Genomic DNA, 288,358 nt, shown 5'->3' with positions numbered 1-288,358 from the left:
AGTTTGGTTTGTTTGTAGTCTATCATCCAACTGTTGTCTCCAATTTGGCGTTTTTCTTCTAGTTATCAGTTCGAGCACGTATGCGCGACTGGGGGAAATGTCCTTTAGCTTGTTGTTTATCACGTTATAAATTTGCATGTGTTTGTTGGTGTGTCGCAGGTCACTTTCACGAGACGTGGAAAGTTCGTTCCGTCCTTTCGTTTGTTTATGGGCCTGAAACGATAGCATTTAACGATATTTTTGGGATCGAAATTGCATTCTCCTGCTAGTTTGTCGACGTCTTCTTTTAAGGATTCTGCATTTTCCGTCGGAAAGTACAAGATAACGGCGTTGAGTCACTGATTTTCGGCCTCGAGCGACTCGTGTACCATAGATGCGATTTGTTCACGAAGTTCGTTAGCTGGAGTGCACTTGCGATCGGGCGTTGGTCGTCGAGTATCTCGAGCTTAGTTTCCAACTTTCTGATTTTGGAGGAGAAGGTGTCGATCATGGTATTAAGCTGTTGTTCGAGGTTTTCAACTCGCTTGCCTAGGTTTAGTAGCTGTTTTACGGAGGGGAGGCACATCGTACAGAAGTAGGGCTGGTTGAGATCGGTGAAAAGCTTTTTTGCCAATTCATCTATTTCGCGCAGGAAGTATGCAGCCAGTTGCAACAGAAATCGCACAATATGCGTTTTTTTTCTTTCTTTAACTTCAGTTTCACAGCTGCGGCACTTCGTGATGTCGTTTGATTTGTTGGCGATCGGCGACGCTACGCTAACAGGACTAGAGGTAATCTTCCGTTGTTGGCCTTTGTTGCTGTCATCTTTACTTCGCACGGTAGGCATAGCTCTTTCGCGTGGCTGTTTTTTAATTGAAAAAGGAGCTGATTTAATGGACTGAGGGTACTTACGAGTTGTACTGAAATAATCGGCTCCTTAGTACCTTCTGTTAGATTTCCCTTTACTGCTTATTTTCCACAAAAACGCTTGTAATTACGATGAAATGCTGGAGCACAAGTTTAGCGTGACTTATTCACAGGCGCCACCTATCATCTGGGTTGAGTGCTGTTAGCTTGTTTACGCATTTCTGATTTCTGTGGTTTTGAATTGCTTCTTTGACTTGACTGTTCATGTTGTTTAGGATTTTTTGTCTTGTGGGACTCGTTATGTCTCTTTAACGATTTGTTTTCTGTTTTGATTAGTTCCATGATATCCTCCGTGGGCCGGCTGGTCTAGTGGGTGATTGTAGTTTTGATGATTACTGCTAGCGCTTTGTTGATTTGTTATTCACAGCTTCATCTAGCTGGAACCTTTTTTTTTGTGGATGATGGGCCAATGTGTTTTGGATAGCTTGTCCCATGCTATGAAGGAATGTGTGTGTGGGGGGGGGAATGAGTTAATCTTGAGTGCCTAGTTTTAGCAGGATGGGGGTGTGGTCTGAAGATAGCTCGTTGATCGTCTCTAGTTGATACTGCTATCTGATGTTTCTGAAAATAACAACCCAGTACATCTGATCTTCCATGAGTACTGTGATGGGTGGGTTCAGTGGGTCCTGCTACTACAACTGTGTTGTAGTAGCAGATGTGCGACCATTTTTGTTGACTGTGGTGCTTAACCATGCTTTGTGCTTGGCATTTAAGTCTCATGCTACGATGGTGGAGTCTGTGAAGCCGAGGATGGTGTCCAAGTCTGACATCAGTAGGGGGGGGGGGGTTGCTTGGTGAGTTGTAGCTGCGTATATTTTGATTCTACCAGCATTGTTGGTGTGCATTTCTATACCGGTTAGCTCCAGGTTGGTGGTTTGAGGGTTGGTTATAGCATTGTAGTTTAGTTTTGAAGTAGATGACAGAACTTCCGCCTCTGATGCCGAGTCTGTCCGTCCAGTACATGGTGTATCCTCTTAGTTTTGGGTTATTTGCAGATCGGAGGTGCGCTTCATTGATTATTATTACGTCAGGGTTGATCCTGTGTGCAAACTCTTGTAACTTCAGTATCTTGTTGGCAAGACCGTTGGCATTCCAGGAGGAATCAGGAGGGAGTTTGGTTAGATTTTATTTTTATTCATGACTGAGGGCTGTCAGCATGGAGTGGGTTCCTTGCCGGAATCTATTTGTGAAAGATGGTGATGGGCAGCTGGCTTTACTGAATTCATGGAGCATACTGGCGAGTGAGGTAGTCAAGATTGGACTAGGTTGGGTCTCGTTCGGTCATTAGGTGTAATGACCAAACTAGACTCATTGATTGCTCAGCTTCTGCATAGGTTTTGATTGGATTCTTTTCTGAGTTATCGGGTTTGGATTTCTTTGTATTAGGGGATGACCACTCTGGTTGCTTCGAGTGGCATTGTGTGTGTGTGTGGGGGGGGGGGGAGGATTAGTTCTTGCTGCCACGATTTTTCGGATGGAGGCTGGAACCTTTATAATTGGTGGATGAGGTACATTTGGCTGGTAAGGTTCTTGGCTTGATGCAGATGATGGTTTGCGTCGCATTTTAGGCACCTAAATTCCCTTTTTCTTAGTTTTTGGGCATGGACAAATTTCTGGCATTTCCCTGCCGAAGCTCTTTTCCTGAGTGGTTTTGTGGTGATCTTGAGACTGCAGACTCAAGTAAGGTTAGCTCCTAAATCTATTTTGTTAATTTCGACCAGCGCTAGTGGCATTGGCTTTTTTGTCTGTTCTGTAGAATCTGCTTACCTTGATTGGGGTTAGTCCCTGGGTTGATGAGGTCTACAGTCATCTCGTCAGATGTGATGCTCTCGGAGCACTACCTTTAGATTTCTTACTCTACTTAGAGTGAAGGTGTGATATTGTAGTTCAGAATTGTTCCTCGTTTGGTCTTCTTTCTGTAATTAGTAACAGTAGCAGGTTGGACTTTTATCCCCTCGTCTCTATTTTTGCCCCAGGAGTAGGCGATATTTTGTTCCCTGAGGATCAGCGAGACCGAGGTTCACTTTTCTTTGTCTCATAGAATTACTGGGGGGACCTTTTCTTTGTTGCTCCGGACATCTTGTGCAGACGAGTCCTCGTTCATGTGGTCATCTTCGATCCTACGTATTTTCTGGTGTGCTCCTCCTGAGAGCCCGTCTGCCGGGACTCCTTAGGTGGGGCGACAGTTGTGTTTTCCCCTTCTGTATCGTCCTCTTCACCTTCAAGATCGTTTGTTTGTGCATACAGGTTTAGGCAAACCCAGCCACTCGGTCTCGAACTTCTTGAACAGGTCAGGCGCTTGATCCCTCTTCAAGTGTTGTATCAATTCGCTTAAGTTATCCATACCAGAATTTAATATCCCTTGTCGTTTCTCGACAAGGGATATTAATGAAAACTATTAATAAGTGGAACCACCAAAGTCCCTACTTCGGACTTTTCCCCGTACCTAACGATGCAATGTTAAAATACTACTCAGTTAGCGAGATAGAACTGCAAGCGACGACAGACTAGTAGCGTGAAAGTGCCTTCAAACTTTGAAGAAAAAGAATGGAAAGCTTAAAAATTGTAGAGCAGACAAGCAACTTCCTTGATTTCTATTAGTAGCGAATCATGACTCGCACAAAAGTTACGACGCTTATGATATCCGCAAGCGGAAGGAGCTTTGCTGATAGTCTCGTATTTTCAAGGAAGTTGGCGAAGGAAATCAACAACCCACAAATCAAAGCAAAATGTAAAAATTGGATCCAAAAACGGAAAGAAAAGGCAAAAAATCATATACAAAGATTGCAAGATAATGGACACAAAAGTAAAGAACTTAATACGAAAGGGAAAGACAAGTAGAGGAAGACCGAAAAGTAGACAGCCGGATGGTCTTGGAAACACTACGAGCAAACTAGGCTTAATAGTGAAAGAAGTAATAGAGGTGGAATCGTCATTTCTTACATATTAATATAAAATATATTTAACTACATAATATAATATATATTATATTATATTATTTGGTTATTATGAGCTAATATATTTTTCATCCCGGAAACTCCGTGATAAAAAAAACCTCGTCGCAGCCTGAGACCTGATAACTCGCCTTTTGATGGAAAACATCCGATAAAGGATCCACATACACGGGATTTGAACCCGGGTTTCTTCAGTCAAAGAGCTCATCTAAACCAACTACGGACGGATGCTTTCCACTCCTCTAGATATCGCTTGCCCAGAGAATTAATATAAAGTCGTTTAAATAATCGCTGTCTATCTATAGATTGTATTGGTATAACAATTACAAATTAATTCGGATTTTTCTTCCACAAAAGTGGATGAAATCTGTTTTTAAGACATTATACAAGCTTGTTTGGATTTCTGCGATTTGGAAATTTATTGGCAGAAATAACAACAACGATAAACTATGTAGACGATGACTATGCAACATGTAAGAGAAATTATTCCAATAGAAATGGGCCAAAACTTGAAAGAATGAGTTCTCTGCATAATTTACTACACAAATTAATCAGCAATAAGTGTACTATAAGAAGCATATGAAACAGTGGGATTTTGTCAGAGTAGTAGTCACGAGTTGTTTAAATGATTTTATTCGTCAGAAATTTTACAGTATTTCTTCCCTAAATTTCTAAAACGATGTATACATAATATAGGTAGTCTAGCTTAATTAAACATCTCCTGTTAATAATATTAAAGTAATTAAATGTAAAATATTAAAAATAAGTGAATTGTTCCTTAATATTAAAACTGAAGTAAATAATTTAGGTATACTTTTCCAAACCTGTTTTTTTAATATATATATATATATATATATATAAAACTATTAAATTCAAGTTTTAATGCATTAGTTGTATAAGCTATATAAGCTAAGGTATAAGCTATAGGACTTTCCTTAATTTATACAACTTTTACAGCTTTTTAGGACTCAGTTAAATGAAGTTTTAACTGAGGCTCGGCCACTGCCGTTACCCAGCCATGACTAGAGCTTTTTAGCTCAATAACACTCCATCCACACAGATTTTCTTCATTCAGATGACGGGATAAAGAGTCAAGGACTCAGTCCATCGCCCAGTTCTTTTAAGAACATTAGTTGTATTTGCTTATCAGGCGAATAATTATGTAAAAAACATACATAGGTGGCATATTTCTTCAATACTTTAAACAACAAAAAAGTAATAAATGTTGATTTTTATATATTCGTCTTGTTAGACCCAAACGGTCTCAATTGTCCGCTTCGAAGACTATGAGAAAATAATGTAATATTACCTATTTTAATAGAGATAATATTTCATGTTGGTTTTTATTGACTTGCGTGTATTTAAACACCCTTGGGACCTTCTCAGGTAGTGTTTTTCTCACAGCCTTGTAACCCATTAAGCTTAACGTGTTTTGCAATTGCATGTTTATGGTCAGTGTTAGCCAATCCTGCTCGTGAGCTGATACAGATCTCTCTACACCTAGCAATAACTACGGAATTACCTACAGCGGCCACTTTAGCACGTTATCAATGAGACCTTAAAGACTGTGAGAAGAAGCCATTAAAATTTAAGTGACGTATTTTTCGATAGATTGAGGACCTAATGCTTCCATAAACTCGGCACATATGAAGGATGCAAAAGAAGAGACCATAAACCAAGTCACATTTTGGTAATTTCTATGTTTATAGCACCACACTTTGGTTAAGTAGCTCATATAATGTCACAGCGTTTTTCCTTCGCTAAGAATTAACTGAAGTGCGATGGCAACAGCATCAATAGATTATCGAAAATATTTCTGAGTTATTGAGCAACTCAATATTCTGAAAATGTCCTTGATTGCTCAAACATTTCTGTAAAGAATAAAAACTATCCACGCATAAGTTTCGTAAAAACACTGAGTGTATTGGTTTTACACTTAAATATTTTCCGGCTTGGATTGTATTTATACCACCTTAAAAAAACTAAATTGCTAAAAATACTTTATTTTAGACAAAGTTTTTTCATGCGTGTAAATAATTGCATGTATAAATAAAGCGAAGGTAATACAGAAGCTCCAAGTAATTATATAGTAAAGGAGAATGGAAATAATATAATAAATATTAAGAAGAATGAAAGTCATACTGTTTAAAAGAGAAATATAAGATTCTTTAATAAAAAAAAATGCATAGGAACGCTAACACTATACACGGAGCCAGTGAGTGTGCTTAGAAGGATTACGGAATGTCTGTAGCTGGTTGTAGAAGCGATCATTTAGGATTTTCAAAGAGCCTACTTCGTTGGTTAGTAATGTGACATTAAGAATGAACAGTTACATATTAAGATTCAACCATGGAAATTAAATGTACACACTACATCATCACAAAAGATATTAAGGTGTGCAGTTTCCCCTGCCAGTATGAACTTTGGTTGTGATAAGTGAAAGCATGAACTCAGACGAATGATTCAATACCTCGTAAATTGTTGGCAGTTTTACACACAGATCAACGTCTCCATCAACATAACAATGTACTATGTCATATCATTGTTAGAGGGCTATGGCAACAATGACAACCTTAGTAACAACAACAATGTACTATGTGATCATTGTTTGAGGACTATGGCAACAATGCTATAGTTGCCAACAATGCCAACTTTAGCCCATTGGGATGAAGTGGAACGTTCTGGTGTGGGACAAACACAATGTCACATACGCAGTTGGTCTTGATGATGAACGAATTGTCCGAAATACTGGATTCATTAGAATTTTCTAAAAATTATAAATTAAAAATGATTTGCAGCTATTAGCTAAAATGCTGAAATAATTTATGAAGAATTTATTGACAATAACATAATTTAATTTTCTAATAGCGAAATCTATACTGAAGTGAAAAATAATCTCTGAGCATTTATCCAAAGTGAATTATATTTTTGTAAGGCTGAAGTTAAATCTGTTGTTAGGAATATACACGCTACAAACTACGTTACTGGGTACGCAATTAGAAACAAATCCATTCTAAACAGATAAATTTAACTTCAGCTCAACTCAGTACAATTTCGTTAACTGATTTCTAGAAAGAAGTGTAGAAGGGATATTGCGCGCAGCTGTGTACCCTTCAATGGCCGACACTCAGCAAATTAGATGGAAAATACTTGACTTCTTAATATATTTTTCAAAGAAAAGGATGCGACAAAAATTTAATAATAAAAAAAACATACTGTTTAATTGAATATATTACATTGCTAGGATAATAATCATGTGATTATGCTTATCGTTTATTCCGAATTAAAAGAAAACAGAAGGGAACGCACTAATAGAAATCGAAAGATTTATTTTAAGTGCCGCTTATTCCAGAAACGCTAATGTTTATATTTCTCAGATACCAAATTTAAATAAACACGATTACATACATCGCTAACTTATTATTGATCGGAGAAAACACGGAGCAAACCCTTTAAAGGTCATCCTACGAATTTATTATTGACAAGGGTGACATCTTGTTCTACACTGATGACACACCACTATGAGGCAGCCATCATTAATCTTTGGCAACACCGTGCAATCACGCAAGCAATAAACATGCATTTGCCAAATGCTTTTTCTTTTTCGTTCTCTCCCTTTATTAGAATGGGCAGCGTACCCGATCACTACAAGTGGCTGCTGTTTTGATTGTCATTTGAAACTGATCTAATTGGCGAAATTGTATTTAGTTTATTCCAAGTATGCTATTATATTCTCAATCACAAATTGATTTATTTTCATAGTCTTTTGATTCCATGCTGCAATTTGTCACGTGATTATCTTTCTCTGTTGTGTGCAACCGTAGTCTTACAGTAAGCAAAAGTTTAGAAATTTGCAACCACCTTAATGATACTTCCTCTTATTAGTAAATGTTTGATAATGCAAACCTCATTTTCTATATATAGCTTCAAATATGTCCTATTCCATAATTCAGTTTCCTTTACTTTTGAATTATTTATTTATTACGTTTCGAATAGCTTTTTACTGCTTGATCACTTGAACAAATTTACGTGTTAGGCATCCTAAAGACAGTGATACTATTCATGTCTAGAAACTTCACATGCCAAAATTCAGATTTAATTCCGCATTTCACTTTCCATTCATTACTAACTTTATAAATTATTTGATTAATTATTACTAAATTATTTACGAATTAAACTTATAACGAGTTTGCATAAGAAATTAACAAATATATACATATATTTTTTTCCAAGTTTTGATGATATTATTTTATTATATCTGATAATAAGCAAATCATAATGAAATTTTAATATTGTGTTTTAATCTGAAACATTTAAAGGTTTGTAATATGATTTTAGAAATTTAGGATAAAATTTCTAGTATATTAGAGATTAAATTTAAAAATAAAGTAAAATATAAGTTACATTATTGTTTCAGAAAATGATAAATAAAAAATGGAAAAGGTATATTTTATTTGGTGACCTGATGGAAGTATCAAGCCAAACCTTTTTACATAATATAATAGAGAGAAAATAAACTGGCTAAAGTCCTTGAGTCATCTATACAAAATTGTGTATTGAGTTTTTACTGAACAAGCGTTTGAAACAGTGTTCAACACACACAATTTTTTTTTATTGTAAAGACATCATGCATATCTGAGCTCAATGCTGCGATCTCTTTTTTTTTCTGGTTTTTATATGCATTACTCTGTGTATACACTGTGGCACCCCCTGATGACGTTTTCTTAAACTAATTTTTGTAAAAATAATATGATAAAGGGAAAGTTAATGCAAAATGCAAATCGTGTGTAGGATATTAATATTCCAATATATTCCAATCAGATTCTACGTTTTCGGGTTGGCTTATTTGCTTTTTTACAACAGCAAATGCAAACTTACAAGCGTATCCTTGACTTAGTTTCACTTTTTTTTCTCAGATGAACAATTTAAATAAATAATAATAAAAAATCCCCGAACTAAATTTCATGAAAAACTGGCTAACCAGAACAGTTTATCCAGATGGAAAAATAAAATTAAATAGTTCTAATGAGTATTTAAGTATTTTTGCGAAATGAACCTAATAACAATCTGTAAGAAGATGCATAATTATAAAAATTAAATTAGTGATAATCTGTCTTACAGTGGAATACCTGATGATTGGCCAGACGTCATACAAATCAGTTTGTGAATGACTTGTATTCATATCTGGAGGAATTTCGATTGAAAACGGGTTAATATTTATTGTTATTATTATTATTGAAATATTCCGAAAAAGGCAGCTGAGACAATTACCTTGTAACCACGTTTCTATTTCAATAACTACCTGAGTCATATCCACAGATGGGTATTTAGCTCGGTATGGGAAAAAAAAAAAAAGATTATGTGAATAATTTATAGCCCGCCCTTTGAATTCATTGTACGTATGCTAATCATATTATTGTGTCATGGAATGTTTTTCTTCCGTAATATAGACTTAACGCAATAATTGCACTCTTCAAGTAAGAAATATTAGCAAAATACGTCCAGGAGCCAAGACTGGAAGAAAATTCCTGTCGGCTCATGTTTATTCTAGAAGAGGATCGAATATGCTGATGTCCCGACTAAGTTGAATGCATGTCCTCCGTTCCATTGTACGAGGCTCAAAATTCCCGCATTGCGAAATGTTGATTATACTATACTTGCGTGACCGACTTCGGCCCCTCGTGAAAAGAGACGAGATTAATTAAGATGTGCATAGAAACACGCGCCCACGCATGTGTATATGTCGTGCTTTGCGTCGGTGATCGATTAATTTGGTGAGATGTTAGCCATCAGCAACCGCACCCTGCTCTGTCTTTATCCTCGTCCGAGACTTACGGCCCGATCGATTCCGGTGACTCATTTCGGAACAAATCCTCCGTACAAGAAAAGGGTCGTCGGCGAGGTTTATGGCGCAAAGTGCCTCCTTCTAACACGCGAGGGACACACGGGGGACTTCTGTTTCTTGTAATGTTTCTCGTTTTGCCGTTCGCGTGAACTTTACAGCCAATACGAAGACAAAGAAACGGTCCGCTTCCCTAATAGCGTCTTCTCCTGAATATGTTTTCTTTTATCTTCGTTTTCTCTTATCTTTATATGTCACGCTTTTCTCATTCATTTCTTCTCGTCTCTCTGCGAGTCTTCAACTTGAAGGCTGAGAAGTACGCGATAGTCAGATAAGACGAATAATTTCATTTTTATTGTTTACTATGTTAAGAATTGTTTAGTTCCACTTCTAGACTTTTTTTTTATTTTTATCTGATTTCTTTACTTTCATATCGCATAACCCCCCCCTCCTGTTCGCAAAAATGATTTTTTGCACATTTTTATGCTTTTCCTCCGTATAAGGAGTTTTAACATTCATTTGATTTCTTTTTTCATTATTTAATCTTCTCGTTTTAAAAGTTTAAGTTCTTTTTAGACTTCTAAATAGCTTTCAGATGATTTCTCTCTCTGCCCCCCCCCTCCTTCCAGATGCGAGATGCAATGACTTAAAAAAGATAAAGTGCCTGGCTAAGAAGTTTGTAGGACATCAATAAAATTATTGATTTGAACAGAAATGACATTTGAGCCTGACAGGTGAATAAGTCTTGATTGTAATTCTTCTTGGATTCGATTTACGTCCATTTGGTTTTACGGGGTTTCTAAATTACTGATATAAATCTTCATTTATTAGTCAAACTTAATTAAGGATAGTTATTAGGATAAGCAGTGGCTATGACTTTTTTTAGCAAATCTATTTTTCAAATAATTGATTTAAAAATGTACAGTATATAGCGGTATTATTTCTTGTTTAATGTGTACTTTAACGTTAATTCCTAATGTTAAAAATGATAAAAAAAAATTAAAAACAAATAATCCAAATATGGTCTTCTGTGCTTCAACAAAATCAATTTATTCATCAGCTAATTGTCATGAAGAATTAAAACATAAACCTACAGTAAATCCAAGTATTTTTTTTTGTATTATTTTTCATTGTTACATTACACGTGAATACGCACTAGTCATTACAATTGTTTTAAGTGGATGCCAACAATGGCACATCAAAAGATTATCAGACTAAATAAGCATTGAAATCAATTGTTTCCGAAGCCGACAAAATGATTTATGTCCACATATAGAAATTATAAATACGCTTTGCTATTGTTTATTTAGTGAACGATTCTCATGAGCCAGGAATGTGACGTGAACATTTAAAGTAGTCCACTCGCGATAGCTGATTGCAGTTGGGAGTGAGTTTAGTGAAGCCGAAAATAAATAGGCCACACCAAGAGAATTTGCTTAATGGACAGAATGATTGAACTGGATAATTTAAAGGAAGTGCGCTGCACACAAAGTTTAATAAATAGATTGCTGCTCGTAACAAATCAAGAATTACCAAGGAAGAACAATGACAATTGACAACAAAAAAGACAACAACATCTGCAACAATTTTGTAAAGAATTGCCGAGTTTGACAATCTAATTTATAACGTGCGTTATAAACAATGTTGAACTTTAATTTTTAACGTTCATTAGTTGAAGATTGTTTCAGATTTATTTATTATTGCAGTTATTAGCTGGGATGCAAGTTGAATGCAGCATTATAATTAGTTGTAAGTTAGTTTTGGATATTATTTGTTGCAGATAAGATTATTATAACCAATCTATGATTAATAATAAATAGTATTAGTTGCAGATAAGTTGAGAATTGTATTTATAGCTGCAAGTTGCACTGTTGATGTGTTGAATTTCGTAATAATGAAAGGAATATGTAGATTGTTTTTTTTCGTGTGTTTTTTTATGAACGTACACACACTCGATAGCATTTATGTGTCTGTGTGCTACTGCGCAAGCCTGCAAAAAAAAAAAAAAAAAAGTTGAACGTACGAAAAAAAGCCCGTCCAGTGACATTTGAAAAGGTGGTTCCGTTGAAATAGAACGCTATCAATTTTAGCCATCTTGAAGAACTGATATGGATCGATGATAGTGGCAGCGACGGATGAAACATGTTGCCATGGAAACGCTGCCGATGATTAGCTTCTGGCATATTTCAGGTGGCGACAAATCTGAAATCTAACGAAAACGTGTTGCAACCAAGTTCTAGAGAAGGCAGATTTCTTCTCTCTTTCCCGATTCATCTACTACTGCTTTTAATCCAGTTGTAGAGGATCGGTTTCTCATTCAAAAGAATATGCATTTCCTTTGTAAAATATTGAAACGTTAGAAATATTATTAATACGCCGACGAACAAAGAGATCGATACTAAATGGTCGGAAAGTAAATCTTTAAGACGCGTCCATTTACGTTTGCATTCATTCCTTAATTGTTTCGATGACTGTGTGTATTTCTTTAAATATTACAAATATAAGAAACGAATTTCTAAAGATTGTGAACATTAAAAGAAAGAAAGAAAGAGACAAAAAAAAAAAAAAAACTATTCCAAAGTTGCCAGGTTCGTATAGACCAGAATTAGTCATCTCAAGGTTCCGTTTTTTACCTTGTGATAATTTTAGTCCTTTCAAAGCCATAATTTATTTCCTTATAGAAGTATTTTATAAGGAATTGCGTGATTACGTAAAGATGGCGTATCCGCTCTTAAACCAATGGGGGGAGGGAAGTGAGGTTCGAATCTCACCATCGACATGGACGTTTGCAATTGTAGAACAGTTAAATCCACACACACACACACACACACACACACACACACACACACATATATATATATATATGTGTGTGTGTGTGTGTGTATCATAAAAATGACTCAAGAAACAAAGGATAATCTACAATTAGAAGGCCCCTCCAAAAAAGAATGGACCAATCACTACACCCAGCTTCTAAACAATAATAATCAAATTGAAATAAAACAAGTAATAAGTCAAGAAATAAATGAAGAACTAATACAGTTAAATGATGTAAAGAAAATTTTGGAAAAACTAAAAAATAGAAAAGCTACAGGAGAAGATGGAATAAATTCAGAACTATACAAATACAGCTCTAAACCATTTTAATTGCGATTAATTAAATTCCTAAACAGAATATGGGAAGAAGGAAACATCCCACAAGAATGGAAGACAGCAATAGTCATAAACTTATTCAAAAAAGGAAACAGAAAGGAATGCGGAAACTACAGAGGAATATCCTTATTAAATGCATGCTATAAAATATATCTAGATATAATTAAAAGTAAATTAACACCATGGGCCGAGGAAAGTATTGGAGAAGAACAATGCGTTTAAGAAAGGAAGATCTTGTACATATCCCACATTTATACTCAAACGAATTATAGAAAAAATAATAGAATTTAACCTGTTAACACATATATGGCCTTCCTGCATTATAAGAAAGCATACAATCAAATCAACAGAACAAAATTAATCAATATACTCTGTGAATTGAAAGCTCCACCTCAAACCACAAAAGCAGTAGCATATATAATGGAAGAAAGCTATGTTAAAATTAAAAGTAATAACGAAATAACCGAAAAAATTAAAACCAACAGAGGTCTTATTCAAGGAAGTGGATTATCACCAATACTCTTCAATATATATATGGAAAAAATTTCAAGAGAATAAAGGAAGAACAAAATCATAGGAATTAAAATAGGAAATAAAGTTTGTATGCTGACGATCAAGTTATTTTTGATGAAAATGAAGACCAATTACAGAAAAATTTACACGTATTGAACAAAACAATAGAACAGTATGACATGAAAATCTCGATTAATAAAACAAAATCAACAGCATTTGAAGGTAAAGAAATTAAAAGATGCAAACTAGTCATCCACAACAAAGTAATAGAACAAGTGAACAAATTTAAATATCTAGGAAATTATGAAGAAATTGATATTGCATATAAAAAGCAAAAATTCCTGCAGTCATTGGAACTTTGAACAGACACTTCAATAAACAGATGTCTAGAACAACCCAAATAAAACTATATAAAATAATAGCCAAATCAATTTGGAAATACTATAATATAGTATTATATTATAGTATTATAGTATTATATTATAGTAATATATTATAATATAATACTATATAATATAATATAGTATTATATTATAGTATTCGGAAATACTATAACTGTATATGGCAGTGAAACTTGGACTCGTGGAGAACGAGATAAAAGACAAGTGGAAGCTGCAGAAATGAAGTTCCTAAGACCGCTCGCAGGCTATAAAAGAATAGACAAGATAAGAAATGGATTAGTAAGAAAACAATTATCCTTAATTAACGCAATAGAAGACATCACAAACTATAGAAAGAACTGGAAAAACGACATAGAAAGAATGAATGAGGAGAGATGTCCAAATATTGCCTGGAAATATAAACCAAAGGGGCACCGATCAAGAAGAAGACCCCCAGGAGGAGATGGGCAGAAACGTTACAGGCAAACAATTGCCTAATAAGGGAAGCCAAGAAGAAGATATATCATATTTGTCGAGTACTATTATGAAATTTAAACGCGATTGTCTTCAAGTGTGTGTATGTATATATATATGTATATACATACACACATAAGGGAGTTTAAGTCTTCAGTGTGTAAAGCTGGGATTCAGAAGGAAGAAATAAATAGTGGGATAGTCAAAGAAGAAATAGAGAGATCTCAGTTGATCAGTTTTACTGTTGAGTCACCAGGGTACTTTTAAAACTGTAGATTAACTTTTCATCCTTAAAGGAACATTAAAATTGTACAAAACCAATATATTGTGGAATTAAAACCATATAGGCCAGGATGTTGGTCTTCGCAGCCTTTGTTTACTTCAGGCCAACCATCCCTGCTACCTTGGTATAAAACTGAACGTAAATTATTACGATGATGAAGGCAATAAAATAGTGTAAGATGAGAAAAAAAGGCAGTCACTGCCCCACCAACATAGCGCTATGCTTGTGGGGCAGTGATAGAAGAGGTGCCCACCGTTTTTTTTTTTTTTTTTTTTTTTTTTTTTTTTAATTCTAATAGGGTTTTACAGTGTCTTGTGCAGTCCGTTGATTTTAACTGGGAGCCCTTTCTAAGCAATCCTCCAAGCCTAGTCCCGGTGAAATGTTGTCTCTGATTTTTTTTTTTTTTTATGTTTGAAAAACACTTTTTCATTTGTGCCAGGTCCTATTTCGATACCAGAAAGTTCGTTTGAAATACTCATGTTTCTAAGATAAATTAAGCATACGGACGCTACTGCTAAAAGTCTTTTTAATGTATCATATTATGCGTAAAACTTTACTAGTCTGGCGCCACCTCTGCACACGGACCAGTGAGGCAAGTGGTCCTTAAATGGAATAGAAAATTCTTAAAAAATATACTTAATTAGAATGCTTAAATTGTGATTTTATACCAGTACGTTCCCTACGGTTCGAACAGTGTTATTGTTTAATAAATATGTTTTATATAATAAAAACAAACGAATCATTTAAAATCCAAAGAAACACAGGCAAACGTTTCGCATCTGCTGAGCATGTTGGATTATATCAATTTTGATCATTCTAATTAAAGTTAGGTGTTCATAAAAATTCATTAAGAATACAGTTTTTAATAAATAATTTCAGATATGATTGCTTTATATCATACTTAATATAAATTACATTAAAATTTATATTGATAATTAATAATTTAATTTAAATAAAAAAATAAGTTATTTAAATTAACTTTTCGGCAGAATATGAAAGAAATGAAACCATTCGTAACAAGAAGATTCCAGCACCCATAGAACAATTAAAGTGGAATGACTTTAGTAACGTTGGCATCCACTAGAACTTGAAACCATACTTAACGTTTATATCAGGAAATACAGATTAATATCTAATTTTTATGAGATCCACAAGTGATGTAATACTGAATTACATTCAAAACTTTCCGAATATATATATATATATATATATATATATAGCGTTGTTATAACAGGTCTTTAAAACGCGGAATGTTTGAAAGTAGCGTTTGGCATTTTACCATCGATTTACTCACGACTCGCATATTTCGTTCTTGACGACGTAACTCATTGTGGCTACAAAACGCATTAAGTTCCAGGTGATCTTATTTCGACAAACCAAAGTATTTTATTATATAGATTCGAGCTAAACTTGGGGAAAAAAGGAACTTTTCAAACTCCAAGCTAAATTTGTTGTAAGTGCTGAACCTGTCAACTCGGTATGTCGATCCTGCGAATTGATAATAGTCGTCTGTGCTAGCATTATTTTTATTTTAAATGTTATATTTTGCAAGAGAGTACATAATCGTGGTCAGCTTGCTGTTCGAGAGGTCATCTTGGTAATGATAGACGTTGTAATGTTTTTTTTTTTCCCTGACTAACGAAATGTCTATTATCGACCTCGTCCATGATTTTCTCTCTATTATTTGCCTTTCTAGAGGTACATCGTAGAGTGTTGTCAGTTTTTCCCTGTTTTCTTTTTTTGACAATATTTGTTTTGGATATACTTAACCATTTTTTCGTAGGTAATAGCAAGCATTTGAGACTCCTTGATAATTAAATTCTAAAATGGCCACTACATTCCTCGTCCTTTTTTTTATGTGAACACAAAAAAAAACAATTCCCAATTCCCTTACCTCTGAACGAACATTGTGAAACAAAACAAGATTTTTTTTTCTGGTAATAAACTAATTGAACTCGCAACTGCTTCCCAAGCATGGTAATCAGATTATCCCACGCGGTCTCTTTAGGTATTTTGTACGTTGCACACAACTCCCATCTTCTATGGTTGTACTCGTAAGTGCTTGGTGCTCCCAGAGAACAGATGTTTTAAAATTGACAACTTTCGCCTTTGAACATAAAAGAGGTATTCCTTCACAATACCCCACCAAAGAAAGACTGAAAAAAAAAAAAAAAAAAAAAGCTACCCTGCAAAACATTCATGATTTGTGACATCAATGTTATCATCAAAATAGACAGATAGGAACAGTAATGATTGAACAGGAGTCTGCAAAAGAAAGCGGTTTGTGTTATCCAATTGCTTTGCAATTATACACAGATAGTAGTATTTTTTATTTAAAAAAATAACTATTAATTCCATTATTAAAAATATTTCGTATTATTATTAGTCTAGGGATGGATTGTATTGACAAAAATGACATTCTATTCCTTCACACTCAAAATACTTGAACTCCATCGCTGAGACACTGAAGAATTATCCAGTGAATTTGGACTTCATAATCAATGTTAAGTTCATTTGTAGAAGAAAGACATGTCATCTGCAGTGCTACCTGTACAATATATATAATTAGTAACCGAATCCCGACTGGAATTAAAAAAAAAACAAAAAAAACTTTATAATGGCTTGGCAGTACGATGACTTCCGTAATACAGACAAATCGGCCCAAGAACACACGCAATTAACAAACATATTAGCCTCATGGCCTTACGTGCCTCTTTCTTCTTCCAAATAAGCCACAGCTTCTACTAAATACACCCCACATGTATTTCTCGTTAGAAGATGATGGGAAAATTCCGTGCTGTCAGGCACGTGCGACTTATATGTGCCTGCATTCCAATTCTTACGTGGGAGTGAGCGAAATTTCCCGGCTATAAATACCGCCCATATTTATTATTTTTCTGAGTGCTTTTAAATTCCTCAATTTTTAAGTACATAATATGCAAGTAGTAGACTGCATATGCTCGGACTATTATGAAATGAACGAATTTTAATGAAATTTGGTAACTGGATGAAATTTTTTATCTCAATTTGATTTACATTGTACTATTTCCGATATAAAATGATATAACTCTGGGAGAAATGCATCATAGTATTAAAAATATCATTCTGTATCTTTTCAAATTCGACTGTAGCCAAAAAACGTCTTTAGGCTTGATTGTTGTGACAATTAACAATACCACTAAACAATGCGAAAAGCTTTATTATGATTTTGAGTACGCTAATTTCTATACTTAACGTTTTCTACGTTGTTCGTGCAACGTAGAAAACGTGAATGAATGCATCAGCTCAATGTTAGGCATCTGTTTCATTACTATAAGGTGAATGTCACCGACTGATAAATATTCTGCTCAACCATATGCTAATCGCATCGCTTCTCAGTTGCTACGTGAAGTTAAAAACTGAAAACTAATTATCCTACGTCGGATTGTTTTCATATATAGCTGTAGGTAATTAGTACGGTTCTTTGGGTTGCGTGGAATTTGATGAATTTTAAAATATATTTTGTATCGCGATGTTTCCTAAAGCAAACATTACAACCTCATAAAGCTCCATTTAATTGGAGCTTTAGAAGCATTTAAAGAAGCAAAATATTCCACAGTGATCAGCAACTAAAAAAAGTAGGCATAATTAATGATAAGAGCACATCGGATAATGGAATGTAAATTGTTGACATTTCCCAGTTAAACGTTTTGACGCCTCGGTCGTGGTATGACTTGGCACGTGTCACACTCACCCCCGTGGTAGAGTGTGACTTTTATGGCGTGACTTGCCTGGGAAAGGACAGCTGGACTCAATTGTTGTTACCGTCACCAGAGAATGTTGGTTTCTTTCTTCCAGCAACTTGGGTTGTCTTTCCACAAAAACAGACACGTGTCCTGCTGGGAATATACATGCATCTAGCGGACAGAGCATTACGTCTTAATAGGTCATCTCTTAATAGTACGTCTTATGTTAAAACATGGCGGATGTGTTCCATTGTTGATAAATAAAGAGGATTTTTTGAAAAAAAATCATCAATAGAAATGACCATTTCATCTTCAAATTTTACAGGCATATTTATTAGAAATGCGATATGTATTCTTGACCCTGTTGATTTTTGTTTTAAACCCCAAAAAAATTGTCGTCGCATGATGACCTACGAAATTATTCCTGCACGACAAATGGGATGAAATTCTATCGTTGGTAGTGACTGTGACTCCATATCTGTCTCGAAAAACCTAATCGACATTTGTGCAGGTGACTTCAACGGCAACAAAAAGAATTTGACAGGAAGGAAGGAAGCAAGAGCCACGAATCAGGGAGAAGATATTGATTGAAAAACTGTCACCATTTTTAGAGTTCCTGTCAGAATGTATCTGATCAAGACAGTTGCCGTTGACAGACTTCTCACTATATCTATCTTAATACGGGGAAAAGAGAAATTCAAATTTTTTGCATATTTGCATATGGGCTGAATGTTCTAAAATAAACGTATATAAATTAATTGAATATATTTTATACTTAATTTTATTTATTAAATAATTAAATATGAATAATTGTTTAAGCATTTAAATATAAACAAATACACCAAATAGAAATAAATAAATAATAATATATAGTTCTATAGGTGTGTGTCGTACCAAATACTTGTGTATTTTTATCATTTTTTTTTAAAATTTTATATATGTAATTTTTCTTAATTGTCTAACTAATCTGAATAAAAGTTTTGGACATAAATCATTCGATGCATACACAGTAAACTTCCTAACAATAAGAGATTCGTTTTAATTCAATTATGTCATTACCAATTGTTGGGAGAGTGCCACGTGTAATGACGTGTAGCAGCAAATTGAGAGATGGATGTCTCACCATCACTTTGTGTTTGACATCGCCCGCGAGATTGAATGACGCTGATTTCAAAGTCAACAATAAAACTAAAAGCAGCTAGCTTGATGTGCATGAGTATTAGTTTTGTTTAATCACGTATTTTACGCGTCAATGTATGATAATTTAGAACTAAAGATTGAAAATCAGAATTGAAGTTCGTTATATAAGAATGCTTTTAATGTCTGCTCTGTAGTTTAGGTGTATTAACATAATTGGGACAGTAAACTAGAATTTAAATCAGATTGGTTCAGAAACGTATTTCATTCTTCAGCTACGTTTTAACCACTCGGATATTTGAAAGTCTTCTCGGCGCAGAATTGCTTTCACGATAAAATCCACAAGAGACTTTAAACATGTAGAGGACCTCCGCTATCTCAGTGATGCCATTTCCTATGTCGAAATACTTAAGCCACGTGCCTGTCATCGGGCCAGACGCCAGCTTCCATGTAATGCTATAAACGGGACATCTTTAATGCCCCCCACTTCTCCCATACATAACCAATGTCCCTAGAAATCGAAGTCCGAGAATGACTTCTTCTAGGAAAGCAAATGTGCGAGATGTTTTAGAGGGTATGAAGACAGTTTTGATGTCCTGAAAATGCCATTTTCTCCCCACCCCTTCGAAAATCCAGATAACAAAATAGTTCCTGTCGGTATTTTGTTATTTGATCTTGCGAACGTTACTAGAATTGTTAATCGTAAATTCCCGCCTATGAAGTGTTTGCTAGAAAGTATGTTATCTTCAGGATTTGATGGCCCCAGTGACCGGTAGTATCTCGTGATATATGGCAAGCATAAAAATAACATCCACGCAGTATAAATTGCTGATCTGAAAATGGGCGAAAAATCGTCTTGTTTTGTGGTAACGGTACTCTGTTATTATGCATAATGCATATACAAACATTATTGGCAGGCAAAAGGCATTTGCCTAGTGCAGAAAAGTATTGGATTCTGTGCAGCTTACTTTTGCATTATACGAAAATTCATGCGGTATGTTAATGCTGTTGATTTAGAAATTTCACCAAAAGTTATTGGTCAAATTTCTAAATCAGTAGTATTGTTCGCTTGATATTCTAAACAATGAAATGCTTTTGTTAGGTAACTAGAATTTAGGTGCGCATAGCGTTCTGAATCATTCGTTTGTTTCAAAATCATAGTTTATTGACCGGATATATAATGTACACTACGTATTAAAAAGTATTGAATTGGTCCATTGTTTTTTTGTAGATGGTACACCTCACCTTTCGTCGGTATTATAACTTGTGTTTGGAGATTTATACACATCCCAGTCAAAATATTATGAACACTGTTCTAATAGTTCGTATCTCCCTCCTCTCGAGTTGTTTTCACAATAGCGGCTTCGTCGCGTGGCATGAACGCTATATGACCTTTGAACGTTGCAGAAGGTATCAAGCCGTCAGGATTGCGTACAGTAGATCTGCTAGTGTTCACGTGGAGGAGTCAATAAGACTATATGGGAAGATGGTCGCCACGAAGCGGAGTACCTGATCAACCTCAATGGATTAATACTTTATAGAAGTCTTAGTATGGTCTACAGACGTCAAGAGATCCCCAGGAAAATTTCCCCTATACCGTAGCATCGGGGTGATTAATCTACCAAAGTTGATAGAACTCACCGGCAAAGTACCCGCAGTCCGTACAGCATTGAAATTTCCTTTAGAGATTCATCCCAAAAGGCTAAATCTTTTTTTTCCAGGCTTCGCTATTCCTATGACGTCTCTTAGATGCAAAAACTAGACATAGTGATTAGTAATAGTGAGTGACTAGGAATAAATAAGAATGAAATGACATTATACTGTGACCTGCAAAATACTGCTATAGGTAGTGTATGGTCAGGCGTTCCAATTTTTAGTCTATGGGTTTGCACAACACTGGATAACCCGCGTACTCCACGAGCATAGATGAGGCGTAGGCATTCGCCTGCCATACCTTGTGCTGTAGTTGACTCAACTACAGCATTTCGCTAACAGCCTACAATATTAAGTTACCCGAATACTGCCATCCTTCAACTTGTGTCCTACAATTATACCTTTTTCGAAGTCCGTCAGTTCACTTTCCTTGCTCGTGTAATCAACAACGTCGAATAAACAGTAGGTCACCTACCTCGAGTGTAATGTGTCCTGGATTTCGCCTTGATACGTGTATAACTTAGCGAGTGTTTCATTTTGTTTTATTTATGACAGTCCGCGGAGTACTGTAAACCTCTGTGACATTAATATTTCAATAGTTCATTTAACTCGATAGCAGTTTTGATATTTTATGATGAATTCAGAATACATGGAAGAAAGCTTACAGCATTTCGGAAGGAAAGATGGTTTGGTGTTATTTGGAGAAAATTCCTACTGTTGCTCAAAAATTAAAATCTCTCCAATGTCACATTTGACAAACAATGTGAAGAAATGAAATGCATGGTGGCATATAGCTCAAAATATGACCGGGTGGGTCTAAAATACTGACTTAGAGGAGGCAACATCTATTGAGAACGTTGGGTACTCTATCCACATGGAATCCTGTTATTGTTTCCAAAACACGCAGATTTAGATTCGAAGCTTGTAAAGCTTTGTAAGTAACAAAGTGCATTAATGGAATGACTTCAAAACTTTCCAATGAAATATTTTTGATCATATCGTTAATCGGATATTGACGATAAGGCCAACTCCGTTGACGCTTTGGTCGTGTCAATTCATAGTGTCACCATCAAAAGGCAGACGGCATCGGGAACTGAGTATGCCAGAACGCAAATAATCTTGACACACACTTTATGATATTTACTATTAAAATCTCGAAAACCGTCAGCAATAATAATATACTGTGACGCGGTGGATGAGTATCTAGCTTGTTATTCTCTTTGAAAGAAAGAATAAGCGAAATCCGTTACTGTTTTTTCAGATTATTTCCATAAAAACCTTAAGAAGAAATCTTAAGCTTTAAAATATTTCGAACATCTGAAATTTTTCCATAGCCTATTGAATACTAAGCTATTCTAATTCAAACGTTTAACGTTCTGGTATAAGTGCTCGATTTCGTATTTGAAATTTGACTAATTTTTAAGTGCTAGGAAAAATAAAAATAAAACATGTTTATGTGAGATGGAGAATAAAAACCAAACCGATATTTTTATTGCGTAGTAATTGCAGAATTTTGAAAATGGCAACCAGAAGTATCTAATCGATTCCACCTACGATTTTTCCTATTTATCACAAAATCCGCTATTCGAACGGGGAAAAATTGCCCGTGGATGTTCATCTAAAAACGATTTGAAGTGAAGAAAAATGTCGCAACAAAAAGAAATAGAACTCAGAAATCTATGATTTTATAGAAAGTATTCATTTCTTATAATATTTTGGCTGTTTATTGACATCTTAACGCCAACAGTTTGCATAGTCTTTGTCAATAATTGAAGAATAGCCCAAAAGTCTTAATCCTGCAAATATTTAATTAATTTATGATACTGACGTGTGAAATTAATAAGCTGCTATGAAAAGAAATATCAAAAAATATCACTTTGCGAAAACCTTTAGATATCTAAATTGCAAAAGTATTATTTAAGGATAGCTTAAAAACGAAAGGGTGTGCCATTATTTTAGCTAGAATTTAATTTAAATTTTATTTTTGTTGATTAAAATTTTAAATTATTTTTAATTATGTTCTAAACCTTTTTAAAGAGATTTGAAAGTATCAGTAAGATTAATGTAATCACAATCATTATTCTGCATACATACGCATCTCACGCATATAATATCCTCCCACACCGCACTTCATATATTCCGCTCTAACTAATTTGAGCTAAGAAAAAAAATTAAAAATCAAAGTGATTAATATTTTTTTTTTTTTCAAGAACTTGCATGATTTGTGTTATCACTTTGAACGAAAGCGTTCCAATTTCCACTAAAAATTACCACAAGTTTCGATGGATAAGCAACAAGGGATGTTTTAACTTCACTGAAGAGAGTGACCTACTAATCTAGCACATCAATCACTTCGGAATTCTTATAAAATTACAGGTTTAGCTAACATTTACGAACCTAGCAATTAAGGACGCTCGCAATAATGTGAAGGACAGAAACTTGATTAATATAAAGGATTAGGGGATTAAAGTATCTTTACTGTGTCCTTTTGTACGAACAAGATGAATAGAGTCATCTAGAAGCAGAGGAAATTCTGTTTGGATTACGCAATTGTTGCAAAATGAAAGGGAAAAAACTTTGTTACGTATAAAATTGTTGCATTTTGTACCAACAGTGAGTTCGAAACTTAACACCATAAAATTGCTAACAAAGAAGTGTCATTTCATTGTTAGTATCAGCAATGGATTCACAGCAACACTTGCTGTAAAGGACCCATACGTCATTTTGTTATGGTCATGCGCAGAATGTCAAAAGCAACTTTTTTCTTGCTTTGAAATTTGATCTCTTTCAGAGCGTTATGAGAATCGTCCAGAAACGGAGAGGCAAATTACGATAGCGGGCCATATACGGCCTGCACTTTTTAATTGAAACAATATTTTACGGTAAATCATTTTCATATACTGTATATTCAATACATTATACATATATATACTCAATTCTTCCTTCTATTGCACATATATTACCCATCTTTGTTATTTAAACAAATTTCATATTTGAATAGTTAATTTAGCGATTTCAGAAATGATTTAAATCGTGTCGCCTGTGTAAATGATATTTCTACATAATTTAAATTTTTGAACTATTTTGTCACATCAATAAATAATTCAAATAAAGCATTCTAGAGATTAATGAAAATTTAGCGATACACCATATTTTTTCTTACATACTTAGAGAATAATAAATTACTTCATACACGTGGGCATGGAAGCATCTGTTTTATTTTGGCGAATAGTTAAATGTGACTGTGTGTGTGAGTAAAATATAATATAATAATGCCTTACGTCAAAACTAACCCTGGATAGGAAGCTCTAGTGATGTCTACCTATAAGTGATGATTTGAAAAATATTGTTTACCCTCATATATAATATATAATAACGCACTTCTATTAGAAATAAAGTGAGAAATATTCCATAATACATAAAACATTTTCGTATTTCGGACACCTAACTTTCCACCGAGTCCAGTGTTGACTTATATACAAAAGGATGGAGCCAGTTCCGACTGTAATAGCACGAAAGTCGGACGATATCCTTCATATAAATAAATGACAAAAGGCACGCGAACTCGTGTTTACATCCAATTCTTTTCACACGGATATGAGATACAGCTTCCTTCTTCTTACCAATATGAGTGTCGTTGGGAGAGGGGGGTCATAAATGCATTTCTTGGTTGAACTAGCTGATGTAGGTTATGTTATGTAGTGGCAAAGGAGTGGCCGCCATCTTTAAACCAAGAACTTATAGATAGGAGAGGGGTATGGAGATAAAGCTCAAATACCATAGTTTATTGGATCGCAGCTATAAGTGGAACTGTTCGACCAAAAGTGATGTGTCGCGATATTCCCAAGACGCCCTGAGAAAAGAAAAAAAAAAAGGGATGTCATCAATAATCCGATGTCGGCGGATGCCGAAGAAAAGGAAATCGACTACAAACATTGCAATAGAAAGAGAGAGAATGTGTATATATATTGAGAAAGTGAAGGACATAAAAATAGACACGGAGCTTATGAAATGTCTTCACCTCTGGATAGAGGAACTGTATGATATATAGATTTTTAAAATTCTTCACTCTAGCAGCACGCGCACCTAGAGATTCCGGTGTCTTAAACGTCGAGAGAAATCCTTTCTTTTCTTTTTAAAGTAAATCTCCAATGCTCGCTACTAGTAGATTTAAAGACGCTAAATGGATGGTAAGACAGTCCGTTGGGTAGGAAGGAAATATTCCCTCTGCAGTCCAATCAAATCTCAAAGCACTTGGGATAAGGAACGGGAAAACAAGATTACGTGAGGTGAATCAAGTGTGAAACTATTTTATTAAAAGTGGGTTTAACGTCGGAATGAAGTTATGTTACTCTCGATTCTAAGTTGTTCTCTGTAGTGAAAATAGAAAAATGCTCTTTCTCTCTCTTGGGGGGGGGTGAGTGAGAAAAAAGCGTGGCGCAGCAAAACATGTATCGTGTCTACCAGTTTCGACAGAATTTGAACAGAGAGAGATGTAGTTAAACAGCAGAAAAGAAAGTTATATGCCAATAGAATTTTTATGTAAACAGTGAAGTCATAAAAATGAACAATGAATCAATTGCGGAGTGATAAAAGAGAAAAAAAAAACTGTTCTTGGAACAGCAAAATCAACAAAAGTGACAGACATTCAAAATAATCTCACCGAATTTCATTGTCTGTTGCTCCGTATAATGCATATAAAAATCGAAACAAATATATGAAACACTACGCTGGAATTATTTTATGTATTGCTAGTAGATTTATATTAAGTTATGCTTCAGTTCTTTACTATAAGATTTTTTTTTATTACGCAAAAGTGAACTGACGTAATACTCCTTCTTCTGAAGACCTATTGTCTTTTAGACTTGTCATTCTCGCTATATATCAAACAAAATGAATTCCTTCGCTTTTTAAGAGGAATTTCGCATTCCCCTTAACGCCGTAGGGTCAATGACCTGTAACAGCCAGAAACTTCGCTTCAAACAAAGCTCATTAATGTCATGATAGGAAGTTGAACCACACTATCATGAAACTGATCTGCCATATCTGTCTAAGCGCGTATTGGCTTTTTTTTTTTTTTTTTTTTTTTTTTGGTAATAGATTTGAGTTTCCAGAAAGGAAAAATCTTGCTGCCACCATTTGGAGACCGGCTAACTCACCTTCAATTGAAAAGTCTCTTAAGTTAAGGTTATTGGCATCCTAAACAGAATTCGAACATTGTTTATAGCCAAAGGGACATCGTTGATACCAGTTTAACTGTGACATCTATCTAAAAGGAATAAACTTATACAGACAGATTAATTTTGACAACATCAATGATTCGGAAAATGCTTGGCTTCGGTCCAAGGAAAAGCGGGCATTCAAATGAGCTCATCTTTTGTTCCTGTTGTTGTCAGAAAACACCGTTGTCTTATGTGCATTGATTTAGGTAAAGTTTATGACAGGATATAATAAGCTTTTACCTATCTTGTCTGTCACGCCGTTTGTAGTGATGACTTGCTACGACATTGGATTCGCCCGGGGGGGGGGGGCGAAATACCCCATTTATGTTAAGTAATATTTACTGATTTGAGGTACTGTTTAGTAGACGGGTTTTTTTTATTATTATTATTATTTATTCTGTTTTCGCCCATACAAACTGTTACCGTTTTGTTTGCCGTATATCCCATGGAACAGCGTTTTGAATCCAAAACACATTTAAAATGGCGTCTGCTCGGTCATATATTTTCTGTATGAAAGCATTTCAATATTGAAATTAACGCATTAAGTTAGAAATAAGCAAATTTTTTGAAATGACGGTAGACGAAAAGCCAAAGCTTAGCCACTTTTGAAATAACAAATAGCATAACTTAAATTGCATTTAATTATAAAATAACATGCTATTTTGTAGTTCCTTTTTCATATGAAAAAGTTGGCTAGGAGTTTTAGTTAATTTTTTTAAAGAAAAAATTAAACAGAAATCAACATAAAGAAAATAATATTTCTATCAGGAAATCTTAGATTTTTTGTGCATATTTTCGTTACTTCCTCTGAATAGCACAAGTTAAAAAAGAAATATTCTAATTACCTAAGCATTTAATTCCCTCATATTCTCCGATTTTTTTTTCACAAAAGAAAAGGAATTAAATGAACATTAAAAGATGAGCAGAATCAGTTGCTAAAAGTGCAATAAGAATAGTATTTGATCATTCTGCGAAGTTTTCAGGAGGGATTACAAAAAGCTTAAATTATAGAAATAAGATTTAATAAGAAAACAAATTTCGAGCCAAAAAACAGTATTTTGAATCAATATTTTCCCTTTGAAGATTTTTTTTTGGCTAGATGGGTGCTTTCCATATTCCCCGTTATCTGTAGAAGAAAATGCGTGGATAGGATGTTATTTGAGCTATAAGCTCTGATCATGGTGGGGTAAAGGCAATAGGCGAGCCTCAGTTAAAACTTCATTGGCTACACCATTGCCATCTGTTACCCTCTGGAATCTGCTCTGCTTATATTCCAAAATATGAAGATGAAATCAGCGTTTTAATTATATACTTTACATTCACCGAAAAGTTTTGCTAATGTATGACAAGTAATTAAATCATGGCCTTTAATAACCAAAGCAAACCTTATTAATATAATGCATGTGTAAATAAATATTTAATAAAATATATAAGTAATTGGTAAATAAATAAACTGAATTATATAGTTCTGTAGGATAGTAGTAGCTAGTACATCATTCAATCGCTTCTAAAACTTCTTTTATGTATAAATACATAAAAGGAGTTTTAGAAGCGTTTGAATGCGCAAGTGCAGAAATCCTCTAACATGTATTTCGAAACCTATCCGAAATGCTGTTTTGGGTAGGATTACATTTTTCTGCTGTCTTGGAAACATTCATATCCATAGTAGGATTCGAACCCTTAGCTTGTTGCTAGGGTACGCTATCCACTCGACCAAACAGGCCGAAGTTGAATTGCAAAGCCAACCTATAATTTCTGATATACTGGATATTAAGCGCATAAATACAGTAGATATCCAATTTAATTAGGCTAATTCGTTTTTTATTGACACTGCTAACCAGTAAAGGCGATAAATCTTGCGTTGGTGGGAGCTACATATTAGTACCATCGTGTTTAGACCAGAGGTTAAATAAAACATGGAATCCTGTTCTTTAAGACCAAATATGGTCTTTGGTACAATCACGCTTGCTAGGAAAATAAAAGTTTCGAAGGAATCAGAGATCTAGATATTCTTTCCTTGGTATTGCTGGAAAACGTCAGAAGTAACGAATATACAGGTCACTCGAAGGAACTAGAAACACTTAATATTGAGACCAAATTTGTTTTCTTGAACTAACTAAAACGATGCTACGATAATTTCTCTTTGTATAAGAGGTGTTATCGTAGCATCGTTTTAACTGTAAGCATTTTGAAATGGAGTTTCTCTATCCAGCCATTCCACAGCGTCACCATTTCAAGATCAACAACTGCTAAAACTTGTTAAAGCTAAAGTTAGTCTCATTTCCAGGATTTTCACTAGTGTTCTCTTTCGATCGTGCGCATGCTCGTTTTGTTTGCTTCATTAGTTTTCGCATAGATAGTGTTAGTTTCCTGGAATCAAAAATGGAACAATGAACAGTGATAAAATTTTATTTTACACTAGATAAATCCGCCTTAGAAACATTTAATGATTTTAAAGTTGTATAAGTTTTGAACGATTTCCAGATGGAAGGGATTCAATAAGAGACCGGAGAGGCTTATCTCGTTTTGGACTGATAAAAATGCGGTAAAAGTTCGTGAACATCCAACAGCATCGTCGAATCACCACAATCTGTACAAAAAAGCAGCAGCCAATTAAGTTTTGCTGGAAAATTTAGGGAAAAAAAAATTTTTTTTCGCGATTCATACCACATTCTTGGACTCCTGAACTGAGAGCACCCTATTAACTTGAAATGGTTGACCAAGATCGTTCCATTGTCTTGCTAATGAATCGTTGTGATTCCAACTCGACTCGGAAACAAAACCGGAAAACATGAAATGGCGATCGCCGACGAGCAAAAGGTTCGACCGTTGAGGCCCAAACAACGCTGATTGTTTTCTTCCACATTCACGGAATTTCTCCGAAGGAAAATGTTGCCGAAGGCCAAACGGTAAACAGCCAGTACACCAGGGCGAGCAGTACCAAACCAATAGCTGGTTGCTGCAACATGACAATAAGTCGATACGTTAAACATGAAATAATTTCAAATTTAAACCCGCCAGAGTTTTCAAACGCCTTCTGCATTCGGTGGCAGTCGTTTTTGTTTCGAAATTCAAAGGATTCCTGTTTAGCTCATCGGAGATCATTCAGGAGAGTGGCTGACCACCGGGTTCAAGGCTATACTTTTAAGACGCCCATCAGCAGTGTTTTGAACTTTTCTATGTGCGATATAAACGTTGTTTACTGAAACCAACTTTCTGTAGTTGCTTTTATTTTGTACGAAGTTTGTCGCTTTATTTAACAGCACGCTGTGTATGTACATGTACAAACGATAAATTGAAACTAAGTTATGTAATAATAAACAGATAATTTTCCCTTTGTTTAAGTGCGCATTCCAAAAATATGGAAAATATTAATGACAAGGCATTCATACAAGAGTTACGATCCCTGCCAAGCTTATTGAATATAATCTACTCTATAATATAAAATGATAAGACTTTTTTTGCGTCACGTATTTGTCAAGTTATTTGAAACTCAGGGGCTACCCTGAGTGTCGAGTCATCAGAATTCAAGGAGAACTGGCCTACCAGTCCGCAACTCGGGGGGTGGGCCCTACAGACACCAGGGGGAGTAACCCCCTTTCGCGTTTTAAAAATTCTAGTCATCAGAATTCATGGAGAACCGGCCTACCAGTCCGGAACTCGGGGGGGGGGCGTATGCGTCAGGGGAGGAGCCCCCTAGTAGTTACATAAATTACTAAAAGGTGTTTTAGTAAATTAATATTTCGGATGTTAAATTTTCATTATTTTAATAAAATTCTGCATTACGATGAATGGATAGTAAACTTAAAAATAAAATTTTAACCAATGAGAACACAATACTAATCCTAAAGAATAAAAAAATACATAATTATAAGCTGCAACATGACAAATAAGTCTGTCATGTCAATAAGAATAAAACAGGGATACTTTAGTAGAAAGTCACCACTGCTAACCCTGCGAAATAATTGGAGAAATTTTCATCTCATAATTAACGACAAGGAGTTATGAGATGAAAAGTAGTCCACAGACAAACGTTATAACTGTAGCAAAATGTATTTACATTTCGGTTTAAAAACTTGCACCAACTCTTTCGTAATTCCTTGAAAAGTCATGATCTGTGCATAAGCCGTTTTTTCCAGACATCATTACGCAATAAGCCTTAATTGATATAAAGGGTAGCATGAAAACGTATTTCAATTATATATCTGCGTTGTTTACATTAACCATTACATAAAATTTGCTCAGAATTCTCAATCCATTCCTCAAAACAGGCACATCTGTCGAAGCACACACGTTACCAGACATAATAATCTTCATAGCTGTAGTTTGCTTCCTCTAATTCCGAGTTAAATCACACTTTGTTCCTACACATCAGAACCACCAACATTATTCTAATTATCACTATGCAACTGTAAGGAACATGTGAAGTCTGCATAAGTTGACTCGCTTCATGCATGCGCAGACTTCATTTCGCACTCTGAATATTATAACAGTTTTACATGATGCTGTGTCAGTCATGACATCAGCAAACAATGGACCTATCAAGAAATGTGTTTTATTATGTAGTTAATTTTATTCATATTGGTTTTATTTTACCTGCTACGTTGCTCATTTTTCTTTATGTTAAAAAACTAAAGGTGAGATTTTGGGACACATAATTAAGTAGTTATTGTTAACAATCTGTATGGAAGAATCTATAGAAGCTGTTTCGGCAATATTACTTATCTTGGTCAATTGGGATAAGAATTTAAAACATAGAATAATAAGCTAGTTAAGCTTGAGTCCAATAATTATTACGAAAGTGACGTATTTTAAAAACACCTCAGTATAATAGGGTGGACACCGTTCCGCATTTTAAAATTTCTTGGACGAAGACTGTGCGCGCGCATGCGTGAAGAAAATGGAAGATATTATAGCGACCTCTATAAACCAGATGAATAATACAAAAGAAATTATATTAACATGATACTGATGTTTGTTCCAAGCTTCACATTTGGACAGGAGGATGGCGAGTGAGTTTTGGTTTTGTGTTGAGTCAACAAAAAATAGATGGAATTTCTCCAAAAGCTATTTTTTAAAATTCAAACACCAACGATTTTACAGGGGAAAAATCTTCTTGGAATATGGTGTCTGAAATACACTGATTTATATTAAAATGAAACTCGAGATAGATATGGCAGACAAGATAGAGGGAACTGTTATTCTTTGTAATGGCTTCTAGAGAACACGCTATGCAAATATGTTGATCTCAATACGAATAGCCCCTCCTAATGCAATCTTGAATGATGATGATGATTTGAATAGCAGAAAGAACTCCTCAAAGTTTAGTAAAGTCTTATCAAGTTCTCATAGTGGTGTAAGAAAAACGAACAATCTTCCTAATCGAAATTTTTATAAATGAAAAAACTTTCTCGAATTTTTATTAAAGTTAACAAGTATACTATTATTTTAAATTCAGAATTACAATATTCTGTAATATTCAGATTTTATTATTCATATTTATGAGTTAGTTGAATTCCATTCTACTTAAAGATAGAGGTGATCATCTTTATGTTTCGCAAACGTGGAAAGATGAATGAAGTAGTTTTGTCCTGCTGTTAGTTATTCCAGATTTAAACGATTTGAATCATATTGGTATGATGTAGCCTCACAAAATTTTGTTAAGTCATTTCGGTCATACATTGCAATAAAAACGATCTCGCAAGATGTAATTTAATAAAATATCTGATTTTTTTACAAAATTCCACCGTGATCTATCTAGTGCTGTCTCGTATATAAACAAAGCTGCTTGCTAAGCTTAATATCGAGCCATATGTATAACGAATGAGATGTACTATATATAAATGCAGTTAGAAAATCCATTTATTTATGATTTTCTATAAATATTTCCTGTTCCAAAATAAACACATGCGTGAATATCAAGATAGGAACTGATGTTATTGGTATTTAATGTTAAATATGATATTTTTTAAAATATTCTATAAAATTATTCCGAAAAAATATAGCAAAGAAATAATACTAATTATTTCTGATCGCAATTAATTATGTTAAAGTTTATATACCATATACACCGTACAAAATATCAAATGTTAAAAATACAAAAAAATACCATATGGACGTTCAGGAAACTTACTGTGTAATATGTAATAATATATATCTGGCTGGTCTGCAAAAAGGATTTTGCAAACATCGGTCATTTGATAAAGAAATCTGATTCTTGATTAGGGAGGTTTGTATGAAGGGTATGATTTTTAATAAATATTAATATATATGACTGTTAATAAATATATCTGATCTGATGAAGACATAAAGGATCACAAAATTTCTGCATATCTCTCATGTGAAACAATTCACTACTATGACACAGTATAAACTAACTCTTAGACACGCATACATCCCCGGGGAAAAAATGGGAGGGAAAAATTCCTTTTGTTTCTCAAATCAGAGAATTGTATGATGACACATCATTAACCTTATAGCAATGTTTATTGCCATGTCCTTCCTCAGTTTTGTTGGTCATTCAACTGGTGTTTAACTGTGTGTTCCTAAATTTTTTAGCTCATGTTTCAGATAGGTCATTTAAAACTTAAAACATTTTTCTGTGCACAATTAACCACAACTTCCGATGGAACGATCTATAAAACTGCATCTGGCGACATAACTCAGTTGCTAGTATGAAATACGGCGCGAATTGACAGACAATTGAAATGAACAAGAAATGTACATTTGTAAAGTCTTAGTATACTTGTAAAACTGGTCGTTAATCTCAACCTGAACGGCTCCCAATCACTAAATTACAACGCACTTATTTTCTTTACTGTTCAACCGATTTTACTCTTTGTATTTGTTTATCCTGCCCCAATATTCGATAGTTATTCCTCCAAACGTACTGGCGTTTCTATTCACCTGTATCTACTGAGTGGAAACGTGCTTATAAGGCCATTCGCTATTATTACATTTATCTGACATTTGGGAACTTTAAAACAGATTTTTGTTATATTTCGTATTTCCAAATGATTCCAAGCTGTAATTATGGCATTAGCCCAGTGCTGAAAATCCAAGCAGTGCTACGAAGTACCTCAGCTGCTGACTGGACATCACAGTATGAAAAAAGGGGGGGAGGGGATGGAAGGTGTCTTTCTGTGTGATTTCTCTTGTCTGTGGTCGCATGCGTGCTGTGAAAAGATTGATTATTTGTATAAAAATAGTCTTCTTAACAAATACAAGGAGTCTTTCTTCTTTACTTTGCGTCTCCTCTCAGTTCCAGTTCCTACCTGAACCTGGGAAAGCACACGACAGTAAATAAGATCGTATCATCCCTCTTGATAAGTGATACATCTTTATTACTTATTTTATTGTAATCATCATCAAATTCCTGTCATGTACCCTCTACAGGATATGACAGTACTACATGAAAAATTTAATAACATCATCACTAATTTCCTATCTACAATTTTTCTCCAAATCAATCTGTTACCTGTCAAGACCCCCAACATTATCAGATCTTATATTTCTGTCTTCTAAGTCATTTTTACCGTATCAACCTATATCTTGGTCATCCTCTGGGTCTTTTTCCTCCCAACCTGGCAGAGAACTTGCTTTGCTAATCTTTCCTCGCCCATTCTGTTTAAGTGACCATAACACCTGAGATTAGCTCTGCTAACGCATTCCTGGATGCTGACAATGTCAAGTTCTTTCCTAATATCCTCGTTTTTAACATGATATTTCCATTGATGCCATCTGTTCACGCCTCTAATCTTTCTCAGGACTCTCATATCTGAGGTCTCTAGTCTTTGGTCAAGTGTTTTACTGCTGACCCCGCTCTCAGATCCATAAGTAAAAATTGGTTTCAACACTGTCTTGTATAACGGCAATTTAGTGTTCCGACTAATTTCTCTCTTATTCCATATAAATTTATTCAGTTGACTTCCTACCATACCAGCTTTGATTCTGTTGTCTATTGCCATATTTAAGTTACCATCTTCACTGAAAATTGTGCCCAAATAGACGAAATGTTTTACTTGTTCTGTAAGTTCTCCATTCACAATGCAGTTGATATTTTCAGACTTTCTGCCTATTTTGATTGTCTTTGTCTTTTTATTGCTGACCTTCATACCATATCTATTACAACAGTTATTCAATTTAGTCAGGGAATCTTGCAGACTTGTAGCGGATTTATTTAGAAGTATAACATCATCCACATAAAGCGAAGTGCTGACATTAACATCTCCAATTTTGATATCATGTTTAATACCATTTTCCTTCATAATGTGATCCATATAGATAATGAATAACAGACGGGATACTGTACATCCTTGTCTGACACCAGATTTAACATCAAACCACCTTCCTCTACTTCCTTCAATTCTAACTGCTGACTTACAACTCAAATAAAGACAAAGTATTGCTTGATATAATGCCCAATTGACACCATATAACTGCAACGTATTGAATAGCTTCTCTCTTGGCACCTTTTCATATGCCTTTTCCAAATTGACAAAACTTAAATAAAGATCTTTGTTATGTTCCCATTATTTCTCAACTAATTGTCACAAAGTGAAAAATCTGTTTGGCCTGAATCCAGCTTGTTCTAAACCAAGCTTTCTTCCACAAGTTTTCGTAGCCTTTTCTCAAGAATACTTGCATAAATCTTATCAGTAACACTCAGTAGAAAAATTTCTCTCTAATTCTTACATTCAGTTTTATTTCCCTTTTTATATATGGGCACTATTAGAGCTCCACTCCAATCATCGGGAATTCGTCCCTCTGTCCAGGCTTTCTGAACTATGCAGTGCAGCTACTGTAAGACTTTTATACCACCATACTTCAGCATTTCTGGTCGAATATCATCTACTCTTGCTGCCTTTCCGCATTTCAGCTTTTGATGGCTTTTTTCTACTTCAAATATGGATATGTATTCCTGACGGCATCCCTGTTGAGTGTTTTTTACCACTGTGATGTCATCACTGCTTGTTTCATTTAGCGATCTTTAAAAGTAATTACTCAGTAATTACTCCAGATTTAGAATATCGTTATATTCAGTTTTCATGTCACCTTTATCATCTGATTCTTTTTACAGTACATATTTTTCCTGCATTTCTAAGATTTTTCAATAGCCTCTTGCCACCTTCCTGGTATTTATTTTCTATGTTCTTGCCAAAGTCTTCCCATGTTTTGTTTAGCTAGTTTTACGTTGTGCTTCGCTTTCATACATTTGTCTCTGTATTTTCTAAGAGCACAAGCTGATTTACTTGCCAGGAACTTTCGATATGCTTTTTATTTTTTCTTCACTAATTCTTAAACTTCCTGAGTCCACCATGGAGTTTTGACTTTTCTATCCTTGCAGACAACCTCACCACATGCCTCTCTGGCTGACTTAATCAATGTTTTCTTCAGGGTTTGCCATTGAATCTCCAAGGTTTAATTCTTGTTTTCAAACTCTTTAAATTTTTTTCTAAAATGATATTTGTGTATTTGAGTGTGCAATTCACATCTGAGAGCTGCTCAACTTTTATTCTCATTAAAACTTTCTTGCATGTTATTCTTTTCAATATGAAATTCAATTTTATCCTGCTCAAGACTAAATAGTGATTGCTTCCTATTTCAAATCCCCTGTGTACTCTTGTGTCCTGCATCAGGGAGAAAACATCACTATCAACAATAACATAGTCAATGAGACTTTTCTTATTCCTTGCCTCTTCTCTCCATGTGAATTTGTGCATATGTTGGAACATGGTGTTAGTAATAACCAGTCCATGTCCTGAGCAGAAATTCAGTAAACACTTACCATTATTATCAGCTTTGCTATTTACTCCAAATTTTCCCAAAATATTTTTGTATGTCTGACGATCATTTCCTACTCTGCTATTTAGATCCCCAACAAGGACCAACTTTTCCTTTTTCATTGTGTCAGTTGCTTTCTCTAAAGCCTCAAAAAATTCCTCCACGTCTACTTTAGTATAACCTTCCTCTGGGACCATAGGCACAAATAAGTCTCATTGTCCAGTTCCCAAATTCTGCTATTTGTCCACATCGCTCTATTATATTGTCTTTTCACATAAACATGATAGGCATATTTTATGTGACTCCCAACCGACGAATGGTTGGGAAACTACATTATATTAGTAGTGTGGGAGGGCTACAGGATTCTTATTATATTCTTATAAACATTATTCTCATCATCATCAACATCCTGATATGTACCATAAGGGGGGGGGTATACAGAATACTATAACAGTACTACAAGATTAGGTTTTACATTATTATTAACATCTTGTCACGAATTTTTCTTCAAATTGTTGCCACTTGTCAACACGTTCTCAAACATTGTTTTTTTATATATATTTTATTCTTATAATAAAATATTGTTGTATGATTTTCATAAACGGAAAACCCTGCTCAACGTAACAAATGAACTTTTTCAAAATTCTTCAGCACTCCAATAAGCTGAGAGGTGGTCTCACACCGGGCGGTGAAATTCGTCTCCTACGTGAAAGATCTATCTGTGACCGCGGTGGGATTCGAACTCGCCCTATTGGTCAGCCACGCAAGCAGTTGCTTACACATCTTTAGGCAAATATTTTTGCCCTGTTTTTAAATAGCGCCAAACTTCTTTAATTTGCTGAACCTTTAAGTTTTTGCTGCACAATTTCTTTCACTCTTTTCTGTCTTGAGCTCTTCCCATCCAGTCGAGTATTCTCATCTCAGATAGGACTTTATGGACGTTATCCTCCCAACGTTGTGTAGCGAATAATAAAAACTATTGGAGACATGTATGTTATACTAATTTTATTATCTCTTAATCGAGTAATCAACGTTAAAAGATTTATAGGAAGCGGATTTTTAAATTTCAGTTTATCAATAGTAAACTGGTAATTTCCCCCTGGAATGTAATTTCTATATACGTTTAAATATTCAGTTTTATACCGGTTGCTCTGTAATCCTAGTTTTTCAGTAGAAGTTCTAAGTTTTCTGAATTTATTCTAATATCTTCGTCATATTCTCCAATCAAGAATATATCATCTGCTTCTTTTAATTCTACTGTTCTGTTTGATACAGTTTCTCGAATACATTTTTGTAAAGCTAAGTGAAATAGGATGGACGAAAAGTCATCTCCCTGCTTCAATCCTGTCTTAATAGCAAAAGGTTCAGGTCTAATTCCTTTAGCCAATAACATCTTCGGCTGGCAGTGGTTCACATTTTGATTAAATTTATTATCTTCTGGGTATTCCAATTTAATTTAATACTTCCCAGAATCCTCCTCTATCATATCATGGATGATATCGTACCTTTTCTAAACATTTAGGAATGAAATATGGAACTGCTGATTATATTCCCATATTTTCTCTAGTATCTGTCTTAGTGTAAAAATCTGGACGATTATTGAAGGGATTCTGCATGATATTCACTTATTTATTCAGCATATTATTATATGCTGAAGAAATAAGTGAATATTTTACAAAAAATAATCTTATTAGATTATTTTTAGTAAAATATTAGTTGAAAGTTTGTAGACTGCAGACAGGAGTAACATCCTCTAAGTTTCACGTTCATTTTTTAATATTAATATCTAATTTATTTTTGAAAAACCTTTTGACACCAATTAATTAAGAACATCCTACTTACTTATTTTTCTAAGTAATTTTTTAGAATGTTTTTAGATTAATTAATATTTAAGTTACCATCTTCACTGAAAATTATGCTCAAATAGACGAAATGTTTTACTTGTTCTGTAAGTTCTCCCTTTACGATGCAGTTGATATTTTCATACTTTTTGCCTATTTTGATTATCTTTGTCTTTGACTAACTCATTGTCATTTTGTAGACCACAGTCCTTAGAAAGACTGGCTTAAAGGGGCGAAGCAAGAAAGCTTTTTATCTTCCCTATTATCTGTATCTGTAGAGAACAGTTTAGGGATAAGGTGTTATTGAGCTATTAAAACACTGATCATGGCAAGAGGATAACAGCAATATCTCCGAGCCTCAGTTAGAACCTCATTGGCTACGGCATTGCCATCCATTACCCTCCAAGGGTATTAATCACCGAATCTCACGGTCGATCGATCAATCTACAGTCCTTATAAGGATAAGGACTGTATTTTATTTTAAAACAAATTATATTTCAATTTTTTTTTAATTTTTAAATAAATATTTGATGATTTTTCTGAATAAATAGATAAAAATGCAATTTTATCTTTTATCTAATTAGAGAGAGATCAATTTACAGTCCTTATCCTTATAAGGACTGTAGATTGATCTCTCTCTAATTAGATATAAAGATATCATATGAACAACATTTTGGTGTCTCTCAACTAAAAGATAAAATTACATTTTTAAATATTTATTCAGAAAAATCATCAAATATTTATTTTAAAATTTAAAAAAAATTGAAATATAATTTGTTTTAAAATAAAATATTGCATTTCAGAGATTTAGTCATTAAAAAAATCGAAAAACACAAGATTTTACGTGTATATACAAATACCCTGTCTAACCACGAAGGCATCCACTAGTTCATTGAACCAAACATGAAGATTAAAACCAGAGGAAGATTAAAGCATAATAAGGGCCATTAGTGGTTCTTTTATCGATTGCAATAGCGACGAAGAATAAATGATATGAAATATCTTCTGTCATATCGAATACCAACCGGGAAATCGATAGCTTTCATCTGCCTTTGCTAACTTCTGCTTATGAGCCGCACACAATGCCAGAAACCGAGATAGAAAGGCAATAGTACTCGTGCAGTATCTGTGTCTGTAAAAGACACGAGTACACGCGCTGCTCGAAAGAGGAAAATCACGTTTATATGCATCAAGAAACCCCTCGTGCGCTAGTTCACTATAAGGCCGCGAGCCTCCATTGTCGAAAATGTTTCAGAATGCGGCTGTCAGTGAATTAAACAGATGGCAATGACACGGAAGACAAGAAATCAATAGCACGGCGAAATTCCACTTTCTACGTTGCTCGTAATACTGAAGGTGCACTTAGGTATAGAGAAAGGCTGGATTCATGGGTTTTCCAGCGCATTCTTGCTGCAAGAATTTGATTACTTTACTGCAGTTTAACTAGGACTTCTTCTTAATGATTGCTTCCTAGAGAAACATAGGCTTGTTAGAGGTGTGTTTTCTATGGTTGTGTTCGCTCTAGAAATACGTTTTTTAAGTACTCATGTAGGCCACAAAGAGGAGGAAAACGTAAATTCTTAATGCATCAAAAATTACTGAATACATTGGCATTGATTTTGTAATGTAAAAGGAAATCGGACAGTAAGCTAAAGCCCTCAGTTTGCTACTGCGTTTGAATAGGGCGGATGATGGTTGTGTCTTTGAATGTAGATGATTTTCATCACCAGGTGTGATACCAACTCGCGTATTTCGACATCTGAATGGCACGAAAGAGCCTCCGTAGCTCAGTCGGTATAGACGAAGTCCTTTGGTTGGAAAGACCTAGGTTCGATTCCTGTCAGTGACGTGAGGAAGTTTATCTGGTCTCTTTCGACGAAAGGTGAGTTAACCAGTCTACGGAGGTAGTGGACGAAAAAACTGGAAACTCGAGTTTTTCGTTCCCGTGAACACACGCATTTACAGACATAGGACACATCGGGAGGCACAGGGTTAATCACCTTAACCTCGAGTTACTGTTGCGAAGTCCAAGAATGCTTGAAAAGGTCCTGAGGCCGTGGAAGCTTAAGTGCCCGTTAGGACCACTGATAGGATGATAGATAGAATGACATGAAAAATAAAACTTTTGGTCTCCAGAACAAGATTTAAATTTATCTGACCCTGGATCAAACAATACTAAATTGGTTTCAACTAAATTCCTAATTTTTTTTAGACGGAGAAACCATAAAAAGTATGGATCCAAAGCATTACTATATCTATGGCGTAATAGACTGAGTGTAGTTATCTACTTGTCAGAGTCATCTTATCTGAAGATATGAAAGATTTAGGACAGTCATGTACTATACAGTCTCGTACTGTAAGGGTTAAAGGCATATAATTTCGATTAATTTGTTTTATATATATAAAGTTGGCAACTTTATGCGAATAGCAGAAAGGTGCTAACACCAGAAATGAGTTATTGTCACCATTAACGTAATGTGAACAAACGTATGTAATAAGTAAGCATAAAATCAAATTATGGACAAACACACTCATTAATCGTGAAAGCCCCTCCCAATTAATGGGTATATTCTCTCATAATTTGATACCGTTTATAATAACCCATAACTATTACCATCATTCTAAACCGTGATTATAATACTTTAGTGTCATTTGTATATTGTAAAGGCTTATTACCAATTATGATATTTAAAACAACCTGCAGGGAATAAAGTCAAAATATTTACTTGATATTAGTTTGAAAATTAATATCAAGCGAAAACCTTTTGCATATCACAGCTTTAAGTAAATCACAAATTATTAACAATTTGATTGAGAGAGATGCAATAAAGAAAAATGAAAACCCTCTTTGATTATACTCAGAGCATCTTCACTCTCTTTCTATCCACTGCTTGATATAAACCTTCCCCATAAGTTTCCGGTTATTTCTGTTCTTGGTTAATGTCCACCATCGTATGTCAAATCTTTGTAGATCATCTCTCCATCACGCTGTTGGGTAATCTTTTGTGTTATTGTGATAATATCGCCCTTTCCAATACTTCACAATACACTCGATCGTATTATCGGAATAAATAAAATTTAAGCTTCACAAGAGAAATATATGCAGACATATCGAACGACAAACCTCTTTTGTTCCTATTACATTAATGTGTTTTTGTTGATAATTTTCATATATTTGAATATTTAATCACCTTCATCATCATGATTTTTATTGTCCTCTGGCTGTGCCGGAATGTCAACACAGACATTCCCGTACTGGATGATTGGATTTATTGCAGAGAGGGCAGATGTGTTGTTGATTGTGATACAATAATCAGCTACAAATTACTTTCGTGAGGGTTTTAAAAAATATTTGCTATAAAATATGCATATAGAAAATAACATAAAATTATTCGAGTCAGAAGGATCAGTAGTTGAAACATTAAGACCTTTTTATCCCAATAACATTCTCTCTGACGAAGCAGTTCTTAAAACTACATTAATGTATTCCATAGCATTAACTACTGAAATCTTACTACGTGTTGTAATAGGCCTTATAGGATTCATCAAGCTCTTTCTGATTAACTTTTTTTTTCTACACGCTAAAATTTTTAAGACTGTCTAGACAGGAAACGAGATTTTTCACCTTAAAAAAGAAGAACAAGAATACTGCAGAGAAACGGAGATGTACGGAGGGAGAATGCGACATGTGCTAGTTTGAAAAATCTATTTATTTCAATTTAAAGGAAGAACGTAACATTAACTTAAGAAGTAGATGACTTGCCTTTAATATAATTATTTCTGTTGAATACAAACATATTCTTGTTAACGTATGATAGAAATCTTATGGAGGAATTACACTGCCTTGCCACAAAATAAGAAACCGTATTAAAACTTTCTGTAGGACTTACGTGTAAGGCTACTCGCCACTACCTGAAAGGTAACCTGCTACTGTATTTTGCACCAAATAATTTTTTCCCCCTACACTCCCCTATAATTTAGTTGCACTACGAACTAACTAGTTGAGCGATTTGGGCTTGAAAACAGAAGGTGCTACTAATAAACAATAAAAAAGTAGATAATCAGATGAGAGGGTCCACACATGCACTTGTGTGTGGAAGAATATGAAAATTTCAAGGTAAAGAAAAATGTTTATGATAAAAATGGAAACTACTTTTTGCCAATTTCTTAAAGTGTTCATCTTTAAGACAGCAGCACGAAAAAAGTAAAGAATTATTTAGCTTTTGAAAGAGCAAAGTTAGCGAAAGGAAACTAAACAAATAAAATAACGTCCGAGCCCTTAGGGGACTACCAAATAAAATAAGGTGGTGATGTGCATCACGAATGTAATGGTACACATCCTGGAGGGAAATAGGACGTGAGAATTCATAAAACAGAACGAATTGCACTCTTCTCTCTCTCTGTAAAATAATATCAGACGACAGCAGAAGAGAAATGGGATGCGAGGAGCTAAGGAAAGAAAAAAAAATAGCTGTCTCAAATATCTTTTTGCTAAGAAAAAAGAATGCTGAATTAAACTTCAAAAATATGTTTCATTTTTTTCTTTACGGTAAATATTCATCTCACATAAATATTTTTAATAAGCATTTTGAAGTCAGCGCAGTTAGCCTAGTGGCTATGCTCTTCGCAATCATATGCCCGGGGAAGGAGTGTCCTAGGTTCGATTCCCGTCGGTGACGTAAGGAGCTGAAGGATTTTCCTCTGCCATTGCCAAGTTACCCGGTCTTGGGCGTGGACAGCAGGGTTTTTCCCGCCTGTTTATCCTAGAGTTTTTCATCCCGCAAAGCAAGCAAACCGGCCTTGAGAACTCAACACTACAGAACATAGGATACACCGGGGCGTAGGGCTGACCGCCTTATCCTGTGAACGGCTTGAGGTCCGATGGTTAATAAACCTTCGACACCGCAAGGTAAACGAAGGAAAAGGAAGATGAGAAGCATTTCGAATTTGTATTATTTTGTCCTGACTTATTATCCGCAAAATGAGTTCCCCCTTCTTGGAGTGCCCGTCACATCCCTCTTATCCTGGCACACTTATTCAGCCTCTAAAAATCGTAGAATCTCCTTTTCGTTCAAACACCCCTTCTCTTCTGCGCAGCTCCCAACACTTCACAAGTCGATCCAACCAACCGTGGAATATTGTTCTCACATTTAGACTAGTGCTCCCGAAACCTCCCTAAGAATACTAGATTATGTACAGAAGAGGATGATCTTCTTAAACAGGTGACCTCCTCTGTTAGAGACCAGTCACTTTATCACAGGTGCTCTGTTTCCGCACTTTCCTGTGGGTACTTTTGTGGGCATTGCTCTTCTGAAGTGGCCACAACAAACCTTCTCCTTTCTTGTACTCATGAGTAGGTACTGGTCATCCCCCCATACACAGTCCAACTCCAAGCATACAGAAAGGACTTCCCATCTTCATTCCATCCATCTACCTCCTTTCTTTGGAACAGTCTCTCCCATACTGTTTTTCCCAATGAGTACAATCCCCAACGTCGTTCTCCTTAATCACTTCTAAGGTTCCAAAATGTGTGGGATCATTATAAAAAGAAATAAACAACATCGCTTTAATAACTTTTATCTATTACATTCAGTTGTCGCTTGTGATATGAGAATGGTAAAATCAATCCATTATGGGGAAAAACAACCGAACAAATGCAAAGAGTAAAATCGAAAACACAAAGCAATTTACTGAAATGTGAATAGTCATCAATACAATTAAGGGGAGGTTCTAGAGTGGGACAGCACTCTGTCTCATACTAACGTCAATAGCTAATCGGCACTCCTCCGTGCAGTTAGCCCAAAACAACAGCGGATACACATTAAGCGGCTGCCTATTACTCTCATATGACCCCCCCCCCCTTGAAGTAATTAAATATTTTAATTCACAACTCTCGTACCGTATCATGAGTAACCTTTATCAGGTCTCTTTTGACGAAAGGTGAGTTAGGAGGTAGGGGATTTTTCGTCCCTCAGAACAGGCAAACCGGCCTGTGAACACACACACGAATTTCAGTAAGGAATACTTAAGACCCAACCATAGCCTGATTCGTCAGCTATATGCCGGTTCCGAGCCTGGATAAAATATGGGGTTGAGATGGTGCCGTACATCCCGTAAAAAGGGGATTCACGGCCGTTGTATCCTCATACGTTAAATAAATATGAGAGAATGATTGGAGTAAATCTGAGAGAGAGGGAAGGAGTATCGTGGAGATGCACCACCGTATGTGAGTGTGTGCGGGCGAGAATTCCATGTTGGGCTTTGCTATGAGGTTTACTCAGCTTTAGTTGTTGTGTAGGTGAGAAGCAGAAGTATGGTTTTTGGAGAAGTACGGAAGATCAAATAAGATTAGCCTAAGAAGCTCATCTTACTTAGGGATTTGGTGTCACCAAGAGCAAGGGGAAGTGAAGAGAGAGATTTCTTGCATGAAATAAGACAGCAGTATGCTATTCACTGAACAGGCGCCATTGTAACTGATTGCTTTGTATGAGCCGTACTGAGGTTAGTTCATATTTCGGATTTGTTGTGCATGGATGAACTACACCTTACAGTGAGGAGAATATTTGCTTCGTTGACATTTATACAAATCGGCCTATTTGCCGCTGCTATTCCATTTCGAAATAACAGACAAGTGAGCTTCCCACAGGGTTAAATGCTCATCATCTCGTTGTATTCACCGTAGCCAGTACTGTAATAACACGTTGCTTAAATAATAAACGATAAAACTTGACCCCAGTAGTGGTTCCGGTATGTTAGTTCTGTGCGCGATGTCCATTAGATAAACCCGAATCAGTCCAGAAATTAGCGAGGCCCAAGTCTGACTGGATGCCCTATCGACTTGACCATTCCACCGTTATTGGATTTATATTCAAAAATAAAATAGTAATTCCTCATGCTTTAATAATCAGACGCATACGTGAACGAATTATAAATTTATTCTGGAATCTTAAGTTTGGATCCAAATTCAGTGTGTTTAAAGAATAAATGTGCAGTCCATGCTAACGTAGCCTCCGATACCATCTCGATATGTTGCATCACTCTTGACCTAATGTTTCCATTCGTGGCTAGCATGTGACTTTTCAGAGATGACACTAACAGGAAGTTGTATAAATTGGTTTAATCTTCTTAAAGTTTTCTCAAAACTTCATTCTGTTCATCTTTCTCTACCCATCATTAACGCAAGATCTTGGTGACTGAATGAATAAGTATTTTTACTTGCTGCCAAAAGGTCTTAGGATGTTTGATAGGTTTCCTCGTCGGCATGACCAATTCATATTGTTTACGTGGGAAGAGGGATGACAGGATAAAAAAAAAAGGCTATTCGATATTCCAGCGTTCTCTCCAACCACTTGCGAGTGAGTTGGATCATAAATATAAATCCTTAACAATTAAGTCTAACCCCTTCAAACAGTATTAAACTTCACTTTCCTTCATTATTCAAGTTACATAAACGATGTAGTCTTGATCCTGCATCGAATGGTTCACTCCACTAATTCGTTTCCTTACATGAAGTTATGATAGTGTAAAATCAACGTTGAAGTTGGAACCCATAGTGAAATACAACAGACTCATTCCGTCGATAATAGTGCAACATTGCGTTCCCATAAACATGAGGATTCCTGTCTCGAGCATGTGACGTTTTTCTATTGACGATCTTCCTAGCTCATTCTTTGAGCTGGTGGTGGATAATAAAAGATCTTTTATCTAGTCTAAATGTCTCGGCAGGATGCCCCATTAAAGTTAACGCCAAAAGCATGTTCCATTTTTAAAGATGAGTGAAAATATGTCACATAAAATCGTGTTGCCTGTGAAAACGCACACATTTTATAATTCTATATTTTACTGTTTAAATATTTGATTGTGAGATTTTGAAAATCAATAAAATATATTTAATCAAACACCAATTTTTACCACACTTAACTATTATATGAATAATACGAATTTGAATGAGATCTATTTTAGAATGATTGATGATGAATCGACAGTGAGACGCGGTGATGATTAATACCCTTGGAGGTTAATGGATGGCAATGTTGTAGCCAATGAAGTTCCGAGGCTCGGCTATTGCTGTTACCCTCCTACCATTATCAGAGTTTTAATAGCTGAATAACACCTTATCCCTACACTGTCCTCTACGGATAACGGGGAAGATGAAAAGCATTCTTGCTTCGCCCCTTTAAGCCAGTCCTTATAAGGACTATAAGATTTATTTTAGATGAATGTTGAGTGATGGATGAAACCCTAGGAGGGAGAGTAATGGATGGCAATGCTGTAGCCAATGAAGTTCTGAGGTTCGGATGTTGCTGTTACCCCCTGGGACGCAGAGATTCGAGAGTTTGAGTTCGCTCTCTTAAGGTTTTTGCCTTAAGGGAGCAATTTGAGTCTCCGGTGAGGGGCTGTGTGAATGCTTTTCTTCGGAATATGAGCGGTTCTTCTCAGTGGTGGGGGGAGCCCGTCACTGAGTGGAACCAACGCTGAGTTGGACGGCCTTTCGGCCACTATGGAGTGGTCTAGGGATCGTCCGAATTTTTAGAGATGGCTTTACTTAAACATCGCCAATTAAGTTCTAACTGAGGCTCGGTGCTGTTACCCTCCTGCCATGATCAGAGCTTTAAAAGCTCAATAACACCTTATACTTACGCTGTCCTCTACAGATAAGGGGGAGATTAAAAGCATTCTTGCTTCCCCCCTTTAAGCCAGTCCTTATAAGGAGAAGGAGAAAAGTCCTTTTAAGAACCTCCAAGGTAACGAATGGCAATGCTGTAGCCAATGAGGTTTTCACTGGGGTTCGGCATTGTCGTTACGCCGAGACTTTGAGTTTCGCTCTCTCGGGTTTCTTCCGGAATTTTGCCCACGGTGAGGGGAGTTTGTCCTGAGGGCGCATTTTGAGTATCTGGGGCGAGTGTTCTCCGGAGCGGCCCTGTCGGTGGACACTTTTCCCTGGAATATGAGCGGTTCTGCTCGGTGATGGGGGTGCCCGTCACTGAGTGGAACTAACACTGAGTTGGACGGTCTTTCGGCCACTCGTAGGGAGGGGATCAATGAAGTTTTAACTGAGGTTCGGCTATTGCCGTTACTCAGCCATGACTAGATCTTTTAGCTCAAGAACACTCCATCACAGATTTTCTTCAATCAGATGAAGGGATAAAGAGTCGAGGACTCAGTCCATCCCCGTTCCCCCTAAACATCTATTTTAGGTGTGATGCATCCCTGGGTAACGGATGGTAATGCTTTAGCCAATGAAGGTTTTAACTGAGGATAGGCTTTTGCGATGACCAGAGATTATATAGCTCAGTAATACCCCATTAATAGATTTTCTCAATGAGATGAAGGGATAAAGAGTGAAGGACTCAGCCCATCTAAAAAAAAAAAATCTATTTTAAATTTGAATAACGAAGTTCTCTTGTTTCTGTTTATGAATTGCTGGGTTAACTTTATGTTCAATTGAAACGGGTATTTCGGTTATCTAATTAACCGAACTTATCTAGTTCGGTTAACTAGATAAGTTAAAAAAAAAGAGATCGGTTTGAATATTCTAGGATTATATTTAGTCTATTTTTTAATATATATTTAGTAGCGTTATTCTGGATATTCCGAGCCTTAAGATTTTTTTTTTTTTTGGAATACCCTATTATGTTTTATCTATTTCCTGGTTAGACATCACTGTGGACTTCAAACACAGTTAAGCAAATACTAAGTAAAGCTATTTATACTAGAAGAATTATTTTTAATAATTCTTCTTGTCTCATTCACAATAGTTGACGCATGCTAAAGTGATTTTTTGTTGTATCGTAAGAAATCTCACTCATCAGAAATGCAAGCATAAAATCACTCAATGATCTTTTATGTATGCATAAATATTCACAAAAGTTTTTTACTAAAAACTAAGTCAAAAATAAATTCTAGAGAAAACTGAAACTAGTTAAATTTTTAGAAAATGCGCACTGCCGAGTTCAAATGTACGCTGTCTTAAGTTAAAGAAAATATGAACAGCCTCCGGTAATAAGTGCAAGTATTAAGTTCCTGCTTTTTATGGAGATAACTTAATACTACCTTTCATAATCATCAGCAACGGCGAACCATTCCCTCAACTGCAAATCCAATTCCACTAGTCTCATCTCGTGTTCCATTCGCATATCAAGCCAGATGACGCGTAGAAATACACCGAACAAGTGCGATTCATTGCAGCACATGGGGGTACTGAGTATCTGAAACTTCTGTCAAGGTCCATTACTTGAACTACTGTTGTAAAATGGGGAGGGTAATTTCTTTCTTTACTTACGAAGTTCTGCTGAACAACAGCAGTCGGAATACTCGCAGGAACTATTTTTTATGACCCACGAAAGGTTATTGTAAACCTAAAGTACCATTTGTGTTCATATGTCTTTTTATTATTATTATTTATTTTTTTTTATTTTTTGCCAAGTCCATATGGAATCCCTGCACTAGAGAACCAAACATGGAACTTTTTTTTCCAAGTCACTTCTGACCTCCGACCTCTGTGTGAACAATGATATGACCATTGTCACTTATGTAACTGTAATTCAGTTTTTATTTTAGAACGATCTTTCGCTATAACTGAACGACTTTGACAGTAAAATTACTAAAAGAAAATTGTGTATGGTACATATGCCAAAAACAGCTCTAGCTTCATTGCTGCTGGGATACTAAATATGTCATTATACAAGTGACCTCATTCCTGTTTGTCATTTTCGCGTTATTTATTTAAAAAAATTTAATATTTCTGTTAAAATAGCGAGGTTCCAATCACCATCGTATTTGCAATAGTATGAGGTGTGTGCATTTAGGGTAAGAAAAGTCGGATTTTGTGTGTAATATCTATATTTCATCGAGTAGATTAATACCAAATTTCATTCGTCCTGAAATATTTTCTGTTGCCATTGATGTCGCCCTCGTACTGTAGAAAAAATGGACCCAAATGGAAGAAATAGTTGCAACTGAAATTTAAGCCATACAACAAAATAATAGCACTTCACCTGATCCGACACGAATCTTGAGGTGTAATGCACGTTGCAGATGTATCAACAATGATCAAATGCGCGTTACAACTGCGTCAAATAGCTTTTTTTGGGGGGGGGGGGGGGGGAATAATGGTATGGTGAATTGAATTGACCAAAATTTCATTTATAATTGCAATAATCCTTAACGAAGACACATTCATTTTAAGTGCTATTCCTAGTTCAATAAGATTTTTATCATGAAAAAAAATTTTTTTCCTTATTAAACAAGAGGAAATTAGGTGCTATCGAGATGCATAAAGCAAGGGAAAGGCCTTTCTCGGAGAGGAAGGCAGATTTCTGTGTTTAGAAATACTGTGTGGGAATTCGAAAAAACGCACATGATTTATTTTAATAATGTTCAGAAACTTTGATGATGAAAAGCGTATTTTTTACGTTAAAAAATTGACGGAATTTAAAGCGAAGTTAAAGTTGATCCCATTCTTCAATGTCTATCAGTAAGCTGAGTTGCTCAATTGCCCGAATAAGAAGGCGATTGCCTCAAACTCGAAAAATATTTTAAATTAAAAATAAATTAAAATAAAAATTTAAATTTAAATAAACAATTTGATAGTATCTTTATATTTTTCATATAATAACGAAGTATACTTTACACCTATTTTTACATTATACAGACTGTATACATATTGGATCATTTGATTTTAGCGCTGATTCTGAGGCGTATATATATAGATAGGAGAGAATCGACCGTGAGATGCGGTGATTAATGATTAATACCCTTGGAGGGTAATGGATGGCAGTGCTGTAGCCAATGAAGTTCTAACTGAGGCTCGGCTATTGCTGTTACCCTCCTACCATGATCAGAGCTTTAATAGCTCAGTGACACCTTATCCCTACATTATCCTGTACAGATAACGGGGAAGATGAAAAGCATTCTTGCTTCGCCCCTTTAAGCCAGTCCTTATAAGGCCATATAAGGAGTGTTGATTCATGTATTATATGTTTTGCAATTATTGTTTATATGGCATCATTATTTTAATTGACAGAACTGGCATTATGTTTGTATGGTATTAGGCTTAACATGTACAGTATTTCATGATTCAAGTAGTTAATGATACGTAAATTTAAATTTGCAATGCTTTACTACATGTTGGAGAGAATTCTCGACTGCCAAATATATTTGGACTCCATAAACAAAGCTATTATGAGCAAATAAAAAAATACTAATGGGACAAAAACCAGAAAACTTAGATGGAAATAAATAAGTTAAAGTACTGACCAGGTGGCAGCACCGAACAACAAACGCGTACAGTGATTTATAATACGGCATCAGTCAAGAGAAATGTAAGGAGACTCAGCAATAGAAAAGGAATACGGTGAATGTATATTAGAATGGTGTAGATCGTAGAAGATTCATGGAAATCTGGCCATTGAAAAGAAATGGAGCATACATAATAGTTAAAGAAAGAATTGCACAGAACGAAAAACTATTTGGCAAAATAGCTACTTAAAAAAGACAAACAACTTCGGTAGTTGTGCCTGGAGTGGAATTGTAAATGGCGTTTTAGACAATGAAGCCGGATGATCATTTTTGAAATAAGCCAGCAGTTGGAGAAATAATGTGGCCTGGTTGTTACAGCCATATGAAGCAAAAATACACCGATAAAATAATTTCGGAGAATTCAAGCAATCTTTGCCTGCAGAACAATGTTTCTTACGTTTGATAATTTAATGCTAGGGAATGCTTGACTGCAACTAGTACAGGCCACTTTTTTTGTCTCTTCGGTAATGGAAGTAAACATTTCAACTGTCACATTCCTGATGGTTTCTTTGCTTCACTGGCATCGCAGAAAGCCATTTTGCAGCAAATATTGTAAATGGAGTTGCTAGAACAGGTTAGCAATTCTAATTGTATCGGAAAATAGAGTATTGGATAGGTTTATAGATCTCAGCGAGCGAGCGCGCGTACACATAAAATAACTCGGGTTTTGAAATTCTTCAATTACGCCACTCCTGTTTATTATAATAATATCTGAAGTACTTTACAGATCTTTGTGGTTCAGATTGTCTTTTGCAGTCAATGAATCGTCAGTTTAATATAAAATGATTTTTAATATAATTTAAAGTGATCGCATATTGTCTGCTTTGCAGCGAAGATCGCCATCCTATAAACCAGAAACCGACAGCTCTTTCGTATTCTGTTATGGGAATTGGGAGTTGTTCATTTTGAATTTTTGTTTTCGTGAGTTAAAACCGGTAGTCAAATGATTCATGCACATAAATTGTTCTGAGAATTGAATAACTATAATTGTAATAATTACGGGTGAATGATAATTATATCAACCATGTCGATACTATGAAAACGGATGAAGACAGTCCAATAAATAAAACTTTTTTTTTTAAATGAAATAGTGACAGGAAGAAAAATTATTTTGCTAAAGAAAAAACAATTAGAAGAGGAGTGGCGCACTCAGGATTTAATCTTGGAGAGGGCCGAGCACATTAAATATTTAATCGGGGGGGGGGGGGGAGGAACCCGAGTTGAGTAGACTATTTGAGAATACACACTACGCATTGCATACGACCTATGACCGAGCATCTGTAGTGATCGCCAATACATGATACCCGTGATCTCCTCTGGCCCGGCTCAGGCGAACGAAGTAGCGCTGGAGCATTACTTCGTTCGCTTTGCGTTCACAGCAGCCGTGATTCCGAGAGCTATAGGGTATTCTCACATTATGTGACCGCTAATTCATAAGTAGTATAGAAATAGAAGACACGACACAACATAAATAAAATTAATTTTAATTAGGTTAAGATTTTTGGAAAATTTTCCAATGTTTTTTTTTTCCCCTTTTTTTTTTTTTTTGGCACTGTAGAAGAGAATTTACTAGACATAAAGATAAATGAAAAAGAAGAAATAAAATAAATAACAATCAGAAAAATACTAACCGGTAAAGGGAAATAAACTAGAGGAAGAAATAATACCCTTAAAAAAGTGGTCTGAGATCGGAAAAGTCCCCCCCCCCTTCTTTTTTCTTGAACGTGATTCCCACTCACAGTAGGCTGTGAATTTATAGTACGTCAATACTGTAAGTCGCTAAGGATTTTGTTACTATTTATTTATTAATTTTATACGTAACCTAATACGTAAAAGGAAGATGTCGACTAATAATAATTAGCATTTAATTATCTAGTTAGCAATGTAGTGTTCGTTGAATAAGATTACAATAATTTGAACTTTTTTGTGAATACAGTACGAGTATAGAACAATAGAGGGAGGAAAGAATGGAGACACGACTGTCTTGCCTATTTCTTCTTAACTGTTTAGGATTATGTTGATTAAAACGAGTCTATGAATTTCAGTGGGTGATTTCGTTTCGTGGACGGGAATAAATCCTAGTAGGAAAAACCCAGTCATCTTCATATGATATCATGAAATGACTCAAATATGTTATTATCGGATTAATTTGAGATAAACCTGTTGTAAAAAAATAACATTTTAGAGTGGTAAAACGAACTCTAGAGGAATATGTTATTTTACAACTTTAAAAAAAAATGCACTCCAGATATTAAACAGAATCCCCTCTTCATTTCCCCTACAGATTCTTCAATCCTTGCCAAGATATATTTCATTTTTATTTATTCCTTTGATGGCCACAAACTCAATTGAACCCGTAGACCTTTCACAGAGCGAGTCAAATATATAGTTTAATAAAAGAAGCCGGAGAATATTGACAACCTCTAGGAAATAATGAAAGATGTAGAGAACATCAGTCAGGACATAGTCCAAAAGATCTGGCAAAACTTTGGGATTCGGTTTCCCCTAAACTCAGTGTTATCGGATTATTTGGCTAGTTGCCGAACTACTCATTCATCACACGCCTGACACTGATTTATCCATTTTGCAAAGGACTGACTGCTTCATAAAACAACCCCGAGTCGAACAAATAATGAGATCTTGTTACTACCGTAGATGGATGCTACAAGAAAACTGAGGTAACAGCTGATAGATAATGTTATCGCTACCATAGTAAACGAGAAACCAATTTCTAAAATAACAGAAATACTCAAATAATTGTTTGGTGTGTTTGTTTTGGATTTATTTTAATTCTATATACTGAGGATAGTGTATTAATTTTTATTTCATTTTCAATTTAATTATTTACTTTAGCTTTTTTATATAATAGTTTATTTTTAATTAATGTCATTCGATCCTAGACACAAACATGTCTAGGATTAAATAGGGGATTCATGTTTCATTGATTATTGAAAAACTATCCAAAAATTAACAGCGTGTTTTCTACATTAATAAAACTCACGCCCCCTATTGGCTTACTTCACCATCTTTCGGGTAAGCAAACGCACACACATCATTAAACACTGGCGAAATCGGAGAACCATATTTCAATCCTTCGCCAACCAAACTTGTTGTCTAAGTAGCCACTCCAAGACAGCCTATTGCACATGTTGCACGTACAGATTATGAACAAAGAGTGCGGGATCCTTTATTTAATTACAACCTGCTAAACGCGCCAATATTTAGTAACCTATACGTTTAGTCTAATCAAGGAAGTTGGGTTTGCAGCGGAAGAGTTTGTACGCTCATTATAAACTTAGTGATTAAAACGCACCTTTCAGATACCCTATAATTAGAAGTACTTTTGAAGACAACGCCAAAAGTAAACATAGTCTATTATGTTGCATTCTCTTCAACTTAAAACCAGCTATTAATGCTGCATCGAACATGACGTTTAGCCGTTACCCAACCTCATTAGCTCTTGCATCCACAACTGATGCCATCCGTGCAAAGAGATTATATTTAATACGATGTTGACTGCAGAAAGACAGCCAACGTCATAGGGGGGGGATAAAGATGCGTTTTGAAAAATCTAAAGAAACATTATATCGGTGGATTCGTATTAAGGCTAGATGATTATATAATGCTCTGGAAAATGTGGTCGAAATTGCATTTTCTAAAATATTGCATTTTGTCTAAGCATAATGGAACATTTGAGAAGCTATAAAGTGATGTAGTGTGATGCTGCCTTGAATATTTTTCCAAAATGTAACATTACGAATACGGTTCGATTCTTTAGAAAAATTACACCGATCAAAAATAGGTATTTTAAAAACATTTGAATCAATATAAATAGCTTCTTAATAACTAAAATTTGCATCTTAATAACCCTGTGAATTTGCTCCAGTGAGAATAAACGTTCTAAAATGTAAATGTAATTAAATACTGATTGAAATCCCTATTGTTGAACCATTGTTCAATGATTAATTCTTATACAAGTTTTGTTTACACTACATTTACCTCCATACATATGGGTAAATATAGTTCTTTTTAGGGGGGGGGGGAGATGGACCGAGTCCTTGATCCTTTATCCCTTCATCTGATTGAAGAAAATGTATGGATGGAGTGTTATTGAGCTAAAAGCTCTAATCATGGCTGGGTAACGGCAATAGCCGAACCTCAGTTAAAACTTCATTGGCCACAGCATTGCCATCCATTACTTCCAAGAGTTTTATTTTATATATATATATATATATATATATATATATATATATCTGTATATCTGTATATCTGTATATCTGTAGAGGACAGTGTAGCGATAAGGTGTTATTGAGCTATTAAAGCTCTGATCATGGCAGGAGGGTAACAGCAATAGCCGAGCCTCAGTTAGAACTTCATTGACTACAGCATTGCCATCCATTACTCTCCAAGAGTTTTATTTTATATATATATATGTAATAAATTTTTTAACTTGGGGATATTTTATATTAGGATAACCAAGTAATTTTTATAAACTTGGTTATTTTAACTCCTAATCCCAAGTATGCAAACAATTAAGTTTGCGCCTGAAACAAAGTTCAAGTCTAAATATGTTAAAACACCAGGGCATTACTTGGTTATCCTAATATACAATATCCACAAGTTAAAAAATTTATTACATCTATATCTCCTCCAGAGATTTTTATTAAAAATAAAAACACCTTGTTGCAAATTCTATAGGTAAAGTTGATAAGGCTTCGTATTACTATAACCTTGGTATTTAGGGTCTAGCTACTCACTGCGGAGACCTCAGAAAAGGTTGAAACCGGTCTGGGTTGTGACCCCACCCATAATGCATTGCAGTATACATCTTCTAGTGAGATGTGCTTTACATTATGGGAAAATACTAAGAATAGTGATCAGAGCTTTACCTACCTTTACAATGAGTTGCCCTGGTGTTGTACCATCTTTAGATTTGAACTTTGTTTCAGGCGCAAACTTAATTGTTTGCATACTTGGGATTAGGAGTTAAAATAACCAAGTTTATAAAAATTACTTGGTTATCCTAATATATATATATATATATATATATATATATATATATATTCCTTATAAGGACTGGCTTAAAGGGGCGAAGCAAGAATGCTTTTCATATTCCCCGTTATCTGTAGAGGACAGTGTAGGGATAAGGTGTTATTGAGCTATTAAAGCTCTGATCATGGCAGGAGGGTAACAGCAATTGCCGAGCCTCAGAACTTCATTGGCTACAGCATTGCCATCCATTACCCTCCAAGGGTATTGGATTGAATGAATCAATCACCGCATCTCACGGTCGATTGATTCCTCAAACCTTATATATATATATATATATATATTATTATCCTTATAAGGACTGGCTTAAAGGGGCGAAGCAAGAATGCTTTTCATCTTCCCCGTTATCTGTAGAGGACAGTGTATGGATAAGGTGTTATTAAGCAATTAAAGCTGTGATCATGGCAGGAGAGTAACAGCAATAGCCTCAGTTAGAACTTCATTAGCTACAGCATTGCCATCCATTACCCTCCAAGGATATTGGATTGAATGAATCGATCACCATTCATATATATATATATTAGTTCTTATAAGAACTGGGCGATGGACTGAGTCCTTGACTCTTTATCCCGTCATCTGAATGAAGAAAATCTGTGTAGATGGAGTGTTATTAAGCTAAAAGCTCTGGTCATGGCTGGGTAACGGCAATAGCCGAGCCTCAGTTAAAACTTCATTGGCTACAGCATTGCCATCAACGACCCTGAAGTCCTAAAAAGGACTGGGATGTTCAAATCTCTTATATCTTATATATATATTTATTACCAATTGATTTGGCTAATAATAGTCGAGGGATTAATAATTTTAGCAGGAATCCAATGAATATGACGCACTGCTATATTAATATTAAAACAATTTGGTTTTACTCTACATTATACTTCATAGTTAATGAAATCCTAAAGTATTTTATTAAAAGAAATAGGTAAAAATTAATAGTTTGTTGCTAACTCCTAATTCAGTGAATAGTTTTGCAAAAGCCAATATTTTAGCAATTTAGCATTCGTTAAAATTTAAAGTTGTATGCATTTATATTTTATGTATTCCCCTTTATTCGAATATAGTTTATTACAACATATTTATTGAAGAATTTAAATTGGATATAACTGTAAATAAATAATTTATATTTATTTTTGCTGGAACACGCCAGTGCTTTATACTTCTTCTCATAAAATTAATCTTTTTTGGACTAAGTACTCGTAGAAGGAAAACGTATGCAAGAATTTCTAAACAGATAACAATAAAGATATTTAATTAAAATTATCTAATTTTTATATGTATTGAGATATTCCACACATTTTATTTTCCGACACCACACAAGTTATTATATCTAATGGATATTAAAATTAAAAGGTTGGGGAATTGGTGTTTGCAATTCGTTATTCAAATACTGTACTTGGATTTCAAATAAATTTTGAAACTAATTTAATAAGAATGCTGTTGAAATAACAATGGTAATTAATAACTTATTAAAATAAAATATTAACTTTTAGTAATTAAGTTATGATTAATATAACAATGGTAATTAATAACTTATTAAAATAAAATATTAACTTTTAGTAATTAAGTTATGATTAATATAACAATGGTAATTAATAACTTATTAAAATAAAATATTAACTTTTAGTAATTAAGTTATGATTAATAAGTAAATTTTATTTTATTTTTATTTTAATAAATCTTAAATGTCCTTGGGTTCCAATCCAATACACGAAGAACCATAGAAGGTTATCTCAGATGTATTTCTGATTTTTCTATGAATAACTGTTGAGATTTTAATGAATATTTTAATCAATAAACTGTGTTTGTTTCTTCTTTTATTAGTGTCATCATTAAGTAGGAAAAGCCTTTTCAAAATTCATAATTGTGATTATAATTAGTTTAGTATGGTAGTGATAACATTAAATTATTAGCTGAAATATAGGTAATTCTCGCCGCAGTCGGCTGAACCGCAATTTTTCCTCAACTAACTCGAAATCTTTTTTGTCTGTATGATTTAAGTCCTTGCACAAACACCTATTTGAAAATATAAATTAACGCTGCTCATATGGTTTGTTCACAGACTATAATTACACCTTCCTTGAAAGCTTCATGCATAAATAAACAAAACTTATTAGGTTGTTTACTTGGGAAACTAACAAGCTATTAACGCTTCATCATACTGATCATCAAGCTGACAGAAACCTACTCGTTATCTGTTGTGCACCAAAGCCTAAATAGGAATCCATGATTAATAATAAGACATTGTATCGTGTATATTATGAAAACTATATGGGCGTACTAATGATACCGTTAAGAAAAATGTATTACACTCAGCACTGCATCCTTTCCTATCGTATATGCCATTTACATCGATCTTTTAATAAAATACGATATGACAGTTCTTGTTATTTTAGATTGTCTATTATTTAAAAATTGAAATGGTGTACGAGAAAAATAATCGAGTAGAAAATATAGCTCTAATGTTCAAATTAAATTGATAATAATAACATTACATCAATAAAATTGGCATAAATTATTAAAGAAATCCAATGCAATAATGCTATTAAAAGTGCCTGTAGTGAATAGTGCTGGTGTTTATCATTCCCAAAATGCATAACGCTTATTTTGGTAGAATTCATGCATTTGGAATATTTTCAAAAATTATTAGTAAATTTTAATTATGGCCTAGACAGTTATACTATGTTTTTTTAAGTGTAAGCAGGCCTTTTTAAGGCCTATAGTCAGATTACTATGAACGATTTATGAGTAATCCATAATATTACACCCAATTCTCCATTTACACGGTAGTTTGGTTCCAGAAAAAACCGTGTAAAAAGAATACGGCGCATATGAAAAAACAAAATGGTTCGAAATGCGAAAACCCGATACGAACAGTAAGTTATTTTCAAACAAAGCATATGAAAATCATTGAATAAAGCGCTTATTTAATTTTAATGGAATATTTTTTTATTTTAAATATATACATATGCATCTTTCTTAAAGAAAATAGTGTGTCACTAATGAAACAAATTGGAAAAGATCAAAATACAACCGCGCATATGATTATTAGTTAAATTTTATTCGCCATCACTTTTTTCTTTTTCATCGAGATTCTCGAGGACAGCTTCTATTATTTCGTCATCATTAACAGCCTTGTCAACCACCAATTCTTCAATATCTGCAGACGAAAAATTATCAAATCCTTCTTTGCCAACTGCATGTGCCAATCTGATGATACTGGGATATTCAGTTGTATGCAAGGCACAGGGTTTTTCTTTTTCACACATTCTGGCCAAGTAGCTTTCCAGCATGCATTTAAAGTTGATGGTTTCATTCTGATAACACCAAGTTAGCAAGTTTGATGCAATCCAAAATAGAAAATTTCTTCCTCACATCAATAACTGTAAGTAAATTATCCTTATCTAGTTTATCGAAATTGTATTGGAATGTCTCATGTAGTAAATTTTGAAGGTAGCGATCACATCCTGGTCTAGTGGTTGTATTAGGTGGCAGAAAACAAAATTACGCATTCGGTGTTCTAAAACAGGATGGACAGGCACATTTTCTATAATCAAAAGTTTAAAGTACAGATTCCGTCCCCCCCCCCCCATCAAACAGTGTTTAACTTCCGGAACAAAACATTGATGGAACCATTAATTAAATTTTTTTTTTGTTTTGTTTTCCTTCCACTGCACAGGTAACATGCTAAAATCCACACCTTTCATTACCCATGGTCCAAGGGATCGATTAATGAATAATGGTTTTAATATACGATCTCCTGAAGCATTGCTGCAAAATAATAGTCACACGATCCTTAGCTGCTTTAAAGCCACCAACACGTTTTTGTGATTTCGCTATATGAGTTCTACTTGGCATTTGTCTACATTCTGTAGCGTAGAGTAATCCCTGATATTTAAAACATCCAGGGGCGGGGGAGGGTTCCCAAAGTTTAAGTACATATGTACAGTACAAGGAAGTGATAATTATAATGGAAATATCCTTTTTATCAGAATTGTTAAAATTTAACAAATTTTTGTTAAAATTGTTAAATTTAACAAAAATTTATTACGATTTTAAAAATAATCGTCCTTTGAACCGTGTTAAATCAAAATATACAGTGAAAAATAGAATTGCTTTTGTTTTCTAAACCGTGTTATTTCGAAGTCGCGTAAAAATGCCGTGTAAAAAGAGAATTAGCTGTACTTTGTTTTGGTTTCCTGAAGTTCGCTGTCAGAAGTGGGTGGGGGGAAATTGCATAAAAAGATCTACCATGGTCACTCGTTCACAAGGCCCATTCAATAGAAATCAAAGATCAATCCTGCGTGATATTTGGAAATCGCACGTTAGAAATTTCCATATGTTGGAAGTTTAACGTTTTAACCAACTATCTGCACATCAGAGCTGGGCCTAGAGGTATTTTCACCTGAGGCAGGAGGATAAATTTTCGCCCTTGTGTATATAGTTTTTTTCCTCCTAATAAGTATTAAATAAAAATAAATAAATGATTTTGGGAACAAAATAAATTTATTAATTATTAAATAAAAAATCACGAAACGCAGTAATAGTATAATGGTAGTAGAAACATAAAATTACACATATTAAAAATAAAATCACACCAACCTTAACAAAAGAAAAACAAAATAAGTATTACGCATGAGATGAATTAGAAGATTACAAATTTTCAGTAATTTAATTTAATAATAGAGACAAAATAATATTAATGATACTTATATAAATAAATGCCCAATATAAAATCTTTTTTTTAAAGTTTTACTTTTCTTGCTTTTAGTGAAGCCAATTCATCAATTATTTTATCAAAATTAATTTGTGTTGTAAATTCCTGTTCGATTGATAAAATTGCTATATTTGACAATTTTTCCCGACCAAGTGACGATCTTAAATATGTTTTGATAATTTTTAGTTTATTGAAGCCTCTTTCACCAGAAGCTACAGTAACAGGTAGTGTTAGGACTATTCTCAATGCAACTTCTAAATTTGGATAGAACTGAACTAAACTATATTCATGCATCGTTTTTAAAAGATCTAAACTTGTAGCTGCTTTAAGGTCTGGAATTAACGTCATTGCCTGATTTGTGAAACTGATTATTTCTGATAATAATTCTACAGAATTTATATCGTTTGGATATTTAAGGGATAAATCACAAGCTGCTTTTTTTAAATTTTCTGTATCCATCGACTTTAATGTTTCACCTGTTAAAAATTCGAAGTCAGACGAAATCCCATATAGTTTTTCATATCTCCATCTAAGTTGTGTTATTAAAATATCTATTACTCCTTTCATTTCTACTGTAAATAAGTATTTATCATTATAAGGAACTGAATTGCTGAGATTGATCATCTAATTTAATCATTTGGCTTCGTTTGTTTTCAAATTCTGTAGACAATTCCATTTTTGAAGCCAACTTTTCACCTTAGAAAAAATATTTTCCCATATGGTGTCTCTCATTTGCTGCAAGGAATTAGATAATCCTTCTATTAAACGTGAATCTTTAATTATAGTTATGGTTTTTGATTGCAAAGCTTTGTTTATTTTATCAACTTCTTGCAATATTAAATTCCATGTAGATAAGGTGCATAAGAATTTAAAATTTATTTGTTTCAATATGCTTTTAATTTCAGCGCATTGCAATGATTGCTCATTTTTCAAATCAATATCTTATACACTTGGGGTATTTGTTGGTGCAATTCCTTGATGGCATTTGCTCTTGAGGCCCATTGTGTGTCTGTATGACCTTTTAAAGTTGTTTTTAATACAGACATTAATTTGTCCCATCTAGTCGTAGAATTCACAGAAAACGTATAAAGTCTCTGAACGATTCCAAAAAATGTGATCATGTTAGCATTTGAAGAAGCAGCATTTTTACAAACCAAATTAAGACTGTGAGCCGCACAAGGAATGTACATAGCGTGTTCATTTTTTTGAGAAATTATGGCTTGTACTCCATTATAAACATCCGCCATGTTCACCCCCATTGTCATATCCATGACCTCTATCGTTTAGAACAGCGCTTCCCAAACTGTGGGCCGCGGCCCACTTGGGGGCCGTAGATTTTGTTTAGGGGTCCGTGAAATAATGAAAACAAATTTAAAATGTTTTAAGACTAAGTAGATTTTTTTTTATTTTAAAAGAAACGTATTTAACTTTTATAATTTCTTTTTTGTTGTTATTTATATTTTAATGGAAAAATTCACACATTGGTGTTGGTTCACGAACTTTGCTTCCTGCGTATTTCGGCGCTTAATGAATATTAGTAAATATTGCTTATTCACATGTTTCATTTCAAAGCAGTGGTTAATTGTATTTACTTCGAATGTTCTCCGGGGAAGCTCCAAATCTTCCTGTCCCTTTCATCACGCGTTCGTAATCAGGGACTGTTGATATTGACTTTATATACATATCAAAACTCGTTTTATATTATCACTGTCATCGGAGCTAGTTTTCTGTTACCAATAAAAGTTGGTAACAGAAAACTCATGTACTTCACACATGGAAAAAAGCTTAAACAAGTTCATGTGGGGAGATAGTAACTCGCTTGCAGTGGTAAACAACACGCCTTCCCTCCCTAACAGCCACTATACTGCAGAGGCAATAAAAACAAGTACTTTTATTATGCCAGTGAATAAGATATGAGGAGTCTGTGTAATATATTTCTCAATAAATAGTGCAATTAGAGACAACTGGGATAAAAACACACTAATTAATGAATCACATGTCCCCTCATATAGAAACTATGCTATATAGACTGAAACAAAACCATATGTTGCATGGGAAAACACAGTATCTAACTAAAAACTATTGTTATTAATTAGATTCGATTTCCCAAGGCAGCAATAAAATTCAACCGAACGTGTTAAAATTCGTAAAAATGTTAAAACTAATTAATATATATATATATATATATATATATATAATGAATGTTATGGCAGTTTCACATATGGAATTCGGTTGAAGAGAGTTCACATTTCAACTCAATTGTCAGCTATGCTTTTATCTTTCGGTTGCGCCATCTTTTGTTAATACTGCACCAATCATATGCACGTTTTAATAACCTGCTTTTGCTGTCTGTTTCGCGTTAGGCTTAATTACCGTAAAGGGAGAAAAGTCACAAAAGAGAAAAATGTTCCTTGTCTAGAGATTCCCTTATGCAGGTAATATTCACTAATTTCATGTTGTCAGTCTGTGGTGTGCCAGTATCGGTAAGTGGTGATATTATTTGATCTATTCTACGTTAAAAAAATTTAACCCTGAGATGGATAAGTGGCTGATAAAAAATAAAAATAAATCCCGCGAACAATCAAAAGAAGCAGAAACAGACTCAAAAAAAAAAAGACAGTATTTCATATTTTACCAGAACAGCCCGCATCGTCTTCAGAACCAAACGGTAAGAGGCAAAAAATGTAATATATGCATTTGATTTTTGCAATATTCGCTGTGTAAAAAAAATCGTAATAGAGAGATATATTATTATAATATTTATTGTATTTATATTCAAATAATATATCTCTCTATTAATTTTTTTGAGGGGCCGTGAAATATTTTAATTTTTGCAAAGGGGGCCCTGACATCCAGAAGTTTGGGAAGAGCAGTGGTTTAGAATACGAAGTAAGTCCATCATTTTCTAATTTATTGACAATTTCATAGGCTAAGCCGTTACCAGTTTTTTCTTTTATCGCTATAAAATCAATAAAGCTTTCTTCAATCGTAATAGAATCGTTCCTAATAACTACATATCGAATAATTTGGCACATTTGTTCGTGATGCGATACGTCAGGTGTACAGTCAAACATCAAGGAAAAGTATTTCGATTCTTTAATTCTAGAAAGAATTCCAGTTCGAATATGGTTCCCTAAGAGTAAAAGAAATTCGTCTTGAATCTTATTAGATAAGTATTGAAACAGACCCCTTCTTATGATTAGCAACATGTTCCGCGATGGTCATATTGTATCGGCTTATTAATTCAATCAAGTTTAGAAAAATTCCTGCATTCGGATTACCAATAATTTCTTGCGTACCTCTAAGAGGTGAATTATTTTTTGCACAAAATAAAATTACATCCAACACCACACGTAAAATATTTTGCCATCTTACCTTTTCTGTCTGTATTGCTTTTTTGCAACAAATCGTCTATAAAACCACCAGTTTTAAGTTTATTTTCAAAGCATTTCCAATGGAGATATGCGTCGCGATGAAATACAGCATTTTCATGATCGGAAATTCGATTTAGATTTTTCCAATCTTTAAATCCTCGGCTTTGATTGCAGATGGCAGAATCCGTTTTACCTCCTTTACCAAAAAGGATACATGGAAAACAAAATATCGACATAGATATTTTTGAAAAAATGAGCCAGTTACGATGGACTCTCCCTCCATTGGAACATGTTTTAAAAAAACCATTCCTTTGAAACTCTCCTGCCATCCTCTGAAGCAGATTCCCTAAAATCTGCGTCCTCTCCTTGTTCTGGTCCATGTTCAATTAGAACTCATCCGATTTTATCCGTAATAGGCGGCCATGAAGGAGGATCGTTGAAATTAATAGAATTAAATACCTCTTTTTCTTGTTTTGTCGAATTTTCTCGTATTTCAATTTCTTCTTCTTCAACTGCCCTTCCTTTTTTCTTGATCTTCAATGGTAGTGTTTTCTTCAAATTCAATTGTCTTTTCTTGAGCCTCAACCAGTATTGTCTCGAGTGAAATGCTTGTATTTGAAGTACTCGGTTTTTCTAGACAATTTTGCAACTGTATTAAACTATGTTGATTCGTTTCATTTCTCAATTTTCTTCTTTTCCTATATTCAGCACCACTGGGTTTTCTTGACGCCATTAGTTCATCTGAAAAAGAAAAATTATATATTTGTAATGTAACATACAATGAAACATTTTTACAAATTTATATAATAGAAAACTTACCTTAAGTTTAACTTATTGAAAATAATACCTTCTGCTCGCCGTCATACTAGCACACTGCACAAATAATGCACATTAATGTGTACAACGAACATGCCCAAACTCGCGTACCATACCGCTTACTAGGGCGATTTCATACGAGTGTATCGAGCGAGAGCGTCCGACGCAAATCGTTAGTTTGCTTAAAGTATTTGACGAACATTGCAAGATACATTTGGTTATTTATTATTTTTTTTAATTTTGCAAGTTATTAATTTTCATTTTTTACCAATTTGCCGCCCTTTCCTACTGTCCACCCGAGGCAAGTGCCTCGTTTACCTCACCCTTGTCCCTGCTCTGCTGCACACTACTAAACAATAGCTAACTCGGGCCAACTCCCACGTTCCGCGTGGTTCCGTTTCAACTTATATTGTAGCACTTCCTACGCGTTAATGTTTTAGTTCATAATAGCCTTTTATAGTTTTGTTCGACCTAGCCCAGAAGCGGCTACAAGTATCTGTAGCGAAACCACTCGGTTTTCATTTTTATATGTAGCTCAATTGGAAGAACGACGGTACATTGCGCCCTTCGATTGGAATAAGCCTAAGTTCGATTCTCGTCGCGACGGGAGGGATCTTTATCTGGACGATTTCAATCTAAGTTAGGTGAGTTAGCCGATCTCATACGGAGGTAGCAGGGTTTTTTCTCCAGGAAACTCGGGTTTTTCATCCCGCATACAGACAAATCGGCCTTTCAGAACACACGCAATTTACAGACAAAAAATACTAGTGGTGGTGGAGGTGGGCGGTAGATGGCGTTGATGGAGATGATTCCTAGTAGGGGTTCGGTGTAGTGGTTGAGATAGTTGTAGGTGTCCTCCGCGATGAGTCTTCGGACTCCTTGGAGGTGGCAGGAATAATAATATATCGTTACGACAAAATAAACCAATGCATTTCCTTTGATGTCCCAATAATTGATAGCGATATGCGCCACTGAAGATTTTCTTCTAAATAATTGTAGTATGTATTATATAATAGTATATTTGCTAATACTTTATTTGAAATTTATTTTTTTATGAATAACATTTAGTGTATAGTATAACACCCATTAATTTTAAGAATCATAATATATTAAGAAAACCGATAAAAAAAAGTATATTATTATTCTGGAGAATTTGTAAAACAACTTTCACTGAAATTTGGAGAAATAACCTTTTTGTGGAAATGAAGAGCCCTGTTCCCAACTTCGTCCTTATTGGTTCTCCAAGGGTTATGGTCAATTACCCACTAATCAGGACGTAGTGCTTTAGGTGTGGCTCTTGTGACCATCAAGGAGCAGATGTGTACGGGCGAAATGTAGAAACTTTAGTGAATCTGGACACACCCTAGAGCACTGAAAGAGCCCTTGAACAAAATACCAGCAATGAGACGATAAGAATAACACATGTCCGTATCGGACTACGGCAGAACGACTGGGGAGATGCCATCGAACCACCTTCAATCTCCCTTTCCCCCATCGGATAATCTGAATAGCACGAACGCGTCAACACAGATAAACAGGGCTCCAGCGAAAACCAAAAAGAAGAAACAAACACGTGAAACGGAAGTGCAAACTTCCGCTACTACGACCACAAAAGGCAGTAGTTGAAAAACCAATAACATCATCCCCGTGTACTCAAAAGGGGTGACAGTAATAGAAATGAAAGCAAATTTTGGCATCAGAGAAACAACGAGAACAAGAGACGAAGAAATGAAAAAAAAAAAAATCAAAATGTCAGCCTATAGAAGACATTTACAGATAGGGAAGAATTGTCTGCCCCCCCCCCTCTTTCCACAGGTACATCGTCTTCCGAAGAGTGAAATTTCATAGCATGAGAGGCTTCTCTCCGCATCAACAGATTCGGCGAACCCTTATTCTATACGTTTCATAGGAAGGATTCTGCCAATACCTGTGTAAACATGGAATGGTCAAGTTTCTCCACAACTGTTACATATCAACAGTCTCATTAGAAAAATCCAATAATCCCTTCTCAACTTCAGAACTGGGTCTTCGTGAACAGGACATTACAGCTTTACACGAGACTTTAATAGATAATGTCAAAAAGATGTTTTAACCACAATAAAAATCTAACGGGATCATCAGTTCTCTTTTTAGCGTTGCCTCTCTGAACAGCAACAGTTTGCAATCCAACTTCGCGCAGCGCGGCTGTTTATAGACTATTTTTACTTCATCAGGTTCATGGACTGTTCGTGCAGGAGACGCATTTTTATCAGTTCTGGGACATTGAAAACTGTACCAGAAGCTTCCTTTTCAAAGCTTCTAGTGTTTTGAATGACTATGCACGAGTGGAAGGGGATGGAGACCTTGTTTGTCCGCCTATTCTAGATGGGGTTTTTCAATATACAGAAAGATGTTGCAGAACGTCTAGTTCGTTTGGGGAAGCTACCTCACTGTCTATGCCAGTAATAATACCCACCAGCGATGTAGATTCTTTACTTTTGCGTGGTTAAATATAGCATACTGGGGGGGGGGGGGGGTAGAGCTGCAACGCAGACACTTATATGACAGGGTTGGCGATGACATCAATTCTGGTACCGGTGGCAACTCTGATGTGATAATGTCGATCTCAGTGACATCTGGAATAGGCATAATCCAGGTTTATATTTCTAGCAGCTTACAGCCACTTGATATTATAGTAAGACAGCGGTTGGTAGTTCAGTAACAGACCATAAGATAGTTCTGTTAAATATCGAACTACCCGAGGTCCTCGACACATGTATGGAGTCTTGGAAACTTCCGCTGAACTTCCCGAAAATGTTCAACAAAGATTTGCAACTGCCGTGTGACCAAGAGGGGAGAAACCGACTCTAACGCATAGGCCACCTTTAAAACGAAACTAAACAGCTGCTTCAAAATTACACTACAGAAAGAGCATAGCTTATGTACAAAGGATAGGGAACTTCGGTTGTACCGTACGAACCAAAGAAACGGTATTCCCAGTGATTCGCTAATTAAACACGTGGATATCGAGTAGAGACAGAGCGATTTTCCTCCAACATTCTAAATCCCGCTCTTCCCTTCGGTCGTATTTTACAAAATGCAGCATATGGCGACAAAACAGTTCGTTCGGCAAATCCCAGTTAACAGTCAAACTCTCAAGACCATGGGAGATACCCTGCAACAACTTCTTAATCATTATTCGAGAGCCTATTCCAATGATGCGGGAGTGCCTGAACGCCTAGATGCACTTTAAGGTAGATCCACAACTTCGGAAGAAGTTACTCCGGCTGACAAATAACTAATGCTTAGGAAAACTCGCGGCCTGGTTGGGCTAAGATGCTGAGTTTTATCGGTCTGTCTGGAACTTCATTCTATTCTGGTCTCGATTTTAATGCGTTTTTATCTCTTAAAAACCAAACACAGCTGGGGGGGCAGCCTTTTCACCGAGATATGGCTTGGAGGATCGTTTCGGGCCAACTCAAGGTGAAATTACAATATCGACCCCGGCCTTGTGACCTCTTTTGTTCCACACATTTGAAAGCGTAGGTCATCTCTTCTACGAGTGTCCACTAGTGCAGCGATTAGCTGAAGTACTCAGGATCGCAATGCCAACTTTCTCTCAGGTGGTTCTACTACAATCCCCCCCTCCCCAGTGACGAAAAATCAAAAGTATCTTATTTTTCTCATAAATCTCTTAAAATATCATATTTGGAAGATACGGGGGGGGGGGAATCTCCTCACTGAGGAAAACAGAATTTATGATCGAATTAGGAACTGTTTTTACGTCTCCCCCGATTCTTAGAACAGGCAAGATACCTGTTACCTGAAGAACGGTTCCTAAAAACATGGCATAGGCCCCAACAATTTCTTAGATAAACAAAGATAGATGCGAACTTTAAATTTGTCCTAACACTGTTTGTTTTATAATTTTTTAATTCAAATTTTAATCTCATTATTGTCATTTTAATTTAGGAATTTAAAGGAATTTTTAAATGTTACTGAAAATATTTTGGGGAAAATTATATTTTCGGGTTAAAAAAAAAAAAATATATATATATATATACTTGCATGATATAATTATAATGATTTAATTTCAGTATTTTATTTTTTTCCTGACACTTGACAACGTTTATTATTAACCAGCCTGTCAAAATTTGGACTCAAAGATTGTGAGCATACGACCTTCGTTATGGCAGAAAGGTTGACGTCGGTTAATCTTGATCTGTGGGCTGTTTTGTTACCTTTCATACACGAGAATAATTGTTCACATAAATAGGTGCTTCCAAAATATTTTTGACCTAAATAACTATATTTTTGGTACACCAACTTCTTGGAATTTCGCTTTTAGAATGGGGTCATTTTGGAAATCAATAAGATCTATTTGAATACAAATAGGAGCTTTTTCGAAATTAAAGGAAAAAGGATCGTAAAAAGCGAAAAAACTTCTTGTCCCTTGAAATCTTTAAATCGCCCATCAAATTCTTCTTTTATCTTTTCTAGTTTGGGACAATATTGAGAAAAGGTAAAACTTTGATTCTTATTGTTCAACTGTTCACACGTAGGAAAGTAATTTAGAATATTCTCTTTTAAATGATTTTGAAACAAAACTAACTTGCATCTGAAACTTGCCAGTGCATCATACATGTGTGTTATTAACTGATCTTTCCCCGAAGTTGGACATTTAAATCATTCAAATGTCCTGTAATATCAACTAAGAATGCCAGATCTTGTACCCACGTCTGATCATTAATAAATGCAACATCACGATTTTTCATTTCTAGGAACAATTTGATCTCCTCTAAAAGTAAAAAAAAAAAAAAAAGCATTTTAGAGCCTTATGACAAGATAACCAACGAATCTCTGTGTAAGAAGGTAGCCCTTCAAATTCACTCTCCAAGTCTTTTAGGAATTGTGCAAACTGGCGGTGATTGAGGCCTCTGGATCGGATGAAGTTCACGGTGTTTGTCACAGGCTTAAGTACGGTGCACATTTCCAACATTTTGGAGCACAGGACCTGCTGATGAATAATACATTGGAAAGATTGCAGTTTTGGAATGTCTGGATACATTTCCTTTAACTTTGCTGCAAGTATTGACACAAAACCTTTATTTTTGCTCGTCATTGCTGGAGCACCATCGTTGTCCCAGCTACGAGCCTGTTCAGAGGAAGTTGATATTTTCCAAAAATGCCCCACACGGCGTCAAAAATGTCTTCCCCTGTAGTGGTTCCATGGATGGGAAACATTTCCAAGAACTCTTCAGTAATACTCATATTGTCGTCGCAAGCCCGAAGAAACAAAGCAATTTGGGCCACGTCGTGAATAACGAAACTTTCGTCAAGTGCAATTGAAAAGCACTGTACGTTTGCGGATATTTCTTGCAACTGGTCACGCAGATTATCTGCCATTTCGGTTATTCTTTCGATCACAGTATTTTTGGACAAAGAAATATCGCGAAATACTTGCACATTTTTTGGGACATACGTTTTTGGCTGCTTTTATCATACACTCCTTAACCAAGGAACCGTCACTAAAAGGTTTGGAATGTTTCGCCAATAAATAGCTGATTTCATAACTGGCTCTCACTGCTGATTCATTATCTTTCATGATTTTTGAAAATACTTGTTGTTGACTTTGAAGTGAATTCTTCATACTTCTTAATTTTTCTTCTCTCAGTTTACCCTCAAAGCGTGAATTTTATCGTAGTGCCTTTTATATTATATTATTTGGCGGACTAATTGTTTCGTTACAAATAATGCATACAATTTTGTCCATTTTTTCAGTGCAGAAGTAACTTAATTCCCATTTTTCTTGAAATTTTCTCCTTTCATCAGCAATTTTTCTTTTTCTTGTTGGCTTGGAAAGCACATTGCCTCGGTGAATAAATATAGTATTAATATTATTAACAATTTTTATAAAAATGTTTGAATAAAACAGCACAAAACTGTAGACTAGTGCACGATTCTATTGCAAATAAAAATAAAAAATAATAAAAAAAGGGATTCTCTCACTGCTAGATTGTCGTTGAATCATGTTCGGCGCACTGCCTTCAAAGATCACTGATTGACTGTAGCAGGCAATTATAAACTCATAGCTGAATTCCTATGAGTGCTTATGCTGCGCGTCACGTGAACAGCTGGTAGCCAAGAGAATTCAATTTTTTCAGTACGCTACCAGCAGCGTGCAGTAAATTAACAATGAAAGCATAAATATTGTTTACGACTGATTAGGATCGGATCTAACATTGAAATTAAGATATAAATTTTTATTACTGCAATTATATTATAGCAGGTCGTTGCATCCATATTGTAACTATAAATGTCGTATAAAAACGAATAAATCGATACCGTATTTACTCGAATATAACTCGCACTTTTTTCCCCAAAATTAAAGCTAAAAAATCATGGTGCGAGATATATGCAGGGATTTTTAGAAATTAAAGTTTTCGGAAAAAAAACTGAAAATGGGGATGACCTACCAAGAATCTCCTCTTCGTTATAGCTACTTCCGGCCTTCAGAGCGGTTTCTTTGTGTGCATTGTCAAAGTCATCTATCCAAATAGCGTCATCTTCTTTCCCATTATTCCAAGTAAAAATTACAAGATTTTAGATACGTAATGAACATCCTTCACGAATGTCTGAGAAGTGAAAGCAGAACGTGAAATAGGCTGCAGTGGTAGGCCAATAGAGATAGAACAGCTATGAAGATGTGGATATGATTGGTGCGGTATTAACAAAAGATCGCGTTATCAAAACACAAAGTCAAGCCGACATTTTTGAGCTGAAACGTTAATTCTCTTCAACCAAATTCCATAATACTTGAAACTATCTCAACAATGTTCACTCTATATGTCTTAGTTTTAACACATTTACGAATTTTATTGCAGCTTTGTGTTTGAGTTAGTGGGGCACTCACACACATCTAACTGAAAACAATAGATTTTAGTTAGATACTGTGTTTGCTGGTGAAACATTTGGTTTTGCTTAAGTCTAAACAGCATGGTTAATGTGGGGGAGACAAGTGATTCATTAGTTAGTGCCGTTTTTATACCAGTTGTCTCTAATTGCAGTTGGGGAAGGCATGTTGTTTACCGAGGGGGAGCGAGTTATTGTTCCGACGTGAAAGTGGTTAAACTTTATTTTCGTGTGCGATGTACAGTACATGAAACTTTTTCATTTCTTTTTTCATAAAGTAAAATCAGGGCACAGGGGTGTGAGTCATATGCGAGTGGAGTTATATTCGAGTAAATACGGTATTTCTGTTTTATTATAAAAAGCAGTCATCCTTTTTTTTAAATCTTTTCTTGAGGCGTCGGGGGCCGCAAGCGGTCCGCGGGCCACCAGTTTGATACCCCTGCGGTAACCTAACAAAAATTAGTCTATTCGGCAGTGCATAGATTATTTGGAATTAGTGTTTCGACTCATGGTATAACGAATTCGTCCAAGTTTGAAAACAAAATAAGCCCATGCACTATCTAGTAGCCAATCAAATCTTTTATGAAAGATTTCATTCTTATTATATTTTGATAGTTAAAAAATGTTTTTCTTATGTAAGATAAATTAAACACAGTTGATTGTGTGCAAATTTTTCATGTTTAGATCATGAAAGATTTGTTTAAAAATGATAGCCTTTACAGATTGATTGTCTTATCATACATTTTGATTGGCATTTGTACACAAGCTGTATTAATAAAAGTTTTTGTGTGAAATACAGCTTTTTTTTTTCTCGTCGATGCGAGTCCTTTGTTAAAATTTCCATAGCTCACCACTGGTTGTATGTGCATAGTCAGAATTTTAATATCTTAATAAATTTCTTATAAAAACAAATGTAATGTATAATACTTAATAATATTTAAGGAATAAATGTTGATTAAAATTTATTATTTATAATTTATAGATATTCATTTTAACACCTTTTCATTTTTATTACTCTTAAAGTTAAAGACTCCCACCCTGTGTGGCGGCGGAGATAAGAATAGCTCCCAGTATTGTCCATGCATGTCGTACGAGGCGACTGAAATGAGCACCTTTGGAGGGTAATGAATGGCAATGAAGTTTTAACTGATTATTGTTGTTACCCTCCTGCCATGATCAGAGCCTATAGCTCAATATTACCCCATCCATACATTTTCCTCCACAGATAACGGGGAATATGAAAGCATTCTTGCTTCACCCATCTACACACACACACACACACACACACACAAATGAAAGTGAACCCAGTACTGAGAAAAACAGATAGGCTGCAAATTTAAATCAACTACTTTGCTGGTATTATTTCTCAAATTTTAGAGGGTGATGAAACAATGTCAGCCAACTTGTTTTCTCTGTACTTGGATACTTGTTTTCTTTATACTTTGTCAGCCAACTTGTTTTCTCTATACTTTTTTGTTGACATAAGTTTTTTTGTTTTTTTAATATCATTATTTTTAGGTGAAGTAGACAAAACAGCCTAGCAATAACTATTCGAAATTGGTCCAACGATTCTACTTTTTGCGATCCGTGACATTTTATTATTTTTGTTTCTATTGTGCAGTAATTTTTAGTTTAATGGGGAGGACTTATCCGCATAAGCTAAATTTGCTGGTTGGCCTTTCTTAAGTGGCGCGAAAATAAAAGACATCCTACTTGGTTACTGGAGTCGGAGAACCAGAGTACTTAATCTTTATAGCTCGTTAAGGTATTTCAATATACGATAAGCTTACAAACTATCCAATTTGATATGGGTCAAGATAGGTTGAAATACACGACCTGGAGCAGTGTATGCAAAGGAAGAAGATTATTATTTTTTAAAAGTTTATTAATTTAAGAAAATTAATTATTTATTCTTTCCTTAATTGGATTTCACATCTTAAATGTCTGCCACAGAACACAGTGACACAGATGTGCTCTGTCGCCACTGAATTCCTAGCCAGATGTGACAGAGTGCATATGGATTCCTATGATAAGAACAGAATACTGCGGTGACTCTTTTAAAACGTTTCTTAAAAACCAGCTGTCGCGAATCTTTTTCATAATGAAGTGTAGTCAGATTGATGGTTAAAATTCGTGGGATTTCTTCACTTAATCCCATCTTTTAAGAAAGTTGAAAACCCATTATTAGGTCCTCTGTGGCCCTATGCAAATGGCACGTGCATTCATAGCGTGAGGTGCCCCGAAAAAGGATCGCTCTAAGTTCGATTTTAGTTACCAACCAAAGGATCTTTTCTAAGTCATATTTCGACCCGTTCCCGAGTTAGATCTCGGACATGAGGAAAAGGGTTTAGGGTTTGACAGTTATTTCCCGCTTCTTCCCGGACGACAATATCAGTGACAGTCTTGGGCCATCTATTCTACTGGCTAATATTGGAGGAAAGCTACCCAAAAGCGTTAGTTAGGGCGAAATGGCTTCGCCCACTCCTTTTGAAGAATAAAAAGTATCAGCGGATTCATTATTATTAACTAACACCGCCTGGATTTATCGACGGATGAGTCTTGACTCCAGATGAATGCCATTACATGCACACAGATTCTCCAATAACTCATCATGACAATGTTCTTTGATTTTGTAAGCCCAAGGATTCAATCCTGTCTAAAACGTGAAGAATCGTGAGGTTATCCGGTAATGGCAGCGTTTCTAAAATTTCTAAATTTAAACCCGTATTGACGACAACCCGACAAATTTTCCAATTTCCAGGACCAAATTTCATCAAAATTGGTCTAGTCAGTTGCGAAGCTGTTATGCGTCTACCAATGTTAGCAGAAACTGTTATTAATGTTTTCTATTGTATTTTTTCTTGCAGGATACTTAAGAAACCGTATTTTTAATTATTATCACATATATATTCAAATAGCCATGGGAAGATAAATGATTTCGAAAGGTATTTTTATACATCTGTTAATATGCCATTTCCTCCATGCATCCATCCCTCCCCATTACCCTCCTCACATGAGCTATTCACTTTCTTATCAATGCTAGGTGCACTCTAAATTAATTAGTTTCCTTTAACGTTCTTCATTAAAAAAAATAAAGAAAACGTTACATTTTAGCAACAGAAACTGTTGCATTGTCGAGAGTATTTAATTGCCTTTATTCTTTCTATAGGTGCCGTACCTTAACATAGCCCTGTGCCTACGCTTTCAATTGAACACAGAACAATAGATTGAATGAATGTGGTATAGAAATGCGTAATAATGGTACTTGAACAATGTAATGCTTATCAATTGTTGGTATAATAATTACGTAATAATTAATTACGAAAACAAAGAATGGAAGAGCTTTTCACGTGACATGTTTAAGATTGATAAATTCGGTATAGAGAAAAATAATTTCCTGAAACGTTTGTACGATTTTATGAATACATTTCCATCCATCTTCTTCAGTAAGTTAGTACTATACTCTGAGACATCATTTCAAATCTTAAATAAAAATTACAGAAACAGTTACAAAAATGACATAGATTAAATTTGAAATGGGCTTGATATTTATCGTAAGTCAGTTTGATAACTTTCACCTCTAGTTTTGTGTTCTGGTTAATTTGCCACACTAATACGAGGTGCGGCTATTAAACAACGAGACTAGTTGCAAAAATGTGGTTTATTATTGCAATTATACAACTTAATTGTTATCCCCTAAAACATATTCCCCTCCTCTATCTATACACCGTTGCATACGAATTTTCATTGTTGGAAGCAATGGTGCAAGTCATCAGGTGTTATCTGCTTCTGTAGCGCTGCCGTTTTTCCTTTACACCGACTGGAAATGGGTGCCCTTCAATGCGGATTTCAACTTTGGTAAAAGTCGCATGGAGTAAGGTGAATGAACTGGAAAACTATGCACTGAGAATGAAAAAAGCAAGAATGAGCAAGTCAAAACTGAAGGCAATGCTGATCGTTTTTTTTTTTTTATATATAACAATGGCGTGGTAATAATTGAATGGGTACCAGAGGGTCAGACAGTTAACCAACATTATTACTTTGAGGTGGTTCTGGCCAAGCTGAGAGAACGAGTGAGGAAGACGAGACTTGATCTGTGGAAGAACAGCGCTTGGATTTTCCATCAGGACAACGCTCCAGCCCACAGTACACTGTATGTATATATTTCAGCCAGATACTGCTTTAATATATACATACAGTGTACTGTGGGCTGGAGCGTTGTCCTGATGGAAAATCCAAGCGCTGTTCTTCCACAGATCAAGTCTCGTCTTCCTCACTCGTTCTCTCAGCTTGGCCAGAACCACCTCAAAGTAATAATGTTGGTTAACTGTCTGACCCTCTGGTACCCATTCAATTATTACCACGCCATTGTTATATAAAAAAAAAAAAAAACGATCAGCATTGTCCAACACTGGGATCTAAGAAGATCCCAGTGTTGGACCATCCAACTTACTCTCCGGTCTTAGCTCCATGCGACTTTTACCTTTTTCCAAAGTCGAAATCCGCATTGAAGGACATCCATTTTCAGTCAGTGGATGAGGTAAAGAAGAAAACAGCAGCGCTACTGAAGCAGATAACAAGTTGTTGCCTGTGTGATGACTTGCAGCGCTGCTTCCAACAATGGAAAATTCGTATGCAACGGTGTATAGATAGAGGAAGGGGAGTGTGTTGAAGAGGATAACAATTAAGTTGTACAATTGTAATAATAAACCACATTTTTGCAACCAGTCTCGTTATTTAATGGCCACACCTTATAATTTCATCTCTGTTTCTGGTGACACAAAGCGTGTATTAGCGCTATTCCCCAAGTCGTATTCCGGTTGTATTAATCTAGTTGTGTGACAAACTCGTTTATGGGTTTCTATCCAGTGTCGTGACAAAGTGTCTTTGCTTTCTTCTCAGCGGTTATCCTTACGTAATGTCTTATCAGCACGCTAAACACAGCGTAAACCGAACAGCAGATTGAATGGCTCAAACTTTCTTTCTCTGCGGTTTTCGTGATGTCTTCTGCTTCGCATTTATTTGCTGTTATTAATAAGCTCTTGCCATAAACTTTCTCAATTCGATTTTTCTGTGTTTCAGTTTTGCTTTACACGAGGTACATAATACTCTTCGGTTTGAAGGGTATTCGAACGTCTACTGATTGCCGCAGACTCGTAAAGCACTAAGCTTAAATCATCTCTTTCACCGGACAAGGACAACGTAAGGTAGCGGAAGGCTTACGTAGCAATTACCGCATGCGACAAACTAATAAAACGTTTGGTTAATTTCAAAATAGCTAAATTCGAGGAGATTGTTTTAATGTTGTCAGTGAGAATGCTGCAATTTATTGAGCGCATTTCATGGGTTAATAAAACGACGTATCAGCTAAGGGACTTTCTTCAGTCTTTAAGGGACATTGTTGCACTAGAAGTTCACTATCCAGTTCATTATAATTTTGCGCCCTCTTTCATTGTCATCTTTGGGAGTGACCAGCTATAAAAAAATCCAGTAGGAAAAAACTAACATTCATATAAATTATTATTTTTTTTTTTTTTTGTAAAGGTATGACAAATAGTTCGAGTGGTCCCTCTCGATTATATATAATATTAAAAAGGACTACAGTTGCAAAGTCTATATTCTTTCATATATATTTCCAATCGCGTTTATTTTAACTGTAGAGGTTTGTATTCATTTCACAAACATTGAATAGGATACGAGTACTTGAGTAGATTTTTTTTTCCCCTCCCACTTAGCTGTTTTTAAGTGACGGCCGAATCGATATCTTCGAAACCTAATGTCATTAGAGAATAGTAATATCCATTAACCTCGGGAAAAATCATAAAGTTCCTTTTATTTATTTTGAAATATATAATTTAATATATGGTGTATTTAAATTAGAATGATATACAAAAAGATATATTAAAAAACTGTCAATCAGCTTACTATTTTTTCATCATCTTAACGAAATATTTTAAACTTATTGCGCATTATTACCAATATGGAAAAGATTAGATTGTTATGAACACTATCTTCCCCTTAACCTGTTAGGTTCATTGGCTTATCACACCCTAGAGACTTTGCTTTGTAGAAACCTAATTTTGTCTGCGTACCTTAGTAAAGCAGTGCAATATTAATTCTAAGTACTATATTGGTCTTTTGTTTTACATTTTAAATACATAAATAAAATAAAAAATTTTTAAAATGTGGTTTTTACGTTATTTTCAACTTGCCTGTCGTGTAAAAAAAATTAGAAAAATAAATGTACGTCAACTAATCGTTCGTATGATTATTGGACGCAAAGTGCACAAGATTTAGTGCTTAAAAATAGGAAGAAGAGTCCCAAAGTTTGTAGCACAAATCTATATCGGAAACACAGATGATGAAACAAATATATTCATTTTTGTATACGACATAATGCTGTTAGTTTTTATTGTTGTGAATACCACATACATTGCATAAATAATAAGAAGGAAAGAACATTTTGTTATACAATTAACAGTATTTTTTGAGCTGTTTAAAAATTAAATCAACAGACCCAGGGTTATCACCCAGCCAAAAAATTTTGTACCAACTTATGCAGAAAAAAAAAAGTACTAGATTTTTCTGTAACATTTTATGTAAATAATGTAACATCAAATTTTTAGTTATTTATTATGCTATTTACATATATACAGGGGTTAGTTACAACTCGCAAGAAAAACACCGGAAGTATTTATTCATCATTTTCAACAGATTTTGCTAAATTAACTCTTCAGAAATAGTAAAGTTTATAGCTTTACAAAAGAAAAATTGAAACATTCAATTTTTCTTTTGTCAAAAGGAGTCCATTCATCAAGGGAGTTTGTAGTTGATTTCTTATTTTATTCTTATTTATTGTCACTGCTGAAAATATTCTTTCAGTTGCTACTGATGAATGAGGGAGGCACAAGTAGGAGAAAAAATGTTAACATTTTGTCTCCTACCGCATTTTTCATTTCAAAAACTTTATTCCAAAAAATCGTGAATTCTTGACCTTTTTCCAATGCTTCTTCAATAGTTGCCATTCTCTATCAAGCTCTTCATAACCATTTTCTTCAATAACGTTAGGAAAATTTACTGAAAGTGGCATTAAAATGTAAAAACAGTCTGATTTGCACATTTCAGGATTCAGCATCGCTAAACTTTTTAATACAGGATCTTTGAAATTTATTCGTTTGAAAACTTAGCTGCAGAACTCATCATAGAAGAACAAACATTTCACCATGAAGTACCTTACGTCTCTTTCTGGAACTTCACTCTTATCTAAACTCATTAGAAGGCTTCCACTCCCCCCCTAGATATATATATATTTTTTTTTCTTTCTTAAAACTGACCATTATCAGCTGGATTTATCCTTTCAATTGGTGTATTTGTAACATATTGATATTTCATGATAATTTTCATTTTATCTCCTACTGATGAAATTAGAAGATGAAGACGATATTCAGTGCCTTGGTAATCTAAATTTAGATTTACTACTGTTGGTAGGATGAATGCTAAGAAGAGAAAATATGCCTTAATTAAGGGATTTTGTAGTGCAGTTAAAACTGATTTGGCTTACTCAATTCCATCTTCTACTGTGCTCAAGGTAAAGTATGAAACCGAAGCATTCCATTGTTCTACTATTCTTTGCACAACATCATGCATTGAGAGCCAACGAGTTTTACCCAACCTCAGCAAATTATGTGATTTTAAGTTTGATATTTCCTGAATTTGTTTACATTCTGTTAATATTTTCGATTTCTTTTGTATGAATTTGGTAATTTCTTACATCCTTCAGCTGCACATGAATTAAAGCGGCGACATACGCATCTGCCAACATATAAATGTTCATTTAATGATTTAAGGCGAGCCTGAATGTTGTCCCATCATAACTGAAGCATTATCAGCAGCAAAGCCTAATAAGTTTGCAAGAGGCACCTTCAGCTTGTTTAATAATTCTATTAGAGCTTCAAACAAAGCTGAACTTGTTTCGTCACTAACATCAATGATATTTAAAAACGAATCCTCTGCTGATTTTGTGGAATCATCATAGTAACGAACCACAACTGTTAGAGATTTATTTGCTGTAATATCAGTTGACTCATCGATAATTTAAAAAACAATAAGTATTTTGAAGTTTTTTTGAGATTTCATTGAGTGAATCTACAGCCAAAACATTTTTTATGAGACAGTTACATTTAGTGCGTCCACACTGTATTTTCTAAGCAATTTCACTATCGGGGCAATTCTTTTCAATAGAGTTGGAAGAGTATCCATAAGCCTCAAAGGCAGATTGTGTTCTGCAACATATACGCATGATCTTAATTCTGCCTCTTTAATTTGTTTTTCCGACTGGTATTTGGAACTGGATTTAAACAATGGCATTATACTTGGTGTGCTCCTTTTAGATTCTACATTCTCCTTGTGTTTTGGAGTTTGCATTAATGATCATTAGACTTTTGCTACCATTAATGCTTTTATCACAAAATTTACAATAAGCAGTTTGTCGTTGCAATGCGCACGCGGACTTACTATTCATTGAAAAAATTCACTGGCACGTTCGTTGTGCACTTCGCCACTCCAGCAGCTGTGAAAATATATGTCATACTTCCCTTAAGGAAGTATATTCTGTTATTAAGAAACTTAATAACAAAAAATCCCAGGACCTGATGTGATTTCCAACAAAGTAATAAATGCGCTCCCTCATAAAGCTGTCATACATGCAGTAGCTCGTTAATGCAATACTAATGTTCAGTTACTTCCCCACTCGTGGAAACTGGCAGACATAATCCTCGTTAACAAACCTGGGAAAGCACATCAGAACTACAGACCCATCAGCCTCCTATCATGCCTGGGAAAAATTGTCAGAAAAATAATCCTTAACCGTCTACAAGAGACGACAGACAAAACCAACGTTTTCCCTAAAAAGCAATTCGGATTTCGTAGTACAGGTCACAGCACAATTCAACAGGTCCACAGATTAATAGAATGCATTACAACTGGGTTTAACTGGAAGTAACATACAGGAGAAATCTTTCTTGATGTGGAAAAAGCCTTTAATAAAGTTTGGCACAAAGGCCTCATTTACAAATAACTGCTAATTTTCTATTATATCTCACCAAGCTCATTGATTCCTACTTGAAAAACCGGAAATTCCAAATTAAATTGCGTTGGCTCCGATCCTCTACGAGAAGAATCACAGCAAGTATCCCACAATCCCCACTACTTTTCAACATCTATATTGCGGATGTCCCAAGAACAGTATCCACCACAATGGCTTTCTATGCGGACGACATGGAAATTATGACCAGATCACTCAGGCCGCACATAGCAACAAACCATGAAAAATGGTTCAGGAAATGGAGAATAGACAAAAGTTCCGCTATACTTTTTACAAGAGAAACAGCGCATCACGGGGTAATTTAAATGTTCAATGTTGCTATCCCATGGCAAACCAAAGTCAAATAACTAGGGTTACAACTAGACAGTCGCCTCAGCTTTAATCCCCCACATTTTATATGCCTGCAATAAAACCAATTCAGCAATTGCCCAACTCTCTCATCCTCTCATCAACCGGAGAAGCCAAGTTAGCACCGAGAACAAGCTGCGCATCTATAAAACAATCATCAGACCCACTTTAACCTATGGATCACCTGCTTGCGGTCACACTTCCTCCCAGTAACATCAAAAAACTGCAAGTTCTACAAAAGAAATGCCTCCGAATGATCTTTGATACTCCGTCGTTTGTCAGAAATGTTCTCCTCCATCGAGATGCAGCCATACCAAATATCTCTACGTTACTTCATGATATTGCCTCCAAATACTTTGTACAGGCAGCTCTTCATCCAAACCAACTCGTTCAAGAGTCAATTACATCGAAAACGACAAATGGAAACACAAGCTCCCGAAGGCAACTCTGCTCGTCGGTACACGCTCTCTCACACAGCCCTCGATAAACTTTCCTCTACATAACTTCTAAGCGATGAAGGAATAAAACTCCACGGGATTGTCACAACAGTTAACAGTGTTGTGTGCTAGGTTTTAAACGTGGAGCAAACGTTTTACATAATTGGATCGAAATTACGCTGTGCGTCAATAAAAAGTGGTTACTCATAGTAATATAATTACTTTTCCCACTTGTTTTCATTGTTGTAATGATCTTATAACGCGCGAGAAGTGTTTGAATAGCGAAGAATATATTTTCATTGTCTACTGCCAGTCAGATTGCGTGAGTATGGGATTGGGGGAGGAGGTAAGAGAAGATTAGCGAACAACGAGAGGGGGGGAGGAAAAAAAAAGAGAAATCATTCTTGTGTCGCTGAATGTGACACATAGCGAGGCACGAGAAGAGAAACCTCATATGCCTAACTATCATATTGTTGTCATTATTATTCAGAAAGAAGAAAGTACTAGATCTGTTGGTGAAGTACTAGAACACTAAAAACGGGGTTACCCTGAGCATACCATCATACATCAAAATTAAACTGATTCACTCTTACGATCTTTATTCCTTTTAAAATAAGATTCATAAGTAAAAATTATATTGGTGTGAAACTAATATTTTGCCAATTTTACTTTTTTTCTTAGATTGTTTTTGCTGAAACTTTTTTATATGCTGCAATATAATGGTTGCCGGTTGACTTAATACAAACACCTACCATCAATGAAACTACTGCATTTCAGCCAATGTTAAACGTACTGCTGAAGTAGGCAGATAAATGGTTATAAGCCTCCTGAACTGCGGGTAATAATAGAGCTAAATACCTCCAATAGCCCTTCACTTAATGACTACCACTAGTATTCCGACCATCCAAGAGAGGTCCCATTCCACTACAATTACTATTATTAACCACCTTTCTTGGTCTCGTGGCGATGATTAACAGGACGAACATAGAAAGTTTAGAGGCTATAGACTCTCGTGCAGGCATCCTTCTTATTACTCCCCTGCTTCAATCTTGTCAATGCGGACGGAGGAAATAGGGAATTATTTCTAGGGCCACTACATATCTCTGAACTTGACGACGAGCAAAAGTTGCGCTCCATCAAAAAGAATGTCGTTTGAGTTCATTTTATGTTGAATCTGAATTTTTTATTGAATTTGACCCCCAGAAGAACGGTAGTAATTATTTCAGATGGAAAACAATTCATTATTTGCTTTCTGCAATCTCATTTCATTACTTTTGACAAAATGAACAGGTATCGTAATTAAACAGGCAGTCTTTATATCGGTATTGTTCATTATTATGTTCAACTAGATGTGCTGTGTACGTGCGCGCATGCGTACTTGGTGTTTAGTAGTTGATTTTTATTTGAATTGTGAATACTTTCTGTATGTGCATTAAAAGCATATTTAACAAGATACTCGGCTACAATTAATTAATAGATCAGTAAATTTATAATACGTTACTTATTTTTTCTTAAAATAAATAGTTGTAAAGTGTATTTCTATTCGACACCATATTGAAAATTCCGTAAATTTACTTTATATTCGAAAGAAAATTATTTATTATTAGCTGAGGAGGTGGAAAAAGGAGAGCCAGAAACCTTGAAAGGTAATGGATGGCAATGCTGTAGCCAATGAAGTTCTAACTGAGGCTCGGCTATTGCTGTTACCCTCCTTCCATGATCAGAGCCTTAATAGCTCAATAACACCTTACCCCTACACTGTGCTCTACAGATAACGAGGAAGATGAAAAGAAAAGCATCTTGCTTCGCCCCTTTAAGCCAGTCCTTATCCTTATAAGGACTTAAGGATTATTATTAGCTATAGGGAATGGAGGAGAAGAGTCATTTTCAGGACTTCCAGGGTAACGAATGGCAATGCTGTAGCCAATGAAGTTTTAACTGAGGCTCGGCTATTGCAGTGACTAGAGCGTTTAGCTGAATAACATCCCATCCACACAGATTTTCATCATTCAGATGACGGGATAAAGAGTCAAGGACTCAGTCCATCTCCCAGTTCTTTTACGAACTATTATTAGCTACGGGAGCAATCGACCGTGAGATGCGGTGATTAATACCATTGGAGGGTAATGCTGTAACCAATGAAGTTCTGACTGAGGCTCGGCTATTGCTGTTACCCTCCTTCCATGATCAGAGCTTTAATAGCTCAATAACACCTTATCCCTACACTATACTCTACAGTACAGTGTAGGGATAAGGGGAAGATGAAAAGCATTCTTGCTTCGCCCCTTTAAGCCAGTCCTTATAAGCACTATTATTAGCTACTGTAATTTTGTTGCTGTTTTGCAAGTTGTGTATATATATATATATTTAAATATATAAAATTATATATTTTAAAATTAATTATTATTAATAAGCTATAAGTTATGTCTGTATACTGTATGCATAGCATACGTCGGTCATAATAATCCCGCTCTAGGTTAAACTGTACTATAATAAAGCCAATTAAGTCTGAAATAAAAGGAACTTAACAGGGAATCCTAGCAAGAAGATATTCGCATTCAGGAGCCATAAAAATAAATGGTTTAGCTTAGAATAAAACAGTTTTAGGGAAAATAAGACGTTAAAAATATTCAATAAGCGGTTATAGGTGAAATACACTTACAAGCCAACTTAATCTTAAATAAACTGAATGCTTGTATCCTATATAGCAAACGGTATCCATTGCTTACTATCTCTGTATTAATATATCTCTCCCACAAACAAAACGTTAGCATCTTCACATCCCCTCCTTGTTAATGACACACTTTTCTTCCTCTTTCCTATCTTTTTTCAAAGAAGAATCCGAGTGGGTTACCGAAAAGTAGCATGGCCCGAAGTTCTCAGATATTAATGAGATTATTTGCAGCCGATTTCATGGATACCGCCATAAAATAGGTTGTACAGTAGAGAACAAATTAATCCATCACATTTTAAAGAAAAATTTTAATTTCGCAAGAAAATTAGCACAAAAATTAAACCCCAAATTTACCACACAATTTTTATGTGCTCCTCTGTTCCTAATAGGTTTATTAATTCGCTTAAGCATGGACTCTACCAACGCACAACACATTTTCTTATTTCTGCATCTCGAAACCATACTTTTATAATGAACTGTATTAAGCTATCCTTTGTATCACAATTTAATTTTCCAAGTCTCTTTTTCACTGTGGCCCACAATTTTTCTATTGGGTTAATGTCAGGAGAGTTACCTTGTTACTGAAGCAATTGGGTGTTGTGATTTTTGAGGAACTCTTTCACTTTTTTGAATTGTAGCATTCAGTGAAATAATGTTGAAGGATCATTTCTCTGTCTTTCTGGATCTTCGGGACCACTATTTTCTCCAAATGTTTTATGTGTTGGTCACTTTTCATCCCACCGTCAACAGGCAGAAGTAATCCTGGGATGTCATGTGTAAAACCCAGAACAACTTTTTAGTTGGGTGTTTAGGAGCTTGTTGAAGGTGGGCGGGAGAAGTCTTTTCAGACGTTGATTTGCCAACATAGGGTACTCGTTCTACTTGGATAAAGAAATGGCTCACATCTGAGAATGACCTTCCACTTCTCTGCAGTTTAATCTTTTGCCCACTGGAGCCTCTTTTTCTGCATAGCTGAAATAGTTTCTTTTTTGTCTGTGGACAGTTCTTCCTGCTTTAAACAATCTTCGACGGACTGTCATGTCAGAAACATTACTGCCACTAACTGCCAAGTCTCCATTTAAGTCACCAAATTAGTGAACCAAAACCGAAAATTGTAAACTGAAATGAAAACCAAAACTTGACGAAAATTCGGCTTGTTCGGATTAATTTGATTGTCTAACTCACCTTCAACTGAAACAGCCCATATAAAGATTCCGGTCGTCATCACGACGAGAATCGAACTCAAGCCTTTTTCAGTCGAAGGGCGTAATGGACTGTCGTTCTTCCAATTGTGCTACGGAGGCTCAGTGCAAAATGAAATGTAGAAATTAGTTATTTACGTTTTGCCATACATATTTTTGTTTTCAAATATATAGTCCGCACTCTTTCCGTGTGTGTTTCAAATTACACATTGCCATACCCCCCCTCCCTTTTGTACGTTCTGTAAGTATATGAAGAGGCACCGCAGCTGTGTACTATTCAGTGAGCCAGCTCACTCTCGAAAGCGCTTGCGACATGATTTTTATGAGATTTTAAAATAGTTACATGTTAGAGGTTTCTCGTTAATTTGCACATAAAAATGATCCGATATTGAACTGAACAATTCGTGAATTCAGCAGCTTACGGTTTAATTCGAGTTCGATTAGATGAACTGAACGAGTTCCTCTACTCTATCCTGAAAAGGTGGGGGGGAGAAAGAGAGATGTGTAGGCGGGGGGGGAGAAACCTCATAGTTGCTGAATAATCAGTTCTCCACCCACAAATAGTTCTGGAACAATTTCAGTTAGAGGGAAAAATGTTAAAAATATCAATTAAAAAAACAATAAATTTTAACTGAGAGATTATATACTAAATAGCCTTAGTGAACCAACGAAACTAAAGCATAACAGTTGAATACAGTATACGTGTTCTGTTATTGTAGAATAATAGCAGATCACCTCATCCAATTCTATTTTTATCCTTATAACTGTTCTTCATTTCATTCACTTTTTTCTTATGATTTTGGGAATCAAAATTGTTAGCCCACTGAATACATGATAAATTTTTTCAGAAGATAGAACCATGTAATTTGGATAATGTACATTACGGTAGCAAATAAAGTAATTAAATATATGTATGTGAATATGGAAGGCAATGACAAAACGGATAAAAAAATCCACCAATATTAAAAATTGGTGAAAGTCATCTTTTGTTATTAAAGTTTCTGTTTGGTGTAACTGAACTAGTTTTTATATTATAATATTTAAAATGTTACTGTTTGTATTAATGTTGAAAGCCATCAATCTATTAAAGTATCATTAATGTTTAATAAAAATTGTAGTCATTCTTTAGCATTACATTGGCGTGTGTCACATTTAGATAAAAGCTACCCTTCATATCCCACATGATCCTTCATCATTAAGGACCTCTACGTCAGATTCAACAACACTCATAGTGAAAGAAAACGACGAAATAATCGCACACTAATACTATAATTTTCCTTTGTTTTCTATATGTTCTATCGGTTTTTCTGTCATCGTTGAAGAGGAAGTAACATTTTAATGCGTATATTCATTTTGGATGAAAACACTTTATTATAATTCATTTATTTATTGATATAAAGCAAAACCAAATATCTTGAGACGTTGTTATTTACACACTACAGGTCTGATGCTCAATCATGTCGAAACTTCTGTTAAATTCTAAAAATCTGATCCGTTTCCTAATGCGCAGATACTAGCATTAAAGCAGTAAAAGTGCTCCACAACCCTACTTAATGTGGAGATGTTTTATATCCTTATAAATTACAAGACGATAGTGTTAAGAACATTATCAATATATCCTTTCTTAAAAAATTGCAAAGTAACCTTTTGTTATTAACAAAGAAATACAAGAAAATAACAGATACATTAAAAGCATTTCAGCAGAGGAACTTTGTTTTTTATTTCATTTTTATTGTTTGTTTGTGAAAGGAAATGATCAAATAATAGCACACTAATGCTATAATTTTTCTTTGTTTTGTATGTGTTCTGTAGGTTTTTGTTATTGTTTGCTTATGATGAATAAAATTTTGTATAAAATAAGAATATAATTTTTTGTTTAAACTATTATTCTCTTTAAATAAAGATAAAAAGTTAACTATAGAAGGCAGAAATCCAGATTATCTTGAATATATATTAAAGCACCATTTAGAATTTTGTATAAGAAAAAATGATTTATTTCATCTATCGATGTGCTGAATTATTATGTTATTCATGTTATGTTACTCATTTGCACTAACAGTTTATTATAGTTACGACGGTTATTTAGGATATAGGGTATATTTAGGATATTTAGGATATTATTTAGCATATAGGGTATATGTTGCAGTATCAAGCACTGTTTTGCTGCCTCTAAAGTAAAAAAAAGGTTGAAATGCAATTTTTTTTACGGTTTTCCCGTCCTTCAATTTTTCCGTTTTTAGGCATTACTTTTGTGGGTTACAACGGTCTTGAATATAGCTAAAGCAAAGCAGAACTAAGTTTTGACTAATTTTAATATTGCATTTTTAATACTTAAAATAAATGTTATTAGTATATAATATATTTAAAATAGGTACACTTTTGATTAATAATTTGTAATTGGTTGCAATATAAAACTGTGCAAATATACTTAGTGGCTAAAATATGAGATTTATGGTGAAGGCAGGAACCAAAATATGTTAGTTGGTTTCCGAGGGAGACGGAATAAAGTTCAAAAGTGGATAATGATGGCAGAAGGCCGCGATCTGAACGACTGTAAACAGAAACGATAGTTGGGAAATACTCCACAAGAACATTTTGGAATTTTGTTATAGTATGTGAAACACCATTTCTCGTATAGTTGTGATAAGCTTGTGATTGAGAAGGTTGTGATAAACATAAAACACCAAATCAATGATGAGCATTCTGCCGGAAACAGGTGATCATTCCGGAAACAATACGAAGTCAGAAATCCATCAAATGCAAGGCGATGATGTAGTGATATGTTTTCCTAACACGCAGCACGTTCTCTGTACACTAGAAAAGTGGAGATCGGGTGGTGTAGTCTATTTGATGATTGTGGTTGACCGAGTATACCCATTCATGTTGATCATTTATCTGTACGATGAATAGTACAGGGGCACAACAAGCTTGCCGTGTTACAGGCCGCTTGTGATCCAGGGGAATATAAGAACAATATTCGGCATTTAACTAGAAATGTCTGTTGCAGGAACCCATGAAATCTCATAGAAGTGCGTCAGCTTACCACATTCTATTGCGGTAGGAATAGATCTAGAGGCGACATTTTGGCATGTGAGGTTCTTCTTAAGACTCCGAACATGCTATACGATCAGTATCTCCAGTAAACGTGCTTCCCAGCCCCCACATCAGTCTAATATTCGCCAATGAGTGTAAAGAATAGTATGAGAGCACTACATGATTAAGTTTACATTATTACAGTATCGTATGAACAGTTTTTCTCCAAATTATTCCATCACTTATATTTCTGCCTACTAATGCACGTGTTGATCATTGCTGATTGTCCATGCTCCACAATTAATGTAGAATTACACTATTCTCTCATTAGCATTAATAACAGAATATTATCTTAGAGAACGCCACTGTTGCCCTTCACACACGTGATGGTCCTTGTTCTGGAGATGATTCCAATTTTAGTCTTCTTTGGTGCATCAGCCTTCGATAATGCTAGCTTAAGATGGCGAAACGTTAGGTTGTAAATATTTAATTTACACCGTAGCTAGTAAATTATTTAATTCCTCTTTCTACGTGCTTTTTATTCCATAAATTGCAATATTAATCGCCAGAACAACGGAAACCAGAATATGGAAATCTCTGACCAGCTATTTGACTCTTACTCCAGTTTTCACATCCATGTGTTAAAATTGATTCGAATATTATCTTATAAACTGCCAGTTTGGCTAATTTATCTCTTATTCCATATGCATTTATTCAGTTGAAGTTTTCCATGTTCCTGCTTATTTTCATAATTTTGGTGTGTTTTTTTTCCCTGATTTTCATGTCAAATTTGTTACAGCTATTATTCAGGGTAGGTACAGAATCCAGGATACCTGCACTAGATGTGTTTAGGAGTACAATATGATCAACAATAAAGCAAACAGCAAGTGTTTCTGATGTGTATACAATGTGATTTATATTGATAACGAACAAGAAGAGAAAAACTGCTGTCTTATCTTGTACTTGATCTAACATCAAGCCACCTGTACCTGCACTTCCTTCAGTTTTAGCTACTGACTTACAGCTTCTGTGGGTTCCATTTACCCCATATAACTATAGCATTCTAAACTGATTTCTTCTTGGGACCTTGCCGTATGCTTTTCCAGTCTACAGAACTTAAGTACGGATCTTTGTGATATTCCCACGATTTCTCGACTGTCTGTCGTAAAATTAAATTAAGTTATTAATTGAAAATACTACATCCTGCTTTGATACCAAGCAATTTCAGTAAAACATTGACTTACTTATATTTGTGTATAAAGTATATCTACGAAGGGGATATTCGTATATGTGTATCATCCTTATTGATTTCTTATTTAAAAAATATATTCATAAGCAATAAATGCCTCCCTCATCCATACCAAAAATATTAATAAAAATAAGTTCCCTGCATTGCAGTTTCCCTCGAATCTTAACAAACGATTTTGTGGTATTTGAGAAACTTAATATCCGTACAGATTCTTTTTCTTTTATCTGTATGCTGTTCTTTAACTTAATCTGAGACAAAGTCAAGACTTCGGTGAAAGCAGTTGGAAATATCTTAATTTAAATTATGTATGATGAATTTTTAATTTGATACATTAGTTACGCTTTCTCCACCCTCAGATAAATAGCATAGGGAAGAATATTAGCCTCCCACTCGCCATCATCACCAGTAGTTCGAATAACTGGCTGCATCACCACCACAAAACCAGGAGGTTTTTTTTTTGAAAGATGAGGATAACACTTTAACCAAAATTCACAGGTTAAAAATAAATATGGCTGCCATAAACCACTATCTCCGTTCCAGTAGAGAAGTTTTGTGGGAAAGAATATAAAGTATTTTACAAGCTTCAAATTTAGTTTACAGTGCATGAAATTTTAACGCGGGTTTAAAGGCTGCTGTGCAAACCAGCCGATGATTCTTGTTTCAGTGACAACTCATGTAGACATAACCAGACTATAAAATTACCTAATTTGATTATTGGGCTATCCGATCCCTTTTTTAAATAACGATCCGGCTATAAACAGTAACTTGCACAATCTAAAAACCTTCCACGCCTTTTACAACTACCTTTTCCACTTAACAAAGCATTACGTTTTTTTATATATACTAGAGTTGACTACTAACATCCAAATTTGGGGTTGCTTATTAAATATTTTTAGCCTGAAAGTGCTCATTATTTTCCCTATCCTGAAAGTTTTGAGTAAAGGCGTACCTTCTACAAGAAAAAAAAAAAACTATTACCTAAAAAGAAGCAGGTTAAGAAGAAGCGCGAGCTACAAATTGCCTGCTTAATTTACTATGCAACAATTAGGTGTCTGCTTAAACAAGTAACAGACAGGTCATCCGCTCACTGACTTTGATAAAATACAGCTCCGAAAGCTATAATGTGGAGGAGCCCTGTTTACTTTCTTGTTCTAAACAAAGGAGATTATGCAAATAAGACATATTACTTTACATAATTTTATGGCAAATTTGTAACGGCATCTTTTCCATCAACTGGGTAACGATGTCTCTGCTTTGCTCCGGAATCTGATAATGATGTTTTCGTAGAGGAATTAAGGCTGAGTTTTTCTCTTTATCTTGCAGCGTTCAATTGTTATTTGTGCTTGAATTATAAATGATATGAGTGAAATCACTCGGAAAAGTTTCTCTTCGTTTGCCTGCTGAATCAATGCGGACATTTTTTTCCTTCGTTAATTATACCTCGCATCGTTCATCCAAATAAACTTTCCTTAAAATGGAGAATATAATGGGCTCGATGACAACTAGATGAATGTTACCTATTGTAAATAACTGAGTTCGGTTTTTTTTATCATTTTTTTTAAAGAATTTTTGAAGGAATTCTAACTTTGGTTGATGCTATTATCGCGCTTAATAACCGAAGATGAATCCACTGCTAAATTGAACTGGATGTGGTGTGTGTGTGTGTGTGATTTATGGGGGGATAGTGGGGGTTACTGTATGAAAGGACTCCACCGTGTAAATTCTTCAAACATTAGAAACACTAAAAACTGCTTTTTTTATTTTTATACTTATTGATTGAAGATTTGAATCAGCGTAATCAGCAGCTCTTAGTATTGATTTTTGCCCTATGTAGCTTTCAGTTGTTAGTTATTGTAGTCGAGAATGCTATTTACCAATTAATTAGATTTACTTGTCCCTATATCATTCAGTTATTAACGTTATCATACAACTATCAGCATACATCATACAACTATCAGCATACAACGTATACCAGTTAATTTTCTTAAGTAACACTCTAATTATAATATTAAGATATGAAATAATAATAGGTGTACTGTACTTTTTTAAAAAATTACCATATAAAATTTTAAATGCAAGTTAAATTACCAAATATAACATAGATTATATTAGTTATCATTATTATATATAGGTAATAAAAAATTAGTTTTTTTTTAATAATTTAAAAGTTTGATGCAAATGTTCTACATGTGCACCTCAAACTATTCCACAAAGGAAGTGAGTGGAACACCTGAAAATCAAGACAGTCTGTTTAAGACAATCAACTTAGTTGTCTACGCATAAATTTTTTAAGAGTAATTCTACCCTTAGTCCTCATAGCGTTGAGTTTACAGCGATCGACAAGTTGAGTACTTCAGATGCGAGAGAAATGAAGATAACTGTCGTTCTAAAATTCGAAGTGATATACTATCGTCAGACATTGTGTAACCACTACTGTCGAGTTCTGATTTTTGTGGAATAAAAACCGAGTTTCTCGAAGGATAACTTATTTGCATGCCTCCCAAAGATCGACTAACTCAGGAACAGGCTGAAAACACAAACGCACACACTATCATCATCGTCAAATTTCGGATATGTACTCTGTAAGAGCGCACAGGATACCGTGATAGTATTGCATGAAACATTTACATCGTTACTAACCTCCAATTGCAAAATTTCCTTCAATCTGTTATTTGTTTGTATTATCATCTCTTATATTTCGATCTTTCTTGGTCCTGTAAGGCACTTCGACTGCATTAATCACTCAAATCTTGGTTACCATCTGGATATCAAACATCTGTTTTGCTAACCCTTCCTCCCCCAATTCTATTTCAGTGACCATCCTACCTAAGATTAGCAACTAACGCGTAGTTCAATGATAACTGTAAAATGTATTAAGCTAATTTCTTGATTTTATTTCTCTCCCAAATCCAGATCAGTGAGTTAAAACTGGTTTGAATCCTGTCTTATATACAGCCAGCGTATTGTTTTGAGCGATTTCTCTCTTATTCCATATGAATCTGTACGGTTAGCTTCCCTCCATACCAGCTTTGCTCATTCGATTGCCTGCTTCCATATTTAATTTGCTATCTTTATTGATTTTTTTCCCATCCAGAATGTATATGATGATTTTTTTTATGTTCCTGTCTGTTTTATAATTGTTGCGTTTGTACTGCTGATCTTCTTAATAGTATTTGTTCAGCTTAGTTAAGGAGTACTGCAGACTTGTATTGAATTTATGTAAGAGTACAACATCATGTACGACAGAAGTAAACAACTAAGATTAGCATCTCCAATTTTGATATTGGATTTAATGCCACTTTCCTCTCATGATTTGATCCATATAGATGATAATTAACAGTTGAGATTATGTGCACCCTTGTCTCATGCCTGATTTAACATCAAACCATCTAACTGCTCACAACTGAAATATAGACTATGCGTTGCTCCTTATAATGTCTCATTTACACTATATACTTCTAGTGTTTTGAACAGCTTTTCTTTCTCTGGGTACCTTGTCGTATGCCTTTACCAGTTCAACAAAACTAACACATTCTTGTTATGATCCCACAGTTTCTCAACTGTTTGTCTTAATGTAAAAATCTAGCTAAACTTGCCAATCCAAAGTTGAACTCATATTGTTCAAGTTTCTCTTGCACAATTTTTCATAGTCTCTTCCCAAGTAAGTAGGAATAAATCTTACCTGGAATACTTATAGTCCGCGAGTTAGCCTAGTGGCTGTGCGCTTCGCAACCATATGCCTGGGGAAGGAGTGTCCTGGGTTCGATTCCCGTCGGTGACGTGAGGAGCTGAAGGATCTTTGTTTACTCAGCCATAGCCAAGTTAGCCGGCCTTGGGCGTGGACAGTAGGGTTTTTCCCCAGTTTATCCTGGGGTTATTCACCACGCAAATCAAAATCAGACAAACTGGCTTTGAGAACTCAACACTACGGACATAGGATACACCTGGGCGTAGGGATGACCACCTTATCCTGTGAACGGTTTGAGGTCCGATGATTAATAAACCCTCGACACCGCGAGGTAAAAGGAAGATGAGATTGAATACTTATTAAGGAAGTTTTCAATCTCCATATCATCCCCCATATTCAGCTACCTTTTCAGAGATTCCACTTTCACATTTTCCAAGATTGTTTTGTCCCTGCTTGGTTAATTTAGCGACCTTTCAAAGATTACTCCACACATAAAGAATATACTTTCCGTTATGTCACCTTTATCACATACGTATAACAGAAAACTGTTTTAAAGTTTCCAAATGTCGGATAAATGTAATGATATCTTTATGTTATATTCGGATCTGAATGAATCCATAAATTATAACCCGATTCCTCCTTAGTTTCCGAAAAATTTTGAAATACCATTGAAAATCACGGATTTCATTGCGCAATTCAATTGCGATAGTATTTTATATAATTTTTGATGGCTCAACACGTTAGATATTATTGTTTCTGCGATAGTATTTAATTTTTTTTTTAATCTTTGTTTTAGTTGCCTTCCGAGGAGCAGTTAATGTTTGCCTTCTCTGCATGATTTTGTGCATTTTTGGTTTTAATTAAGCAAAATAGTTTCATATTTGAACAATAAAATGCTTGCCAAGTAGTTGTAAAGTCGTTAAAACAGCATTTTGTTCTCACCTCTCCTTTCATCCACATTGTTAAAAAGTTATTATAATTTATAATATTTTACGTTTGTTCGTTCACCAGAAAAATTCATTATGTGCATTATTGGTAATATAATGTAATATAATACAATTGAAATTAGTATACAATTGAATACTAATTTCAATTGTATATAAAACAATTATGCATTGATTCATTTCCATATGGAAATGAATGTTTAAATGCATTATTAATGAAGTGGCTTAAGTCGACTATTTAATAACACACGTCATTGTGTGCTGTTAAATAATAAACTTAGCAACAATTAAAAATTCAACAATTAGCCAAACATATTCATCTCTTTATGTTAATTGGTAAATAAACTATGAAAATGGCAATCCACTGTTGTGTTTCTGATTTTTTATTTTAATTGTCCACAGTATTATAGGAAAACAGTAATCAACAGAATGACACGTGATATCGAAGATTTTCTTTTGGTTTAGTTTTAGTAGCATTTACTGGCACTATTGCTCATTGTTACAGATTAATCAACAACTATTCTATGAATCATCTTGCATAGAAATAGGAAAATAAATAATGACAATCGAGTGAAATCAAGATAGTGCAAGTCTTCTAGCTAATGATTATTCCCCACTTCCCTTACAGCCTGCTGATCGCTTTTTATTAAATAATGAGACTCGCATCTGGTGCTTGTTAATTTTGTATTTCCATTTTCTGAATTTTCACAATTGTGCAAATATTTTTAACAAACGAAAATATGAATGACTAATTTTTTTAAAGTGAATTTCCTTCCTATTAGTGAAATTAATGTAACTATTAAATTCAATGATTTATCAAAATAAGAAAAAATCCAGACAATCGATATGAATAATAATCATAATTATAGTTTAAGGCAAGATGTCGTTCGTCTTATGCATTCGCCCCGATGTAAGTAAAATTAAAAAAAAAAAAAAGATTTAAAACACTAATCAATCCATTTGCAAAGTGCTCTTTTTATTATTTTTTTTTCCGGTCCCGTAGTTTGATTACTAGAAAGAGGCATGCGGTCCGGTTATTTATGTCATCCTTGTTTCAGTTCTCACAAAGCAAACACGCTTGTTTGCGAATAAACAACTGCTCCTTGTCATTACCCCGAATCTCTCGATGCACCGTGTTCCTGCGTGGGTTAGACCTGAGTGCCACCAACAACCGCAATCCATTTCGCCAATGCCCTCTCCTTGGTTGTCAGAAAGAAGTACCTTATTGTGTTGAAATAAAATGATGAGATGGGAAATCATTATTAAACTCGCTTGCCTGTTTGTAATGTTCTGTCATCTAGTGTATGTTGTTCCAAAGAGGCAAATCGATTATGTTTTTGTCTTGCGCTGCTCAACTAATGGCAGTACTTTTCATGTCTCCACTGTACTCGTAGAAGTTGGAGAGACAGTTTTACATTTTTGTTGCTGGTTTTTGGAAAGCAAATATCTCTCTGAATAGTATGGTAAGCATCAGAACCAGTAGACAACAAACATTTTGAAGTTAATTAGTTACGAATATATAATTCAATGGCAATAGAAAAAATATAAAGAATACTTTTAATATTTTTTCAGATAAGAATTAATTTTTTAAAAAAACTTAAAAAGGAGGAGACACCTTTTATTTTTTACATTCTTGTAATACTTAAGATTGACTATAATACTCGAATTTGTTAAAGCCATTATTAATGTTATTGGCATTTTGCATGAGAATATGAAAATTTTATTTCTAATTGCGAACAACACAAAAACTACGTTCGATTTCTGGTTATTATTTCTAGCAGAGTATGTCAAATATACGTACATCAGAGAGTTGATTTTTCCGACTACGTTACATCATTAATGAGATATAAATAACGTAAGCTGTCCATACAACAACACTAAACTTATCTTATTATCGGTTCTGTTTTCTGTATCAATTACGAAGTTCTTTAAACCTTCCTCAAAATACTTAAACCATCTTGATCAAGATAAAGTTTGCTTTGTTTGGAAACCGAATATCCCTGGAGATCATTGTCACGTTGATAACAATCCTGGTTGCTAATACTGGCTTTGGATACTGAATTTTAATTCCTTCTTCTTTTCCAAAATGAGAAGCAAAGCCTCATTAACAGACTTAGTGAAGTTAAACACAAAGTATCTTGTGTAACAAATCACTTTAAACGGATTAAGGGGAAAAAAACTTGACCAGCAAATTCATGTTTCCCTTAACACGTGTGAAGCTTCCATTTGGATCTTCATGGTTTAAAGTTTCGACTAATTTTTAGCATTAAACAGAATCCCGATTAGTAAGATTTTAAACTTTGGTTTAATAAGCCTACTTATGCAAAATAGGTAAGTGTCTATTAGATTCGGTTTGTCCGTCTGTTCAATAGTAGGTGAAATGGTTCGAAATGAATAGAAAATAACTGCTTTCTGGGTAAACGGTATTGAATTTATAAACTAATATTACATCACTGTGGGCTAGCTATGAATGCATATTTAAAATTTTTTTTTTCCCAAAAAATATTTTTACATAGTCCGGCAGACTCCGCTCCAGAGGCCAGAACTTTATGCTTTTTTTATGACGAAATTATTATTAATAGCACTAAGTTGAATGCCACAGATAACAAGTTCAGACCTATTTTTTTAATTGATATATAACACTTCAAATCTTTAAAAATATGCAAACGAAAACAAATAGTATCTTAATTAAAATACTTTTTTTTTGTGTATAAGACTGATTTGTTTAAGAAGATTAATGTGACGTTATGATTGTGTTTTGAAGCCAACAATTGGTCTGATTACATCAGCTACGTGATATGTCCTCGTATATCTTTGCTGTTAGCAACCCGTGCTTCGTAATAAATAAAGAAATAAAATCAAAGAACCAGGTTACCCGTCCATACTATAGTTTCACCAGTAACAGTTGATTTCAGTCTAAGTTACTCCACGAATATGCGGACCACGCTTTTAAAAGCATAATAAGCGACATTTTAGCACCCAGCGCGCGCCTATGCTCTAGCAAATTAAAAGCAAACGAAAAGGAAAAACTAATATATGCTTCGAACCTGTACGATATCCTAAAAAAAGTTATAACTTATTCTTGCAAGTCTTAAAATGATCTATTATCTAGTTTGTGGTTGGGGAAAAGATTGAAAATGGGAAGGCTTGGTTCAGTTTTTCCTCACTAGGGGATGTAGACAAAAGATCATGGAAACTTTGAATTATCACAAGTAAACTAAATTAGCATGCTAATTTAGTTTACTTGTGACTTTGTCCTAAATTAAAAAATAATAATAATAAAATACGAGTTAATAAAGAAATTAGTCAATTCTGCAGGTGTATTTTATTGTAACTGACTTTTTTCCCATAAAATTTGCCACCTGATCGCATTGTTAAAAACATTTACTTCCCCTCCTCCCTCAACATTGATGTGCTACAAATTGCGACCTTTTGTTTGTGGCTCAGATTAGAACATTTTAGAGGAACCTATTTATTGATTAAATAATTTAAAAATAACTAGAATACAGTAATAATTTTTTTCCCTTTATCGATGTTTTTAACCCTGAATTACTAATCACAAACTTACCCAAGAAAGATAGATAATTTAATCAGGGAACCTTTACAAAGAAGGTTCTCAAATTTAATGGTGCATGGTTTTATACCACTTTTATATACCTTTTATACCACTCAACAGCTTTGCTATTACAGTAAATATGGCGGTTGCGATATCCTATTGAAACAGGATGATATTTTTGTTTAAAAGTGCATAATGCTTTCATGCCGCTTCGTATTTAACAAAAAAAAACTCCTACTGAATTATGAGAAGAAGACTAGAGAACAAAAAACAGCTTATGAAATAGTTTTTTTTTTGTGTGTATATCAATATATATATATTGAATTTTAGAAAATATCCTAATTTTAATAAGAAATTAAAGAAATATCAATTACATTATTATTTTTAAGAGAAAATTAATTGCATTCATAAATCACGTAATATAATCTCGTTTTTTTTTCTTAGAGGGAAATACCTGGGGATAATACATTAGCTAAATTTTATCAAGTCGGTATTCGTCTCGATCAACAATGCATCTTGACGCATGAGTGTGTATAGAAAATGGCAAAAGTAAGAGTATTAAATGTACTCCTACCGTCCTTAAATGGCGCCACCTATAAGGAGGTCTTAATTGTAGGTCCGATAATCTCATAAATCTGCCAGGTTTTTAAGAACTTAGGTGTCTTTCATATAAGGGATAACAATTAAATTTCTATTACGTTATTTATTATTTAGAGAGAGAGATGATATAGATATGTTAAAAACAATCTTACCGCACCTTACCAGGAAACTCCTACGACTTTTTTGTTATTACAGACCATACCACAGATTAGGGTCATGGTATTCAATGGAGTGAAGATTTCTTTATTATAGAAATGCATATTTATATCAGAGACGTGTTTGGAATAAGCCAGGGCTCAACACCATTCCCCAGTGTGGGACTGCTAATAACATAGCAGACACGCATTAGCAAAATCTGGAAGACTTACTTTGGGAATGTCAGCTCAATAATCACTATTTCTTTACCGTGCCAGTAGAGGGCGTTAATCAGGACTGTAGAATTATGCCATTTAATACCATGATAATGGCTTGCTTTTCTTCTGTATATTCTTTCCTTTATACTTCTTTAGATACCTCAATGAAGAAAGAGCAAAATATTGTCCTAATAATTAAATATAATTACTTATTATTCTTAGATATTTGTTAACGTTTTAATTCCGTTTACTAAAAGTAAACTAGCATTTGACTATTCACACCAATTTATTTTCAATAGTACTTTCCTCTTTATAATTAGATGAATAATAGATGTTGGAGGACCAGGAATCAATCGACCATGAGATGCGGTGATTGATTTTAGGTGATTGATTTTATATGAGATGCCCATATAGGGTAACGGATGGCAATGCTGAACCAATGAAGTTTAACTGAGGTTCGGCTGTTGCTGTTATCCTGGGTTAATGAGTTCGCTCTCTTAGGTTTTGACCTAAGGGAGCACTTTGAGCCTCCGGGGAAAGTGTTCACCGGCACGGCCCGCTGAGGGGTACTTGCCGGTGAATTATTTTCCTCGGAATATGAGCGGTTCTGCTCAGTGGTCGGGGAGCCCGTCACTGAGTGGAACCAACGCTGAGATTAGGACGGTCTTTCGCCCACTATGGAGTGGCCTAGAGATCGTCCGTATTTTTGAGATTTCACCTTTACTTACATAGTCGGTGATTGATTTTATATGAGATGCCCATATAGGGTAACGGATGGCAATGCTGAACCAATGAAGTTTAACTGAGGTCGGCTGTTGCTGTTATCCTGGGTAAATGAGTTCGCTCTCTTAGGTTTTGCCCTAAGGGAGCACTTTGAGTCTCCGGGGAAAGTGTTCTCCGGCACGGCCCGCTGAGGGGTACTTGTCGGTGAATTATTTTCCTCGGAATATGAGCGGTTCTACTCAGTGGTCGGGGAGCCCGTCACTGAGTGGAACCAACGCTGAGATTAGGACGGTCTTTCGCCCACTATGGAGTGGCCTAGAGATCGTCCGTATTTTTGAGATTTCACCTTTACTTACATAGTCGGTGATTGATTCATTCAATCCAATACCCTTGGAGGGCAATGGATTGCAGCGCTGTAGCCAATGAAGTTCTAACTGAGGCTCGGCTATTGCAGTTACCCTCCTGCGATGATCAGAGCTTTAATAGCTCAATAACACCTTATTTGCCTACATTGTCCTCCACAGATAACGGGGAAGATGAAAAGCATTCTTGCTTTGACCCTTTAAGCCAGTCCTTATAAGGACTATAAGCAAATTAAAGGGTTAAAATATTCATTCAATTTTTCTCCGTTTTTGACAATCGTTTTATCGCTGCTAGAATATCAAGAGTATCGATGCAGAATATTTTTCTGATAGTAGAAGAAATTTCTATATTTAACAAGGAGAAAAATCCTAATTATACTAATAATCCTAATCTGACTGATCCCCGGGTAAAAGTAAAAAAAAAAAAAAAAATCAATAAACCAACGAATTAATATACTCTTCTTGTGTACTGCATTTTAATGTTTAAAATATTTCAATTAAAATGCGTTTTTTTTTTAAATTATCTCTTATCCATTTAGACGAATCACATACTTATTTCCAAATCAATGGAGAATTGCGTCTTCTTCTTCTGGCTTCTGCCTTTATAATAAATGATATAATTGGATAGATATATTCCCTTTGGATCAAAATTCACTTACTCCAGCTTGGGTTAAACACAAACTGCTTCAAATGTTAATGGATTTAAACTCACTTTTCCAATGGCTTTGCGCTGCGTAACTCATTCCATTGATTTTTAAATTTTCGGTCGCCATTTTGGTATATTTAATATCTTTAATATAATTACTGGATACATTTATATTTTTTAGTTTCTCGAAAACTGGGAATATTTCTTTGGTTGCAGATATTTTACGATTTATAAAAAGCTTTCATTATTGCCATAATATACATTAGGCGAATAGATTTTTCAGATGTCGGTTACGAGACTTAACTCAATAAGTGAAACATGGCTTAATTTTATTCATAAGAAAAGGATTGCAAAGTAGAGAATTGTTCTTAAGTAAACTAAAATATCCTTAAGTAAATCGGAATGCATTTTCCCCTCAATATTTATTAAACAAGGTTGTTTATTTTAAAAATTATGCACTTCTTTAGTAGGCTGCCAGTTAAATGGTTATTGTGAGGCCTTTCGTTTCGAGGACTTTATTGTAGTGTACAAAAAGATTATATTTTTTTCAAAATAAGAGATGAAAAGATTTTTTTTGTTAGAAATATGTTAATGCTAGCTTATCAGTGTCCTTAAAGTTTCTTTAGAATGAAGTATAAAATATTAACTGTTTTTTCATTGTTATGATTATTATGTTTAATGTATGAATAGCGAGGGCTAAACAAAAGAAATGTGGAGAAAAAATTATCATTAGATATGCAGCGTGGTCTGGTAAGATTCATTGGAATTTAAGTTTAAATTTTAAGGTATAACATTAGCATCTCTCTGATATTTAAGAGGATGTTAAAAATATTAAGAAAGCAAACGAGAAGTTAAAGAAATAAAGAGACGCCATCAACACCATGAATATATATAATGGGATTAACCTTTGACATTAGAGTCGACTTGAATGTGTCAGTTTTTATAAAAAGCTGTGCAATGTTTTTATAGTTTAAATTACACGAGTCATTGGAGTAATCAGATGAGTGGACCTTTCTTGGTTGACTGTAACAAAGACCATTTTAGTTGCGTTTAATAGCAGATCGCCGTAATTCAAAATGGCGATGTCATTTTGGTTGGCAAGAGCTGATTTGAATGCCGTTCTCAAACGCAATTGACTATTTGAGATCCGTTTTTAAGGGAAAACCAGAAAAACCTACACTTACGCCCACAGTTTGAATGTTAGAAATAATAATAATAATAATAAAATGAGTAATCAGCACTGTAATCAAACACATGTACCCAACCAGAGCTTCACCATTCCAAATACTTCGTTCATTTTTTCCCCACCTTTAGTCTTCTCTTCTTTTTTTATTATAATTCCCCTTACATATTTTACAGAACAGTACCGTCGACTGGGTGTCACATAGAGGCAACCTGCTGCACTGCGCGGCTTAATAAGGGCGCTTGTTCAGCCATATTGCGGTAGGCGATGTCGTTACGCTAACAGGAATTGTTAGCGTAGCAAGTGCGGAATAAAGCTTTAACTGATTTAAAATTATTGGCGAACAGCAAAGACTCAAGAAAGATTTGTTGGTCTAGCAATTATATCGACAGATGCGGACATCGCTTATAATTTAAATATAGAAGAGCATATAAGTAGTTTTATTGTGCGATATCCCCGTAGAGCAAACATTTAATTAATATTATTATGTAATCGTTTTGCATTAATGTTTCTCTTGTAATAAAAACAAAATAGTAATTGGAGATTTTCTTATATTTTTATCTTATAATCCATCAGGGGCGATATTTAATTGTTTGCCTCAGGGCGCGATCTAATCTGGTGACGACCCTGTTACAGAACATACTTCATAACAATACTGCCAATAATTATGTTCCAATTTTAATTAATTCATCTTCCAGCTGTATCTATATTAGTTCCGTAAACTTGATGCTTTTGAAACCCGTTGCCAAATTTCATTCCACGTATTTTCTAACCTAAACGTACTAAGCGTCTTTGGCGAAACGGTCCAGCCCTTCTCGGACGCCTCAAACCTATGTATGCATGCCCTGGACTAATCGATTAACTTAAATCCCACCTCGGTCGCCTCTTAGCTGCATTCAACACTCCGAACAGTGAGATAATCTTCCTTGCAGGTTTCAATTATCATGATACCGACTGAACTCGAAGAGAAGCGGAATCGTTTGTTGTCTTGTGATGATCCTCATCTCATGCAATTGCAATTGGAACTGATTTTTAGGATTTCTGTCCCTTTTGCATTGGCTTCCGCTTACCAACAAATGGACCAAAACGATCCAAGTAAAAAAAAAAAATTATTATCATGTACTCAAACTGTCTCAAGCTAAATATACCCGATTTTATTTGTTGAAGTAGACTTTGTGAGGGTCAAATGCACTAAGCATGTCTCCTCCACAAATGGCGTTCGATCTTTCTGGTCCCTTGCCAATGGTGTTGGGCAAACTGCCTGCCCTACCATGTTTTCACTTCTCTCAATAATGATGGTACGTAGCAACATCTCCTGAGGAGAAGACAGAAGCCTTGGCATCAATCTCTCCTCAACTATTGTTTAGATAACCTACGCCGATATCTTCAAACCATACACAGTGTGTCTCAACTTATCATTCTCCAGAAGGACATTCGAAAAATACTCATTAATCGATAATGATATCCCTCCGTTTCGAAACCTTCCTGATGTATCCAAAACTTAGACAGGGTTGCGAGGTAATCTGCTGTAGAACGGTAACGCAGGAATCCATGTTGGTCATCGCTAATTAACTGTGATGGTCTGCGGATGGTGATGGTGGTTGTTGATGAACTTCGTCACTTTCGAGAAATTGAGGTGAATTTAATGTTACGATTTGAGTGGTGACTGATTTTTATCCCCTTGTAGGATAGGCGCCGGATAAAATCTTGCTTCCATACTGGTGGATTGCGCAAAACTTAGGCAGAACTAAGGGTAGTATGACACCTTATCAAGGCGATATAGCATGGCTGTATTGGTTCTTGAGCAGAACTGCTTGATAACCGTACCCACCTTTGGATACACGCCATCGACAGATTTCGAAAAACTCATTCGCAAAACTCTTGATATTTATTTAGCATACTATCGTATGGTTTTCCTTCTACCCTTTTTGAGTCGATTACCAGCTTCCTCATTAGTCATTCATTGAGGGTCATAGTGAGTGGGACTTTCTCCTCTTGTAGCCATTTTCAAGTGTGTGTGTGGCGGGGGGATTAAAGTATAATTTCTTATTTCTCGAAAGAAAAGCCGTGCTTTACGTAACTTCCCCGTATTTTGATAACATTCATCGATCCAACCAAGATTACTTTTCTCTCCTTGATTGACTTTCCCATCTAGCGTATCCAGCCATGAACACATCACGCCGATATCCTTCTCCTCCTCTAAAAACACTTGGTGTTTATTTGCGTTATAAATCTTACTTCTCTCCTCCCCAAGCACTTGATAAGAGATATTTGTTTAACACGTGACCGTTCTTGCACCAGCGGCCATCAGGTGTCTTCCCATAGATGCTGTGCTGCAGCATGGTCTCTTCTATTGTTTCTATGGGCCCGCTCCACTGAACTAGTCATCACCATTCCTCCACTTCCCTCTATTCATATACGCACATGGACCACCGATTGAAAACACTCAAGACCAAATTCTCATTCATGTTATCGGTTCTTCCAATGAATAAAACTCTTAAAGAAACACATTAACAGATTCCTCCACCTCCTTAATTACTTATCTGCACATCCACCATAACATTATAGCTCTCAAGATCTTCCGTGCTTAGGGATGATAACAGAAATTTGCACTGAGAGCAAAAGGTTACGATGTTTGGATTACGCTGTTTTTTATTTTTTTGTTAGAAATAAGCATAATTCTACACAAACTGGAGGCCCTAGAATACGAGGGGAGTATGTAAAGTTCTGATAAACACCCAGAACAAAATGATATTAAAGCAACTGATACAACCACAAGATAGAACATACTAATAGCAGAGTTATGAAAGTAACTTACGTTCATTCTTGTAGTTATCAGTTGCTTTAATATCATTTTTGTTCTAGGTGTTCATCAGAACTTTCAAGATGCCCCCCCCCCCTCGTATCTGTCAAGATATTGAGTCGCATTGTATGAAGGAGCCACATCTTTCATCAGTCCCTGCTGTCTATTAAAAAACAGAATATCTTTGCGAGAATTATGTTTGCAAACTCATCCGTTTTTTCAACAAATGTAACTTTGAGGCTCATTTTACTCTAGAAGGATTGATGGAAAAGTTTATTAAAAACACAGATCCCTAATTGCCAGCTTTATGAGCCTCCGAGAGCTGCAATGGTATATTCTACTAAGAAAAAAAAAGTTAAGTATTTTATAATAAAGACCTTGCAACAAAAAAGTAACAATCGAAATATTCTGTCGTAAATATTAAAGACATGATACAACTGAAAACAAAAAAAAGTTCTAATAATTGTTACAAGGATTTCTCTTGATAATTATCTGCGAACATATGCAAAGTATACCGGAAGTAGTATCGCCTTACTTTATTCAAGATCTATTAGTTTACCTTCTCTGCAGTAGAATGGTATATTTCACTAGATGTCGCTGCTTGTATCCTTCAGTTCTGAGCACGGAAGTCCCCCTTTGAGAGAAATGGCTCTAACAGCAGGTGAAATACTGCCCATGGTATTATTACAACCACGTGATTTTTCTCCTGACTACTTTGTTGTAAGTACAGGAACCAATAACATGGCTCACATCAAGATGAAGTAGCGAGTTTCGGCTGCGAGGTTCCAATTCACTTAAGAACGGAAACCAATACCTGTTGGGTGCATCTACATTTGATTCCCTTAAGAGGTAGCTGGAAACAATTCTGTGTGGAAGATACTCAGATAAAAGGTTTTATTTGCTTCTATTAGATAAACAGAAAGCCTTGAAGAGAAAAAGAAAGCAAATTATCGGGAAATTCAGCAGAGATGAACTGGGATTCAGGGTATTCCTTCATAGTCTGTTTTCTTACGTCTTTGAGATAGAGTTAAACAACGCTGCTGGATCAAAATTAGATACTGAATGGATTCAAAACTTATAGAAATAAAACATGTATGATTATACATTTTTAATACAACAATACCTTTATTGCAGTTTTAAAAAATAGAAACTATGGAATTGTTATCCCTCTCAGTATCAATCTACTATAGATTGACACTGACAAGCCTTCGTGGGTAATGGTTATATAAAAAAGGCTAAAATTTCAGAGAAACGCTTTTAGACACAAAAGAATGTCTGCAAATAAATTTTGTTTGTATTATTATATGCAAAATGCCATACTACTCCAACTGTGACGGAGTTGAGCTTTTCCGAAATTTTGATGAAAGAGGTTTGCAACTCTTTATTCAAAATTTATCATAATAATACCAAAAGGATGTTTTTTCTATATATCTAATTTACTTTAGATTTAACAAAATTATAAAACTTATTTTTAATTTATATTATACTTGCAAAGAAATTATATACTTGATCAATAAAATAGAATTCTTCCCTCAGTTTAACTTTACATATTTATAATTATTTTACTGTATACGAAATGTACCAATAATCACCAAAATGAGATGCGAAAGCTCTTTGCTAAGTTACAGTAAACATGGCACGATCAGCATTCAGTATACGAATTCCAAATTATAATCATTGATCAACTAGTTACATGCAACAGCTTACTTTATCTCTTACAACATGCATCGCATGGATTATATAAATCTCTTAATTCATTGAATTAACTCGGTGTTAATACTTTCTAGAGCCACTTCAGGCCTCCAGTAAGCCGGGCGATGGTCTCTCCCTATTGGTTGAACAGCGAGTACGGACAACCAGGCTGGCCTTCTTGCACTCAGCTTAACTGCGGCAAATGTATGTTAAGTCATAATAACGACACTCAACTATAGTCGAGTGTTCAGCGTTATTGGTAATTGAAGCGCTAAATATGACTGTTTTATGCCTTAGACCAGATAGTGTTAAACGGGCTTCATAACTCATTTCAGTGGCTCTCTCTTCACAGTGCAATTTAATGGCGAATAATATGCGATTGGTGCTTATCTTGTCCATTTCCTCCAATCAGCTTCTGATACTGCTATTGGATGACATAAAAGTCTAACGATAATGATTAAATCTGCATTTATGTCATCATAATTAAGCGTCATATAATAATTATTACTGCTAAAAGCTTTTGTAAATTTGTCAACCCGTATTGGTCTCCAGTTAATTTGGTGCTGAGAGTGAGATTGCATAGTTTGCCGAATGTTGTTATTCGGGACATAGGATGTTGCCAAAACTTTTTGTTAGTTGGTATACTTTTAGTAGATTCGGTATCAACTGATATTACTGTTAGGCGAGAGGTGTGTGTGTGTGTGGGGGGGGAAACTGAGTTTGAAATAAGTACCTTGGAAGACTTTAATCCTTAAACCTGTAAATCAAATGCATAATCAGTTAAAGTGAATTCGGTCGAATATACAGAACTGCGTTTTCTCTTACCGACGTTGATATTCCATTCTCTAAATCTTTGCGTATAATACTCGCCCGGTATTGTGTTTATTGTTTGGTTATCTTCGGTAAAAGCCTAAATATGTTTTGGAGTTTTATGACTGCCCATTTTTGAAAACGCGGAAGAATTAGTTCAGACGTTTGTGGAAACTCGCCTGTCTGTTGGTGTGACATCATTACAGAAGCCTCTCGTAATGCTGCTAAAACGATAGGAGAGATGAGTTATCTTAAAAAAAACTGATATTTAACCCTCTCATGCATAAGGGCCTCATATGAGGATTTTCTCTTTCAGTCGTTTCCGACCGCACGCGACTTTGTAGGCATTGCTCACAAAGTATTCCGATGAAATGTTTACAGGGTAGTTCACCATTGCTTCTCCCCCCCAATTTCATGATTGTAATCACGGGGACGGTTTGCCTGTTCTGGGGGACCAAAACCCCCCCCCTACCTCCGTATGAGACTGGCAAACTCACCTTTCGTCGAAAGAGACCAGACAAAGGTTCCTCACGTCACTGGCGGGAATCGAACCCTGATCTTTCCCACCGAAGGGCTTCGTCTATACAGACTGAGCTACGGAGAACATTCCCTCTCCAACATGTAATATTCCCTGGAACAATTTCAAATTGTTATCACATAAAGGGGTCTTTCCTCAGGCAGTTCATTTTTCTCTTTTAGAAAATTACGAAATCCACTATCCAAAATCCACTCAGAACCTGTCCTCTAGAAAGCTAGCGTACCTCACTATCGCCTTCTTTTTTTTCCCCACTGTAATGGGTAACTGAATGTAGGATATAAGGCTTAATAATTACTGGGGTGTGAATGTGTTAAAGCTATTAAATTGATGTGTATGGACCAAGGGTTAGGATAAGTTGGAAACTCTGCTCTGGAGAACAAGCATAATACTTTTTTTCCGAGGCCACTTCATGCTTCCAGTAAGCAGGGTAGTGGTCTCACACAGGGCGATAAAAATCATCTACAATCTAGAGATATTCGTAAACATTCATACCCCATGATGGGATTTGAACAATCGACCAATCAGATCAGCCAAAATTTCTACACGCTCGACATGAGATGCAAGAACCCAAGACCTCCAGGATCTTATGGTTCTGTGCTCTACAAACTGCGCTATCAGGAACAATACAATAAGAACTACTGAAGATTGATTTCTTTAATATAATCTTAGCGTGGGCTATGTTTATATTACATGGCCAGGACACTATCAATGCGTTTCTTGACCGGTTAATTCGACTACCTTGTAAAAGCTTTTATGAAATTCCTCGTATCGTAGACTAAGTCTGAACACTATTTTTTCTGACCAAAGGCTGAATTATAATAATTAGCTTTTGTCTTGTGGAGGAAAGGGGGAAAATACTTTAAATACAGTGCTCATAGTCTTTTAATTAGCTAGAAATATATTCTCAAGCCTTAGATTTCCAAAGACTTATTTTATTTGAACGTAACATAAACTAGTATTCTCCCCCCCCCCCAAAAAAAAAAAAAACAGTGACAACTGTAAGCGCTACTGCGTTTATTTTTATAAATGCGACCAAAGACACATATTAATCCTTATTCTTATAAGGACTGGCTTAAAGGGGCGAAGCAAGAATGCTTTTCATCTTCCCCATTATCTGTAGAGGACAGTGTAGAGATAAGGTGTTACTGAGCTATTAAAGCTCTGATCACGGCAGGAGGGTTACAGCAATAGCCGAGCCTCAGTTAGAACTTCATTGGCTACAGCATTACCCTCCAAAGGTATTAATTAATCACCGCATCTCACGGTGGATTCCTCATTTTTACACATGTTAATCAGAAAAAAAAATTTTATAATTAAATCTTATTAAAAATTAAAATTGGTGTTTCCTTTTCAATTGATTTAGTCATGTGTAAATATATCAATATTATTTATTTATTATTTATTTTATTTTATGGTTATTAATCCTAAAATGTTTTTTTAAATGCTCTTAATTAATAAGAAACTTAATCATAATTTTTGGGATTAAGAAATTATGGATTAAAAATGCAACCAAAAGTTCAAATACTACCTACTTTTACAAAAACTAGGAAACCATTCTGTGAGTGTTCCAGAAAACAGAATGCAAGAAGAGAACTACTGCCTCGGTGGGATTTTAGTTGAAAAATTGCAATACAAATGAATCTTTCCACTTACACGTAATTAAATTTGGAGTATTCAAAATCGATGATTAAAAAACCATAGAAATAATATAAAAAAATCTCAGAGATTTGCAATTGTTTACGATCCATAAAGATCAGACCTTAAAATAGAGAGAAAGAAAGAGTTGTGAATTCATGGTAATTAAATGGTACTGGTACTGTATCATCATTATAATTTTTTATAAATGAATATAAAAATTCATGCATAAGAAAACCGACTTCCCGAAACACGCATTTAGAAAACATTCCTCTAAGCATAGCTTCGCCCCTTCAACTTCAAACAATGGCTTCCAAAACTCTTTTTTTTAACGTAACATGCAAATCCGTCAGAAAATTCATTTCAGAGACAAAAATGCATTTAATGAGCGAACCTGCAGCCAGGTTATTGAAGGGGGGGATACTCCATCTAGCAGTCCAAACACTTATACGCGTATTATATTTTAAATACGAAGAATATTTTAAGATATTTTGTTAAATAACTTCTTACACACACACACAGGCATCTTTTGTTGTTTAAAAAAAAATAACAAGCTGAACCATACCCTACAGGTTTCTTTCTTAGTAGACTGCAACCTAACTTAAATAGCAAGGAAAATTATTTGCCCCTTGGCACACAATATTCGATACACGATCAAATTCTAATTTGCCAAACTTGTGTTGCATAGTTCTATAAACTTGTTTCGCCATAAATGTCTGTAGTTAATAGATCTACTTCAAAATCGTTTGAATCTCGAAGGGGGGGGGGGTCTGCGATGCGTTCATAGGATATAAATTTATCATCGACATCCTGTTATAGTTCCTTAGTCTCTCAGCGAAGAGTATGTGGAATTTGTGAAATTCTTTACACTCGAGATGGATGCTGCTGTTATTGATTTCCCTGAACCAATCGATGTCATGAACATCCCTTAAAGTTTCAAAGATTCGGTAAATGCTACAAATATGTTGGCCTTCACAACACGATTCGAATTTTGAATTCTTGCACATTCCGTTTTCTCTTTATTGTTTATAAAAGAGTTGCAATATTGTCTTATACACGTGAGATGGAATCTCGAAGTGGTTCGAAAAATGTTGCATATTTAGTGTCTAGAGTAGGGTATCTCGGATTATGTAATCTGTAGCTCACCCCTCTCATGATACTATGAGCATACAACCTTTCGTATTTGGGTTGACGTACAAATAATAATATAAACATTTTAGACTTAATTGCTCCACTTTTCCTGATCATCTCCAAACAATGCCGGAAAAAAAAAGATGATGCGTTTCACGCTCCACTGTCTCCTCGTGCTTCGATTGTTAAAACTAGTACTCAGTTTTTTTGTTTTGTTTTTGTAATATTATGCTTTTATTTAATCGTATTTATTTTTTAAATATTTTTATAATTATAACGCGACATAGTTCACAGTATTTGTATAATTATACTTTTAAAAAAATTCAGGTATGACAATCATTATATGAACTGCTAGTAAGAAGGAATTTCCCTCCGCTTTTTTTTTTTTTTTTCATTAACATGACACATTTTATTGCCAAATCGATTATAGTAACCTCGTGTTAGGCACTTAGAACTCTTTCAATTGGTAAATTTGCCTGATTTCAAGAGAATAGAACTTGGGGTGGGGGATATATATCCGAACATGGCCTACGATCTTCCATTAGTCACATTAGATCCTGGCAATGCAAAATTTGGTGGTAATAGCCTCGAAAGTGCATTTTTTTTTATCACAACCAACCAAACAAACAAACATTGACTTTTGCATACACGAAAATGTGTCAGCAGATGTTTACATTCACACCTTCTTACTTTATTCAGCTAACTAGCTTCTTCAAATGTGTTATGCTTAGCACTTCTATTCAAGGGATGTTGGATAATATTCGCCAGTAATATCAACAATGTCTTGGGGATCACGATGGATGTGTGTGCTTTAAGGTCACACTAGTTAATGTTATTATCTCTAGGAAATAGTTTTTTTAAAAACCTGGCCTGTGGGGGAGAACATACTATATTCATGTGATAAATTTTGATTACATAGTAGATAACTATCAACCACTTATCACAAGAATGAGATAAAAGAAAGCTAAAGAAAATGTTTGGACTTCAGGAGATATTATATTCTTATTCTAATCCTTTAAGTGAACGAAGACTGGGTAAAGGATTAGAACACAAGATTCACAAGACCAGTCTACCTGTATAGAAGATGTTGACTTCTCATCAGTTCCCTCAGTATCCCCTGATTATCCCTAAGAGCACCCTAAAATACTTGATTTCGGTACAGAAGAAAGGAAATAGGCTGATTAATGAAATGACCCCATTTCACCCCAATTCATTCACTCACTCTCATACAAATGTTTTCTTTCTGCTGCTTACACCTTATAAGTGCTACCATAAGACAATAATTCCTTTATCCTTTGTTAAATATATTAAAACACGTGCAACAACTATTGAACATCCCTTGACAGTTCAACTCCAAACCTACAGAACAAATTTCTCGGCATCTCCCTTCTACCTTGGTCCTATGGAACGGTCTCCCATCGCACGTATTTCCCAACGAATGCAACCCGCAGCTTCTGACACTAAATGTGAAGAAGTTCCGTCTCGCCCCCACGGTACAAACGCACTCGACCTCTCACGTATGGGATTATAAAAAGTATTGACCCTTAAGTTGTTACTTGGGATATATTAGGAAGTACTCCACTATTTACTCAAAATTGGAAAACAACTGACTTTTATTCTAATAGATTCTTAGTGATTCTTTGGAAATTACTTTCGAATTCCTAGCAACTGCGTCATGTTGAAGATGTTTGGACGTGATCCAACTGGCACAGCATTCCATTATCCTATGAACTTTACAAACGCCCTGAAAATTCATGTTTTGCGGGTTATCCATCTGAGTAAAGGAGTAAATTATAGGTGTATACACGACTCTTAACCATTATTACTTGACGTGTTTTTGTTAAGTATCAGGATGGAGACTGCGATCTGTCGACATTCCACATCCTAAGTTTTCAGTTATATGTGTGAGCGAAAATTACTTCGTCAGGACTTGAGTAAAATCCAATCGACTGAAAATTCTACGCCAGTCAGTTGCATCTTATTATTAAAGACATCTGATTAGCCACAGAACATTTAAAAAAATTCTTATTCTAAACAAAAACACAGCTGTTCAAAAAAAAAAAAAAACTATCTTGGACACAGCCCTCATTTTTCGTATTTAAGACCTACTTAAAAATGAGTTGAATATTATTTAGTATAAAACAATCATATAACAGTATGAATATAATTTTTCCCTATTGCGTAGAATCTATTTTTGCAGTATTCTAGTTTTGGCCTGTAGTATACGAGGTATGGCTATTAAATAACGAGATTGGTTGCAAAAATGTGGTTTATTATTACAAATGTACAACTTAATTTTTATCCTTTCAATATACTCCACTTCCTCTATCTATACACCGTTGCATACGAATTTTCCATTGTTGGAAGCAGCGCTGCAAGTCATCACACAGGCAACAACTTGTTTTCTTCTTTACCTCAGCCACTGACTGAAAATGGGTGTCCTTCAATGCAGATTTCGACTTTGGAAAAAGGTAAAAGTCGCATGGAGCTAAGACCGGAGAGTAAGTTGGATGGTCCAACACTGGGATCTTCTTATCAGCCAGATACTGCTTTACAGACAGTGCACTGTGGGTCGTCCTGATGGAAAATCCAAGCGTTGTTCTTCCACAGATCAAGTCTCGTCTTCCTCACTCGTTCTCTCAGCTTGGCCAGAACCACCTCAAAGTAATAATGTTGGTTAACTGTCTGACCCTCTGGTACCACGCTATATATATATATATATAAGATCAGCATTGCATTTAGTTTTGATTTGCTCTTTTTTTCATTATCGGTGACGTGGGAGTTTTCCAGTGCATCGATTGTCTCTTACTCGCTCTTACTTAGCTCCATGCGACTTTTACCTTTTTCCAAAGTTGAAATCCGCATTGAAGGGCACCCATTTTCAGTCATTGGATGAGGTAAAGGAGAAAACGGCAGCGCTACTGAAGCAGATAACACCTGATGACTTGCAGCACTGCTTCCAACAGTGGAAAATTCGCATGCAACGGTGTATAGATAGAGGAGAGGAGTATGTTGAAGAGAACAATTAAGTTGTACAATTGTAATAATAAACCACATTTTTGCAACCAGTCTCGTTATTTAATAGCCACACCTCGTAAGTGAACCTTCTGCATGAATTGCATTACCCGACCTATCATTGTCTAACCATCCGACCTATCATTGTCTCAAGCATATTTGCGCTCCTCAAATACTTTCCTATATTAGCTTCCTCGAAGTATTTTGAGGGGATCCAAAGAGTTCAAAAACGCCTTTCGACTGATGTGTCTCATATCTCATCAATGAGCGTGTCTCATTTTGTGCTCGAAAACAAGCACAAAAAATATATAGACACGCTCATTTTTTTTGTGCTTGTTTTCGATTACTGGTACCAACACCAAAGTATAAATGCGAGGTATACAATTTCAATAACTCTAGTGGTGTACAAATGGGTGTCGTTTAGTATTAGCTGTCCTCTAATGAGGTGTTATTATAGATTACCATATCAGATGGTGCGATGGTAGCACGCTGGAAACATTAGCAATAAACTGTGGCCGATGTATTAAGCATAGCGGTGATAATAAAACCGAGAAGCAGGCAAATTAGATCAGCCTGCCAAAACGGGATTGGAGATTGCTCAACAGTTAATGCTATCACTAGTTTTGTTAACCAGGAATTCCAAACAGTTGAGGGCTGTCGAGGTTTGTATTAGAGCATTATGTATCGAACATGTCGGCTTTCCTAGAAAGACGAGCAGCATGCAAGGCAAGCATTGTTCAACTTGGTTCCCATGGGCTCGTTCCATGAGCTCGCTGTGATTGGACAATGGACCGTTGAAAATTATACTGGGAAGTCACGAATCAAGATACAAACGTCAAATTGGATGTATATCACATCCGTCAAGGGTGGTGAGGGGGAGCTTGGAAACAAAAATAACTGAATATCTTGACATTTTTTGAACATAATTTAACATAATTTTTGCAATACAGTGTATATATGATAGTAATCAATCTGTATTGTTAATTATGAACAAATCCATTTGTTTTAAATACGTAATCGTTCAATCGGAAATATAAACAATATTAAAATAAAAGGATAACAAAACATGATCAATTCGATTTTACTTAAAAACAAAATAGAATCCAATAGCAACTGATGAAAACCAAAACGACTCTTAAAAAAAAAAACGCCATTCATGCACTGTTGCCTGATCTCTAAAGTTAAAAAAGAAAAGGAAAAAAAGTTCGAAAGTAGAATTTAAATCCATTATGTTCCAAGCTTAGAAAATGAAAATAAATGCGTGCAAATATTCTTTCGTTTTGGACAGTTTACAATAGAAAGATAGGTGATATAAGCAGAACAGTCGCTTATTCGAAGTCTACAACGGAGGTTACGAAATGATAAATGATGCTATAAAATACGAATCTAAAAATAGGGGCGCACGTATATATCTTCCCTATTTTTAATCTCTTGCATAAAAGCGCGCGGAATTAATATATGGCCTACGTATTCCTTTCCAGATATATCTCGGGATGCAAGAAATGAATCAAATCGCTGGGAGTAGTCTCTCTTTTTTTAATAATCATGAAAAATGCTTCGATATTAAAATTTAAAACCGAAAAAAAATATTCCAAAAGAAATACAGTGAAGTGGAAAGTCTTTCAACAATTTCTTTCGATTTGATTTTGAAAGCAAATCGAACCAATCATACCCATCGTTATACGGTGCCCTTGACGTTAATCGTATTTTCGACGTAACGCATTCCCCCGGAGGAAAGTGACCTAGATTTCTTTTTCAAGTAAAAAAGGTACAGTTGGATTGGTTAGGATTTATACGACACATCAACCCTGCAAATATGCCCCCTTTTTTATGTGAACAGGCTGGTTATAGAAACCAAATGATTTCAGATCGAGACACAATACACTTCAGTCGGAAAATCTTTTATTCAAGAAATATAATAAAATAAATAAATAAGCGGCTACTAGTTTGCGAAATGCATATTTTTTATTCTTCTTATTACGTTAAAAATGACTGCAATTCACCAAAACGCAAATTTAAAATAAAAATGTAGCAAGGAAAAATTTATCTACAGAATAATTACTCAAAGCAACCAACATTTCATTGTTGTGTGATATTTCGTGATACATGGAAAACGTAACAATTTGTATGGCGCATCACGTGATGAATTGTTGGTGACGTCTGCCATTCTTTTGCAGAACAATTCATAGAAGCTGTCATAGTGGTCTGTGTGTGTATCATTGCAGTTTACTGATCTGACTATATTAATACATAAATATAATGTTATCTTCTTAAATGACCAGGGACATTGCTTTCTGATAGAAATCTCCATGTATTGCTTTTCTTTTGTTCACGTGTTGTGTTGAGGTAGTAAGAAAATGCACAATGGTTCCAGCGGCTTCTGCCATAAGTGCATGATTCCCCCCCCCCCGGACTGAAGTAATCTGTTTACGATTTTCGATACATTTGGTATAGCGACAGGTTTTAAATTCATTAATTCTATATGCAAACAAAAAAAGTAATTTTAATAACACTGTCACATAAACCCGAGAAGTTTGGTTCTGTTGTATTACGATAGAAGCAACTAAGACTGCGAGCCAGTACTGTCTGTCAGCTGGCTTATTTTGTAGGATGAAAATCCCCGCTTTCTTCGTAGGGGACTTGATAAAATTTCCTCAAATCCTAGGACAAATTGTTAATCATCCTTTAGAAGTACCTAGACAGAGGGTATGGGTGACTATTATGACAAATACTTCATATTCAAATATAAAATTCGTCTAGTATATAGAAATCCTTCTCTATAAGAGAATGCCTGAAGGTAACACTAAACCAACAAAGCATGGTGCATAGGGTTGAGTTATACACAGACCATATTCTGCTATCTATGATGGTTGCAAATATCAAAGCGTTTTTTTTTTGGGGGGGGGGAATAAATGCTTTGTTTAGTTCTTTGGATTACATAAATATAGATGGAATAAACTTGGCTGCATCTTTTACGATTCTGAAAGAAGTGAGCGAAATACTGCTTCAGGAGTAGCATAGCCTCTGGCAAAACAGAGCGACAGAAAGCAGAATTTCCATTTAGGGATGTTCTGTTCATGCGTTGTAAGCAGTGAGTTGCCAAGGGTAACATGCTAGAGTTTGCATGTTACCCTTGGCAGTTTAATACTAGCAAATTCTAAACTTTCAGTTTAGAATTTGCTAGTATTGTATTTCACAGTCTAGATCTATTCGGCAGGCACATTATATAAATACGCCATTATATATATTCGGCACATTATATAAATAAGCCAAAATTATCCACAAAAATCTTCATAGGAAAAAATAATTTTAGATTAAAGGTTATCATAAAGCAGAATAACATAAAAAATATATATTACTAAACACATGGGGGAAAAAAACAAGAAGGCGAAAAACTAAGACTTTTGTTTACGTTACAAATGTTCCTTCTCGTAGCATTAAATTAAAATCACACAAAGCTTTAGATTTAATTGTAAGAATGCGATTATTTTTGTATAAATTTACTCATTCGGCGAATTATTAAAATCATTGATCTGTCTTAAGTTAATTCATGCAACCGTTGCACCGGTTTACGTTTTGTACTTTTTTTTTCTCTACCAAGAATTATTATATTTGTTCTAGTCCTTGCTCTTTATACATGAAACTTTCTATCAGGAAATCTTTTTGGTGTGCAATTATTTCTTTTAATGCTCTGACGTTTCTTAATTGAAAAAGTCACAATAAACATAAAATATCAACTAATTATAAAATTGATACTTTGTTATATAGAAATAACAATCATAACTTTTAAAATAGCAACCTATAGCTAAACCGAAAGTTACATTGAAATTGAACAGATTTTTGAGATTATAATGATGGTATGTTTTTATCCATTCCTGGGAAATCAAAAGTCAACTATACTTCCTAAAATCTGGGATTGCCTTGAAGTCGAAGAACAGTAATAGTCTTGGATATGCACATGGATTAATTTTTCATTTAAGTGATGTGAGTTGCATTTTTTTTCTTTGTGTTTTTGAATGTGACCAAATAAAAAATCTGACAAATGTGTAATGACAAACATCAAATTATTTATAGTTTCGAGAACCACATAATGTGCAAACATAGCTTTATTTTCTTCTAATATTTATTTATTAATTGTTTATATTCCTTATCACAAAGTAATGTTGATTGACACAGCCGTAACCACGATGTGACAAACAAAGAAATATTCTCTTGACGCACATACTTAAAAGTCCAGCTAACTTTCACAGCAAACATCCGAAGTAATGAATATTCCACATTATTTCAATAGGGTTAAATTGACACTAAAGAAACAAATAATAATGCATTGCTATCTTGGACATACGTGAGATCCATTTAGCGAGGTAGTAATTGTTTATATTCATGTCTGTGTTTGAGATTTTAAAATTAATGATTTCAAATTAGAGGTGGGAGACTGATGTCGAGAATAAATGGTTAAAATGTAATTGTTAAAATATTGAATTATCATGCTTTTCATATTCTTATGATAACCACTGTTAATGTTTAACTTTGAATGAAAAAATAATTTTATGAAATAATGTAATAAATAATATATTTCACGATTATTGTACAGAAACTTCCATCAACTAACCTCTGTATTTTAATCGGAGTTAAAAGTTGCGATAAACCGACTAAAAATGTCTTCACAAATAAATTTCATTTCTTTCTTGAGATTACAACCCTGGCTCCATTGCGCATGGCTTTTGCAATATTCGGTTTTGTAGTGATTTTTAGAAGACTATCGGTGAATATTTTGTTTTATGCTCTTGTTAATTAGGGAGAAATGGTATATTTTATATTAATTCTAAACATTCAACTATAAAAGGAAAATTATCATTTTTAATATTAGATAATTTTTTTTCTATTTTATATATATATATATATATATATATATATAAGAAAAACTAATAATTTAAATGAGATAGTAATAGCAAAATTCCAATTCGACACCCAACGTGTAAACCTTTTCTCCAATTTACTTGTTTGATATTAGCGAACGATTTTTCCAAATTAGATCTTAATTGCTAGCGAAGTATGGTTGCTTTAAACATCTCCGCCTGCCATTGATAGACTCATTTGTGCTGTATTGTATTCTGTAAGTTTATTAGAGAAGCCACCTGATTGTGCGGAATACTTCTCATAATTGAAACTGGACAACGTTAAGCACACCGTCAATTGTTGGAATTGGAGATGTAAATTAGTCGGAATTATACGATTTTGACGCTTCTAAAATGTTAATAATATAGAAGTTTATTGCAATTTCCACAGTTTTGCGTTTTTTATTAAACCGCATTTACTTTCGTAGTTTCATTATATAAATTCCTTAACTAGAAAAAAAAATCGTGTATTTGTAATATTAATTACGAAAAAAAATATTTAAGAAAAATAAGTTGTTTTTAGTCATAAATTAACTATTTTTTTTCTTTTTTATATAGTAATTATTCTTATTATCGACGTTTAATAATAACTGGTAACAATATCAGAATGCATGTCTCAATGTTCTATAACATCTATTCCAAAAACTAGTAAATCTTCTCCAATTAATGAAATAATGCAAAAGGACTGGACAACAGACATTTTTGTGAATTCTAAAGTTCCAAAAATAAAACAAAAGCGCTTTCGAAAACGATATCAAATGACAATGAAGAACCAAACAATGGATCTTTTCTAAAAACGACTAGCTCATGCTGGGCAGAGCAAAAATCAAATAAAAATAAAGACTCGTGTAATCCAAACAATTGAAAGAATTGGTTTCATACAATAAAAAAAGGGGGGGGGGGAGATTAAAGCAAAAATATCGTCTGCTGATCCTCGAAAGAGCAAACTGTAACAATGCGAAGTTAAAATATAGTTCGGCATAGTAGAAAAGAAATCTGTGGTAATGCTAGTTTACTGGAAACTGTGCATCGTCATTAGAGATAGCTGCTTGAACCAAAACAGAGCAAAAAAGAATCATGAACTCCATCCTTAATATCTAAGTTCGATATAAGAGAAGCTAAAGAAATCGATGTTCTATAACAATCTGAGAATGTTGGGGAGTGGTTTGAAGCCTATCATTACAAAAAAAAAAATCGCAGAAGAAGAATGGTGTGGTCGAAGAGGCTGCTATTCGAAACAGTTCCTTAAATTTGAACGCCCGCAGGATATGATATCAGTAACGTAATATCTCATTTAATGAATGCCACAAGACAAATACCGATTTTAAAATATGAAAATTAGATAGCAATCAATGTAATAATAATAAAAATTCAAATATCATAAAATGCCATGTTGTTTACCAGAAATTTTAATTAGTGATATAACAAATTTGAACATAACAATATAAATGTATTCTCTGATAAGCGTTAACATAACACCAGATCGAACTAAAATGGAATTATTTCAATATTCTGTTATAGCCAGTGGAGATCCATCTAAATACCCAGAGACTATTATGGCATGCATTGTCATTGATAAGAGCAATATTTATGATCAAAGAGGAAGAATGAACATCAATCATAGACTGTTAGTATGGACGGTACGATATAACGTGGTTCTCAACCAAGAACGCATCATCCCCTAGTTGCTGAGAATATTTCGGTGAAAGATCAAGGAAACAGCATTATTAAGAATTGGCTTGTATCACAGTTTTAATAGAAATAAATGCTAGATGAACATTAATTATATTTAATCATTAGCATATTTACTTATAGGAGCACTTAGTTTTTTAAGTGCGGGGTTAGGTTGAGAACCGCTGATCTAAACAAGTTAAGGTCCTCGGGAGATTTAGGTATTCAAATGGACTTGCGTTAGAGAGTTTCGCTTCTTATTCAAAGGTGCCTAAACCGATTATAGTTGATGAAAGAAATCCAATAGAATGACGCAATGGATCACGTCTAAAAATTATTAATTCTGTAATATATGTCAAGATAGACAATATTTAAATTAATGATGGATCTGGAATGTTAAAAGACTTTTGTCTTCATACTAAATACAGCACAACAACAAATGCTAATAAAAAATGTTATCAATGATAATCTCCTTCCTATGATCGCTTTTATATGATATCATCTAATTTTTTATGCATATTTCTGTACTTCTTAAGATACCGCAGCCAAATTTAAATAAAATTACCCTTACTTGTAGAATTGCTTATAACCAAAGTTACTTTCTTACAATTGGTGGTTTATGAAGTGCTATATCTCCAAGATTAGGTAATACAGATAACGAAAAAAAGTGAAAAGTCATTTTAGGAGAGCGGGCGGGTGAAATATTGAGTACTTCGAATGTTTCTCGTAACTGCAACAAACATTGCCAAAATGAACAGAAATGCCAGAATTCTACCGAGGGATACCTGGTGAATACGTAAGTTTTACACACTCGATGTCTCATGTCCATTGTTACTACAAGACATCGGATATAAGGTTCAATGCTGTTTTAAAGGAGTTATGAAGCAAAATGAAATAATCCAAGCAGCATCGCACTTTAACTTTTACACTGAATACACACACACACACGCACGCCCACACACACAACTCTCACACACAGACAAACGTAGCTGATAGCCGGAGGGGAGGGGGGTTGTGAGTGCACTGTCCGGAGTGATGACTAGAACTCCATTGGTTTATCGATCGCTTTACTCTTCATGTCATCACCACCTGCGCTCTTCTCTTCGTTCCTCTCCAACATGGGAATGTGTTGTCCTATATCACTGACCCAGTCGCTAGGGAGCAGTGTACTTATCTCACCCATCTTCATTTTTTTTTCCCTCGAATTTCTCAAAATTATTTTCTTAATTTCTTCATCATATCTTACACCGTGGAAGAATTCACTTCTCACTCGTCATAGAAAAGAAGTTTATACTATTTTCTGTTTGGTTGGTTGTTGCAGTTTGATTCACAAGGGTTTTATTTGAGCCGATCCTAAGTGACTTCCAGTTTGCGTCCACATTTTTTATTTATTTATTATTTTTTTGTCGTACTGCACAAAAACACCAGCACAGAAAGAAATATTGGGTATATCAGTAGTTGAGAAGTAACTTCTGTTTTCTCATGATAAACAAGTCCGTCCTTCCATAGTTTATTTTTATTTATTTTATATTATTTTGTCCACGTCGTGCTAAATGGTCCATTTACTAAAGTGAGCACTCGTTACCCTTGACCTTAGTCCCCGACGTCGTCGGTCGACCTCAAGGCACGGTTACCTGCGGACTACAATGTCAAAGTGGCTGTAGATGGCCACTAGTGCAGTAAGAAGCACATTCGGTGGAATCATTTGCGAGGAGAGATTTGTCTGACGCCCATGCTGCATGGCTGCTGGTTTTTCCCCTATGGCAGGTAAAGAAAGAAAACAAAGCAGGTAGTTAGTGGAGAAATTTGTATGGAAACATTTTCAACATAAAATATACATTAAAAGTTAACTTTTAATAAAGTTTAAAATTAATAAAGGTAAAATAGGTCTTCTTGGACGTTCTACTTCAAATGTGAGAAAAATATTCCAAGATTTGATCGGTTTGAGTTTTAGAAGTTAAACAGGAGAGAAGTAGCGTTTTAAAAAAAAGGAGAATACCAGGTTTCTTGGAGGCTAAAGATGTGACATTTATGCTAAGATAATCTGGATGTGAATGTTAGCCCAAGAAGAAAGAACGAATCTTGAATGAATGCCAGAGCATGTTCAAAAATAAGGAGTGAAATAGGAACTTTCGTCCAGGCAATAAGACAAGACTGTGTTTCGATAGCATTGACATTCACTTGATTCTCTTCAGCCCATTTGAAAATAGTGAGGAAATCAGTGTTTGAGGTTATGGATGATCTTAAATCATTTGAGTACTACAAGCATTCTGGAGTGAACAAGAGAAACAGCAAAACTTTGAATAGGATTTGACGTCAGAGAGTATTATTGATATTTAGGAAGTGCGCGGTTACAGTACACAACCCTGAGATACTTCAGCATTGATAAAAAAAAAAAAAATCAGATAAAGGAAACCATCTACCATGATACCCAAGGAACGACTAGAGAGGTTGGCAATCCAATCACAAGGGTAGGAGAGACACCATAAGATGGTAGGAAGTTCTTGTCAATGAGAACGTCCTTGGTAGGAAGCTCTCAATGGGTGTTAATTTTGAAGCTTTTATCAGAGCTAGAGGGATCAAGAAAGAGAAACACCAATAAGATTATGATCAGAGTTGTCAAGAGAAATAGGTCCAAGTCCCCAAGAGAACGATGAGAATTATTCTTGTGGACAACGTCTATTAGATGATTACTGACAGCAAAAAGTTATGCTTCTCTTTCAGAGTGGTCTGTGACGTCATGAGATATGACATTCCACGTCAAACGTTATCACACCAGAGATTTCAGAGACTTCAGACCTAACAAAAGCACGTGTTCTGCCTTTCTAACGGAAAGCACCGTGCCCATGCAGTAAGTTGAGGTAAACAGTAGTTGCAGAGATACCAGCCGAGGTTCAGAATAACAGAATTAGACGCGCAGAACCAAGTACATGCAGCGGTAAGTGATGCTGCACATCATTGATTTAGTATTGTGATCCCCAAAAGTTAATGGGAAATGTTTATTTATTTATTATATTGTTGCATTGGGGAAGTAGGAAATTTTTTGTTCCAAGCATTTTATTTTGACAGCAGTTAACAAGTATATTTGTTATGCTCACTTCTTTCATAGATGAATTTCACATACATGAATTATTGGGAAAAATTGAGAAAGTGGGTCCTAAATTCCAGCCCAAGGACTTCCACATACTGTAGAGTGCCAAGACTCCAAGAGCGGCCTTAACAATGGAGTCTGCAAACTGCTATACTCGACTTCCTCCAGGCACATCCTGGCAGAGTAAGCAACAGTATTAGTTGCCAGCTGTTCAGGAACCTTCCGAAGCGTTACCAATGGTTCGGTCCACTATACTATGTATCCCCAGACCTGAAAACTATTTTACTGCTGTATCTCGAATGAAGAAGGCGGATTTCTTAGTTAAAAGCTCTGGAGAGTGCGCTGAGCAAGGTCATTGTCTCCACTTCATATTAAATCATGCCCCACATCGGTTTCATATTTGAGACGTGATAGAAGTCAACACTGTTAACACACTCGTGTCCCTAGAAACTATCATTACTAAATTCCTGATATGGACCACAGGGGTTCAGCAGAATACCACGATTTAGTACTAAGTGAAAAGTAATTACAAATTCCTGTGAACAGTGTTTTTCCCCCTCCAATATTGTATTGTCAGATCATACATACATTTCAGCCTTCTTACTGTATCAATCTACCAAGCATTCTCTGGGACTTTTTCTAGCCACCTTTCGAAAACACACACGTAAAGTGCGAGAATTAACTCTCCAAAACTCTAAATCTCACTGAGCATATCAAAACATTCGACGTTGCTGCGTTATACGCAACAATTCTTAAAATCTTAAAGTTCTTAAAAGAACTGGGCGATGGACTGAGTCCTTGACTCTTTATCCCGTCATCTGAATGAAGATAATCTGTCTGAGTGGATGGAGTGTTATTGAGCTAAAAAGCTCTAGTCATGGCTGGGTAACGGCAATAGCAGAGCCTCAGTTAAAACTTCATTGTCTACAGCATTGCCATTTGTTACCCTGGAAGTCCTAAAAAGGACTCTCAATTCTTAAAATATTTCCCATCAGTTGCAGAAGTAATATTTTTTATAAATCTTAAAAATGGTGTATCAATATAGTATCATTATTTTTTGGATTTTTTAAAAGTTTCTTAATATTTTTATTAAATCAAAATAATAAATTACACTTAACAATAAATTATATTCTCATTTTTTTATCTATTTTTAAATTAACCTAACGCGGAAATATCTGGCGGAGTATGCTCGGTATTATCGCATAAAATGCAATATAATGCGATGTAACTGCATTTTTACAATTTACTCTGTCATGAAAATACTTTACTTTACACGTAACTTTTATACGATAATGAAATCGAAATATCATAAATTCCGACCCAGGTAAAAAAAAAAAAAAAAAAAAAAAAGAAAGAAAAAGAAACTACGTACCGTTTAGAACATGGACAGTGATGTTAGCCGGATCAGCGTAGGAAGGAATACAAGAATAGTTTCCAGAATCTGTAGGTTTAGCATTATGAATCTGTAACCGACTGACTGTGGTAGGTCCCTTTTCTGTTGTTACACGAATACCTCCTCTGGTCGAGTCGTAATTGATCATGCGATCATCGTGGTACCAAAATACATAAACTGGCGGTGAGGTGCTTTCTGTGATGATGCAGGTCAAATTGATGGTGCTTCCGCTTTGAATGTAGAGGTTAGAACCTTCCGGGATGGTTGCTCGTGACACTGGCAAAGAAAGAAAAAATAATGAAAAAATCATTTCGAAAATCGGTCATTTTTTTAAGCAAAGCAGTTCAATATTTTTAAATAATTCGTCAATTTTTAATAAAAATTTATAGTAACTTTTAAACAAGTGTTCATTTTTATTTCTTTTTATTAGCTAAGAAATTTTATGAAAATTAAATCGCTCTATACAATTACCACCAACATATTTTATTAATGTATTGAAATAACATGAATTTTCCTTTCAAATCACAAGGAAGTTGCCTAGGAGATCAACATCCAATTTGCTTTCTCTCATACCACAAGGATCTTCAGAAATGTAACAGGTTGGAATGATGACCATTTACTGGAAAACAGTTTCGCTTGATTCAGTATCTTTCCTGTATATAAACAGGAAAGAAAGTATCTCTCCTGTTTATCATTCAGAAATGCAATTTAATTATTTTTTTAAAGCTGTAATTTATAAGAGCCCTAAATACGTACTAATTTAGCACTATCGATTTTTAGTGAAGAAAAAAAAAAAAATCTGTGCTTACGTAGAATGCGCTACTGTTGTTAAAAATCATTTCTCTATTTGACTATCTGTACGCATAGATCATATATTGCAGTGTTTCATGTGCAGATAACTTAAGTGATAATCCATCCAGTGGATATTATGGAACTACTCAATCACATCAAGTATTTTTTATGTATAATACCGAAGCTAGTAGAGATGCGGCTATTGTGTGCGTGTTTATTTCAATATTACGTTTTATTACTATGCTATACAAAAACTTAGCCATTGATTTCATCTCCTAACAAGTTTTTAATCCTATTCCTAAATATGATTATCTGGATATGTGTAGGAAACCCTGTCTGTACATTTCGTGTCAGCTCATCTATGGCTTTCAGTAATCTTTATGGGAGAGATTGCTTTTATGTAATAAAAATATCTTACGATAATCCGATTTTTATGAAAGAATCATTTAAGAGTGCGTTTATTTTAATCTATTAAGTTGGAAGTACTCTTGGAACATATTTTAAAAATATTTTTAGTTTGTTTTGTTTCTGTCATCGGGTGATTTGATCGTTATATATAAAAAATTAATTTGTTTGATGTTGTTTTTGACTCTTCTAATTGACAGAAAAGTCCAAACAACAGTAGTGATGGATTAACTGTACAATAGGGATTTTTTTACTATCATCAATCCTATTTTTTTTTTGTTCTTTCTTTCCCTGGAGGCGTAGTTATTTTTGCGCAGTAGTCTGGGTTCTTACTATCTGAGCGCGATTGCTTTCCAGCCGTAGCTTGTAAGACGATTATAGGTAATCCTTTGTTTGAATTTTGCTTAAGGGCTTGGCTATTTGTGATCAAAATAACAGTCAGGACTTATTTTTGTGAAGGAAGGAATAAAATAATGCTGTACTTTGTCCAGAAAAAAAAAAAGGATAAAAGCGAGGGGTAACGTCCATAGAGGCTCTCAAAAAAAAAAAAAAAAGTAATCGAGAATAAAAAAAAGGGAGTAAACAAGACAATAAGAGGAATAATGGATTTAATTATAAAGAAAAGAAAGAAAACAGGTCTTTAGGATGACGAGTTAAATGCAGGGACAACAGACAAATAATTTATAGCAAAATATTACGCCGTTTCTTTCTTGCCAGCTTTGAAATGTAGCTAAAATAACATCGACGCCAACAGTAACGCGGATATAGCTGCCTTTTATCAAATTTAAAACAGCTTTTGTATAACATTCGAAATTAGAACGTGACTTGAACTAGAAAGTGAAGGACATATACGAAGAGTGTAGGTGGAGAGAGAACGTCATTCGGTGTATAAGTATCCTCAAGCAACATTTCTATTTGATATATTTTAGTGTTATAAATATTATACGAATAAACGAGGAATTGTTAATGCGATTTTTAATTTTTTTATGGCAGGAGGCGACACTGCATTCACAGTTACGGTATTCCGAACATTAACCTTCCATGCGAAAGAAAAGGAACAAAGTATCATATGAATCTTGGCCCCCAGAATATTACACTGACTTCCATGTATATCGGCTACAGTATAAGACCACTGTTGATGGCCCTTTCATGCTCTGCAGTCCCAGTGTTAGCACGAACACTTCAGGTTGCAACAAATGTTGATGATCTCTTTAGGATGTAAACGCGCAAATATTGTAACGTGTCTTGATGGGTTTACGTATTGGCCTTTAATTAGAAAATAGGTCAAAATGATCTTTCTGCTATCCATAAAAGAAACTGATCATTAGAATGGGCCCATCCATGTTTGAACTGATTGCATCACCAATTTATTGTCCAAGATGGTAAATACCCATTTCATTTACGGGGACCGTCTTCCCATAAATGTTATTTGGTATGACATGTTGGGGCTACAAACAAATATTGGTTCTTCTGAAGTAGAATATAATATGAGAGGAAGGTGCGCTGCAATCAGCTAGTACAGTGTTGCCACCTGTCGGGAAATTATGAAAACCATATTAAGGAATCAGCTTTGATTTGCGTATTCTGAACTGTTTGTAACAATGCAATTGTATTCATCCTCATATTATATTTATTTACTAATTATTATTCTAATAACAATGAATTGGAATTAATTGGTGAAATCATTAGAAAGATTAGAGAAAATTTTTAAACAACGAAACAACAGTCGACTAAAGTGTTATATCTTTTCCATTCACTTTTCTTCGGCATTTATTCGTTAAAGGGTTATTTTTAGTACTTCATTCTTCCTAGGAAGGTGATTATTCTCTCGCTTTATTTCTTTCATCGTTCGGATTGTATGAACCTTTTTTTCTCATACTCACAATTCTTTCATTCTGTTTTCAAACTTCTTTTCTAGTTTTTGAAGAAATTTTTTCTCATTCTCCGTCTTTTTTTTATTTATTTTTTGCATAAATTTCCATTTTGTTCCGTTTTCCAGCGCACAGAAGGCAAATTTATTTTCTTTAAGAAAGCGAATATTTTTTTCACCAACGTCTAGATTTCCCCAATCTCATTCCTCAAACCCAAATGTATTGTTACATAAATGCGTACAGTCTACCTTAAAGAAGAATGATAACCGAAGTTTTTTTCTCTCTCTCCTTCTCTCTGTCTGTAATCAGGTCAGACACTTTTAGATTAATGGCATTTCTGTGTTACTACTTCTCAGTGAAAATCGCCTTGGCAGAGTTTTCTGTGCCACCTGCCAGAAGGCAAGCTCACGACCGTTAAAAAGCGGTGTTAACTAGAGTCTGGAAGTACTGGTAAATATTTCATTACAAGTAATGATGGATGGATATTGGCACATTGAAACTCCACCAGGTCACTATTCGTGCAAAGCAGACATTCGACGAGTGTCAGTAAATGCTACACATTAAACCCGATTACTCTTATGGAATGCGCCAATGAGCAACTAAATAGTAACAAATGGAAGATTACCACAATGGTTATATTCGATTTTTCATTTTTGGGTGGATATTTTTTTTTTTTCTCAACTCTTATCGAATTATAAAAATTACGACATAAAAATTAGAATTTTTATTTTAGAGATCTATTAATTTATTTTAAACAATTTTTATAAAAATCTGCGATTTATTTAGACACCATTTATTTAATAAGAAGCATTATTCTGAAATAGTAGCTGAAGGGGGTATTAATCTGGATAAACATTGGAAATAAATAATTAATTTCGATGTTACAATACAATATACTAATAAAAAATATTAGAATTATATCTTTGTGGATTTAAATGACCGACTTCAAATGTTTTCTGTAGAAGTTTTCAATTTCTTCAGACACCAATTGTTTAATAGAAAGTATTCTGAAATTTTACCTGCCAAGTAAGCAATTGATTAAATATTTGAAATAATTATTTTGAATGTAAAATATGTTCGTGTAGTTACCATAAAATAAGTAATTATTTTAAACATATAAAATTTGAGATAATTATTTTAGACATATCGATTTAAAATATTTTTATCTAGCTTCATTTAAAGTGTAATTAAATTATTTTATTTTAAAGTTTAAAATTATATCCGTCTACAAACATCATATTAAAATATTGTTTAATGCATTCATTCTGGTAAGCATCTTATAAGAAATTAAAAATATTTGTTATATAATTTCGAAATATAAATCAAAACCAACCTTGATGGTTTGGAATTTGAATTTTTTTAATAATCATAACATAGATATAAAAGCAGAATTTATTATTGGAAAAAAATTCGTTTATTGCAAAATTAAAGAGGTCGCACCGATCTCCTTAATCCCAGTTATATTAGGCAGCGTGTATTTTACGATGAACTCCTCATGCATGGCAATTAAAAATTCTCGGGCAGGTCTACTTTTACTCGACAACACAATGACGTCGGAGAACAAAGGCCTCATGCGGAAGGCTAACATCGCCTTAGAAGTTATTGTTGGATGCGTTATTTTGTTGATCGTCTTAGAAGTTATTGTTAGATAGATTTTTTGTTGATCGTCTTTTATGGTACGCATTTTTGACAATAATCATCACGTGAAATACATGTTACGGAGTACATACAGTTTAATGAAACCATTGCTTCACAGATATCATTTGATTTTTGTATTTATAAAGGCGTATGTTTGTTAAGGTAGGAGGGAATAATTGATTTAAAGTTCATTAGCTTGATTTGTACTTTAAATATTTCAACAAGTGATATGTGGGCCTCTACTCTTGCTCGAACCCGAAAATGTTAGGGGAGGGCCTGAGCAAAATAATTACCTTGTTCACTACAGATTGTGTATTATTTAAAAAATAATGACTGCTCGAGATCAATACAAAATCTCATTTCACAAAGTAAGACATGTGAGAGAGTGTAGAGGAAGAAAACACGTGATAAAAATTTTTTGGCTTGGCTTGGCGTTGGTCTGAAATTTTGATCCTTTAAGATATTATAAAGGAAATAAAAATATCTTTCTTAAATACCATGATTGTCTAAAAGTAATGAATGCTAAGAAAACAAAATCGCCTAACCTTAATTAACCCATAAGTTTACTATTATCCATTTGCTACAAGAAAAGAAACCAGATTTTTATTTTTGTTTTGGTGACTATGACTATATGACATGATTGAGGAGATCAACCGTGAGATGCGGTGATTAATGATTAATACTAGTGTTGCCAATTTAGCACTTTTGGAGCTAGATCTAGCTCGTTTGTTTTCTTCCCTAGCTCCAAAAATTTGAATCTAGCACCTAGCTCCAAATCTAACTCCTTCAGAACTAATTCCAGCTCTTTTTAGTTGTTTTTATTTTTATATTTTTATAACTCACTGTTAAAGAAATTGTTTTGAAAGTTTTCCAGATGTTCGCATTTGATAAGGAATTGTATTGTACGTTTGGTGCGAGCATCGTACACGTTTCAAATACATGATGACGTCAGTCAGTCACGTGGCCCAAACAGCCTACCATTTTGTCACCTTAAAATTGATAGCTACAAGTTAGTCTTCGCACAGTGTTCTGGTTGGTAGTTACGATAGCGAGCGGGACGTTTTCAAAGACTGATCGTAATTCGTTGCAGTAAAGAGTTGTATACCCTTCTTCAAAAATGACAAAGAGAAAAATAAATCTTACAAGCAAAAATTTAGGAGGAAGTGGTTGCAAATAGGAATATTTAGTAAGTGGTTGTGTGAAGTTCCTGGTGACGCTACAAAAGGCCGCTCTAAGTTTTGCAGATGTGAAACATCTGCAAAACTTCCAGTGGCCTTTTGTAGTGTTAAACTAAGAAACATCTTGCTGCAGTTCCATATTACAAAGAAGGATGTTCCTATTACAAAAGATGCTTGTGAAAAAATCTGATGAGACCGCGAACTTTGAAGGCAGGTTAGCATTATTTCTTTGTTGTCACTCATCATTCAACAGTTGCAATCATCTTGTGGATCTTTGCAAAAATATCATCCCAGACAGTTAAATTATGCCAAAGGTAAAAATGCACCGAACTAAGTGCTCTGCAATTGTAAAGAATATTCTAAGTGAGCATTTTGAATTTCTAATTGTGGACATTGGAGATGAAAATTTCAGCTTGCTAATAGACGAATCGAATAATATCACAGTGAATAAGATTTTAGGAATGGCATTTATTATAGCAAGAAATTCAACAAAAGTATGCATACCTTTCTGACCATGGTGGTTCTAGAAAGGTGTGGTATTGTGGCTGCACTAAAATAAGAGCTCTTGACCAAGAAACTGGACATTAAAAATCTCATTGCAATTGGTACAGACAACACCAGTGTTATGGTTGGTGTCAATAATGACGTTTATGAACTACTGAGGGCATATATTTCCTCCTTAATTTTAATTAGATTTGTATGCCATTCATTACAACTGGCAATGTCTCACACTTGTGCAGAATCTCTCCCAAGAAAATTAGAATTTTTAGTTGCTGAAACGTATAAGCGGTTTTCACATTCTTCTTCAAGACAAGCAGCATACAAAGATGTGTATCAAACTATCAACGAAAATGATGCTCCTCTGAAAATTACAAGCAATTGTGCAACAAGGTGGCTCGCCATTGAACCTACAGTAGACAGAATTCTCAGCCAGTGGTTGGAATTAAAAACTCACTTCAAAGTCTTGAGTGTGACTGGGAAATGTTACAAAGCTCAAATTTTGTGGGAGATGTACAAAGATGAAAGGAATCTGTTGTACCTTTTATTTTTGCATCCTGTTCTAGTTCAAGTTTAGCAAGTTAACAAAATTTTCGAATCAAACAGTGCAGATAAGATGAGATTATTTGAAGAACTTTCTCGTTTGATTCGTTCTATTGCTAATATGGTAGTGCTACCACCATCCACAGTCGACCCTCTAGAGTCCGAGATTGATGACCATTTAAATCCCAATCCAAATCTTGGTTACAGATTTGAAAGAAAAATTTCAGAGTTGATGATACAAAAGAAAATAACGCAAAATGATGAGCGAAATCTTAGAAGTAGAGCAAGACCGTTTCTTCTTGGTCTCTTCAAGCAGCTTAAGCAAAGGTTGCCTGAAAACTTGAATATTTTAAGAATGATCTCTTCTTTTTCTGTTGACAATACCCTAAAACATATAAAAGAACCTATTACTCCTATCTTAGAAATAATACTGAAAACAGAAAAAGATGTTGCTGCTGAATACCAGTACAGTACTATCCACTTAAATAAATGGACAAATATAGAAAACACTGAGCTATTCTGGACTGAAGTACGAGAATATGAAGATGCATCTGGAATGAATCCATTTAAAGAAATTTCTCAGTGTGCAATAAATTTATTAATTCTGCCAAATTCTAATGTGGAAATTGAACGAATTTTTAGTTCCATGAATGTAGTTAAAACTAAATTAAGAAACAAGATGGAATTGTCAATGCTGACAGCTATTTTGTCAGTCTAGTATAGCCTCAAGCGTAACAACAAGTGCTGTACGGACTATCATTTACCAGCATCTACACTGAGTAATATTGGAGCGATGGCCATATATAATAAAGCTGAAAATCTAAGTGAAAACGTGTTTGAATTAAGCGCAGACCACATGGAAGATGTATTTAGCCACTTATATGCAAGTATCACTTCAACTTGAATAAAGTAAGTAACTTAAAAGTATCAGCTACTACTTTTAAAATTTTAGCTTCAAATTTTTATTTTTAACTCATTTTTAGCTCTTTCTAGCTCTTTTTTTTTTAAAGATTTAGCTGTTTTTAGTAATTTTCATTTGGCAACACTAATTAATACCCTTGAAGGGTAATGGATGGCAATGCTGTAGCCAATGAAGTCCTAACTGAGGCTCGGCTATTGCTGTTACCCTCCTGCCATGATCAGAGCTTTAATAGCTTAATAACACCTTATCCCTACACTGCCCTGTACAGATAACTGGGAATATGAAAAGCATTCTTGCTTCGCCCCTTTAAGCCAGTCCTTATAAGGACTATTTTTGTTTTACCAAAATCAAACTGCTCCTTTATCAGTTGATGATTCGACCCATTATTACTTATGCGGCCCCAGCCTGGAGCCACACCTCAAGTACAAATATCATCAAGCTACAGAGAGTGCAAAACAAATGTCTCCGCATGATCTTTAACGCACCATAGTATATCAGAAATGTCCAACTCCACCGGGATACAAATATCCCCTACATCTACTCTTTCTTGCAATCGTCAGCAGTCAAGTTCTTCTCAGCATCGTCTTCACATCCAAATGAATCAGTACAACAAGCAGCAAATTATGATGAATCGGATTTCTCCAAATATAGGAGATCTAAGACCATCCTAATTCCTAACGAGGATCCATAACTCGCACCCACTTGAGCAGAGCACTTCGCTCATGAACTTTTCCCTACACAGTAACCTTATCAGATAGCAGGGATTATAAAAGTATTTTGTTTCACCCTTATAGACAGCAATGTCTTGCGTGTTTTTGATTTTCTTAGCTTGAAATATATGCAATGAACAATATAAACATTTATGAATGTAATAGTTGCCTTTCCAGTAAATTACTTGCGATTAATAATGATCAACTTGCATACAGTATTTACCAAATTCAGATAAACGCATTTTTTACGTTTTTCAAATACTTTTTTTTTTGTTTGTTTCTTAATGGTATGTAGAACGAAGTCAAGCTTCATAAAATTCTTCCACCGCCCCAGGAAGAAAAAAAGAAGTCGTTCTTGTATCAGAATTTCACATCGGTTATTAAGCCGAGAACATGAAAATTATTTGTGATCATTCAAACTTCCTCATCTTCTTAGTCCACACAAAGGAATCACCAAGGGAACATTAATCAAAGCCTAATGGTTACTAATTGCCTGATTAAAAACCACCTTTATCCTGACGAGCTATCTAGATGATTACTGTAGTGGGAATGCTAATGGAGAACCACTAGGTTTATCTCAGTTTAGCGGACTTTCTTTGGGAGTAATTTGAGGTCGATTACAGGATCAGCATCCCGGTAGAAGGCCAGAGCTTTGAACTGAACGCTAACTGTAAATTATCTGGTAGTTACTGTAGTTATACAAGAACGAGAGCTTGTGATGCATCGTACCATCCCAACAAATGCATCGAAGTGTTTTCTTAGTTTTGTATACCGCCATGCGCTAAACTGCGCAGAATATGTTTTGTGTACGTTAAGAAATTTACTAAGATAATGGCTCTATAAGCATCGTTTTATTGCAATAAATAAACTAAATATTTTATTGAACGCAATTGTAATACCCATTTGTTTTATTTACCAAAGTAGGCCAGTAATATTTGAATTTTCGAAAGAGATAGCTGATAAGTTACATGTGTTGCCTTGGTATTGATGCACCTCACTAGCACAGGCGCGATCTTTGTCTTTCGTTTCAAAGACCAAATTCAGAACCCACGAATAATCTTTATAAGGACCTTCAGATGATTCAATCTCAAGCGGGAGTGGCATAGTTTGCACGAAATAGATTAGTGCCAATGATCAGAGATTGAGTAGCTCTTTCAGCTGTTGGTTCTGATCTGAGACCCTGAATGCCTCGGTAGCTCAAGGTGGTGGCCGAATGTATATTTTGTAGTAAGAAAAGATCCTAAACAGTTTTCGGAAAGGACGTTTATATAAGGGAATATAATTTCGGGTATTCGCCGCTGTATAATCTGTTTAATTACTCAACCAACCAACAGATGTATTGTTTTTATAATTAGATAATTTCTAGTCTAATCTATATACGTTTTAATTAAATACCTCTTTTGCATTCTCTTCAGATTTTTTTTTAGTTTGCTGAATTGTTATCCTAACCTATTCCCTCAGCCATACGACTGGTGGGGGGTTCATCTCCCTAGTATGCTACCATAGTAGGGAGATGATTATGAGCAAGGTGATTTCCCGTTGCCTTCCTTACCGTAAGTATATTCTATGACTGTAGCTGTGTGTGTGTGTTCACGTCCCGTGAACACACACGCCTGTTTTGAGGGAAGAAAAACCATCCACCTCCGTATGAGACCGGTTAATTCACCTTTAGTCTGTATTATCCAAGCCAAATTGCAGAGTCTTTTCGATCCATAAAATATCTCCTAGACCGTATTAATCAAGACAACTGGAATGAGCTTAACTATTTAATGTAGTGAATGAACTCGCTAATAAACCACATCAACGTTCTACTAACCCATGGACAGATCAGTTAAAGTATAAATAAACTAAACATATTACTTATAATAAATCATTATTTAAAGAGATTTAATCAATTTATCTTTATCTATATAAAACTGGGTTATTTGCGTCTTACAAAACCACTAAACTATTTACATAAATCGAGTTGAAATAATATGGGATATGTGTTCGAAAATTTCATTTGAGGTAATATTTTACATATACTGGTTTAAGCAAATGATGAAATAATACAGCAAGTAACAAGGCGCTTAGTAGAAGAATTAATAAACTGAGCACAAGTGTTGAGAAAACTTTGATAAACATTAACAGGAATCAATTTTTTTAAATAATTTATGCTTGGATAAAATAGATAGCACGGAATACAAATTAAGTTTGCTGCATGTTCACGCAGCAAACCCTCCTCTAGAAAAAAAAATCTTCGCAACTCATACATGCATTTTTCGCACAAAGATTTCACACTACGCTTCCCCCCCCCCTCTAAAAAAATCGCAATTTACCCTTCTAGACTTCTCATCAGCCACCACCCTGTCATTCGTGACCATGGTTACAGGTAATTAAGGATCAGCGTCTACTTCTGCTTATCTCTGAGAATAATCATCTTGAACCAAATCAGATAACATTGTGCACCGGTCTCTTCTGTCCCAGTATCTCTCAAGGAATCAGCTAGCAACCGAGTCACTGTCATTAACTCCGATATATCATTCCATAGGATGGAATAAATTTTCTTCCTTTTTACTTCGGATTCCACGCACCCATCTAGTATTATAATCTGTGAATGTAAGTGGGGTAATCGTTGAAATTACGCAGTGTGCATATAAGGCCTCAATACTTGTGCCTTTTTGAGATCTTTAACTCCTACTACTGCTCACAAAGTACTCACTCGGTGCTTCGTAAACAGACCATTTTTAATCAGCCGATGGGCGCGAATTACTCTTACAAGAGGCCCGTATTTTAAATAGAGAGCATATGTATAACCTTATGGTTAACTGAATGGGTGCGCCATGAGGTAACTCAAGAACCGGCTTTCTCCTCTAACTCAAGATCAGAATTGCTTAAAATCGTCCAATTATTGTAACAACTTAATGGTGCTTCTATAGTCATGCAATTTTCAGTATTTAAACATCTTTTACTCAACCATCTTAATCACGTCATAGACCCGAGGCATTTCCGTTTAACAACATTAAATAGCCCTTTTAAAGTTTTTTTTTTCAGAAATGCAACAAGCCTTTTTCCCCTCCTTGATATTATCAGCTTCCATACGGGGTGTGATAAGCACCAGCCAGATAAAAACTGACAGGAGGCCCGTTTAACTGGAATCTTAGCGAGAGGCCAGTTGGCCTATGATTATTATGACACATGAACAATAGTATTATAATATTTTCTCTGAATTTTATGGTAAATTAACACCCAACCCCTTGTAGATATTTTTTTTAAAAAATCAGAAATAGAATATATGCTACGATGCGCCAGCCGGCTTGATAAAATTTCTGAACAATATGGTATTAATTTAAAACTAATTAAAGCTTTGTACTTATTTCCTGCAAACAAGTATTAGCGGAATTCTTCGGAGATTACGCCTTTTAGGCCTCAGCTATCGCACATTCGATAAGTTGGTATTCATCATAATTGCTTTGATCGTTTCCAAGCATAAAAATAATCAAAAAAATCTACAAGAAAAACCCGAGTCTTCTTCAATGATTAGGCTTGCTATTTTTAGATATTCAAATTGCACAAATTAAAAACTACATTACCTTTGATATCCCACAAGTCATTTGTGTAATATTCTCAGTAAGCAAAAACCTCATCCTAAGTTTTACTCACAAGAGCTATATGTGGAGTTAATGAGGATTCTTAGTTTTCGACATATAGTGAAAAAAAAATTCAATTTCTAGCGGAGATGCTTTTTATGCGCTTCGCAAAATTGACTTGTATTACCGATGCACGTCTAAGCAATTAAGGCGTCTTTCTCATTTGCTCTTTATTTTTTTCGAAAGAAGGTGTATATTTTCTTCTCAAGAGTAACCTTCTTAGTATAGGGCTATTCATAGTTTTCTAAAATATTCTTTTTATGTAGTTAAAATTATTTTCTTTGTAATATAAGCTAACTTAATTTACTGTAATCTAAAAGATTGTAGATAGAAATCTACAACGTTTCTCATCGCGTTGTAATAAAAATACTGTTGCTGAAAGGTTTTTCGTAAAGAACTATTAAGTTATATTTCACTCTTTTGTGTAATTACATGCATCTGCAATTGTGTATTTTCTTACTTTTATATGTAAAAAATGAATATAATTATAAATTATATTATTAATAAGATTTTTATCTTATTTTAAATATTATATTCAAATTAAAAGAAAATACATGAAACTAAAATTTTTGTAACTGAAATCCTTATAAGGACTGGCTTAAAGGGGCGAAGCAAGAATGCTTTTCATATTCCCCGTTATCTGTAGCGGACAGTGTAGGGATAAGGTTATTGAGCTATTATTAAAGCTCTGATCATGGCAGGAGGGTAACAGCAATAGCCGAGCTTCATTAGCTATAGCATTGCTATCCATTACCCTCCAAGGGTATTGGTTTGAATGAATCAATCACTGTATGTGTAAGTAAAGGTGATAATCTCAAAAATATCGGACGATCTCTAGGCCACTCATTCGTGGGCGAAAGACCGTCCAAATCTCCGCGTTGGTTCTACTCAGTGAAACTCGAGTACCGAGCAGAACCGCTCATTCCGAAGAAAATAATTCACCGGCAAGTACCCCTCAGCGGGCCGTGCCGGAGAACACTTTCCCCGGTAACTCAATTGCTCCCTTAGGGCAAAACCTAAGAGAGCGAACTCATTAACCCAGGATAACAGCAACAGCCGAACCTCAGTTAAACTTCATTGGTTCAGCATTGCTATCCGTTACCCTATATGGGCATCTCATATGAAATCAATCAATCACTGCATCTCACGGTCGATTGATTCAATCCCAGTCCTTTGTAACTGAATATTGAGGCTTCATTCTCATTTGCTCTTTATATTTAAAAAAAAAAAGGTGTGTATAATTTTATATATAATTGAAAAAATGTGAACATTAATAAAATTATGAAAAATATAAAAATTTAATGCTAAATTAAAACAAAATGATATTTAAGAAACAAATGTGAAAATATGTTTTTTATTAATTATTTTCTTTATTATATTTAGATACTAGGAAAACGTGCGTAAGACTGAAAAGGAAGTTCTATATTGCAAATTAAAATGTACAAAAAATAAGAAAATACTTAATCTTCCTTAGACATCGTTTTGACGTGACGTCATTCATGATATCAGTTTTCAATTTCCGTGCTTTCCAAACTGTGCAATGCGCCCTCTGGGGGATGTGAGTTACTCGCGTCATCTTTCTAACATTTATTCATGAATGTTTAAATTAAACAGGTCTAAGTTCAGATATCGGCTTTCATACAAGCGGAAATCCGAAACCTTATTTCCTAAACGAAAAGCGTAAATGCTATAAATATCTGTGAGTCGTAAGCATATTACTTCGGTATCAAAATTAGTACAAATTCATGTTTTAATTTTTAAAAGATGCTGCATTTGCTATTTTAAACATATTACTTCGCAGAAAACTAGTAAAAATTCTTTAAAAAATTGACAGTTTACATTATTTAAAGTTTTAATCCCAGATAAAATAATTGTTCCATTTGCTATTTTAAACATACTTTTATGAAGAGTTCTAGTCTAGATATGAGTATTAACTCCAGCAGTGGGTGTGAATAAGGAATATATATATCCAGTTAGTATTTATTTCTAAAATTTAGATTTTAATTTAATAAATTAGTAAATTTTAGGTTATTAAAATACTTATTACGAGAATATGCAATAAATATTTAATGAAAACAAGGAATCTCATCAAAAAGGTCTTACTGGGCGTTTCTACATAACTTGACGCCCCCACTACCCTCCCAGGTATAAAATGCTCCATTTTCCTGAAATTTCTTTAAGATCGTAACAATATTTAAGAATAATCTTATCAACTTATCTGAAGGGTTTTGTTTAATTTGAATTGAAAATTAAATTCTTAATCCAATATTTCGCTGACATCAATGAAATTTGATTCGTATATAACACTAGATATTTTCATGTCCTGTTTTTTAGCCTTTGTATCGTAAGAAACAAGTAACCTAGAATATCTAAAGCCCAATACAAATTAATACATTGCAGCCGAACAGCAAGACACGATTAATGCAAGCAGCGCCAGTTGGTGGTTAGTTTTGAAACTAAAAGAGTGATATTTTTTGTTTGATTGAGGCCCTGCCTCATTTGAAAGGGTTGTAATTTACGCCGTGCTTAAAAATAAAGTGCGTTAAGAGCATTTGTATGTAGAAAATGTAGATTTGGAAAGTTAAACCACCTTTTAGCAAAGTCACGTGCACGGATACACACACACATACCACTGGCATTGTTCGTTTTCCAATGTAAAATCGAATTTCTGGCAGAAAGGTTGAATCGATAGTTCCCTGCAACAGAAGCAAAGGATGAAAGTGGCAAACGCGAAGCTATAAGGTGTGACGTCAGTGAACGGAAACTTCTAGAATGTACCCAATCAGCCACATCCGGCGAAGGCCAAAAGGTTAATAAAGATCCTTTCGCACGCGGGTCTAACTTAATTCTCCAATTCCGAAACATAACGCGAAATATTCCATTAGATAATTGCTGAACACGGTGCAAGAGAGAGAAATTTCATTAATTTTCGAGTTAGACAGGAAAAGAGGAAATGGAAGGACCACATTTCCAAATACATGAAAGGTATAATGAAAGGAAGGTGGGCCAACCGCTCTTCACTTTGCTCAGCTTAGATGCTAAAACCGATTGAAGTGTTTAGTGCTGATGTGCAGACAAAACGTTAAAAACGCTTGTGAGCTAATTTAATAAGTTAGTGGTAACGAAAGCTACTAAACAAGCAGAAGATATAAATGGAAACATAAGAAACAAAATGATATTTAAACCAGAAAAAAATAGCTATATTCTAGTTTTTCTTAAAAAAACTTTAAAAAATATATAAAATTTCAATATTTTATTTATTTTAATTAAAAATGATTTTTTTCCAAAAAAATGAATATTTATTTTAAACACCTTAATACTCAAAACATCGATTGACTACATATAAAGAATAAACCTTATTGATTGAGTAGCGAGGAGCTACCGTGAGTTGCGGTGATTAATACCCTTGGAGGGTAATGGATGGCAATGCTGTAGCCAATGAAGTTCTAACTGAGGCGCGGCTATTGCTCTTACCCTCATGTCATGATCAGAGCTTTAATAGCTCAATAACACCTTATCCCTACACTGTCCTCTACAGATATAACGGGCATGATGAAAAGCATTCTTGCTTCGCCCCTTTAAGCCAGTCCTTATACAAGGTCTAGTTGATTGAGTAGCACAGACAAAGCGGAATATGAAAAGCACGTGCTTCACCCATCCTGATAGCGTTATGCGTTCATTGAAGACATTAAATAATTGAAAATTACAGAATAAAAAATATGGAGAAAAATAAGCAAATTACATTACAGAAATATATATACAATTCGTAAATAAATGAGCATATTAATATGATTGTTTGTATCTGTTAAATTGAATAAAAATGAAGCGAATATAACAAAATATTTATTTAGATTTATATTTAAATAATTAATACAGAATAAAAAAAAATTAACAGATACATAAATTATTAATAAATAATATACAGATTTTATACTTACAAATTATAGTTTATGTATATCTTAAATAAAATAAGATAGTCGTTTATATTACACACCTTAATATTTATATTGAGAATAAATTCAAACACATCGATTTTATTTTATACTGTACAAAGTTAAATAAATAATAAATATCAAGCTTCTTCTGCAGCTTTTCCCACTTAAGTAGGGTCGCTCCTTGTGGTGAGTCTCCTCCACAACCTCCTGTCTTGGCTGTCACCACATCCAAGGTCTTCATCCTCAAGTCCTCTTTCATCAGTTCCCTCCATCTCTTCTTGGCCGCCCACGCTTCCTCCTCCTTTGCACATCCATCTGCATGACCTTTTTTCCCACATATTCGTGCTCCCTCCTCATCACATGACCAAACCATCTCAACTTTGCCCCCTCTATTTTCGCCCCTAAGTTCGTAACTTTCACTGTTCCCCTCATATAGTCATTTCTGAGACGATCGTTTCTGATCACACCGCACATCCATCTAAGCATTCTCATCTCCGCTTCCTCCATCCTGCTGATGTTATTTTCCTCAGGACCACAGTTTCCATAGCATACATCATAGCTAGTCTCACTACTGTCCTATAGATTTTGCCTTTCATATCACCCTCTTATCACATAGCACTCCAGCCATCCCCCTCCAGTTCCTCCAACCCGCTTGTATCCTGAATCCCACTTCCTTCTCAGCCCCTCCATCTTCATCCACTGTTGAACCTAAGTATCTAAAGTCCCTCACCTTCCTGATGACATTTCCTTCCAGATCTGTCTCCGGGCCGCCGTCCACTTTGCAACACATATACTCTGTCTTACTTCTGCTCAGTAAGACAGAGTATATGTGTTGCAAAGTCCTCTATCATACGCTTTCTTGAGATCAATAAATACCAGATGTAGCTCCAGTTGCTTCTCTCGAAACTTTTCCATCTGTCGTAACCCAAAGATTGCATTTGTCGTCGACCGACCAAGCATTAAGCCAAATTGCTCCTTTGCAATCTCCACCTCCTTCCTCAGTCTTCCATCAAGAACCCTCTCTAGGATTTTCATTGTGTGTGACATCAACTTTATTTCTCTGTAATTCTTAGTCTTGTGCATCTCCTTTACCCTTGTAGATGGGGACAAGAGTACTTTCCCTCCATTCCTCGGGTATATTTTCCTGTTGGCAAACTTTCATGAACAGGTCCCACAGCAGGCCAATTCCCTCTTCCCCCAGTGCCTTCCATGCCTCCACCGAAATCCTGTCAGGGGCCCACCGATTTTCTATTCTTCATCCTCTTCATGGCCTCCTTCACTTCCACTCTACTGATATTCCGCACCATCCCCTCAGAAGGCTGCCCATCTTCTCTGTGAGACCTCGCATTTTCCTCATTCAAAAGTTCTTCGAAGTATATTCTCCATCTGTTTCTTATATCCGCATCCCTCCATAATATTATATATATATATATATATATATATATATATATATATATATATATATACTGTATATATTAATATAAATTAATATAAAATTTATAATAATATAAATTCAAATAAAATAAAATAAATTGAATAAAATAGTAGTTTGTTTGACCTATGAGCAGTCATGATTGTTTCAAGTATTAGCGAAACAACCAGCTACTTAAGAAATTTTTCTTGCTATTTTGTAATGTAATAGCGAAAAAGTTGCCAGATTTATTATTTGAAGATTTCTAGTTGGATTTGAATATCTTAGCGAAGTTCGTGATAACTGCTTATTTGCGGGTGTTGTTGGAGCCTGCTGTTTCTTTCCAGTCGGAATTATTGAGCTGATGTATAGCGTCAATGCTCTAAGAGAATTGTCACTTCGCAAGAATATATTTACATAACCGGATGCTCCTTTCCTTGGCATGAAATTAAATAAATCAAATTTCCAAACTCCCAGTAGAGACTTTCTGCATGCTTTTGTGTGGATTGTCAGATCGAGTTTCCACCCCAAATATTATCACAGTAAGGAGAGAAATAGATAGCATCATCATCTTCCTGAAGTTGGGAGATAGCGACGGAATTTTATTAGCGAAGCTGTCGTCTGGATCTCATGATATCGTTCTGCGTTTATATGGATTGCTAAGCAACAAGATTTCCGAGCTCAATGCGAAAATATTTTAACCCACAACACAGTTATTATTATTATTAATACCTTACGATAATCACAATAGAAAATAACATTAGTTGGACTGCATGGCTTTGCATTTCATTTGTTATAGTACTTGTTAAGAGATGATTTATGAAGTAAGCTAAACTGGAACTCCATCAGAAGTTACTTACATCCCTTGAGAATGATAGAAAGAGACATATGTTTTGGATTTAATGTCGAAGCAACAACTCTGAAACCAGTGTTATCTCTGTTGTCTGCGTGTCTTCTCTGGATAGTTTACGAGAGGAGAAACACTTCCGTATCGGACTAGCGAACTCATCTTAATATGTAAAGTCCTTATAAATATTTTTTGCGTGGTAGACTTTCACCGGAGGGGGAGAGAGAAGGATGTACGGTTACTGAAAATTAATTTATAATAAGATTTCTACTGACCAAATAAAAATGCTGCAATTATGACGTACTTTTACAAATACTTTATAATAACAGCTCGCAATGTTGAATCTTGAGATTAGATTCTACGGGAAAACAGACTTTCCTCTACGTTTTTTTCTTACGATGAATGGGGATAGTGATTATTATTACTTAGTTCATCATTATTCTTTCCCGTCAGCCACAGAGATAAAGCCTACAGAGACTTGATCAAACTTATTAGGAAATTGGGTTGCTCCATTTAAAACACAAAATATCGTTTGTATTGATCGGACTACCCTGTCAGACATCGCTCAAGTTATCCATGTAAGATGAAAATACGCCTCAATAATATCGTTAATATTTTATTCCTCTTATTTGTGCCGCTCCTTGACTACTAGTATTCACACGAACAGAATATTTCATTCTCTGTTATTCGGGCTTCTGAATGCATTCCCCCCCCCTCCTTTAATGTAGATTTTTAGCCGTTACCTGAAATCTGCTGATGCTTCTATTGGTATCTTTACCACTAAGAGGATAGTTCCATCTGCCGAGATTGCTTCACTTTATCTTCACTGTACTGCTACACTATGCTACACCACTCAGCCACATCAGTAAATATTAGATGAAATCTGTTGGCACCGTTCATTTCACAGTTTACCATCTGTTCCATCCTGAAAATTACTCACAATGGTTTACATCTAACAATGAACAAATCTCACAAGAATACGTTGGAAAACAAAAGTATATCACATTCATCTTAGAGAAATAACCGAAGCTATTTTATTATACAGAGAGAAATAATACTTATTTTCTCAGTATAGTAATGATTTAATAAACCATCGCTGGCTTACTTTGCAAAATTACCGTCTTTGATCTGAAGAGATCACTTCTCAGACCCTCCTAATTCTGAGACATTCACTGTACTATGCTAATGTACGACACGTGCATAACCTTTCCAGTAGAATATTCATAAAAGTATTCGTTGGTGTAATTCTTTTTTTAAATTACTTTTTCAATTCAGTTTGAAGTGTTTTCCTCCTATAAAAGAGAGTTTGCATGAGCTAAAATCAAAAACGAAGCAAGGCATGCCTGACTTTTTAATCTTCCTTGTAAGTGAACTTACTAGTTGGGTTATTTTCTTTACCAAGATGATCGTAATGTTATATTTTTTTTAATCACTAAAAAATTTAAAAGATAGTTCCGAGTTTTTTTTTTTAATTATGACTTTTTTATATAAAAAGAGGGGAAAGCAAATTCAGAAATCATTCTACAATCAAAACGTCGAATCAATAAAAAAAAAATTGCATTCCCCGGTGGGAAAAAAATGTTTTGTAGGCAATAGCTTTGATCTCTTAGAAAACGATGACAAAGTCATAAAAATTCGAATTTAAGCCCTTCTGAAATGAAACTCCCGATTCAGCAGCATCTCCAACTGCCACTTCAACCAGGCTCTTTAAGCTTCAGCTTCGAGAACATTGCGGAGTGCTGTTTAGTATTTTTTTTTCTTGCATGGTAGAAAATGTACTTTACAGAACCAAAATCTACACATTCCTTCCCAGTTTATCCTGGAAACTGAGAAAGTTTCCGTGCTTAGTAAGTTAGGGAGTCAGCTATTAAAGTAAAGCACAGACAGTGAATTTAAAGTTAGCTTTGAATATTACATTTAGAGTTAGCTCTTTACCGAGGAAATTACAGCAAAATCCCTTACACACACTGAAAGCATTGCGAATATATTATTAAACGTTATATAAAGAGGGCTTGAAGTAGAGAATATAAATGTTAGAACCAAAATATTGGAATATATCATCCTAGTTTGGCGGACTTGAAATGAGAGTATTTTAAATGTTTTAATATTTTTTATTAAAAAGTCTTATTTAATGCCAAAGATAGTCTATTTGTATACAAAAAATACATTATAAAATCTTTCCCAGCCGATTTTCTAATTCAGTCTTTTTATTTATTTCTTTATCCATTTCTGTGTGGTCGTCTTTTAAGTAGAGCAAATACCAAGACATCTCATGTCGAAGGCTGCTATGTAAGTTCCGTACAATATATCAGTGACTTCTCCACGTTTCGAACGAAAACATTTAGTTATAATGTAGGGACACTTTGTATTCTTTCCGAATGTTCTGTTATTATGAGGTTTATGATAACAATCCTTTATATATGTATAATAAGCAACTTCCGTAGCTCAGTCAGTATAGACGAAGCCCTTTGGTCCGGAAGACCTGGGTTCGATTCCCGTCAGTGACGTGAGGAATCGAACCTTTATCTGATCTCTTTCGACGAAAGGTGAGGTAGTCAATCTCACACGAAGGTAGGTTTTTTTTTTTTTCACACCCGGAAACTCGGGTTTTTCGTCCTGCAGAACAGGCAAACCGGCCCTGTTTGAACACACGCATCTACAGACATAGGATACCTCCAGGAATAAGGAATAACCAACCTGTTCCGTAGGATTTCGGTTCAGTTCTTACACAGTAAAAACTGTAGGTCTACGCGTGAGCGTAAATTAGGATAGGATAGGATTAAGTTGCAAAATCAATAATGAAAATTTGAGATTAAGAAATGTAGAGGCTATATCAAAGAATATCTTGGATATAATCGAGTAAGTATACTAATTTTTCTAGTGGTATTCCTTTATCCTTAATTTGCTACTGAAATAGACATAAAATTAGCTAAGAATATAACTATTTCTCTGTAAACTGTCTAGTTTGCCTATTTTGCGTTTGGGGCTCCTACCTTTCTGGGAGGAAAAATAGAATTCATGTTATGAAACTGGATTAAATTGAAATGGCCTGAATCCTTTCAATGTCGATTCATGGCTTAATAGCCCACTTGTTAAAATGACATGATTAGTCAACGAAATATTCACAATAACAAGACTAGGAATATATAAAGGGTTTCAGTATATTCAAAATATAACCAAGGTTCGTTGACAAATACCGCCAGGATTCCTAAGGATATTAACGACGTGATCTCCAAGATGCATATTGGAGATCATTAACTAGTTTAATTTAAGCTCTCCTTACCGATACGAGATTGTCTAACTCACCTTTAGTTAACCTTTTTTTTTTGTCCTTATAAAGGGTTTTAATCATCTTAGAATGGGACTCGAACCAAGGTATTTTCAATAAAACACATCGTCATTACTGACTGAGCTAGTGAGGCCTGGAATTAATCGTAAAAATGCGTTGAAATTCCTTTAGGGGAAAAGCGATAAAATACCCCATTTGTGATTCCACTTACGTTCCTTGAGCACTAATCCTGCAACTTAATTAGCTTTTTTTTTTTCAACTTAAGAGTTTTTTATTGTTTATTTTACATGTTGTACATTTTATTTTGAACTACAAAATCTAGCATTTAAAAAAAAGTTGGATATTTCTCCACCTTCGGATCTCAAATAAACGTTTTAGGCATTTTATTCAATCATGAGGTTTTCTCCTATGTGATCACCCTAAGGGAGAGTACAATCCCTTTTATCTCAGTGCTTGAGTGCTTTTGAAGTAGACTGCAATGCCAGGTTAATTCTAGATCGTATGAGGACGCATTTAATAATTTTAGATTAACTATTCTGAGACCCCCCCCCCTGAAAAAAAAACAGTTCTATTCAGTCATCAAAAGGATTCCTACACAAAGCAAACCCCTATTATACTGCCCACGAACTTCGTTAATATACAATCACCCACAACCCTTTGGCATGAAAAAGCAACAAAAATGTTTCGTTTCCCAACACTCAGGAAGTGTTTAAAGTTCCCCTAATCCAACAACACACTCCTGATCGAAATGGTCTAAATTTGAGGCAGATTAGGATATCCTCTCGAGGACAGAAGGAACATTCAAATCCTGGTGAGCACCGATCTAAGAGGGATTATTGGTTAGGTATACTATGGGATTATCTCTAATGCTTTAGTCCTTGAGAATATAAGTATTTCATTCGTAATCAATAATATCAAATTAATTATTCAGTTTTCTGACTCTTTATCAAATCCATCTGAGACTTATTAATTTATCTTCATTTGAAAAGCCCAAGAACTGTCTACGTATTCCAAACAGGATTTGAACCCATTCTTTTCACCTAAATAATTTACAGGGGAGATTAATTTTTGAAACCAAAATTACTTAAGTTTCGAATCTTGAATTAAAAGATTTAATCAACTCTCCTAGGGTGTTGGTTTACTTCCATGTAATGTTTTATTCGCCAAAAGCGTAAAAATGCATTTGGGTTTAATTCAATTACATATCATTTTTCCTCGAAACGAGATACGCACGCTTATCCCCAAGCATATCGCATTTCATGGAAAACATTTACAAAACGGTAAGCGCCTACGCCCGCCACTTCTGTCGGAACAATTAATTAATTAAAGCTGTGATCCAACACGCTACGAATAGCTACGGAATGAAAATAGCACAAGTCAAGTGCGGCGTAATCGCATAAAACGACAAAATATTTCACCTTGTAAGTGAAAGAAAACGTGACTCCCATATTGAAGCCGTAATGCGTGATGGAGCTGTATTCTGTATCAGTTTGCCCATTACGATGATAAATTGTTGGTACTGTCACTGAAACGAAGCTGTCAACAGTTACTATAGAATGGTGGATTTTGCTATTTATTACACTGAATTAAAGCTTTCTAAGATAATAAAAAAAAAGAAGTTCTAATTCGAAACTAATGTTTCCAGCAGCAGACGAAGAATGTTGTTATTGGATATCACCAGAGAGCGCAGCAGCATAAAGTCAAATAAATTGCTCTGGAAACTACAATTTTGATTTTGATCAAAGAACGATTGTCTTTAAAGGATCTCACCAGAAGACGCAATAGTAGTCCTTATAAGGACTGGCTTAAAGGGGCGAAGCAAGAATGCTTTTCACCTTCCCCGTTATCTGTAGAGGACAGTGTACGGATAAGGTGTTATTGAGCTATTAAAGCTCTGATCATGGCAGGAGGGTAACAGCCGAGCCTCAGTTAGAACTTCATTGGCAACAGCATTGCCATCCATTACCCTCCAAAGATCGACGCAGTAGTAGTCCTTAAGTCCTTATAAGGACTGGCTTAAAGGGGCGAAGCAAGAATGCTTTTCATCTTCCCCGTTATCTGTAGAGGACAGTGTACGGATAAGGTGTTATTGAGCTATTAAAGCTCTGATCATGGCAGGAGGGTAACAGCAATAGCCGAGCCTCAGTTAGGACTTCATTGGCTACAGCATTGCCATCCATTACCCTCCAAGGGTATTGGATTGAATGAATCAATCTCTTTTGCTCAGAACATTGTTTCATATGAATAAAAAAATATGGTAGATTACTTGATCTAATTTTACATAAGTTTTTTTTAACGAATACTCAATTATCAGAAATCAATTAAATCTATCATTTTTCATTAAATAATATTTTAATAAAAATTAACGCTAATTATTTTTTAAAATTGTGTATTATTTAGTTTAACAACCCATGCGTACTAAACTGAGCATTCGCTCAAAATCTTTACTAACAAATCTAACTATAATTTATTATCGAAGGATAGTCATGAAAACGCTTTATGAATTTTTTATACCTACGTTTCCAAATTGAAAATAGCATCATAATATTCTCTGCACTCACAGCCACATTATGACGTCTTTGTTTTTTCCATTTAATATTTAATCAATCCAAACGAAATCAGAATAAAATTGATATTGTCAAAATTCATTTAAAGGGACAATTTGTAGGAAAATTCCGATGTTATATGCCACGCCTTGTTCACTCGAAGCATCCGAATTTGCGAGATGAGAAGGGACTGTACGTGAGGTAGAATTTCTGCGTTTAAAATACGAAGTGAAAAATCACATACTTTAAATGCGCCAAGCATGGAAATGCAAAGAAACACCTAAAATGCCACATTGTAATATTTTCTAACTAAATCGAGCGCTCGCTAGAAAAATAAAAACGGGGAGGCGTGCAGAAATGATTTAAGGAGGTCATAAATAAAAATGTAATAAAATCTTCCTAATGGAAGGAAGGCTTAAGAATCAGGGGATTAGAAATTCTTATTTTTATCTTAGCGAAGCTGTTCTGGTTCATTTTAATCAAGCCCCTTGTTTATGTATAAGCGCATCTAAACGTATCAGACCTGCTTTACACTTCATAAACTTCTGTAATGGCCGCTGTTTAAATGAAAGCGAATATCCTAACCAAGGGAAAATTAATTATTGTCTTGAAGACAATGAAACTGATAGAGAAACAACAACGAGTGCCCGGATGTTGCACACAAAGGCTGGTTTCTTATCCCAGAAGATCGTGGAAGGCCTTTTATGGTTCAATTAATTATGAAGAGGTAATGGAACGCTAGCAGAGAAAAAGTATTGAGAAATATTACCCACAGGTATTTTGCACAGATTCAAAAATTACAAGATGTTATTATTTTTTTCCTATTTTATTAAGTTGATGGTGTTTTGCGTGATTTATCTAAACCTTAAGTGTTTGGTATCAAGTTACGAAACGCGGTACACTTACAATAAAATAATGCCATCCCCCCCCCCTTCTCCCCGAAAGTGAACTCGATCTTCAAAAACTAGCGTTGGCATATTTGTGTCTTTATTGGTCATGCGCAGTTTTGGTGTATTCAGTTAATCTGATTTTAATAAAGATATGTATATTTTGATTTTGTAGAATTCAAAGAAATTGTGGTGTTTAGATTGGATCTATGAGTTCCTGAACAAAAGTGGAATACAAGGCCGATGACATTAGATAGAAGCAATAATGGCTGAGGATGGGCTCAAAATATCTGCCGAAAAAATAAGCCTCATGCACGAGAAAAGATATCTGTTGATGCCAATGCTACTTAAGCAGTAGTGAAAAGTGTGGGTAGAGTGTCATTAACAATTCAGGTATGAGATTGTAATATAATTTATTTTGAAGGGTGGTTTATTTGAAATGGCTTTATTAGTTAATTGTTTACTTCCGTTATAAAATTTTAACGGCGTGTAATTACGAATTTTGGCAATTGTGGGGATTGGTATGGTAGCGTTTGTGAATATAATACGTAGAATGGAACTTGGCAGAAGTCTGTTGTACACGCATGCGCACAAAGAGAATTTTTGCTTCCAAAACGGTCCGATCAAAGTATTTACCCCTTTCTACTAAGTCGTGCTGGATTTATACTATTCCTTAGAATAGCTCTATACAAAAATATAAAATATTTGAAAGTGTCAGGTCTTCTTTATGAAACACGTTCTATTTCATTTGAATTTATTATTTGACAACTCCAGGGAGTCCCAGACTCATCGAGGGAGGGCACCTGCTCTACAACTCTCCGCCACTCAACCTCATCCACCAGACGCATCATCTACACCAATGCAATTCTACTTTCCACCACCATCACTAGTATTTTCAAAGATATTCACAAACATCCATGTCCACGGCAGGATTCGAACTCTCGGCCTTTTGGCTTGTGAGCAGATACGCTAACTACTCGGCCAACCAAGCCGGCCTTTTCAACGTGCTCCTCTCAGTTCGGTGATTGAAGTAAAGGTGGGCGACTGACTTATTCACAGATCTGCAAAACAACGTAGTTTGCATAGTTGGATGAAGAATTAAAAAAAAAAAAAAATAGATAGCCAGCTAAAAGTGTCTTACCATTGAAGCAACATTTCCCATAGCTGACGTTATTGGGAAGGTAATCTATCTTAATAAAGCGTCCGAAATTTTTTTTGGGGGGAGGGAGAATTGCTGGTAGGTGACTTAGTAAACTAGATAAAAATGATTTCGCTGTATGGTATCATTAAAAATACCAAAAGATAAGAGAAAGGAGTCACGTGGTCCTCCCAGTTTGGTGATTGAAGTAAAGGTGGGGAACCATGACTTAACTTATTTTTTCTTTCATTCGTCGAGGAATACCACTGTGCGAATGATTACCATTGTCCATTCCAAATTCCCTTCCTCCATGTGCACACTTTTAACTTGAATCCGGTCTGCTCTCCTTCTGTTCAGTTTTATTTCTAAACTCCTAAATGAAATCAAATGCATCATACACTCCAGTATCCACCCCATTTTGTCAGGAACCTCAACGATGCCCTTTGGTTTTTCATTCGAAGGCGAGTTCGCAAGGTTTTTCATCCAGCATAACCAGCCACAAGAACAGAGATGATAGCCTCAACTGTTATCGCAGCTAGCACTTCGCTTCGTAATGCAAGACATTCTTTCGAATTCTGCTCCAGCAAAAAAAAAAAAAAAAAAAAAATCACTATAATGTTACTTCTAGCACCTTCAAATAAAAAAAAAGGTTGTTTTAGGTTTAAATGTTAAAGGAACTTTACCCATCATATTATGGGGGATGGGACTTTCTCCTCAGGCTGAATTTGGAAATTCAAGAAAATGACGTGTGTCATCCGGGATCTGTGCCTTATTTGTTCCATCCGTAATTTACATCTATGTAATAAATTTGTCATTCCAATATGAATCATGAATAAAGTCATCAGAACACATCTTCGAACCCCCCTCCCCCATTTTTTTCCTATCTTGAAACGATTTGCATTCATGTGTAGCTGATTATACATTTTCATTTATAAGAGCTTCAAAAAAAAATTACCAAACTCAGAAAATTTATTTAATCCCCCCACCCCCTTCCCGTTACTTCAACTTCTGAATTGCGTGTATCAGAATACCGTGACCATATTAAAAGTAAAAAAAAAAAAAAACGGCATTGGAATAGAAAATGTGCAAATTTAACGCGTGTTTTTTTCCCCTTCGAAATCAGCATATTGACCCATAAATATTAACTCTGGCCTAGATTTTCTTCTTTGCCCAGAGACATATTTTCCCTTTCAGTTCCTTCCTATTATGTAATTTATTATTTTATTTTTTTATTACTCTTACCCTGCATTGCACTACTATCAATGCACATATTTGTCTGTAAAACGATTTCGTTCTCCCCCCCCCATCCTCCCTTTATTTGCATACGTATTTTCTACTGTCAAAATAGATCGTTCTTGCTTCGTTAACTTTACAGCCGGGTTTTAGTATTTTCGAATTTAAGCAGACTGTAGCTCAAGTAAGGGCTTCAGAAGAAAAGAGGTCGCGCCATGTAATTTTCAAATGCATTCTCCGAGTTTATCTTTTATTTACATCAACAATTTCGGTCTATTTTTGCTTTGTGCCCGGATAAATTAAACGCAATAACATATGGCAATTTTCTTGCTGAATAAAAGAATGCTTTCGATCGTTATGAAAGAAACTAATAAATAAAGAAATCGAAAAACTAATTGAGTATTTAAAAAATTACAGAACTATCTCGAAAGTAAACATGAATAGGGAATATATTTCGACATTAGTAATGTAAATCGGACGGTGTTTTCAATATCTGCGTGTGCTAGTGGTATAAATATTCGAATGTTAAAATCCGTATGTTTGTTTCAATTACCATCTGATCAGATTGAGTTCTACCAGCCTGTAGTTACGGTTGTAAATATCTCGAGACCAAACCAGATTAGGAGTTCGTTGCTGTTTGGAGTCAACTTGTACAGCAACATTTATGTAATAATAGCTATATCGATCCAGTATTCTACGCTTAGGATGCAAATGAAATCCTGGATCTTCAGCGTTTTTCATCACAGTTATTAAATTTTAGATTTTTTAAAACGCGATGTCGCACCTGTAGGCCATTTCACTTGGAAGAAACTACTGCGCCATATTTTTTGCATTTTTCAACATTTTGGAAAGATCAAATACGGGATATTACTTTAGATGTGAAATCTGTACATAACCCTCGAGAATATTTTCGTATACATGCCGAATCAATAAAAAATAATTTAAATTTGGGGTTACTGTCAAACTTTGGTGCTTACATTCAACTAAATCATACGCCTACGGTCCCGAAGAACTTTCATTTATCAACAGCGCAGCCAATTTACCGAAACATTGATGGACTTAGAAGAAATCGGTTTAATAAAGGTTATCAGAGCCGTGAAATTGCTATGGGGTAAATAGCGGCGAATCGATAGTTAAATTGCATCCTGACTTGTGTCCTTTAAATGAAGGCAGCTTGAAGTGAAGATGTTTTGCTTCGAAATGGAGTGAATGGAACATCAAAAGCATATGATGTTCGGGATTTAGGCCGAATCCTGATTGGACAGTGGGCTACAGATGCGGTAGTGTTTAAATAGAAGTTACTTTTAAAAAAATTATTTAGAGGCGAATTCACTCCTCTGGCAACAAAAATGCTTATTCGTTAATTACTGCAATGCCATTAGTGAATGAATAGAATTTGTTAGCGGTAGAAAAATGTCGTGTCAAGAAAACAATATTAATAAATCCATGTAGGTATCTTTAGAAATTAAAGATAAAACTTTCTTCGTATATATTTTTCCATATCTCACTCAGTATATATTTGAAATCCTTTGTTAATAATTTTCTGGTTTCTCATCAGTCATTTTCCATCCTCCGAATTCAACAATCTTCAGTATTTGAAATAAACGAAAAAAGTTGTGAAAATTCATCCAAGGCGAGAGAAAATGTGCATCTTCTCGCAATAATAGTTAGATTAAAGTTGTCGGATTTAAAAACAAAGTTTGGGAATGTTCTAAAATTTCATCAAAAATCCGTCTTTATTCAATGTAACTTTGTTCAATTTTAGGCCTTTTCAGAAATGATTTGTTTGCCTATGATTTGATAATTCTTATGAAAAATCAAACACTTGCATTCGTAAGGTGGCAGTACTGTTATTTGGGACTGTCTTTAGGTGTATGAAGCGGAAGATAAATTTCATCGCTCGGTGAGACCAACTCCCCGCTTATTGGAGACTTGAAGTGGCTTGAAAAATTATCTGAGACCTCCAGGGAGTCGAGGGAGGTTATAAATCACCCAAACCAGCTGTCATACCCTCCCTTAAATTCATTTACACTAGATGCACTCACTATTCCACACACTCGCTGCTCTGTGAGAGAAAAATCTACCTCTTTCTTGACTGCAAATAAATTTAATTCACATGGATGCCCTAGTGTTCTTTCCCCACCTTCAATTATAACGAAAAGTTTCACCAGGTTATATCCTTATAACACCCATTGAGAAGTTCATACACCTCTGTCATATCACCCCTCTTTTTCCTATTACCAAGAGTCTGCAGTCTAAATCTCGCAATCTATCCTCATAATCTAAATCCCATAATCCGGAAATAATTTTCTAAACTCTTATTTGCACCCTTTCCACAGCTGCTTTATCCCCTTTGAATCCAAGAGACCTAATCTGCGCACAAATAACCCAGGTGCAGACTTAGCAAGGCTCTGTAAACGGCAAAATGACTTCCATATCCTTATATGTCAAAGTTCGGTTCAACATCGCAGTTATTCTCCGAGTTGTATTTGCAACTTTTGCTGTGTGACCTTTGAACTTCAAATTACCATCCAGCATCACCCAAGATCCCTAGCCTCATCTGTGTCTTGTAGCATAACCCGCTGGAAATCTAATTCACACTAGCTGCACCCGCTACCCAAAAGACAAACTATTCTGCTCACTCTGCTCTGTGGAAGAAAAAACCTAGCTCTTAACCCTTTCTTGAGTTGCGGACAAACATAGCTTCCATGAATGTTAAGATATTAAACTGATAGCCATTTTCGTTTGCCCAAATTTCCAGCCTATTCAAATAATTTTGTAAGTGGTGGATATCAGTAGCATCCATGATTGCCCTGCCTATCTTCGTGTCATCGGACGCTCATGTGATGTTACTCTTCCTGATATCATTAATGTATAGATTGAACGATAATGGCCCAAAGACTGAACCCTGAGTTACACGACTGGTCACTTTAAATCGGGAAGATTCACACCCACCGTATACTACGTTTTGATATCTGTCTAACAACCATCCACTGATCCAAGTCAAGATTTTATATTTCGATCCCACATTCTCCAGTTTATGCAACAGCCTTTCGTGTGGTATCCAATCAAATGATTTAGAAAAATCCAAAATTATCGCAATGTATCCATTCCCTTTATCCAACTCGGCCATAACATTGTTATAAAATATAAAAATCTTCACTACCTCATGCTGTTCCTTGCAGAGTATAGCTTGTTTTTATACCCATTTCTGTATATGAGTTCTTACCAATTGCTCTAAAATCTTCACCACTCCATCAGAGATACTGATAGGTCGGTAGACACATCAGTTTTTGCACCACCCTTGTAAAATGGACTATCATACATTCCTTTCATTCCTGAGCTGAGACTCAAGTTATACAAATGTGTGAAAGGCCTAGCCAATTAGGCTGAACATTCCTTTAGCAAACGGGCTGATATTCCATGTCCCTATTGACAAATTCTTATCCAGGTTATGCAAACAGCTATTTGATATCATTTTCCTGAAGCACCTGTGCCCCATGTTACATACACCTGGTTGATATATTTTAGCAAAGTGAGCACTCATTAATTGAACAATCTCATTAACTTCCGACACTCGAGTGCCATCTGCATTCAGTTAAGTTATTCTTCAACGTTCATTCTTTCTTTCGCTTGCGGCATAACTTTTGGATTGCCTTAAGCTTGAATGGCCAATTTCTTTTCATACTCTGATTTAGCTTTCCTCACAATGCCTGTTACTTTTCTGGCCTGAGTTTTGTATATTTCATAACTCCTCTCACGATATTCTTTCCACATCATCTTCCTCTTGTGGATTTCTTTCTTAATAAGGTTGGACATCCATTTCACTCCCAAACTATTTATTCTTCGAACACTTGGGACACATTCAGATACTGCCTCATTTAAGCACGTGTTCAAAATTCCGGTGCATTGCTGACATTTTTCCCATTTAGTAACCGATACCATGGGACCAAACATAGCATTCTCCTAAGTTGATCATAATTTCCAGCTTTGTAGTTCAGCATGTCACCTGTTTTAATCGGAGCACCAATACAATTAGTGGTAAAATAGTCATATTCTTAAGAGAGACCCATTCTGACACTACAAGCAAATCCAACACTCTTTGACCTCGAGTTCCTAATTTCACATGCTGCTTGAGAAAGTTGTCTCGCAACAATTCAATAAATTCATCTTCTTTTTTTTTATCATGAGATTTCTCTCCTTCTCAATCAATGTTCGGAAAATTAAAGTCACCCATAATGATCACTTGCTTGGTATCCATAAGGCTAAATTGGCGATTCATTTCTTCGTTCCCTGCAACTGAGCCGCCAAGTCTGTAGCAACATCGCAACATATATTTCATTCTGTTAACCTCCACTTCACACCAGACTCAAACTCACCACAACATGAGACATTGTTATGATCATTGTGTTCTTGTGTTTCTACCTTAACTGTATTTAAGTCATCTGATATCATTAGTAGCACTCCTCCTCCTCCTATCTCTTCTGTCATTCCTAAAAATAGTATATCCGTTACACTCGATCCCACCTACCATATCTGATTCTGATAGCCAGGTTTCGCTAATGCCGACAATCTTAGGCCACATCGTATTCAATAAAGCAACGAACTCAACCCCATTGTTTCTGATGTTCCTGGCATTTGCGTATAGACAAAAAAAATTACCACAGGTCCTATTCTTATAATTAGATATGTTCAATGTTTGGTCTGTAGATCAACGTTTCCAGATAATGTAAAAAATAAAATTAACAAAAATACAACAAAATATATAAAACTGATTTAAAATGGGGGGGGGGATATAACCCACCAATGGTACAACATAAAAAAGTGCGTATTCAATAATATGATGAACACTGAAATGTTATTGGTGGATGGATTAACAATATTCAAGGAATTTGTTTTAAAAAAATCAGTACAATATTCTAAAATAATTATTTAATTTTCTAATTTTTTTCTTCGGATAAAAGTATATGTTGTTTGAACATGCGTATAGTACTAATTATACTTAAGACACCTTATATATATATATATATATATATATATATATATATATATATATATATATATATATATCATTTATTATTAATGAGTAAATTAAATTTTAAATTTAGATTGGAAAATATATCAATCTCGTCTACAAAGTTCACCACAATGTCTGACCCACTTTAAGATAAACCCCCAAACAACTCAAAACTGATCAACCCTACTTATCCATCAGAAATAACTAACATCATGAAACATCTCAAAAATAATTAAAAAAAAAAAAAGCTGCAGATCCGGATGGCATCGCAAACAAAATCATCAAACTGCTCCCACGCAAAGCTGTAGTACATCTTGTCAAGATCATAAACGCAATACTAAGATTGCAGTATTTTCCTACAACATGGAAACTGCCGACATTATTCCGATACACAAACCCGGTTTAGACTTGCAATTTCCTCAAAAATACCGACTCATAAACTTTATATCTAATCTAGGAAAAATTGCAAAAAAATCATCCTGTTTAGATTATAAAAATCAACAAATAAATTAAACGCCATTCCAAATGAACGATTTGGTTTCCGCCGAGGCCATAGTACAGTGTTCAGCAAATCCATCGACTTGTAGAATATATTACTACAGGATATAACTATAACTGGAAACAGCACGCGCTGGTGCTGAATTCCTGGACACTGCAAAGGCTTCTGACAAAATCTGGGCACCAAAGTCATCTTTACAAACTCATGAAAGCAAATATACCAATAGATTTAATACTTCTAATTAAATCAAACCTCAGTGACAGAACAGTGCAGGTGAAGATCAGTGGAGTAATCTCTCCCAAACGCAATATTTTAGTTGGAGTTCCACAAGGCTCCTTGTTGACTCCGCTTTTGTTCTCGGTCTACATGGCAGATATCCCGCAAAATCCTATGACGACCATCACAGCTCTACATGCAGAAGATACTGCAATATTAACAAGATCTCTCCGTCCTTACCTGGTAACCGGAAGACTACAAGAGAGTATTGTCATGCTGGAAAAATGGTTTTCTTATTGGAGGCTAAAAGTAAATCCCTCAAAACGTAAGCCATACTCTTTACCAGAAGGTTAGTGTCCCCCAAAGGAGATTTTCAAACTCTTTAATGCTAAAATCCCAGCAAATAGAATCTAAATATCTTGGGATACAATTACATAAAGGACTTCGATCCAACAGTCAAATCAGACTCATCTGTACGAAAGTATCCAAAGCTATCGCTAAACTTTACCTCATGATTAACCGTCGTAGCAAACTAAATACAAGAAACAAACTATTACTTTATCAGATCGTGATACGTCCCATAATCGCATGTGCCTCGCCAGCTTGTAGCCATACTTCCAATCCTAACATACCAAGACTACGATGGTACAAAACAAATGTGCCTAAGGATGATTCTAGATGCTTCATGGTTCATCAGAAATAATCACATGTACCGTGAGAATAATATTCCATATATCTCTGATTTCAATTTTCTTCATTCCATAGCAGTTAAGTTGTTCTTTTCAAATGCGACCCAAATCAACTGATGAAACAAGCTGCTGACTACAGTGAATTTGATCACTACAAGCACAAAAAGCCTAAGAGTTAATTCTACTATCCTCTGAGTATATTTAATCCCACAGTTCCCAAAGGGTGAGCTTAAAACTCACAAACTATTCCTACCACCGATTTCTTACACAGATAAAGGGGAATATGAAAAGGGGTTCGCTTCATCCATCATATCAGTATTGTTAGATTTAGATATAAACTCTATTGGGTTTTCAGTATCAGAAGAAGTAAATCCATTCTTTCTTGCATATAGCTTGAAATTATTTAAGGGTTACAGGTGTTTTAAGGACACCATTTCTAGGCAGTTTTAATCACAAATACGGTTTTCCTTCTCTCGCAAAAGGCAAAATCATTGAATATATACACACGTGGAGGGTGACCTTTGCTTCATGGACTTAACTACGTAATAATTAATTATAAACAACCCAACCTACTCTTCAGTTAACAATTCACAAATCGAAAAAAAAGTTTAATTAGTGACCTATATAATTCGTTAGAAAGGATATTTTATAATTGCACCGATTAATGAGAAAACCGCCAAAACATAGCAAATGACAGTTTTTAATCATGGACCATTTCAGATCGAAATAGTTTAATACCAAAGATAATTAACTCCACATTGACACATTTTATGATCTTGTATGATTTATTCATTCGCTTTGACAAAAAAAGAAACATTGTGGGACAAAGTCATCACTCAAGAAGATTATTATAAAGTCATTTAAGTGAGCCAAGCTTGAAATCAGGGGTATATTTACAAGCCCAATTCAAGTTTATGGCGTAATTCATTGATTAATTATTTGTTCATATAATTAGTGTTTCCTTATTAATATAATTAGAGATATCTTCTTCAGTGATCTTCTGTTAAATATAGCTCCAAAAGCATTCTAACTGATTTGTTTTTGATGACCCGTATTATACATTCGGTTTGTTCTCCTATGGCGTCTAGTAAATTGAATAATGAAAGTAACGGTGTGTTTGTTGCGTGTGTAGTTTAATTGTTGTGCTCATCCATTGTTTAATGAAGAAGACCTATTATCCAAAGCTTGGATTCAGAGAACACTTGTAATTAGCTGTGTAACTTGATTAATTATTTGTTGCACAGATTGCAGCATCAAGCATACAAATGAAGATTCTGGCAGTCAACTGGAAACCGCTGTACTTTGCAAGAAGAGTATTACGTACTGATTAGTGAACACAATGCATAATCTTGAATACTTTTTCTAATACTTTCACGTATACTTTTGATTATATTTTGTATAAATTCGAATTGAAGATGAGGAGAATAATGTTTATGATTTATTTCAAGATGGTATCCTAAATGCGAATCGAACTGTTTTTTTAAAGATGTTTTTTTCCTATTTTCCCACAGATTTTGTCCCACTGGTTTAGGAACTTAACCAGCCATCTAATTATTAGAATTTCATTATAATTTAGTTTTTGAAAAATTATAATAAAAACACTTTTGTAACTTTAATTTAAATTTAGAATTCTATACGAAATAATATTCTTTAAATATTGTTTCATATGCAATATTCAAAGTACCCAATTTTTGGAATAATATCAATTGCAATAGTGGATTTATCCGAGTAAGTGTTCTTAATCTATAATCATAATCACATTTTTGTGCTGTGACGAAAATAATCAATGATATTCTGGTGAAATGTGTACTTTTAAAACACAAACTTACCAACGACATTTAATTTGATGCTAAGACTCATTTTGGGTTCTGTACTAATCTGACATTCATACACTCCGGCGTCTTTCTTTTGGGTATACTTAATCTCCAAGGTCCAGATCTCGGAGTTTTCCAAGTGGATGGAGGTAAACCTCTGGTCACTAGTATAAGTATATTTGCCTACAGTGAGTATATGAAGGTCTTTTTGTCTCACCCATGATACCTGCAACGAAAACAAAATATAATTATATATATATATATATATATATATGTGTGTGTGTGTGTGGAAAGTTTTTTAACTTGGGTATATTACGCATTCAAGATAGCAACTAATTTTATATAAACTTGGTTTTTAATCCCATTTTCCAAGTAAGCAAACAGTGGCCTCAGACTCGCACTACGTTCAGGCGCAAACTTGACTTATTTGTCTGTTGGGAAATAGGATTAAAAACCAAGTTTATATAAAATTACTTGGTATCTTGAATATATATGTGTGTGTGCGTGTTTTGTCCATTTAAGGTGGAAGTTTATTTAAAAGCCAATGAATTTAGCATGTGCTACGAGTGTGATTTCGGGAAAGTGGTCGCTGTTTTTGTTGTTGATACAATGGCATTGTTGACAGTGTAGCCGCGAGTGATACAGGTCACGTGGTTCTTGGGTTCTGTATACAGCAAAACCTCGCTTAACGCGATTAATTAATCCTTCAATTAATGTGAGCTAAGCGAAATCTCGTTAAGCGAATACAATAAGCAATAGGAATAATTATAATTCATCCATCAGTTACCGTAAAGTTTTTCTTGGAAGGGGAATTAAATGTATAAGCTGTATTAAAGGATAAAATCATCAAAGTTAATAAAAATCAATTGCTTACATTTTTGTTTAATGTTTAAACATTTGATTGAGTTACATTTTTACAAAAAAAAATAAGTAAAGATGTTTGAATCGTGCTCGAATTTTTCATCTTGCGATGCAATTTGCGATAACTGGCGATCGCTTTATCAAGATTTCGGCCGACTTCGAAGCTTCGTCCCATATCAGGATTAGCATCAAACCAAATTTCCTTAGCATACTCAATGTGATTGAAAAACTCGCTGAGGTTCTTTTGCAGTTAGCATCTTAGTCGTAACATTCTCTTCTTGTTCGCACTCCTTATCTTCATATGCACGCTGTTCTTCTAGTTGAAGGAGATCATTCTCGCTTAATAGGAATCAAGCAAGGTTCTCAGATCTTCATTATCCAGTTCATTAAATCCAAGTTATTTTCCAGTTGTGCTAATTTCTTCAATGATGTTAGATCTTGAATTTTGCGCACGATAAACTAACATAGGCTTGGGTTTAAAGTGGCCTTCTGCATTGCCTCCTAATAAAAGAGTAAGACGATCTTTAGATAGTTTGTATCCAGGTTGAGACGCTTCAGATTTAGCTAGGAAAGTTTTTGTTGGCCTTCCAAAAGGGACCAATTTCGTCGAAGTTTAATATTTGCCGATCGTCATAATCATCCGCCTGAATTATGCTTTACAATTCTTCAGGAAACTTGGCTGCAGAATCTTTATCAGCACTAGTAGATTCCCCAGTTATTCTTATTATGCAGTCCAGCTCGATTTTAAATCGGTCAAACCATCCTAAACTCGCAGTATAGCTTTCACATTCCTCTTGAAATTTGGTCTCTTTCGATGAGGTAAAATATTGAGAGCTTTTGCCTGAATATTACTTGTACTTTTATTTTTTGGTTATAATCCTCAATTCAGAGTGATAGACGACGCTCCATCTCGATCATTAAATGCCTTCTATTTCGGGTGATCTACATGTTTAAAGAAACAGTAGCAACTTTTCCTTGTTCTTTGAATTCTTTGCTCTTATTTATTATAGTTTAAACTGTAGACTCGCTGTATCGCAGGTCTCGCACAGTCATTGTATTACTAGTGCTACTTTCATGTCTCATAATCACTTACAGTTTTTCCGCTCGCTGCAGATTGGCGACAAAAATTTCCCGTAATAAAATTTCAAATAACGTAAAAAAATCACGTTAACTGATTAATCACTCGCTTGAAGCGGGAAATAGTAGCATTTCACTGAATCGCGCGTATCAAATTCGTATTAAACGAGTTTTCCTGTAATTAATATCTGCGTTTTGATGCTGTTGATTATAATTGAATTTTGGTAGAAGTAAGTTGTGAGTTCGTTTAGGTCTTGTTGTGCCTTGGAGGGAGCGGTGTTGATGTCTGTGTGGATTGCTAGTGTCATCTTTGTATTGATATATTTGACTTCGTATGGCCAAGTTGCGAACGTCGTTAATGCATATGCTGAATAGAGTAGGTGATAATAGGGTGCCTTGTGGGACTCTGCGCTTTATTTGTATACCCTGGCTGTAATGTGTTGTTACTTGTGTTCTGTTTGAGAGAGTTCCTGAACCAGGTATGCAGTGTTCCTCTTATTCCCACCGAATGTAGTTTGGTCAGCAGTATGTTATGTTCAAGTGTGTCAAGAAGTATAAGAACGGCGTTCTTGTTTTTATCGAGGGCTTTGTTTATATCGTTGGCGATGTTTAATAATAAAGTGATGGTGCTTTTTGTTTTCTGAAAGCCATATTGGTTTTGTGAGATAATGTTGTACTTCTGTAAATAGTTCTGTAGTCTGATGTGTATAATTTTTTCTAGAATTTTTGAGATAACTGGTAGGTTAACTACTGGTCTGTAGTTTTGCGTAACCAAATTGGCTACGCTAATTATCGCAGTTTTTAGTTGTTTTGGAATAATGCCAGTGTCGAATATTATGCTCACAAGTTTCGGAAGTATAGGATTTATTTATTCAAAGTGTGTTAAAAGGTTTATTCCTTGGTTTTTAGCTGTAAGAGTGCTTCCTTCAGTTGCTGTTTTGTTACAGGTGAAAATACACAGTTTGCTGTTCACTTTGTATTGGTAATTGTTTGTTTATATTTGGTAGATAGTATTTTTTGGGTCGACTAGTTCCTCTTGGTTCATATCCTGACCGAAGCCTTTTGCGATAAAAACTTTTGCTGAATTTTTTTTTTCAGTTAGTAATTCATTAAGAGTAGCCCATGTTTGCTTCATATTGTAATTATATTACGTAAATTTTTGAAAGTGTCTTGTTTGCCCTACGAACTCTTGCTGATAGTTGATTTCTTGTGTTTTTATATAATCTTTGTAGTTGAGTGTTCCTGGGTGACTTTTTTTAGTTTTTTTCATAGATTTTCTTTTACTGTAATACTGTTTATATATTGTCTATCTTGTGTAGGCTTTGTAGAGTTTTGGTATATTTCTGTGAACATGATCTGAAAGCTCTCGTATAAAGTATGTCACAGGTCATTTATTTTGAGTGGGCAATTCCAGTCTGTATTTTTATAAGGTTGTCGGCAACGCTCTTTACTATGATAACGGAGTTGGAATTGGCGGATAGTGTTGAGGCATACTGGAACAAAATTGAGGCATCATTTCTTAGTCTCTGAACAATCAGAGACTAAGAAATGATGAACTATAATAAATATAATACATTTAATAAGTAATAATGCACTAATCACATAATAACTTTGATAAAATAAAATAACTTTTATAAATAAAAAATACATCAATAAAATAATTTAATAACTTTAATAAAAAATAAAATGTTAGAAATTATTATTATTATTTATTGGTGTGGGAAGAGAGAATACCGTGAGATTATTCGTGTTTTTAATATATAAAAATTTTAATAATAAATTAAAGGTGCATTGCAAATCTCATCAAATAAATATACATTTCTTTCTTTATGTGTGAAACATAAATAGTTGGAATAATTATGTTTCTTATTTTGTTTTCATAACTTTAACCAAATGTTACACTACGCTAATACTAACTTCTGTAACGTTAACATACCGTAAAATAAAAGGATGCTATCTATTCTAGCACCGAAACAATATTTTACACAATTTTTCTGTATATTAATAAGTTAAGCGTGGTTCATCAGGAGCCCGGATTTGAAAACAAAGTGGTGATGACTGGAGAGAAGCGGAAGCCTGTAGTCTATTTAAAAAAATCATAGTTTACAGACAGACGAATGGCAGTGAGGACGCCCTAAATTCAAAACACAGAATATAGGAAATGGTAACGGTACCACATCTCTGTGGTAAACATTCGTGTATGTTGAACTTTCCTAAACTTTTTAAAAGTGCATATTCTGATTTTCACTAAAGCTGGAATGAAGGGGTATATTGCCACGCAAATGTCTGGAATTACGTGAAACACTTCAAAAGTATTGGTTTCGAAGATACTAAGCCGAAATAACGTACGAATAGGCATATTAGAAATGCATATTTGCTAGTGGACATGAACACAAACGGGTTATTTCTAATGTTCTAGATATGAAACAACATGCTATATCTGTGACATTTATTAGATATACACGTGTTACTTTTCGATCCATAAATGGACTGTTTTCAAAGCAGTTCTTGGCTCATAAGACATCCTCTCCAGTCGCCATCATTTTATGCAGATACGGAATAAGGGAAGAATAAAAAAAAAATATTCTGATAGATTCTCCGTCTAGTACTACAAAAAGAAAGAACTCAATTTTAAACTCCATCATATGAGATCGAATACTATTATTACAGCAGTAGTAAGATATTTAAAAAAAAAAGAGCTGTTTATCTGTCTTATAAATATATATAGGAATTAGGAATACTAGCAAGGGACGTTTTTGATATTCTGCGTTCTTTCTCGTGTATCTGAAGACATGTCACAACACAAATCAATCCTAACGGATAAAAGCCGTTTTCTGTGAAAGGCGTCTAATATATCGTTACTTAAGACGAATGACATTTTACTGAGAAATTTGAATTGGGCGTACACCTTATCGGAAAATAGATGGCGCTCCTCATTTTACGTGTCTGAATTGCAGCAGAGATTTTCAATTTACGAATTCTAAACGGGTGAGATTTCGTGGATCTTCCAGCTAATGGCAGCTTATTTAATCGTAGTATCGTCGCTGTCAACTGCTCATCGGTTTAAAAAAAGTGGGTTCGAATCCAGTCTTCTACGCGAACTTTTATATATATTTTTTCTAAATAACAGTTGAATTTGCCCTTTTCTTTTAATGGAATATATTTTGCAAAGATGATTAATACATGACATATTAAGAATAATCACATTTGTCATTTATAACGCTTCAAAATGTTTTTTTTTTTTTTTTAATATCTTGGCATGTTTTTGAAATGTTATTGACTTATAAATTCACACAGTTTGGGGATTAATGCACACAAATGGAAATGATTTACGAAAAAAAAACTGATGCTACATTTATATTTTTTTATAAAATTCATATCTAAAAGCTAGAATATTACTCTACTGAGTCTAATTCGAGTTTTGTAAATTTATAAATGTTAATTCGCAACCTAAATTAAGCCGTCTAAAGTCATGTTTGCAAATAGCAGTTTAAGACAATTTTTACACTTATAGTTTGAGAATTAAAGATTTCGAATTCTCTCTTGTGAATATTATGGTAAACAACAATTTTAACTTTAAACATTCACGAATAAATGCCATCGATGCAGCAAATTGTCATCTAAGTTATTTGAATATTAGTCTCCCTTCCAACCGCTGAACAGACACTCATATTATAAATTTGTTAAATATTAATGTAGAACATTTTATAAACTATCCGATTTGTTTGTAGTTCTCTGTAATATTTGGAGTTAGATTAGTAAATTGAATACAAGTGAGGACACCAGTTTTTAACTTATATCACAGGTTTCTTATTTAGAGAGTTAGTTTTGTAATAGAGTTTGAATTGGGGTGGAGACGATGACACCATACTCTTGGAGAGTAATGAATGGCAATGCTTTAGCCAATGAAGTTCTAACTGAGGCTCGGTTATTGCTGTTACCCTCCTGCCATGATCAGAGCTTTAATGGCTCAATAACACCTTATCCTTACACTGTCCTCTACAGATAACGGAGAAGATGAAAAGCATTCTTGCTTCGCCCCTTTAAGCCAGTCCTTATAAGGACTATAAGGTAATAGAGTTTCGGTGAAGCCAAAAGTCCTTTTTAGGACTTCCAGGGTAACAAATGGCAATGTTGTAGCCAATGAAGTTTTAAGTGAGGCTTGGCTATTGTCGTTACCCAGCCATGACTAGAGCTTTTTAGCTCAATAACACTCCATCCACACAGATTTTCTTCATTCAGTTGACGGGATAAAGAGGCAAGGACTCAGTCCATCGCCCAGTTCTTTTAGGAACGTTAAGTAATAGAGTTTCTCGGACTTATACTTGCTATTTTCTATAGTAAGGTGTTTTTCCATTTTTTATTTTCTAATATGATGATTTAAATTATTTTAGTTCCTTGTGATAATTTGGTTTACATATGCACACACTTTACTTTTCTGTTTTAGTCCAGTAATTACACAACTGTCGGAGGGGGACCTAATGCAACTATCTTGTAAATTTTGTCGTAAACATTTGAACGATATTAGACATGTACAGGTGTCTACTTAGAAAAGAACTCTCTACAAGTCATATAATCTTCATTTTAATCCGATTAGGAAACTTCTTAGCGAGATTTTTAAGCATCTATTTCACTGTAATCGAATTGGGAAGGGGCGGAAAAAACAACCAGATTGAGAGATTGTCGCTATTTATTTAAAGTGGCTCAATAATTAGCTTTAGTGGGGTTTAATTTAGCAGGTTGTGTCATGTCGAATACGTTTATCAAACGAAATAGGAGACTGCTTTTTTTTTCTTAATCTTTTCTTTTTTCGAAAACCCAAACGGTAACCGGACAGCTCATCAACTTAAGTCTTGGTCTCTTACAGCTGAAGATACCTATTCGAATCCAAATTGATTTGTTTATTTTTTAAGGAAAACCATTCATATTATTTCAATGAAATAGTTTAAATATTCATGTAAAATTTGAACACGTGAAAAATAAATATTATTGCCTTTCAGCTTCGATTCGAAAGAAGCCATGCTACATATAAAAGTGAAAGGATTATTTCAACCTGAAATTATTGTATTCCCATATCTATTTTCATTACTAAATCAAACATCATTAGCAAAGTAGTCGTGCATTTAAATAGCTAATTAATGAATAGGCCTAAAAGTCAGAAATCTAAAGCGAAAACTACGACCGTCTAAAAGCTTCTGTAAGTTTGCTATTGAAGCCGCAATTGGAAACGAAATAGGATGAAATATTCACACATGTTTATTCCCTTGTTTACATCGGTAAGATTTTCACAACCTCAAGGGAATTCAACCACTTTCATTCGTTGATTAGATTTATAGAGATTCAGCCAACGTACTCTGAAGTTAAGCAAATATTACAGGGAACTAATTTTATGTGTGGAATGCGGTTTCTTCAAATATCATATTTTCGAACTGCTTGCTTTGAGGAGATAAACAAAACAGATAACTAAATCGAAATCATCGATGTATATTTCGTATTTTACCAATTCATTTTCTTACTGCTTAAGTGCATATGTGATTTGCATTTAATTCAAGAAATCAGTTTGTCTGGAATCGTTGAAAATGGCGTGATAGAGAGTGTGATCTGCAGTATTTATACCCATACTTTTAAAATCGATTTTAGATTAAATGTCTTTCATAAAAGTATTGCTGAATATAGCTAAGATCGTTAAGAATACATGATACCTATAAGTCTGATATATTTACAGAATAGTCTGTGGGAGAGAAAAATCCTGTGAGCTTAACTGAGGTCGAAGACCTCACTTTCATTGAGAAATTTTTTTAAATTTAGAAATATTGTCTGTGTTTCACACGGAATTCGAACCTGAGGTCGTTTCAAGGTTATGGAATTCTTATATGTCCTTCCAAAGAATGTGTACAAGATATACTTTGAGAGTGCTACATGAATGGTTTTTATTATTATTGACTTCATATCGCAATTTTCCTCCAAATTAGTCTATATCAGTCAGGTGTTCAATATTGTCAGACTTTACGTACTTTCTTCTAAGCCACTAACTGCACCAATCCACCTAGATCTTGGTCTTCCTCTAAGACCTTCCTACCATCAAACTCCTGTTTTGTTAACCTTTCACCTCCCATTCTGAGTAAGTGACCATATACCACCTTAGATTAGTTCTACTCATACATTCTTGAATGAAACTGAAGTTCCTTTATAATACCCTAATTTTTAATATGATTCTCACATTTCAAAAATAATGAAAATGTTATCTTCATTTTCATTATTTTTCTCAGAACTCTCATATCTGCGGTCTCTAGTCTTTGGTCAAGTGCTTTATTTCTAACCCAGCTCTCAGATCCATAAGTTAAAACTGATTTGAACACTGTCTTGTATTCAGTTAATTTAGTGTTTTGTCTAATTTCTTTATTATTCCAAAATTTATTCGGCCAGCTACCCACCATAGCAGCTTTTCTTATTCTAATGTCCCGTCCATATTTAATTTCCGTATTCACTAAAAAATTATGGCTAAATATTTTAAATGTGTACTTATTTTACAGGTGCAGGATGTGGTTAATATTTGCAATGTTTCTGCCATTTTGTTTTATAGCCGATTTCCATACAAATTTGTTTACTCAGTGTAGTTGAGAAATCATGAAGACGTATTGGATTTATTTAAGAGTATACCGACATCTGCATAAAATGAAGAAAAATTAACACGTCGAATTCTGAGATCAGGCCCGATGCCTCTTTCCTTAATAAGGTGATCAGTGGAGATAATGTGCACCTGTGATTTAACATCAAACCACCTTTCAGTACCCCCCCCCCAGCATTAATTCTAACTTGATTTACAACACAAATGCAGTATACACAGTTTTATTCTGTATAATGATGTTCCATTTACACCTTCTAATTGAAGTGTTTTGAACAGATTTTCCCTTCACACCTTGTCATATACTTTTTCAGCTCTACGAAACTTGAATGAGTACATTTTCACAATTTCTCAGCTATTTGTTTTAAAGTGAAAATCTTATTATTAATTCCTTTCTTAGTCAATTCATTTTGTTCTCCAACTTTCCGTATTTTGGTCGAATGTCACCTACTAAATAAATGTCCAAATTATTATGTTATTAATGATACTTGTACTTGAATTATTGACATGTACGCCTGATTGCATTTCTATTGAATATTTCTACTATCATCTCTCGCTTCTTGTTTTCATTTTTATTGGTTTTACATCTCTCATTGTATAACTGAAACCTTTCTCTTCTTATTTGAGAACATATTTTCAAAAGAATAATGTAATATTACGATATTAAAATTTAAAGTTAATTCTTAATAATTAGAATTTTACGAATTCATAATTTATTTATAATTTTACTTAACATCATTATCGTAAGGAGAAATAAAAATACGTCATTTCTCAGGATATACATATAACGTCTGATGGCTCAGAACATGACGTAATTGCTCAGAACATACATACAACGTCTGATGGCTCGGAACATGACAAATATACAGATGATGGCTGATTATAATCATCATGCATTGTTTGGAACAGATTGAAAACGATCATTTGTATTTGTTATATCTGCCATACGAGTGGAAGCCATCCTTTTAATTTCGTGATGAGTAGATTTGCCTTCATGAAAACTTTTCATCTTGTACAACACCAGCTTGATATTTGTTTATCTCATTGAACTGTTATTGCAAAAGATAAAAAATATCTTATACAATTAATTGCAATTCTCTCCGATTAAACTGCCGATTTGCCGTATTCGCAACCATTAGGGAAAGGAGGCTCCATTTATTTCGCTTTTCCATCCAGCACACGTTCATTCTAAAACAGAACCGTCTTGGAACAAGTTTGTGCCGCGAATACAAATGACGAAGAGAAATAGAGCAAAACGACTGTAAATATTCCAATTTTACGGCTAAAACTAAGAATCGGTTTCTCTCTCTTCCGAAGTTTTCGTCGCTACTAAATCTCCTCCGCCTACAAAAGAAATCTGGAATTCCAACCTTGCTACTTCTTATTTCTTCCGACAGCCATCGTATGTCCTGCATAACTTTGCCGACATGGAGTTTGTATTCGATTTTCTTTCCCGCCGTCAGCGGTCGCGATAAGGTTATTGATGACAACTCCCTTCTACTCGTGCCGCCGCTTCTTACCCGATGCTGGAAATAGTCGACACTCCTTTCAATCCGCCCTTTTCCCAAAACGACAAACGCGCCGTAATATATGGTATATACGCCTTATCTTTATGGTGGGTTAGTGAGCATGCGGCTGGTGCGACTTGCATCATCACTCCTTTCGTTTTTACGCTTGGTTGGAGACTACAGTTCTAATCTTGGCCTGAAGGTAAAAAAAAAGGACGAAATATAAAGTCCATCGGGAGTGAACTCGGCAACTGGCAAAGTCATAGGGTGAAAGAAAGAAGATATCTAAAAGTCTCTTCCAATACGAACCAGTGGCTACCAAAGCTGCCGCTATCTTCTTTAGTGAAAGGGGGGGGGAGAGTGGGGATCAAATGTTTCTATCATGCTTTCTTCTCTGGTCGATACAGTTTATCTGAACCAGCACTTAGTTCTTACTCCTGAAGCTCACCCCGGAGACAGCATACTAAGATGTGTCCTTCTGTTCTTCTTTGCGTTATGCATTTTTTTTTCCTTGATTTCTTTTGCCCCTATAAGTATAAACTTTTGTTGACAGAAGTTCTCCGAAAATCTTCCTTGTTATTCCTAAGAATCCCACATCTTAAATCGAAAATTTACCTTCAGTCATCTTAGTATCCAGTTGCATTTTAGTTAATGCGTTTGCTTTAAACGAATGCTTTATTTCCTCGATGCTGTGGCTATCATAAGAAAAATAGTGGTAGTGAATAGTTTCTATAACAGCAGAAATGATAAAATCGCTTCGTAACTCTAAAAATGAACTTTATTTGTATTCTCTTTATGATAAATTTTGTATTGTGTACCTATTCTATTTAGAATATAAGCAATTATATTTTCCAAATGCTAATATGTTTTGATTTTTAATGAAAATAACTAAGCTTCTTATATGTTAATATATACTTTATTTAGAATATAGACAAATGTTTGTATGTAAATTCAAATAAAATTACGTAGTTGACATAGTTCATTCGAGCAGTCTTTTTATCCACAGAAGATACTAATAAACATTTCTTATGTCGACTGCATACATATGTAATCTTTTAAAAACAAATACATAAGATATTTAACTTCGTTATCTTAAATAAGTAGAAGAGCTTGCAATAATATTTTAGTGAATTTTATAATTTCTTTCAAACACCAATATTTTTATCATTAAAGTAAATAATAAATGGCCACAGCACAGTCGCATCAGTTTTTATATATATATATTTATTAAAAAAAATGATTAAATTTAATTTTAGAATTCGTTCATTTGTTTATCACTAGTTCCAGACTTAAAATGTTAATATAAACAATGCTAGCTACTTCCATCTGCGAGTGGCAGTTTTCTTCTCATGCAGTAGACAAACCGTGATGAGAATGCACGTAGCTGGCCGACTTTCCGACGCTCAGAAGCTTTAACAGATTCGAGATAATTTTCAGAACAAACCGACTCTTATGTATTAGATGACATCTCCTTTACAGTAATACCAAGATGTAACAAAGAGTCTGATATAATAAAAGAAACACGCACTACGTCATACATATTAATTGTCACAATTTCTTTAAAAGACTTAATGTTAAATTCTCTGAGATGAACTGCAATGAAGTCTTAGCTATCATTTTATCGTTAAATACGAATTAAGAAAAATGTGTTCGGTCCTTAATTTTCTGATAAACAATGTGGATATTATTAATAAGTTTGGAAAATAGCCGCTAGGAGGCATGTGCAGCTGGCAGTACGACTTAACTGCTTTTCGATATTGTTGTATCGCTTCATTATAGCTTGCAGTGTTTTCATTTATATGTTCCGTTTGTGTTTTTTGATCTGCTATGAATAAGTCGTCCTGCTAATACGACCGATAGAAAACACGAGACGATCTTGGACTATTGAATTCATACTTGAAATTGAGCTGTGTTTTTTGTTAGGCAAGTGAGTAACTGTCTAACCAACTAAACAGGTTGGAGTTTTGGAACTCGCTGTAACGGAATGCTTGTGCAAGTCATTTAGATAGTGATTTTCTTAGGCAGGTGTGATACAATTACACGTTACTTATTTGACACAGAACAGACTTGAAAAAAAAAAAAAAAAACTTTGGTTACTAGTAGAGAATTCCCGCATTATCTAATCCTCAGCCGACCATCGATAGCAATGCATTATAGATTTGAAAACTATATATTGTTTTAGAACTACGCAATACACTCGATCTCAATATACAGAGATAGCACTGGGATAGTCAAAAACACACAGAAATTAGCGAAATAACTTTAACTTTCGCTGTGGTACAAAATAGAGCATTAGGGGGTTTCCATTGTTGATCACCATCAATCATGGTGCTATATGACCTTAGAACTTCATTGGTTGATGGATTTGTGCTTGTGGGTTTTTTTAGTTTGTGAGTAATTTACCCGCTCATTGTAAGCGTTGTATCAGCTTTCTCTTGCGATGGAGGATTTCGGTTTTTTATGTTTGAAACGATCTGAGGAGCTATATGACCTTCTTATCCTTATAAGGACTGTCTTAAAGGGGCGAAGCAAGAATGCTTCTCATCTTCCCCGTTATCTGTAGAGGACAGTGTAGGGATAAGGTATTATTGAGCTATTAAAGCTCTGATCATGGCAGGAGAGTAGCAGCAATAGCCGAGCCTCAGTTAAAACTTCATTGGCTACAGCATTGCCAACCATTACCCTCCAAGGATGGAATCATTCCAATATCCTCCCCTATATGTATGACCTAAGTGCATAACTTTAATATTTTATTTACTTTTACAATAAAAAATAAAAGGTGTAATTTTAATCTTAGTTATCTTATTATTTTTCTATGTATTTTTGTAAAAGTATCAAATACGCCTATTTTTTATATTTAAAGAATTATATATTTTTTAAGAAGACTATGATGTATTTATGATATTTGTTGATATATTGCAAATGCATTATGCAAGTCATATAAAATGGCGCCAAAAACATGAATAGCAATAGAAACGAAGGCAAAGTTGGATATTTAAGTCAAGTACAAGAAGGAGCTTGCGCGACTGAACACAAAAATTAGTATTGATATAAAGATATAGAAATTACTTAGGAAGTAGTTAGATGATACAGAAATTGGAAAAAGTCGAGACGCACGGAAAAGATAAAAACATAAGCAGCAAAACGAGAGACAACGAAGTATGTAAGACATCACTGAATAACGATAATCAGGATTAGGATTGAATAAAAAAAAAAGAGTATGTCATATGGTATGGTGATTCACTTAATATACAAGCCACTGATGGCGGTGTTATTATTTCGACTTATTTGGGAACGAAAAACACCGAATGCAATTGAAAAACTGATGGTAACAGGTACGAATGATTTATCTAACAATAAGTTCAGATTATTGATTGGTTGTGCTCCTCAGATCGTAAGCATCAGTGAGACGTAGCTTTCTGAGGCACATATATTAACTGGTGCAGAATTACTGCAGGGTATAAGGCTGTGAATGCAATAGCTGAGTGATGGATGGGTAATTATCATGGGAGACTTTAATTATCCGAACACTAATTGGGTAGCGATGAAAGCTCATGGGAAGAAAGAAGTCCAATATATGGAGCTGCTGCAAGACATCTTCCTCAAGAGCATGTGGCGGAGAGAACTCCCAATCAGAGAAATTTTGACCTGATTATAGTCAGAGGGGTTTTATGTTAAATACATGACTGTTCTACTGCTGGGAGGAGGCCAAGTATATGCATGTCTCACTCAGAAAACGATCTGTACTGATTTACAAAGTAAACTATGACTAACTGAGGAGAATACCGCGTTTGGTCACATGGTATCGGTTACTTGATAGGAAGGATGGAAGCATTTAAAAATAATTAAATGGTGCAATATCGTCATGCGACCCAGAGTGGGAAGAATAAATAGTCGGCATGAAACGGATGTGCATTCTTAGTAAGCAAGAGATTTTCAAGAAAAAGAGCAGGTGGAAAAATGACATCAGTTATGAAAATTACAAAGCTTAGGCCCCCAAAAAAGTTGCACATATTGTATGGAAAGGTGAATTTGAATTATGAAAAGAAACTAGCTCTGCAGGCTAAACAACTCAAAAGAATTTTGTCTTTATGTTACAAGTAAAAGAAAGAAATATTGTGAACCAATATCCCTCTGTAATGCGGATGGTAAGAGATGATTGATGCAAAAGAGACTGTTCAGCTAATGAGTGCTTACTGTGCTAAGCACTATAAACCTCCATGTATGCAACATGGAGCTCAATGCCACCTGTACACTAGATGAAAAAGCTAGAGTGCATAGAGAGCTTGGTTTAGTATCTTGCTGATGGGCTGTCAGCAGAGATGTAAAAAAGCATTCGGATGAACTGGCTGCGCCTTTGACTTTGCTATATAACTTAAGTCTAAGTACGAGGAACATTCAGTAGTGGAAAGAATGGTAATTCCTTACACAACGGTGGTATAAACAGTGATGTATCTGACTATTTGCTAATTATCTAAACTAACTTACGCATACTATACTTTAAATGTTTAGTTTTAATAATCTATATATTTCATATATAATTATCATAATTTAATTTGTAGTAACAGAATGTTATCTTTGAGTGATTTGCTTACTTTTGCAATACTGTTGCAGTTGAGTTCGACAAAGGGGAATGGATACACCATGATATTCCTGGACTTCGCTAAAGCTTCTGACAGAATACAGCACGGAAGACTTTTGGATAAGTCGGAATAGATGGAACTGGATTGTAAACTATTAACTTTAATATGGCTGACGCATAGATATCAAAACGTGGTGTATGAGGAAACTCAGTATGCAAGAAGTGAGGTGATCGGTTCTTGTTCTGTTGTTTATAGATGCGTTGATGATGCGGCCCTTGCAGATTGAAGTGAAAGTGGATGCGATGAGATTTCCAATGGTTGTGTCATTGCAGAAGAAACTATTCGGATTAGGAATCTTGGAGGTTTGATAGGTAGTAAGCCAATGTTTAAGGGTTATATAACCAAGCTTTCAAATACGTTTAGAAAAAGTAGCGATGCTGAAACGAACATTGATATGTAAAAGTAAAGAAAACATTTTGCCTTTTCACAAGACCTTGATAAGACCAACACTACTGCGTGCAGATCTGATCTAGTTTTCGTGGTGATGCAGCTGTAGATGATAGCGAAATTGTAAAATATCGATTATGAGGACGGACTGAGGTGATTCCCTGGAGGCATTAGGGGATCATCTCAGAATTACATAGCCTTATTTTTTATTCCATTAGAATCAGAAATGAACTGCATTTTAGGGGTTAGTAATTTCTTAAAATGAAATAAATCTATTTTAAGAAATTTATCTTATAAAAATGTAATATTTTTCTCGACTAATTATAAATACATTCAGCGAAATCTCATCGTATCTTCATACTAATTTGTTTATGAAATATTTATGAAGAAAGTCTCATTCCAGCGACAACTAACTTAATTGTTCAAAAAGTAAAATTCAAATCATTACGTAACAACAGTGACTATTAGAATATGTTTTAATCTGAAGATTGTGCATTTTTTTAAAAAAAATACCACATTCAACCTGTACTACCACCGATAAGTGATATTTTTTTTGTATGTATATCATTCGAGTAAACTGAGGTTCAATAATCTCGTCCCAGAGTCAACGCCCATTATGAGAACCTGATCAATGGCATCATAAACACAGTGCCAAAAGCCACAGCTTTTATCTTAATCTAGTAGACTGCACAGAAATGGGCACCATTCCAATTTCTATTCGAAATTAGTTAGGTTTAAGAAACTAGTTCTATAGTGATCACTTACTTTTGTGCCAGAAAAACTAGACCGATAATATCTTCAAAAAAAAAATCATAAAATGGCTTAAAAATCGATCTTATTAAGATGTTTTCTTTTGTGAAATGGCCACAATCGAACAAATCCATCAGATTCAGTTTTTATGTCTCTCTCTTATATCTGTTTTCAGATAAAGTTAACAGTTTTTCCTAAGAAGTCTTGAAGTAATCAAAGGGCTTCTTTCAATAACCCTTTTGACTGAGAATGAATTCATCAATCCTCCCGAACGGATGGGGATTTTTCTCCTACCTCATAAAGAAAACCAATCTTTGATAAATCGAAATAAAAACAAAAATCGGCTTTTCCACGTCTAATTTCGATATTTTACCATTAGTGAAGAATTCAGTACATATTTGAGCACTCTCCACTTCCTTAGAAAACTGAAATGAAAGCAAAGTAACTTCCAATAACACATCTCTTGATAAATGTTGTAATAACTCGTAGACATCTGTGCTGATCACAAAAACAAATTTCATTTTTTGTTGTTATAGATGGAGTTCAAGAATTTTTATTTATATACTAAACATTTTTTCCCATTCAGCTCTGTTATTAAAATAACGTCAGAGCCATGTAAAAGACAGACGCAACAGCTGCACGTGTGAAAAATGGTAAACTTGTAAGATATTACTTTAAAAAGACCTCTCCAGTTGATATGTTTTATGCTTATAAGAAGTTTTCTTTTGACAGTGTATGAACACTTTGGATCAAATCCTTTTTATATGAATGTCAATTTTACCACTGTTTTATTAAAAGCTGATATTTGCAAAAATACATTTAATTATTGGGTGTGTATTCTGATTTTAGATTTTATTCATAATTATTAGTAATATTATTAAATCAAATTTATTTATTTTATTTTGTTTTTTATTTTAATTCATTTTTTATTTTATCTCATGCGCTATTTCGGCACACAAGAAAGATGTTAGAAATATTTGCTGTCTAAGGAATTGAGCAACTAGAATCTCTTTTCTAAACTTACCGATCTTAGAAACGACAGTAGTATTTTTTTGGATAAATTCAGCTTACAAGAATAGCAGGCCCAACTTTTATTAAAGCTACATTACGTTTGTATTACCAGAATTTTCTGTACAAGAATATGGGTTCGCTGAACTATAAAATTTTATACGTAAATGGACTTTCAGAGAATTCCCGATCTTAACATTAATGATTGTTTACTTCGAACTCGTAAACATGCTTAAAAATTTAGAAGAAAAATCGAAAAAAAAACAAATGCTTTTCTTGCGTTGTAAAACTTAACGGTTCAAAGCAAGTGAGGTATCATTTAAGAATCCAAATCCCTCCACTCATGTACAGCTGCCATGACGTCCAAACGCGGCTAAAATACAAGCGTTGGCTCACATTATGGCGTGTGCCAGCATTTCTCTTGTATTACAGCAGCGGGCGTGATTTTATCGATAATGGCAACATCAATTATTTAAGGAGGGATATCGTGCTCTACTTAGTACAAAAGTAATGGAAAATTTATGTTACACTTGGGGGGGGGGGTTATAATTCCATAAAATTACAACAGAATTCCGCGATTGTATTGCTGATGTTTGAATTATATTGTTAAAAAAAAGAACTAAACTTAAAGGCTACTTAAGTGCGATGGAGGCGCCCTCTCACCAAAATGATCAGTTCGCATTTTTTGTTGATGTGCTCTCTCAGCTTAATTGATTAGATTTCGACTGCACTGCGCATATAAATACGTGGCTGATTATTTCAGTATGACTTTTGTTTTTTTAAATGATTATGCTACCTATACAAGGTTTTTAGAACCTACACGAAAGTACCGTAGGTGGGCTAATTTGTCAGAAGACGTTATTAATGCATTTTTTTCTTTTCGATATATCGCATTATACCATCGCTAACATAAAAAATGATAAATTATACTGTTCATTTTTAGTTAAAGCTGAGGTACATGTCAAATCGGCGTCAAAACTATCACGTGTATTTTTAAATGCTAATTTAGTTTCACTAACAAGCAACATGCGTTTTATATTTCTACAGGATGCTTAACTTTGTTAATTCGGGTGTTTTTAATGTTGAATCCATTTTTATAATTAAATAAAAATTAAACTAAATCGAGGTTATTTATAATGCGAACAACTTAAACTTGAAAGAAAACATTGAGAACCTGTTTCGGGCCATTATCACACCTGTGGTGTCATCTAAGAAGGGAATATAGTCTTGGTAACAAAAAAAATAATGCGACACATGGTCGCGACTTTCACCAAGGCATTTTTGGATCATTGCCAGCTTATGATATGAAGAAGTAATGACCGATTTATTGTAAAGTCTGAATATATCAATGAAGTCGTTGTTTTCAATCCAGTTTGGGAAAAAAATCTTTTTGTGCATGTTTCCTTGTTCTTTCTTTTCCTCCCACCTGGGTAAACTAAAAATAAAAAATAAAAAATATCCTCTTGATGAGGCAAGACAAAGAATTGGTAAGCCTTCATCAGATGGATATTAGTATTCAAAATTGTAGCCACAGTTAAACCTAAAAAACTTGGGTTATATTATGACGAAATCAAAATCACGTGTTATTTATATGAAAAAAAAAAAAAAATATATATATATATATATAAAACATGGTTAAGGTTTGTTTAAATTAATTACCGTATAAAATTCCATATTTTAAAGATATTTAATTACTATACATGTTTACACAAGTCACTATTTTTTATGAATACAAAGTAAAAGTTCTTTCTCTATCGTTTTATCTTAGTTCGTTTCTTCTTGTTCGCTTTCTGTGTCTCCCTTCTGTCGTTTTAACCCGTGTATCCCTTTCTGTCCTCCCCCCATCGATTCGAATAGTGCCCAAAAACGCGCTGTGCTCAAGAAGTCAATATTAGCCTCTATAGGCCACTACTTCAGCTATTGTTAGAATCTCTTTTCAGCGTCTCGGACGAACGGTGGTTTAAGATATGAACAGATTCCAAGTCATTAGATCGATATGCCTTTCCTTGAATCGGAGGCAGATTTATTTTCCACCATTTCCTCTGACCCATTTCTGTGCTTGCCTTCGAAAAACGCACAGACTCGTTAGTGTCTCTGGCATCGAGCCAGTTATGTAATCTCCCCCCCCTCCCCTCTCTCTTCACGTGCGTCGTCAGCAACGATTCTTGGTGTGGACAATAGGTAAGGAGAAATATTTGTGGCACGAGATATTAAAAAGAGCGCATTTAAGGTGCACGGGATGATCTGTATGTTTTTTATTGTTGCACCTGACACCAGATACGATGACTGAAGCGCTCATCACACAACTCTGAAAAGATTGTCATATAAAGCCGCTCACAATGGCCTATTTATTTGCATATACGACGCGTTTGGAAAAGGGATTTGAAAGACTTTTTTCCCCTCAGAATATGATGGAAGTGAGAAGTTTGGATTCGGTACTGTTTAGCACTGTCAGAAATAAATAGATTAAGATTGCTTTAGTTACATTTAAGAATAACAGGAAGGACGAAATAGTCATTTTTTTTCTAATTATTATCATATAAATATCAATAACATTGCTAAAGGATTAAAATTGTTTAAACAGAAACCAAAATTAAGACACATTTTAGTAAAGATAGTCCTTATAAGGACTGGCTTAAAGGGGCGAAGCAAGAATGCTTTTCATCTTCCTCGTTATATGTAGAGGATAGTGTAGGGATAAGGTGTTATTGAGATATTAAAGCTCTGATCATGGCAAGAGGATAACAGCAATAGCCGAGCCTCAATTAGAACTTCGTTGGTTACAGCATTGCCATCCATTACCCTCCAAGGGTATTAATCACCGGTCGTTTAACTCGCATCCTGATCCTTAGTAAAGATCCAGAGTAAAAAGCATATAAATAAGCTATTATATGAAAATAAAAAAGGTGTATTCTATTCCTTTATTATATTCATTTTTAGCATTAAATTCTATTATTGAAAATATAAAATATTTAGGATAATATTCACCATCATCATCATACGTATCAAGGATTTAGGCCTAGTATGGCCTGTTCCGGCCTTAGAAGTCATCGTTGAATCGTTTAAGAGGACGTCCTGGTTTTCTTTTTCCTAATGGCTTGTACTTTAGGGCTTGTTTTGGTAATCTTTCTGTTTTCATTCTTTGAACGTGTTCCATCCATTTATGTTTATATTTAATTTTTTCTATTACTGGTTCTTGGTTTAATTCTTTCATAATATTTTCGTTTCTTTTGTGATCAAATAGGGTATACTTTACAGTTTTTCTCATAAACTTCATTTCTGCTGTTGTTAATCTTTGTTTATCTTTTTGTTTTATTGTCCAGATTTCGCTTCCATACATTAAGACCGGTAAGGCTAATGTATTGTATACTTTTAGTCTGGTTTGTTTTTGAACTAGGTTTGGTTTAAATATAGAGTTAATTACACCTGTTATTTTTAAATATTTTGCAATTTTTAGGTTTATATCTTTTTCATTTTCATATGTGATCATACATCCTAGGTAGTTAAATGAATTCACCTGTTCTAAGATCTTGTTATCTATTACTATTTTAGTTCTTGCTGGATCTTGTCCTTTAAAGGCCATAGTTTTTGATTTTTCTGTTGATATTATCATATCATAATCTTTGGATATCTCATTTAGATTTAAAATAGCTTTCTGTAAGTTATCTTCAGAATTTGTAATTATTATTTGGTCGTCTGCAAAGAGGAGAGTGTTTAAGTTAACTGTAGGTGAAAGTTTAATTCCTTGGTGTAAAATTTTACTCCATTTTATTATATTATATTAAGATAATATTATATGTTATAAGTTAATATAGTTTTTATTAAAATTAAAAAATTTCAAAAATATTTTTATCTTACTGAAATATTGCATTTTATTAGAGATTAATATTATTTTTCTTTAATTACAGAATGGCATTCTAGACCATAGGTTCCCAAACTTTTTCGGGCCACCGCCCACTTTGCAAGACATAAATTTTGTAACGCCCCCATTAAATTTTGTAACACCCCCCCGTATTATACACACATACATACATACATGCTCTATTTTCTCATTGACATAGAAAATTGACACCCATTTCTATCTGACATGGTAAATTTTCAAATTATTAAATAATTGAAATAGAAAATTGATTTAAAAAAATTGATCGTGTAAGACGGGCATAAGATGAATTAAAATGCAATATTTAAATTTTAAATGATTATCTAATCGCAAAATCACGAAAATAATTAATTTTTAAATATATATTATTAATTTCTTCTATAAAAAGCCACCGACCCCTAGATCGCCTGAACGCCCCCAAATGCTTCTGATCCCACAATAGCCCCCCTAGAAGGCTTCAGCGCCCACTTTGGAAACCTATGTTCCAGATTTCTATATTATGTCAACTTCGGAGAAAATTAATACGGGGAAGTATTAAAAGAAAATTGAGCGAGTTATCTTAGCAATGTTATTTCCTTAACGAAAATATGCCAGCATGACCAGGATTTGTTTTCCGAGTTGATATCAAACTGCTGAATTTTTCATTAAGATTTATATATCAGCGCACTATTAATATTTAACAACCATGCAATATTTAGATTAGCCTGAGGATTCCGTTCATAATGATAGTGGTGATTACTGAGCACGTGACATTGTCGCGTGTACTTCACACATAATTATATTTTTCATAAACACCTTCACATCCATGAAAAACAATATTTTTGGTTAAGACTAGCGTGGATTTAACGGTTTTTCTTTAATAAAATAAATTTGCATTTTATGTTCTTTGCAAGGTTTTACGCTGGGTTAGAGAGTAATTCAAAGTAAATTACTTTTTTGATTGTTATTATTTAAATCAAGTATTTAAAATATCATAATAAGAATATAACTACTTATTAAGTATAATATACGTTATTATAAAATAGCTTTGACAACTTTAAAAATAAATAATAAAATTGAAAAATCAAAATCACAATTTGACATCATATCGTTATCTAAAAATGAACTAGCTTGGTTTCGAGGGTTTACATGAACTATTCTAAAAGAATAGTTTGCTATTAGGAAACGACTTTTCTTTAAATCAGTTTTTATATTCCTTAAGAGCGACATGAACCTCTGAAATGCACGTCGAGCTTATTGAAGTTAGCTATTTACTGACCCTTCCATTTTTACGCGAGTCAGGCTCCATCGGGGTACCTTTCATCGTCACGTGCAACGTATGTAGTCCATTTATTGCTTCGGTGTGACAGCGAACGTCCCAGCAGTGCAATATCAGGGGATACCTTGCCATGTTATGTCAAACACGTTACCTGAGCCTATTAGTTAAATAGAAGGGAGCTCACACAGGATTTAATGTCCATAATAATTGTATACCGCAGGTTATAATATGCATTAATCATGATAAGATAACCCACGACAATGCCACTTTCGCTGTGACCTATCAATATAAGACACAATCACTTGTTACGCACTCTATGGCAATTATTTTGTAGACGATCTGCAAAGTTTTGGGTGCTGGTGACAAAACCATAAAGGCTTTAAAGATTAATATATAATACTGATTAATAACAACTTATAAAAGGTGTATGAAAAAAATTTTTTAGAATTTGAATATTTTAAATAAACTTTGGTAAGATTGCGTTTGTATTATTTTAAAATTGACAGTTTTGTAGTAAAATAAAACGGTTGAAGTGTTTGTTTGCAAATTTCATATATTTTAGAATATTTATATCCTGCTTTATCGGCTATTACTATTCTATAAACACATTCTGCAATGGACATCGCTGTTTTAGGTATGAAACCGTTTTTAAAGTGAATATTTTTTATTAACTAAAGAACTTTTTGTTTAGTATAATAAGAATTGCTTATTTTAAATTGAAATAATCTTTAATTTAAGTTCTAAAAATTTTATTTTATTCATACACCTTTTACAAGTTGCGATCAATCAGCTTTATTTAAATAATCTTTAATTTAAATTTTAAAAAGGATAAGGAAATTCTAAAAAAACGAAAATGGGAGGGTAATCGATGGCAATGCTGTACTAATGAAGTTCTAACTGAGGTTCGGCTATTGCTGTTACCCTCATGCCATGATCAGAGCTCTAATATCTCAGCTCAAATTCTAAAAATATTATATTTTATTCATCTTATTTATACACCTTTTACAAGTTGATATTATGAATAAATGATTAAGAAATTTTGAGAGGTATATCCACGCATTTTAACTTTGATGGAGGTCAGTTTTGCACCACATTATATTAAACAAAAGTAAGGTATGTTTCAAAATATGAATTTTATCCAAATAATTATAGTAATGTCCAATTCGATTATACCAGTAATCTGCAAATCAACGAAGTTGTACTTTTTTTATAATATTTTGATACATGAATCACTGGAGAGCAAACTCGTTGCTGTTATTTATACCAAGTCAGAACATCTAAACTGGAACAAAGTATACTTTTATTGCTTATTTTCCCAAACATTTCCACCCATCCCTTTTTGCTGGAAGAAATACATCGGAAACGGTCACTGAATGCGATGGAAATTAGTCTAGGACATATATTTAATAATAAAGAAAGTAGAACATAAAATATTGATTAAAATGAAAGCATACGTGCAGTCTTTTTGATATCAATAGCGTCTTATTGATTGAAAAGTTAATCTAAATGATAACATGAATACCGGACTTCTTCATAATAGTTAAGAACAAACCACCTATTGATTTCTGAAACCAATTTAAATAAGACTCGGAAAATTATTTTATTTATTTTTTATTCTTTCTGGAATTACCATTTGTTGTTATCAATCTTAAAGATACCACCGGAATGTCGAATTCAGTGCCTTCTGACTGATAATACATCATTCTCGTCAGCAACAGATGCTCAGAGCCTGTTTCTTGATTTGTTCCTTCGGCTAAGAGTCATTTTCAAAAATTAAGGGCGTAGTCCCCAAACCAATAGCGAACACACCCGACATTTTGAACTCCCAAAGGAGCTTAGCGATTCCATTAGTAGGTGATCGCTGGTAATTACGTGGAACGTCGCTAGATGTCTCTATATTAATTTATGGACGTCACACAGAGGACCGAGAAGGAGTGGAGTGTGTGTGTGGGGGGGGGAGAGAATACTTGTCCTGTTGCCGAACCTCATCTTCTAGGGCATCGATTTTTTTTTTTTTCTCCCCAAAATTCCTTCTACTGAAATGAGGTATGTGTCCTTTCTCGCGCAGGTGGAATAAGAGAAGTGCGTTCTTATGGAATTCCAATGAGTAAGTAGGGGTGGGCGACTGCAGCGCCATTGTTGTCTCGTTGCAGCCAAAAGCTATGACGTGCCGCGATGATAAATGAAGAGTCGCTTTCCTTATCGGCGCGGACAGGCGAGAGGAACGCCGATAATGTTCGACTGCTCCCATTTACAAGAACCGAAATTATAGGGATATCGAAACGAAAAGGGGGGGAGGCTGGGTACGGAAGATAGTAATATGCATGCTACGATAATGCATAATTAATAGTAGCCAATCAGTCAGCTATAAAAACGCAAACATTGCCATTCAATATTTGATGATTGTGAAAGCGAAACTACCCTCGTTCGTTTTTGTGATTCGTTTAATTTTCATAATCAGATGTCGAAGTGGCACAGCGGTTATCATCAACACCTTAATGAGCAGCCATTAAACGGACGCTTTTTCAAAACCGTGTGTGAAGTTGTCACTTTAAATGTTTCTGATTGAATCTTTTTAAACGCGATCATAATTTGATTGCGTCCTTGGTTTTGATTATTTCTTTGAGATGAATTTTATGTTGCGTTGGTGCTATAATATCGTAAAAAAGGCCACAGTTTCTTTGGCGTGAGATGCTGAATGATAAAAAAAAGGGTTTGTGGTGCCTCCATTCCACTGATGAACTTTAAAAGACTAAATTGACTTTCTTTAATCCTTGCCTTCTACAAAACCGAAAAAAAATCCTTATCCTTATAACGACTGGCTTAAAGGGGCGAAGCAAGACTGCTTTTCATCTTCCCCGTTACCTGTAGAGGACAGTGTAGGGATAAGGTGTTATTGGGGTATTAAAGCTTTGATCATGGCAGGAGGGTAACAGCAATAGCCGAGCCTCAGTTAGAACTTCATTGGCTACAGCATTGCCATCCATTACCCTCCCTGGGTACCAATTTTAGTCGCCTCGTTACGACATGCATGAGCTACATTGGTGATACGTAAGTAAAGCCAATCTCTAAAAAATTAGGACGATCTCTAGACCACTCCATAGTGGCCGAAAGACTGTCCACCTCAGCGTTGGCTCCACTCAATGAGGGGCACTCCCATCACTGAGCAGAACCTCTCATATTCCAGGGGAAAGCATCCCCCGACAAGGCCCCTCTCGAGCCACACCCTCCCCAGAGCTCAAAATGCTCTCTCAGGGCAAACCCCCGACATCAGCACCCCTCCCCCCCTCATCGGGAGCAAAATTCCGGAAGAAACCTGAGAGAGCGAACTCTCGAAACTCAGCGTCCATTTTAGTCGCCTTTTACGACATGCATGGATTTTCGTCGGCGCTATTCTCATCCCGGCAACCACATGGGGGGAAAATCATAAGAAGGTTTAACGATTAATATATAATGCTGATTGATCCCAATCTCTAAAAGGTGTATGAAGAAAAATACATTTTTAGGATTTATATAGAAGTTTAGTTAAATTTCAAATAAATAATTCTTTTAATTAATAAAAAATAGTTTTATTTTATAAAGGTTTCATACCTAAAAAAGTGATTTACGAGTCAGAACACATCAGACCAACGTTATATGATTATAAGTAATACTTATTTGTATTGTACCTTAAGGAACTACGGTCACTGCAATAATGTTAGTCAGCGAGGAGCAGAATGTAGTTTAAGCTGCATCACCAACGCCTGCTCGCTTAGCATAATTAATAATACTTTGATAAAGGAAACTTTCCATTTCACACGATAATGAAAATGTGCCTTCAGCTTGAATATTGATCTGCATAACATCTTCCAATGAGACGAGAATAATCTGATCACCTTCACTGAGACCAAAACACAGTCTTGCCTTTTCTCTCAATGATATCTCAGCTCGCCTGCCTTTGTCCTCAGTAACACACAGATCATCAAACAGGATCTGATTTCTCTACTTGAGCTAACATTTTCCCCAACCTCTCCTGGAATAAGAACATCACATCAATAGCTTCACGGCATCCAAAAAATAAGCATTCTCCTCAGCTCAAGATGCTATTTTACACACACCCAAATGTACGCATCGTTGGAATACTGATCACCTGTTAGTGGGAGGTGCATATCCCTGAAAATTCTCGATGTTGCCCAAAGGAGAGCAGTTCGAGCCATAGATGATTCTGTACTTACAGACTCACTTAATCCATTCCACAGATACTATAATGATCATTGTTCTACTAAACTGACAACCATTATTCCTGTATTTGCAGTTGCACGTAAAAGGGATTGCCCAGAATCCCTTTTCAGTGCAACTGCAAACACAGTGAACTTGCTTCTCCTGTGTCCTCTGGAACACCTTTCCTCATGAAGTCTTGCCAAATAATTACAATCTGAAACTATTCAAGAAAAATTACAATATTTTTTCTCAATATCCTCATCTGCATCCCCCCCCCAGCACTGATGTGCTTAGAGGTTCTAAGTTAATAAAACTGTATTCCAACCATTGTTTATTGAGAATATAAAAAGTTTTTTTTTTATTATTATTGTCGTTACCTATATTTAAGACATGGCGCTTGCCCACAATGAACCTCTTCCAGCTTATTTACACCTTAATAGGATTAAACCAGAATAAGTTACTTTTTTTTCTCTCTTTCTATGCTGAACGCGTCATGTATTCAAACTCACCCCCCCTTCCCCAAAAATATGTAACCACTGAATCTAAGAAACTTTTTCTGTCATCAGCACTTAAACAATTCTTGCTACTATCAGAAAACTTTTTCTTTTTTTTTGGTTAGCGGTTAATGACACCGTAAGATACTTCGAAGGACTTTAAACTTAATTCGTCCAAGTTTAGGCAATTGAAACCCAACAAAGCTTTAACCGAGTTAGTCATAAACGACATTAAGCAACCACAAAACAAGCGAACGAAAGTCATGAAAATAAAAGAAATTAGCGAAAAATAAAAGGGAATCAAAGACACGGCAACAAAACGAAATCTAACAGAGAAAATGCACGAGAGGATTGTTAAATTGGTCTTCCTGCTGTCTTACGTGCGTTTCGGATGAACGTGAAACTGGAGTTAATTACGGCCAAAGGAGAGACGAACCCCCTTGCTCCTCTTAGCGGAGATGTCTCGCGCTGTCGAGCTGCCTGGTTTTGCAACAGTAGCCCACGACATTTGTATGAAAGAATGGCTTCGATGATAATTACGTTACAAATTAAGTGGTTCTATAATGAAACCCTAAACTGATGAGTTTCCACTGCTGGCGACTTCATTAAGTTGTCATTAGAGTGGCTTCCCATAATTCCCTTCGCGATAACAGGCAGAAGTGGGGGAGAAGGGGAGAGAAGACTTTGATCGACTTTCGTTTTCAGCGTGTCATCTTCAAAGGAAGAAGAAGAAGAAACCGAGGCTACGTTCTTGGTTTGATGTTGTCGAGCAGATTAAATATGAAAGGGTAAGGTAAAGACAAGTCTGATTGGACGAACGAGCCAATGGGAAGCGGTCATTACTGAAGATTAGCTATTCCGACAATTATAAGTCGGAATGTCTTTTTCTTTTCATTTTCCTGTTACAGAGTGTACATCGCCATTTTTGATTACTTCGATATTATCCACAACTACTCAGTTGGTTTTTTTTTTTTATTATGTAGAAAAAAAAATTAAGAACTATCCACGGTACTAATATACTATAGATTTATAATCTTTCATTGATGGAGGTCGCATAAAAACAAAAGCGACAGGATATCATATTTTTGTAAAGGACTTGCAACACAAGTACAATACCTTGTATTTTTTCCTGAAAGGTTAGGCTATGTTCAGCAATTTTGTATACAATTGATATTTTTGTCGATGAGGTCGCTCCGTGAAAGCCAATAGGAAAGGTAAAAAATGCACCGAAGAATTATTAACATCTTCCTTATGGCGTTTTCTTTTTCGTCTTCTATGAATGTTGTAGTTTTCTATAACTGAAAGAATATAAAACTACCAACCGGTTTGCTTTTTATTCCACAGTCAATTTGGCTGAAACAGCCAATCCTATACTTTGAAACCCTTTGGAGTATAACTATACGATATATATAAGAAACGTACCACATAAAGAAAATATTTATCAACATATTTCTTTAGCCCATTGTGACTGCGTTAGTGTATAATATGACATGAAGCCGAGTTCAAATGTTGAGTACATTTATTTTGTATGATTATTATTTTTACGCGACACCTCTACGGAGTTCAAAGACTCATCGATGGACGGCACCTACTCTACAACTCTGTCTCCACCACTCAATCAACCAACTACCATCATCATCTACACCCACGACATCTACTGCCTATCGCCATCACTAGTATTTTCACGGACTATCATAAACATGCATGCCCATGGCGGGATTCCAACCCGCAGCCTTTTTGTTGGAGAGCGGCTACGTCTACCACTCGGCCAATCAGGCCGGTTTAATTATTCCACCCTGCTAGTACATCTCCCTTATTTTGCTGAACCTCTAAGGTCTTTGTTGGAAGTATCATCTTCTTCAATTAATTTCTGGACTGAATTGAAACATCCAGAGATGTTTCAATTCAGTCCAGGATACCCCTCTCAACAATCTTTTCGGATGTTACCCCCCCCCAGCGCTTCCTGGTCTTCCTCTAGGTCATTTTCCATCATGCCTTATATTTGTTTGTTTAGTCGTTCTCTCTCTCTCATCCATTCTTTCCACATGTCAAGCAATCTCAGTCTGCAAGTTCTGATTGCATCAGATAGTTAAGATTGTGTTTTCCATTCACCTGATGTGTCATCTATTAGAAGTCTAACGTTTTTTTCCAAGGATTATATCTTCAGTATTCACCTATATATTTTCTTCGGCATAAGGTACGATTTTTTAGTAAAATATAAAATTTTGTAGCAGATTCGTCGCAGTTTAGGAGTTTGTTAAAGTACTCTCTCTACATGTTTGCTATGTCATCTCTAGTCTCTAGTGTATATCCGTAACTATTGTTTTCTTATGTGGACCTGTTTTTGGTTCCTAATTTCACAGAAAATTTTTGACGTTCCATGCTGCTATCTTTGTATCTCTGATGGAATGAATATCAGTTGGATTATTAAGCCAAGTGCTATAATTTTTTTCTTTTTCTTTACTGCCAGTCACATGCTATATTAAGTCATTTTTACGTTGTATTTTCCTTTGAATTCCAATTGAGTTTTGTTCTGTTACTTTTAAGCTATCCTTGATATGATCGCCAATTGTTTCATTTCATTCATATTTGCTTCTCTTTTTTGTAGTTTATTAATATTGTATCTCAGCTGATTGGCAAGTACTGAAAATATTGACTGATTATTCTAACCTTCAGAATAGTTCAATTCAAGTAGAAAATAGGTCATCGTCACACTCAGCTCCTCTGAAACTCCAGATATTCTGGATGAAATTCTTGTGTCTTTTACTGATTATGCTATGGTCTATTTGATTAAATCCGTCAGGACATGTCCATGTTTGTTTGCGTATATTCTTTTTATAAACATAGTGCTCCTTATTATTCCTAGACGCGCCAAATTCATTAATCTGTCTCTCCATTGGTATTTTTCTTTGGATTTCAATAATTTTTATTATATTTCTTATTTTTCAATTTTGCATTAAAATCTCATAATAGTATATGTTTTGTCGGATTAAATACAATTGATTATAAATTTTGTTTTATATTTTTTTCTTCTGCAGTTTGTCTGGGTTTCATTTTACGTCTACCCTTTGCTTCCTTTTTATTTCATTAGAAATTCCAAATTCAAACAGAGATGACCATTTTTTTTTCTTAATAAGGTTTCATACAGGAACAATACCCTGCAAAAAATTAATATTTAATATGGAATATATACGAGGGTAGTCTGAAACGTTCTCGGTCTTGACCATAGATGGCAACACTATCGGCAAGATTTTTTTTTCTAAGTTGGTACATCTGTCATAAGCACGATTTGAAATTGCCAGTCATTCTATCGAGTAGTTTGTTTTATACAGCTGTCTGAAGAAAAGGTGTCTGTATCCCTTGAAATGGATAAAATTGAGTATCGTACGGTTATAAAATTCTTTGTAAAAGAAGGTTTAATGCCAAAAAATTCATTTGAAGTTCATAAAAGTTTGTTTATGGGCACTCTTTTCTTTCCTTTTTGACAATTAAGAAATGGGCTGCCGAGTTTAAACGTGGCCGTACCAGCCTTGAAGATGATCCACGTGAAGGACGTCCAAAAAGTGCAACAACACCAGAAATCATTGATCAGGTGCACGATATGGTATTGGATGACCGGCGAGTCAAAGTGCGTGAAATTGCTGAGACTGTAGGCATTTCGAAAGAACGTGTAGGATATATTTTGCACGAAGAATTGCGAATGAAAAAGCTTTGTGCAAGATGGGTGCCATGGTTGCTCACAGCAGATAAAACACACTCGCATGAAAATCTCCGAATAGTGCTTGGAGCGTTTTAACAAGAATAAAACTGATTTTGTGCGTCGATTTATTACTATGGATGAGACTTGGATTCACGTTACACATCAGAATCCAAACAGCAGTCAAAACAGTGGACAGAAGCCGGTTGTTCAGCCCCAAAAAAGACAAAGTCATGCTAAAGGTATTTTGTTTCTTAATTATCTTGAAAAGAGTAAAACAATAACCGGGGAATATTATTCTGATCTTTTAACCAGACTGGACGAAGAAATTCGTGAGAGAAAAGACCCGGTTTGCAGAAGAGAAAAAATCACCTCTCATCAGAACAATGCACCTGCCCACGAAGGTGGTTTGGCAATGGGAAAATTAAGGGAAAATTAATGAATTGTTGGAACATTCACCCTATTCCCCAGATTTGGCTCCCTCTGACTTCTATCTCTTCCTAGAACTAAAACTCTTCTTCGCTGGTCAGCGTTTTTCTTCAAAATCAAGAGGTGATTGCAGCTGTAAAGGGGTATTTTGCAGATCCTTATAACCACTACAGGGACGGAATAATGGCGCTGGAGCATCGCTGGAATAAATGTATTCGTCTTAAGAGAGATTATGTTGAAAAATAAAATTAATTTTGAAATTATAAATTCGTTTTTTCATTGTTAGGCAGAGAAATTTTTCAGACCACCACGTATAATTTACATAACATTTTCAAAATGATGTATGATATGACCAATCACCTTCTCAGGATTTATAAATCTAATTTTTGCGAAAATAAAATCAGAAACATACACTAACCTTATGCAAGATGGTGTCACGATCGATCGTTTTTAGAAAATTGTATTAAAAAAAGTAAAAGACCATTTAACTTTTGACAACAGCTGAGTATTTCGTATGGAATTGAAACGAAAATTAATACTTTAAGGAAGTATCATGCACAGTATATTATTATCAGACAGTGAATCAATCAGCAGTTTTTATAGCAAGTTATACTTGCTTTATAAAATAACATTTATAGTCTTGTTATGAATCTATTGGCGATTGTAAGTTTGATCTTCAACGCTAATAGTTGCCTATTTTGTCAAGATTCTTTAGTCATTATAAACAAAATAATATAATACTGTATTCGTTCTTTATTTTTTATATAAATTGGATCTGATCTTTAGAGAATCTCCAAAATATTATCATTGCGCATAAACACCATATCATAAAATGTATAATTCACGTAGAGTAGTTCAATGATATGGCTGATTTGTGTTTTTGGGTGAAACAGGACTAATATCTTTGGAGGGTAATGGATGGCAATGCTGTGGCTCATGAAGTTCTGAGGTTCGGCTATTGCTATTACCCTCCTGCGATGATCAGAGCTTTAAAATAGTCAATAACACATTATCCCTACACTGTCCTCCACAGATAACGGGGAAGATGAAAAGCATTCTTACTTCGCCCCTTTAAGCCAGTCCTTATAAGGATAATAAGGTGATTTGTGTTTTTGCATTTTATGACAATTAATCAGTGATTTTGACTGTTTTCTTTCAAAGGTAAACAACTTAGATAACCGGTAGAGTAAGCTAAGCTTGAACTCCTTCAGGCTTCGCAAATTTCTTTACATTAAACACACGAGGGCTACACTTTGTTGTGTGTACACATCTGTTAGTTTCCAACACTACGTTATTCGAAATTCTACGCAAACATCCACTAACTCAGTAACGAAATATTAATATATGCAGTAGTAGTATATGTACATAGAAGCAACGTCTGTATGCCATGCTATCTTAAGGTCTAATTGATGAGGTGAATGATTGATCACTTTCTATGTCTCCCATTCTAAGCGACGTAGCGCACGATTCTTGTCGATAAGAATGTCAGCAGAAAGAGAGGACGCCCATTACGAAGAATAGTTCACACAACGGGTGACACACGAAGGCCTGCAATCCATAAAACCTACTGTGAGAGCAATAAGAGGTGGAATGGTAGTGTCGCTGGTCTCTTGTTATTCTTGTTTACAGACCCACGTGAAGGTATTTGCTTTTTCTCCTCACAATGAAAACCTACATAGGAGTTCGGCAAAAAAAAGGAAGTTCTTTTTTAGGTGCCACACCAAGTTTTCCCAACATGGAAAAAACTGGCTGTCGAAACTGGGCGTACTTAATGGCAGTAGGCGTTATTTATCAAACAGAAGAGAAAGAATGGATTCGATGTTTTCCTAACAACCGACAATTGGCATACTTTAGTAAGTGTATAATGCAAACCTCATTTTTTTAAAAAAAATATATTTACTCTACTAATTGTTTACCATATTTCACTCTTTCTCCTTTTTATTAATAGTTTGAATCTAAAGATTTCATTAATTAATCAACTTTATCCTAGTGGGAAAAAATAAGGGGTGTTCCACTGTGATCAGCCAGGATCTAACAGGTGAAAAGTCTCGACATGATCAGAAGTTGGAAAGAAATTTATCCCCCCCCCCTCCCATGAGCAACTATTGGTGGTCTCCCTCTTTGGAGGGCTCGAACAGTTACTGATCCTTCAAAATGTCGAGTGCACCAGAAGTGGTCAGGGGTCTAAAGGCTTCCGGTGAGATACCATTAGAGCAGTTACTGTGAACTTATTGCGTCAAGGGGAAAGCCAACATCTTGAAAAGGGATTCACAAGGTACCTACGTACTTGAGAAGAATGTTCGTGTATAATAGGCTTCCCACTGACATTTACAATTGACCAGTGATTTTTTCGGATGCAATTCATCCTAGCTTACGCCACTCTATGTGATAGGTCAGAACAAAATCACAGTCCGCAATTGAAAAGAATAACCATTTCTTGCAAGATAATAAAAAAAAGTTTGGTTCCAGAAGTTTTTTTTCCTCCTTAATAATAGTACTATTACAAACTACAGAAAAGCATCTGAGGATTGGTGAAAATACGAACTAATATATACAATAAGTGCAATATGAATTCCAATATCAGCTTTATTAGAAATTTTAATTCCTAGTTAGAGGGCGCTTTTGTCAAAAAACAATAACTGTGTGAGTAACTTAACTCGCTAAAATTTATTTATCGGATAGTTAAATACTTCCATCTTATAATAAAATTATGCAAAAATTCTAATTCATAATGACAAAAAAATCCAAAATTAAAGTAATTTTTAAGTAAAATGAATGCATTTTATTAATATAAATAATAATATTTAAATTACATTAATGTTCTTATATCAAAATAAATTAGTTTACTTCATCTACACTGATTATGTTTTAAAGTTTTGATTGTTAGCATTAATGGATGTTTTGAAATAATTCAAGTCCAACGCCACAAATTTGCAGACCGAACAAATTAGGCGATATTTCACGTTGCGCCAAAGCTCAAGTTTCTCAATACATTCATTATAAAGTGCTCGTTTCTCGAAAAGTAAGTTGGATTACTTTTTACCTTCAGAAAGAAGAGATGTAAAGAAATGTGGATTAAATTAAGACTGCGCCAAACACTTTCGCGATCTATTTTTTTAGCCACTGATTGGATGTTATTACTTACTTGAATAGAAGTACAATGTAAAGAAAGAGTTGCAGCCTATTTGAAAGTGTTTGGGGGGGGGGGAAATCCACGCATGCGCATAAGGTAGTATAAACGAATACATAAACGCATTTCGAAGATCTATTTATTTTCTTACGAACATATTAATTACTTTTTGAATTTCGTTTTTTTTTTAAAGATTAACTCGATTTCATTTTTAATTTTCGCATTTCAGTTATGCAATCGTTTAATCACGCCATGTATTGCAGATTTAGAAGGTTCTTAATTAAGTCAACTAATTTTTTTTTCCTTGGGACGCCTCATTACCATTCTTAATTATATTTTATTCTACGTAAATTAACGTAATTAAACATCATTTCATTCGATCATGGGAAAGCAACAATCAGTGAAAGCAAGGCTGCTTTTCAGCTACTCCGATGAAGATGGATAAGTTTTGGCTCCTGGAAATAATTGATTTTCGATTAAATGCAAGAAAAGGGACAAAAACGTGCACGCAACAAGCAGGACTGTCACTATTTTTAAAGTCGAAATGAAGAACGAAATGTAACCAGCTGGTAGGAACTAACATATACTACAATTCTATACATACGCAGTCTTAGAAGCCTAATCTTCTGTGATACTGTTATCAAAGATATTTTAATAACAGCAATTGAGTACTGCGTGATTATTAAAATTGGCAACCAGAGAAATATAACGCAAGTCAGCAGAGCTCTTTAACTAAATTGAATAATTGCTGCAAAAAGGTAGTATACGAATAAAAACTTAATATGAATAGTTACCATTTTAACTATTTAGGCCCAATTTTGTAGTAGATAATTAAATATGAAAATGAACAGAAAACTAAATGTTTGGGAAGCAGTTGATTAGATTTCTATGAAAATCGAAGGCTATAAAACACGAACGTGCTGAGAAAAATCATATGGGGATAAAAAAAAATATTAGAAAAGACTGTGTGAACAGAGATAATCTAAGGCAGAGTTGTCTAGCCGTAGCTAATCCGAGGGTCGCATTAAAAAAAATATTTATCCGAGGGCCGCATCCAATGCGTATCTAGTAATTTGGTGAACAGCAGGGATACAACCTCGAAAGCTGAACAAACGAACAACACTAATTGCGCGCTCACGTTCCCCGTGAGCGCCCGGAGCATGCGCGTTTGAACAAAACAGCGTAAGAACGCTTGTTTGGCACATCTAATATTTGATTTGAAACACACGTGGGTGTATAGTGATGTAAAAACTTAAAATAAAATTACCAACCTCGAGATGACCGATTAGTGATGGAATTAAAATATGCATTTGATTCAAATTGTTTTATTTTTTCGCTCGTGAAAATCAAAACCCACAGGCTAGCCGCAGAAAATCGCACCGCGAGCAGTGCTTTAGACAGCCCTGATCTTAAGGTGTACATGGAGAGGAAAAAAAGAAATTCTTCTTTAGAAACAAAAAAATAATTTTTAATGAATTCGTGAAGGAAAAGCAGCAATAAAAATTTAAGAGTAAAGGTAGCCGAATCAAGTTTAAGAGAGAATTGTTTGCCACCCCACAAAAGGAAACGTCGTTTTATAAAATTCTTGGCAGGAATATATTTTCACATTGACGATATACGAAAATTCCCGAATTATGAACGACATCAGCAGCTGCACACATTATTGAATACCTTAACCTTCTATCCCTTAACAATATTAAAATCTTCCTGATACCTTGGTTTTTAATGGGGATCTGCCTTTGATGCCATCTATTCCCTCCCGTAATTTTTCTCATAACTTATATCTGTTGGTCTCTAATCTTTGATGGAGTGTTTTATTTGGCTCTCAATTCCATCAGTTAACACTGATCTCAACACAGTCGTGTGTACACGACTGTGTACAAAAGCTGGTTCAATGCTTTGGCTAATTTCTTTCTTATTGTGCAAATTTATTTAACTTAGTTCCTATCATACCGGCTGTTTGCCGTTCAGAGCCAGTGTGATAAGGTTTTTTAAAAACGAATCCAGTCATCCGGAATTCGACTTTGTAACCACGCTATTTGAATTATGCGGTATAGCCGCTGTAACACTTTTATAGGATTTTACTTTCTTTTTCTACTTCAAGTATTGGCTGGATATGTACTGCTGATCGAATTCCTCTTGATTGTTTTCTTCCATTCTTCTATCCCTTCTCGTTTCGTTTAGTGTTTAGAAATATTTATTCCAGACATCTGGAATGTCTTCAGTTTAAAGTACTGTTTCCATCATTTGTAAGCTTTTCAACAGTCTTCAGAACATTTTGCCATCTTCCTGATATCTTTCTAATTTAGAAAGATATTTTAATCCAATAAGAAATAAAAAAAAAATCTCTCCAATTTTTGTACACAATCTATCTTAACATTATCTTCCTGTTTTCGGTATGTTTGTCCTCCTCAGGTTCTTTTCGGAATCATGTTCTTTCCTCTGCATTGACTCGCACAACATTTTCAGAATGGATACTTCAAGATGTTTATTCAATTTATAAAATAACCAAAAATCCAGATTATGATGAGGATGGGCCATAATTTTGATCAGTTAAAGTGCTATCGAAGAGGTCAGGTTTAAAGTTATGGGACATCCTGCTAATAGTTCGACTTGGATTATTTCTTGCACTGAAGATACATTGGATTTGTTACATTCGAACCCCCCCCCCCTCTCCCATTGATTATTAGTTTCCATTTTCAGTAACAAAATTTCCAATTTAGAATGACCAAAACATCTAAGTAATGTGTATTACCATCTTACATCATTTTGATAAATCCATTACTACGTCGACATGAAAATTAAAATTTCCAAAGTCACAAGTCGTAATTGATTTTACAAAGCTCATGAGGAATCCTTATAAGGACTGGCTTAAAGGGGCGAGGCAGAATGCTTTTCATCTTCCCCGTTATCTGTAGAGGACAGTGTAGGGATACGATGTTATTGAGCTATTAAATTAAAGCTCTGATCACGGCAGGAGGGTAACAGCAATAGCCGATCCTCAGAACTTCATTGGCTACAGCAGTGCCATCCATTACCCTCCAAGGGAATTAATCACCGCATCTCACGGTCGATTCCTACCATTAATCTCATGAGGAATCAATTGACATTTATGTCTTTAGGGGAGAAACAAGATGCTTTTCATATTCCGAACTATCTGTTGTGGTTACAGTGAGGGTAAAATTTATGAGCAATTTGTTCACCCTGAATGGGCATGAAGATTATACATCGCTATAGGAGGCTAATATAGCTTTTGGTCTTCTATATTTGAATATGTCCGTTGGATCGTATGCTGCCGCTTGCTGAACCAAATCGTTGGGATGTGTGGACGTCTTTAGGAAAAACTTGGTTGCTAAAGATTGTAGAAAAGAGAAAATATAGGGAATATTTGTGTCTCTGTTGAGTTGATTGCTTCTAACATACCACGGGGCGGTCAGAATCATTCTCAAGCACTTGTTCTGCACTCTCTGTCTTTTGATAATGTTAGCATTAGAAGTGTGGCTCCAGGCCGGAGAGGCATAGGTGATTATAGGACGAATCGTCATCAGGTATAGTTGCAATTTTATTCTGTTGCTGAGCTTGCTATTTCTATTAATTAGCGGATAGATCTAAGCTATGGCTTTAGATGCCTTTGCGCACGCAGACTTGATGTGTTGGCTGAAAGATAGCTTTTTGTCGAGAATTACACCCAGGTAATTTGTTTCTGTCTGCCAGGGAATTTTAGTATTGAATAGTAACACATCTCCTGCAGGAGACATTGGCCTTTTTGAGAAAAGAACGGCTGAACTTTTCAGGGGGGTTGACTTCCAGTCTCCACGTGGAGAACCATTCCTCCAGCTTTAGAAGGTTTTCTTGAAGCTTTTTGTTAATGAAATGGGGTCTGAGAGATCTGGTTAGTATTGCCGTATCGTCCGCATACAGGGCCAAAATGGAAGTAATCGGATTGCGGGATGTCTGACATCTATACGGAAAACAGCAATGGAGCCAGTAGAGATCCCTGCGGCATTCCAGCAAAGATGTGGCGCTGGGACGATGTAGAACGTTGATTTTAACTTGCATTGATCTATTCTGAAGATATGAATGGATTAGATGAACCATTTTTAGTGAAGTACCGGCTGAGATAAGTTTGTGCAGGAGACCAAAATGCCAGATTTTGTCACATGCTTTGGATAGGTCTAGGAAAACAGCTCCCGTACACGGGCGCCAGTTGTAGCTGGTGGTGATGTATTCGACAATTCTATGAATTTGCTGAGTAGTACTATGGTGTTGCCGAAAACCAAACTGTTCTTTAGGGAGGATGTTTAGGTCATTTACTGAGGTTTGGAGTCGTGAGAGGATGATTTTCTCCGCAACCTTACCCAGATTGGAGATGAGACGGATTGGACGATAATTTTGTGGTAGGTGTGGGTCTTTGTCTGGTTTATGTATAGGAATAACATCAGCCAGTTTTCAGGTGGAAGGAAAATAGTGAAATCTTAAGATTGTATTTATTATACTGGTCAGGTGCACTACAGCTTTCTGAGGCAGCAGCTTGATCACCCTGTTTGAGATGCCATCTGGTCCAGAAGCTTTATTGTTCTTAAGTTTTTAATAATATCATATAATTCAACAGGTGATGTGGGTGCAATATGGTCAGCTCTGGTATCTGGGAGATTTAAAGCGGGTCTGACCTATCTGTGGATTTTATACAAGTGATTGAAATCTAAGTTGTTATAACAGGGTTTGCACTGCTCTTCAAGAGACTTTAGTATGGCTTTTGCCTTATCTACATCTGTGTGAACTAAGCCCTGGTTTGAGATTATGGGGGGAGGGAACTTTTTATTTCTGATTTGATGTTTCTCAGTAACCCCCATCAATAGGGTGAGTGATCAATAGGAGAGATAGAGGATAACTTTTTATCCCAAACTTGGTTTCTATGAGTTTTAAGTGCATCTCTAACTGCCCCGTTTAGAGCTGTTTTATCTTGTGGTGCACACGTGTTATGGAATCTTTTCCTAGCTCTGTTTTTATATCTGATCAAGTTCATGATGTCTTCGGGCAGAGGATCTGGCTTGCGGGCAGATTTGTAGGAGGTAGCTACCTTTATAGCAGAATAAATTTGTTGTGTGTAACTGCAGTTTCTACTTCTTTTGTGCTTATGTGAGGAACAGGTCCAATATAATCCTTGAGTGCTGCTGACAGTCTTTCCCATGCAATGTAGGAGTGAGAAGGAGGACACGGGTATTCTTGATTTCCCAGCTGTAGTAGAATTGGATTGTGATCGGATGATAGTTCATCCATAGATATGATGCTGTATTGAAGTTTGATATCCTGCAGGATAGCTATATCCAGGATGTCGGCAGTGCCGAACGTAATGAGATGAGTCGGTTCGGTGGGGCCTGCCACAACAGCGTTGCTTGATCCTAAGTAATTGTAAAGGATACAACCATTCTTGTTTGTGGTTGTACAATTCCACGCGGGATGCTTGGAATTCAGATCCCCGGCTATAATGGTGGGCTCTCTGGTGCATAAGATGGCATTTAGATCAGAGTGAAGTAGAGATTTTCGGAGAGGGTTGTAAGCTGAGTAGATTTTCAGTTTGCCAGGGGAGCTGGTGACTACTTCCACGCCTGTGATCTCAAGGTTAGTGGTTCTTAATGTAGTTTTTAATGAAGATGGCAGTGCCACCGCCTCTGTAGAGTAGGCTGTCATTTCTGTATAGGTGATAGCCCCTTATTGTAGGATTGTCTGGGGGTCTTAAATGAGTTTCACTGATTAAAATAACATCTGGTTGATACCTATATGTGAAACCTCGGAGTTCCAGAATTTTGTTTTTGAGGCCATTTGCGTTCCAAGCAACTATCTGAAAAGATGCTGGAATGAGTTTGTTACTATTCATTTATGAGAGCTGTGAGGATGACCTGCGTTTCACGAAGAAATCTTTTAGTGGAGGTTTCAGTAGGGTTTGATAGGCTGAAATTTTGAAGCATGTTTGCTAGTGAAGCCGTAATAACAGCTGTTAGATTTTTAGATGCTGTTGGTTGTTTTTGTTCCGGTATTGGTCTAATTGTACGGGTCACATCGGCATAACTTCTTGTTTGCTTTTGGGTGTCTCAATTTTTGGAGGTCTCCGATTGTGGCCGCTGAGTCTCCGGGTTTGATGCCTGTGCCTCTGTTGTTCTGATACTGTAGGAGGAGGGCTGATTGACTTCCTCCATCCGTCTGTTCTTTGGGTGCTGAGTACATCCTTTGTAATTCGCAGGATGAGGGCCACCACATTTGGCTGAGGTGGTCCTCGGCTTTGTGCAGCTATCTGTCCCCACATTTCAAACATCTATATTCTGGGCATGGCCAAACTTCTGGCACCTGTGGCACTGCCCAGAAGATGATCTTTTCCGGAGTGGTTCTGGTGTGACGATGAGACCACAAACTCTTTTTAAGTTGTAGATATCCTTGTATATTTTATGAATCTCAACTAGGGCTAATGGCATGGGAGTCTTGTCTGCTTACATTCTGCTGACCTTGACTGGAGGCAGATCCTGATAATTCAGGTCAGCAGCTATTTCTGCTGTGTCAGTGTCTTCACAGACACCACGAAGGACTACTTTTAAGCTTTTTTCGGAAAAGGTATGATACTGGATGCCTCTGTCGTCCAGTTCTTTGGTCAACCCTCTATAATCTGTCACTGTTGCTGACTGGATCTTTATGCCTTCATCCATGTTTTTGGCCTTAATGGAGCCAATGTGCAGATTGGACATTGTGGATCTTAAAGCTGCCCACTTCTGCTTTTCTCTAAGGATGATCGGAAGCACCTTTTCTTTGGGACAAATAGCGGCGTCAGAACCCTGAGAATCCTGTTCCATTTCATTATTGTCATTGTGTAGTTCTTCTGTTGTTCTTCGCTTTTTGCGTGCTCGCACTTCTACAAAGTCTGAAGGAGTAGAAGGCACTGAATCTGACTGACCTTCTGCGATAACGTCTGTGACACTTTCAGGAGGAAACGTGTCGTACAGTTTCACTTTTCCCGGGAAATTGTTAAGTAGTTCACCTATTCTTATAAATTATTTATATATCTCCTCGAATATTGTCTCATTTAGCTGTTTTTCCATGACTATCAATGTGAAGTATCTATTTAAAAAAAAAAAACACGCTTACCGTGCAGTTGTAGTCTTATCGGTACTGTTTTGGAAAGAGCACTGAATCAAAAATTGCATGATATTTAAGACACATAAAATAATAAAAGCACCACAATTCCAAAACTGACCGAGCACTGGACATCACTATCGCGCTCATCAAAATTAAAAATCCAAAGTCTTCTCTATTAAAACTTTCAGCATAGAATCAGAAGAGAAGACTGATCTTTTGCCAGCCATCATGAGGAATCCTTATAAGGACTGGCTTAAAGGGGCGAAGCAAAAATGCTTTTCATCTTCCCCGTTATCTGTAGAGGACAGTGCAGGGATAAGGTGTTATTGAGCTATTAAATTAAAGCTCTGATCATGGCAGGAGGGTAACAGCAATAGCCGAGCCTCAGTTAGAACTTCATTGGCTACAGCATTGCCATCCATTACCCTCTAAGGGTATTGGATTGAATGACTCAATCACTGCATCTCACGGTCGATTGATTCAATCTTCACCCATGAGGAATCGTTAACACTCTTATTCTTATAAATGTAAAATGTTCGATAAATAAAATGGTTTGGGTAATATTTTAGCATTTAAAAAATATTTTTAATCATTATTAGAATTATTTAAAAAGTATTTATTTTACTTTAAAATTACATTATTATTTCTTTCTCTAAATGGTATTTTATATTTTTTTGGATTTTCTATTTAAAGATAACAGGTACAGAACAGTTTGTTATATTTTATAATGCTGACTTGTTTTAAAAAAAAAATAAGGCTAGTATTTGTAAACACGATAAAGAAGTTTTCTAAAGATCTGCATATTTTCCTTTAGTTGCGTTTATTGAGTTCTTTTCTCCATTATTCGTTCTTCTTTGCAGATTGTGCACCATTCGGAGTTTTCAATATCCCATCTTGCTCACATATTTCCTCTCTTTATGTCTTCACTACATCTTTATTATCATCGAAACGAAACAGCAAAAACCGCATAAAAATCCTATTGCTCGTAAATATAAATTGGCACGACTACAGGACTCCTTGAATGAACCAGCCAGAGTTCCATTATACTTCTGGGAATCGATACCAGAAAGAATTCACCATCTGTACAAATCTCGCATTATTTGCTTAGTCACAAGCCTATCTTGCTGCAATAGCATCGCTTCCCCGACTGTCATTGCAATCTTATAGAAAACCTAGTGGTGTTTTAAGGGGTATTATCGTCTGCATTATTATTGTAAATAAGATTATTATTCCTTCAACGAACAACTGACGAGGCCTATCTCTGATGAGAGGAAAGATGCGAACAATGGTTCACTTTGTAAAGTCACATCCATATTCTAGTGTGGATCAATTCACAATCCCCTCAGGGAAAGTCAACAGCCGGAGTATAGTAGGGAAGAACGCGGTGATGCTGATGAGCGTATTAAAATATAACAAAGACACTCAGAGACAAAAATTGATGTTTTTCTTTTAAAACTGTGTGAGGAAATTTTATATTTGTTTAACATACAAAGAAATGACAGTCTTTTTTTTTGTTGTTGTCTCATTTGGTTTATATATAACCAAAGGCAATTAGGATTGTCTAATTATTATTTTTAATAGTTTTGTTACTAAAGGCGTGCTATCGCCGCATGCGAGGAGTAGTTTAAGTGAAGTACCTGATCTTGAATAATTAGCTGTCTTGCTGAATTGGCCGCGTAAACATCATGGGCTCCGTCTGTTGGGCCAAAGGAAAGGGACTTAAGATATTCATAGACTGAACAACAATATATCACTTAAGAAATTCAAAACCTTGTATTTGTAAGTGCACCGATCTCGTTCAGCTTCCTTATGAACCCACTATTAAAACACGAATCACTGTTCTGGACATCATTAAAATCGCCAATGCTAAGCAAAGGACGGTAATGTTGAGAATTCATGAAACATACACGTCCTCGCGCAAACTAAACACCCAAACACAGACACTCGTATGACGTTAGTAACTAACTCAACTCTTGTAGAACGTTTTAACAGGATTCACTTTTATCTATTATTCAATACACTCAGGGAACGATACAGTCGTCAATCCTCGACGGTGCGCTAACGAATTTATATTTAAATACAGCAGAGAGAGTCACAGGGATCTTTAAACCAGGTAGAAATGACGTGTTACAGCCTGATGAATTAAACAGCTGCGTTTTCTCCTTTTAAAGCCCACCTTAATGTACGACGGGTGCGTTCTCAGACGAATATTTGGGTGTTATGGTGGTCATTTGAACGAGACAAAAGATGTTAATGGCCATCTACGTGAAAGTTGCATGATCGCTTGTCATTATACGTTTCCCTTCCCCCACGAACAGGTGATCAACTATTGTATAGTAATGGAGGCATTGCATGCAGTGCTTAGGACCATTCACAGCACACTAGCGGGCTCTTCTACTTCGTCGAGTAGCTAAACATGTGGAGATTATTAATAACAGCTTGTTACTCGTAATAATCCGGATGAAAAATGGAAAGATGGGTTAAGAAGGGTGGTTGTACTAAACGGGAAAATTCTTTTTCTCGTAGTGTCGAAGGACATGCCTGCCCACACCTGGGATGACGTGCGTTGAGACGGAAGTAACAATTGATTGCCGTATGCTAAGAGCGACATGTTCCGTGGTTAAGTTGGTATATTTTCTCATACGATCTTAATTTAGAACCACTGACCAGAAGGTAGACTGCTTATCAATTTTCTGTTGTTTCCCGTTATGACAATACGATAGGAGCATGACATTGGAACATTGTTAGGAGCATAAATTCTCCTGCTTTATTGTTACTTAAATTTGTATCCTACTTTAGTAAATAAATCAATCTGTGTTCTAAAGTAGTATTTATTTAAACGGAAGGCAAGTAAAGTTGGTAGTAGAGTATTTACATATTAATAGCATTTTCTAGTAAATTAGCCTGCATGTAAAAACGATACAAGAGCTCACAATAAGTGAACCAAACACTAGCAAGTAGTGACTTTTTGCTTAGATAAACACAATCCGGGTATTTATTTATTTTGCTGTTATAAGTACCAGTGCTCAATATACTCCATGATGGATCTCGGGAAGAAGTATTTTGAAGATATCAACGAAAACTAACAGATAAAACTAGATAGAGAGGTAATAAGCCAGTTAACCGTAACACTATAATAAGTATAAACAAAACAGTCGAGCCTCTATTGATCTGAATTAAGAGCAAAGGATTACTCATGTATGATCGAATGCATCGGAAAATATTTGAAGAATAAAACGTGATTTTTATGCTGAGGGTGTTTCTGTCGAACCAATGCACGTGTAGGTAACATAGCAAATCACTATTTGCAGAACTTCGAATTATTATAAATTCTGATCCAGTGCCAACATTTTGTATATGCCGTGTTGTTAAAAACAGTTAGGGATATTTGAATTTCGACTCGTTTCCTATGTGACACATAAAGGAAATGCACGCCATAAATTTAGGGAACGACACCGTGATAAAATGGAACTGTGACTAAAATAGGCCACTCTATGAATGAATCGGTTTAAATCCACATGGGAGTAGCGCACGTAATTGTGAACTAGAATGACACATGTCAGATGCGTGCTATACCTTTTCCCGTGTATCATACGTGAGGCATTTTCTAAATTCTTCAGTTAAAAAAAAAGAAAGTAGAAACTTTACATGTCATGCAAGGAAGAATAACGAAAGATGAACAATAGAATTTTCTCTCGGGAGAGACTTATGGACATTGTTGCAGCCCAATAATGAAATAACCAACTCATTTTGTGTATTACAACTAATGCAGACGACAAGTAGAGTTTTTTTGTACTAAAAAAAACTTGTTATTTTAGATTAATAAAATGGGTGTTATCTTTTGATAAGACTAACGCATTGTTTAGTATTTTCTCCTTTAAGTTCTCCCGTGTTAAAGACGTGGAGAACTGTGTGCAAAGAACAAACTGTTGTAGGTGGGAGGGGAAAAAAAAGCACATTTGTTGTAACTTAATTAACTTCGAGTTTCATCAGTGGGCATGAGCCACGTCTGCCTTTATGTGTTTGACAATGCTGACGAAACTAAATACGCGGGTGTTTCTAGGCAAACATATTAAAGCTACCTCTCTTAGCAGCGTCAAGTAATTAGATTGGGAAGTGACAACCGAATTTTCGGCTTGCTGTAATGAGGAAGTGATGAAAGACATCCTCTAAAAGGGTGGAAAACTTTTAATATTTCCCGTAGTCGGTATGAGGCAAGGAAAATCAGTACTATTGTTGGCGGTGATGATGAAATGCGTTTTGAAAAACGATTTTTTATGATAAATGGCACAAATCTTCAAAGATCGATAAATGTTAATGTTTTTCTTTATTTTAATCTTTTCACGATAGACGAAGGTGGCGAGGAATTTTTTTTTAGGACTCAATGTATAACAAAGGCTAAGGTGAGTTTGTTTTCTTGATTAAATAATACGTCGTCAAGAACGAAATGGGCGAATTTCCGTATCCTATTAGTAAGATCCTCATCATTGTTTTAAGCATTCCCCCCCCCCTCGAGATATGATTATTTTAGGAAGATACGCCCTAAAGATTGTGTGCTCTGGGAGTATTGTTCGGGACGGGAGAATAAAGGGGAAGATGGGTTATACTTCAACACTCCTGTCCTTAAGGGGACGTCCACTTTCGAGATAATAATGCACGTGTGTTCATACTTTGACGAACATAAGATGAAATCGGTTATTTTTTTATTTTATTTTTTTAAATCAGATTCGTGCCGAACAGGGATGGGCCAAGTTCGACCCATCATTACGCCAAGTAATCGCAGACTAACCATCCCTATTAAAAGTTCATGGGTTCAGCGGGGATACGCGAATTGTCTAAATACAAAAATCAATCATGGCCGACCGTGACGCAGTTGAAGGACGACGGATTTATTACATACACCACCTGAGCTCAGACATTTTTATTATGTTTTCTGAGTCTTGTTGAATGAGTTGGACAATTTCAAAATGAGTCTTTTCTTTAAGAAACATAAAACGCTAGTCTCTTTCCACAGCTTCTATAGAGGAATTAGAATTCGCTGTAATAGAACTCATGTTAAATTGAAGCCGTTAGGAAGGCTCATGTAGAGTACAGGATGTCGAGACAATGCTTCCAACTCTCTTGATAAGCAGGGTACAGTATATCCCATGCACTCTAAGGAAGGGGGGGATTATCAAATAGCACGTGCTGAATATAGTTGGAAACTGTGAACTCGGAGATTCTGTTCCACGTCTACAACCTATGGAGCTGTTTTGAAAGCAAGCCGGATGTATAATTGAAATAACAGGCGACACTTTCAAATAATCTGTGGGATTTAATTTTTTTCAAAATTGAAGTATCTCAATGGTACTTGGATGCGACCTAATGGTCGCATTTGTTGAAACCTTTTTCTCTCCATAAGAATTTAACACTCAAAGAATCCTTTTAGAAATGTTTCCATCACGATTTAGATTTTTTTAACCTATTAATATGCATGAGGTTGGTGTTTAATTTCCGATTTCGTTCTTTGCCTTAATGAACAAATAGAATTACGTTCGTCGGCTTTTCAAAGACCTCGGTTCATATCATACCCTGCATGTATTCACTTGATTTCTCCACGGATTAAGTTGTTTTTTTTTTTTTTTTTCTTGCCAGAGATGTGCATTTGAATAGGTAAAAATGTGAGAGCTATTTAAATTTGTAAGAAAAGAAAAAAGTGTTCTGTATAAAATGATTTGAAAAAAAAAAGCGAATTATTTTTAGTAAGACATTTGTAACGTCATTAAAGAAAAAAACGGAAGATAAAAATCAATTAGTGCTCATTAAAATTTCGTCTTCGTTTTTTTTTTTTTTTTTTTTTGTGTGTTTAGGATTTTGAATACGGTGATGTTAAAGGAGGAATTAGTGCTATTCATGTAAATACTTATTCGACATATATGTACGCGTGTGTGAATATACATATATATATATAATGCTTTCTTTATCATCAGCCCCGTGTTCCGAATAACCTTAGGTCATCGTCGGGAAGATCTCCGAAAGCATTCTTGTGTGCTCTGGTGGGATTTCGTTTTGTAACCAGCCAGGGATCGATGGCTGCCGCAAACGAGGCTGAAGATAAGGAAGGTAATGCCGCGCTACGGATGGTACAGAACTTCCTATTTTTTTTCCGTCACTGGCCACCCAGTTCCCCCCCCCCCCTCTCTCGACTTCCCACTAGCGAAATCATCGATCAACAGCCCGACTCGTTATGATGCACATATTAATGGAACTATGGGCTTCTAAATACATGAATTCTTGGGTCCGCTAAGCGCCGGGCGAGAGTCATCTGTCGGAAGTGTGCGCGCGCGCTAGCGTCTGGCCGATGCTCGGGAGGTCGATCTCGGTTGGTGTCACAGGCGAAATTATCGACCTTTTCTTAGCTCAACACGGACTGTCTGCTTATCATGCCGTTCTCGGTGCCGTAGTGTGGGGGGGCGTGTGGAACATCGCCTTCCTAGGGGAATTCCTACGGGGGCGACATAATCCTGTTTCCGTCAAATCTCAGAGGGATGAGATTTTTCCGCGCCGTAGAATAAATAGGTGAGCGAACGGGGGAAGAAAAAAAACTCGTGCAGAAAATATTTATAAAATGTCACCGCGAATTATGAGGAAGTTCTGCAGAATTCATGAGACGGAATCTAATCAAGAAAGTACTCAAGAACTCCAAACGAACCGGGGGGGGGGGGGGGAGAGTGCGTGCCATTCTGTGACCACCGAAGTCTATTATGAAGATATTCCGTTTGTGTTTAGAGATACGCTGTTGCTGAATACAGAAACATTTCTGTGGGTTCCAATCGAAATTTAAAAAAAAAAAAAAAAAATCAAAATTTTAAGCCCAAATTCCCTAAATTGTTTAGGCAGAAAGGGATTTCATTGCGTTTTATTTCCACCATCGCCGTAGATGGAGAGATACGAGAGGGTGGCCGACAAAATTATACTCAATCCTTACTCCACTGAATATAGAATAGGTTTATAGCCTTTTGTGCATAGAATCGTTTCCTGTGAATCCCCTCCCCACTAAAAATGTACCGTCTAGGAGTCGGATCTTAATCATATCTACTTTATTTTAAGAATATATTAATGGGGAACTGAAAAACCCGGATGTGTGTAAAAAAAAAATAGGCTACTGATTGATCCACCATAAAACAATTCATAATTTTGTTTAATTGGTTGATTAAGTTAACTATTCTGTTCCTTGTTACAAAATAACATCTCCGATCAATGATTTTTCATCGTTTACTTTCGCCCTCCAACAACTTTGCCAAAAGTATAGCATCTTATGTTAACAAATTATCTAATCATTCAACCCCCCCCCCTCTAGTTCAACATCTCATCTGTGAGATTAACCAAGCCCCGTGATTGTTTGTAACGTATTATGTTATAGGTTAAAACGCTCAGTATTAAGGTATTGCCAACCTACATCTATAATTACAGTTTTTAGTAATTAGATATTAAAAACAATTTAAAAAGTTATTACACTTGTGACAAATATTAGTTCCATTATTTTTAGCGTAAGTGATCGTAAAGGACAGATCGCATGTAGTTTAAAAAAAAATAGCATTTGCACTTTTGAAAGTGATGTGCATTTACATGCAAGCCAAGAAGGGTTGCAACAAGAGAGGAACCCCAATGATCACAGCTGTGAAGGGTGAACAGGGACGAATGCTTAATGTATCGACACGGCACTAGCTGACAAAGTGTCAGGTAAAGAAGAGAAAAAAAAAAGTCGTGAAAGCCCTAACTAGACTTGCTAATACTGTAATAATACACAGTGATCATCGTATGCTGGAAATAAGGAAAATTATATTTTTACAAGTATTCTAAAATCAGTATGTCTCATGCAATTATATCCCTGTTATTTTATCAGAGCAAATAATGGAAAAGTATTTTGCGTGAATCTGTTTCTTTGCATCGCCGATGGCTGCACACAGCGAAGTATTCTGCATATTTTTGCTGCCCAGATGGCCAACGGCCGTTTTCGCTTCCCAGCTTCGGTCAATACTAAGTAACGATCGATCTTAAGGAATCTCGCGCTCACACCTGACCTAAGCTGTAAGACTTCTCGCTCATGGCCTGCGGTGCCATCCTAACAACGGCTTATATTCCATTAGATAGATCAGGGTTAGGAGTAGATGCGTGGCAACCAACTCATCCGCGACAATCTGAGTGATGCGCACTTTTTAGCTCTTCGTTTAGCTTATACGCCAAAGCAGATTTTTTAAATATCTATAATGTGTATTTTCCCCCGTAATAGAATAATTGAAGGAAAAAAAAAACACGATAATGGTCTTCCGTGTTTGTTTCTTTTTCCCCTTTCACATGTTAAATAGGAGAATAGCGATTGCATACAACGGGACCACGGTAGCCTTGGGTATAAATACCGGCTCACGGAACAGTAGTTGGCGTGTTCGATTCCCGCTACGGCGTTCTTTGGAATGTTTTCCTCTGGTTGTAGTCGTAGCGTTTCTGTGTTGAGTTAGTCGATCTCAGACCGTGGTCGCGAGGTTTTCTCCGGGTACTCCGGTTTCCCCTCGCAGGCAGAAAAATCGACCGTAGAACATGTACGTACGGCGAAGCCACAAGAATACACGGTAGCGTAGGGCAGATGGTGTTATAAAGTCCACCGTTTTTTCGGTGGGCTTTATGATACCGTCTTCCCGTGCGCGACCCTTCCCCTGTTGGCTACGGAGAAGGGTCGGTTTTGTTCCCATTTATAAAATTAGTAATGTAGCAACGCATTCCTTCCACAATAGTGAGTTATAGGGGAAAAAAATTAAGGTACCCACCCCTCATAAAAAAATTTGACAATTTTTTTTTTACTCCCATAATAAATATTTCCTACAGTAGGATCCATTCCTCTTAACAGATGGCGGGCCAGTCGATATTGCATAAGCAACAGTTGTATTTACTAACCAAACACATCTTCTCATTATGTTTGCTCTACAAAAATAATGGGGAAAAAAAAGTAATAATCATTTAATATTACAGATTTTTTATCACAAAGAAAAATTCTTCGGGATAGTATCTTCTACTAAAAGCAGTAAAGAAATCAATGATCACTATGCATTGCAATTTATTCTTTGTATCTTCTGAAAGGCATCATCTAAACATTGCGAAGTCCTTGACCTCTTTCCAGCGGGCAGCTGTGTTATCTTCTCTTTTGCAACCAACACTTCCTGTTGATATCCACTTCTGTGAAGTTCAGTAAATATCACTCGCAACCAAACCATTTGGCCTGACTGCGAAACCCCTTAAGATATAAGTCAAGGTGAGTTGCGCCATTTAGGGCAGCACGATACACAAAATATCAGTTTATTTCCTGTTGTGTATCTCCAAAAATCCAAGTTTGTTTTACCTTTGGGCGATAGGAACGTCGGGCTTTAAAGATAACACATAAATAGAAGCGCAAAGAGTTCTGTAAGCCGTGATACGAAAGATTAGCATCTCATGATTACTCTTTAACGATTTAAACACTGCCCCCCCCCCACCTTGTCAAATTGATTTGTTCGGAACATGTTTCTGTGTATGTTGTTAAGCACATTTTTGCCATCCTTTGTTTGAAATAAAATACCACAGTTGCAAAAGTGCACTTAACCATTGTCTCTCTCTCTCTCTTTTATTTTTTTTTTGTCGTGGCTTTATGACAGTCAGTATAAAGTTTATCGTTCTTGCTGCATATGTGCCTATTATAATTTCAGTATGTTTGCGAACATACATTTAAAAACGCGGGTCATCTTATAAAGATATAATCGTAAAACTTGGATCCCAATGTTGGGTGAAACATTCGCGACGAAAAGAATGGCGCTTATGAAATATGACTCTCGTACCCAGATGAGGTAATAAAAAGACTGTAATTGCATTCCATTTTATTGAATGAAAGATATTTGATTGGCTTCTTTTTTAAAGAGAAATTCTGTATGTAGTTTAACTGAACTATCCTTTATGTGTTTCTAGAAGCTATCAAATATTAATTTTAATACTTTTAGACCCATACGAGTAAGAATATAATACAATATAGGTTGATGTGTTTTATATTCACTGAATGATCTCATTTCTGCTAAAAAGTTTCAAACTGATAAACAACAGCAGATATAAAAGAAATAGTCAGTCATTTGAAAAGGGATATATTTAGCTATGATGAGACATACTCGACCTTCAAATGCAAACAACAATTAGCAGTATGGATAACTACATTAATGAATCAGAAAAAGTGATGTCAAGTCCTTGCCTTCTTATGGTGTCACTTTGTTATGAATCCGAAACGTTTGGCTTAAATCACAGCCAGGTATGATTATATGCAGTGGTGTAGCTGGAGCTTTTGCCACCTCTCTCAGTATACTACAAAAAAGTCAAAACGATGTATAGGGGAAATAAACTAAAACGCTATGTTTATTTTTGAAGTAAAACTTTATTTCTTGCTTTTCTGTTGGCGAAGTCTATTTCATAGTAATGTAGATAATTCTTAATCAATTTTATTTAGAACAACTCCTCTCACAACTAGCCACACTTACAGTAATACAATATTTGGAAATGAGCTCTCGAGACTGTATTTTATTTTACAGTTAATTCTAAAAGTTCAAAGTGCCGCGAGGGAAAACGTAGTGTAAATGAATCAATCAGGTGACATTGAAGATGGCTGAGAGGACCTGTGCTCACTACTTGAAGCCAACGACCAGACGCATAAATGTGCAGGTAATGCAAAAGCTTTTATGGAACGAAGTAAGCCTATGTAAGCACATTTACAAATGACTGGGGGTTTGGACGAAAAAGCTAAGCTCATGTTTGATAATACGTCAAGCTATATATATATATATATACAAGTGTAATGTATACGCAGCGCGTACTTGAAATATACACGCAAGTTTAAATTACCATTTTTAATTTTAAGTGGATATAGATTATATGAGTGAAATGAACTGTACCACCAATCACAGATTTACTTATTGTGGCTTTTACAACTGCGTTGTAAATGTATGGAAAATGTCTGTTGGTTTGTTTACCAAGTTGAATTTCAAACTAATTTTCTTTTGCTTAACATTTAAATGATTACTTTCTTATTAAATTTCAGGATCTTCTTAGAAAAGCCTGCTCCTGTCACCAAATGTTTGTGGAAAATAATAAATCAATTGTAATTATTAAAAATCTTTAAAGTATCAGAATAAAGAAAATTAAACTGATTTGTGGTCATTTTTGTACGAAACTCACGTCTCACTATACCTTAACACATCCATTGATGACAATTAAATTATCCTTGTCGTGAAAGCAATATATTTGCTATTACTGGTTATCAGAAGAACCCGTAACAACTTTCTTTGGATGGAATCATCTCACTCCTGAAGAGATGGACTGGATTAACAGGAACAGATTGTAATGATACTGAATGCATTTAGAGTTACAATGCAAGAAAATATATTGCTGTCTTATCCCCCAACTACTCATTCTCTAAAGAAATAACAATCTAAACACTTCTGTTATTTGCTGATCTTATAAAGGTTCTATTTAATCCTTATACAAAACTGTTGTACTCTAAAAGACACTTCTTTTCGCATAGAAATATATAATGAATGAGATATTTTTCAATACGTATGGGCATCATCCCCCAACCATAAGGATAATAGCTAATAAAATCCTTATGCCATCTTCTTTTAACATAATTGAAGAAGGAAGTAGATTTATTTGAATAAAAACAGAAAGATCATTTCAACGAAAGTATAATGAATCTACTTTGAAAAGATACAATTAAGAGATGACGACATTAGGAAAATACTTGGAATTTATACAATAAATGTAAGAGATTATACTCAAAGACCAATAGAACTAAGTATAGTAATACTTGTATATAAAAAAGGGAAAATAAAATGCAACTGAAGGGGCTTTGGTTTATAGATTATGAAAAACAACATCATGTAAACACAAAGATCAATTAGAACAGATAAATACTTTCAATTATCTTAGATATGAAAGAGAAAAAAACAATGTACAATACTTTGGCAGTGAAATAGCACTCATGAGAAAAACTACGAAATTGGAAAGAGAAGACAAGATGGGCATTAGATGATAATGAAACTGGAACAGACCAATATGATCTATAGCAGTAATTGGTGTTATGATTTATTATATTGAAATAAATAAAAATCGTAATTTTGTTTTAATTTAGATACATTAAAAGCATTCACAATTGATACCGATAATCCATGACAGTTATTAAATCAAAGAACAAACATCGCACCAAAAACGTAAGACAGACAAGAAGATAAATAATACCCTTTTTTTTTACGATTAGAATGTTCCTTTTAAATTAGTAGCGAATTTGGAAAAATCACGTGCAATTATTTTCCTAACCTTTAATCATGAGCAAAAAAGAAACAGAAGTGTGAAAATGAGAAAGGCAAGGCTGCTTCAAGGTTCATCATGCATGCACTCGAAATCAAAGTATTGCAATGATTGAATTAGAGAGATTTCTTTCTACATGGATCGAAGATTGTAACCAAAAACGGATCACGTTAAAACACTAGTCTTATTAACTTAAAAGGATTGTCTCTTTATAACCTGGAATAGAAGAATTCGACGTTGGTGCTGGTGATTTGAGCGTTTCAAAAAGAGAAATAGCCTACATAATGTTCAGATAAGAAGATATCCAGAGATTTTGAAGAACATTTGTGTAAGAAAGGGACTATTGTGATCAACAAATATTTAATCGATGAAACCGACCTTTTTTTTTTTTGGAAGCGAATGCCTTCCAAGACTTTTCTGGCCAAATCAGAAAAATATCAGCCCAGTTATAAAGTCACAAAGACGAATGAAATTACTGCTAGCAATATGCGAGCCGTTTGGAAGCACATTGTGCAAATGACTTTAGAGCCTTTCCAAATTAATCAAAGTTAATTAAATTTCATTCTGAGAAACTGGGTGATTCCGACCTGCTACATTTAGATGCACAGCGGGAAGATCCTGAAAAAAATTTAATCACTGGCAAGTCCAAATATGTTTCACACAAACAATTTTTGTACAATCGAAGTTTTTAAGCAGCAATGCTTACAGGCTGACCCTGATGAAGACAGAAGTAATACAATAGGTAATAGAGCCGTACCGTCAGTTTTAAAAAGAATGGCCTCCAAACTACGTTAGTTCAATTATTTGGTTTTCCTTTAACTAGGCCCTGAGACAAACCTTAATTCTCTTGTAAAAAAAAAAAAATCTGAGGAACGAATTATAATTTTCGATTAATGCGCCTGTTTTAAAGAACGCACTAATCGAGGGGTTGCTGTATTGCTTGATATAATTCCCCCATTAACACTATATAACTGTAGCGTTTTGAATAGCTTCTTCTTCTGGCACCCTGTCATATGCCTTTTCCAGATCTACAGATCTTTGTTATATTCACATTATTTCTGAAAGCCTGAATCCAAGCTTCTCTTCCACATCCTTCTCAATATCTTTCAAGGAATACTCTGTAAATTCACCCATCTATAGGTGCCATGACAGCTCTACTCCAATCATCATCCGGAATTCGTCCTTCTGAACTATGCAGTGCAGCCACTGTATTACTTTTCATACCTCCATACTTCAGCATTTCTGGTCGAATATCATCTACTCCGGCTGCCTTTCCACATTTCAGGCTTTTGCTACTTCAAGTATGGATATGCACTTGGTCAGTGTTTGTTTCATTTAGCAGTTTTTCAAAGTAATTACTCCATACTTCAAGGATATCCTTTTCTCCTGTTTTCATGTCACCTTTATCATCTCTAACTCCTTTTACGGCATTCTTTCCTCCATTTCTAAGCTTCCTCAACAACCTCCAGAATATCTTACCACCTTCTTGATATTTATTTTCTATGTTCTTGCCAAAGTCCTCCCATGACTTTTGTTTAGCTTTCTTACATTTGTTTCTGTATTCTCTAAGAGCACAAGCAGACTTATTTGCCAAGAACTTTTGATATACTTTCTTCTTTAACTTCCTGTGTCCACCATGGAGTTCTGATTTTTCTATCCTTGCAGACAACTTCACCACATGCCTCTCTGGCTGAATCAATCCGGGTTTGGTTCCTGTTCTCAAACTCTTTCATTTTTTCTTCAATAATCTTTGTATATGTTAGTCTACAGTTCACATCTGAGAGCTGCTCAACTTTTATTCGCTTTAAAACTTTCTTACATGTTATTCTTTTCAATATGAAATTCAATTTTATCCTGCTCAAGACTAAATAGTGATCACTTCCAATTTCAAATCCTCTGTACACTCTGGTGTCCTGCACCAGGGAGAAAACATCATTATCAACAATAACATAGTCAATGAGACTTTTCTTATTCTTTGCCTCTTCTCTCCATGTGAATTTGTGTACATTTTTATGTTGGAACATGGTGTTAGTAATAACCAGTCCATGTCCTGAGCAGAAATCCAACAGGTATTTGCCATTATTATTAGCTTTGTTATTTTCTCCAAATTTTCCCAAAATATTTTTGTATGACTGACAATCATTTCCTACTCTGTTATTTAGATCCCCAACTTTTCCTTTTCATTGTGTTAGTTGCTTTTTTTCTAAAGCATCAAAAAATTCCTCCACTTCTACCTTAGTGGGACCATAGGCACAAATAAGTCTCATTGTCATTGCCTGAATATAACATTTTGTATTTACTGCTCAGAAAGATCTCACCAGTTTTTGTCTTTTTTTTTTTTTTTTTTTTTTTTTTTTTTTTTTTGCTTCAGTCACCCCTATTATGTCGATCTGGTATTGTCCAATTTCTCAGCTGGCTTCTTATGTTGAGTTGGAGTGTGTTTTAGAATTTGTTCCAGTAGCTAACTTTTCGCTGTTTGCCCTGATTCTCTGGCGAAAACAACGGGGGGGGGGGGAGTCTTGTTTATCCGGGCGACACCCCCAGCTGTCATGTTGTACCATCATTTTATATTTTGGTTTAAACCAATAAGAATACAATTTGGGCGGCTAAATCTCAAATTTCCAGCCCCGTCGTCTGTTCATTATCCAAGTAGATACCCAACAGGGTGCACCACGAGAAGGTGAAGATTGGGCATTAAGTCTGAAGCCCTAGTCGGTTCTCCGCATTCCTTTTAAGACTACGTGGAAGTCTCCTCTCAGTTATACAGCTTTGACCCTTAAGCACCCCTGTCGTGAATTTCATGATCGTTAAAATACGAGAACAGATAAAACAAAATAGGAGGGTTTTCGCTGCTTGTATGAACAGCAAATCCCTTTTAAATAATTCAGACACATTAAAAATATATGCTGTTTTCTTTGTCAAGTGGAAAGTTCAAATATAGTTCGTTTTAATATGTAAATCAAGCACTAGTCCTGTCACATCTATACAAATACGTTAGTCGTATCGAAAAACATGTTTAGAGAGTTTAATCTACTACATAGAAATCAATATCATCTTCGGGTATTGTTGTCCATCTGATAAATGAGATTAGATGAGATAATTACGTAGGGAAAAAAACCCGTTATTCTATTTTTAATCCACTTGTCGACTTCATATCACTTTGACGTACACGCAAAGCAATCGGGGAGTAGATTGTTCCTTCCTAGGGACTGTTCGTAATTTATTCTCCCTTGTTAAATATTCATAACCGGTCAGGATACATAACTGAATTGAGAAGTTCCAACTCTCTCTACTGAACACGTATGCGACTAAATGTTGGAAAGAAAGACATAAAAAAGCCCCCCCCCCCTCTTTCAGTTGACTGCATGTTAATTGCGAAAACACGAACTTTTCCAGCACGCACCGTTATTCTCAGATTTCGTTAGCTTTCCAGCAATGTTGACAATTGCTGGAGTAAGGCACAAGCTAACACTTGTTTGTTAAAATAGCTTTCTGCCTCACAAATTATTCGCTAGAAGCTAATTTGTCGCTTAAAAAAATATATATATATATATATATGCCGAGTTGTACATTTGTAGCCTTTTGTCATAGTCAAAAGCAGGTATTTCTTAACACCGCTTTTTATACTTACTATAAACATTATATATTCATAAACCTTTTTTTAATCGAAATTTTTAAATATTTAAATTATTTATTTTGTTTTATTATATATCTAATCTTCATCTTTTTTTAATTTAAATATGACTTAAAATTAAACAATGCCTGTCCTTAGTATTATTTGACCCGCCGAATGTTAAAAAAATTCCAATTTAAATATATAATTTTATTGAATATTAAAGAAAATAATAAAATTCCTCATAAAATTAAAATTTTTATTGATTTTTAAATTATATAGTAAGATATGATAATACACCTTATTATTATTAATAACATAAGAGTATATATTTAAATCTAGCATTATTAAATCTCAATGGGATTGGAGAATCAATCGACCATGAGATGGCAATGCTGAACCAGTGAAGTTTAACTGAGGTTCGGCTGTTGCTGTTACCCCCTTGGGTGATGAGATTCGAGAGTTTTTGAGTTCGCTCTTTTAAGGTTTTTGCCTTAAGGGAGCAATTTGAGTCTCCGGGGAGAGTGTTCTCCGTCACGGCCCGCTGAGGGGCTTTGTCGGTGAATTAAATTATTTTCCTCGGAATTTGAGCGGTTCGGCTCGGTGGTGGCGTGTGGGTGGAAGGCCATCACTGAGTGGAGCCAACGCTGAGATGGACGGTCCTTCGCCCACGAATGAGTGGCCTAAGGATCGTCCGAATTTTTAGAGACGGCTTTACCTTTAAATAAATATGGCAATGCTGAACCAGTGAAGTTTAACTGAGGTTCGGCTGTTGCTGTTATCCTGGGTAAATGAGTTCGCTCTCTTAGGTTTTGCCCTAAGGAAGCAATTGAGTTACCGGGGAAAGTGTTCTCCGGCACGGCCCGCTGAGGGGTACTTGCCGGTGAATTATTTTCTTCGGAATGAGCGGTTCTGCTCGGTACTCGAGTTTCACTGAGTAGAACCAACGCGGAGATTTGGACGGTCTTTCGCCCACGAATGAGTGGCCTAGAGATCTGATATATATTTTTGAGATATCACCTTTACTTACACATACGGTGATTGATTCATTCAATCCAATACCCTTGGAGGGTAATGGATAATGGATAGCAATGCTGTAGCTAATGAAGCTCTAACTGAGGCTCGGCTATTGCTGTTACCCTCCTGCCATGATCAGAGCTTTAATAATAGCTCAATAACCTTATCCCTACACTGTCCGCTACAGATAACGGGAATATGAAAAGCATTCTTGCTTCGCCCCTTTAAGCCAGTCCTTATAATATAAATCTCAATGGATGGTATTGAACAATCGACCGTGAGATGCGGTGATTGATTCATTCAATCCAATACCCTTCGAGGGTAATGGATGGGAATGCTGTAGCCAATGAAGTTCTAACTGAGGCTCAGCTATTGCTGTTACTCCCCTGCCATGATCAGAGCTTCAATTACTCAATAACACCTTATCCCTACACTGTCCTCTACAGATAACGGGGAATATGAAAAGCATTCTTGCTTCGCCCCTTTAAGCCAGTCCTTATAAGGACTATAAGGTGAAATCTCAATTTAGTTTGGTTTAAATAGGGAACATAAAAATGAGTTTACTTTAATTTTGAAGAATTTTAGTTTACCATAACTTCGCATAATTATATCGTCATTTTCGAATGAGTATTGACATATCGCAGCTTCGTTGCTAACTTGACGACTTTTAACGGGTTGCTACTTCGCATTTGAAGTGTCGTAACAAATCCTGTTAACAAGAACAAAGGAGATGAAAATAAAAGCCCTTAAAGGAATCTCGGACAAACCTTTAGGGACTATTACATCGGGTCCTTTGTAATTAATCTTTCGTTTCTCTTACTCCGCAATTGTAATTCGCTAATTAAACTTCAATGTTTGATTTGAGAACAGTCAAATTTATCTTCTAATTTCTGTCGTTCATAATGAAGTCACGAAGTCTCGCAGAGAGCACATTGTTACTCTTTAGTGACAGCAAGTAATCAGCGATCTCGCGTGATACTCTGCGTAGCTAACATTATTAGCTTCCATTATTGTGAACGAACAATGTTTACATTGTTGCCTTGAAACAGAAGTTTTGCATTGTGATTTAACTTGGTACCTTTTATATGCGCAAATGTTGGTGGAAATCAATGAAGAAGCACGTTAATAACAAACGCATGCTTTTACATATGGGAGAATACGAAGAATGTCAACACGGGAAATATTACCAATGTTGTGTTTTTAACTTAACGCAAGTTAAGCTAATAGTTTTTTTTTTCCATTTTTTCACCACAGGATTTGAACCTGCTGCCGACTTACTCAGCCAAGTTCAAAGAAGGAAGGAAAATTAGATTCTTTGACCTATGCATCTAAACCGCAGAGTGATGGACAACTGTTGTACGTGTGTTAACAGAATCAGATGTGTGTATTGAGGGGGTGGGTACATTCATTGATGCTAATTCCGGTGTCCGTGGATATTTGTAGAAAATTTAAACATCAGAAAAGCATCAAGTAAATTGGGGTTATTGGGTCATTGACAAACCTGACAACTCTTCTGTACCGAATCTTAGAGCCACCACTTGTTAAAACAGTATTCAATTTCTATACAGAGATAGAGCAATGTAGCGCTTCTATTCTAAGACAGGGATATTGCTGGTTAGAGAAATCTCATCTTATGTATTGGTTCTAAATAAATAAGGATTAAGTTTTATTAAAAACTATCCGAACTCTATTGAAATATGATTTGGAAATCCGAATTTACGACTATAAAAGCTGATATTCTTGAAGTTTAGGTGATTTCCATAGTGCAAACATATGATCAGTGAACTTGAGAAGGTAACTGATGTATGTATAAAGAAGAGGGTACATGAAAGACCACAGCCCTGTGGAACTCCAGCATTAGGCGCATAGTTTGAGGATAAAGATCCAACCGCATTAAAAATATGCATCCAGTCAGGAAACTGAAACCCAGAGGCGTAGTGAGGCTGTGGCCCCGGCCATAGGCGCAAAAATTCCTCACTACGTCTCTGCCGAAACCCAACTAACGCCACTGGAAGAGAAAAAAAAGGCAACATACAAGGGGAGTTAACCTAGCACACTAATCCTTGCTATAATCGGAAATATCATCAGGGACTTTTGAGTATTCAGTTTGGATAAGTTCTGATATCTCTTCCAAGCGAAATATCACATGCTTGAAATGGAACAAAAAGTAAGAAGCGAAGAGATGTTTGTAAAAAATAAATATTTCTTCCCCATTGCACTTTAACTTTTCCCTCATTCTTAAGCCACAGTTCTCCAAGGTTGTATAAAAGAGATTGAAGCCGTGTTGGACAAAAGTATGGCCAGCAGCGGTCATAACTTGTCCAGCTTTGGAAAGCGACCAGAAAGCACACCACTTCGATATGATGCACGTTTCCCGCTTTAAACCTTTTTTGATTCAGTTTTGGATGTGCAGACAGTTCAACTGTGGTATTTCAAGATTTGATATAAACAGAAAACGGAAGTTTTGATGAAAGTCAATTGCAATGTGTCCGATTCTTCTCTTGTACAACCTTGGCGAACCAAGGCGTAAATAAAGACGCAAAAATTTAAAGTGGAATAGGGGAGAAAATGTTTATTTTTTCATTTTATTTACTTAGTAATGCTTGGATCAGAAAATTGAAAACCAATGAAATAAGATACAATGGATTGAAATCTTTGATTGCTTTATCCGTGCAGTGGGTGTGGTGAATTATTAAATTCAGCAAGGGGGATTAACTATTGGAGTTTGTTGGAATAATGCTCGAGAGAACTAGTCTCATGAAAGCAATGAGTGATGATTGTCAATTGCGGGGATTTCACTGTCGGTTTGCTTCTTGTGCAAGGAGAAAATCCTTATAAATGTTCGATTGTAACTCAGGTTTTTGCCTCGACGGACATGACTCAAATAGTATGCTAAAAGATAAAATCGAAATTTTTAAATGTAAATTCGAAGAAACCGGGACTTAACAGATAGGAATGAATATTAATTTACACCGAATTTCAAACAAAAAAAATTGCAAGAACTCCCCGTATCAAATACTTCATAAGAGTGCATGTTTCAAAATATCATCTTAAAACCTCACTTCAAGACGATCTGTAGCGATTACATTTGGATATACTCACCGTAAATGATGTAGGTTTCCGTTATTCTGTCTACTTTGGTCCAGAATACCTCAGGACACCTTCCATGGTGGAGAATGTCAAGACGGGTGCAAGCGATTATCTCGGTCAACAGAGGTGCAACATACTCATAGTTGGGTAGTCATATGGTTCGCTAGTGTATGTATACAATAAAAATAAAGAAGCCGAAACTGCTTACCGTTCTGTCTCCAAGTTGCCTTATCCGGCAATGTAGATACGCTGTTTTTCCCAGTTGGGCTGTGACATTTCTCTCTGTACTGTTATCGAAATATGGTCTATAATGGGGGTCGTCCCAGTAGGAATTAGGTCTAGACGGTGGCTCCACTTTGGATCCTCCAAAACTTCGTTCTGTCCTTACTAAAACATCGGAACTGACTTCGATCCCTTCATAAAACAAACAAGAAAAGTTTCGAAATTAATATTACACACCCGAATTAGTTAATCTTAAGATAAAAAATGTAATTAAGTATGTTTACATTGAAACAAATAATGTCAACGTTCTCAATACAGAACGGCTACTTGTCATCCCTATTGGGATATTTAAACGCTACATTTAGATAGCAAGAGGCCACTGAAGTGAAAGGATACACACAAGACTGACTGAATACAAAATTCACCTAATTAAGTTAACCACTCATAGTTATGCAGCGGTTTATGTCTGTGAAGTTCCCAAAGTTTTAATTAATGACGAATAGAACATTGATGTAATCTCCAAGATACTGCCGAAATGTCACATAGCGGGCCTTGAAGTATCTCATTTGTGTATATCAGGAAACCTGTTTATTGAATACGGCGAATGTCGTTCGTATACCCGTAATTGGCAGTAGATTAGTGCAAGCAAGGATCCTGCATTGCAACACAACACTTGGTTGCCGTATGGCATACGTAACTGAGCTATAGTTGGTATTTACCATTATTGTGCTTGTTTGATTAAAAAAAATACTTGGAATGCTACCTACACATTATTGTAAATCTCATCTCAACAATTGGAACGATTTTCTAATTGTATATACACATTATTGTTGCTTCCTATCTATTTCCAACAATACAAGAAAAAGCCGAAGGCAGTGCAGTGTGACGTCACTGCTGTTGTCAGAAGAGGTTACACGTAGCCATCTCCTTCGTTTGAAGAAATTATTGCCGACTGGGCCTGTGGCAGTGACGGAGTGTTGACTTCAATGCGTATGTTGTTCCACTCTGTATCTCGACGAAACAATACAAAGCACCGTAAAAACGACTTCCGGCAATGTTCTTGAGAACCAGGACAAGCGGTTGGTGACCTTTTATTTTTCTTCACTTAGACACAAATATTACTTTAGATGACTGTAACGAAAGATAAGAAGCCTGGCGACATGAAAAACAAAAAAAAAAAAAAACGACATATAAAGAAATTGCAGTTAGCATTAAATTAGAATGAAAAACATCGCAATTGAAGTTTCGAAATCCAATGAGGAACTTATCATTGTGACGTAATAATAAAAGACCGCGTCTATTCTGTAAAATGTTTATTGTTGCAGCAACAGGACGTGTTAAAATCGACTGTGTTATATAAAAACAAATCGGATTAAAGAGAGTTAACGCACACGTTCGACTCTATTTTGTGGCAGTTTAAAATTTTCTCAGTACTATTTAAACTGCCATTTTAGACACAGCTCAAGTGAACAGGAGACTAAATTCACATATGAGCACTCTGAAATGCAAATAAGCCGTATCGTTTCAGACACAAATTGGCTTAGTGCAGCATATAACGTGACATATCTTGATATGCATGAGACAAACCGTTCTTGTTACTTAATCGCCAGCAACTGTCGGCTGTCATGGCAGCCGGTTGCAAGGGAGAAAGAAGACCGGTTCATGGATGGAGGAGCATATATCATGCAGCAGCTGGCTGTGACGACTAGGGCCCATTACACTGGATTCCTGCCGTCTTTTAAGCAGCCCGATAGCCAGGGCAGATGTAGTATTTATGACAAAATGAGACTGATGGTGCGGGGAATTAGCATATATTGATTTCTGAAGCAGAACAAAACTTCTTCGGAGACTTCACTCGCGATCTTACGAAAAAATATCTAACGTTGTTTTTAATGGCGATTTAAACTACCTGATTTTTTTATATATTTTTACGGTTGGTTTGGCAGCAGTGGAGTATTTTGTATCTACCGATGCGGAACAGCTTCCAAAAAAAATCTTTCCAAGAAGACTTGTGTTGTGATTAAAATAAAACCGTTCGTATTCATTTAAATAGCAAATAAAATTACGAATATTTACCATATGGCTGACCTGACCTTTAGAATAATACGTACAAAAACGATATACGTAGGCTGTTCAATAATTAATAAGACTATATTTATACAGAAAACAGACCTTTAATCGTCATAATTTACATGGTCTTTTTCGAAGCAACTACCATGAGACACGATGCATTTGTCCCAACGTTGCGTCCACTTCTTAAACACATGTGAGAGTCCGTTTTTTGAGAGTTCTTTCAAAACCGCCTCCGCAGCTTTTTACACATGCCTTGTTGCTTTCGAAATAGCGGCCTCTTAGTGGTTTCTTGAGCTGAGGAAACGGCCAGAAATTGCACGGTGCGAGATCAGGATTGTATGGAGGGTGTGGTAGGATATCTGTGTTGTTGTTCTGCAAAACGTCCACTACAAAACCAGCAATATGTGGCCTTGCATTATCGTGATGCAATAAGAAGCCATTCTTCAGAAATGGACGCATCCTTTTGACGTGCTTGATGATAATCGCTGCTGTGTTGATCATTGTCTCTGTGATGGACGTTGAAGGTCTTCTCTCACGTTCAAGATCTTCCACATTTTGCCTTTCTTCCTTAAAAGTTTTATGCCAGCGAAAAACACTTGCCCTCGACATTGCTTCATCGTGGAAAGCTTCGCGTATCACTTTAAAAGTGTCCGATGCCGATTTTTGCAAACGCACACAAAATTGAATCGCATAACGCTGTTCCAAGGACGCTTCCATTTCGAAGACTGGTTGTGCCTCGTAGGCGCTCCGAAACCAGCTTGCGTTTAGTCACGTGACACGCTGACACATCAGCCCGTATACGCCATCTATCAACCTCTTTTGTTAATACAGACAACAACTTTTCTTTATTCCAAAGAAATTAATATTGTGATGAGTGGTTTCGCCACACAAAAATTAGTCTTATTACTTATTGAACAGCCCGCGTATATATATATATATATATATATATATATATATATATATATATATATATATATATATATATATATAGTTGGCCCTTGAAGAACGCGGGGGTTAGGGACGCCGATCCCCAGCGTTGTTCCAAAATCCGCGTATACCTTTTGACTCCCCAGAAACTTAGCTACTACTAGCCTACTGTTGGCCGGAAGCCTTACCCATAACATAAACAGTCGATTAACACATTTTATATGTCACATGTATATAATATAATACATAAGCTAGAGAAAAGAAAATCTCATTAAGAATATCATAAGGAAGAAAAAATATATTTTGTAGTACTGTAAGTTACCGTAAGTTTACGTCGTCTGTTTACAAGATGAATCGTATGTCTGTCAGTACTTACATCAATATTGTCTTATATGGTACAAAACACTGCAGATGTTATACGTATTATTAACACTAGGCATCAAAAATGAAAAGATAATGTGAAAAAGAAATTATTCTTATTTATTTACAGGTGCAACGATTCTCGCATTGATAACGAAGCAGCAGCAATAGGATTGCTTTATGGTGAATTGATACGATTGCTTCTCGGAGCCTAGCGTACTTTTTTTATGCTAATTAATTTAACCAATTATTAACCGTTAATTTTATGCGGTTATGAGTTAATACTGCATCTTTAGGTTTGTTTACATTTCTGTAGACTGCGAATGCCCATTTACGGTCTGTAAGTTTTGATAAATGTAACCTTTTCATAATAATAGATTGGTGTAGATTTTATGGTAGTAAATGATAAAATATAGAATAGTATCATTCCTAACATACTTAACTTTTTCTTAATTTTTCGATATTTCTAAGCTACGCGGTTCGTCTGCGAGTTTTTTCAAATTGTCACATGTCTCCAAAATTTTTCCAATACATTTATGTATTCATAAAACAACGCGTATAAGTAGATCTGCGCCGTTCAAACCCGCTTTCTTCAAGGGTCAACTACACTATATAAAGTTGGTGAATTCTACAATAATTCAACAAATTATTTTGGCAACTATATTATTAAGTGCCCTTGGACGAGCACTGATTTCGATGATGTAAATAGCAGGATCATAGGACAGGCAATATCCCAAGCTGTGGTAGTTAACTTTTGTGATTATAGGTCATTTCTTGCTCATCATAATTATGCCTGTTACTTAAATGGCACCATAATTATTTAATATGACAGGAAGGTCAAGCTCTCCTTCAAATATTTGACAGATGGCTTTCTCTGGAATCATTAGAAAATAATGAATAACGGCTAGCCTCAGGTAGTTTCACATACTTTAATTATATATTATATTAGTTGCAAGTTCCGCACCGGCTTATCTTGTGTGGGGATTCTTCTGAAAGTACACATACGGGTATTGCACGAAAAGCCAAGCAGGTGTACTCACAATTCCATTCCCAATTAAAAGAGAATGTCCACTCATTAAAGTTTTCCAGGTGCTCAACCTCAGTGTTGCCCCAGAAACCGAAATCAACCTCTAGTCCTTATAAGGACTGGCTTAAAGGGACGAAGCAAAAATGTTTTTCATCTTTCCCGTTATCTGTTGAGGACAGTGTAGGGATAAGGTGTTATTGAGCTATTAAAGCTCTGATCATGGCAGGAGGGTAACAGCAATAGCCGAGCCTCAGTTAGAACTTCATTGGCTACAGCATTGCATTCCATTACCCTCCCATGGTATTAATCCCCGCATCTCACGGTCGATTAACTCAAGCCAAGTTTTTTTTCATCAACCTCTAAACAGGAAGTTTAATTTTTATAATATTGTGATATGGAATTCATAAAGGTGTAAATATTTAGAATATTTTAGTTTTAAAATTCACAAGTATTGCTATCCTATATTAATTTTATATAAAACTATTTTATATTTGTCAATTGTTATTTGATAAATAAATATAATTGCTTCCGTAAAATGTGTAAAAATAGTAACAAACTCCAATTATGTAACAAAATATTTATATAAAATATAACATGGAAAGCTAAGCAGTTTGCTTAGAATTAATCGCCTATGCTCTAAATAGAATCTTTAATGCGCTTCTTATTAATTAATAAATATGATTAGCTATGAATTAGTGTGTCGTTGCTGAGTTTAACAAATTTCGGAAGAAATGGTTACAACCAACCAACCATTATTCGCTTTCCAATGGACAGTAACTCCATCTACCTGCTGGAATATGAAAACATTTGCAATCGTAAACTAACCTTTTTTTTTTGCGTCATTGTGATTTATGTAGCAATTAAAATATTAAAAAAATTACGTTTTCTTTTGGTCATATTATTTGTTTAATGTTAGCTAAAAAAGGGTGTAATCTGAATGGTTTTGATAATTTAATTAAACAGAAAACCAGATTAAGGTAATAAATGTCATAAGAACCTGGACAACTTGCGAAGATGACTATTGCGTCAAGACGCATTAAGAACTAATCCTATAAGACTCATAAACGCAAAGAGAAGGTTTATTTGAGTGAGCAAAGTAAGCAGAATGTCAGGAAGTTTATCAGATTTTTTTTCTTTCTCCGGTGAAATGCCTCCGAACATTTATTTGCACTGTGATAACGATGAAGGGAAGTCGCTTATTGAGTGCAGTCCTACTGTGTGTTTAATGTCCCGTAAGTAGTAACAGGAACTCACGTCAGGTAAGGCAAATAAAGGACCTTAAAAGCGAGAAAAATGAGGTCGAATTAACTTGCACTGCGAATGACCTCATGAATACGAATCGGAGGTAGTCATTTAAGTCGTTCGACTAATTTTTGTTAACCTTTTTTTTATTTAATTCTAGTATTTGATGCGTGTAATCATTATGAAGTTATATTAATGTTTATATAATTTAGGAATTTTTTTAAAAAAATAATTCCCAAATTTTCGGGCGATGTCTTTATCTTAGAGTTTATGCATATGCAATTATAATTTGGGAATCGAAACAATTTTAAATGCAATAAAAATAATAAAAGACGTCTATCATTTCTCTTACTGGCACTTAGGTGAAATACCAAATATTTTAACTGTGTGTGTGGGGGGGGGGTAAACAAGGGCATGCAATATTTAGTCATCGTAGGTCCAATGGTGCAAATCTATATAACTGACAAGCATTACAAACAAAAATCTTCACACCTGCTTAAATCTGTTGTATTTAAGGGTTATGTTGGAGGAACCAAAACCACAAGGGGAGTATATCATGCGGTTCTAGGTGGGGGAGTGAAGAACCTATAGAAGATTCTATAGAAACGTCCATTGAGTATCAGCTACATGCCGACATGATGTGAAGGAAGTGTAATGAAAAGGCTGCCCACTACGATCTCGGACTGACTGCCATTTAAGTGGAAGAATGGGCTAAAATATCTACTCGGTCACTGAAAATGATAGAGCCTCTGTAGCTTAGCGAAGCCCTTTGGCCGGAAAGATCTGGGTTCGATTCCTGTCAGTGAGGTGAGGAAACTTTATCTGGTCTCCTTTGACAAAAGTGAGTTGGCTGGTCTCATACAGAAGTGGAAGGTTTTTCGTCCCTCAAAATAGGCAAACCGGCCTGTGAACACACACGGCTACAGTCAAAAAATACATACTTAATCCCTCATTAGGAGGGTTCAGGATCTGCAACTAAAAGTGAGTTAGCCGATCGCATCCAGAAATGGAGGGTCCTCATCCCGCACAACAGGCAAACCGATCAGAACGCTCGGGCCTTATTCATGGATGTTTATTACATAGTTAACGTCGTGAGACAACCTCTGTAACAGCAGTGCTACAAAATTTTTGCACCATTAGTAGAACTCCTTATCAAAAACGAATGCTTCTAGGCTATGTTTAACTCAGGAGTTGGTCTTTATGAATAAAACATATCATTAACCAAAAAAAATGTATTTTTGTAAAATATATTTATCTCCAAAGTTACTTAATGTTTTTTCCACTTGTGAAAATTAAAAGAAATAAATATACCGATAGATCAGTTACAATTGTTGGAAAAAAAGTAGTTTAACAAAAACAAATAGAATCAAAGTATCCGTTTTAAAATTTTTATTTGATCCACTTTCGGCTGAATCAATAAAAATATGCAGTTGGCGTCTCGAAAAGCAAATACAATTAAAATAACACCACGTTTTTTTAAAAAGTTAATATTAAATGGAGACACATCGGTATTTTTTCCCTTCAGGCTAAATTACAGTTAAACAAAACCAAAGTAAAAAAATTCTCCCCAATAACCTGTTCGCTGTACGCCCAACTTAAGTGTAGACTAACAATAGAAAAAAAAAAAAAATTAAATGTACAAGAATGTGTCCAAGACTTTTATTTGGTAATAAGATTATCTGCATTGAAGGTAACAAATCAAACTCCTCAACACAAACCCAACGATTGTCTTGAGAATAAATTTCCCTTGAGCTACGAACATGCATTTTGTGTTCTCAACGGGAGATATATTGTGGCTGTATGGAGTACAGAATGAATTATTTATTTTTTGGGGAAAAGTGATATAAAGGCAGACTCCCACGTAGGATACAATCTAATAAGGGAAGCCCTCTTTCAAAGAATAAAAGCTTCAGATAGATCCAATCATATCTGTCTCACTAGATAAGCATTGAAGGTGTATTGTTTTTTTTTTTTTTTTTTTGTACAAAAGGGGATCTCTTTGAAATATAACAGTGTCTATAAAATTGATTTGTTGCAAGATAACACAGATACATTTTTCAAATTTAAGTTCAGAAAGCTGCAAGTTTAGCATACCGTAAGAAAAATGAATCTCATAAACCTGGAAAAGTATACCAAAATATTTTTAGAATAATGTTTCAATTTAATTCAAAAATCTATTTAAGATGTGTTCCCCAGGGAAAATGTATCTATAATAGCATTTAATACATTCAATTACGTAATATTTTGACAATTTTATACATTAAATGCTAAGCCTAACTCATGGAGTATTTAGTCAATCTACATTACTAACTAGATTCAATTCGCTGCCTTTACAACAATGCTGACAGAGCTATATTCTTCTTGATAACAATAATGAAAACATGATTTGGCAAATCTTTCTGCACAGAACTTGGAAGGAAAAAAAAACTGATTCTTATTCTACGTGCAATTTAATTAATTTTGTTTTTAGTTTTATAAAAATTCATACGAATATACCTTTTTTCGAATTTTCTGTTATCGTATCGTGTTTTAATTAAAACTGAACTTGGGGATGAAAGGGAAAAGAGGGGTGGGGTGGGTAATATGTAAACTAAGCTAAAGAAAGAAGCACCCACAAGCCAATGTCATTTCCGAAGTTGAAATCTAAACAAACCGAAAAATTACAAAGTCCTTGTTCTCGGTGGATAAAATTAAACTTTGAATGAAATTATTTTTCGAGTCATGTTAGCGGATTAATAGCTGCAGGGTTTATTTGTATTACTTCAGAACCGTAATGCCAAAGCGATTCAAATGAAATGGGCATCTCTTAACTGCAAAGAAAGTTAAGAGAACAAAGATACCGATTACTTCTATTTTTCCCCTTGCATATTTACCTTCACAACGTTATTCGTCTTGTAAATATGAATCTACGTCAGAGATCTTCCAACAATGAATCTCTAACCGGTGATAACAATCAATATATTACAATGAAATAAAAGGACATTGTAATATATTGATTGTTAAATATGACAATGAAATTGATATAACAGTCTATCAACAATACCTAGTACGTGCCAATGTATATGGATTGAGTATGTATAAGAAATACAACTAGAAGATAATTTTAAATTATTACTTTGAACACCGAAAGTTTTATCGCTGTTTTTTTTTTTTTTTAAATCTGGAATCGTTAGCTAATTTAAGATTTAGCGAAGAGACCCAACAATCGTTCTAAAAACTCATTCTAAAAAACAAATGAATTAAACAACATAAAAATACTAAAGAAACGAGATTAAGACCTAGGTAGAAATTACAGAAATAATTTCCATTCATTAATTAGGGAGGCGAGACCCAATTCAATAACAAATTGACGAACTAAAAGAAATAATAATCTTATGTCTAGACTAAAGAAACAAGACATCGTCGAAGATGTTAAATCAGATGCTGTTAAGGAAAATAGTTAATGACATTCGACAGAACAGTTTAAGGAATTACTAATCAAGTTTGACGAAACATATGGAAGTAGTGTCGTATTAAGACTAGTAGAATCTGCGACGGTCTTCGAACGAACTTTCTTTTTTAATTTTTTGATTTTTAAGGAGGGAAATGTCATCTTTATCAACATTTATTCGATTAAATAATTAATTAAATATAACCCGTTCTTTTAAACAAATCAGTTCTTTTTAGAAGTTCTTTAGCACATGAAATATGCAACTGAATTCTTTCAATAAACTAAATTGTAAAATAAACGGTGACAATATGAAGTGTAATTATTGCATTTATTAAAAAAAAAACAGTTATTAGCAGACGAACAAAATAATTGTTTTAAACAATTACTTTTTTCCTTTGTTGAAATTAGCCAACAATGCAACATAAACACGAGTTTTACTAACACTAAACCTTATAGAATTGTATTATGCATACAGAGGTCAGTCGTCTTTCTGTGTAAATATCACAGGCCGCTAATTTATTGATGAATTCGCGTTAACGTGGTAAGATGCTTACTCGCCGCTGGTATCGCCGTGTGGATAAGGAGACAAAAGGGGGGGGGGGTAGGAAAATTCGATTTCAAGAATGATGAACACACATAAGAGAAAATCTTCCCAATCAATACAACCATAGGATTTTAATTAAATATTATGATCAACGTAGACTTGCATTCTTTACTTATTAATGATGTATTCGTATTTATTGTATTTATCCAATTGATAGCGACTTTAATAAAAAGTATCTGTCTATCATTTTGGATAAATCCTGACTGTTTTTGTAGGTTTTTGCTGCTTTCAGCACGTGATATCAGATGCGTATAAAACTTAGCTTTTCCAGAATGGAATTTATATTAAAAATTTTTAGTTTGACTTCTTCCATCCGATGTTTTTTTTTTTTTCATTCTTTTTTACATTAAACTTTGTTTCGACGTGAATGTTGTTTGTGGTATTTCTACACATACTATTCTCAATTTCTATTCTGTCGCTTTGGGGAAAGAAAAGTAAAAAAAAAAAAAAAAGTCAAGTATTGGACTATGAGCACATTTTCAAGGAGAAGGCTGTTTTTTCTCTCCCCCCCCCCCCGTTTTCTCGCCCCAAGTTTTACTTCTACCTTACCGAAACTCTTTGATCTGAAAGTATAAAAGAGAAAATGTCCAAAAATTTAAATACACTACATAAACATGGGCTACCAATATGCGCGGAGAAAACGTACCATCTCAGATACATCGCATTTCAAAGGGTCACCGCTATCATCCGCGGAATACTGAAATAAGTTTTTTTTTTATATATTTTTTTAAAAGGAGGAATTGGTGGGAGGTAGGGAACTTTCTTATTAAACACTTCCCGAAGAAGAAGCGTATTCTAAAAATATCAAATATTCTATCAGAAATCATTTCGAGGATACAATAAAACCGCCTATCATTTCTGACATAGTCCAGGAAATATGAAATATATATTCCGATTCTGTTCACAAAGAGGGAAATTATTATTTTTCGAATATCATCCTAGTTTCTGATATATATGATTCAAAATTCATTATATCTTTAAATGATGATTAATATATTTACATTTCGCGATTCATTTGACCTTTGCAACTTTAGATAATTAGTGATATTATCCACATTTTTAATTATAACATAAAATTACTTTCTCATACCAAAAATCATGTGAAACTCACCCAACATACATTGTCCTTTTTTGGAGGGAGATGGACAGTCCTCTACTCTTTATCTCTTCATCTGATTGAAGAAAATCTGTGTGGATGGGGTGTTATTGCGCTAAAAGCTCTAGTCATGGCTACAGCATTACCATCCATTACACTCCCTGAGTACCCATTTTAGTCACCTCGTACGACATGCATGGGCTGCAGTGGTTCTATTCTTATCACAGGGAACATTGGCATTTGTTTTCTCGCCCTCAATGCGTATCATGCATCGCTACAGGAATAGCCATATTGTCATGTCACATCTTGCATTTCTCTTAATAGTCATATGATATTTCTTTAATTTGGGTGTTGGAATTTAGTTTTAAAAATATATATAATCTTGTAAATCTTCCCAAAATGCTGATCATATTTTGATTAGAATTACCTATAAATTTAGAAATCATTTAGAAGAAATAAACAATAATTAAAATAATGAAAAATAACCCAACTCGCTACTTAAACAGTGAAAAGCGTGTACTAATACACCAGTGACATCTGGCGATCAATATAGATATTTCTAATAGTCATATTGTGTTCAAAGGTTCCTGATTTAATGTGCAGTAATTTCTCAATGCTAAGTTTTTTTGTTTTGTTTTTTTCAGAAGTATGCCTACTCAAATATTTCTGCTCTGTCTGGAATATAAAAATCTAAACAGCTTGTGTACTCACCAACATTCGGATAAAAAAAAAATGGTAACGATAGCCTATGCCGTGTTTTTTTTTTTTTTTTCAGAAAAATAAGATATATAGATAATAATATAAATAAAATAATATAAAATACATAAAAATAAATTATTTTTTATTTTATTAATAATAACTTTGGCTGGTATTGCACTCCCTTCAAGTCGAAGATCTGCATTCTCAGCCGTTGAAAGAAGGGACAAATGAATGATGAACGCCACCCACCCACTATTCGGCCAGACCGCAGTGCCCCAAAGACTAAGATCCCGACATAGCTTCCTGACAACTGTGGAACTACCTAAAAACCTCCCAGAGACAAGACTTCAACAATGGCTTGCACTATATTATCCTGAAAATAATACTGGTATTTCAAGAGCCGAACATCTACCACTTGGACTGGAATACTTGGAACAGACTCCGGACGACAGGACGCTGCAAACAAAACCTCATCAAATGGGCCTGCCTCACTGACCCAGACAATTGTGAGTGTGGGACAACCCAGTCCAAGGAACACCGTCTTTCTTTTCCCTTTCTTCCATCGCCTTGTGCAAAAGAGGACCTTATATCCTGCACAGAAAGAGCAGTTGATTGTGCAAGATACTGGAGGAACATCTGACCATGTTTATTGTATATAAGTGATGTATAGTTTCCTTTTTTTTTTCATATTTAATTATTATTCCCTGTATAATTCACCTACCAAATCTAAGCTGATCTCATTGTAATGTATCCTAATTTGTTGTAAATCATGTTGTACCACCTACTTACTACTTTTGTTTGGATACGAAATAAATAAATAATAACTCAATGATTTGATAAAAATTTAAAAAACACCAATATTTTTATTACTTAGCTCTAAAATAATAAACAACATCGTTGTTAATAAAACGTTCAGTGGGGGTGATTAACACCCTTGGAGAATAATGGATAACAATGCTGTAGCCAATGAAGTCCTAACTGAGGCTCGGCTATCGCTGTTACCTTCCTGCCATGATCAGAGCTTTAATAGCTCAATGACACCTTATCCCTATACTGTCCTCTACAGATAACGGGGAAGATGAAAAGCATTCTTGCATCGCCCCTTTAAGCCAGTCCTTATAAGGACTATAATAACACGTTCAATTATTTTTCCAGTCATAATTTTTTACACACAAAGCAGAAGGAATAAATGATGTTTGCTATGATGCTAATGTTTCTGCGTTGGCTGGTAGTATATATTCAAAAATTAAATTTTACACAGATATGGTATATCATCAGACACTGACGTTAACCGTAGATACATCACTGCATACATCAAATTTGCAATTTCGTAAACAAATGATATTACTTTCAGCTAATTCCCGGATCCGTAATAGGCATCATTTTGTGCCAGTAGTAGGCAGTTACAAATGCTTCGTCCCTTCACTTAGATGCATCTTGTTCCAGCTTATTAGGCTTGCAAATTCAGGACAGATTGAACACAACTCGATCGATCGATCCTTTGTTCTCTGAACTACCACTCTATTCGAAAAGGAGACCTGCGTCTCTCTGCGCATGTGAACGACTAGATTTCTGCTGAATTTACTCTCCCAGATACGGTTCATTAGTTTATTCATAACTTGTACATGAAGTGCATCGCACACACAAGGTAACAACCTAATTACTGTACGAAGCATCAAGGCAAAACAAATGATAGTATATATACCATCTTTTTAGAATGAATTACCTTCATGCACTGACGGAGGAATCGTACGTATTAGAGATGATTTGCATGATAATATATTCATTCATTCTGGCAAAGCCGAAAGGAACCAAAGTAAGGGGGGGTTGAAGTGGGGTGGGGTAAACAGGTATGCGAACAAGATAACCCTTACAAATGCTAGATATAATTGTGAGGATGAAAAAGAAACGCAGAAGTCAATAAACCATCGACCCAGTTTTTCATTTTGCTTGTTAAATTCATACTTTACATCATATTTCGAAGAAAACACCCGTGATTGCATTCGAGAAATGACTTGTATCACTCCTCTTGTTTATTATGCCGTTTGACATAATAAAACAAGTGTATTTCCTGGCTTAAATACCCCTATTTGAATTCGGTAGATATACTTGCAAATTAGGACGGACGGGGCTTAACCTACATATTCTAGTAAGCTCCTTTAGAGGTTGGATTTTCCCCTTGGATTTGCAATATTTATAAAGCAAGACAAGAAAATAGAGAGAACCGACAAGCGAATTCACTGTGGCTTGTCAGATTATTTTTTCACTTCTTCAAAGCAACGCCTTATTGTAAAAAATTATAATAAATAATTCTGTTGACGCTGATAACTTATTTAGAAAAGAGGTGTAAACATCAAGTCTATTCTAAGGGATTTAGCAGAGCAAGTGTGGGTAAACTTTGTAAACACGCCCGTGAATTCAAGTAAATCCACGTTGGATTGAATAGCTGCAAATTAGTCCAACATCAGAGACGCAACAACTGCACAGCAATCGTATTTTCATATGTGGTAATTCGAAAAACGCATTTTAAATCATCGGGAAAATTTATTTCGGGATTATTTTGACCGTTGAAAAATACATAATACATGAGACCTAATACGGAGAGTCGAGGAAACTAAATCATCAAGGAAGAAATAAGAAAAATGTACGTGCAAGTTCATCTATGGTTTGCAAACGTGGCAAAGATAAAAATGTCTTCGAACATGGTTATGCATTTGGTGAAGAAGTGGAAAATATGCTTCAGGTTCGGACCTCAGGTGGGAGGGAACTTTCTACCCTAACTGGACTTCAAACACACGAAAACAATGACAGTAACAATGTCCCATGTAGCGATGAGTTTGTGTCTATCTGGTGTGAAGTGGAGGCTAGCAAATTGAAATATATGGTGGGGTGCTGTTACAGATCTGACGCCTAAGTTACTGGGGACGAAGAAATTCATCGCCAATTTAGCCTTATGGGTACCAAACGAGTGGCCATTATGTGTGACTTTAATTTTCCAAACATTGATTGCGTAGAAGAAAAATCTCACGATAAGCAAGAAGAGGAATTAGTTAAATTGTTGCGAGAGAACCTTCTCAAGCAGCAAGGACCTCGAGGTCAGAGAGAGTGTGTTGGATTTGCTCATAGCGTCAGAAGAGGTCTCTGATAAGAATATGACTATTTTACCACTAGTTGGTGACAGTGATCATGGCGTGCTTTCTTGGGAAGTATCTAACTGTATTGAAGCTCCAATTAAAACAGGCTACATGCTGAACTACAAAGTTCAGCATGTAGCCTGTCATTATGATCAACTTAGAAGAATACTATCTTTGGTCCCATGGTATCAGTTACCGAATGGAAAAAATGTCAGCAATGCATGGGAATCTTTGAAAAAGTGCTTGAATGAGGGTATCTGAATGTATCCCTAGTGTTCGAAGAGTAAATAGGTTGGGAGTGAAATGGATGTGCAACATTATTAAGCAAGAGATCCACAAAAAGAAGACTATGTGGAAAGAATATCGTGAGAATAAGATGAGAGCAATTATGAAATAAACAAAGCTCAGGCCAGAAAAGTAACGAGTATTGTAAAGAAAACTAAATTGGAGTATGAAAAGAAATTGGCCATGCAAGCTAAAGGCAATCCAAAAGAATTTTATCGTTATGCCACAAGCAAAAGAAAGAATGAATGTGGAAGAATAACATTATTGAATGCAGATGCTACTCGAGTGTCGGAAGCTAAACTGAGATTGATGAGTACTCACTTTGCTAAGATATATCAACCAGGTTTATATAACATGGTGCACAGTGCTACTGCTACATTGGATGAAGAGTTAGAGGTGCATTAAGAGGTTGAAGAGCTGTTGCTTAACCTGGATAAGAATTTGTCTATAGGGACAGATGGCATATCAGACCGTTTGCTAAAGGAGTGTTCAGATGAATTGGCTAGGCCGTTCACATGTTGTATAACTTGAGTCTCAGCTCGGGAATCGAAGGAGTGTATGATAGTTCCATTTTACAAGGGTGGTGCAAAAACTGATATCTCTAACTACAGACCTATCGCGCTTGTGGCAAGTGTCTAACTTGCGCCCCCCCCCCCAACCCAAAAATGATAAACATTTTGAAAAACTTAAATGTAAGAAGTTAAATTTTACTAAATGCAATATGTTAAATACTTACATATGTTAAATATGTTAAATCCCATCAAAATGAGTTGCAGAATTTGTGTGTCTAAAGCGGCGTATTGCCGAAATTTAAAAATACAATATAAAATAGCGGACTTTTATATCTATTTATTTATTTTTAATTTTTTACGTTTTGGGTCCCAAACCTAGTTGCGCCCGTGGCGGGCGCCTCTTTAGCCATGCCCACGTTACGGCGCAGTCTGTAGGTGTAAGCAAAAGATCCACGATTTAAGTTGACCAGTGGTGTATCTGAGAGTTCATTCCTTGGGCCATTATTGTTCAATCTATACGTTAATGATATCAGGAAGGGTCTAACATCACGTGAGCAATTGTCCGATAACGCGAAGATAGGCAGGGCAATCATGGATGCTACTGATATCAAGCACTTACAAAATTATTTCAAGAGGCTGGAAATTTGGGTAAACGAAAATGGCTCTCAGTTTAATATCTTAACATTCATGGAAGTTATGTTTGTCCGCACTCAAGAAAAGGGTAAGAGCTAGGTTTTTCTTCCACAGAGCAGTGAGTGAGTGGAATAGTTTACCTTTAAAGGTAGTAAGTGCATCTAGTGTGAATGAATTTAAGGGAAAGTATGACAGCCAATTTACGCCTTAGTCCTTATAAGGACTGGCTTAAATGGGCGAAGCAAGAATGGTTTTCTTCTTCCCCGTTATCTGTAGAGGACAGTGTAGGGATAAGGTGTTATTGAGCTATGAAAGCTCTGATCATGGCAGGAGGGTAACAGCAATAGCCGAGCCTCATTTAAAACTTCATTGGCTACAGCATTGCCATCCATTACCCTCCAAGGGTATTAATCACCGCATCTCACGGTCGATTCACATTCACACCCCAATTTGCGCTTATATCTTATAAGGACTGGCTAGATGGGGCGAAGCAAGAATACTTTTAATCTTCCTCGTTATCTGTAGACGACAGTGTTGGAATAAGCTGTTATTGAGCTATTAAATTAAAGCTCTGATGATGGCAAGAGTGTAAGAGCAATAGCCGAGCCTCAATTAGAACTTCATTGACTACAGCATTCACCGCATCTCACGGTCGATTAATTTTGACTCAACCACCGCAATTTGCGCCTTATAGTCCTTACAAGGACTGGCTTAAAGGGGCGAACCAAGAATGCTTTTCATCTTCCCCGTTATCTGTAGAGGACAGTGTATGGATAAGGTGGTATTGAGCTATTAAAGCTCTGATCATGGCAGGAGGGTAACAGCAATAGCCGAGCCTCAGTTAGAACTTTATTGGCTACAGCATTGCCATCCATTACCCTCCAAGGGTATTGGATTCTTGATCCCTCAATTTGCGCATATTCTTTGTTATTATTTTATATAATTATGATTTATGTTTAAGAATGGTGTAATGTATAATATAAGAAACATTAAAAATAATATTTTCCAGATTAAGGAGAATTATTTCTTAACTAGAATAAATATTATATTTGAATTTTTAATTTATATATTTAAAATAAAAAAACTGAAAGTATCACCAATAAAAACGTAATTTAAGGAAAATGAATTCAAGCATCGCAATCAAATCTCTTATGTTGAATTACGTTTGGATAATATTATGTAACGCTACAATATTTCAAACAAAAAGGGTTGAGGCATCAATTAAATCAAACCTCATATTATCAGACGTAATACAAACACGAAAAGCCTCAGTTGATGCTGACATCAGAACTGATCAAATATCGCTGGAAATTAGCAGAATATTATTAACAGAAAATGGCATTTAAGTCCGTTTCCGTGAACTGTTCGTATTTCGGCGAGTAAGACAGAATATATATTCATTTCTGTTTCTTCGATGGACTCATATGGCGGAAATTGGAAAACAAACGCTGACCTCTTGCCCCGTTTTGTTGCCGTAGAAACCTCAGCTGTCAATCCTGATATCTGCAGAGAAATTCTTTGTACTTCCATGGCGTTATTCTGGAGAAATCGATAATATTTGATGTGCGTTTGCAGTGAGTATAAAAATGGGACAGTACGTGAGTCAACTACAAAATTCATCGTTAATGCAGAGACATTCGTTCTACTCTGGCAGCGAATGCTTCCATATATCAGTAAGTGCAAGACCTCGAAGACTTCTTGGCTTCACAAAGAAAATTTACTGTTCTACAAAAGGATCGTTATGGGATCAGAGCGTGTGCAGAGGACAGAAACAAAAGAAGCCTTTCCTGTTGGATGATTTTAGTTTCTTGTGTTAAAAAAATAAAAAAAATCTTTTGGAAATATAAAAATTCAATAAACTTTTTTGTTCCTTTTTAATAGATTAAAAAATATATTAGTAAAATTAATGTTTTGTATATACAGTTGTTAATTTTAATAATATATCTAATACAAGTATTCGCATTGCTAAAAAAAAAAAAAACTATCAAGAAATCGGAGAAAGTCTTTTTTAGGACTTCCAGTGTAACAAATGGCAATGCTGTAGCCAATGAAGTTCTAACTGAGGCTCGGCTATTGCCGTCACTCAGCCATGACTAGGGCTTTTTAGCTCAATAACACCCCATCCACACAGATTTTATTCATTCAGATGACGGGATAAAGAGTCAAGGACTCAGCCCATCGCCCAGTTCTTATAAGAACTATAAGTCATGTCTAGGGATAGGCGGTGATTACCCTTGGATTACCCTATAGCATTGCCATCCATTACCCTTGGAGGGTAATGGAGCAATGCTGTAGCCAATGAAGTTCTAACTGAGGCTCGTCTATTGCTGTTACCCTCCTGCCATGATCAGAGCTTTAATAGCTCAATAACACCTTATCCCTACACTGTCCCCTACAGATAACGGGGAAGATGAAAAGCATTTTTGCTTCTCCCCCTTAAGCCAGTCCTTATAAGGATAAGTCAAGTCTAGCGATGTGATGTGGAATAGTATTTGCGTATTAAACATTTTTTGTATTTATTACTACTATTTCGAAAAGTAATTTATTTTATCAGACCTGAAGCGAATACCTTATTATGAAATACTGTATTATTACACTTCATAAACTATCGGTTCACAATTACAAAAACTAGAGTTTAACTGTTTTTATGACTATGCACCCTTATCAGTACACAGCTCCACAGAAAATACCATAGTATTCCAAAAATGCGAATACTAAGGATGCGATATTTATATTTGTCAGACTTGTCTACTAAATTGTGTTATAAATAAATTTTTAAAATTTATTATACTAACTGGAGCTAGTACGTTAACTGTGGCAGAGTTAGGTTTATTTTTTTTTCCAAATAGTTCCCCATGGATTTTAGATAAATAAACCTAATGTTCGGTTGTTTGTTCCTGTGGATTTCAGTATTACACGTGTTTAAAGCATTGGACGTAAAGTCAGTTAAGTCGTCAGTTGTAAAACAACTGGTTTAGAAATATAGAAAATTTATTATTCTTGGAAATAAAAGTAATGTATTTGACAACAATAAAAAAAATAGCTTTGTTACGCGACAATCAAAATAACGAAGTCACATAAAATGATAACAATTACGTATGTTAAATGCATAATCTATTCACTTATATATAGATTACATCAAAATACTTTTACGCATAAAAAATATAAAATGCATCTGCTATTTTTTTTAACTTGGAATTCAATTAAATCACATTATTTTGTAAGGGGGAAAATGCTGTTCAATTTTTATTTATTTTTTTTTTTTTTTTATCGACAGCACATCAGCGAAAACCAAGGGGAGGCTGAAGTCCGTACGGAGTATCCCGTCACTCTTAGCCTTCCTGACGTTACTTTTCAAGATATTTTTAGCTCAGCTACTAATCAATGTCTTACGAAGCACAGCGAGGATGACGAGGACCCGTTTTTCTAATTCGTTCCATATTTACTGGCCAGTGTTTCCAAGACAACAAAGCACAAAAGGATGAAAAAGAATTTAAGGGAAAAGAAACAGGGGGGGGAGGGGGAAATGAAATCACGATTTTTTTTTTTATTCCGTACTTTTTCCTTCGTTCGATCGATTCGCCTAGGGGAGACAGTAATGAGAAATCTGTCCTCTGATTCTCTAGTCGATCTCTAGAGTTTTGGGGATACAGAGAATCCCCTCTTCAACCCTAATAATGTTTGCTACTTCCCGCAGATTTGGAGAATCCACTTCTCTCCAAGAAGAAAAGCATATATCCGTGATCGCCAAGGTAATGATGTATTACAGTTGCTGACAAGATGTCCACTGGCTACCGTAAGGCTCAACATGTTTTGTAGATATAAAACAGCGGGATTTCCGTATAACAAGTCAAAGTCGAATCACTCTGAAAGACGTTTCCGAAAATGTGGAGGACTTAGGGGATAATATTGTGGCTTGGATAGCATTATTCGAGCGCTTTTTTGAAACGCAGTATGAAAATCTGATTATCTGTAAATACACGATCCATCAAACTAAACGAAAGGAAAAAAAAAATCTTTTTTTTTTGTGCTTCCGTTTTTTTTTTTTATTTTTTATTATTTATTTTTTTTTTTTGAAATCCAGTAAGGGTATATTAAAATCTCAAGGGAGAAAAAAGAAAACAAGTATGGAAATTGTGGGGTTTTTCGTAGGCCGTGTTCAGTCGGTATGGACGATGTCGTTTAGTTGCAAACCTGGTTTTAATCTCGTCCAATTCGCTAGGACCTTTATAAAGACTTTTAACCTGAGGGTGAGTTACCCAATCTCATATTACGATGACAGGAATTATTCGTCAGAAATGTTGGGATTTTCATCCTGCTAAAAATGCGCAGTTTAGATACAATAATACTTTGGTCTTATAGCCTTACTTGCTTCGGCTGTAATTCTAAAACATCTCACAATGATGCTTTGGTCACCGCTCTAACGGACAACCAGTGGCGCACCCGGGAGGGAAGGAACCCTATCCCCCCCCCCAAAAAAAAAAAAGAAAAAGGGGAAAAACACTAGAAAATTTTCCCTAATTAAAATTCTTTTTTTTTTATTTATGTTGTGTCGTGTCTTCTATTTCTAAACTACTTATGAATTAGCGGTCACATAAGGTGGGAATAGCATACCCTGTAGCTCTCGGGAATCACGAAGTAGTGCTCGGGCGGATCGAGCCAACCGGAGGAGATCACGGGTATCATGTATTGGAGATCACTGCAGATGCTCAGCCACAGGTCGCAGGCAATATGTAGTGTGTATTCTCAAATTGTCTACTCAACTTGTCTCCCCCCAAGATTAAATCTTGAGTGCGCCACTGGATTTAATTGCCACACGGACAACTAATGGTAAATATAACGTTTTAAACCAGACATCAGATTTCATTAAAATTCGTCCAAGTGTTGCATTGAAATGCACCAAAAGAATATATAATGTCAACATCACCGAACAGGAAATTATAAACTAATATAAAATCATATGTAATAACTTCTGATAGCGCAGTGAATTATATGAATCTCAAGAAAGTCTAATAAGAAAAGCTGAATATTTATAACCACCTTTACCTTACTTGCTAAGATTCTGATGCAGGTTCTCTAAAAACAGATTTTTTTCCCCTCAAATATATCACGCTCCCACGCACGAGAAGTCTCAAAGCCACTACTGCAATCTAATTGCAAAGGAAGGATTTTCACGTCACACCTCGGAAGCAGAGAAAGGGGGGGGGGCTCAATTTATGACAGAGTACCTGAAATACATTATTAGGTACCCTACGAAAGGCTATAACAGCATTAACACTGTTGGAGAAACAGGTTAAGATGTAGCATCTTTCAATTTACCAGTTGGCTATTCTGTGCAATCACAATGAAAGGCAACAATAGAAGTTCAATCGGAGAAAGAAAGATTCAACCGGAGGGTTCGCCAAATGAATATTACAAAATATGCATTAAATCTGCGCATACCAGATGGCCAAGGTACTATACCGGTAGGCGATATTTCAGCACAATACAAATGCCGAAATTCAAGTTTAAATTTAAATAAATTTATATTTTAAGTCAGCAGAGACTGCTATGGGATTTTTAACGCTAAAATTACTATTTATAATCATAACGTTGTACCAAAATGTTGGTGTAATTACAGGAAAAGGAAGCCTATCGAAATATCTTCCCCTTTTATCAGAGGCGCAGGAAGTGGAATTCCCCACACGACAGAAGACTGAGAGTAGAAATATCGAACGGTTTTAAAATTAATGAGGCTATCCGTAGTCCTCTTTTCTTTCTCTCCGATTGGAATAATGAACTATTTATATCGTGGTCTGTCTAATCACGTCTGTAATCTAGTGCTAAATTATCCAGCGCACCCAGGTGGAATCGTATTATCAATATCATCGCTGTTACATGCCAGTTCTTAGTACAGAATGTGATTATTTCACAAAGGTCACAAACCTCGCTAATGTTAACTGCCTGCGTGTTTTATTTATTTATTTTTAGATTGCCCGTTGGTTGCTGACTGAGTCATAAAGACGTAGTTTTGAATAATATATTCATTGCTGACATATCACCTTTGATTTTTATCGTGTGGACTTGGAAACACTAAATCACATAGTTTAGTAATATTTCTCTACTGTCTGTTGTTACAATGAAAACGTACTACCACTAAAATGGTTCCATAATCTGCAGTGGTTACATATATATATCGCAGTAATGTTGGCAGAACATGAACAAAGAATTGTGCGTATCTTTAAATGGTATACAAACTGATGATCTATACTTTATTAACAATTGTAATCAGACTTCTTAGTTTATTATGTATTGTAAATATACTTTAGTAACATACAGCACATGACCGAATATTTATATTTATTTATATTTAGTTGTTTATTTCATACACTTAAACTTTTTTATTTTATATTTTATAATTTATATATAAACATTTTTATGGTGTTTTCTAATCTCTCAGAAAAATCTTTATCTTTTTTTTTTGTTTTTATTACCTTTAAACATTTCTGTTTCAACTTAATATTAAGATATTTTACTTCTCTTTTAAATTTAATTATCATAATCTAGATAATTTCCTTCCACCCTATGTAAGCACAACTTCCTCAATGTTTTCTTCTTTTTTACTATGAAAGATTGAACAAATACTAATCAATCTCAATGTTGTTTGTTGTTATGTTCCATCGAGTCGTTTTCGACTCCTGGTGATTCTATGAACATACATTCTCCATTCAGATCTGTCCCTGACCATGCCATTCAGAAAATCCAAGCGCACTCCAGTTGCTTCTTTAACTCCATCCAAATTCTTGGTCTTCCTCTTCTCCTGCTTCCATCAACTTTAGCGAGCATCATCATCTTCTCCAGACCGTCATTTGCTCGCATAATATGTCCGAAGTATGACAATTTTTGCTTGATGATCATAGCTTTGAGGGAGCAATCTGGCTTTATTCTATCTATCACTGATTTACTGGTTTGCTTTGCAGTCCATGATATTCTTAGTAAGCATCTCCAAACCCATAATTCAAATGCATCTGTCTTCCTTCTTTCACTATTTCTTAGGGTTCAACTTTTACATCCATACAGCACCACAGAGAATATCATTGCTTTCACGATTCTGATTTTTGTTGCGAGGCTAATATCTTTATCATTAAATATCTTGCTTAAATTTGTCATTGCTTTCTTTCCGAGTAATAATCTTCTTCTAGCTTCTTCAGTACAATAACCATCTTTATCAATTCGGGATCCTAGTATCCCGAATTGATAAAGATGTTAACTGCTAAAAATTTAATTAATAAAATTTGTTAACTGCTTCCATTTTCTCCCCATCTATTTCAAAATCGCTAAGTTCACATGTTGCCATAACTTTTGTCTTAAGTTTATTTTAGCATTTTCTTCTTTAACTTTCATAATAAGTTCCTCCAAATCTTCTTTGCATTCTGCCAGCAAGGTGATATCATCTGCATACTCAAATTATTAATATTTTTCCCACCAATTTTAATTCCAATTGCAGACTCCTCCAGCCATTCTTAAAATGCATTCGCTGTACAAGTTAAACAGGCAAGGACGTAAAATACATCCTTGTCGCACCCCTTTACCTATTGCGAAATACTCAGTTTCTCCAAGGTGTGTTCGGATAGTTGCTTCTTGTTCATAATAAAGATTCCTCAGAGGGATAATGAAATGCTCTGGGACTCCCATTGTTCTTAACACATTCCACAGTTTCGCATGACCTACAGAGTCAAAAGCCTTGCAATAGACAAGGAAACCAAGGTAGACATTCTTTTGATATTCCTGTACTCTTTCTATTATCCATCTCACATTGGCGATTTTATCTTTTGTTCCTCTGACTTTTCGAAATCCTGCCTATTCATCTGGCATTTCTCTCTTCACGAATGGTTCCAGTCTTCTCTGAATGATCTTAAGTAAGACTTTACTTGCATGAGAAATCAGTTCTGTAATTTTCGCACTCTCTTGCATCGCCTTTCATCAGTCTCAATACTATACACAAATGACAGGCATAATAATACATTTCTTCCATAGTCTTGGTGATTCTAGCCTTAATTTTAAACTGAAATTTCTCATTCATACATGCGATTATTTTTAAAAGCTATTTTTTTGTGTGTGCTTATTTTGTGCTCCATTCTATTATCATTTATTCTACAGCTTTCTGGAAACTAGCCAGTTGCCAACAAGGAAACAGATCTTTAGCATATGATTATCATTAATCCTATGGCGCACACTTCAGTTCTTTCTGAAAGCAAGGGAAAAATTCATAATTTCTTCGCCATAGCTCTTTCTATCTAATTAATGATCAAGAAGTATGGATACTCCAAGTTCTTCCATGGCATTTATTCAAAGGTAGATGGCATAATTAGTTGATAAAGTTAGTCATAAAATTCTGTTTCTAACATGTATATACTGTATCTATCTCAAGATCATATTCTACTGCACAGAAAATAACCATCGCTGAAGAAAATGCCAGCCTGATTGGTCGATTGGATAGTACACCCACTCTCCAACTAACAAGCTGTGGGTTCGAATCCCACCTTGGGAATGCATGTTTATAGAATTCTGCATATGTATATTAGATTTCTCTCTTTTGGAGAGAAATCTTGGGATGCTCGCATTAAAAGAAAAGACTAATAGGTTCGACTCTATTCGACTAGAGAAATTTCTCACTCCGCCCTTTTATTTTTCTTCAGCAGATTCGCGATTTTTTTAATAATAACATACAATCCTAATATAAGATCTTGTTTTTATAAGGATTAAAAAAATTCAAAACTATCTAAGTGTAAAAGAATAATAAATATTTATACAAAAGGAAGGAATCTGGAATAATCAAACAGTAAGGAATTCTCTTTACTAAAAAATAAGCTGCATCAAAAATTAAGCGTGGATCGATAAGAGAGTGAGAGAAAGAAAGATAATGAAAATGACTGTTCATCCGTGTAGATGGACAATGGAAATGACTGATACGCGAAACACTGTTAATGATGTCATGCATGGTCATCCACAACGTTGATAAATATTAAAATATGCAAATCCTATCAATTATCAAATATGTTATGGAACCATTATGATGTTTCTGTGCCTGATACACGAAATAGTATCTGGTACCAAGGCACACACAGAAACACCTAATATTAAGCTAAGTATTGATTTCTCCAATACTTAAAAATATTAAACGGTTAAGTTGGAAGACGTTTCAGATTACAAGAGGATAAGATTGACACGATTAGAGCAATTTCTCCCCCAGCTCCTTTTTTTTTTTTTTTTGCAGATTCCCGTTTTTTTTATAATAATATAGACAACCCTAAGATAAGATCTTGTTTTTATAAGGATTAAAACATTTCAAAAATATCTAAGTGTAAAAGAATAATACAACCCTAAGATAAGATCTTGTTTTTATAAGGATTAAAACATTTCAAAAATATCTAAGTGTAAAAGAATAATAAATATTTATAAATTATACAAAAGGAAGGAAGGTGCATCAAAAATTAAGCGTGGATCGATAAGTGGAGAGAAAGAAAGATAACGAAAATAACTGTTCAGATGGCCCATACCATAAAGAATCTAAAGACCAAACTATAAAATAAAATTCTTTATAGTCCTTATAAGGACTGTCTTAAAGGGGCGAAGCAAGAATGCTTTTCATCTTCCCCGTTATCTGTAGAGGACAGTGTAGGGATAAGGTGTTATTGAGCTATTAAAGCTCTGATCATGGTAGGAGGGTAACAGCAATATCCAAACCTCAGTTAGAACTTCATCGGCTACAGCATTGCCATCCATTACCCTCCAAGGGTATTGGATTGAATGAATCAATCACCGCATTTGACGGTCGATTAATTCCATTCACTCATAAAATAAAATAAAATTGAGCAATCAAAGCTCTGATCTTGGCAGGAGGGTAACAGCAATAGCCAAGCCTCAGTTAGAGCTTCACTGGCTACAGCATTGCCATCCATTACCCTCCAAGGGTATTGGATTGAATGAATCAGTCACCGCATCTCACGGTCGATTGATTCTCGTTCCCCGTATCTCCATAAAATAAAATTAGTTTAGCTATCAATAAATAAATATAATTTATAAGTAATTATTTAAGGTGCACAAATAAATTTCTCATTATTTTATAAAAAGCTTTTTAAATAAAATTTAATTTGAAAAATTTTAATTATGTATATATTTTTCATAATATTTTTTAATAATCTTTTACTTTTTAGCATGATCTTCAATGTTTTTGTTTGGTAAATTCTTCAAAGATTTGTCGAGAATACCATATAAGCATTTTAGGTAGAACTCATCATTAAACTCGCTCTTGGAAACTGGAGTCTTTAATTTATGACTGTGTTGTAAACTACGCTAGAAAATTAATAAAGGCTCTTTTGCTTGGAACTCGCAAGCTTGCAGTTTTGAAGGTCACCGCTTCAATACAACAAAAGCAGAGATGTATGGAGGAACTTCTGATATAACAACGATGTATTTCTAATGAGCGCACCTCCATTCAGGAAAGGTAATGGGATCATAATGAGGCCTATGCTTTTATTGTAGCAGTGTCTTGAGTTGACTGAGCATCAGTACTTATGAAACGTAATGAAAAGTTATTATTCCTTAACTTTTTTTTAGATGACCAAGAAAAATCTAATTGCTCGTTGCTCCAATTTTCAACTACTTACCTTTAAAACAGAATATTAGTTTTATGCCGAGAGCGCCATCTAACGGACGGTACTAGTTATCTCCAATTTTCAACTATTTACCTTTGAAACAGAATATTACAGTTTAGGGTAGGGAGCGCCATCTAACGGACAGTACTCTCGACAACTTACTGTCATGAATAAGAAAACGCGATATTATTAATTTTTAAAAAATTTTTTAAAGCTATTCGTTTTTATCCAGACAATATATCATGGACAATATTGGGAATTGCCGCGCATGCCAATATGGTGTGGTTATGGTCGATTTGGAAAGACAGCAAGAAATAAAACATTTAATTCTTGCATCAGAATTATTATTTTCACTAAAACACAAAACAAAGTCATGTACTGAGTTGAATTGCTCAGAAAACGTTGTGCTTAAACTTTTTGAAGATATAAGAAGTAAACTATCTGTTAATGGTTTTTTTTTTTTTTTGGCATAATGCTTGCTCGAGAACAATATTTAGCACAGTATCTGTTCTTAAAAATCACACAAAAACAAAAAAAAATGTCTAGCAGATTTTTTTTCATTTCAGAGAGTAAATGGACCTTTTTAATCTCATAAGCAATTTTTGGAAATCGGTGGGCAGTGTCCGGTTTCTATCCTTGGCCGTCACTACAACCGAGTTCATGGAAATCGATCATTTTATAGGCATCGGGTCGAGAGAAGAGCTGCTGCCATATCGGTGATCCTAAACCTTGACGCTCGTATTATATTAAACATTTTTTTCTGTTGCTGATTTTTTGATACATGAGGTATAAAAAACACCAAGTTCATGGGTAGGGCCAACCTTATTAGCCTGTGCAGGAGATCTTTTGCGGTCTAGCATTATGATACCATACCCTTAAGGCTACATACATACCGTATTTTTCCGTGTATAAGACGAACCCTACCTTTTTTGAACCCAAAATTAAGAAATCAATAATTTAAACATAAAACAGAACACATTTGATATTTTTTTAAATAACCAAAGTATATTTAGTAATTAGGTAATATTTCCTAATTTTTCCTAATTGAGTAATATTTCCGAAAAAAAAAAAAATCTTTTTTTTTATTTTCGGACATTTTTATGGGCTAGTGCTCAAAATATGGTTGATGTATTAACTTACCCAACCGACGGGTTGCAGACGTATGAATGCTTTCAGAGTTCTAATTGGTTTATTCAGAATCAGCAATTAATGAGGTCAATCGACAGAGTTAACAAAGGCTAGTGATTGGCGGAAGCCTGTTCGCATGGACATGGTACATGGAAACAACGATTTTGGACTTAAAAAGCATTTTCATTGACATTTGTAACGTACAAGAGCAGTTTCCTATGGGGATTGGGGACCATAATATCTTTTGAAGGGAGGACCTAACATTTTGTAGTAATGTTTTTTTAACCCTCCCTTCTCTATATACATCATATTCTTAAGAAATGGCGGGAGGAGTCAAATTCCACTTACTTCTACAAGTCATTATTCTATACACTTATATATACATTATTACTAATACTTTTTTGTGCATTTAGTATATTACACTGGAATATATTTTTAATGTCACCAATAATGAAGCCCATAAACGTTCATGTTAATTTGAAATTATTAGTAAAAATTTAACTAATGGACCTGAGAGCTAGGTTGGAAATAAAACACTTGACCAAAGACTATTGATGAGATAGCTCTGAGAAAAATTAGGGGAGCGAACAGACGGCATTAATGGCAGAAACATATTAAAAATAACGATGTTAAGAAGGAACGTGACATTACTTGCATTCAAGACGGCAGGAAAGAGAAGATCTACGTATATTGATGCAGTAAGAATTGCCTTAGAAGGGAGAAATATAAGATCTGACAGATAGCAGATCAATATGGAGGAAAATTGTCATCAGGAAGTTAATAATAATGTAATACTGTGATAGTATTCTGTACTTCCTCCCTTCGTCTTCAGGGTACATATCAATAATCTGATGATGATGGTGAAATGTCCAATCACCCCACCCCCCCGAAACTTCCTTAAATAGATTACAAAACGATGTAATTTCTTTCATTTTCCACTTAAACTACTAGATGTTGTTAGAGTTGCTCATTGTGTATTAACAACTCTATGAAATATGCACAGTAGTATGAAATTTCGACATACTTCACCCTCCTAAACCGCGGCTTTCGTTTTGATATATCGCAGGCATATGGAATTTAGAAATTACAGGATACATGAAAAAATTACCATCCATACAAAAATGTCAATTACTGTTTCACACAAAAAAAAGCAGTTTTATTTTAAAGAGAAAATCACAAAAGGCATAATTATCCACAACTGCGACAAGCAACTGATAGTCTGTCTGAGGCTCACTGCAGCAACCCTCAAGGGCATGTTTTCCACAAGTGTAGGATAACGGTCAATGGGAATTTTAGACCATTCCTCCTAGGCATGTAATGAAGTCCTGGACTGCTGTGGGGCAGACGACCCTTGACCTCACCCGAAGCCCCAGGTCATCCCACAGATGTTCAGATCAGGGCTTTGTGGAGGCCAGTCAAGTGTGGTGACGTTCATGTCCACAAACTACGCAGTTACAGCAGCAACCCTATGACACGGTGCATTGTCTTGCTGAAAGAGACAATGGTCAGTTCCGTAGCAATGCCACAATTGGGGTTACGCAGTCTGGTAAGAGACGTTGTGGCATCCGCCACACTCGTGTCTATCTGCTCGGTAGAGCAGATGGACACGAGTGTGCACTAGTGGACACTTGTAGAAGTAATATAAATGACATCCGCTTAAGCAATACATCTTAGTAAACCCAAGTTTCAGAACATTTCGCGATTATAATAAAAGATAGGTAGCATGATGCATCCGATCTAAACTCGATGTAGCTATTTGACATTATTAATGGTTTTAGTATTTATTTATGTAGCTATTGAGCTATTAAAGCTCTGACCATGGCAAGAGGGTAACAGCAATAGCCGAGCTTCATTTAGAACTTCATTGGCTATAGCATTGCCACCCATTACCTTCCAAGGGTATTAACTATTATTAACCGCATCTCCAGCCAGATGCCACCTATCATTATATATCATTATGCAGTTACTACATTATGATATCATTATGTTGTTATTTGGATCACCTAACTAGATAATATTAGCTTATACTTTAATTTGTTAGGTGTAGAATGATGTTTTTTTTTTTTTTTGAAAAATAGTTTTGTAACTGTATAATAGTTTATTTAAAGAAGTAAAAAAATAAGCATATACATTAGAAATATATGTCACTTTTGGAATTTAAGGAATAATTAAATACAATCTGATAAAAAAAGTAGAGAAACAATGCATGTAAGATAGGTCTTCAATAATACAACAAGTTTGTAGCTCAAAAAATACCGAGACAACGCTGTTACCATAACAACCAACAACTAAACACAGTTCGTGATTTTTTATGGTCAGTACTAAAAAAACAAACAAAATACTCCTAAATCAGTAGCATTACAGCAAAAACTTTTTTATCTGTTTGAAGAAAGCTTCGAATCACCGTATAAGGAAGATGGTAGTTATTTGTGGATTATTAGGAGGCTAAATCAGCCCTTGTAAACCTTGAGATGATTTGATTACAAGAATGAAGGAATACCGTCTCAGAAGTTGGCTCTGACGCATTGGTAAATAAAAGGGAATCGTTGGAATGCTCGTTCGGATGGCCCCAAGGAAAAACAAATACATGAACACGATGAGAAAATCGACGGTCGGAAGACAGGAACGAAATTTGGATTCTAAATACTTCCATTGATTCAAGGAAATCCTTCCTTTCAAGTGCCGGCAGAGATTGCCAGGCAACAGAGTAAACAGTGTAAGGTGACCTTTTTAACCTACGAAGTGTAGCACGCTGGCTTTGGGCATTTTAATCTCAAGATGCTCGAGAGAATTTTTCTCTTAGGCAATAAGATCAATGCAATTAGTCTGATATCTCTAATCTGAGAATTTAATTAAATGGGCGTTTAGATCCTATTTTTTATGAGCAAACTTCATTCAAATGTTGAATAGATGATGATAAGCGACCATAGATAAGATTGTAACGGGAAAAAATGGGAAATTATGTTTAAGCCGATTATTTAATGATGAACTATTGAACAATCTAGCAGAACGGATATCGTCCACTTATTATTTTTCTGGTATCTGATTACGGTATGTATTTAAAAATAGTTATGTAATAAGTACCGAGCATGGCTTTTTATTCCCCCGTCATTTTCAGTTATCACATATGTCAATGCCCTGTCCTCAAAATTACATAAGAAACAGTACCACCAGCGAATCACACGTTTCCTAATTTTTTTTTTATGAAATATTTAAAATAAATCTTTGAAATGATTTTTGAAGTTAAAAATGTTTAATCGTAACAATTTATATTTCATTTGAGAAAAATTCATGTTAACAATACACATTTATATTAAGAGAGATAATTATATTATACAAGAGCTCAGTTTCAGATAGAACGAGTGTCGATGCATCTGCTATCTGACGGTAAGTAGGCTGCATCACCTAACAATCCCCTCGAGTTAGCGAGAAGATTGTTAGGTGATGATTAGATCAATAGTAAACCGTAATATTCACAGCTAACTCTATGCTAATTAATAGAGTGCTAACTAATCACTGAATATGTTATTTTTTCTGAACAAATATCATGAACTTTGTTATTTGAATTGATCAAACAACATTTCGATTTAAACTATTACATGCTATTTTAACACAAGTGATCAGCGAAATGTCAACCCACCATAAAATAGTATTTTCTTTATGATATGACCTGTGAGGTGGCTAAATATGTGGTATTTTTAGTTAAGACGGGGTATATGTGAATTACAGGGCTGATAAGTATGACAAGCTTAAGAGACTGCTTGGATCGGTGCCATGGCAAGTAAAACTGCAAGGGCTGGATGTTGATAGTGCAGGCTAAAGATAATCCCAAACAGTTCTTTCGATGGCAGAATGAGTTTATGGAATGGCGATGGTAGGGTGGTAACTGAATCCGTCGAAATAGTAGAATTACTAACTGAACACTTCGCAAGAGTGTATCATCTAGATGGCGATATTGCAACAATGAGAGAGCCAAAGACTTATACGGGAACTGAAGTAAATAAAATGGAAGTCAACAGTATATTACTTAATGTGAATACATGTGGGATTGGATGATATACCAACTCGAGACTTATGTGAAGCGGCGAGGGAATTGTCGGTACCCTTGACCATATGGTTCAATCTAATCTCAGCTCGGGGTTAGTTCCGAGGGGGTGGAAAGGGGAGAAAATAGTTCCATTGCATAAGGGAAGCTCCAAGACTGATGCATATCAGGAGTTGTTGTTGTCAAAGTACTGGAGAAGTTGGTCAAGAGCAAGATACAGCAATGGATAGATGGAAATGGGATATTGTATGGGGAGGGGCGGCATGGTTTTGTGAAGGGTAGGTCATGCCTCAGTAACTTGCTCACGTTTTATAATACAGTGACGGCTGAGTTGGATAGAGGTAATTGTTTTACAGTGATACTGCTGGACTTTGCCTTTGGCAGGATACCACATGGAATTCTAACCAGCAACCATATATCCATCCGAATGGGGATGAATATATGGTTGGTGAGATGGATAAGAGGATGGTTGATGGAGAGATATCAGAGAGTAGTTTATTCAGGAATACAATTCTGGAGAGGGCCTTTGATTAGTGGCGTTCCGCAGGATTCCGTTCTTGGACCGCTACTGTTTAATTTATACATTAATGATATAGGAAAGGATCTGAGAGGGACTGTTCATTTATTTGTCGATGATGCAAAGTTGGGTAGAGCAATAGTTAATACACGTGATGTAAAATTTTGCAGGATGATTTGGATGGACTGGCAGATTAGGCAAAGGAGAATGGATGTCAGTTTAATGTGGCAAAGTGTAAGACTATGCATTTTGGGGTGAAAAGATTACCAGCTGTATACCACATTAGTGGAACAGTACTCCAGGAAATTGACGAAGCCGGAGACTTGGGAGCGTTGTGTACAGGAAGTTTCTGGGGCACATCGGAAAAGTGGCTAAATCAGCTCATTAGATCACTTGGTTACTGAAGAATATTTTGACGAGCAGAGACAAGCCAGTTATTGTTCCTCTTTATCAAGCCTTGATAAGACCCCATCTTGACTACTGCGCGCAGATCTGGGCACCAGGGTTTCTTGGTGATGGGGAAGAGGTAGAGAGGATCCGGAGACGAGTGACCAAGATGGTAGCAGGTCTATGGAATGAACCTTACAAGAACAAGTGTAAGATTTGTGGGTTACAGAACCTGGTTGATAGGCGGGAAAGGGGTGATATGATTGAGACATGAATTACTGAGGGGTTTTTACAAGATTAATTCAGAGGAAATTTTTCAGAACAGGTCTGGTGATGGAAAAACTAGGGGGCCATCCATGGAAACTGAACAAGAGTGTAGTTAGTAAGGGTGTTAGAACTAGGTTTTTTGCATGGAGAGTGGTGAATGAGTGGAATAAACTGACAGTGTCTGTTGTGGATGCCATGACTGCGAATGAGTTCAAAGCAAAGTATGATAGATACTATGCGAATGCCGAAGAGTTCTTGGGCCTCCCTCTATGAGTCTAAGGACTCCTTGGAGTTGCTCGTCATAATAATAATAACATCTTGGTTATAGGAAATGCTAACCAGTCGCGAGGGGTTTAACTCTTTGCTAGGATTATTGTCTTACCCAAATTGTACGCGATTGAAGAAGAAGAATAGCTAGCCGTCTATATTCCAAGCCATTCTGTTTTCATGGACAGTAGATAAACTTAAACGAGACTGCGTATATCGAAGTTTAAGAGCCTGACCCTATTTAGATGGGGGGGGGGGGCAAGTCTGAAATGTGCTACGGTCTGCAAAAACACTCTCCTACATCACATCAGTGAAGATCTGCACGTTACTGAAACAAGAAAAAATATCTCTAGTGGAATATGTAATGGGGTTCCCAATGGTGCACAGAACAACTGTTTGATTTGAAGAAAGCAAGAATATACGACTCAAATTGGAGATTGTTACATAGTAACAATAATAATTCGAAAAGATTGAGTACAATTACAAAGACAAGTTCATCAAGAATAATCGTCATATTATTTTTAATTAAAAAATATTATATATATATATATATATATATATATATATATATATATATAATTGAATGAAATATATATCACTAACTTTGATAAATTAAAATTTAGGTAATTTTAATCAGTTTTTTTTAATTACAAGATGAGATAATTAATACACCCACCAGAGAAAAGTTTACTTTAATTATAATAGGAATAATTTCTTAAAGTGAAGTTATATACTGTTATAATAAGTATATTTCTGTCTTGGTATATATATATATATATAGTATAGTATATATAGTATAGTATAATGATGATGGAAATTATAGTATAGTATATATAGTATAGTATAATGATGATGGAAATTATAAAAAAAACACACAAATTTATGGTAAAAATTAAAAATATCGATAAAATTATACATTAATAATACTTAATATTAATTAATATAATTATACTGTTATAATAAGTATATTTCTGTCCTGGTATAGTATAATGATGATGTAAATTACAAAAAACACACAAAAATTTATGGTAAAAATTAAACATTAAAAAATATCGATAAAATTATACAGTTTTGAATATTTAAAAATTACTTAATAATGTTTTGTTTCATGAAAAAATATTGTTTATTATCGATAAAATTATACAGTTTGGTATAATTCAAAATTATGTAAAATAAATCCATTATCATAACTCCAATAATGCTCTAAAATAAAAACTATAACAAATGTTATGTCTTTAATTGTAATGTTCAAATATTTAAGGAGACGGAGTAAACACGATAAGCAATACGAACACTCTACTATTGCTACGCGCGCAGACATATGCACGTCGTAGTGAGATGCGAGATATAAACAACAGTGGAACTGCGCGACGGACAGTGCCGCATTACGTTAATAGCTCGCATCTCACTACGACGTGCATATGTCTGCGCGCGTAGCAATATGACACTGTGGCAAACGCAGTGCTGCTAGCATCCTTCTCCCTCCTAAGTGCTACAAGATGGATTTTTATTATTTTTTTTTATACAAAATAAGAGAATTGTATAGGATTGTTGATGATAAAAATAAATATTACATGCAAATATAAATAAATTAATGAATATATTTATATATCGAGAAACATTGGGGGTGCCTATGCACGAGCCGCCCCTGTGTATAACATTACTGATGCCAAACCTGCATCTTAATAAGGGAAATATGGAGAACTAGTAAAGAAAGTTAAAAGCCCATGAAATGTAATTGGAACTCAGATGGCAAATTACTGTCTTCTACGATATGGTTTAAGTTTAAATTTTGATGATGGCAATGAAACCAGGATTCGAAAATTTGATAACTTTTATTCATTTTTCTCAAAAATATGAAGAAGAAATGTCCAAGCATTTAACTACGGAATAAAACGAACTGGGAAGAAATCAAAACAAACATGATCGACACGTCAAATCATCAAGGACAAATAAGCAACCCAGATGTCCTGAATAATCGACGAGGTGTGGGATTTCGAGACTTTTGAGGAAAAAACAAGACTAAGCTGAATTTGTTTAAATACAACGACAACCAACCCAAACCTCATTACAAAAGTTTGCAAATAATATAAACTGGACCGTTCTTCATCCCCCCCCCCTTCTCCGAAAGATAAAGAAAACCGTAAATCAAGCAACCGACCAATCGATGTTTAATTGAAAAAAAAACAACAGCAACTCAGGAATTACAATATCTCTTCGAAATTATTATGTATGGAGGGAAAAACTTCCAAGAAGAGTACACTGGTATATGAGATCATTTATTCCGATATTATCTTGATTTTTAAAATAATTGAAAAGGAAACCGAAAAGAGCAAGAATTAACGACCCTACTCTGTCATATATATTTTATTAGAATTGTACTGAATAGAATAACTAGAATATGTATATGGACTGGAGAAAAACAAGATGGAGTTAGAATGATACATCTACTGTTAATTAGCTATCCACCTTACACAGAGGTGACGAAAGACACCAATCTTAATTGGCGTTTCGTCAATTTCGAACCAGTATTCGCGCAGAGAAAAATTACTCTTGGCCTTACATAATAAAGTTGTTTATGAAGTATTTAGAATGTTATCAGAAAACCGAAGTATTGGGGACATTATGACCCCAAACCACAGAATTAATGAAGTGAGGAGCCACTTTTACCCTCTACCTGTATCTTCTCCTGAAGATATTATTAATAGTGCAACAGAGAAAAAAAAAGAGGGCCACAATTATTATGGGCACACGTATCAATCATAAATCAAATATGTAAATGGCATTACCATAACTGCCAACCCTGGCTGGTCGAGTGGATAGCGTAGTATCAACAAGTTGATAGTTTGAACCCTGCCGTGAACATGAATGTCTTTCGGTGAGGGATAAACTTCATCGCCTCGTGTGAGATCACCACACCAGGAAAGCCTGAAGGGATAGTTTCAGTAAGCGGTGCGGTGAGCAAGATTTCTGGATTATGTAAGAATAAATAAGATAATTCTGACTATAACCTTGTTCATGTTTCGTTTTGATCGACCCACTCCCAACTGATCGGAACCTCGTATCCTATGACACGTTTTCATGGGTTAGTTTCTGCTTCAGCTCTCCGGGTTCAAACATCAGCTCTAATCGAATATCCGATAGAAATCCTTGATGAAATAAATGGCTCATCTAAATGAACCACAAAAGTTGGACCAATAATTATACTCTAGAATTAACACCTACCCCATGTCTTCTAGCTGACAGACTCATCTGACAGCTTATATTGTCGTCCATACCAGACGAGGCATCTTCTCAACAATATGGAAACAAGCTTTTATCCAGCCTGTTCCCTAAAGGAAGGAGATGAAAGTTAGCCGTCAAACAGTTGCTCTCACCTCAATGCACTAGACATAATGGAGAAGGTCATTAAGACTCAACTGCTTTACTATGTGGAGGTTCTCACCCATTAATCAGAAATCACCAATATCGATTCCATCAATTCACAGAAGATCTCGTAATTTACGTCTTTAGACGTACATTACGAGGAATTTACGATAATTTACGTAAATTACAAGACAAGGAAATGTTTGCAGTCGTTTGATTTTATTTCAAGACATTTGATTGCTTCTTACACTAAGGCCTTCTTGCCAATCTGCCATCTTATAATGATGTTGAAATTTTCGCCGTGATTGTTCGATGAGTGTCATGGGCGATGCCTTCTCTCATCAGAGTTCTCTCTCAATGCTCTGAACAAACTTATACATGACTTATCTTCTTTTTTTTTTACTAACCCCTTGAATCCCATTAATTGTTTTGCTGATGATAAGTCTCTCCATTTCTTTTATTCGTTCGTTGTGTCTTGTAATGCTGAAATGACCGAAGCTTAAAGATCGTCTCTAACCAATGCATTAACCTCGTCACTATACTCAAGTGGGATGAAGGTAACTTCCCATGTTATCAAAACACCACCTGAAAAACGGTCTTGCGTTAATATTTCTCACTCCTATCGACTTTCTCGTATAGCCTGTCATGGCATACAAACAATAAATAAAATACTGCTTGTTGCTCAATTCCTGACATTTTATACAACTCAAATTCGCCTGAGGTTAGAATACTGCTTCCATATTTTCACGTGGTGCACCAGAAACCTCCCCAATAATACTTGTTACGATCTAGAAGAGGACAATGTGCTTAAAATATGACTCTTACGAACTGCCTCTAATAATTTTTCTCACCCTTTTTGTAGGTTTTTCAGGGGTGCTGTTCCACCGAACTGGCCCACTCCCCTTCCTTCAAATCATGTTTAGAATACGAATAATTTCTGGTTACCATCCGCACAAATTCGGTTCCAAGTTCACCATTTTCCCCGAATGAAATATCCGACACCTTAAGGAATACCGCATTAGATTCCTTCGCACGTCCACGCATTTTTGAGTTCTCTCGTATGTGTAGTTCAAGTAAACGAACTCAAGTTCATTGATTATTTCCAATTTAAATGAATACTGCGACTAACTATCGCAGTATTCATTTAAATTGGAAATACTCCATAGGATGGAAACTAAACGATTCAATCATTATAAATCTTGAGATGAGATATGGACGATTAAACAAGATGCCGAAAAAAATTCGACTAGACCAGGAGATAGAAAACTCCGGTCCACGGGCCAGATCCGTCCAGCGGCCTATTATTTATATGGCTCGCGAGTTAAGGATGGTTTTAAATGAATGTCATAACAGAATCATGAAACTATTTTTCCGTATCCAGAGGCGTTAATGTGACGCAGCCATGTCGAACCCTCGTTGCCACTCGCACTCAATACAAACTTCACAGTGTTTTGAATGCCAAGGATTTCTGAGTTGTACGTATCACAATTTTCGTTGGTGAATATTAGTACCTATTTGTGCTGCCAATATTCACCATATTAAAATACATTTTCAAATATAACTTGGAAATCGATTTATATGACTGGAAACGCTAAATTTAAACCCCATTTAGGCGTAATTATATCTCATACAAAGAACTCATATTTCTCACTAATTTCCAAAGAAGTTGTATGCGCATAGTTAAATTCTGTATTTTGTCAATAAAATACAGAATTTAACTGTTTAAGTTTTATTTGCTATTTTTATAAGTACCTGATACCCCCAGTTTTACTTCTTGACCAGCGAAGCCCACAACACACAATATTTATATATAAGGACTGGCTTAAAGGGGCGAAGCAAGAATGCTTTTCATCTTCCCCGTTATCTGTAGAGGACAGTGTAGGGATAAGGTGTTATTATTGAGCTATTAATGCTCTGATAATGGCAGGAGGGTAACAGCAATAGCAGAACCTCAGTTAGAACTTCATTGGCTACTAGGAGGTAATGGATGGCTACAGCATTGCCATCCATTACCCTCCCAGGGTTTCATCCATCACTCACATACCTTCTCAACCACCGACCTGCTCCATCACATAGTATCAAACTCTGTTGAAATCCAGTTGTAATATTGTAATAAAGAAAATTTAAAGGTGTATTTAAATATTTCAAAGAATTTAAGAATTGTTTAATTATTTTAAAAAATGTAGAAAAATTTGAGTAAGTAACATAAAAATTACATTATTATTTCTTAGGAAAATATTATATATTTTGTTTAATACTATAATTTTATAACAGTAAATAATACACTTGTATCAATAATAACATGAATTTTAATTTGGCTAAACTAACGTGTGTCATGGATGATTTTCGTGCAATGGCTTCATGACATTGAAAATCTGTAGTGCGATCCAAACTTGTATTTAGAATCTTAGGGAGGGTGTGTTATTAGATACAGAGTGTAAATCACGGAGGAATATTACATTCCTAACGATCGCAGAACGATCGAAAGCTTATACTTTTGTTAAAACTCTGACGTGATAGGATGACAAAATAACCTGCAATGACTCCACACGATCGAGAGTGTGCATGTTCGTTTTGTTTTCTGTCTATTAAATTTTCTAATCTAAAACAGAGCGTAGCAGTATCATTTTCACAATTATTCACTCTTCTTTTCTTCTCTCTCTCTCTCCCTCTCTCTCTCCTTCTTTGTATCTCCCCACCCCCTTCATTGTCTTATTCTCTGCATCCAATCAGTGATCCAGTCTGAGGAAAAAGTTAAGTGAGTACAAAGAAAAAAGATTCATGCTCGCGCAAGAAGGGAAGATACGTACCGCTTGTTAGGGCGAACGTGAGCCTTCCTGCAGTTTTTCCATCATATATCAGGTACACGCACAGGAAAAGCAATTTCTAACCACGCGAAACTAATTAACAGTGATTCCGCTGCTTCCCTGTATTTCTTCTGGTACGTGAAGAGTTTGATTTATCATGGTTGTTACCAGTTGTCCTCGGGTACCAGCCACTACCCCCTAAGAGGCCGGGAGACTAATGATGATGACAAGGATTCATCATCCTATAAAGTCAAACGAACATTTCCCTGCATCTTGAAGTTTCTTATACTGCTACATCTTTGAATTCATTGAAAGATGGCGGAAACTTAAGGCTAGGTATTTATCAAAATAAAGTTTACATTATTTGCTTATACTTCGTAAAGAATTATAATTTTCTTCTTTATTTCTAAAAGTTTTCATTAAATCTTTTTAATTTGGAGTATTTTAATTTTAAGTTAATACACCTTTTTATTATTTACATATACGAAATATATGTAATTGCTTTGAGATGGCAATTTTTAGTGGAATGATTGGGAGGATTCATTCAATCCAATACCCTGGGAAGATAATGGATGGCAATACTGTAGCCAATGAAGCTCTAACTTAGGTTCAGTTATTGCTGTTACCCTCCTGCCATGATCAGAGCGTTAATTAATTAATAGCTCAATAATTAATTAATAGCTCAATTTTTAGTTTTGTTTTGCTCAGTGGAGTGAATTGAGTGATTTTATATGGTGGCGATGGCAATAATAATAATAATAATATATATCTACAAAATAATAACACTAAAATGAGAATCTACAGTAAGAACGTTAGGCTTTGATATGGGCCCTAAGATAGAAACAAAGAGTAGGTACGCCGAGCATTATACGAGGCAGCAGGATCAAGCAATATTTATGACTTCAACCATACGGTAGGGAAAGATTTCATATAGTAATGAAAAATGTAGAAACGAGAGACAAGTTGCTGCAAGGTAGACAGATTTCCTTGAAAATACGTTGACAGCGACAATGTCATTCATAGATCTTCTCGAAATGGAGAACTGCTAAAGACATCAAGAAAGGTATAAATCGGAGTGGAAATCTGGAGAGCTTCACCGTGGAAATGAAGAGCCCTGTTCCCAGTTTCGTTCTAATTGGTTCTGCAACGGTTATGGTTAATTACCCGGGTGTCATGGGGCAGTGCGTTAGGCTGTGTAGCCTCTATGACCATCTGGGAGCGGAATGCATAAGAGCCAAATGTCGTCATTGCAACGAATCTGGACACATCCTCGAGCACTGCAAGAGCCCTTGCAGAAAATGCCAGCGAAAAGACCACAAGCTCAACACGTGTCAGTATCGAATAGCGATAGAACGGCTGGGGAATGCTATCGGTACTCACAGCGCCCCCATCAATCAGTTAATTTAGATAGCACAGACACGTCAGAGCACACAAACAGGGATGCTGAATTTCCATCGCTACCAACAATGACAGCTGGTTCTGAAGAGGAGAAACGGGCAGACTTTACTAAGAAGTCTTGCAAAAATCAAGAAGAAAAAAAGCAAAACCGTAAAACAGAACCCGAGACTTCCTCCACCAAAACTAACACAGCAGTTGAAGAACTGGCAACATCATCTGGGATGCCAAGAGGGAGAGACAGCGGAGGAAATGAAAGTAACGACTGCAACAACTAAACGAAAAAGGGATCATGCAGAAAAAGAAAATATAAAATCAGAACGACAATTGCAAGAAAGAGCTGTCTCCTCCAGCCGCAATTGCATCGTCTGTCGAAGAAAAGTGTGATAATTTACAAAACCTGTCAACCTGCTCTAAATATATCCAAAGAAAGAAACAACCCCCTTCAGTTCCGAGTACAATCAAAGTGGGGGGGGGGCGCAATCATAATCCGCTCCTTCCAGGGAACATTCTGGTGCAATGGGCTGCAGTCAACAGGTTCGGCGAACCCGTGCCTTACATATTCAATAAGGAAGGTTCGGTCGACTCCTGTGTCAATGTGGAATGGTCCACTCTCTCCGTAACCGATATATTAACTGGCTCATCACACGCATTTAAGAACTGTCTGAGCCTCAAACATCGGTCTTCATGAAGAGGACATAACACACTTGCATGGGACATTAATTGAAATAGTAAAAGAGGGGTTGGGGTTAGTAGAACCATCCGCTTCCTCACTGTCTATGTCCTTAATAATATCCACCAGCGATGTAGGTTCTTCACGTCCCCAGAACCCTATTTTTACAGGGTTCAGTATATCATCGCGGGGGTAGGGGGGACCGGAATTATATCGTAGACACGATATGACAAGGTGGGCAGTAACAACAATTCTGGTACCAGTGGTTCTGCTACTCTGCTGTGATCATGTTGACCTCACTGAAATCTGGAGGGAGCATAATCCAGGCAGAGTCGGTACCACATGGTCGCGTGGAGGAGTCTAAACGAGACTTGACCGCGTTTGCATTTCCAGCAACTTAGAACCACCGTACGCCATTCAGGGGTTGGCAGTTCAGTAACAGACCATAAAATGGTTCTGTTAATGATTGAACTACTCGAGGTCATTGACACACCCAAAAGGACCTTGGCAACTTCCTGAGAATGTATAAGGAGGATTTACAATTGCTATGCGATAAATGGAAGAACACTCACTGGGACTAGGGCGCATGGGCCACCTTTAAAAACGAAATAAAATAGTTCTTTTATAATTGATTGAGAGAAAGGGCTTATGCACAAAGAAAAATAATGAGATATTTGTACAGAGAACTAGGATGGCACCATGTGAACCAAAGAAACGGTATTCCCAGTGATTCCCTAATTATAGACGCCGAAATGAAGCTAGAGGCATACTGACCAAAAAAAAAAAAAATAAGGCGACGAGCTTGATTTCCGCGCTAGGTTGTTCTTCTGTTATACGGAAACACCCTCGGCCACTTTTCACAATCAGCAGCGCATAGCAGCATATGATGAGAAAGCAATGCGGCAAATGCAAGTTAACAGTCAAACCTTCAAGACTACGGGAAATATCCTGCAGCAATTTTTTCATCATTATTCGAGGGCCTATTCCGATGACAGGCGTCATTAACGCCTAGAACATAATAAGTATGCCTGAACATCCATGTGCACCTCAAGGTAGACCCATAATATCGGAAAGAGGTTAATTGGACTTATAAAAAACGAAGGCTCAGGGAAACCCCCCTGTCTAAATGGATTAGGTATTGAGTTTTATCGGTCTGTCTGGAATTTCATCTTGCCTATTCTGGTCTCGATTTTGAATACGTTTTAATCCACAGGACACGTGCCTGCTGACTTTTTTGGTGGGTACACGATTTTTTATCTTCAAAAAGGGGAGAGATCTGAATAGTGTGGGTAGCTGGGGTCCCACTTCCCTGACCAATGAGGATTACAAGCCATTCACAAAAGTGGTGAAAATTAGGCATGGGAAATGTGCTTACCAGCACTTGAGTGTACGGAGTTCCGGGTAGTCAATGGAACTCAACCTATTTCTGATAAGAGATCTTATTCACCTCGTGACGAACAAAAAACTCCCATCCATATCAGTAGATGTGTAAAAAAAAAAAAAAAAAAAAAAAAAAAAAACGTTACATAGTATAGTTCGCCCACCGATTAGAGATCTTTCGACACTTCTGCGCATCTCAGAAAAGGGAGAATCCATTCCGATAATAGGGTTATCAGTCCGTATTGTGGGATGAGTTGTTTATTATTACCGGTCGAAAAATTAACTTCTCTTTTATTATTATTGTAGTTAACTATATTGCTTGTATAACAGTTGGAAAATTTTACCTATAAAGCACGTGATTTCGCGTGTTGGCGACCAATTCGGACGTCCTTCATTTCTTTCTCCCCTTCAGCATGAATCGACTATTCTTGGAAAGACGCGAAGCAGGGACCTACAAACGGTAGGCGAACTATACAAAGCAAAACTTCTTGCACTCTATCTTAGAAAAAGTGGGTGTGGTTTCTTGCGTAAGGGAAATAATCACAAACAACTACAATAGAACAATATCTATCGCCATAAATGAGTTCCTCTCTGAACCCATTCCTGTATGCAGAGGGATTCAGCAAGGCTTCTCCTGAGCTCCCTTCTATTCTCTCTCTCTCTCTCTCTCTCTCTCTCTCTCTCTAATACTAGAACCTTTTTTTAAATAAAATTGACGACTCTCGCGCAGCGAGAGGAATATCGCTGCCCATAGGCTGCAAAGAGAGCAAGAATACTGTCGTGTATGCTGATGATATTGGTGGAACCCTTCGGGATTTCGATTCGATTTACATTGTATTCGACATCCTGCGACAGTTTAACGTGCTCGGTGGTCTTCACACAAATCCAGACAAAACGAAAAAAATCAAAATGTTTAGAAAGGCCCTTCCAATCTTTCATATCAGAACCATTAAGAATGTTAGGAATTCCCTTCCTTGGGAGCCCTGTGTTACCAACACAAAATCTACTCGATCCCTGTCGTGACAAAGTCGCCCCTTTAAACCAAGTTATCTTTCTTTCAACGGTAAAGCGACGGTCATCAAAACCATCACAATACCAATGCTGCTACACACAATCAACTTAACAGACATCACACACGCACAAAGTAAAGTTATTTGCAAGCAGCTTATCGGCTTCTTCTGGAGCCACAGGAAACACGAGGTACGCAGGGCAGGGCTTTTCTCCCCCCCGCAAGGAGGGTTTGCCCTGTCGGTCTTGAAATATTTATATTTCACTACCACTGTTCGAACCATACGAAAAGCATCAAATCACCCATCTGGCAATCTAATTAAACACTTTATTGGATATTTCCTACCCTGTTTTGGGACAAACCACTGGCTATGCTGGACCATGTGCGGAGATGGTGCCAGAGTGGTACTATACAATACGTAAACCACTAAAAAGATTTGTTAGAGATGGGATTCGGGTGCCTCATCTTAGCCCAAAGCAGCTGTAATGGAAACTTTTCGATTTCTTTGGTTTTGAGACTCCTGATCGGGGCACGAAATAAGAGGTATTCTTTACAAATATCAAAAACAGCTGGGGGAGGGATTTCGCTTGGGGAATCGCTTACGGTCGACTCCCGGTGAAACTGGTGAAATCACAATATCATTCCTGACCTTGTGACCCCTTTTGCGAAGTATGGCATGCAACTGAAACTGTAGGGCACCTCTTCTATCAGTGCAGCGTACTCGATGAAGGTTGGCTGAAATGCTTTGGATTCCGTTGCCCACTCTCTCTCTCTCTCTGAGGTGGTACTATTGCAGTGACCCCAACGGAGAGGGGTGGAAATGTTTTTTTCACTGTGAAACTGGAATAAAATTTTGACCTGAACACATCCGCGATGAGAACGGCAAGATCGAGACTATCCTGAGCCCTTTCAGGTGGGGGGGGGGGGGTTCCACGGCCAGGTCTCCCGAATTTGTTTACTTGTTTTTATTTTTTATCCGTTTATTTGGCTTCGCAGTCTTTTATGCTTCGTATACTGGTTTTTATTGCACTTTAATATTCTTTTTATGTGTTTACTCTTTTTAGGTTTTAATGTGCGTTTTTTTTTCCATGAATGAAAAGTCAAACGATCGTTTTCGAAGTACCCAGCGGGTCAACAGAGGCCGCTTTCTCTCTTCTATCACTGTTTCATTCTATCTTTTTATATCTCTCTGCTGAATCTCAGCGCCACTTTTATGCTCAAAAGGCCAATGATGAGAGACCCGAACTTACCCTATATAAGATTAAGATTTTTTTGGGTTACTCATTGAGATTTAGTGATCTTATAGATCACTCAAAATTTGGGGTGAGGAATCCACGCACTTTTTCTTCAAAAAAAAAAAGTTCGAAACCTGTCTAAGTAGTGGTGCTTTCCATAATGTTCTTGTATTATGGGATGCTAAGGCAATTGATGTGAAGTCATAGCCCCTATATACAAGTTGCCTAGTTACGATGATACTTCACGCACAAACTTTGTTGCCTTACGCTTGGATAAAGGACTGAACAAGAACAATTACTAAAATAAAGAGCCAAAAGGAACAAGAACATATTTTTTGTCAAATATAATTTACAAAATTTTTTGTGCTTCCAGCTAGGGAAATTACACGTTTCAGTTAAACTTTTATTTATTTTACTAAACAGCATAAAGTTTGTAAGGCCCTAAAGCTACTTGAAACGACCAATTTAAACTCCAGAATCAGTTTATCAATACTACGAAAATTGCAAATTACAATCCTCGGGTATTCAAGTAACAACAGGACTTTATATATGAGGAAATTTTAATGATTAATGTACGTTCTTCTATAAAGACTCTTAATACTGCATTTATCTGAAGCCGTATACAGAGAAATCCCGCCTCGCATCACAACCGAGAAAGGGTAGTTACGATCAAAAGAATACCACAGGCTTAATGCGTTTACTATTTATCAGTGCGATAAAATAAAATATTTCTTCACGTGGCGATTACCTGTTCAACACCACTTCCGTTGCACACAGGCCATTAGTAGACTGCTAAATTAGTTAACTTCCAAATAATAAGTCCACCTAACCCACTGGCGGGTAGTCAGACTTCCGTTGCCAAGCCCACCAATGTTTGCCGATAATGCCAGAGCCATAAGTCATCATTCTGTGCTCTGCAGATCTTCGTGTTCGGTTAAGCACTCGCGCTAACTATCGATCTACCTCCGGGCTGTTCAGCTTTAAAGTGTTCATTAGCTCCAAACCTCCCATTGTTTGCTATTCGCGAGCTTGCCTGGAGCACAAATACATTGCCTTCTACATTCTCCGAACCTTTATCGCTGATAATCCATACTCTAATCATGTCTTCTAACAGGATACGGAAAGTTTTGTTCGGCACGGCAAGAGCCAATTACCTGTTTGTACGAAAACTAGAGAGACAAGAAGACTCCGGGTAAGCCCGTTGCTAACGATCTGCCTCTTCTGGAGCGTTTTAGGCTCGGGCGAGGACGAACTATTCTGCCGTACTCGCTATTTAAGGTTCTCGTGTCTGGGGATAGTACAGGGATTATTATAATGAGTTTCTCTAGCGAAGTACATGTTAATGGCATTTTGCACATGTTTCTTTACGATGTTCGGAAATATGCAAACCATCGTTTGGCTCTTCTCCCCCCCCCCCCCCCCCCGATTGAACAACGTTGTTTTCCGGAAGGCTATTTTTACTCGGAATTTCCTTTACTTAAGTCAAGTTGTCTACGTTAATTATTACTCTGTAATCGTGTCGTATGCATTCGGATTAGCAGCAACCCCGATAATCGGCTTTAAAATAAATTTGACTGTACCGTACATTTCCCCGTCTATTGACGTTTACTTCACGAGACAGCTAAATCTCCCTACCTTTAAACCTTTTATCTAACTAGAGGATGTTGCAACCGTCAATAAAACTGAAATACGGAATTATAATATTCATGATTATACGGCCCCTCTAGCGTAATCTGACTTTGATCGTTCAAAAGCCGTGGAATAATTAATTATTTTGGCAAGTCTGGTAGATTTATTGATTGTCCAATGGGGAACATGCATTCCTATCGCTTGGCGTTTCTGTTGCTATGACGAATCTTGATCGGAGTATTTTGGTCTTTTTAAAACCAGTTAACATTTAGCTTCTTTTACAAACAGATGTGTGGTTTGTGTGCTATTTAATTAGAACACAATCCTCGGAGGAAAGCTGACCAATACGGTAGAAATTCTAATCGATTTTTTGGTACATCGATCCCGTACACGAGAGGTCGAAAACCTACAGCACATCCGTGCCATATGTAGGATGCAATTGTTACTGACTAGAATTAATCAAAAAGGTTGTACGTTGCTTCAAGGTTTTCGTAAATCCAAAAGTCAGCTGTGTGTGGATGGAGGGATGTTCTAAGAATCCTTAGAAAAATAAAAGATATTCATAATTAAATAATCGGGTTTTGAAATCGCAAAAAACCGATAATGTAAAAATACTGGATTTAAATCAGTGCAATAGTCCTGAGTTTCAAGGAAAAGTTGCATGTTTTGTAAAGGTTTTTTAACATGCATGTTTTAACATGCAATAAAGTTTTGCATGCCTTGGATAAAGTGGGCCCCTTTTTAATTTGGTATTTGAACGCTTGCCCCAAAGATTCTATTCCAAAAGTATCCAGATATGCTGTTGGCCATGTAATAGACATCTTAGGTTTGTTTACTTGGTTGATCTGAATTTATCGCTGACGCAACTCAGGCTATGTTGACCAATGGATTATATCTGTTAATTGCGTGTGTTCTAATAGCTGACTTGCCTGTTTCGCGGAGGAAAAATCCTTTCACCCCCGTATGAGACCGGCTAACTCACCTCAGCTGAAAAGTCCTTAATAAAGATTATAGGCGACAAGATTCGAACCCAGGTATTTCCAACCAATGAGCATTGTGGAAACCGAACTGAACTCCAGAGGCATCTTATATCTTATTTCTTTAAGTTTTTGTTTGGAAAACGTAAATCACGGAGTATCCTAAAAATCAGATCAGTTACAAATGCGTATAATCCTAATGCTGTTTTAGAAGTAGTAACAAATCAATCAGCATACGACAGAGAGAAGGAAGAAACAGTAGCAACAGCAGTGTGCGGCACATTCTCCTCATCTAGGTTGACTATATTAGACGTTTTCGTCAAGAGTGTGCCATGGACTATGCTTATATTTCATCACCCAATAAACTGAAAGAACATTTCCCTGAATACATCTATTACGTAGGACCCTGAATGAATTTCAGTGCACGTTGGATAATTGCTGTGTAAACAGAGATGCACATACACGGTGTTTTTCCCACTTAAGTGGCATTTGATTTACCATGTCTAAAGACACTTGTCGGTAAACAAACGCAATAGATCCCCACTTTACGATTGAAATTTTCTATTATGACTATATGAAGTGTCATCCGGATGTGCACACTTCAACGGCAAGGTGTTGCCGTTGAAGTGTGCCCCTGACTGAGATCGTAGCGTACAGTAGACAATAAAACAATTAACTAATTTGATTAATTTCTAATAACTAATCGTTTATTTGTTCTCAACATGCTGTTAACATTTTCGTTTTAAAATAAACCGTTGCGGTACCTGGATCGCTTCACAGGCAAAGGGAATTAGCCTACAGCCGTCGGTTGGCGCAAATCGCCGTAATTTGTTTAGTGGAATTATACGGTAGATTTTTGAGATCAGGAATTAAAAAGCTGAGTTTTCTTGGGGAGGGGGGGGGGCTTATGTACCAAATATTAACTAACTTGGGAACTGGCTGAAGAAAGACCTAGAAAAAAGCTCATCTAAATAAACACTTACATATTCTAAAATTAATTCCCGTTTAATAAAACTTACAGTCAGTCTTAAACAATAATTCTGGTAATATTTTCTGCTGCACATCTAAGTGCTCTTTAAGAAGATTAGACGCGCATATTTTATTACAAGGGTCCTAAAAGAAAGAATGAGATAAGAACGATGATCCAAACTACTAGACATTAGGCTTACGTTATCCTGTCTCTCTCTGCAGTAAATTTTGTTCTCATAATTAAATCATGTGGTATTTAGTTTATGAAATGTTTCTTACGTGATTGCTTAGAGCTATAAGTAGCAGAATTATATATTTGCATAAGGAAACTGCTTGCATTAAAAGAAAATCTGCAATTAACTTAAATGGTACTAATGAATAATAGATAATAATGTGAGTTCTATATACGTAACAAAGGAAATCAATAACATTTATAAGTGATGACGAAATTGGGCAAATGGGAAATCGACAGTTTAACAATTAAAATTCATCGCAACAATAATGTCAATCATTATGTGAACACAACAATGAAACAACTGCTTTAAATTTATTATGCGAGATATAATCTGTACCAGAAAACAAGGGCAACAACAACAAAAAAATAATACCACAGACACATAAAAGAGGAGGACAAGTAGAATTAGAAATGTCATAGCAACTGTCAAGTGAAACTGTGGTATTTCCATGAAAACAACTTGTGGAGAATTACACCGAGCTCTGATCTATGACAGAGATGCCCAAAAAAGCTTCCATTTCTCACAAAAACAAAGAGCCCGTCTGCAATTTGATGAATGGTGTGTCTAGTCTGCGAACGAGGTATGTGTGGAATCTGCTCTGGGGTACTGAAGAATTGCAAGGCACGTGAACACGATTATATATCTTACAATTTTCAAACCTGTTGCAGAAAGTTTTAAAATTAAAAACATGTACATTTTTTATTAGTGAACAGCGCCAATCATTTAACAAGAAACCACAGTGTGCTATCTGCATTAAATCTATTCGAACTTGTCACAACCATCCGTTCACAGCTTGATTTAACCATTCTCGACTTCCATCATTGGATACTATAATTTTTGTTTGAAATCGTCAAAGAACCAGACACATTATGCGGAATAAACATATCTAAAGAACTGCATTTCTAATAAAAGAGCAAAAAGAAAAGTTTGGTTTCAATTCAAAGAAATAAACATATAATCGAAATTAGTTCGCAATAGTGGTTGAGCTGCCATTGTTGCGAATAATGGTAGATCAACCACTACATCATTGTTACAATCGATGTGGTGATCTCAACAATGAAGCTCACACGTGACAGATGTGATCGCAAAAAAATCACGTCACTAAATTTGCGTGTGATTGAAGAAGTGGTCAAACAATAGCAACAATGAATATCGCGTGATTGTCGTTAAAAGAATGCAGACCAACGAACTACATATTTTTAAGCAGACACACGAGCTCCACAAAAGAGAGCGCGCATTCAGTGAATGAGATTACTTCGAATCCTTCATTTGTTCCCGCTACTCACGAATCGTGATTCTCTGCGATAACGACAGAGGGGTGTACGGGAAACGAGGCGTGTGTTCAGCAATGCTTCGACGAACGGCCAGGATTTTGAGATGGTTGGAGGGGAGACACGAAAGAGAAAGCTCATTATCGATGGAGATGATTTTTAGTGGCGACAAATTTGTCATCCCTACACCCGCCTGACAAGCATTCATCAAGCGGGCTTTTTCCCTTGCTCATCATTAGCAGCATCGTAAAATGTACGGATAGGGTACGGATCCTCGGAGAAAATGAACGTAGCGAAGTCTTCAGTTAAGGACCCCCTGCAGCAAGAGAGAGAAAGAGGGGGAAAGGGTATAGGAAATGTGTCGTAAGTGTAATCATCAAAAGGCATTCCGTGACTCACTAGTTTAATCCCTCCCCGTTGTGTGAACTCACGCGCTGGTAGATAGGGTGCAGCTGAGCCGCATCGTCACAACTGCTATTTACTCTTACTTAATGGGATTTCCCCTTATAGGCAGTGAAAAATGAAAACTCAATTTTGGCTAAGTTACGCATTTGTCATTATAAGTCCTGGAACGTACGCTACGACTCCGTATGCCACATTCATTACGACCAAGGAAGTTTGGCAATGTATGTACAATGGCTATTCAACTGGGAATGCAAAGGAATTTTACTGAAAATTAACTTCTATAACATACACACTCTATACTGTGTATATTACGATGGTCACACATAAGGAAGAAACTCAAATATAAATGCCACAGCATCGTTCGTTTGTTGCAATACCTCTGGATTATCATCTTTCCCTCTCATATTATAAAGCTGAACATAGCAGGCAATTCATAAATCATTTCTCTATATCGATGGAAAGCTTTTACTTGCTAATACAAGTAGCGTTATATTTAGACATTATACGGTTTACATAACACAACACCCTAATTACTTATCAATACATAAAATATTATTATTTTCATTATAAATAAATAATGTAACTTATATTTCAATAAAAATTTAAATTTTAGATTTATATATTTTTTAAATATTTTTTTAAATTTAAAAAATATAAATTACACCTTAAAATATTCAAAATCATAGATATATAATAAAATCATTGAAAATATTATCTCTTGTTGAGATTCGTTTGATTCAATCCAATACCCTTGGAGGGTAATGGATGGCAATGCTGTAGCCAGTGAAGTTCTAACTGAGGCTCGGCTATTGCTGTTACTCTCCTGCCATGATCAGAGCTTTAATAATAGCTCAATAACCTTATCCCTACACTGTTCGCTACAGATAACGGGGAATATGAAAAGCATTCTTGCTTCGCCCCTTTAAGCCAGTCCTTATAAGGACTATCTCTTGTTGAATCAAATTTTAAGAAGGAATCAATCGACCGTGAGATGCGGTGATTGATTCATTCAATCCAATACCCTTGGAGGGTAATAGATGGCAATGCTGTAGCCAATGAAGTTCTAACTGAGGTTCGGCTATTGCTGTTACCCTCCTGCCATGATCAGAGCTTTAATTTAATAGGGCAATAACACCTCATCCCTACACTGTCCTCTACAGATAACGGGGAAGATGAAAAGCATTATTGCTTCGCCCCTTTAAGCCAGTCCTTATAAGGACTATCTCTTGTTGAAGAACAATAGACCGTGAGATGGGGTGATTGATTCATTCAATCCAATATCCTTGGAGGGTAATGGATGGCAATTCTGTAGCCAATGAAGTTCTAACTGAGGCTCGCCTTGGCTGCTACTTTCTTGCCATGATGAGAGCTTTAATAGCTCAATAACACCTTATCCCTACACTGTCCTCTACAGATAACGGAGAAGATGAAAAGCATTCTTGCTTCGCCCCTTTAAGCCGGTCCTTATAATGACATCCCTTGTTATTTTTTCATCCCTCTGAAAAACCTGGTAAAAACCCACTGCATCCCCAAAGCTACAGGCCCATCAGTCTTCTTTCTAGCCTTGGCCAAGTAACAGACAAAGTCATCCTAACAACGCTACAATTAGCAGTGGACAAACATAAAATAATTGCTTTTCGCAAAGCTCAAAAAACAGTACAATAAATTCACCGATTAACAGAACACTCATAACCTATGGTTTAAACTGGCACCTTCACACTGCTGTTGTGTTCTTGGATGTTGCCAAGGCCTTTGATAAGGTCTGGCATCAAGGCCTTACTTCAAACTTATTGAAAACAACATCCCAATTAAGCTATTGAAACTTATTTATTCATACCTTAGAGGAAGATACATGCAATTATAGCTTAACGGAATTGTTTCATCAAGGCGCAAAATTCTAGCTGGTGTCTCAGGCAAACCTTGTGTATCAGACATCCCTCTAAATTCGAGAACAACCATTACGGTCCATTATTCCGACGACACCACTATTCTAGCAAGGTTTCTCAGCACTCGCCTGACAATCACTAGACTCCAAGAAAGTATCAACGCGCTGGAAAAATGGTTCTCCAACTGGAGTATTAAAGTAAAACCCCCTCAAAAGCCCAGCCATATTATTCTCTAGAAAAAAGGTCTGCATCAAAGAAGACAGCTTGCTCTTTGGTTCAAAAGATCCCATAGCAAGCAGAGACCAAATATTTTGGGGTACTACTGTGTAAGAAACTCCATTTTAACAAGCACATCAATCTCATTGGCTCCAAGACTTCCAAAGTAATAGCTCAGCTCTACCCAATGGTCAACCGCAAGAGCAAATTGAACTTACAAAATAAATTACCGTTTTACCGGATGGTCATACGTCCAGTTATTGCCTACGCCTCACCAGCATGGAGTCACTTCACGATCAAACATTTCAAAACTACAAAGAATCCAGAATAAGTGCCTAAGGATGATTCTAGATGCCCCATTGTTTATCAGTAATTCACAGATTCATCGAGAAACCGGCATTCCATACATATCCCTTCTTCGTGATCTGATCTCGCAGAAAAATTCTTCAAGTCAAATTTACATTCAAATCCGCTGATCGTACAAGCTGTCAATTACAATGAAACAGAGTACTACAAATATAAAAGACCAAAGGCTATTCTACTCCGATCTGATCATAACTACTACTGCCCCCAGAGTGCGAGCTTAACTGCCTATAAAACTCACTTTCCCAAAGAACTTCCTTTACAGACAAAGGGGAATATGAAAAGCATTTTTGCTTCACCCATCCTGACAGCCGTGTTATGCGTTACATCCGTTGTTTTTTTTATTATTTTTTTTTGATCGGTTTATTGGGTTGTACTGTTTTTTTCTTCTTCGTTATAATGACTTTCACAATATTTTTAATGTACTTCTTTAGAACAAATTATGTTCTTCCAAAAAATAAAAGTATTCATGTTGGAGACACATGAATATAATACAATAAAATATCAAATTATGAATATGCATAATATATAAACACTAGGAATGAAAAAAAAAAAAACCGAAACCTATTATTTCTAGGACAAGCCAGAAGTATTAAATTCCGAATCACAAGGTCCTCTTTTATAATAATTAATTAAAATATTTAAATATTCTACAAATTCTTCATCATCTTGTCTTCGCTCTAAAGGAATTCAGGTATGTTTCCATGTATATATATATATATTTTTTTTTTCAAAGCAAACTAATTAATATACATAGTTTAAAATCAATAGATTTGTTGGTCTAATACTTTACCAAGTACAATTCATCTAATTGTACTTAATATTAATATAAACTGAATATTAATATGTACTTAATATTAATGTAATATTAATATAAACTAAGTAGCACTAGAGCTCATTAAGGAAGACAAATATTAAATTTAAATAATAATGGAATATGTAATAATTAAAACACTTAAATAATTAATATTAAATAATATCTAAAATAATTTAAATATAATTAAATGGCGTGCTTTAAAAATTTAAATAATCTAATATATTTATTACACACTTATATAATGGGTATTTAAATAAACGGTGGAGAAATTTGGAAACCCACAATGAAGGGGGATAAGTTAATCGACCGTGAGATGCGGTGATTAATACCCTTGGAGAGTAACCGATGGCACTGCTGTAGCCAATGAAGTTCTAACTGAGTCTCGGCTATTGTTGTTACCCTCCTGTCATGATCAGAGCTTTATATAGCTCAATAACACTCTGCCCTCTACAGATAACGGGGAATAGGAAAAACATTCTTGCTTCGCCCATCTAGCCAGTCCTTTTAAGGACTGTCATTTTGCTCATTCAGTGGTGCAGATTTTAAAGGTGATGGAGATGTTTTGGAGCATAATTGAACATTATGTATGTGTTGAAATATTTTGAATAGAACGTTTAGGGCACATGACAGTGGTTTATTCCAAAATTAAATTCTTGATTTTGGGGGAGGGGGAAGTAGACGGAAGTGCTCAAGGTTTACATCGAAAATGTAATTTGTTGTACATTTTCCTTATACATTTCCCTGGAAATTAAGATGTTACCAGAAGGAGACTTCCAAGATTTATGGAAAGTCACGTACTTTGACTATTCTATAATATTCCACTGCTCAAAATTTTGTTAATAACTGGTTCATTATATCTTCAAGGTGACCACACGTATTCAATTAAATATAGGTACTCTTAAATATTAAGAAGCCTTAGCTCACTAGTCACTTAAGGAATTAAGGCAGGGGCGAGAAGATGCCCCCTGCACGTCCTTGTTTCAAAACACTTACTTGAATTAGCTGGTAATTGTAGTTCTTGAGAAGAACTCCATAATTAACTTCTGCCGATTCCACTCCCTTCTAGTAGATGGAATTTCGGTGGATTTTAATAAAAAGTTACTGCTCGTAAAGAACATCGCTTACATTTTATTCTTTTAAGATGGAAATTAAGAACTGGCTGACGCGCTTATTTCAAATAATAGTTGCTCTATTAAAAGCACCTTGCTATGAAATGAATATTATTTTGCATGGATCATTTAATACTTTAAACTGATAATAATTTCAGTCATTATAGTATACACTGAATTCGTAGTAAAAAACAAGACAGTACATTTAAGAACAACAAAAAAGTCTAGAAGCTGATTGTTCGAATCTCTATACCATCTAAGATGTCTCGTAATGACTACAATGCATTTATAACACATGCATAAATGATAATTTTGAACGGTTATTCATCAAAAAATAATACAGTCTATCAGAATTAAATAAATAAAATCCGCAAAACAGAAGTATTTTACGATGTCCTGCTCCTCAAAAATCTTATGTTTATTATTCAGTTTGATTCACATAAAAACATGTCTCTATCAATTTTTACCCGCATATCATTGGCTTAGTGATGCATGCGATCAAATACTATAGGGTTTTAATATATTTAATCCATTTCTATTTAATGTATCCGAATGGAAGCATTTCTTCTAGTAGATAAACATAATCTGAATTCGTATACGAATATAATGAATTTTTCGTACTATTTCGTAACGATAAAAATAACTACAAACTTCCCTGGTGAACAAATATTGTCTTAGAATTTGAATGACAACTGAATATTTAACTAAACCATTTCCCCTACTGATTTTGGCTGTTCAGTACAATCTCGGCGACGCTAAGGAAACATATACACTCTGTGGAGCACGGTTAACGGAATTACACTGTTAGAATTTCAATGTAGATGTTCGTACAATTTTTCAATAAAATACTTTATTTTTTTTTCTCTTTATTTAAAAGTATAGTTCAACATCCGCTTCTCTCAATGTTCAATTCAAGAGATGACGGCAGATGGCGCCATTGGGCTCGTCCACACACAAATACAAAAGGAAACAAAAAAAAAAAGGAAGGAAAAAAAAAAGAATTAGCCATATTTTCAATCGTCTAAAGGAACACAAAAGATAAAAAAGTGCAATTTATAAAATGAACATGGAATTCTGGTTTTCAGGTGGGAGAAAGACCAGAATGCTACAGTCCTGAAGAGATGGATGGCTAGTAGTACAAAAGGGGTTAAGATCGACTTAAAGTGCTTCTAGCTGACATAACCCAGTCGTTCTGCGGTGCAGCATTACAGCAATATCTGTAGATGTAACGGGAAAGCCCACTGCAGTAGCGAAGGAACAGAGGCTGTTACTGCAGTCTGGAATTAAAGGTCAATCTAATCGTATATGTCAGGTTCCTTTTTCAGGCAATTTACTTTCTCATATGGCTCCGTAACAAGGTTTTTATTTTTTATTTTTTTTTGTTCCTAAACGCGGAGAAGTTCAGAGCTCATGTATTATGTATTGTTTATTCATACGAAGATTATTCAAGCATAAAAGAAACTCAGACTCTGAAATAAGAAAGAAAACATACAGAGGATAATGTGCATGATACGAAGTATGGAAAATAATATAGGCACACAGAGAAACAAACATTAAAATAGACCGCAAGGAAAAATTGAACAATAAAATAGAAAAATAATCACAAAATAAGTATTTAAATATAACAAAAATATGGCAAAGCAGAGCAGGAAAAAAAAAAGCGAAATATTTATAATGATCTAAAAAAGTGAAATACTTTTATAAAAATTTTTGTTTAAATAAATATATATCAATATTTTTTAAAATAATAAACATTTTTCGAAAAAATAATACTTTATTGCATATTAATCAAATACACCATAATAAATATAAGAATTTAATATTAGAAGAAGTTAATCGCACTAGGCAGAATAATACCCCAAATTATTATAGCCAGTTAAGTAATTAACTTTTAATTAATAAGCCAGATAAATAATTAGCTTTTGAGGAAACTAACATACGTTATTTTATTTTATTTTTTTGATAGCAGAAGAGAGCTGACTCTAAACTATTGGTAATAGTTTCAGCACTTAACTATCTACTGCTATCAAAGTGTCAGGAAAGAAAAGAACGTATGTTAGAAATTGATGAACTGGAGGAAACTCGTTTCTTCTAAGGTAGCATATGCTCTCCCACCTCACTTCTGACATCTTTTGTCATTCTCCTTCACCATAAAATACGGCATCACTATTTTATGACGTGCATCAGACATACAGACAACCGTTCAGTTGTTCTTGTAGCCCAGTTTGCTTGACAGGGATAAATGCTTGGATTAATGATAGCTGTCATCACTAGGCGCGACTTCATTCAGGGCACCTTTAACCCGTTTTTTGCTATCTCCAAAAATACACGAATCTTGCTTGTATCCTTATTATTATCAGTTTTAGAGCTGTTGATATTATTAATGTGCTTCAAATACGATTTTTATGTTCTGTAGTTTTTCTCGTCAATGTTTATCAATTAAATATACTTTAAAGTTTATTTACTTCAGTATTCTTCCAGCATTACGCTATTAGTATAAAGGCAATTTTTACGTAAGCTTAAACGGATATTCATTTGATTCACATATCTTTATTTTAGCGGTTAAAATCAAAGGAAGTACATTCATATAAGAGGACAGGTGTGCAGGATACACCTTACTTATGGCGGTCATTAGAACAAGAAGGAAGAATATGACCTGAATTTTATATGAAGAGTGAAATTTATATGCGTAGCACATTACTGTTTCAGCAGGTTATGTGTTAAAATCTGCATAATATAAATATATAAGCGTTCATGGGAATATTCGTGTTAATTGAAGCTAACATTTTTTTTCCTGATATGACAGATTGAATGTTATCTGATGATACAAAAACATACGTTTTGGTATCTTTTTATTGCTCCATAAATGTTTATGATTCTTTTATGTGTAATTAGATATAATTATGAAAAATACATAATTACTGATTATTCAAAATTTCTGGAATCTACTAGATAACTGTTTAACAAATAAATTCACTTCTATGTTACTTAGTGGTTTTTATAATAATTATTTGCAGGAAATAGTAAGTATGGTTTTAAAAGATATGGGATCTATTAAGGGCAGCAGTAATGAGTTATTTTTTTTAGAAAAAAAAATCTACTTTATGATGGCCGTTACACACACACAGTCCAGCAATCTATTATGGCTGCCGTTCCAATAATTTTTATGCCTCCTTCGTGCTGTGCAGCGGGGAATGGACACTATAAGACCTTTGAACATTGAAGAAGGTATGCTATATATCGATGTCTTCTCACAGATCTGTGAATGTTCAGTGTGGGGGATTCAAATGTCCGGTCCAGATCCGAATTCAGCAATCGGTGTTCTTGCAGAAACACGTCTTGTTCCTGCAAGATAATGTAAGACCTTCGAACATTGCAGAAGGTATGATGACTGGACCTCTACTACGGAGGTCCATAGTGAAGAGGATAAGATGGATTGTGTACGCTGTTTGATTCAATGTCAGTTATTCCATATTTTTTCGCCTGTGATTTGCGCAAGGCAAGTCCAGCTTGGTTTAACCACGAGTATCAATGCTCCATTGGCATGGCAACTGCTATCATTTCACTCTTGGAATACCCTAACTACAGCAATCCACAAAAGCCCACGTTATTAGCAGTTTCCTGGATACTGCCGCTCTTCAATAGTAACACTATAATAACTCTGCTAGTGTGGACTTCAAATGAAAGGTATGCAATTCAACTCGTGTGTCATGTATACTGGTTTTCATCGTGATATGAGTGCCATCTGGCGGGCTGGAAGGTCCAATTATGAAATAACAGTCATAATATTTTGACTGGTGTGCGTGTGTAAACGAACAGATAACAGATAACAAAAAATCAAATTGAAGTTCTGTTAAATGATAACAACTCTGAAGAACTAGTAAGCTTATAAACTTCAAACACCCATTATGTATAAAGTGTATTTAATAATTTAATCAATTTGTTTTTAAATATTGTATTATTCTAGCTTTACATTTTTATCAACGTTATATCAGAATTATTAATAATCGCAATAGCTGTTTCTGAAACAGCGTGAGCATTGCAGTAAACACATTGCTAACTTCCATTGAAAAATAATTGTTTGTTGATTACTTGAAGAGTAATCAAAAATTATCGGTATTAAAAAAAAAAAAAAAAATATTTTTTCCTGTGTTCTAGCGTAACATCTTGCTAAGGCTTTAATTCATTTTTATGTTACAGAAAATCAAAAATTCCGATTAAAATTGTATATGACATTTTGTGAAATTAAGCTTGTCATATGTAGTTAACTCAATTTTGCGATGTATTAACGTCGAGAATTTCATTACATTTTTGAATATTGCATGAAGAAAAAGCAAAAAGTGTCTTCACTGCCAAGTTCAGAAAAAAAAACTCAATTAAGTGCAGTACGACAGTATTTACTTAAAAATAGTCGATAATTTCTAATATTTAAAATAAAGTTTAGATCATTAATGAACCAAACACAATGTTGGGTTAATTTTTTAATTAACCTGTATGATAATATAATTTAATCTAGCCATTACTATTGTTACTAGTAGTAGTAGTATTGATGGTGTAACAACTATAAACAAATGCATCGTATTAAAATATAGTTTAAGTAGGAAAATTCATAGTTTCACAATTATTGAGAAAAAAAAGTGAAAAAAACGTAAGAATATATATATATATATATTCTCGAAATTCCTAGACAGGAATTCCTATAGAATATAAAGAATAGTAGTGTAATAGGACATATTCAGCAACAAATATAATGGTAAAGAGAGTATATTTATATATTAATTTCTAAAATAAATATTTAATACAGAAATAAAGAAAAGATTAACTAAACCAAACATTTTTTCTAGATATTAAACATAGATCGTTATACACCATTTCAGATCTATAATAATCAGGATAGTGGTGTACTCGATCTTTATGTAATTCAAAAGAGTGAGTGAGTGGTTGTCATTGTGATCGGACGTATTCCTTTAGACTCTTGCGTAGTTGAATTTTATGTAAGGTTTTTCGGGAAGCTCGCATTGCACTGGAACTAACACAATTCGAGACCTATTGTCTCCCCCTCTGTATGAAATATGCAGAGTTCTGATAGCCGGCAGGCTCCCACCTGCAATGAAGACCAGTGGTGGAAGAATGGTATTTTAGGGAGGTAGATCTCTGTACTGTGTCCAAGTAAGTTCCCGAAACTCCTTTTTCCTTGTTTTTAGGATAGTCACCTATAATAAACTAACTTTTTGCTGGTAGACGCTTACTCTAAGCTGTCTACGGGATTAGCTAGTGGACTCTCAAAGTCTACAGGATCACTCGGGAAACCCGAGCAACCGCTATTTTCTCTTAGGCCAAATTATAGACTCTCCATATGATGAGCTCGACCTCAAGCAGCTATTGGCAATCTTCAAACATGTAGGAGGCCTGCTGCAAAGGAAATGGCCAGGAAAAGACGCAATCCACCAAATAGAAGAGGTTGAAACAGAGGACTATCAATCCCCTGACCCTCTCCCCAGCACTTCTCAAGATAACTCCAGAGAGATTATGTCGCCAGTTAACAACCAACCCCTAGTGGACTCAGATAACTCTACAGACTATCAGGTTGTCAGCAGAAAGAAGCGCAAGGTTGCTTTTAAACAAGCAATCGCCAGCTGCAGAACCTGAAAAAATACCTCAACCCTTGGAAAGAACAGCTTCAATGGATTTAACAGCACAACCTGATGAAAGAATAGAGACCGACTCCAAGGCATAACCCAAAGAGAGGATTCCACCAGTACTTTTAAGAACAAAAGAAAAATGGTCTTTAATTACAGAGACGATGAAGAACACAAACGTCCAATGTACATCAGCCAAGAGTACAGATGAAGGAATCCGGATTCAACCTGAAGGAATTTCGGACTACCGCCAGCTCACCAGACTTATGAATGAACTGAAAGTCCCATACCACACGTTTCAGCTTAAGAGTGAAAAAAATCTAAAAGTGGTCATCAAAGGTCTGGCTGAAACCATACCAGCTGAAGAAATAGCTACTGACCTCAGATCACAAGGCCTTGAGCCGATTAAGATATCGCGCATGTACCGAGCAGACAAGCACCCATGCCTCTGGTCTTAGTCGAAATCAGTAAAGACCAGAGAGAAATTTACGACCTTAAAATAGTCTGCAGCTTAGTCATCGAGACCGAACCTCTCAGAAGAAAGCTTCAGCTGGTCAATGCCATCGCTTCCAAAAAACTATGTAAAGCGGATTACAAGTGCGGTGACAACCATTCCTCTCACACTTGCGTCAAACCGCGAACCACTCCCGCTAGGTGTGCAAACTGTGGTGGCCCACACCCAGCCAACTACAAGGGATGTTCACTCCAACCATCTAACTTGCAAAAGGCAAGAGAGGCACTATCCCCGCCCACTCAGAAGCGAACTACACCAGAAATCAGAACACGAGCTGTTACTCCCGAGAAATCATACGCATCTGCGGTCTCTACAAGCAACAAACCGGCATCTTGCAACCAAACCTCCGCAGCAATCCTAGCTGCTACTCTAGGAGAGATGTTAACGGTCTTTAGCAAAACAAATCCCAATCAGGCCGCACCAACAAATTCCTCAAAAACACACAAGTCATCTTCTCCATGATTAATGGATAACACGGTTACCATAGCTAACTCAATACAGATTGAATATTGGAATGCTAACAGACTAAACAACAACCTCCTAGAACTAAAAGAATTTGCTGAAAGATATAAGATAGACATCCTTTTAGTCAACGAGACGCACCTTCGGCCTTGCGATAACCCCAAAATAAGGCACTACACACTACTTAGGACAGACAGGCTCAATGCCAGAGGGAACAGAACGGCTATATTTGTTAAAAAAAGCATAAGATACAATGAGATCAAGAAAACAACAACTACAAACCTGGAAGAAACTGAAGTTGAAATACACACCAACAACACAGGTAGTCTAAAACTATATTCAGTCTACAACCCCCCCAGGCAAACCACTCCTAGCCTCAGACCTCTCCCAGCTCCTTGACACAAACGAAGCAACAATAGTGGCTAGAGACCTAAACGCAAAACATTCCGCGTGGAACAGCAGAAACACCAATAATAATGGGAAGAGCCTACACAAATTCGCTATGACAAGAAACATCCCCATAGCAGGTCCTGTTGAACCAACACACTACGAACCACTGAGCAAACCTGACGTGCTGGATATAGCCATTTTCAGGAACATCTTACACCAATTCCAGTTACAGGTTATTAATGATCTTAGCTCCAACCACAATCCAGTTCTGCTTAGCCTAGGTGGCTAAGCAGAAACCAACCCCCCACAATCCTACACAAATGTCAAGAAGCTCAGCGCAACTCTCTGCAACATCACAGGACCTGTCCCAATCATCTCCTCACCCAAAGAAGTAGACACAGCGAACAATAAACTGGAAAGCACAATCCAAACTGGCCTTGCAACAGCCTACACCGTTACCGCTCCAGCTCAAACCAACCTGCTCCCAGAAGAGATTCTAAAGCTTATCCGCAACAAAAACAGGATCAGACGTCGATACAATGCAACGCTATCACCCCAGGATATAAACAAGAGCTAAATAGGGCAACAAACCTATTCCGATATGCGATCAAAGGCCATAAGAATCAACTATGGGAGAGAAAACTAAGCTCCTTAAACACTGTAGATAATTCTTCATGGAAAATGACTAAAGCCCTTCGCAGCGATCACCCAAACATACAACCAATCCATGGAGAAAGAGGCATAGTCTACCGAGACGATGAAAAAGCAGAAGTCTTTGCGGACACCCTGGAGCTGGAATTTCAACCAAACTACACTCATGCAGACTTGCGCTTCATTGAAAAAATTCACAGGCAATTACGCTATGCACTTCATCATACCACCAGCCGTGACAACATAAGCTATACTTTACGCCAAAGGAAATATATCAAATCGTCAAGAACCTCAACAACAGAAAAGCACCAGGTCCTGATCAGATTTCAAACAAAATTATAAAAGCACTCCCTCACAAAACAATAATGCATCTAGTGGCCATCATCAATGCGATGTAACACTCAACTACTTTCCCACTCGTTGGAAGCACGCAGATATAATTCTCATCCACAAACTGGGGAAATTCCCCCAGAATTAAAGACCTATCAGCCTCTTGTCAGGCCTCGGGAAAATCGCTGAAAAAGTAATACTAAAACGCCTACAAAACGAAACGGACAATCTAGACCTAATCCCAAAAGAACAATTTGGTTTTCGAACTGGTCACTGCACAACTCAACCAATCCACAGACTTATAGAATACATAACTATCGGATTTAATTGGAAACAACATACAGGTGCAATCTTCCTGGATGTGGCGAAAGATTTCGATAAAGTGTGGCAAAAAGGCCTCATCCACAAACTAATAACTGCAAAATACTCACTAAACCTCATCCAAATCATAGACTTTTACCTGAAAGACCGAAAATTTCAAGTGAAACTCCGTGGGCTCAGATCCACCACAAGAAGTATCACGGAAGGTGTCCCGCAAGGCTCCCTATTATCGCCGCTGCTCTTCAACATTTTTATCTCAGACGTCCCAAGCACAGCATCAACCACCATGGCTTTCTATGCAGATGACATAGCGATACTGACCAGATCGCTCAGGCCACCTAGCCACACAACGACTACAGAACGCAGCAACTAATCTTGAAAAATGGTTTCGGAAATGGAGAATTGACGTCAATGCAGACAAAGCACGGCCATACTATTTACAAGGAAGAAAGCAAACCATCACGGAGCAGTCACGATGTTCAATACTGATATCCCATGGCAAAAAGAAGTAAAATACCTGGGAATCAAACTAGATAATCATCTCAGCTTCAACTCCCACATCTCTCATGCTATCAACAAAGCTAACTCATCAATAGTTCAACTCTACCCTCTATTCAACCGTAGAAGCAAAGTCAGTCCAGAAAACAAATTAAGAACATACAAAGCAATCATCAGACCCATACTAACTTACTGTTCACCAGTGTGGAGCCACACCTCCCCTAGCAACATCAAAAGATTACAAATAATCCAAACCAAATGCCTCCGAATGATCTTCGATGCCCTGTGGTTTGTAAGGAACACTATCCTCCACCAAGACGGAAACCTGCCAGACATACCTACGTTTCTCCTCCAGATAGCAACCAAGTACTTTTGCTCAGGCATAACTCCATCCCAACCTACTCATTCGTGAGTCATCAGATTACGAAGAAAAAGACAGATGGAAACATAAACGCCCAAAGGCGACCCTGATCACAGACTGAAATATTTCTACACAGCCCTAATTAGGGCGAGCCAAGCTCAAAACGTTCTTTATTTAAACAATTAAAAAAGACCGATTACGGGATAAAAATCCAAGGGATTGATGTCCATCCAGCCAAAGAAGTTAAAAGTTAAAAGTATATTCAAAACAGGTTATGAATTTGAATTTAAAATCGACCGTGAGGTGCGGTGATTGATTCATTCAATCCAATACCCTTGGAGGGTAATGGATGGCAATGCTGTAGCCAATGAAGTTCTAACTGAGGCTCGGCTATTGCTGTTACCCTCCTGCCATGATCAGAGCTTTAATAGCTCAATAACACCTTATCCCTACACTGTCCTCTACAGATAACGGGAAAGATGAAAAGCATTCTTGCTTCGCCCCTTTAAGCCAGTCCTTACAAGGATAAGGTATATTCAAAACACATGGAATTAATATTTTGAAAACATTAATTGTAAAGTAAACTTTACGCATTCGTCAGAGAATGAAATGAGATTAGTGTTGAAAGATATGAAGAAAACACATGACACCAAAAATGAAGTTCGAAAAACAAATATTTATTCAATATTTTTTTATTTTAAATTAAGGGGATATTGAATCCCACATTTACGTAATTTATTCTATATTTAATTATACGGAGAAAGTAGAGTTAAAACTACTTTCTTGCTGATCTGATTTTAAAGAAATTTGGTACATGTAAATATTAGTAAAATTTGTCGAATCGCTTTGATTTTGATTTAAATCATATTACTTAAAAAAATATATGTTTAAAAATTATTATTTAGTTTACCCGAGATTAGTGTGATAATGATAGATATTCCTGTACAAAAATACTATTTCGAAACACACCTTTTTATAATTTCCATCATTCTTTTAATGTTGTAAATTCCCGGATGTAATATTTTCGTTGGCAATAACGAATTCCCGTGGGAACGTTATTAAGCAATGAAGACCATAAAGGAGGATGATTGAAACTTGGCACAAGGATTTCCGTTTTGCCTGCGCGTATGAATGCAAAGTGCGCTGAAAAAACAGGAAACTATACAAATGAGTTCGAAGGAATATGTGTGGCTAAAAGAACGTTTCGACAGTTGTAGTCAAATACTCGTTTTATTTTTATTTCATTGTGGAGTTTATTTTTATTATGTTTACCTTCACAATTTATCTACCTATCTTATATATATATATATATATATATATATATATATATATATATATATATATATATATATATATATATATATATATATATATATATATATATATATATATATATATATTTCTCTTTCGACAAATATGTGTTCAACATTATTTTTTTCTGAATGGTACGATGTACCTGACCTGACATTTGACCAGAATTCTGAAGCGACTCCATTGTAAATCTTCTATGCGAACATATTGCAAGTTCCGTTGCATTTAGTCCATTTTATTTCCCTTTTTCTGATATGTTTTCTATTTACAACATTGAATGTATTCATAACTGTATTTCTGCAGATGTTTTCTACTCAAATGTTTTGCTTATCCTAATATTCAATTTTAATATCGTCCAGTCGCCTTGCACCCATGGTCTGAGACATGAGACGAGAAAATGACTTAGAGAAATCTCACTATACTTCTGAATATTTCTAGACGTCATGAATGCTATTTTATAAGGTTTCATTATAGTTTTATAATGAAACCTTTATAATGTTTTATAAGGTTGTTATTATAGTTTACTATATTACTCTTTAAATTAATAGTGCAAAATATATAAATTATACATATATTAAAATATAATTTAAATAATTCTAAATAATTTCTATATTCCTGAAATTTATTTCATATACCATAATTTGTTTTATATCATAACATTTTATATTTCAACTTCTTTTCAAATGATGTTGAGAGGTATGGTCTGAAGGCTTTTTTAGACAACCACCATATCCCTTGGAGGGTAATGGATGGCAATGCTGTAGCCAATGAAGTTCTAACTGAGGCTCGGCCATTGCTGTTACCCTCCTGCCATGACCAGAGCTTTAATAGCTCAATGACACCTTATCCCTACACTGTCCTCTACAGATAACGGTTAAGATGAAAAGCATTCTTGCTTCGCCCCTTTAAGCCAGTCCTTATAAGGATAAGGATGATGTTGAGATTAACAGATAGCGGGGAATATGAAAAGCATCTTGCTTCACCCCTAAAGACATAATTGTCAAATGATGTTGAGATGGAGATTGGATTTTCCATTGGACTTTTGACGAGATCGAATTCATCTAGTCTAGAAACCGACATTCCATACATCTCCTCCCTTCTTCGTGATCTCGCAGAAAAATTCTTCGTCAAGTCAAATTCACATTCAAACCCGCTGATCGTACAAGCTGTCAATTACAACGAAACAGAGTTCTACAAATACAAAAGGCTATTCTACTCTCAGCGGATCACAACTAATACAACTGCCCCCAGAGGGCGAGCTTAAAGCTCACAAACTCCCTTTCTCAAATAACTCTCATTACAGAGAAAGGGGAATATGAAAAGCATTTTTGCTTAACCATCGTGGCAGTAGCTTTATACGTTAAATGGTGTTGAGATTTTTGTTTCCTTTTACTGATTGTTCCTGTCTGGATCACTTTCTGACTAACTCGTTTATATTTATATACAGAGTACATATATGTACTCTGTATGTGGACACGGATGAAGAATGAGAGCCCCCCCCCCCCCCCAAAAAAAGAAACCTCTGCTTCTCATAGTTTTGCCTTTTGAATAGTCTCTGTAATGTTGTTGGTGCCCTTTAATAATCAGTATATATCTTAATAGATTCCATGACTATTACAAGTACTATTTTTTCCCTTTGTATAGGATAAACGCATGTACATGGTGTAAGGACAGGCAGCTAAACAACCAATTTATAACGTGTTCTTAATTTAACTCTATTCGCGTATATAAAGTAATCCCGAGCACAGATAATGTAAATTGACATCAGTCGACCAGCACAGCACTTTTATACAATAGTAAATGATATAAAAAAATCAGAGGACTTAATATTTGAGTCAACTTGTTCCTTAAAATAACGGCTGTATTTTGCAAGTGAGTTTCCATGTAGCGATCCGATTTAAACAGTATCGGGAAGTGAGATGGATTGCTGCTTATCATAGTAATAAGTCTGTAATAAATGCATGATTATGTATATTTTGAGCAAAGGATTAATCCTGCCAATCACAGACCACCA

The 288,358-nt window shown here is 35.4% G+C and overlaps 1 protein-coding gene across 1 annotated transcript; it reads right to left on the bottom strand.

The window, feature by feature from the left end:
• Positions 1-120,000: 120,000 nt before the first annotated feature.
• Positions 120,001-249,002, bottom strand: LOC150099818 (V-set and immunoglobulin domain-containing protein 10-like). Its single transcript, XM_090403496.1, has 5 exons — positions 248,990-249,002; positions 220,841-221,046; positions 159,505-159,715; positions 123,762-124,058; positions 120,001-121,056 (listed from the first exon to the last, which is right to left on the bottom strand). Exons 1-5 carry the CDS (start codon positions 249,000-249,002, stop codon positions 120,929-120,931), a joined length of 855 nt encoding a protein of 284 aa, XP_090259622.1. The 3' UTR covers positions 120,001-120,928.
• Positions 249,003-288,358: the final 39,356 nt, after the last annotated feature.

Source organism: Typopeltis vanoorti, chromosome 14 (genome assembly GCF_054136105.1).
Source record: "Typopeltis vanoorti isolate ZY-2024b chromosome 14, IOZ_Tvanoo_1.0, whole genome shotgun sequence".
Taxonomy (NCBI): domain Eukaryota; kingdom Metazoa; phylum Arthropoda; class Arachnida; order Uropygi; family Thelyphonidae; genus Typopeltis; species Typopeltis vanoorti.
This window is presented reverse-complemented; position numbering and strand designations above follow the sequence as displayed.

Excerpts from the sequence above, each read along its gene's own strand:
- LOC150099818 (XM_090403496.1), bottom strand. Across the intron at positions 159,716-220,840 it reads GGCAACTTGGAGACAGAACG|GTATCATGGGTGAGACAAAA; the intron begins GTAAGCAGTTTC and ends TTTTCGTTGCAG. Across the intron at positions 121,057-123,761 it reads CACTGTCCATGTTCTAAACG|GGGAAAAACCAGCAGCCATG; the intron begins GTACGTAGTTTC and ends TACCTGCCATAG.